The sequence below is a fragment of the Misgurnus anguillicaudatus genome, chromosome 14 (genome assembly GCF_027580225.2).
Source record: "Misgurnus anguillicaudatus chromosome 14, ASM2758022v2, whole genome shotgun sequence".
NCBI classification, from domain to species: domain Eukaryota; kingdom Metazoa; phylum Chordata; class Actinopteri; order Cypriniformes; family Cobitidae; genus Misgurnus; species Misgurnus anguillicaudatus.
The window spans coordinates 931628-1195915 of NC_073350.2; the positions used below are offsets into that span (position 1 = coordinate 931628).

General features: G+C 41.4%; 1 protein-coding gene, 2 long non-coding RNA genes and 243 other non-coding genes across 249 annotated transcripts; 3 read left to right on the plus strand and 243 right to left on the minus strand.

The window, feature by feature from the left end:
• The first annotated feature begins 22723 nt into the window (after positions 1 to 22723).
• trnav-cac (transfer RNA valine (anticodon CAC)) lies at positions 22724 to 22796 on the plus strand. The gene has a single exon. It is a non-coding gene; the product is annotated as a tRNA-Val (tRNA).
• A 29376-nt stretch (positions 22797 to 52172) lies between these two features.
• On the minus strand, positions 52173 to 52245 carry trnav-cac (transfer RNA valine (anticodon CAC)). Its single transcript has one exon. It is a non-coding gene; the product is annotated as a tRNA-Val (tRNA).
• Positions 52246 to 52482: 237 nt separating this feature from the next.
• trnav-aac (transfer RNA valine (anticodon AAC)) lies at positions 52483 to 52555 on the minus strand. Its single transcript has one exon. It is a non-coding gene; the product is annotated as a tRNA-Val (tRNA).
• A 4046-nt stretch (positions 52556 to 56601) lies between these two features.
• Positions 56602 to 56674, minus strand: trnav-aac (transfer RNA valine (anticodon AAC)). The gene has a single exon. It is a non-coding gene; the product is annotated as a tRNA-Val (tRNA).
• A 390-nt stretch (positions 56675 to 57064) lies between these two features.
• On the minus strand, positions 57065 to 57137 carry trnav-cac (transfer RNA valine (anticodon CAC)). Its single transcript has one exon. It is a non-coding gene; the product is annotated as a tRNA-Val (tRNA).
• Positions 57138 to 57374: 237 nt separating this feature from the next.
• trnav-aac (transfer RNA valine (anticodon AAC)) lies at positions 57375 to 57447 on the minus strand. The gene has a single exon. It is a non-coding gene; the product is annotated as a tRNA-Val (tRNA).
• A 582-nt stretch (positions 57448 to 58029) lies between these two features.
• trnav-uac (transfer RNA valine (anticodon UAC)) lies at positions 58030 to 58102 on the minus strand. Its single transcript has one exon. It is a non-coding gene; the product is annotated as a tRNA-Val (tRNA).
• A 390-nt stretch (positions 58103 to 58492) lies between these two features.
• On the minus strand, positions 58493 to 58565 carry trnav-cac (transfer RNA valine (anticodon CAC)). The gene has a single exon. It is a non-coding gene; the product is annotated as a tRNA-Val (tRNA).
• Positions 58566 to 58802: 237 nt separating this feature from the next.
• Positions 58803 to 58875, minus strand: trnav-aac (transfer RNA valine (anticodon AAC)). The gene has a single exon. It is a non-coding gene; the product is annotated as a tRNA-Val (tRNA).
• A 582-nt stretch (positions 58876 to 59457) lies between these two features.
• Positions 59458 to 59530, minus strand: trnav-uac (transfer RNA valine (anticodon UAC)). The gene has a single exon. It is a non-coding gene; the product is annotated as a tRNA-Val (tRNA).
• A 390-nt stretch (positions 59531 to 59920) lies between these two features.
• Positions 59921 to 59993, minus strand: trnav-cac (transfer RNA valine (anticodon CAC)). Its single transcript has one exon. It is a non-coding gene; the product is annotated as a tRNA-Val (tRNA).
• Positions 59994 to 60230: 237 nt separating this feature from the next.
• Positions 60231 to 60303, minus strand: trnav-aac (transfer RNA valine (anticodon AAC)). The gene has a single exon. It is a non-coding gene; the product is annotated as a tRNA-Val (tRNA).
• Positions 60304 to 60885: 582 nt separating this feature from the next.
• Positions 60886 to 60958, minus strand: trnav-uac (transfer RNA valine (anticodon UAC)). Its single transcript has one exon. It is a non-coding gene; the product is annotated as a tRNA-Val (tRNA).
• A 390-nt stretch (positions 60959 to 61348) lies between these two features.
• On the minus strand, positions 61349 to 61421 carry trnav-cac (transfer RNA valine (anticodon CAC)). Its single transcript has one exon. It is a non-coding gene; the product is annotated as a tRNA-Val (tRNA).
• Positions 61422 to 61658: 237 nt separating this feature from the next.
• trnav-aac (transfer RNA valine (anticodon AAC)) lies at positions 61659 to 61731 on the minus strand. Its single transcript has one exon. It is a non-coding gene; the product is annotated as a tRNA-Val (tRNA).
• A 582-nt stretch (positions 61732 to 62313) lies between these two features.
• On the minus strand, positions 62314 to 62386 carry trnav-uac (transfer RNA valine (anticodon UAC)). Its single transcript has one exon. It is a non-coding gene; the product is annotated as a tRNA-Val (tRNA).
• Positions 62387 to 62776: 390 nt separating this feature from the next.
• Positions 62777 to 62849, minus strand: trnav-cac (transfer RNA valine (anticodon CAC)). The gene has a single exon. It is a non-coding gene; the product is annotated as a tRNA-Val (tRNA).
• A 237-nt stretch (positions 62850 to 63086) lies between these two features.
• trnav-aac (transfer RNA valine (anticodon AAC)) lies at positions 63087 to 63159 on the minus strand. Its single transcript has one exon. It is a non-coding gene; the product is annotated as a tRNA-Val (tRNA).
• Positions 63160 to 63741: 582 nt separating this feature from the next.
• trnav-uac (transfer RNA valine (anticodon UAC)) lies at positions 63742 to 63814 on the minus strand. The gene has a single exon. It is a non-coding gene; the product is annotated as a tRNA-Val (tRNA).
• Positions 63815 to 64204: 390 nt separating this feature from the next.
• Positions 64205 to 64277, minus strand: trnav-cac (transfer RNA valine (anticodon CAC)). The gene has a single exon. It is a non-coding gene; the product is annotated as a tRNA-Val (tRNA).
• Positions 64278 to 64514: 237 nt separating this feature from the next.
• trnav-aac (transfer RNA valine (anticodon AAC)) lies at positions 64515 to 64587 on the minus strand. The gene has a single exon. It is a non-coding gene; the product is annotated as a tRNA-Val (tRNA).
• Positions 64588 to 65169: 582 nt separating this feature from the next.
• Positions 65170 to 65242, minus strand: trnav-uac (transfer RNA valine (anticodon UAC)). Its single transcript has one exon. It is a non-coding gene; the product is annotated as a tRNA-Val (tRNA).
• A 390-nt stretch (positions 65243 to 65632) lies between these two features.
• Positions 65633 to 65705, minus strand: trnav-cac (transfer RNA valine (anticodon CAC)). Its single transcript has one exon. It is a non-coding gene; the product is annotated as a tRNA-Val (tRNA).
• Positions 65706 to 65942: 237 nt separating this feature from the next.
• trnav-aac (transfer RNA valine (anticodon AAC)) lies at positions 65943 to 66015 on the minus strand. Its single transcript has one exon. It is a non-coding gene; the product is annotated as a tRNA-Val (tRNA).
• Positions 66016 to 66597: 582 nt separating this feature from the next.
• trnav-uac (transfer RNA valine (anticodon UAC)) lies at positions 66598 to 66670 on the minus strand. Its single transcript has one exon. It is a non-coding gene; the product is annotated as a tRNA-Val (tRNA).
• A 390-nt stretch (positions 66671 to 67060) lies between these two features.
• Positions 67061 to 67133, minus strand: trnav-cac (transfer RNA valine (anticodon CAC)). Its single transcript has one exon. It is a non-coding gene; the product is annotated as a tRNA-Val (tRNA).
• Positions 67134 to 67370: 237 nt separating this feature from the next.
• Positions 67371 to 67443, minus strand: trnav-aac (transfer RNA valine (anticodon AAC)). Its single transcript has one exon. It is a non-coding gene; the product is annotated as a tRNA-Val (tRNA).
• Positions 67444 to 68025: 582 nt separating this feature from the next.
• Positions 68026 to 68098, minus strand: trnav-uac (transfer RNA valine (anticodon UAC)). The gene has a single exon. It is a non-coding gene; the product is annotated as a tRNA-Val (tRNA).
• A 390-nt stretch (positions 68099 to 68488) lies between these two features.
• trnav-cac (transfer RNA valine (anticodon CAC)) lies at positions 68489 to 68561 on the minus strand. Its single transcript has one exon. It is a non-coding gene; the product is annotated as a tRNA-Val (tRNA).
• A 237-nt stretch (positions 68562 to 68798) lies between these two features.
• trnav-cac (transfer RNA valine (anticodon CAC)) lies at positions 68799 to 68871 on the minus strand. Its single transcript has one exon. It is a non-coding gene; the product is annotated as a tRNA-Val (tRNA).
• A 582-nt stretch (positions 68872 to 69453) lies between these two features.
• trnav-uac (transfer RNA valine (anticodon UAC)) lies at positions 69454 to 69526 on the minus strand. The gene has a single exon. It is a non-coding gene; the product is annotated as a tRNA-Val (tRNA).
• Positions 69527 to 69918: 392 nt separating this feature from the next.
• trnav-aac (transfer RNA valine (anticodon AAC)) lies at positions 69919 to 69991 on the minus strand. The gene has a single exon. It is a non-coding gene; the product is annotated as a tRNA-Val (tRNA).
• A 717-nt stretch (positions 69992 to 70708) lies between these two features.
• Positions 70709 to 70781, minus strand: trnav-uac (transfer RNA valine (anticodon UAC)). The gene has a single exon. It is a non-coding gene; the product is annotated as a tRNA-Val (tRNA).
• Positions 70782 to 71171: 390 nt separating this feature from the next.
• Positions 71172 to 71244, minus strand: trnav-cac (transfer RNA valine (anticodon CAC)). Its single transcript has one exon. It is a non-coding gene; the product is annotated as a tRNA-Val (tRNA).
• Positions 71245 to 71481: 237 nt separating this feature from the next.
• Positions 71482 to 71554, minus strand: trnav-aac (transfer RNA valine (anticodon AAC)). The gene has a single exon. It is a non-coding gene; the product is annotated as a tRNA-Val (tRNA).
• Positions 71555 to 72136: 582 nt separating this feature from the next.
• Positions 72137 to 72209, minus strand: trnav-uac (transfer RNA valine (anticodon UAC)). Its single transcript has one exon. It is a non-coding gene; the product is annotated as a tRNA-Val (tRNA).
• A 390-nt stretch (positions 72210 to 72599) lies between these two features.
• On the minus strand, positions 72600 to 72672 carry trnav-cac (transfer RNA valine (anticodon CAC)). The gene has a single exon. It is a non-coding gene; the product is annotated as a tRNA-Val (tRNA).
• A 237-nt stretch (positions 72673 to 72909) lies between these two features.
• On the minus strand, positions 72910 to 72982 carry trnav-aac (transfer RNA valine (anticodon AAC)). Its single transcript has one exon. It is a non-coding gene; the product is annotated as a tRNA-Val (tRNA).
• Positions 72983 to 73564: 582 nt separating this feature from the next.
• trnav-uac (transfer RNA valine (anticodon UAC)) lies at positions 73565 to 73637 on the minus strand. The gene has a single exon. It is a non-coding gene; the product is annotated as a tRNA-Val (tRNA).
• Positions 73638 to 74027: 390 nt separating this feature from the next.
• On the minus strand, positions 74028 to 74100 carry trnav-cac (transfer RNA valine (anticodon CAC)). Its single transcript has one exon. It is a non-coding gene; the product is annotated as a tRNA-Val (tRNA).
• A 237-nt stretch (positions 74101 to 74337) lies between these two features.
• trnav-aac (transfer RNA valine (anticodon AAC)) lies at positions 74338 to 74410 on the minus strand. Its single transcript has one exon. It is a non-coding gene; the product is annotated as a tRNA-Val (tRNA).
• A 582-nt stretch (positions 74411 to 74992) lies between these two features.
• Positions 74993 to 75065, minus strand: trnav-uac (transfer RNA valine (anticodon UAC)). The gene has a single exon. It is a non-coding gene; the product is annotated as a tRNA-Val (tRNA).
• A 390-nt stretch (positions 75066 to 75455) lies between these two features.
• Positions 75456 to 75528, minus strand: trnal-caa (transfer RNA leucine (anticodon CAA)). The gene has a single exon. It is a non-coding gene; the product is annotated as a tRNA-Val (tRNA).
• Positions 75529 to 75765: 237 nt separating this feature from the next.
• Positions 75766 to 75838, minus strand: trnav-aac (transfer RNA valine (anticodon AAC)). Its single transcript has one exon. It is a non-coding gene; the product is annotated as a tRNA-Val (tRNA).
• Positions 75839 to 76420: 582 nt separating this feature from the next.
• trnav-uac (transfer RNA valine (anticodon UAC)) lies at positions 76421 to 76493 on the minus strand. The gene has a single exon. It is a non-coding gene; the product is annotated as a tRNA-Val (tRNA).
• Positions 76494 to 76883: 390 nt separating this feature from the next.
• trnav-cac (transfer RNA valine (anticodon CAC)) lies at positions 76884 to 76956 on the minus strand. Its single transcript has one exon. It is a non-coding gene; the product is annotated as a tRNA-Val (tRNA).
• A 237-nt stretch (positions 76957 to 77193) lies between these two features.
• trnav-aac (transfer RNA valine (anticodon AAC)) lies at positions 77194 to 77266 on the minus strand. The gene has a single exon. It is a non-coding gene; the product is annotated as a tRNA-Val (tRNA).
• Positions 77267 to 77848: 582 nt separating this feature from the next.
• trnav-uac (transfer RNA valine (anticodon UAC)) lies at positions 77849 to 77921 on the minus strand. The gene has a single exon. It is a non-coding gene; the product is annotated as a tRNA-Val (tRNA).
• A 390-nt stretch (positions 77922 to 78311) lies between these two features.
• Positions 78312 to 78384, minus strand: trnav-cac (transfer RNA valine (anticodon CAC)). The gene has a single exon. It is a non-coding gene; the product is annotated as a tRNA-Val (tRNA).
• A 237-nt stretch (positions 78385 to 78621) lies between these two features.
• Positions 78622 to 78694, minus strand: trnav-aac (transfer RNA valine (anticodon AAC)). The gene has a single exon. It is a non-coding gene; the product is annotated as a tRNA-Val (tRNA).
• Positions 78695 to 79276: 582 nt separating this feature from the next.
• On the minus strand, positions 79277 to 79349 carry trnav-uac (transfer RNA valine (anticodon UAC)). Its single transcript has one exon. It is a non-coding gene; the product is annotated as a tRNA-Val (tRNA).
• Positions 79350 to 79739: 390 nt separating this feature from the next.
• Positions 79740 to 79812, minus strand: trnav-cac (transfer RNA valine (anticodon CAC)). Its single transcript has one exon. It is a non-coding gene; the product is annotated as a tRNA-Val (tRNA).
• A 237-nt stretch (positions 79813 to 80049) lies between these two features.
• trnav-aac (transfer RNA valine (anticodon AAC)) lies at positions 80050 to 80122 on the minus strand. Its single transcript has one exon. It is a non-coding gene; the product is annotated as a tRNA-Val (tRNA).
• Positions 80123 to 80704: 582 nt separating this feature from the next.
• On the minus strand, positions 80705 to 80777 carry trnav-uac (transfer RNA valine (anticodon UAC)). The gene has a single exon. It is a non-coding gene; the product is annotated as a tRNA-Val (tRNA).
• Positions 80778 to 81167: 390 nt separating this feature from the next.
• trnav-cac (transfer RNA valine (anticodon CAC)) lies at positions 81168 to 81240 on the minus strand. Its single transcript has one exon. It is a non-coding gene; the product is annotated as a tRNA-Val (tRNA).
• Positions 81241 to 81477: 237 nt separating this feature from the next.
• Positions 81478 to 81550, minus strand: trnav-aac (transfer RNA valine (anticodon AAC)). Its single transcript has one exon. It is a non-coding gene; the product is annotated as a tRNA-Val (tRNA).
• A 582-nt stretch (positions 81551 to 82132) lies between these two features.
• trnav-uac (transfer RNA valine (anticodon UAC)) lies at positions 82133 to 82205 on the minus strand. The gene has a single exon. It is a non-coding gene; the product is annotated as a tRNA-Val (tRNA).
• Positions 82206 to 82595: 390 nt separating this feature from the next.
• Positions 82596 to 82668, minus strand: trnav-cac (transfer RNA valine (anticodon CAC)). Its single transcript has one exon. It is a non-coding gene; the product is annotated as a tRNA-Val (tRNA).
• Positions 82669 to 82905: 237 nt separating this feature from the next.
• Positions 82906 to 82978, minus strand: trnav-aac (transfer RNA valine (anticodon AAC)). The gene has a single exon. It is a non-coding gene; the product is annotated as a tRNA-Val (tRNA).
• A 582-nt stretch (positions 82979 to 83560) lies between these two features.
• On the minus strand, positions 83561 to 83633 carry trnav-uac (transfer RNA valine (anticodon UAC)). Its single transcript has one exon. It is a non-coding gene; the product is annotated as a tRNA-Val (tRNA).
• A 392-nt stretch (positions 83634 to 84025) lies between these two features.
• Positions 84026 to 84098, minus strand: trnav-cac (transfer RNA valine (anticodon CAC)). The gene has a single exon. It is a non-coding gene; the product is annotated as a tRNA-Val (tRNA).
• A 237-nt stretch (positions 84099 to 84335) lies between these two features.
• trnav-aac (transfer RNA valine (anticodon AAC)) lies at positions 84336 to 84408 on the minus strand. The gene has a single exon. It is a non-coding gene; the product is annotated as a tRNA-Val (tRNA).
• Positions 84409 to 84990: 582 nt separating this feature from the next.
• Positions 84991 to 85063, minus strand: trnav-uac (transfer RNA valine (anticodon UAC)). Its single transcript has one exon. It is a non-coding gene; the product is annotated as a tRNA-Val (tRNA).
• Positions 85064 to 85453: 390 nt separating this feature from the next.
• Positions 85454 to 85526, minus strand: trnav-cac (transfer RNA valine (anticodon CAC)). Its single transcript has one exon. It is a non-coding gene; the product is annotated as a tRNA-Val (tRNA).
• A 236-nt stretch (positions 85527 to 85762) lies between these two features.
• Positions 85763 to 85835, minus strand: trnav-aac (transfer RNA valine (anticodon AAC)). The gene has a single exon. It is a non-coding gene; the product is annotated as a tRNA-Val (tRNA).
• Positions 85836 to 86417: 582 nt separating this feature from the next.
• On the minus strand, positions 86418 to 86490 carry trnav-uac (transfer RNA valine (anticodon UAC)). Its single transcript has one exon. It is a non-coding gene; the product is annotated as a tRNA-Val (tRNA).
• A 390-nt stretch (positions 86491 to 86880) lies between these two features.
• Positions 86881 to 86953, minus strand: trnav-cac (transfer RNA valine (anticodon CAC)). Its single transcript has one exon. It is a non-coding gene; the product is annotated as a tRNA-Val (tRNA).
• A 237-nt stretch (positions 86954 to 87190) lies between these two features.
• trnav-aac (transfer RNA valine (anticodon AAC)) lies at positions 87191 to 87263 on the minus strand. The gene has a single exon. It is a non-coding gene; the product is annotated as a tRNA-Val (tRNA).
• Positions 87264 to 87844: 581 nt separating this feature from the next.
• trnav-uac (transfer RNA valine (anticodon UAC)) lies at positions 87845 to 87917 on the minus strand. Its single transcript has one exon. It is a non-coding gene; the product is annotated as a tRNA-Val (tRNA).
• Positions 87918 to 88307: 390 nt separating this feature from the next.
• Positions 88308 to 88380, minus strand: trnav-cac (transfer RNA valine (anticodon CAC)). Its single transcript has one exon. It is a non-coding gene; the product is annotated as a tRNA-Val (tRNA).
• Positions 88381 to 88617: 237 nt separating this feature from the next.
• On the minus strand, positions 88618 to 88690 carry trnav-aac (transfer RNA valine (anticodon AAC)). Its single transcript has one exon. It is a non-coding gene; the product is annotated as a tRNA-Val (tRNA).
• A 582-nt stretch (positions 88691 to 89272) lies between these two features.
• On the minus strand, positions 89273 to 89345 carry trnav-uac (transfer RNA valine (anticodon UAC)). The gene has a single exon. It is a non-coding gene; the product is annotated as a tRNA-Val (tRNA).
• Positions 89346 to 90401: 1056 nt separating this feature from the next.
• Positions 90402 to 90474, minus strand: trnav-cac (transfer RNA valine (anticodon CAC)). Its single transcript has one exon. It is a non-coding gene; the product is annotated as a tRNA-Val (tRNA).
• A 237-nt stretch (positions 90475 to 90711) lies between these two features.
• Positions 90712 to 90784, minus strand: trnav-aac (transfer RNA valine (anticodon AAC)). The gene has a single exon. It is a non-coding gene; the product is annotated as a tRNA-Val (tRNA).
• A 582-nt stretch (positions 90785 to 91366) lies between these two features.
• trnav-uac (transfer RNA valine (anticodon UAC)) lies at positions 91367 to 91439 on the minus strand. The gene has a single exon. It is a non-coding gene; the product is annotated as a tRNA-Val (tRNA).
• A 390-nt stretch (positions 91440 to 91829) lies between these two features.
• trnav-cac (transfer RNA valine (anticodon CAC)) lies at positions 91830 to 91902 on the minus strand. The gene has a single exon. It is a non-coding gene; the product is annotated as a tRNA-Val (tRNA).
• A 237-nt stretch (positions 91903 to 92139) lies between these two features.
• Positions 92140 to 92212, minus strand: trnav-aac (transfer RNA valine (anticodon AAC)). The gene has a single exon. It is a non-coding gene; the product is annotated as a tRNA-Val (tRNA).
• Positions 92213 to 92794: 582 nt separating this feature from the next.
• On the minus strand, positions 92795 to 92867 carry trnav-uac (transfer RNA valine (anticodon UAC)). Its single transcript has one exon. It is a non-coding gene; the product is annotated as a tRNA-Val (tRNA).
• Positions 92868 to 93597: 730 nt separating this feature from the next.
• trnav-uac (transfer RNA valine (anticodon UAC)) lies at positions 93598 to 93670 on the minus strand. Its single transcript has one exon. It is a non-coding gene; the product is annotated as a tRNA-Val (tRNA).
• A 390-nt stretch (positions 93671 to 94060) lies between these two features.
• Positions 94061 to 94133, minus strand: trnav-cac (transfer RNA valine (anticodon CAC)). Its single transcript has one exon. It is a non-coding gene; the product is annotated as a tRNA-Val (tRNA).
• Positions 94134 to 94370: 237 nt separating this feature from the next.
• On the minus strand, positions 94371 to 94443 carry trnav-aac (transfer RNA valine (anticodon AAC)). Its single transcript has one exon. It is a non-coding gene; the product is annotated as a tRNA-Val (tRNA).
• Positions 94444 to 95025: 582 nt separating this feature from the next.
• trnav-uac (transfer RNA valine (anticodon UAC)) lies at positions 95026 to 95098 on the minus strand. The gene has a single exon. It is a non-coding gene; the product is annotated as a tRNA-Val (tRNA).
• A 390-nt stretch (positions 95099 to 95488) lies between these two features.
• trnav-aac (transfer RNA valine (anticodon AAC)) lies at positions 95489 to 95561 on the minus strand. The gene has a single exon. It is a non-coding gene; the product is annotated as a tRNA-Val (tRNA).
• A 582-nt stretch (positions 95562 to 96143) lies between these two features.
• On the minus strand, positions 96144 to 96216 carry trnav-uac (transfer RNA valine (anticodon UAC)). Its single transcript has one exon. It is a non-coding gene; the product is annotated as a tRNA-Val (tRNA).
• Positions 96217 to 97272: 1056 nt separating this feature from the next.
• Positions 97273 to 97345, minus strand: trnav-cac (transfer RNA valine (anticodon CAC)). Its single transcript has one exon. It is a non-coding gene; the product is annotated as a tRNA-Val (tRNA).
• Positions 97346 to 97592: 247 nt separating this feature from the next.
• Positions 97593 to 97665, minus strand: trnav-aac (transfer RNA valine (anticodon AAC)). The gene has a single exon. It is a non-coding gene; the product is annotated as a tRNA-Val (tRNA).
• A 582-nt stretch (positions 97666 to 98247) lies between these two features.
• Positions 98248 to 98320, minus strand: trnav-uac (transfer RNA valine (anticodon UAC)). The gene has a single exon. It is a non-coding gene; the product is annotated as a tRNA-Val (tRNA).
• Positions 98321 to 99050: 730 nt separating this feature from the next.
• trnav-uac (transfer RNA valine (anticodon UAC)) lies at positions 99051 to 99123 on the minus strand. Its single transcript has one exon. It is a non-coding gene; the product is annotated as a tRNA-Val (tRNA).
• A 390-nt stretch (positions 99124 to 99513) lies between these two features.
• On the minus strand, positions 99514 to 99586 carry trnav-cac (transfer RNA valine (anticodon CAC)). Its single transcript has one exon. It is a non-coding gene; the product is annotated as a tRNA-Val (tRNA).
• A 237-nt stretch (positions 99587 to 99823) lies between these two features.
• On the minus strand, positions 99824 to 99896 carry trnav-aac (transfer RNA valine (anticodon AAC)). Its single transcript has one exon. It is a non-coding gene; the product is annotated as a tRNA-Val (tRNA).
• A 582-nt stretch (positions 99897 to 100478) lies between these two features.
• trnav-uac (transfer RNA valine (anticodon UAC)) lies at positions 100479 to 100551 on the minus strand. The gene has a single exon. It is a non-coding gene; the product is annotated as a tRNA-Val (tRNA).
• Positions 100552 to 100941: 390 nt separating this feature from the next.
• trnav-aac (transfer RNA valine (anticodon AAC)) lies at positions 100942 to 101014 on the minus strand. The gene has a single exon. It is a non-coding gene; the product is annotated as a tRNA-Val (tRNA).
• A 582-nt stretch (positions 101015 to 101596) lies between these two features.
• trnav-uac (transfer RNA valine (anticodon UAC)) lies at positions 101597 to 101669 on the minus strand. The gene has a single exon. It is a non-coding gene; the product is annotated as a tRNA-Val (tRNA).
• A 2388-nt stretch (positions 101670 to 104057) lies between these two features.
• Positions 104058 to 104130, minus strand: trnav-cac (transfer RNA valine (anticodon CAC)). Its single transcript has one exon. It is a non-coding gene; the product is annotated as a tRNA-Val (tRNA).
• A 237-nt stretch (positions 104131 to 104367) lies between these two features.
• Positions 104368 to 104440, minus strand: trnav-aac (transfer RNA valine (anticodon AAC)). The gene has a single exon. It is a non-coding gene; the product is annotated as a tRNA-Val (tRNA).
• A 582-nt stretch (positions 104441 to 105022) lies between these two features.
• Positions 105023 to 105095, minus strand: trnav-uac (transfer RNA valine (anticodon UAC)). The gene has a single exon. It is a non-coding gene; the product is annotated as a tRNA-Val (tRNA).
• A 390-nt stretch (positions 105096 to 105485) lies between these two features.
• On the minus strand, positions 105486 to 105558 carry trnav-aac (transfer RNA valine (anticodon AAC)). Its single transcript has one exon. It is a non-coding gene; the product is annotated as a tRNA-Val (tRNA).
• Positions 105559 to 106140: 582 nt separating this feature from the next.
• Positions 106141 to 106213, minus strand: trnav-uac (transfer RNA valine (anticodon UAC)). Its single transcript has one exon. It is a non-coding gene; the product is annotated as a tRNA-Val (tRNA).
• Positions 106214 to 108601: 2388 nt separating this feature from the next.
• trnav-cac (transfer RNA valine (anticodon CAC)) lies at positions 108602 to 108674 on the minus strand. The gene has a single exon. It is a non-coding gene; the product is annotated as a tRNA-Val (tRNA).
• A 237-nt stretch (positions 108675 to 108911) lies between these two features.
• trnav-aac (transfer RNA valine (anticodon AAC)) lies at positions 108912 to 108984 on the minus strand. Its single transcript has one exon. It is a non-coding gene; the product is annotated as a tRNA-Val (tRNA).
• A 1044-nt stretch (positions 108985 to 110028) lies between these two features.
• trnav-cac (transfer RNA valine (anticodon CAC)) lies at positions 110029 to 110101 on the minus strand. Its single transcript has one exon. It is a non-coding gene; the product is annotated as a tRNA-Val (tRNA).
• Positions 110102 to 110348: 247 nt separating this feature from the next.
• On the minus strand, positions 110349 to 110421 carry trnav-aac (transfer RNA valine (anticodon AAC)). Its single transcript has one exon. It is a non-coding gene; the product is annotated as a tRNA-Val (tRNA).
• Positions 110422 to 111003: 582 nt separating this feature from the next.
• On the minus strand, positions 111004 to 111076 carry trnav-uac (transfer RNA valine (anticodon UAC)). The gene has a single exon. It is a non-coding gene; the product is annotated as a tRNA-Val (tRNA).
• A 730-nt stretch (positions 111077 to 111806) lies between these two features.
• trnav-uac (transfer RNA valine (anticodon UAC)) lies at positions 111807 to 111879 on the minus strand. The gene has a single exon. It is a non-coding gene; the product is annotated as a tRNA-Val (tRNA).
• A 390-nt stretch (positions 111880 to 112269) lies between these two features.
• trnav-cac (transfer RNA valine (anticodon CAC)) lies at positions 112270 to 112342 on the minus strand. Its single transcript has one exon. It is a non-coding gene; the product is annotated as a tRNA-Val (tRNA).
• A 237-nt stretch (positions 112343 to 112579) lies between these two features.
• On the minus strand, positions 112580 to 112652 carry trnav-aac (transfer RNA valine (anticodon AAC)). Its single transcript has one exon. It is a non-coding gene; the product is annotated as a tRNA-Val (tRNA).
• A 582-nt stretch (positions 112653 to 113234) lies between these two features.
• On the minus strand, positions 113235 to 113307 carry trnav-uac (transfer RNA valine (anticodon UAC)). The gene has a single exon. It is a non-coding gene; the product is annotated as a tRNA-Val (tRNA).
• Positions 113308 to 113694: 387 nt separating this feature from the next.
• trnav-cac (transfer RNA valine (anticodon CAC)) lies at positions 113695 to 113767 on the minus strand. Its single transcript has one exon. It is a non-coding gene; the product is annotated as a tRNA-Val (tRNA).
• A 237-nt stretch (positions 113768 to 114004) lies between these two features.
• Positions 114005 to 114077, minus strand: trnav-aac (transfer RNA valine (anticodon AAC)). The gene has a single exon. It is a non-coding gene; the product is annotated as a tRNA-Val (tRNA).
• Positions 114078 to 115935: 1858 nt separating this feature from the next.
• Positions 115936 to 116008, minus strand: trnav-uac (transfer RNA valine (anticodon UAC)). The gene has a single exon. It is a non-coding gene; the product is annotated as a tRNA-Val (tRNA).
• Positions 116009 to 116708: 700 nt separating this feature from the next.
• Positions 116709 to 116781, minus strand: trnav-aac (transfer RNA valine (anticodon AAC)). Its single transcript has one exon. It is a non-coding gene; the product is annotated as a tRNA-Val (tRNA).
• Positions 116782 to 117306: 525 nt separating this feature from the next.
• trnav-aac (transfer RNA valine (anticodon AAC)) lies at positions 117307 to 117379 on the minus strand. The gene has a single exon. It is a non-coding gene; the product is annotated as a tRNA-Val (tRNA).
• Positions 117380 to 117961: 582 nt separating this feature from the next.
• Positions 117962 to 118034, minus strand: trnav-uac (transfer RNA valine (anticodon UAC)). The gene has a single exon. It is a non-coding gene; the product is annotated as a tRNA-Val (tRNA).
• Positions 118035 to 119090: 1056 nt separating this feature from the next.
• trnav-cac (transfer RNA valine (anticodon CAC)) lies at positions 119091 to 119163 on the minus strand. The gene has a single exon. It is a non-coding gene; the product is annotated as a tRNA-Val (tRNA).
• Positions 119164 to 119410: 247 nt separating this feature from the next.
• On the minus strand, positions 119411 to 119483 carry trnav-aac (transfer RNA valine (anticodon AAC)). The gene has a single exon. It is a non-coding gene; the product is annotated as a tRNA-Val (tRNA).
• A 582-nt stretch (positions 119484 to 120065) lies between these two features.
• On the minus strand, positions 120066 to 120138 carry trnav-uac (transfer RNA valine (anticodon UAC)). Its single transcript has one exon. It is a non-coding gene; the product is annotated as a tRNA-Val (tRNA).
• Positions 120139 to 120868: 730 nt separating this feature from the next.
• On the minus strand, positions 120869 to 120941 carry trnav-uac (transfer RNA valine (anticodon UAC)). Its single transcript has one exon. It is a non-coding gene; the product is annotated as a tRNA-Val (tRNA).
• A 390-nt stretch (positions 120942 to 121331) lies between these two features.
• trnav-cac (transfer RNA valine (anticodon CAC)) lies at positions 121332 to 121404 on the minus strand. The gene has a single exon. It is a non-coding gene; the product is annotated as a tRNA-Val (tRNA).
• Positions 121405 to 121641: 237 nt separating this feature from the next.
• trnav-aac (transfer RNA valine (anticodon AAC)) lies at positions 121642 to 121714 on the minus strand. The gene has a single exon. It is a non-coding gene; the product is annotated as a tRNA-Val (tRNA).
• Positions 121715 to 122296: 582 nt separating this feature from the next.
• On the minus strand, positions 122297 to 122369 carry trnav-uac (transfer RNA valine (anticodon UAC)). The gene has a single exon. It is a non-coding gene; the product is annotated as a tRNA-Val (tRNA).
• A 390-nt stretch (positions 122370 to 122759) lies between these two features.
• Positions 122760 to 122832, minus strand: trnav-aac (transfer RNA valine (anticodon AAC)). Its single transcript has one exon. It is a non-coding gene; the product is annotated as a tRNA-Val (tRNA).
• Positions 122833 to 123414: 582 nt separating this feature from the next.
• Positions 123415 to 123487, minus strand: trnav-uac (transfer RNA valine (anticodon UAC)). Its single transcript has one exon. It is a non-coding gene; the product is annotated as a tRNA-Val (tRNA).
• A 1056-nt stretch (positions 123488 to 124543) lies between these two features.
• trnav-cac (transfer RNA valine (anticodon CAC)) lies at positions 124544 to 124616 on the minus strand. The gene has a single exon. It is a non-coding gene; the product is annotated as a tRNA-Val (tRNA).
• A 247-nt stretch (positions 124617 to 124863) lies between these two features.
• Positions 124864 to 124936, minus strand: trnav-aac (transfer RNA valine (anticodon AAC)). Its single transcript has one exon. It is a non-coding gene; the product is annotated as a tRNA-Val (tRNA).
• Positions 124937 to 125518: 582 nt separating this feature from the next.
• Positions 125519 to 125591, minus strand: trnav-uac (transfer RNA valine (anticodon UAC)). Its single transcript has one exon. It is a non-coding gene; the product is annotated as a tRNA-Val (tRNA).
• A 730-nt stretch (positions 125592 to 126321) lies between these two features.
• trnav-uac (transfer RNA valine (anticodon UAC)) lies at positions 126322 to 126394 on the minus strand. The gene has a single exon. It is a non-coding gene; the product is annotated as a tRNA-Val (tRNA).
• A 390-nt stretch (positions 126395 to 126784) lies between these two features.
• trnav-cac (transfer RNA valine (anticodon CAC)) lies at positions 126785 to 126857 on the minus strand. The gene has a single exon. It is a non-coding gene; the product is annotated as a tRNA-Val (tRNA).
• A 237-nt stretch (positions 126858 to 127094) lies between these two features.
• On the minus strand, positions 127095 to 127167 carry trnav-aac (transfer RNA valine (anticodon AAC)). The gene has a single exon. It is a non-coding gene; the product is annotated as a tRNA-Val (tRNA).
• Positions 127168 to 127749: 582 nt separating this feature from the next.
• On the minus strand, positions 127750 to 127822 carry trnav-uac (transfer RNA valine (anticodon UAC)). The gene has a single exon. It is a non-coding gene; the product is annotated as a tRNA-Val (tRNA).
• A 390-nt stretch (positions 127823 to 128212) lies between these two features.
• trnav-aac (transfer RNA valine (anticodon AAC)) lies at positions 128213 to 128285 on the minus strand. The gene has a single exon. It is a non-coding gene; the product is annotated as a tRNA-Val (tRNA).
• A 581-nt stretch (positions 128286 to 128866) lies between these two features.
• trnav-uac (transfer RNA valine (anticodon UAC)) lies at positions 128867 to 128939 on the minus strand. The gene has a single exon. It is a non-coding gene; the product is annotated as a tRNA-Val (tRNA).
• A 730-nt stretch (positions 128940 to 129669) lies between these two features.
• trnav-uac (transfer RNA valine (anticodon UAC)) lies at positions 129670 to 129742 on the minus strand. The gene has a single exon. It is a non-coding gene; the product is annotated as a tRNA-Val (tRNA).
• A 390-nt stretch (positions 129743 to 130132) lies between these two features.
• Positions 130133 to 130205, minus strand: trnav-cac (transfer RNA valine (anticodon CAC)). Its single transcript has one exon. It is a non-coding gene; the product is annotated as a tRNA-Val (tRNA).
• Positions 130206 to 130442: 237 nt separating this feature from the next.
• On the minus strand, positions 130443 to 130515 carry trnav-aac (transfer RNA valine (anticodon AAC)). The gene has a single exon. It is a non-coding gene; the product is annotated as a tRNA-Val (tRNA).
• Positions 130516 to 131097: 582 nt separating this feature from the next.
• Positions 131098 to 131170, minus strand: trnav-uac (transfer RNA valine (anticodon UAC)). The gene has a single exon. It is a non-coding gene; the product is annotated as a tRNA-Val (tRNA).
• A 390-nt stretch (positions 131171 to 131560) lies between these two features.
• On the minus strand, positions 131561 to 131633 carry trnav-aac (transfer RNA valine (anticodon AAC)). Its single transcript has one exon. It is a non-coding gene; the product is annotated as a tRNA-Val (tRNA).
• A 581-nt stretch (positions 131634 to 132214) lies between these two features.
• Positions 132215 to 132287, minus strand: trnav-uac (transfer RNA valine (anticodon UAC)). Its single transcript has one exon. It is a non-coding gene; the product is annotated as a tRNA-Val (tRNA).
• Positions 132288 to 133017: 730 nt separating this feature from the next.
• Positions 133018 to 133090, minus strand: trnav-uac (transfer RNA valine (anticodon UAC)). The gene has a single exon. It is a non-coding gene; the product is annotated as a tRNA-Val (tRNA).
• A 390-nt stretch (positions 133091 to 133480) lies between these two features.
• On the minus strand, positions 133481 to 133553 carry trnav-aac (transfer RNA valine (anticodon AAC)). The gene has a single exon. It is a non-coding gene; the product is annotated as a tRNA-Val (tRNA).
• A 582-nt stretch (positions 133554 to 134135) lies between these two features.
• Positions 134136 to 134208, minus strand: trnav-uac (transfer RNA valine (anticodon UAC)). Its single transcript has one exon. It is a non-coding gene; the product is annotated as a tRNA-Val (tRNA).
• A 1056-nt stretch (positions 134209 to 135264) lies between these two features.
• Positions 135265 to 135337, minus strand: trnav-cac (transfer RNA valine (anticodon CAC)). Its single transcript has one exon. It is a non-coding gene; the product is annotated as a tRNA-Val (tRNA).
• A 582-nt stretch (positions 135338 to 135919) lies between these two features.
• trnav-uac (transfer RNA valine (anticodon UAC)) lies at positions 135920 to 135992 on the minus strand. Its single transcript has one exon. It is a non-coding gene; the product is annotated as a tRNA-Val (tRNA).
• Positions 135993 to 136722: 730 nt separating this feature from the next.
• Positions 136723 to 136795, minus strand: trnav-uac (transfer RNA valine (anticodon UAC)). The gene has a single exon. It is a non-coding gene; the product is annotated as a tRNA-Val (tRNA).
• Positions 136796 to 137185: 390 nt separating this feature from the next.
• Positions 137186 to 137258, minus strand: trnav-cac (transfer RNA valine (anticodon CAC)). The gene has a single exon. It is a non-coding gene; the product is annotated as a tRNA-Val (tRNA).
• A 237-nt stretch (positions 137259 to 137495) lies between these two features.
• On the minus strand, positions 137496 to 137568 carry trnav-aac (transfer RNA valine (anticodon AAC)). The gene has a single exon. It is a non-coding gene; the product is annotated as a tRNA-Val (tRNA).
• Positions 137569 to 138150: 582 nt separating this feature from the next.
• On the minus strand, positions 138151 to 138223 carry trnav-uac (transfer RNA valine (anticodon UAC)). The gene has a single exon. It is a non-coding gene; the product is annotated as a tRNA-Val (tRNA).
• A 390-nt stretch (positions 138224 to 138613) lies between these two features.
• On the minus strand, positions 138614 to 138686 carry trnav-aac (transfer RNA valine (anticodon AAC)). The gene has a single exon. It is a non-coding gene; the product is annotated as a tRNA-Val (tRNA).
• A 582-nt stretch (positions 138687 to 139268) lies between these two features.
• Positions 139269 to 139341, minus strand: trnav-uac (transfer RNA valine (anticodon UAC)). The gene has a single exon. It is a non-coding gene; the product is annotated as a tRNA-Val (tRNA).
• A 593-nt stretch (positions 139342 to 139934) lies between these two features.
• On the minus strand, positions 139935 to 140007 carry trnav-uac (transfer RNA valine (anticodon UAC)). Its single transcript has one exon. It is a non-coding gene; the product is annotated as a tRNA-Val (tRNA).
• A 700-nt stretch (positions 140008 to 140707) lies between these two features.
• trnav-aac (transfer RNA valine (anticodon AAC)) lies at positions 140708 to 140780 on the minus strand. Its single transcript has one exon. It is a non-coding gene; the product is annotated as a tRNA-Val (tRNA).
• A 582-nt stretch (positions 140781 to 141362) lies between these two features.
• Positions 141363 to 141435, minus strand: trnav-uac (transfer RNA valine (anticodon UAC)). Its single transcript has one exon. It is a non-coding gene; the product is annotated as a tRNA-Val (tRNA).
• Positions 141436 to 142113: 678 nt separating this feature from the next.
• Positions 142114 to 142186, minus strand: trnav-aac (transfer RNA valine (anticodon AAC)). Its single transcript has one exon. It is a non-coding gene; the product is annotated as a tRNA-Val (tRNA).
• Positions 142187 to 142768: 582 nt separating this feature from the next.
• trnav-uac (transfer RNA valine (anticodon UAC)) lies at positions 142769 to 142841 on the minus strand. The gene has a single exon. It is a non-coding gene; the product is annotated as a tRNA-Val (tRNA).
• Positions 142842 to 143231: 390 nt separating this feature from the next.
• On the minus strand, positions 143232 to 143304 carry trnav-cac (transfer RNA valine (anticodon CAC)). The gene has a single exon. It is a non-coding gene; the product is annotated as a tRNA-Val (tRNA).
• A 237-nt stretch (positions 143305 to 143541) lies between these two features.
• trnav-aac (transfer RNA valine (anticodon AAC)) lies at positions 143542 to 143614 on the minus strand. The gene has a single exon. It is a non-coding gene; the product is annotated as a tRNA-Val (tRNA).
• Positions 143615 to 144196: 582 nt separating this feature from the next.
• On the minus strand, positions 144197 to 144269 carry trnav-uac (transfer RNA valine (anticodon UAC)). Its single transcript has one exon. It is a non-coding gene; the product is annotated as a tRNA-Val (tRNA).
• A 390-nt stretch (positions 144270 to 144659) lies between these two features.
• Positions 144660 to 144732, minus strand: trnav-cac (transfer RNA valine (anticodon CAC)). The gene has a single exon. It is a non-coding gene; the product is annotated as a tRNA-Val (tRNA).
• Positions 144733 to 144969: 237 nt separating this feature from the next.
• trnav-aac (transfer RNA valine (anticodon AAC)) lies at positions 144970 to 145042 on the minus strand. Its single transcript has one exon. It is a non-coding gene; the product is annotated as a tRNA-Val (tRNA).
• A 6110-nt stretch (positions 145043 to 151152) lies between these two features.
• trnav-uac (transfer RNA valine (anticodon UAC)) lies at positions 151153 to 151225 on the minus strand. Its single transcript has one exon. It is a non-coding gene; the product is annotated as a tRNA-Val (tRNA).
• A 387-nt stretch (positions 151226 to 151612) lies between these two features.
• Positions 151613 to 151685, minus strand: trnav-cac (transfer RNA valine (anticodon CAC)). Its single transcript has one exon. It is a non-coding gene; the product is annotated as a tRNA-Val (tRNA).
• Positions 151686 to 151922: 237 nt separating this feature from the next.
• trnav-aac (transfer RNA valine (anticodon AAC)) lies at positions 151923 to 151995 on the minus strand. Its single transcript has one exon. It is a non-coding gene; the product is annotated as a tRNA-Val (tRNA).
• Positions 151996 to 152577: 582 nt separating this feature from the next.
• Positions 152578 to 152650, minus strand: trnav-uac (transfer RNA valine (anticodon UAC)). The gene has a single exon. It is a non-coding gene; the product is annotated as a tRNA-Val (tRNA).
• Positions 152651 to 153040: 390 nt separating this feature from the next.
• trnav-cac (transfer RNA valine (anticodon CAC)) lies at positions 153041 to 153113 on the minus strand. The gene has a single exon. It is a non-coding gene; the product is annotated as a tRNA-Val (tRNA).
• Positions 153114 to 153351: 238 nt separating this feature from the next.
• On the minus strand, positions 153352 to 153424 carry trnav-aac (transfer RNA valine (anticodon AAC)). Its single transcript has one exon. It is a non-coding gene; the product is annotated as a tRNA-Val (tRNA).
• Positions 153425 to 154757: 1333 nt separating this feature from the next.
• trnav-aac (transfer RNA valine (anticodon AAC)) lies at positions 154758 to 154830 on the minus strand. Its single transcript has one exon. It is a non-coding gene; the product is annotated as a tRNA-Val (tRNA).
• A 582-nt stretch (positions 154831 to 155412) lies between these two features.
• Positions 155413 to 155485, minus strand: trnav-uac (transfer RNA valine (anticodon UAC)). Its single transcript has one exon. It is a non-coding gene; the product is annotated as a tRNA-Val (tRNA).
• A 390-nt stretch (positions 155486 to 155875) lies between these two features.
• Positions 155876 to 155948, minus strand: trnav-cac (transfer RNA valine (anticodon CAC)). Its single transcript has one exon. It is a non-coding gene; the product is annotated as a tRNA-Val (tRNA).
• Positions 155949 to 156517: 569 nt separating this feature from the next.
• Positions 156518 to 156590, minus strand: trnav-aac (transfer RNA valine (anticodon AAC)). Its single transcript has one exon. It is a non-coding gene; the product is annotated as a tRNA-Val (tRNA).
• Positions 156591 to 157646: 1056 nt separating this feature from the next.
• On the minus strand, positions 157647 to 157719 carry trnav-cac (transfer RNA valine (anticodon CAC)). Its single transcript has one exon. It is a non-coding gene; the product is annotated as a tRNA-Val (tRNA).
• Positions 157720 to 157956: 237 nt separating this feature from the next.
• Positions 157957 to 158029, minus strand: trnav-aac (transfer RNA valine (anticodon AAC)). The gene has a single exon. It is a non-coding gene; the product is annotated as a tRNA-Val (tRNA).
• A 582-nt stretch (positions 158030 to 158611) lies between these two features.
• On the minus strand, positions 158612 to 158684 carry trnav-uac (transfer RNA valine (anticodon UAC)). Its single transcript has one exon. It is a non-coding gene; the product is annotated as a tRNA-Val (tRNA).
• A 678-nt stretch (positions 158685 to 159362) lies between these two features.
• Positions 159363 to 159435, minus strand: trnav-aac (transfer RNA valine (anticodon AAC)). Its single transcript has one exon. It is a non-coding gene; the product is annotated as a tRNA-Val (tRNA).
• Positions 159436 to 160017: 582 nt separating this feature from the next.
• Positions 160018 to 160090, minus strand: trnav-uac (transfer RNA valine (anticodon UAC)). Its single transcript has one exon. It is a non-coding gene; the product is annotated as a tRNA-Val (tRNA).
• Positions 160091 to 160477: 387 nt separating this feature from the next.
• Positions 160478 to 160550, minus strand: trnav-cac (transfer RNA valine (anticodon CAC)). The gene has a single exon. It is a non-coding gene; the product is annotated as a tRNA-Val (tRNA).
• A 237-nt stretch (positions 160551 to 160787) lies between these two features.
• On the minus strand, positions 160788 to 160860 carry trnav-aac (transfer RNA valine (anticodon AAC)). The gene has a single exon. It is a non-coding gene; the product is annotated as a tRNA-Val (tRNA).
• Positions 160861 to 161442: 582 nt separating this feature from the next.
• On the minus strand, positions 161443 to 161515 carry trnav-uac (transfer RNA valine (anticodon UAC)). Its single transcript has one exon. It is a non-coding gene; the product is annotated as a tRNA-Val (tRNA).
• A 390-nt stretch (positions 161516 to 161905) lies between these two features.
• Positions 161906 to 161978, minus strand: trnav-cac (transfer RNA valine (anticodon CAC)). Its single transcript has one exon. It is a non-coding gene; the product is annotated as a tRNA-Val (tRNA).
• A 237-nt stretch (positions 161979 to 162215) lies between these two features.
• Positions 162216 to 162288, minus strand: trnav-aac (transfer RNA valine (anticodon AAC)). The gene has a single exon. It is a non-coding gene; the product is annotated as a tRNA-Val (tRNA).
• A 582-nt stretch (positions 162289 to 162870) lies between these two features.
• trnav-uac (transfer RNA valine (anticodon UAC)) lies at positions 162871 to 162943 on the minus strand. The gene has a single exon. It is a non-coding gene; the product is annotated as a tRNA-Val (tRNA).
• A 678-nt stretch (positions 162944 to 163621) lies between these two features.
• Positions 163622 to 163694, minus strand: trnav-aac (transfer RNA valine (anticodon AAC)). Its single transcript has one exon. It is a non-coding gene; the product is annotated as a tRNA-Val (tRNA).
• Positions 163695 to 164276: 582 nt separating this feature from the next.
• Positions 164277 to 164349, minus strand: trnav-uac (transfer RNA valine (anticodon UAC)). Its single transcript has one exon. It is a non-coding gene; the product is annotated as a tRNA-Val (tRNA).
• Positions 164350 to 164736: 387 nt separating this feature from the next.
• Positions 164737 to 164809, minus strand: trnav-cac (transfer RNA valine (anticodon CAC)). Its single transcript has one exon. It is a non-coding gene; the product is annotated as a tRNA-Val (tRNA).
• A 237-nt stretch (positions 164810 to 165046) lies between these two features.
• Positions 165047 to 165119, minus strand: trnav-aac (transfer RNA valine (anticodon AAC)). The gene has a single exon. It is a non-coding gene; the product is annotated as a tRNA-Val (tRNA).
• A 582-nt stretch (positions 165120 to 165701) lies between these two features.
• trnav-uac (transfer RNA valine (anticodon UAC)) lies at positions 165702 to 165774 on the minus strand. Its single transcript has one exon. It is a non-coding gene; the product is annotated as a tRNA-Val (tRNA).
• Positions 165775 to 166161: 387 nt separating this feature from the next.
• On the minus strand, positions 166162 to 166234 carry trnav-cac (transfer RNA valine (anticodon CAC)). The gene has a single exon. It is a non-coding gene; the product is annotated as a tRNA-Val (tRNA).
• A 237-nt stretch (positions 166235 to 166471) lies between these two features.
• Positions 166472 to 166544, minus strand: trnav-aac (transfer RNA valine (anticodon AAC)). Its single transcript has one exon. It is a non-coding gene; the product is annotated as a tRNA-Val (tRNA).
• Positions 166545 to 167126: 582 nt separating this feature from the next.
• trnav-uac (transfer RNA valine (anticodon UAC)) lies at positions 167127 to 167199 on the minus strand. Its single transcript has one exon. It is a non-coding gene; the product is annotated as a tRNA-Val (tRNA).
• Positions 167200 to 167589: 390 nt separating this feature from the next.
• On the minus strand, positions 167590 to 167662 carry trnav-cac (transfer RNA valine (anticodon CAC)). The gene has a single exon. It is a non-coding gene; the product is annotated as a tRNA-Val (tRNA).
• Positions 167663 to 167899: 237 nt separating this feature from the next.
• trnav-aac (transfer RNA valine (anticodon AAC)) lies at positions 167900 to 167972 on the minus strand. Its single transcript has one exon. It is a non-coding gene; the product is annotated as a tRNA-Val (tRNA).
• Positions 167973 to 168554: 582 nt separating this feature from the next.
• trnav-uac (transfer RNA valine (anticodon UAC)) lies at positions 168555 to 168627 on the minus strand. The gene has a single exon. It is a non-coding gene; the product is annotated as a tRNA-Val (tRNA).
• A 678-nt stretch (positions 168628 to 169305) lies between these two features.
• On the minus strand, positions 169306 to 169378 carry trnav-aac (transfer RNA valine (anticodon AAC)). The gene has a single exon. It is a non-coding gene; the product is annotated as a tRNA-Val (tRNA).
• Positions 169379 to 169960: 582 nt separating this feature from the next.
• On the minus strand, positions 169961 to 170033 carry trnav-uac (transfer RNA valine (anticodon UAC)). Its single transcript has one exon. It is a non-coding gene; the product is annotated as a tRNA-Val (tRNA).
• Positions 170034 to 170420: 387 nt separating this feature from the next.
• On the minus strand, positions 170421 to 170493 carry trnav-cac (transfer RNA valine (anticodon CAC)). The gene has a single exon. It is a non-coding gene; the product is annotated as a tRNA-Val (tRNA).
• A 237-nt stretch (positions 170494 to 170730) lies between these two features.
• trnav-aac (transfer RNA valine (anticodon AAC)) lies at positions 170731 to 170803 on the minus strand. The gene has a single exon. It is a non-coding gene; the product is annotated as a tRNA-Val (tRNA).
• Positions 170804 to 171385: 582 nt separating this feature from the next.
• trnav-uac (transfer RNA valine (anticodon UAC)) lies at positions 171386 to 171458 on the minus strand. Its single transcript has one exon. It is a non-coding gene; the product is annotated as a tRNA-Val (tRNA).
• Positions 171459 to 172158: 700 nt separating this feature from the next.
• Positions 172159 to 172231, minus strand: trnav-aac (transfer RNA valine (anticodon AAC)). The gene has a single exon. It is a non-coding gene; the product is annotated as a tRNA-Val (tRNA).
• A 582-nt stretch (positions 172232 to 172813) lies between these two features.
• trnav-uac (transfer RNA valine (anticodon UAC)) lies at positions 172814 to 172886 on the minus strand. The gene has a single exon. It is a non-coding gene; the product is annotated as a tRNA-Val (tRNA).
• Positions 172887 to 173564: 678 nt separating this feature from the next.
• trnav-aac (transfer RNA valine (anticodon AAC)) lies at positions 173565 to 173637 on the minus strand. Its single transcript has one exon. It is a non-coding gene; the product is annotated as a tRNA-Val (tRNA).
• Positions 173638 to 174219: 582 nt separating this feature from the next.
• Positions 174220 to 174292, minus strand: trnav-uac (transfer RNA valine (anticodon UAC)). The gene has a single exon. It is a non-coding gene; the product is annotated as a tRNA-Val (tRNA).
• A 387-nt stretch (positions 174293 to 174679) lies between these two features.
• trnav-cac (transfer RNA valine (anticodon CAC)) lies at positions 174680 to 174752 on the minus strand. Its single transcript has one exon. It is a non-coding gene; the product is annotated as a tRNA-Val (tRNA).
• A 237-nt stretch (positions 174753 to 174989) lies between these two features.
• Positions 174990 to 175062, minus strand: trnav-aac (transfer RNA valine (anticodon AAC)). Its single transcript has one exon. It is a non-coding gene; the product is annotated as a tRNA-Val (tRNA).
• Positions 175063 to 175650: 588 nt separating this feature from the next.
• Positions 175651 to 175723, minus strand: trnav-uac (transfer RNA valine (anticodon UAC)). The gene has a single exon. It is a non-coding gene; the product is annotated as a tRNA-Val (tRNA).
• A 1044-nt stretch (positions 175724 to 176767) lies between these two features.
• trnav-cac (transfer RNA valine (anticodon CAC)) lies at positions 176768 to 176840 on the minus strand. Its single transcript has one exon. It is a non-coding gene; the product is annotated as a tRNA-Val (tRNA).
• Positions 176841 to 177087: 247 nt separating this feature from the next.
• On the minus strand, positions 177088 to 177160 carry trnav-aac (transfer RNA valine (anticodon AAC)). Its single transcript has one exon. It is a non-coding gene; the product is annotated as a tRNA-Val (tRNA).
• A 582-nt stretch (positions 177161 to 177742) lies between these two features.
• On the minus strand, positions 177743 to 177815 carry trnav-uac (transfer RNA valine (anticodon UAC)). Its single transcript has one exon. It is a non-coding gene; the product is annotated as a tRNA-Val (tRNA).
• Positions 177816 to 178545: 730 nt separating this feature from the next.
• trnav-uac (transfer RNA valine (anticodon UAC)) lies at positions 178546 to 178618 on the minus strand. Its single transcript has one exon. It is a non-coding gene; the product is annotated as a tRNA-Val (tRNA).
• A 390-nt stretch (positions 178619 to 179008) lies between these two features.
• On the minus strand, positions 179009 to 179081 carry trnav-cac (transfer RNA valine (anticodon CAC)). The gene has a single exon. It is a non-coding gene; the product is annotated as a tRNA-Val (tRNA).
• A 237-nt stretch (positions 179082 to 179318) lies between these two features.
• trnav-aac (transfer RNA valine (anticodon AAC)) lies at positions 179319 to 179391 on the minus strand. The gene has a single exon. It is a non-coding gene; the product is annotated as a tRNA-Val (tRNA).
• Positions 179392 to 179973: 582 nt separating this feature from the next.
• Positions 179974 to 180046, minus strand: trnav-uac (transfer RNA valine (anticodon UAC)). The gene has a single exon. It is a non-coding gene; the product is annotated as a tRNA-Val (tRNA).
• Positions 180047 to 180433: 387 nt separating this feature from the next.
• trnav-cac (transfer RNA valine (anticodon CAC)) lies at positions 180434 to 180506 on the minus strand. Its single transcript has one exon. It is a non-coding gene; the product is annotated as a tRNA-Val (tRNA).
• A 237-nt stretch (positions 180507 to 180743) lies between these two features.
• Positions 180744 to 180816, minus strand: trnav-aac (transfer RNA valine (anticodon AAC)). The gene has a single exon. It is a non-coding gene; the product is annotated as a tRNA-Val (tRNA).
• A 1861-nt stretch (positions 180817 to 182677) lies between these two features.
• Positions 182678 to 182750, minus strand: trnav-uac (transfer RNA valine (anticodon UAC)). The gene has a single exon. It is a non-coding gene; the product is annotated as a tRNA-Val (tRNA).
• A 700-nt stretch (positions 182751 to 183450) lies between these two features.
• On the minus strand, positions 183451 to 183523 carry trnav-aac (transfer RNA valine (anticodon AAC)). Its single transcript has one exon. It is a non-coding gene; the product is annotated as a tRNA-Val (tRNA).
• Positions 183524 to 184358: 835 nt separating this feature from the next.
• On the minus strand, positions 184359 to 184431 carry trnav-aac (transfer RNA valine (anticodon AAC)). Its single transcript has one exon. It is a non-coding gene; the product is annotated as a tRNA-Val (tRNA).
• A 582-nt stretch (positions 184432 to 185013) lies between these two features.
• trnav-uac (transfer RNA valine (anticodon UAC)) lies at positions 185014 to 185086 on the minus strand. The gene has a single exon. It is a non-coding gene; the product is annotated as a tRNA-Val (tRNA).
• Positions 185087 to 185476: 390 nt separating this feature from the next.
• On the minus strand, positions 185477 to 185549 carry trnav-cac (transfer RNA valine (anticodon CAC)). The gene has a single exon. It is a non-coding gene; the product is annotated as a tRNA-Val (tRNA).
• A 237-nt stretch (positions 185550 to 185786) lies between these two features.
• trnav-aac (transfer RNA valine (anticodon AAC)) lies at positions 185787 to 185859 on the minus strand. Its single transcript has one exon. It is a non-coding gene; the product is annotated as a tRNA-Val (tRNA).
• A 582-nt stretch (positions 185860 to 186441) lies between these two features.
• Positions 186442 to 186514, minus strand: trnav-uac (transfer RNA valine (anticodon UAC)). The gene has a single exon. It is a non-coding gene; the product is annotated as a tRNA-Val (tRNA).
• A 387-nt stretch (positions 186515 to 186901) lies between these two features.
• Positions 186902 to 186974, minus strand: trnav-cac (transfer RNA valine (anticodon CAC)). The gene has a single exon. It is a non-coding gene; the product is annotated as a tRNA-Val (tRNA).
• A 237-nt stretch (positions 186975 to 187211) lies between these two features.
• trnav-aac (transfer RNA valine (anticodon AAC)) lies at positions 187212 to 187284 on the minus strand. Its single transcript has one exon. It is a non-coding gene; the product is annotated as a tRNA-Val (tRNA).
• A 1876-nt stretch (positions 187285 to 189160) lies between these two features.
• trnav-uac (transfer RNA valine (anticodon UAC)) lies at positions 189161 to 189233 on the minus strand. Its single transcript has one exon. It is a non-coding gene; the product is annotated as a tRNA-Val (tRNA).
• Positions 189234 to 189933: 700 nt separating this feature from the next.
• trnav-aac (transfer RNA valine (anticodon AAC)) lies at positions 189934 to 190006 on the minus strand. The gene has a single exon. It is a non-coding gene; the product is annotated as a tRNA-Val (tRNA).
• Positions 190007 to 190588: 582 nt separating this feature from the next.
• Positions 190589 to 190661, minus strand: trnav-uac (transfer RNA valine (anticodon UAC)). Its single transcript has one exon. It is a non-coding gene; the product is annotated as a tRNA-Val (tRNA).
• A 390-nt stretch (positions 190662 to 191051) lies between these two features.
• On the minus strand, positions 191052 to 191124 carry trnav-cac (transfer RNA valine (anticodon CAC)). The gene has a single exon. It is a non-coding gene; the product is annotated as a tRNA-Val (tRNA).
• Positions 191125 to 191361: 237 nt separating this feature from the next.
• trnav-aac (transfer RNA valine (anticodon AAC)) lies at positions 191362 to 191434 on the minus strand. The gene has a single exon. It is a non-coding gene; the product is annotated as a tRNA-Val (tRNA).
• A 582-nt stretch (positions 191435 to 192016) lies between these two features.
• On the minus strand, positions 192017 to 192089 carry trnav-uac (transfer RNA valine (anticodon UAC)). The gene has a single exon. It is a non-coding gene; the product is annotated as a tRNA-Val (tRNA).
• Positions 192090 to 192785: 696 nt separating this feature from the next.
• Positions 192786 to 192858, minus strand: trnav-aac (transfer RNA valine (anticodon AAC)). Its single transcript has one exon. It is a non-coding gene; the product is annotated as a tRNA-Val (tRNA).
• Positions 192859 to 193440: 582 nt separating this feature from the next.
• trnav-uac (transfer RNA valine (anticodon UAC)) lies at positions 193441 to 193513 on the minus strand. Its single transcript has one exon. It is a non-coding gene; the product is annotated as a tRNA-Val (tRNA).
• A 700-nt stretch (positions 193514 to 194213) lies between these two features.
• Positions 194214 to 194286, minus strand: trnav-aac (transfer RNA valine (anticodon AAC)). Its single transcript has one exon. It is a non-coding gene; the product is annotated as a tRNA-Val (tRNA).
• A 582-nt stretch (positions 194287 to 194868) lies between these two features.
• trnav-uac (transfer RNA valine (anticodon UAC)) lies at positions 194869 to 194941 on the minus strand. Its single transcript has one exon. It is a non-coding gene; the product is annotated as a tRNA-Val (tRNA).
• A 390-nt stretch (positions 194942 to 195331) lies between these two features.
• trnav-cac (transfer RNA valine (anticodon CAC)) lies at positions 195332 to 195404 on the minus strand. The gene has a single exon. It is a non-coding gene; the product is annotated as a tRNA-Val (tRNA).
• A 237-nt stretch (positions 195405 to 195641) lies between these two features.
• Positions 195642 to 195714, minus strand: trnav-aac (transfer RNA valine (anticodon AAC)). Its single transcript has one exon. It is a non-coding gene; the product is annotated as a tRNA-Val (tRNA).
• Positions 195715 to 196296: 582 nt separating this feature from the next.
• Positions 196297 to 196369, minus strand: trnav-uac (transfer RNA valine (anticodon UAC)). The gene has a single exon. It is a non-coding gene; the product is annotated as a tRNA-Val (tRNA).
• Positions 196370 to 197069: 700 nt separating this feature from the next.
• trnav-aac (transfer RNA valine (anticodon AAC)) lies at positions 197070 to 197142 on the minus strand. The gene has a single exon. It is a non-coding gene; the product is annotated as a tRNA-Val (tRNA).
• Positions 197143 to 197724: 582 nt separating this feature from the next.
• On the minus strand, positions 197725 to 197797 carry trnav-uac (transfer RNA valine (anticodon UAC)). Its single transcript has one exon. It is a non-coding gene; the product is annotated as a tRNA-Val (tRNA).
• A 390-nt stretch (positions 197798 to 198187) lies between these two features.
• trnav-cac (transfer RNA valine (anticodon CAC)) lies at positions 198188 to 198260 on the minus strand. Its single transcript has one exon. It is a non-coding gene; the product is annotated as a tRNA-Val (tRNA).
• A 237-nt stretch (positions 198261 to 198497) lies between these two features.
• On the minus strand, positions 198498 to 198570 carry trnav-aac (transfer RNA valine (anticodon AAC)). Its single transcript has one exon. It is a non-coding gene; the product is annotated as a tRNA-Val (tRNA).
• A 582-nt stretch (positions 198571 to 199152) lies between these two features.
• trnav-uac (transfer RNA valine (anticodon UAC)) lies at positions 199153 to 199225 on the minus strand. The gene has a single exon. It is a non-coding gene; the product is annotated as a tRNA-Val (tRNA).
• A 684-nt stretch (positions 199226 to 199909) lies between these two features.
• Positions 199910 to 199982, minus strand: trnav-aac (transfer RNA valine (anticodon AAC)). Its single transcript has one exon. It is a non-coding gene; the product is annotated as a tRNA-Val (tRNA).
• Positions 199983 to 200564: 582 nt separating this feature from the next.
• trnav-uac (transfer RNA valine (anticodon UAC)) lies at positions 200565 to 200637 on the minus strand. The gene has a single exon. It is a non-coding gene; the product is annotated as a tRNA-Val (tRNA).
• A 1098-nt stretch (positions 200638 to 201735) lies between these two features.
• Positions 201736 to 201808, minus strand: trnav-cac (transfer RNA valine (anticodon CAC)). Its single transcript has one exon. It is a non-coding gene; the product is annotated as a tRNA-Val (tRNA).
• Positions 201809 to 202043: 235 nt separating this feature from the next.
• On the minus strand, positions 202044 to 202116 carry trnav-aac (transfer RNA valine (anticodon AAC)). The gene has a single exon. It is a non-coding gene; the product is annotated as a tRNA-Val (tRNA).
• Positions 202117 to 202698: 582 nt separating this feature from the next.
• On the minus strand, positions 202699 to 202771 carry trnav-cac (transfer RNA valine (anticodon CAC)). Its single transcript has one exon. It is a non-coding gene; the product is annotated as a tRNA-Val (tRNA).
• Positions 202772 to 245892: 43121 nt separating this feature from the next.
• Positions 245893 to 249136, plus strand: LOC141369570 (uncharacterized). Its single transcript, XM_073876463.1, has 8 exons — positions 245893 to 246083; positions 246327 to 246443; positions 246554 to 246631; positions 246714 to 246761; positions 246834 to 246959; positions 247044 to 247214; positions 247299 to 248327; positions 248691 to 249136. The coding sequence occupies exons 1-7, from the start codon at positions 246021 to 246023 to the stop codon at positions 248091 to 248093; spliced, it is 1398 nt and encodes a 465-aa protein (XP_073732564.1). The 5' UTR covers positions 245893 to 246020; the 3' UTR covers positions 248094 to 248327; positions 248691 to 249136.
• Positions 249137 to 250855: 1719 nt separating this feature from the next.
• Positions 250856 to 256733, minus strand: LOC129427970 (uncharacterized). Of its 4 annotated transcripts, XR_008638803.2 has the most exons (6): positions 256452 to 256733; positions 256235 to 256315; positions 256015 to 256068; positions 254375 to 254461; positions 251539 to 251626; positions 250857 to 251388 (listed from the first exon to the last, which is right to left on the minus strand). It is a non-coding gene; the product is annotated as an uncharacterized lncRNA (long non-coding RNA). The 4 variants fall into 4 exon arrangements; XR_008638802.2 differs by having other exon boundaries at positions 250856 to 251388; positions 256015 to 256315; XR_008638801.2 differs by lacking the exon at positions 256452 to 256733 and having other exon boundaries at positions 250858 to 251388; positions 256235 to 256442.
• A 1942-nt stretch (positions 256734 to 258675) lies between these two features.
• LOC141369536 (uncharacterized) lies at positions 258676 to 259542 on the plus strand. Its single transcript, XR_012373329.1, has 2 exons — positions 258676 to 259207; positions 259412 to 259542. It is a non-coding gene; the product is annotated as an uncharacterized lncRNA (long non-coding RNA).
• Positions 259543 to 264288: the final 4746 nt, after the last annotated feature.

The window sequence follows — 264288 nt, forward strand, 5'->3', positions numbered from 1 at the left end:
TTTAATACAATCATTTAGTTTAAATAAATCTTCTTTATTTACGTTTTGAACTGTTGTACAGAGTATAAGTCACTTTATTAAGGAGTGGGGGCATCTTACCTGTCCTGTTAGATCCGGGGAGAGTAGGAACTGCAGATCATTATACGTACATTCTTCAGGGAGGGTCGCCGTGCTATAAGTAAGTCCTGAAGCCTACCTCACCGTATCTGTAGCTTAACTTTCTGCAGCACGACAGGCACCACGTACAAAGCAGAACTGTACTGAGATGAAAAGCATTGGGTGGGGGGTACCAAGATACCGTTCCTTACTTGATCTTCCTTAATTAAGTGTTAATCTCTCCCCCATCGGCGGCGGTATAGTTCCCGTCGCTACATTTGGCGTCACGAACAGGATACTGTTGGGGGTACTTTACAATTTGTGACACGTCCCAGGTCTTTGAGTGAAGCCATGGCTGAGCTGGAGGAACTACGAAAACAGTTTGAAGAGATGGAGCGTAGGTTTGGAGAGCAAGCCGGACTGTTAGAGCAAGCCCGTTCTGAACAGAGAGAAGCTCTTTCCCTGGCTAAGGCTGTTATAGACCAGCAAGCTACTGCGCAGAGAGCGCCACCTACTGTTTACATTCCTAGAGATCGTAAACTCCCTGAGTTCAGTGGATGTCAGGCCAAACCTGGTGAATTGAGTGTAGATGAATGGATAATCTCAATGAAGTCTGCCTTAAAAGTGATGAAAATTCATGAAGAGGATAAAATTGAGTTTGTTAAGCAATATTTAAAGGATGAAGCCAAGATGACTGTCAAGTTTGTGCTTAATGAAGGGGAAAAGTCCGTAGATGAGATCTTTGACACTTTAAATCAGACTTATGGAGACAAAATACCCATTGGCAGCAGGTTGAAGGAATTTTATGATCGAAAACAGATGCCTGGAGAAACAATTCGATCTTTTGCTTATGATCTTCAAGGAAAACTGACCATCATTCGTAACAGAGAGCCATCCCGTGTCCCTGATGCTGATAGTGTACTCAAAGAGCAGCTTGTATTGGGCTTCAGAGATGACTTACTGAGACGTGAAATGAAGAGGCTAGCTAAGACTGAGAAGGGGGTGACATTCATTGAACTTATGCAGGAAGCCATCACGTGGTCGGAAGAAGAGGAAGTGCAAGCAACAAGTAATGCAAGAAGTGGCACAAAAACTCGTGGTGCGGTCAATGCTACAATGGTGACAGAGAAACCTGCTTCTTCTCTAACGATGGAAATGCTCCACGAAGCGATACAGCAAATAGCTGCCCGTCAGGAAGAACTCTTTAAGATAGTACATGACAAAGAAAAACTGATGTCTCAAGCAAGAGAAGGCAAGAGTAAGCGTACACCACTAAAAGATAATGAAGGGAGGTATATATGTTATGCATGCGGCCAACCCGGACATACAAGTCGGCGCTGTCATCAGAATAATGAGAGCTTGAGTGGTGTTCAGACACCGAAACACGCTGCAGAGAACATAACAAAAATAGGGAGGGATTCCACAACCCAAGAAGGTTCGGGCCCTTCAGTCATCAGAAGTCATATAGCAGAGTGTGCCACAGGAGATGTGTCTAAAGCCCTCAATCAGAATGCTTTTGGAGACTGTCTGACGATTGAAGTGAGAATCGCTGGAGTGAGGACTCTATGTTTGCTGGACACTGGATCAGAGGTAACAACTGTCACAGAGTCTCATTTTAAAGCACATTTCGGAGAAGCTGTACTGTCTTCAGCCAATTGGGTTCGGCTCACAGCGGCTAATGGATTAGACATTCCTATTGTTGGATGCCTGGAAGCAGACATTGAGTGCATGGGTAAGACGCTGCATGATAAGTGTGTGTTTGTCACTAAAGATGGAAACTCAACTGAGACCGATCAGAAGGGATTACCCGGCATCATTGGGATGAATGTTTTGAGTGACCTCAAAGACCTCTTCGTTGCCTCTGATAGCTTGAAAAAGATGGGAAAGTACAGTCATGACGTGAAAGAAGCGAAAGTACAACGAGTGTTGGCTAACATTAGAAGGCGGACTGAAGTATTTGATCATGTAGACAAGATTGGGTTTGTGAAAGTAGCAGGGAGAGAAGCTATCACCATCCCTCCTTTCAGTGAGTATGTACTGGAAGGTCGCTGTGGAGTATCACCGAAGGTGGAGGGTCAAGTCTTGGTAGAGGCGTCACCAGATGTAAGTTTGCCCAAAACCATTCTCATCGCCAATGTGCTGGCTAAAACTGTTGATGGCAAGGTTCCAGTTCGAGTACTGAATTCTAGTAAGAAGGCTATGACACTCCTGCCACGGAGTAGGATCGCAACTGTGTGCCGACCACGAGAGGTCCTCCCAAAGGAACTTATTGAGGTTGAGGAGAGGGAGGGTGCTCTGCATGTCAAAGCTCTACAGCAAGTCTCAGACTCAATGGAGAAAAACACTACAGGGCAGTTGCCAGTTGCGGTGCAGACGAATCTCGAGGGGCTTACGAAGTCTCAGTGTGAAAAACTTCTGAACTTACTAGCAAAACATAGTGATGTGTTCTCTAAAGACAACTGTGACTTTGGTTATACGACATCTGTCACTCACCAAATACCTACAGGGAATGCCCCTCCCATTAAGCAGAGACATCGGCGCATTCCACCGCAAGTGTTCCAGGAAGTTAAAAGGCATGTTCAAGATTTGGTATCCCAAGGAATCTTGAAAGAAAGCTGCAGTCCTTGGGCATCACCTGCAGTGATAGTAATTAAGAAAGATGGCAGCGTGCGCTTTTGCTGTGACTTCAGGAAGCTAAACAGCGTCACCTGCAAAGATGCTTATCCCCTACCTCGTGTGGAGGAATCACTTGATGCCTTAGGAAATGCTCAGTTGTTCTCAACGCTTGATCTAACGGCTGGTTACTTTCAAGTCGCAATGGATGAGAAAGACAGGGAAAAGACGGCTGTCACCACTCCCTTTGGGCTGTTTGAATTCTCCAGGATGCCCTTTGGCCTCTGCAACTCACCGGCTACCTTTCAGCGCCTGATGGGAGTGGTTCTTGGAGATTTGGCCTTCGACATACTGTTGATTTACCTGGATGATATCATCATCTTTTCCCAGGATTTCGATAGTCATTGTCAGAGACTAGAACTTGTGTTTAACCGACTGCGGCAACATGGTCTGAAGTTAAAACCCAGCAAGTGCTTTATCCTGAAACCGGAAGTGAAATTTTTGGGCCATGTGATTTCGGCCAAAGGGGTACAAGTGGATGAAGAAAAGACCAGAGCCTTGGAAACCTGGCCCGTACCTCAAAATGTCAAGGGATTGAGGCAAGTGCTTGGTTTCATGAGCTACTATAGAAGATTTGTTCCACGGTTTGCTCACCTAGCTCGACCACTTCATGCCTTGGTGGGTAAAGGCCGCAAAGGAAAAGTGACTGAACCCTTTAACTGGACCTCTGAGTGCCAAGCCGCATTTGAAAGTCTCAAGCAGTGTTTAATGCAGCCACCAGTCCTCGCTTACCCACAATTCGATCAGCCTTTCCTGCTAACTACTGATGGAAGCCTTCATGGTCTTGGAGCGGTGTTGAGTCAGAAGCAGGATGGAGTTGAACGTGTGATTGCATACGCAAGTCGAGGTCTATGTGGATCTGAAAAGAACGACCAAAACTATAGTGCTTTCAAACTTGAGCTACTCGCTCTTAAATGGGCGATAACTGAAAAGTTCAAAGAATATCTGATCTATTCCAAATTTACTGTGGTTACAGACCATAACCCCCTACGTTACCTCGAGACTGCAAACTTAGGAGCTGTCGAACAGCGGTGGATGGCACAGCTGGCAGAGTATAACTTTGAAGTTCATTACAAGCCCGGGCGACAAAATATCAATGCCGATGTCTTGTCACGGATTCCTTCAGGAGTGGAGCCTGAAAAAGAGGATGATGAAAGGGACTTTATTACAATAAACTCAGAGGAAGTACGAGCATGCTTGTGGCCAGCCAAGGAAAAAGGCGAATCCAGAACTCAGGCCGTAATTCGAGCAGTGTCTAGGAACAGAGTACCTGGGTATAGTTGGAGTGATATTGAGGAACAACAAAAAGCTGATCCAAACATTGTGCCTGTCTACAGTGCTGTATTGACCAATAAAAAGCCAGGTCCAGCAGAACAGCGAAACATGGATGGAAAGTTAAAGAAGCTTGTCAGGCAATTTGAACGACTCAAGTTGGAAAAAGGTGTCTTGTATAGAACTATCTTTGATCCAAGAGATGGAGAAATAGTTCGTCAATTGGTTGTTCCAGAACCACTGCAATGCAAAGTCTATGAGAGCCAGCATGACCATTGTGGTCATTTTGGAGAGAGAAGCACGTTAGAGCGTCTGAGACGAAACTATTATTGGCCAACTATGACCCAAGATGTTCAGACCTGGGTTAGAGAATGCAAAAGGTGCACACTAGCAAAGGACGTTTTCCCCAGAAAACAAGCCCCAATGACGTGCACTAATGTCACTTCCCCATTGGAAGTTTTAGCCATGGATTATACGTTACTGGAGGAATCAGCTGGAGGATATGAAAACGTGCTGGTGTTAACTGAGATGTTCACAAGATTCACAGTGGCTGTACCAACCAAAAACCAGACAGCTCACACCACTGCAAAAGCCCTTGTACAACACTGGTTTATCCATTACGGCTGTCCGGCACGGTTGCATTCCGACCAAGGTCGATGCTTTGAAGCCAGTGTCATTAAGGAACTATGCAAAGCCTATGCTATTGGGAAAAGCCGCACAACTCCTTACCACCCACAGGGTAATTCCCAATGTGAACGGTTCAATCGAACCATGCATGATATGATAAGGACATTACCCAGTGAGAAGAAGAAAAACTGGAAACAGTATCTCCCAGAGTTAGTTATGGTTTACAACAGCAGAGTTCATGCATCCACCGGCTACTCCCCCTTCTACTTAATGTTTGGGGAGAGATGCTCGAATGCCAATGGACCTTCTTGGGGGACAAGATCTGGATGACAGTGAAGTCGATAACCTTGATGATTGGGTGAGGAACCATCATGACAGGTTAAAAACAGCTGTGGAAGTAGCCAAAGCAACGGCCCAAGAAGTCTCAAGACGAAGGAAAAGAGCTTATGATCGAAAATCCCATGGCGCACTCATAAGACCTGGTGACCGTGTTCTTCTGCGCGATCATGCTCATAGGGGTAGGAATAAGATACAGGACAAATGGGAATCCCTACCTTATATTGTGGTTAAACAGAATCATGCAGACACTCCTGTCTACACCATTCGTCTAGAAAAGGGGGGTCCGTGTAAAGTTGTTCATAGAGACCAACTTAAACCTTGTACTTTTCAAACATTACCCTGTGCACCTAGAGGTAAATCTAGAGAGAACTTAGGCCAGGAACACAGTGATTCAGATGATCCTGATGTTATTGCAATCCCAGTTGTTTCATTCGCTCCCGCTGTACACACAAACACAGAAGCGAGAAGGGTGGATGAGGATGAGTTAGAGGGAGTTGAGGATCATGACAATGAGATGTCAGCTGATGATTCTATAGGTCAATCTGAACATGAGTCTGTAAAATCAGTAGAGTCTGAAACAGAAGATGAAAGTAATTCTGAACCCAGACGTTCACAACGTCAAAACAAGGGTATATTACCTGTTAGATATAGGTCTGATTATGTGCTGAAATAATTATACAGTTCTGAATGGGTTGTAGGTTTTCGATGGTGTACATCAAATTTACAAATTGAGTTTTTTCAAGTTCTCTTATTGTTATCTTGATGTTTGCACTGTTTAATATTGTGAAGATTTCACCTATTTGTCTTTATTTTTCAGGGAATGAGACGCTGAATAGAAGTCCAAGAGTATGGCAGGGTTTTGGAGGGGGGAAATGTAGAGAAATAAATTAATCAAGTATCCTAGGTTAATTCTAGGAGACTTTTATTTTGACTTTCGCCATGGGCGCGGCCATTTTGGGGTGAACGTTCGAGAAACGACAAGAGAGTGTGTGCGCTGAAGAGGAGCACGAGATCGCGGGTGGTTTATGGCGTTAAAAGTGGATAACGTGACGTTTAGACCCGTGATATGTCTCAGTGTTACATGATGATGTTGTAAAGTCTGCGATCATGTTAACAACTCAGCTGTTTGATGTGACGGAGCGAGTTGTGCGTCGTGTCCGTGCATGGGGCTGTAAAAGAGAGCCTATTACAGTAAACGGTTAACGTGTTGCGTCTGCATGAGTTAAATGCTCGCGTTTGTTTTGTGAGTTTATCCAGTTTTTGTTTTATCTGTTCTAACGAACGTAAATCTGAGTGGATGCCAATTCGCGTCGTGTGAAGAGCGTTTGAAGAGTCGTTAGGTAGTGCTGCAAATGAATGCATGCGTCTTCGTAATGTGCTTGCTTCCGATGTGATTGTGGTCTCGGTGGACGGTGTCAGGATCGCAAGGACAACAGAACTGCTAAAAGGCATCGAGTAAAACAACTCTACCCTGCCATCCTAGGGCATCTTTCAGCGTCTCATCCTCGAGTTAAAGGGGTGATGTACATTGTTTACTTTAACCTGCATTGAACATCGGTAAGAAAAGACTGTGCTATTTTTGTGGTAAAGCTCACCATTGAACTGTGGTTCGTAAACTCTGCCTCTCATAGTGTTTGAACTTTTCTACAAAGAGGTTTTCTCTTCAGTGAGCACTTGTGACTGTTTAAACGGTCGCTCGTGGAAGATCCCAGGACACTTTCTGATCTGTGAAACTGATTTACAGTGGATTTATGTGAATATTTCTGTGTGAAATGTCAATTTATATATTGTGAAGTTCGTACATGAGACTAAAGTAGTCTCTGGTTTCAAGTGTAATTCAACTGTGGGTCAGCTGTTATATTGGTTGATTTATATATATATATTTTTTTTTGTTTGTTTGTTTCTTTATTATAAGTCTTTGCATTCTGAAGTTTAGATACTGCTTAGGCAGTAAAGAGAAACAATTTAATACAATCATTTAGTTTAAATAAATCTTCTTTATTTACGTTTTGAACTGTTGTACAGAGTATAAGTCACTTTATTAAGGAGTGGGGGCATCTTACCTGTCCTGTTAGATCCGGGGAGAGTAGGAACTGCAGATCATTATACGTACATTCTTCAGGGAGGGTCACCGTGCTATAAGTAAGTCCTGAAGCCTACCTCACCGTATCTGTAGCTTAACTTTCTGCAGCACGACAGGCACCACGTACAAAGCAGAACTGTACTGAGATGAAAAGCATTGGGTGGGGGGTACCAAGATACCGTTCCTTACTTGATCTTCCTTAATTAAGTGTTAATCTCTCCCCCATCGGCGGCGGTATAGTTGCCGTCGCTACATTACTCTCTCAAAATTCTCCACATTAGATTCTCAATCTCTGTGTAATGTGGTTTTAAAAATGAGAGCTAACACCTCGGTAGTTGATCCCATACCTGCTAAATTGTTTCAGTCATGTTTTTCTTCCTTGTGTCCTGTTACTTTGAATATTATAAATGATTCCTTGATTTCTGGTATGGTGCCATCTGCACTTAAAATTGCTGCTGTAACCCCTGTTCCAAAAACAAATAGCTTTGACCTTGAGAATTTAAATAATTTCCGCCCAATTTCAAATCTCCCTTTCGTTGCTAAAATATTGGAACGTATTGTTGCTTCACAATTACTCTCCCATCTCTCTGCAAATGATCTTTTTGAGCCTCTTCAATCTGGCTTCCGAAAAATGCATAGCACTGAGACTGCATTGGTTAAAGTCACAAATGACTTATTGATGGCCTCTGATTCAGGATGCTTATCAATACTGATTTTGCTTGATCTCAGTGCTGCATTTGACACTATAGATCATTGTACCTTACTTACCCGCTTGGAGTCTGTCTTTGGTGTATCAGACACTGCTTTAAGCTGGTTTAAGTCCTATTTTACAGATCGCAAACAATTTGTTGTGTTGGGTGGCTGTAGGTCTGAGGTTGGTGTGATAAAATATGGTGTTCCTCAGGGTTCAATTTTAGGCCCTCTACTTTTTAGTCTCTATATTTTCCCTCTTGGCCAACTTTTGAGGTCTCTTGGTCTTGACTTTCATTTTTATGCTGATGACACTCAGATATACATACACTCAAAGCCTGATGTTAATGCTGCTCTTTCATTTCTTTCTGACTGTATCACAGAAATCAAAAAATGGATGTCTGATAATTTTCTATGTCTAAACAGTAATAAGACTGAAGTGATGCTTATTGGTTCGCCCCACCAGTTACGCAGAGTGAAACCTGTAGCTTTTCATGTGGATGGCTCCGTCATTCAGTTCCAAAGCAAACTAAAAAACTTGGGAGTAATTTTCGATCCTAATTTAACATTTGATCTTCACGTACAGAATACTGTTAAGGTTTCATTCTTTCATCTTAGAAATATATCCAGATTACGTCCCATGCTGAGTTTTCCGGTGGCTGAAAAATTAGTTAATACCCTGGTGTTCTCTAGACTTGATTATTGTAATGCATTGCTAGCAGGAGCTTCAAAATCTACATTGAATAAACTACAGTGGGTTCAAAACTCTGCAGCGCGTATTTTGACGAGGACAAGGCAAAGAGATCATATAACACCCATTTTAGAGACCCTGCATTGGCTCCCTGTCAAATTCCGTGTTGATTTTAAAATTCTGATGTTGACTTACAAGGCACTAAATGGCCTTGCTCCTCAATATTTTTCGGAGCTTTTAAAACACTACATCCCCGCACTTGATCTTCGCTCGGCTGATGCTGGTCTTTTAATTGTTCCGGTTACACGTTTAAGAACAATGGGTGATAGGGCGTTTTCATCAGTTGCCCCTAAGTTATGGAACTCTTTGCCTTCTGAGATCAGAAATGCAGCTTCCCTGAAAAGGTTTAAAACATCACTTAAAACTCATTATTTTAAGGAAGCATTTGGGTGATATAGTGTTTCTTGTGGTTTTTATGATTGTATCTTACAAGTTTATTTTATGGCTTCTACGGGTTACTTTTAATTGTTTTATTATTTTACTTTTATTTATTCTTCCTTTTAATTCTTTACTTCCATTGTTTTATTATTATGTGTTTTTTTATCACCATGTCTATTTTATATATCTAACTTTTTTACTTATGTTAAGCGCTTTGAGAAATGAGTTTTAAAGGCGCTATACAAAATAAAGATATTATTATTATTATTATTATTGTTGCTTTACATGAAGCTGGAAAGGGTTAAAAGTTATGTCAAAGACTTTAGAAATTCACCAGTCTACAGACATACAATCTACAAATGGAGATGCTTTTGGGACTGTTGCCAAGAGATGGACGCCCAGTCAAAATGACACCAAGAGCACCACGAAGACTCATTAATGAGGTAAAGAAACAACCCAAAATGGCATGCAAAGATTTGAAGGCATTATTGGAACTCTCTGTATGAGAGTCTACAACATGTAAAACACTGAACAAGCAGTGTATCCATGGCAGGACACCAAAGAAAGTCACTACTTACAGTACTAAAAGGAACATTGCTATACCCCTGAAATTTGCAAAAGAACAAATTGACATTCCAACAGTGATATTTGGCAAAATGTTTTGTGGACTAATGAAACAAAGATTAAACTATTTGGAAAAAAACACACAGCACTACATTTGGCATAGAAAGGGCACGCAATATCATTATGAAAACATCATCCCAACTGTAAAGTATGGTGGAGAAAACATGTTGATTTGGGCCTTTTTTGCTGCATCAGGGCCTGGCCAGCTTGCAATCATTGAGGGGAAGATAAATTCCCAAGTTTATCAGACAATTCTTCAGGATAATTCTGTAGGAGGAATGTCTGGGTGATGCAAGTCCACAAGAGAATGGCTTCAGAAAAACAAAATCCGCCTTTTGGAGTGGCCAACTCAAAGCCCAGACCTCAACCCAATAGAGATTTTATGGATTGACTTGAAGAAGGCCATACACATGATACGTCCAAATATTGAAGTGTGAGCGCTCTTTTGCTGTTAACTGTCATATTAGCAGAAACTTTAAAAAGAGAGTGTTTACTCTGACCTTGTTTGAGGGTGAAAGCTGCACAAAGACGCAGGAGAGAGTGGAGTCCGGTTCTTAAAAGCAATTGTGAACTTCCCTCACCACACCGTAAGGCCTGCCTCTCCCCTCATTCATGGGCATTATGCATATTGCCCAATTGGGGCCCACCAAACACCCAGTGGAATCCTGCAGATAACCTACATGGGTAATTGACAAGGGGCAAACATGGAACCCGTGAACAATCCCACTTACAACCCATATTTCATGACTGTGTTGTCCCTATGTAGTACCCACATAAAACTGAAATCTGGGCCCAATATGGGTGTTGTGCATATTGCCCAGGTGGGGCCCACCCAGTGGCAAGTGCAATCCTGCATGAAATCCATGTGGGCAACTGGCATGAGGTCATTATGGAACCCGTGGACAATCCTATATAGGGCCCATTTTTCAGCCTAATTCATACCCATATGGGCCCTATGTACAAATGTTGGCTGGGTGCTTGTGTCTTTTACATGTGCCATCCACATTTAACACTGTCATATGTTAAAGCATGTGAGTTTGCAGTCTCACACTTGTCTTTTACATCGTCTGTGGTAGGCCTGCATCCATGTGAGCCGACTTTGACTTTTGGCCTTTGTATTGTACATATGTGCTTGTGTGTTATGCAGGTTTTATTCACATTTAACACTCTCAGATGTTAAAGCATGTGGGTTTGCAGTTTCACATTTGTCTTTTACGCCATCTGTGGTAGGCCTTGCATCCAGGTGAGCTTACTTTGACCTCTGGCCTTTGCATTGTACCTATGTGCTTGCGTTTTTTACATGTGCCATCCACATTTAACACTCTCAGATGTTAAAGCATGTGGTTTTGCAGTCTCACACTTGTCTTTTACGCCGTCTGTGGTAGGCCTCGCATGCACGTGAGCTGACTTTGACCTCTGACCTTTGCATTGTACCTATGTGCCTTTGTCTTTTACATGTGCCATCCACATTTAACACTCTCGGATGTTAATGCATGTGTGTTTGCAGTCTCACTTTGTATTTTACAGCATCAGTGGCAGGCCTGCATCCATATGAGCTGACTTTGACCTCTTGCCTTTGCATTGTGCCTATGTGCTTGTGAGCTGAATTTGATCTTTTAACTGTGCATTTTTAAGGCAGAAGTATCTACACTGTCCTTGTACCGCTTTTACATGCTTAAAAGACAATGTCAAGTGATTTCCTTTCTCTTTTGTTTTCTTCGCCAGACACCTAAATCTGAGTGCCCATTGTGCAAAAAGCACATTGTCAATTTTAAACAGCACCTGCGGGTCAGCCATAAAATTGGCAATGTTCAGGAGCGCCAACTGTGGCAAAAGTTGGCAAGGGGCAGGGTTGTCCTAGGTGGTCAAACCTGCCCCTTGTGCAACAAATATTATAAATGTCTTGAGAAGCATTTATACAAATACCACGAAGATGTGTCTGTAAGTAATTTGTGTTAGACATTTAATTAATTATTTGTGCTCAATGAAACTTTTACTCAACAAGGTTATTTGTTTCCTTTTCAGAGCAATGAGAAGGCTCAAGTTATAAACAAATGGAGTGGGAAGTCACCATGAGGGCCTTGATGCAGCTGGGGGCCAGCAAACCTGCCATCTCCATGGTGACCTTAGTGGAGCTGCAGGAGAGTGCAAGTAGGTCCTAGATTTTTACTGAAGTCTTAATGCTGCTCCACAACTCTCCTATCACATGCAATTAAACTGATCTGTGGCTCTCTTGCTTTTCCAGTTGAGCAAAATGATGACTCCCCTGCCTCCACCACTCCAGCTCCCCCTCCATGTCCCATCCCTGCCACACTTGAAGCCGGCCCCACAGTCACCTCCCCACCTGCCACCTTTTCCCTCAGCCCCACTGTCACCTCCCCAACTGCCACCTCTTCCTTGAGCCCCAGTCTTCCCCCTGCCACCTCAACTAGCCCTGATTTGGACATTTCTTTCTCCCCCTTCCCTGAATTCCTTTCAACTTTCTCTCCTGCTCCTCCAACCCTCCTCTTTAGCCCGGCCTTGATGACATTGTCACCATGTGACTTTTTTATGCAGAGGACCCCCTCCCCTATTTCAAGGGAGGAGGCAGACCTCATAGAGGAGCTGTTGGGTAAGTCTTACGTGACAAGTGTAATCTTAGTGAGGGTACAATGTTCCATTCTAGCCTAAAAATTAAAATATTGCTATGTTTTATTGAAGGAATTACTTGTGATGTGGGGAAGCCGGATCAAGGCTTCGAGGAGCAACCACGTAGGTGTTCAATTGTGGACTCTGTGTTTCCGCTGCATGAAGAACTCAGTTGCATAACTAACTTTTCTTCTTCCTTTCAGAACAAGACATGGCGACAGAGGTCGCAAATACTTTGGGTTTAAGTTTTTTAAAGAACATCGAATTTTAATTTAATGAATTTAATTTAATGTATTTTAATCTGTGTTTTTTTATTGTAAATAGTTTTTAAAATTATTATGTTCTTATTTTTTAATGTTCTTGTTTTATTAATTATTGATTAATGTTAAAGTTTTTGTGTTATTCTTAATTAAATTTTGTAAATAGTTTTTATCATATAATAATTTTTATAATAAAATAAAATAAAATAAAATTTGTTATGACAATTAAATTTTATCAAAATTGAAATGAAAGCCTTGTCTCATTCATAGAACTATCATTTAAGTAATAAGTAATCTCTCTATATATATATACAGTATATATATATATATATATATATATATATATATATATATATATATATATATATAAAGCACATAACAACTTGGGTCTCTCCCAGGGGCCCTCAGAGCCATACATGGCAGAGGGGCAGTTTAATGTGCTAATGGGCAGAAAAGTGGGCAAATGGTCAAATCATAAGTTGGCAGTGGGCAAAATAAACTGTCATTGGGAAACATAACTTGGGGCCCCAAGGGGGCCAAGCCCAGGGGCCAAAAGTTGTTTTCCTCAATGGCAGACAAAGAAATTGGGCACCCAGTGGGCCTGGAATACTTTGGCACTTGGGGCCCCCAGAGCCTGGGGCCCTCTGGGTCATTTGGCCCCCAGGGGCCCTCAGAGCCATAAATGGCAGATGGGTAGTTTAATGTGCTAATGGGCAGAAAAGTGAGCAAATTGTCAATGCGTAAGTTGCCAGTGGCTGAAATAAACTGTCAGTGGGCAACATAATTTGGGGCCCCAAGGGTTTACAGATATCCCGCCTGCCATTTATCCCATGTGTCAAAATAGTGGAGTCCTGGACATTGGAATTTCAAGTCGGGAACGTGACTGTTAAACTCCCAGCGGAATGCAGATCAGTGTAAAATGCATCTCAAGTCAGTGGGATTCTGTTTTGGAAGTGGGCAAAATAACAGTTTTATGGTCACAGACAAATACAGTGGCAAATGGGCAGGATAGTGGTTTAGGGAACATTTTCAACAAAAGCTCTATCCTGATAAAACTTATTTTAAACGGGGAATACTTTAGCGTGACGATTATTCAACAGTATTTATAACTAAATCGATTTATCACTGGTAAACACTTAGTGTTAGCATATAGCCCGCTAGCTTCAACAAACGTGCCGGCTGAAGTTTGTTTACCGTTTCCTCACTGTTTGTTCACTGTAAATCTGCCTTCCTTTTCGATCTAATGGCGGACTCATCCGATGTATGTTTTTCAGACCTTTCCTCACCAGAGCGGGAAGCTGTGGAGGAGTTGTGTCCCGGCATTAGCACCAGGCGGTACAGCATGCCTCACATCACCCTGGCTCCTGACACCCGGAGACGTACGAGGCAGCCAGCGAGCGAGCACCGGTCTCGATGCAGCTTCACGGACCGCGTTCAGGTGAACAGAGACGCCATCGCCCAAAATGAAAACGGTAAGACTCCGCTTGTCATTGTAACCTGCACTGCTTGCCACATGTACAGTTTAGCTTCTTCCGTCAGCACAGAGGGGTTTACATGTGTTAACTGTATTGAAGTAGTAAGGCTGACGGAGAAGGTTGCAGAACTAGAAGTGCACATCCGAACGCTCGTTGAGGACAGTAAGACCGCTAATGTTAATGTTTCAAACACTGTTTCGGATGCGCCTACGGCAACGCGTAGTACACATAGCTCGGTTCCGGCAACTGATTTAACACGGCCGACTAACTGGGTGACTGTCAGGCGGCGTAGTCATATTCGATGCCCATCGAAGTCCCCCCTAGTAATTTCTAACAGATTCGACATTCTAAACAATACACCGGCTGAGACATCTGTTAAAGGTGCCCTTGTTATTGGAGACTCGATACTTAAGAACGTGAACATTGAGGCACCAGCCACCATAGTTGACTGTATACCGGGAGCCAGATCGTCAGACATTAGATCCAAACTTAAAGTACTGGCTAATGCTAAGCGTAAGTTTTCTAAAATTGTTATTCATGCCAGCCCAAATGACACCAGACTCCGCCAGTCAGAGATCACCAAAGATACTATTAAAGAGGTGTGTGAAATTGCAAAAACAATGTCAGATAATGTAATTTGCTCTGGTCCCCTCCCCGCCTACCGGGGTGATGAAACTTATAGCAGATTAGTGTCTCTTCACCACTGGATGTCAAAATGGTGCCCTCAGCATAACGTAGGGTTTATAGATAATTGGAAACACTTCAGGGGGAGACCTGACCTGCTAAAGAGAGATGGCCTTCATCCGTCATCGGAAGGAAATGCTATACTCTCTAGAAATCTGACCAATACTCTAAATTCTAATACAGTTTGACTACCCAGGGCCCAGGTCAGGAAACAGATAGATCGGCCTACCCGTCCATCTGTTAGTAGCTCTGACATGTCAAGATCACATATATCCCAGAACTTAGAGTCTATCTTACCAGAGTATCAACACATTCCAACTGTGTGCGTTCCTCGAACAAACGAATACAGAGCACCGTTTACCTCGTCTCGTACAAATCTTACTAACATAAAATTAGAAAACATTACGTTTACAGATGAACCTCGAATGATAAAAATCGGCCTTCTTAACATTAGATCGCTTACCAAAAAAGAACCTATTTTCAATGAAATAATTACTGACCAAAACTTAGTTGCAATCTCTTTAAAAGAAACCTTGCTTAAATCAGACGTTTACATTAGTTTAAACGAATCCACCCCACAAGACTACTATTATAAACATGAACCGCGTTTAAAGGGGAGAGGGGGTGGTGTAGCTACAATATACAATTTTTTTTTAAAGTAAACCATAAATCCGAACTAAAATTTAATTCATTTGAAATAATGCTATTAAATATGGAAATAACTGATCGTAACCATAAACAGCTCTCTTTTGTCCTTGCTACAATCTATAGACCTACGTGCCATCATGTAGATTTTCTTAAAGAAATATCAAATTTCCTGTCTGACCTCGTAGTCACTGTAGATAAAGCTCTTATCGTTGGTGACTTTAATATACATGTTGATAACCCAACAGATACATTAGGATTAGCATTTATGGATATTCTAAATTCTCTCAATATTAGACAAAACGTGACAGGGCCCACGCATACTCATAGGCACACATTATTCTGTCACTCGGGCTCAATATTAATGAAATCGAGATATCACCTCAGAGCGATGCAGTTTCAGACCATTGCCTTGTCTCATACACGGTACTTCTAGATATGATCACTCGATCTACAATACGCTACCGACTAGCCAGAACAATAATTTCCACCACTAAAGATAACTTTATTAGCACTCTTCCAGACCTGTCCCAAATGAAACATGTAGCAGATAACCCTGAAGATCTAGATATTGTAATAGAAAACCTGAACAGTATTTGTTCTAACACATTGGATGCCGTAGCTCCAATTCGAAAAAAGAGAATCAAAGAAAAAACGCCAGCTCCATGGTACGACCATCATACCGCTGCCCTTAAAAAGGCTGCTAGAAAAATGGAAAGAAATTATAGAAGCACAAAGCTAGAGGTATGGCATGCAGCATGGAAAGAGAGTGTTAAACACTACAGACAGGCTATAAAAATCGCCAGATCTACGTATCTCAGCAATCTTATTAAAGAAAAAAATAATAACGCTCGCTTCCTCTTTAGCACAGTTGCGAAACTGACTAGAAATAAAGAACAAACAGAACCCACTAATAAACTCCCACACAATAGTAACGACTTCATGAACTTCTTTACTAAGAAAATTATGATTATTAGGGAAAACATTGTAGGTACCCAAGCAGCCACCACTCTACCCAGTAATACATTTAACGCTTGCCTACCATACGAACATCTTGAGTCATTTAAACCTACTACAATAGATAAGCTATCTAAATTAGTAGCATCATCCAAATCATCGTCCTGTATATTGGACCCTGTTCCCACAAAATTACTCAAAGAGGTATTCCCTATAGTGTCTAACCCAGTATTAAATGTCTTTAACGCATCATTAGAATTAGGCTACGTTCCATCAGCTTTCAAACTAGCAGTTATTAGACCGCTCATTAAAAAACCAAACCTTGACCAGGGAGATCTAAATAACTTTAGACCAATCTCAAATCTCCCTTTTCTTTCCAAAATTTTAGAAAAGGTAGTGGCAGGCCAGCTACGCACATTCTTAGCAAATAATAGTACGTATGAAAAGTTCCAATCAGGATTCAGGCCCCACCATAGCACAGAGACAGCGCTGCTTAGAGTTACAAATGACCTTCTCCTAACATCCGACCGTGGTGAAATATCACTCCTTATATTATTAGACCTTAGTGCAGCCTTTGACACAATAGATCACACAATCTTACTTAATAGGCTAGAAAACTATGTTGGCATCAGTGGTCAGGCGCTAGCTTGGTTCAGATCGTATCTAACCAATCGCTATCACTTTGTTTATGTAAATGAGGAGGAGTCACATCACTCCCTGGTTAAATACGGCGTACCGCAGGGATCAGTTTTAGGTCCTATTCTGTTTTCGTTATATATGTTACCTCTGGGAGATATTATCAGAAATCATAACATACAGTTTCACTGCTATGCAGATGACACACAGCTTTACATCTCCTCGCATCCTAGCGAAACACAAAATTTTTCTAAGCTATCAGACTGCATCAGCGATATAAGTGACTGGATGTCACATAACTTTCTTATGCTAAACTCCAATAAGACAGAGATGCTTGTTATCGAACCGAATCGCTACAAATATAATATGACAGATTACAAGTTGCCCATAGATGGCTGCACTGTGGTGCCAACCTCCACGGTTAAGAATTTAAGTGTGATGTTCGACAGCAGTTTATCCTTCGACAGCCATATCTCCAATGTCTGCCGCACAGCATTCTTCCACCTTAGAAATATCTCAAAAATACGCAATATGTTGTCTGCATCAGATGCAGAGAAGCTTATCCACGCTTTTATGACCTCTAGAATAGACTATTGTAACTCGTTACTCGGAGGATGCCATGCAAAACAGGTCAACAAGCTTCAGCTAGTTCAAAACGCTTCTGCAAGAGTTCTTACTCGAACTAAGAAGTATGACCGCATAAGCCCAATTCTGGCATCTTTACACTGGCTACCAGTTAAATATCGTATACAATTTAAAATATTACTAATCACCTACAAAGCCTTAAATGGCCTAGCACCCTTATATCTTAGAGAATTATTACCAGAATACAATCCATCACGTGCATTGCGGTCACAAAATTCTGGCCTCTTAATTATCCCTAAAATATCAAAAGTGTCTAAAGGTGGCAGATCCTTTTCCTACTTAGCCCCTAAGCTATGGAATGATTTACCAACCGACGTCCGAAAATCAGAGACAGTAGATAACTTTAAATCTAGACTTAAAACTTTTCTCTTTAACAAGGCTTTCAAATAGTTGTTTTAACAATGGTACTTATCTCCTAATAGCTAGCTTGTACAACCTTATAAATAAATAAATTAATGAATAAATTAAAACCTTTTTTTTCGTCAACACTTCAAAGCATGGTAAATCTCATTAATACTCTTTAGTAATATGCTGAAACTTTGAATTGGTTTTCGATTGAGTCTTAACTGCCAAATGTGGCCGGCTTGCAATTTTGGCCTTTTCCCATGACCCTAAAATAGTATGTCATACAGAACCGTTTGCCACTGTACGTTAGTATTAACGACGGCAGTGGGGCCTCTGGCCTTAGTCAAACGAGTTCTGTTTCCGTTTCTAAAATCATCAACTATATGTAATACACTTAACCAGCAATAGTTAGCCTGTCCGGAACCAAGCTGACTAAAACCACATTACTGTGTGACACTTGTTTTCTATGTGAACGGCCCCTACGCTAATAAGATTTTGTTTCTCTCTCCCTGTCTCGTCCTTGATCCCGAGGACGAGACAAACAGATCCAGTTCCGGTACATGTGAAAGTCGGCACACAACTGATCTACTAGCTGTTCTTCAACGTGATGTCCAGCTGATGCCTGACCAAAGACCACCGGCAGAACCCGCTTAATCTCCGCTTAATTTCCTTCCTTTTCAATGTGTATATATATATATATATATATATATATACCTCCCAAGGGTTTTTTCCTCCTATGACTTTTTTTACTTCCCCGGCTAAAATTCCGGGGTTTTTTTCTCCTAGGGGGTTTTTCAACCCGGGGAGGCAGCCTTTTTGGGCTTAACTTCTATACGTTACATTAGTAATACGTTTGCTTATAATGTTGATTTATAGCTGTAGCAAATTTAACTGCTTGTGCTATCGTTTATTATGTTGTGCTATCTGTCGATTTTCTGTGCTTTTCACTGCATCTATTATGTAAAGCTGCTTTGATACAATTACCAAATTGTGAAAAGCGCTATATAAATAAAATTGAATTGAATTGAAAAAAAACTACACACAGAGAAATGTCCAGATTGTATGAGTCTCGGTTCCTGTGGGTCCAGGTGCATCAGCGCATCATTTGGCAGAGTGGCGTGTTAGGGGGCTGAATAGTTGATTGGTGGGTCATGAGGGGTGTGGCCTTTGTGCCCCTGGGGGCCCAGAGCTCTCAGGCTTTGTTGTGACAAAATATGAGGCAAAATATGAATACTTTTTGGCCACTAGGGGGTGCTAGACACGTATTTTTCACTTCTAGCGCCCCTAGAGCCCACAAGCGCCGCAGCACTGTCGCAAAGGAAAGGAACTGGCCAACCTTAAAACTAAACTAAAAACTAAACATTTAAAATGCTAAACGATCAACATTTTGAGACAACAGGGAGAAACGCAGTCATGTTACAACTTTCTGATGAGGAACTCGTCGTGGCAGAAGCCATTTCTCAATCTGAAGGTTGCAGCCTCCGGATGTCGTAATTCTAAGCTGCATACGTCATCAAGACTGTCTTATTTCACAATATTAACAATTACAAAGTTGACTATTATACTTAGTTAATCGTAAATTGTTGCAGTATGCTTATGACTTGCGAATGTAATGCTCAGTTTACCTTAATAACCCAGGCTTGATGACGTGTGCAGCCTGCATATTTGACCTCCGGAGGCTGCAGCCTTCCAATTCAGAAACGACCAGACGTATTTCCTTGCCTTTTTCCAAACAAATATTGTTGCATCGTCTCTCTCTCCCTCGCCACCAGGATTTTCCGCAATGGCGCTCGTTATTCCTATTTTTTGTGTGAAAATCGCTCCAAATCCAAGAAAACCGATGCGTTTAGGTCTGCCGCTTTGTAATACGTCACGCGAGTGACAGCGGAACGCAGCAAATGAGGAAGAGAGAAGAGAGAAACGCTCGGATCTGATTGGTGAATGAATAGGGTTTGGTTTTACACTGTGAGCAAGTTTGAGTGCTATAGCATCCTGGATTGTAATGTAAATATCATAGACACAGTAAAAAAAAAGGCTATGGTAGACATGTCATTCAACCTATTTAAAGTCGATGTACTATCACAAGGGTCTTGAAAATTTATTATGAAGGTTGAAAAATTACATGGTGTCACTTTAAATATGTTATATTATGTCGTGTAATAAATAAAAATGAAAATAACAAACTCTCTTTTCTATTAGCCACACTTTTGGGGGAAAACCCCCTTATGGCCACTTCAAAATGTTGGTATTTTAATAATATAGGCTTGTTCCCGTTATTTTCGGGTATACAGTATAAGCAGCAATTAAAATATTCGATATAAAATGTTTCTGGTTGCAACTTTTTATTAAAAGGTTTGTTTTTATCAAATTCAGCATCTAATTCACTTCATTTGCAATTAAAAACAAGGAAACACGGCGGACACGTCACTACGGCAAGCAGCAGGTGTCCGGCTTGACGGCTCCGTCTTCAGTTCCTCCCTCGATTGCAAGTGGCAAACCTCGCTGATCGGTCTGCGCAGCACCGGATGATCTTGAACACACCTACAGTATTTTTCAAAATAATAGCAGTACAATGTGACTAACCAGAATAATCAAGGTTTTTAGTATATTTTTTATTGCTACGTGGCAAACAAGTTACCAGTAGGTTCAGTAGATTCTCAGAAAACAAATGAGAACCAGCATTCATGATATGCACGCTCTTAAGGCTGTGCAATTGGACAATTAGTTGAATTAGTTGAAAGGGGTGTGTTCAAAAAAATAGCAGTGTGGCATTCAATCACTGAGGTCATCAATTTTGTGAAGAAACAGGTGTGAATCAGGTGGCCCCTATTTAAGGATGAAGCCAACACTTGTTGAACATGCATTTGAAAGCTGAGGAAAATGGGTCATTCGAGACATTGTTCAGAAGAACCATACTTTGATTAAAAAGTTGATTGGAGAGGGGAAAACCTATAAAGAGGTGCAAAAAATGATAGGCTGTTCAGCTAAAAAGATCTAAAATGGCCTTAAAATGGAGAGCAAAACCAGAGAGACGTGGAAGAAAACGGAAGACAACCATCAAAATGGATAGAAGAATAACCAGAATGGCAAAGGCTCAGCCAATGATCACCTCCAGGATGATCAAAGTCTGGAGTTACCTGTAAGTACTGTGACAGTTAGAAGACGTCTGTGTGAACCTAATCTATTTTCAAGAATCCCCCGCAAAGTCCCTCTGTTAAAAAAAGGCATGTGCAGAAGAGGTTACAATTTGCCAAAGAACACATCAACTGGCCTAAAGAGAAATGGAGGAACATTTTGTGGACTGATGAGAGTAAAATTGTTCTTTTTGGGTCCAAGGGCCACAGGCAGTTTGTGAGACGACCCCCAAACTCTGAATTCAAGCCACAGTACACAGTGAAGACAGTGAAGCATGGAGGTGCAAGCATCATGGTATGGGCATGTTTCTCCTACTATGGTGTTGAGCCTATTTATCGCATACCAGGGATCATGGATCAGTTTGCATATGTTAAAATACTTGAAGAGGTCATGTTGCCCTATGCTGAAGAGGACATGCCCTTGAAATGGTTGTTTCAACAAGACAATGACCCAAAACACACTAGTAAACGGGCAAAGTCTTGGTTCCAAACCAACAAAATTAGTGTTATGGAGTGGCCAGCCCAATCTCCAGACCTTAATCCAATTGAGAACTTGTGGGGTGATATCAAAAATGCTGTTTCTGAAGCAAAACCAAGAAATGTGAATGAATTGTGGAATGTTGTTAAAGAATCATGGAGTGGAATAACAGCTGAGAGGTGCCACAAGTTGGTTGACTCCATGCCACACAGATGTCAAGCAGTTTTAAAAAACTGTGGTCATACAACTAAATATTAGTTTAGTGATTCACAGGATTGCTAAATCCCAGAAAAAAAAATGTTTGTACAAAATAGTTTTGAGTTTGTACAGTCAAAGGTAGACACTGCTATTTTTTTGAACACACCCCTTTCAACTAATTGCCCAATTGCACAGCCTTAAGAGCGTGCATATCATGAATACTGGGTCTTGTTTGTTTTCTGAGAATCTACTGAACCTACTGGTAACTTGCTTGCCACGTAGCAACAAAAAACACACCAAAAACCCTGATTATTCTGGTTAGTCACATTGTACTGCTATTATTTTGAACAATACTGTATAGTCAATTTCCACCAGTCAAAGCTGAGCTGCCATCATTTCCTGTAGTGTTAATGACATTCAGTGATTTAACCATACATGTGAAAGATCTTCAGTTTAAAAGTGGCAAAAGCAGGTTGCCCCTTTAGAATTTAAGTGACATTGAAATGAAAAACATGATAAAAATCTGTATGAAATAAGATGACAAAGGTGGATAAATGTTTCCTAAAATCAGCGACTATTACGTTCAACTACCAAGCGAGAGGTCCTCCTGTTGGAAGCCGAGCAGGAACGATGTGAGGCTTCTTACATAAAAGCAAGCCAAATGCCACTCATCTGATAAGTCGTGGCTTGAGCCGTACAGCACTTTCAACGTTACATCCAATGGTAGGTTTCCAACCTCACAAGTGATATATTGGCAGTTTTGAAGCGGCCAAAAGAGGGTTTTACCCCAAAAGTGTGGCTTATAGAAAATATGTGTGGCAAACTTTGCCAAAACAAGTTCCTCGGTTCAAAACCGAGCAGAAACAACCGTAAGCTTTTCGAAAAATTCAAATGTCAAATGTCATTCATGTGATGTGTTTCTGCTTGTGTCTTGAAGTGCTTTCAAAGATACATGCAGGTGTAGATTTAGGCCGTCACATTTGCCTCGTACGTGATAAACGGTCGGTTCGAAAGTGGATGAAAAACATAGGACATCACGGAGGTGTTGAAAGAGAGAAAATGCTTGGAAAATCTATCAAAACAACTCAGCGAGAGTAACACAATGGTTTCTGTAGTGTAGTTGTTATCACGTTCGCCTCACACGCGAAAGGCCCTCGATTCGAAACCGAGCAGAAACAAATCACGCCTTTTAGCCTGAAACGACTTGAGATCCGTTTCGGTAAAAGGTCACATGATTTCTTTCCAAGATTAATCAAAGAAAGTCTATCCCTCAACTTCAGCCTTGCTTGGCTGCCCTGGTTTCAATTTTTTAGGTATTATCACGTTCGCAGGAACAGTGCGCACAAATCAAAGCAAGCAAAATGCCACACATCTGATAAGTCGAGGCTTGAGCTGTACAGCACTTTCAACGTTACATCCAATGGTAGGTTTCAGCCTGTCCCATTCACCTCACAAGTGGTATATGGGCACTTTTTAAGTGGCCAAAAGGGGTTTTCCCTTAAAAGTGTGGCTTAGCGACAATATATGCTGCAAATTCCGTCAAAACAGCAGAATTCCACAAAGGGCAGGTTTCTGTAGTGTAGTGGTAGTCTCAGCCTCAGACATCACACCCACAAACTGTTGGCTGAACGTCTGATGTTTTTCGTACACTTTTCTTGAAACCCTGTGAGAATGTCTAAAGTCGTCTTTTGATTGGCTGCAAAATCCATCAAAACAGCAGAATTCCATGTAGGGCAGGTTTCTGTAGTGTAGTGGTTATCATGTTCACTTTACACGCGAAGGCCGGCCGTGTATACCTGTAGAACGGTGACTAGCCAATCAGAAGCAAGGAAAAATTTGAGGGTGTGTCTCAGGTTGGCCGCACTGAAACATCGGTTCGAATCCCAGTTAAGGTGAAAATGAAGACGTTATTTTTATACATTTTGACACATTTACTCATTCATATATTTAATGATTATAAATCAGTTATCACTTTACTTTAATGAAACTTGTTTCTGAATACTTTTTACTGATGCAATGTGTTATAGAACTTTATAGTGTTTATACTAGTGTATAAATAACTAGTTTTCAGGACATTTTTAGATAAAAAATGTTTTAATAAAAAATAAACATTCAAATGAATGCAATAAAAATGCCTTCACTCATTCATATATTAAATGATTATAAATCAGTTATAACTTTATAACTTTATCCCAGGTTTTCCCGCACTGATACATCAGTCCCATTTAATGTGAAAATGAATATGTTATTTATACCTTTTGACACACTGACTCATTAATAAGATTATGGACCAGTTATTACTTTACTTCGGTTTTTTTGTATGAAACTTTAGTATGGATACTTTTTACTGATACAAAAATAACAAGACTTTTCAGGACATTTTCAGTTAAAGCAACACCAAAGAGTTTTTTTTACCTTAAAATAACGCTTCCAAAAAAGTTTCAGTGGTTCATCCACTCAAAACAGGGTGAATGGTACTTTCACATTCGCTTTGCAGCCCTCTATCGGCCAAAACCGCACTAAAGAAGTTTCCAACCGTCGGGTAGCGGCCCTGTAGTTCGAGTGAAAACTACAAAAACTTGCTTTACGGCAGACCTACAATATTTACGACAGTGGTAATGAACAATTAGGCTTCTAACCTGTAGGGGGAGCAAAGAGCAATAAGTCTTTAGTGTTGCTTTAAATCATTTTTTAGTAAAAACTAAACATTAAACGAACATAACGAAACATAAAATGCATGCCCCAAACAATGCAGGCCATGCAAACAATGGTAAAAACATTCTCATTAATAAATAAAAATATATGCATATTTAACACAAATTATTTTATTTACATTTTACAATCCTGCATGGAGTCAACATGGCATTCTTAAGTAAAAAAAAACTATCAAAAAGGAAACAGAAAGACTAATAAGGCAAGAACATACCAGCATGTAACAGACATCCATGACAAACAAGATACAGAATTATATTTTTATGATACAATAATTACAATAGAACCAGAAAACTTGAGGGCAGTCACTTTCCCTTTTCTGCTGCCCATCTATTCTTTTCAGCCTCATAAAGGGAAGACTGACAGAACTCTCCCCAAGTCATCTCATGAGTCATCCCCTCTGTCTGATATAGGAAAAACACTCTGGCAGGACAATAAACATATTTCCCTGCCACACCAGGAAATCCAGTATGTATGTGTGGACTTTCAGGGCTTTGTTTGAGTGGCTTGTGGCAGAACCTACCAAGGCGACCAGTGGGTTGCTGCTCCATGGCCTTTCTCTTTCTCCGCTCCTCCATTACCTGTCTTGCCTCTGCAGAACGCTGCTTTGTAGCCTGTAGCTCTTGATTAAAAAAAAGGTGTTTCAGCAAAGTCAGCAAATGGCATTCGAGGATTGGTGAGGCCTTCCGCTACATACATCTGGTATACCTTTGTGGAGCAGTAAAAGTACTTCACGTTCCCAGATTGATAAAAAAATGAATGTAGGAGCCATCACCAAGATAACGTGACTTAGGCTGGCCACAAGCAAGACAGTTCCTTGTCCTTTTTATAACAGGCTGCTGTTGCTGTTGCTGCTCCACAATCTCTTTCACCCTTTGTTCAATCTCACCCTTATTTAGCGAGAACTCCTGGGGCTTATTGCTGGGTGGGTTCACTGGGGCAGGTGGCAGGGTTACCACTGGAACACTTACAGTTTCACTACCTTCTGTGAGGTGATGCCACAGCTGCTGGGTCTCTTTGAGTTTCTCTGAACTGGTGTTTAGGGACGAACTTGTGTTCGTCATCTTGGCCAGGTGTTTCACATAGCGTGAGATATGATGTTTTGTGGTGGGGTGTAAGAGGCTATTGGGATCCCTGGAAGCAGCCTGCACAAGGGCAGCATACTATGCATCCACCTGGGTGAGAAGGTCTTTCTGCCCATGGTACTTTGTCAGAAGGCCATTAATGGAATCCCTCATGGGCTGTGTCCACCGAAAATGGTCCAGGACATAAAGTAAACCACCTGCCTTGAAGGGACCTGTGCGTGCAGCTTGTGGAGAGGGAGCAAAGGGCAGTGGTCGTGTCATCTCATCTAAAGGAGAGGAAAAAGGACAGAAAAGAATAAAGAATTTCCCCTTTTACAGTATTTCTGAATTATCTGTAGTATTCATATAAATAAGGAATAATTAAGGGATGAATATGTGAGCTGAATTACCTTTTGCTTTGGTGGGATGTGCAGGCTGGATCATTGTTCTTAAGCCAAGAGAAGCCACACCAAAGATGTCATCCTGGGCAAAGGGTAATTCATTTGGGTTACAATCTGTGATTACATAGTTACACTACCGGTCAAAAGGTTCTACGATGTTTTTAAAATAAGTCTCTTCTGCTCACCAAGGTTTCATTTATTTGTTTCAAAATACAGCAGGTCTTTTGAAAGTTATATTTATCAAATAATCATGAAAAAAATGTACAAGACTGCTTTCAACATTGACAATAATTAGAAATGGTTCTTAAGCAGCAAATCATATTATAATGATTTCTGAGGGATCATGTGACACTGAAAACTGGAGTAATGATGCTGAAAATTCAGCTTTGCCAACACAGAAATTAATTGCATTTTAAAATGTATTCAAATAGAAAACAATTATTTATTATTAATATTACTGTTTTTGCTGTAATTTGGATCAATTAAATAAAGCCTTGGTGAGCAGAAGAGACTTCTTTTAAAAACATTTAAAAAATCTTACCATACAAAAGTGTACATTTTGAGTTGGTTTCCCAGACAAGGATTAGCTTAAGCCAGGACTAGGCCTTAGTTTAATTAGGAAATATAACTACTATATATACTACTAAAAACATTACTTTGTGCATTTTGAGGCAAAACAAAGGACAATGGTGAATTTTTTATATATGTCAGTTCAAGTTGTTTTCAGTTTGGACAGCTCTTACATTTATTTTAGTCTAGGACTAGTCTTATCCCTGTCTGGGAAACCACCCCTTTGTGTTTTAGTGAGTGAGGATATTTGTAAGTACAACAGTTAAGTTACCTGAGCAACATGTTCCTCTGTCACCTCCTCAGGTGGGTCACCGGGTGGGAATCTCTCACTGAGAACAGACGGCTCTAAGGACAGGACGACAACCAGGCTCCACATACTGCAGTCCTAACCTTTCTCTGGTGTCTGTCTGTGAGACAAGTAAGGCAGGGTACTTGGCCTGGCCTGTCACCACCTCTGAGAGCTTGTTCAGTTCCATGATCAGCACAGGATCAAAAACTCCAGGAAACTTAACTCCAGGATGCTTCAGGTCAACAAGGCGTTGGAAATTTCAGCGTGCCACTCCAATCATGCCTTGTGCCTGGAAAAGTTCTGTTGATACCTGAGTGCCTGTGACCCATCTCGCCTGATGGAAATGGAACCCCTCTTGCTGAGAGGTGCCTCTCACAGGGATCCACACAGGTACAGCTGCTGCCTCCCCCTTCACATGGTTCAGCTGGACCATTCCACCATGCCTATAGAAGATCCCCTCTGTAACCTCTGGGTCACTCAGGCAGCCTCTGAGGATGTGGACTCGCTGAATCCTCCACGTCTTCAACATCGATGGTTTGAACAGTGGCACACCATCAGGATCGCATTCTAAAAAGAATCCTTTGAAAACTCTCTCCACTCTATCAAGCAGTTCTTTGGGGTGTGGAATCCTGGTGCGGCAGTGCTCCCTGATGTGTTAATTTGTTGGATTTGCAGGCACTATCCCACAGAAGACATAAGCCTGCTTCAGTCTCTCTAGGTCCGTCTGGTCCACAACACTAAAAGCTGTTGACAGATACTAACAGAAAGCACTGTGCAGTGGATGGTGCTCTGACACACACTCTCTTGAGAACCGACGCATGCAGTGGAACAAGTCCAGCTTAATGTTGATGTTGCTGTTATATTCTTTGCAGGAGGCACAGTTGTTAATGAGATGCCCAGAGGTTGCAGCAGCCAATACAGCTTCAGTGGTCTTCCAAGAATCCCAGAGGAGGTGCTCCTGGGGCTCAGGGTTTGGGATCCTGAAGGCAGCACAGCAATCTCTGTTCCACACACAAAGAGAAGTATATTTTAAACATTAAACATTTTAATACATTAGGAAACATGTATACCAAACTATATTGTACTATACTATACTATACTATATTTTACTGTATATTATACTATACTTTATTTAGTTTACTTTAGAAATATAACACAGGTGGGAAGGAAAATGTGACGGCTGGCCAAAATGTGACGGCTGGTTCTTACCTGTCAACCCACTGGTAGTTGGCTTTTGGCAGTCCTGCAAAAATGTAACGATGAGACAGCCCCTCATACATTGGCTGCAGGGATTTATCACTTTCAGACTGCAGCATCACCCAGGACAAGATCATCCAGTTTTCATTCATCACAGCATAGGATGACATAGTACCTGATGCAAGCATAACTTTCCGGGCCACCTTGCGTGTATGGTCAGCCCTTAAACTGTTAAGCGTCGCCTAAGTTTGCATTAATATTGTTGATGTAAATTTTAATCTATCACTACAAACTATATATCGTTGGAAAGGTCTAAGCCTCCAGAATAGACATTTCAACCGTGTTTTATAAAATAAATTATGTAGGGAGAGTAATTGATTCATTTATGAAGAGAGTGTGCCTCAAAAAATTTATTTTCTGCTAAATGTCAATGTTCCAACAGCAGGACGCCCACATTTACTTCAATGTTTGCATATGAATTCTTATCTGACAAACTGAATATAATCATGACAAACTGTATATTGTTTGAAAGCTCCAAGAGTGTAGACTTAACTCAATAGGGTGGGGTGACGCTTAAAGGGTTAAGGCTTGTCCAAACGTGCCTTGAAGGAGCAGATTGAGTGTGCTCTCCTGCCTGTGGTATTCCTGAATGAGGCAGTCAACCAAGTAGTGGGATGAGACTGTAACTCCGCACCAGCCGACCACATCACCATACTCACCAAATGGAGCAGGAGTATTTGTTGCTCTTAGTGCCCCTGTGATAGTCTGCTTTCTCCATCCAGCACATTCTTAACAGTGGACAGGTAAGCCAGGTGTGCACGCTCATACCTGAGGTGGAGAGCTTCATTCAATTGATTGGCCATATCATTGGAAGACTTTGCTGTGCGCCGCAACTCATCCATCACTGTCTTACATATGGCCTTCTTGTGCGTCATAAAAGCTGGCAAAATGTTGAAGAACCGACTCGGCAGCATGTCTATCCATTGGGGTTTGTCTGCAAACCAGTACTTTTTACAGACTTTACAGCTGAGCCGAGAGGCCAGTATGTAGTACTGGCTGCTTGTACCAATAATGACACAGAGTCGTCCGACTCCTGAGGAGACAACGTGGGGATTCGGGCAGCTGTACAGACATGGCAGAGTGTAGTTGTTACAGACTCTTTCCATAATGGTGTGCTCAGGTTTCCAAATGAAGAATGGATGAAGTTGAAAGTATTTTGGCGACGGCAGCTCATGGACAGCATCAATAAGCTCAGGCTGAGGTGGGTAACGCCACAAAGAGATCATCTTCATTGGATGTCTCACCGGTCTAGAACCTGGCCACAGTCCCAAGGCTTCCATTTCTGTTTTCATCCAGATTCTCTGCTGTTGAGAGCAGTTCCATCGGATCACATCCTGCTCATAGCTTGGCAGTGGTGGAACAGTATGCTTCTCCTCCAACTGAGTTGAGGGGTACCCAGTAGAGGCTGCAGGGAGTCCAGAGAAAGACTGGCCAGCAGCTGCAGGGGGTCCTTGGGCAGGAGTAGAGTCTGTAGGCTGTGCAGAGGTCACTGCGAGGAGGGATGCAGAATGACATCATTACCGCATGCGCCACTGAGTAAACGATTAAACCACTGAGTTGGTGTGTCAAAGCTATAGAATAGAGATTTAGAGCTGTAAACATTGATATCCAGCAATTACCAAAAGTGCAGAAATGACAACAGAGAGCACATATAACAGAAATACAATTTATAGTATGAGATTCACAAAACTTAAGTGAGAAAAAAGTTAAGACAAAATATCACTGCACATGGGATTTGAACCCATGACCTCAGAATCTCATGGCATGTGGTTAACCAGATGCACAACTCAGTCAACACAGCTCAAAGGGCAGCAAAAAAACAGCTTAGGTGTTGCAAGGATTGACATGTGCCAATCAACACAGATGCAGAACTGACAGTGCAGAGCAGAACTAACAGAAATACAATGTATATGAGAATCAAAAAGCTCAAGTGAGATTGAAGACAAGATCATTCTGTATAGTAATGCTATACAATGTAATATACAGTCACATTAATTTACTATGACAAATAGACAATGTCACAGGCACGGTCAACTTTGGAGTGGTATTTCTAAGAAAGAGAACAGAATATCAGAAATCTGTTCGGTCATTTCTGTGTGGATTGCTCCAAACATTATACGAGCAGTACCTGGCATAAAATAAACAAAATTTGTAAAAGGAGTAGCGAAAAAATCATCTACCATATGCTTTACAATAATACATGAACAGTTGGAAAATGACAAACGAGGTATCGTTGCAATCGGCATAAACCAGTGAATACAATTTCACAAAGAAATTAATATCAGACAAAGTATTCAGAAGTTATAAGCAGTTCCATAAGAACTGTTATAGTTTATAACCCCTAGGTGGCGCTGTACTCTGACTTCCCAGGTACCTTCAGGACATCATGTCAAAGCTCCTTACTAATTTTTGCGCGGATATGTCCAATAGTTCAAAAAATATAACAATATATGTGAAATTTCAAAATGGCGGACAGGCGGTTCGGTCAAACCCGGCATAATACACATCGGCAGATGCGGCATGAGGTAAGCAATCCATAGACATCAAGATCATAATTTTCTGACAAACAGTTCAGCAGTTATGGGCAAAAATAGCCTATTTTCATATCTCATGACCCATAGGTGGCGCTGTCACCAAATTTGGCATGAACCCCAAGTTCATGGTCCACATGAAGTGTACCAAATTTCATTTCAATTGATCAAAGAATGACCGAGCTACAGCTTCAGAACCATTTTTGCGTCAACCTCGTTAAGTTTGCGCATTTATTACTTTTGAACAAAGATAAATATCAAAATTCTGTTCGGTCATTTCTGTGCGGCTCACTCCAAAGTTCACCTGTGCCAAATTTCATAACAATTGAACCAAATTTGAAGGAGGAGTAGCGAATAAACCGAATATTGTACATTTCAAAATGGCCGCTACTGTAATGGGTGGAGTTTTACTGTAAGGCATTAAAAACAACAAGCATGAGGAGAGCAATCACGTGTACTAAGTAGAATTTTCATAGATCAAGCGGATCAGCAGTTATAACCATTTGAACATTGAATTTTTCACTGCTGGTGGCACTATAGAGTTAGGACTAGAGACCCCATTTTTGGTCACATGACTTTTTAAGACCACCACTACAACTGTGCCAAATTTCATCATTTTTCTACGTACGGTTCATAGGGCTGCCATAGACTCCCATTGGGGAAGAAGATGAAGAATAATAATACTGACAGTTCCAATAGGTGCCTCAGCACCTTCGGTGCTTGGCCCCTAAAAACATGCAAAACAAGAACTCTGTACTTACCCTCAATGATGAGACATAAATATTTTCAATGTTACAACAATTGAACACAAGAAATAGAACAGGCCTGAACATGGCCTAACCAACACACAGCAACAAATCAATGCAGAACAGATAATCCTGATTCAAGTCAGAATGAATCCTAGTGTGCATTAGGCAGAGATGGGACCAAGTCACACATGTGCAAGTCTCAAGTAAGTCTCAAGTCTGAACCTTCAAGTCTCAAGTAAGTTCCAAGTATATTTTTCTTGAGCAAGTCAAGTCGAGTCACAGGCTATGTCACGTCAAGTCAAGTCAAGTCCTGTAGTAGGTCAAGTCAAGTCCAAGTCAAGTCACCTTATTATTGTAATTTTACCTGCAGAAACTGATCTTAATAAAGATTTATAGACTATAAAGATATAAAGAAATACTCATGTTCAGTAAAATACATCATGGAATTAAACAAAATTGTAATCTCTTCCGTTCGTGCGCCAACATTTGAAATAATGAACTTGAGCGTGCAAAAGACACGATATGTAAACCGGCCCTTACAATTGTAAGAATCCAGTCATTTTTCTCTCTGTGTGTATGTTCAGGTGGCAAACTTAGAAAAAGTAGGCAAGTCTCGTACCGCTCAGATCAAGGGAAGTATTTTTAAAAAATAAATTTAACTTATTTTGCCCACATTTGTCCCCAACAAGGTCTGATGAGGGTTAATGGCTACTTTAGCTATTATTACATTAGCTAGGGTTAGGTAACCAGATATTACCAACTAACCAGATATTAACAAATTGACAAGCACTTACTGGGCAGAATGGCTCTTCAAATGACGGACGAAATTGGAGGTTGTCGTCTGGCTGCCCGTGATTTTAATGTTGCATGTCTTGCAACCCGCTGTTCGTCTTTTGCCATCTTGTTTAAGCCGAAAGCGATGACCCTCGCTATCCATCCCGCTGACATGTTGATATCTGTTCTAAGTTGGCGTGGTGTGCGTAAGGTACAAGAGGGCATGACTGATGATAGTGTCGTGATTCAGTCATGGCAACGCCATTAGTCCCTTTCACACGTACAGTCTTTACTGGTAATTTACTGGTAAGACAGGTTGTAAGATTACCAGTAATTTACCGGTAAGCGCTGTGTGTGAACGAAAATTATAGGATTACCGGCATTTAGAACGGACGACGTCAGACCGTGCTGACAGCTTCGAGCCAATCATAGCGTTTTAATACAGAAGACGCGTTTACCCCCGCAGTGTTTACTGACGTTTCCACACACATGCTGCTTGAAAGTTGAGCACACCTGAAGTTTACGTCCACATTTCTTCACCAAAGTTGTTTAAAACAGCTTACCGCCGAATTGCCGACATCCTTAGCACGCCCTCTGTGAAGCCTAAAGTGCAAACAGTACTGTTGTTAAAAACACATTTTCGGTTTGACGTCGTCTCATTCAATGTTGTTTGGTCATGAGCAACTTCGCGACTGTTTACCACAGACGTGAAAAGAACAAAATACGGACCGTGGTTATGAACGACGTGGATTGTTTAAAAATACAACACTGAGCTCGCCGCGTGCTACAGGTACTTCCGCTTTCTCAATGAATTTACCGGTATTTTGATACTGATGTGTGAATGATGTCTTACTGGTAAAATAACGGAACGCCACTGCGTGTGTGAACAGCACATTTTTGTATTTACTGGTAAATTCATTCTGGTAAATTCATGGTAATTTACCAGAATTACTGTGTGAAAGAGGCTATTCTCAGCCTGCGCTCCAGCTGGGTCAACTTTATTTTTTAAAATAGTTCATATATTTTATATTCAAACTGAAAACATGATGTGATTAACACTCAAGTCATTCAAGTCATCGTGTCTCAAGTCAAGTCAAGTCCCGAGTCTTTAACTTCCAAGTCCGAGTCAAGTCTCAAGTATTTTATTTCTTGTCAAGTCAAGTCACAAGTTACAAAAATAGAGACTCAAGTCGACTCGAGTCCAAGTCACCAAGTCACAAGTCCCCATGTCTGGCATTAGGAATAAGACCTTTGACCACTGGGACTCCAACAACCTCTGAACCTGAAAGCATAGTGAAGATAGTTTTACTTTCAAGCATTTATTACATAAACAGACAGAATGAGATATAAAAGCCTTTACTGTTAATATAACAATTTACAGGCATTAAAACGGGCCTGATCACGCCTAATAATAAACAAACAGTGATTTGTCAGTGTGTCGGATGGATAATCCTGATTGATGTCAGAATCATCTGTGTGCAGTCAGAGTAAAACCAATATGGACTCCAACAACTTGTGAACCTGAGTGCACAGCACAGAAACAATGTAACATCCCAAACATTTACCATCTTAAATAACGCTGAATTAGTATTATTACCCGTTGGCCCAACGACGGAATCCAACAGCAAAGGTATAATGCGTTTAGTTTTATTAGGGTCCCTTTTACTTCAGCTGCACGCTTAATCTGACTCCAATTTCAAATGGTTATTACATTTAGATAAGGAATCTAATTAGGAATTAATCCTAACTATTGGTTATGTATTCATTTAGATATTTGATTATTAGATATGGATATTCTGGGTATCCCATATTTTCAATTATCCATTCATTAGGGACCCAATATCACATATAGGGGACTGAAGTGTTGTTTTTTGGTATGTGGATGCATGTATTTTTTTTAAGTTCGGCCGAATCCCGAATCCACCGTTTAAGATTCGTCCGAAACCGAATACCGAATCCTACTCGCATCCTTATTCCATTAACACAGTAAAGCACATTAATGAAGTAAACCACGTCTGCAGTGTATTTTTCATTTTATTTAATTTTAACTGTACATTATGCCAGGATGACAAGTTGGAAAAACTATTTTGACAATTACCATAAGCCTATGCATAATGAAAACGATGCGTTGCGACACGCTCGTTTTTCCAATAAGCAAGCTGCTCCGCGCTGAAAACTATATTTAACTTTGAGTGAGATGCTCCGCTCGTCAATGTCAGTTTCCACATGGCTGTCCAATTACAGTGGAGGAGGGGCGGGACATTACCACAGCAACCAACCGGCTCACAGCTGAAGCATCACAGCTACCAAGCGCTCGGCTGAAAAACAGCTGGCATTTGGCGTCCTCAAGGCGTTTTCAGCCGTGTTTAAAAGTTTTGGTGTGTCCAGCCCCTAAGGCTCACCGAAAGAAAAAGCTCATCTCCACGTCAGCACCTGATGTGTGTAATCAACGGCCGCGTGACGTCGACCAGGGTAGCGCAAGCCTAGGGTTCGGTTCGGTGGAAAAAAAATCTAGGATTCGGCCGAACCCGAACCCCGTCAAAAAGCCCAGTATTCGGCCGAATCCTGGATTCGGTGCATCCCTAGTAAAAAGAACAAACCAATGATTAGTATAAAAATATGGAATTGTAAATATAATCAACTATTGTTAATTCAGGGAAAACTGGATGAGCATTAAGGTATTTTACAGCAATACCCTGAGTTCACATTAATAAGGGTGCACTTTCAGAAAAAGATGCATATAGCAAACACAATAAATATGTGTGTGTGTCTGTGTGTGTGTGTGTGTGTGTACATGCACCTATGTCTGTGTGAGGTTTTTGGCCATCCTGGATTTTGGATGGGGATATAGAAAGCATAATTTTTTCCAATTCGTCATCATCCTCCATTTCTGTGAAACAAAGCGTAAAAGCAAAGATGCAAATCATATGTCATCCCACATTTACACATTTCATTTTGACCTAATATACTCAACTGTACTGTCAACAAACCTGGAGGATGAGAGGCAGATGCTGCAAGGCCAGAGGAAACAGTCTTAAGCTGGCTTTTTTTCCGAGCGAGGTACTGCTGCAGCCGATACATTTTGTTGGCTGGAAAAGGCTGTGTCTGGAGGATGAATGAAGCATATCCATCTGCTCTGCTTTCCCAAATATCCCTCCAAGTCTTATCTGCATGAATCCCAAAGCCAACCAAGTTGTCATCTTCATTCCTCGCAGGTGGTGCCACTGATCTCCCAGCTAAATACTTTATAAGGTCCTCGATTTCCTGGAAGCTTTTACTGTACTCTAGAAATGAAACTAGGCTGTCCTTCTTGGGACCCTCTGGTTTAAACTGTCCGGCTCTCTCCTCCTCCTCAACCTTCTTAGTCAAGAATATGGTATAGTCTACATCATTCTCTAGCAGCCACCGGAATGACTTGCCTATGTATTTTCCAAACTGAAGCACATACTCTCCCAGCACCTCCTGTCTGTCTGAAACATCTCCTCCTCTCATGAAGACAACAGAGTGGGCATTCTTCTTCACCTTGTCTTCCCTTTGAGGGGCTGATTTGTCCTGGAGACTGGGGTTGTCTTTGATTGTCTTGGCTTCATCTGAGGGATCTTGTCTCAGATATCCAGTTGGTCCTTTCCTGAAGCACACTTTGAGGCTGTTTACACTTGGCATTAACATGTGTTTTCGTCGATCGGATCACAAGTGGACGACGTTAATGCCAGGTGTAAACGGTGTTCAAAACGTTTTGAGCTCGTCCACTTTCGACCACTTTTAACCACATCCAGAGGTGGTCGAAACCACTTTCGATCGGATCGCTTTGGAGTTGCGGAACGCACATGTGGTTGAATGCGTTCGAACAGCCACACGCGACCGCCTTCTCTCCGCCCATTTATCTAATCTGAGGTATTAAACACAAGTTTTACGTCTTGTTTGACTTCTGGCGTGAACATTCGGTGAACAGCGCTATTTTTAGCCTTTCATTGATAAAACTAAGCGGCTGATCTCCGTAGTTTCGTTTTGAAAGCGTGTGAAAGTTGCGCGATCCTATTTCATCAATTGCGCTGAAAATTCAAAGAAAGCTCTTACATACTCTTGTACAAAACACTGTCCAGCATGTTTACTTGCTAAACAAGCAGTGCACTTCGACATAATATTAGGTTGCGTCCATATAAACTCATAATTACTCCCGCTCGGGTTTGAATGACAGCAGAGAGACTCGCCCACCGTCTCACAGACCCCACGCCCCTCATAGTATTCAGCACAGAAGCGGTCGAAAGTGGACAAAAGAGACGGATTTAAATACCAGGTGTAAACGTAATGTGTCTCTCTCGTCCACTTGTGATCCGATCGATGAAAACACATCTTAATACCAAGTGTAAACAGCCCCTTTGATCTTTCCTGGGACGATCACTTTCACCTTCATCGTGTTGTGCTGTACACAAAGAGCTGACTAGTGTTAATGGTCTGTTGCATTAACACACTTAATTAATTAACACACTTCTATTTTAATTTGAATATATTTCTTAAATAAATATATATATATGTGACGTTAATAAACTTTTAAACGATTAAAGACATTTTCATCTCATCTCATCTTCTGGGGTTGTTTTTATTAATGTTTACTTAAAGTCATGTGTTAATATGTGTATATTATACAACGAATCTTATATTGGCTGCTCTGAAAAAAATAAAGTATTATTTTAGATTTTAGGTGTGTAGGCTATTTTATGACAAATACAGCTTGATATAAACGTTTGTTTTGTCAAGGGCTTCTTTAAAGTCAAGCACGAATCAAATATTTTATGTATCTGGTTAAACCTAATTGGCTATTATCTTTTCAACTACACGCTATTTTTCTGATCAGTCAACTTTCAGAAGCTGATCTGTGAGGGTCTGTGTGCGTGTGAGATAATTCACAGCAAGGGCAGATTGTAAACTAATGAGTTAGAGACTTTTAAAACCATATTGGTAAAATGTAATACGGTCCACTCTGCCGAAAAGTAAAGGTTTATTTTAGATTTAGGGAATTCTTGAACCAAGTCTCTGATTAAAACTTTTGAGTGTAACATCACAAATATTTAATTTATTCCGTATACGTTTATAGTTTAAGCAATCCCCTATGCCATTCTCAGCCTCAGACGTCATGCCCACAAACTGTTGGCTGAACGTCTGATGTTTTTCGTACACTTTTCTGGAAACCCTGTGAAAATGTTAAAGTCGTCTTTGATTGGTTGGAAAAAAAACGGATTTCCAGGAGACGCGAGTGTCGCGATTAGTTTCAGTCCCTGGAAAACAAAGCTCTGACGTTCCATTGTGTTCACGTGGGTAATAATGAGCAGTTATCATGATCAGCTAAACATTGGATTCTCAAAAATATGCAAAGTTCACGGCATCGACTCTCTAAAAGACGTCCAAGAGTTTTCTTTAAGGCAGTTAGTGGAGTTTAAAAGTTTGGTTCTCCTGAATTGCTTGTATGTGTTTAAGGGTGTTTTCACATATAGTTCAGTTTAAAAGAACCAAACCCAGTTCACTTAAAGTGAACCAGAAAAGGAACTAGCTGAATGTGTCCTCAGTCCTTTTTGTGTTCACAATTTAGTGGACTCAAAAAAGGACCCAGTTCTTTTTTTGGTCCTCTTCAGAACGGAAGTGATCTCAGACCTTTTCTTGTTCACATCACAACTTCATAAGAACTCAGACCCCAGCTTTCTGTGCAGCAGTTGATTTAATACAATGTCCAAACGACACGCAAAGCGGACCGGGACCTCATTGATTTCACATATCGAACCACAAGGGAACCCAGAAGCGAACCGTACTCGGACCACCTCCTGTTGTGGTCTGAGTTCGGTTCGCTTCTGGGTCCTTTTAGGGGGGTCTGAGATCACTTGCTTTGTTCACATATACACCCTGAACTGCTCTAAGAGCGTTTGGAGGGCTCAAACGAACTAGGTGTGAAAACACCCTAAAAGTGGAGAGATATGCTTCAAACAGACGTTTAACAGGATCGTCTCATTGGTGTGGCTGTTGATGAAGTGCACAACGTTGTCCTTAAAACCATGTGTGAATATGTGTATATTATACAACGAATCTTATATTGTCTGCTCTGACAAAAATAAATTATTATTTTAGACTTTAGGTTAAGTGTCAGCGCGTATTTTATAGCCTACTTTTTAATATAAACGTTTGTTTTGTCAAAAGTTTCTTTAAAGTCACGCAAAAATCAAATATTTTACATGTATCTGGTTAAACTTAAATCTCCCTACTGAAAAATCCAGCTAAGACCAGCATAAGCTGGTGAGCTGGTTTTAGCTGGTCCCCAGCTTGGTTTTAGCTGGTTTTGCTGGTGTAGGAAGCTGGTTTTGCTGGTGTAGCAAGCTGGTCTATGTGTGTTTTGGTCACATTTTAAGCTGGTCTAGCTGGACTTAGCTGGTCATGCTGGAATACCAGCTGGCCCACCAGCATGACCAGCTTTGTCAGGCTGGGAGGACCAGCATAAACCACCTTAAACCAGCTAAAACCAGCTACCAGCTTATGCTGGTTTTAGCTGGATTTTTCAGTAGGGCTGCTATTATCTATTTAACTATTTTTCTGATCAGTCAGCTTACAGAAGCTGCTCTTATGACTCTGTGTGTGTGTGTGTGTGTGTGTGTGTGTGTGTGTGTGTGTGTGTGTGTGTGTGTGTGTGTGTATGTCTGCGAGGCAATTCACAGCAGGGGAGGGTTGTAAACTAGCGAGTTAGAGACTTTTAAAAACGTGTTGGTAAGATGTAATACTAAAAAAAAGTCACATCTAAAATGTTTGATTTTTTTTCAAATGTTTAAATGGCTTAAACTTTAAAAAGTTTATTTTTAAAACCATGAATATGTGTGTGCACGTGTTTATTGCCCTAAGCAATAACATGTTTTAATCAGAGACTTGTTTAAAGAATTCCCTAAATCTAAAATAAACCTTTATTTTGCCAGAGCGGACAGAATTACATTTATTAAGTTTATATGAACACACACTCGGTTCGTTCCCTGTTACCACCGTTGATCGACCTTTAATGCGCGTGAACAATAGATTGTGGTGCATGAACAGTTTCACTGAGTTTGTGATGCGAATAAACTTTCATTTAGGTTAAAATAAATGCCCTTTAGTCTAAAGAAAAGAGTATTGACGACCCCTCCGGAGATTATGGCCTCGGGGGCATTGCTTATACACGTACTGTATATTTCATTAAATAAATTCATGGTGTTACAAACTTTTAGAACCTGAAGTGTTTCCCATAAAATAGGCTCTGGTGGTCCACATAAAATCTAAAATAAACCTTTTACTTTTTGTCAACGGGGGCTGTATTGCATTTATTTTACCAACACGGAGTTTTAGGTACAATACGGTCCACTGAACACCACCACTGTTCAGACACACTGGGGGCTGCTGGGTGGGTGATGACAAAGGGGAGAGAGAGAGGTTCAGAGACCTCTGGTAAAAACTGTCCGTCCAGAAACTGAACGTCCAAGACATCAAACTTTTTTTACATCAATAAATATGACGAGCACTCGCAAGACAAAAAACACGCACTGGAATATTATGTTCAAGAAACCATTTATTTTGACAATGCGTACCGTGTTAATTTTATCGTAAATACACATGTTAGGTGACATTAATGAATTCAAACCATAAGAGGTGCTTAAATGTCTTAAAACGTTTAAAAGGTTGTTAACGACAGATATAAGAGCGCATCAGCGTAAGTTCTCCGTCACTGTCGGTGCGCACATATGTTTTAATCAGTGACTTTGTCTAAGAAATCCCTAAATCTATAATAAACCTTTACTTTTTGTCAGAGCGGTCCGTATTACATCTTACCAACACGTTTTAAAAAGTCTCTAACTCGCTAGTTTACAACCCTCCCCTGCTGTGAATTGCCTCGCAGACATACAGACACACACACACACACACACACACACACACACACAGTCGTAAGAGCAGCTTCTGTAAGCTGACTGATCAGAAAAATAGTTAAATAGATAATAGCAGATTTAAGTTTAACCAGACACATGTAAAATATTTGATTTTTGCATGACTTTAAAGAAACTTTTGACAAAACAAACGTTTATATTAAAAAAGTAGGCTATAAAATACACACTGCCACTTAACTTAAAGTCTAAAATAATAATTTATTTTTGTCAGAGCAGACAATATAGGATTCGTTGTATAATATACACATATTCACACATGGTTTTAAGAAGCCAATAATAAAAACAAACCCTGAAGATGAGATGAAAATGTCTTTAATCGTTTAAAAGTTTCTTAACGGAATATATGAACGCGCAGCCGACGCGTTCTCTGTCACCGCCGGTGATCGTCCTTTAGAACAGACTCATGGACTTCGTGATGCAAATAAACTTGTATTTAGGTTAAAATAAATACCCTTTAGTCTAAAGAAAGTAGTATTGACGGCGCCGAAGGTTATGGCATAGGGGATTGCTTAAACTATACACGTATACGGAATATATTAAATATTTGTGATGTTACACTCAAAAGTTTTAATCAGAGACTTGGTTCAAGGATTCCCTAAATCTAAAATAAACCTTTACTTTTCGGCAGAGTGGACCGTATTACATTTTACCAATACGGTTTTAAAAGTCTCTGGGCCCTATCTTGCACCCAGCGCAATTGACTTTGTCAGTGACGCATGTATCATTTCGTATTTTGCACCGGCGCACAGCGGGTTTTTCCCTCCACAGACGCACGTCGGCAAACTAGGGAATGAACTTGCGCTGCCTGGGCGGTTAAGCGCAAAAAGGAGGCGTGTTCTGGCGCAAACCATCTCTTATGCTTTTTTGCAGTTTCAAAAAACAATTGCGCTACTAACAAAAAAAAACTAGTCTAAAGTCAGTGGCGCGTTGCGCTTAGATCATTATGCTATTTTAAGGGCGCATGCTTGACCATAATGTATAGTGTGCACAACGCGCATTGCTTATCTAATCTACACAGATGCAACAGTTATTTTTGCAAACCATAAATTGTTACAATAAAAAATATTAACACATGAGATAAGGGAAATCATTGTGGTGAGCATTGTGGTGATAGTTTTTATGTATTGTGTGGCTGCATTAAAAAATTCTCATGCAAATAACGATTAAATATTTTCATAAGTTTGTTGAGTGACTATATTACGTTTATTTTATGTAAATAATAATTAAAATGTTTTCATAAGAAAACTTAATGTATGTGAACTTGATTTGTAAGTGAAGAGTTTGGTTCCAAAACGCAATAAATCCATTTTGACAAATTTTGGTAAAAACGTGTTTTCTATACCAAGAAAGTGACAAGATGAAAACAACTATTTTCTGTTACAAACTTTCACATAGCATCTTTAGGTTATAAAAACATAAAAAATTCAAATCCATAAGTTGATTTTCAAAGATTTATTATAAAAACGGATAATTTTTTCCACAAAATGCAATAAATCCATGACAAGTTTTTATTCAAAATGCTATAAATCTATTGAATCAATAGCCTATATAAATGTGCATTCATCTTTGCCATGTTATATTCATTTAGTTGACTAGTTGTACACACTAATTAAAAATATAAACATTAATGTCATTAATCAAAACACTTACTTTGTCATATTAAGATCACTGTCATTGCGGTTACTTGACGTCCTCGCTTAAAGTCTTTCACAGAGATCAGCTGTAAAATGTTTTTGGTCCTGCTCGATTTTCGTTGACTTTGAGTAAAATTATGGAAAGTTTTTCATAAGATCCTCTGGGGTCAATGTGTTAGCATGAGAAGCTTGCTGTCGGGAGAACAAGCACCCGTCTCCCGAGTGCCTCTCATGGAAAATATTAGATGCTGATGGCTTACGTTTCTTTCCCATCACAGAAAACCATCACAGGTTTAGTGATGCAATTAAAGTATTATTTTGTTTTGTTTGTTGATCACAAAGTACAAAGTAGATGAGGAAAACTAGGACTCCGTGGACTCAGCGCGTCCGCCATTGTTTGTTTACATTGCGTGACTGGTGGGCTGTAATATCAGAAATGGATTTATTGCGTTCTGTAAAAAAGGAGCAGTGGCGTTTATCGCATTTTGGGAAAAAAGGGAGAAAAGATGACAGAATAACACGGCGGATATTGGATTTTGCGTAAAATTAAGAATTTACTTTTAACTACTGAGCTGATATAATACTGATTTTGGCAGTAAATTTTTTTCAAAAATGGCGTTTATCGCGTTTTGGAACCAAACTCTTCAAGTGTGCTTTGGGGTTGGACCTTGCTTGCGTTTCCGATTTCAAAGACCCCAAACCCTTTCAGCGGTGAGGGTGGACGCAGCGATGTCCTCTGCTGGCGTCAGGTCATGTGTAGAGGCAGATCCACCTCCCGTTACACGGCGTGTCCGATTTATGCTGGCAAGCTTGGGATTCCCCCGTCTCCTGACATCATTGTAGCGCTTGGCGCAACGATGGGGAAGCCAGCTGATGAGACAATTGTGGCTATATTTCCTCTCACGCCTGTTTAACCGACACTGATTTGGGCGGGTTTCTCCTATCCCCATACAAAACAACTTCTCTGTCTTTGACTGCTCTTGCAAGAACGTAGGTCTCTTGGCTGTGAACCGCTCCTGGCGTGCGCCTGGTAAATCCATCATTATAATAGCAACCCGCCATGGAACTTGCGCCCTTGCGTTTAAAGGGAATGTTGGATAGCGTTCTGATTGGTTTATTGGACGTTACGCCCAAACCACACCTATGAATAATGAACCTACTTCAGACCAACCCCTTATTGATTTGCGCCTCGCGCAAGAGTAATTTCTCCCGCCGGGAAAATAGCAACAGCGCCCACAAAGTCACTTGCGCTATGCGCTTCGCACTTGCGTTTCAGATCGTTAAAATAGGGCCCTCTAACTCATTAGTTTACAATCCGCCCCTGCTGTGAATTATCTCACACGCACACAGACCCTCACAGATCAGCTTCTGAAAGTTGACTGATCAGAAAAATAGCGTGTAGTTGAAAAGATAATAGCTGATTTAGGTTTAACCAGATACATAAAATATTTTATTCGTGCTTGACTTTAAAGAAGCTCTTGACAAAACAAACGTTTATATCAAGCTGTATTCGTAATAAAATACACACCTAAAATCTAAAATAATACTTTATTTTTGTCAGAGCAGCCAATATAAGATTTGTTGTATAATATACACATATTAACACATGACTTTAAGTAGACATTAATAAAAACAACCCCAGAAGATGAGATGAGATGAAAATGTCTTTAATCGTTTAAAAGTTTATTAACGTCAGATATAAGAGCGCATCAGCGTAAGTTCTCTGTCACAGTCGGTGCGCGCATTCACATGTTTTAATCAGAGACTTGATTAAAGAAATCCCTAAATCTAAAATAAAACCTTTACTTTTTGTCAGAGTGGACAGCATTACATTTATTAAGTTTATTTTAAAAACTGCAGATATGACCACACACCCGGCGCATTCTCAGCTAGCACTGGTGAGCGAGTTTTAATGCGTGTGAACATAGAGAGCGGTTGGTGAAAAGACTCGCGGACCTCATGATGCGGTTAAAGTTTTAGTTAGTTTAAAATATACAGGTTTTCATATAAAGACACAGACAGGTCCGCTGAACACCGGACCCCACTGTGAGACACGCAGTGGGGGTGAGACGCGCGGCCGGGAGAGGAGAGAGAGACCCCGGTCATAAAACCTGGCAGAAACTGGACAGTCTAAAACAAAAAAAAATTTTGACAGCAATAAACATGACAACATTCGCTTGACAAAAAACACACACGCTCAGAGGAAAAACCACGCGTTGATTGACACGTCATAAAACACGCACAGTCCGGACACTCGCTGTCTAAAACCCATATAATATATGGCTCTCAACCCTGGACGGCATGTACAGCTGGTCGGGTACCACCTGTCAAAACACCACCTGTCAAGGGGGTCATAAATCATACTTTGACGAATGGTGGTCCGCTAATACTACTAATGTATATTAAAAAGATAAAACCACTGCTTATATATTTTCAAGTATTATTATACATTAAATAATAGAACTTAAACATGACATTTACAGAAATATTGTACTTTTTTGAACGTTAAAATAGCTCTGAGGCCCCCCGATGAAATGTCAGTCTAAGGGTGTTTTCACATATGTTGGTGTGCACTGTGGTGTGGCCTCAGAGCGCACCAAAATACATTGTATCATTTTTGAGTTAGTGCGGTCCGTGTTCACATATATATGTTTTTTTACTGTACTCGAAATGCCGCACCGTACACCACGTGACAACGGTCAGCGCTGTCATTGGTCTCTGACAGCTCTTACCGTCTCATGACCACCCCCACGTTTCCACGACAACCAGCCTGACAGGGAGAGCGCAGCTATCAAGATGTGGAGATAAACGATGCACGTCTTTGTGAAGTTTCTTTGCTTTACTGCGAAATTGCGTAGTTGTTCTATTAAAGCCTTTCTCACTGAGCCGTTTGCTAAAAAGCACGTAATGTCACTATTTGTGTGTGGAGGACAGCTATGCATTTATAAAATCATCAGCTCAAATGTAAAGGAGACAGTGAATCTCTGCAACGGACCAGGATTGGCTTGTTTATTGTTAACCCACAATATAAAACCCGGCTCATGTCACAACGGAAGCCCAGTGGCTCAAACATGTGGAGAACTTCCTGTATTTGGTTCGGCCCGAGGTCCAGCAGTGTTCACACCACAGGTGGGTCGCACCAGAGTTCGGCGACAGCCGCTCCGAGACCATCTGTTTAGAGCGGTCTCGGATCGGCCGTTTAGTGCGCACCCGTGTGCGGCTGTTGTGTTCACACTGACCCAAACGAACTGTACTCGGAGTGACACGTCATTTGGGCCAATCTAAACAGTGTATATGTGAAAACACCCTTAGAAATGGCCCCAAGTTTGAGACCCCTGCCCTAGAGGATCCTATAGTCCCCTTGACTATTTAGGTCAGGTAGGAATGAGGCAGTGCTGGTATGTGCTTATCCTCTCTGTGATGTGTATATGAAGAAATCGCAGGTGGCTGGACCCTAGGTTGTGGCTGCTGATACTGATGAGGCACGGACCAGGCCCTGGGTGGTGCTGTTGGTAGAGGTGTGGTGGTCCAGGATGGTACTGATGAGGTTTGAGGCTGAACTGGATTCAAAGCACTTGCAATATTGCCCATTAATTGGAAGAACATCTGGGTTGTGGCCTGTTGCTGTTCTTGCATTTCCCGGAACCGTTTCTCCTAAGCATCTAGTTGTGCCTTTATCATAACATAAGCCTTTACTATATTGTGCAGGGGAGGAATGGGGTGTGTACATCACATAAATGAAGAAGGTAAGCGGAGGAATGCAATAGAAACTGCTCTGTAGTAAATGTGTATGTGTGTGCCACTGATTAGGGAAGATATTGAATATACAAGACACAGAACATGCTAAATTCAGATAAATACCTTAAGCATCCTCTCAAAATGACTCTTCTGCCGCTATTCAGCAGAATGTATGTCCTCCATCACCCTTTTCAGGTCTGTCATGAATTCACTATCAGTGCTGGATGATTTGGCTTTTCTTTTCCGGGCCCAAGCTCTGTGTATAGGCAGTCTCTCTCCTTTTCCATGCTCAGATGAATTATCACTGCTCTCTGCGCATAGAGCAGCAGACACGTCTGCCTCAGAGGGAGTGTTTAGGGCATCAGTGGTAACGTTACTGGATGAGCTATTCCCCCCATGTATTGATAAAAACATTGTTACTCACAACATATTGATACAAAAATAAAATCTAATGCAGTTATTTGTACACAACGTCTCCACCTGTCAACATTTACTGCTATATGCAGGATAAAAAGTTTTAAACTTACCATCAAAACTTGTGTCAGTGGGCAAGAGGTCAGACGTGCTAACAGTGGAGGAAGCAGGACTATCAATAGACTCCACGACATCCACTGTATTAACGTTGGGTTACGTACCAAGTATTTGGTGCAGCTCGTCGAACCAGGGAAATTTTTATTTTTCTGTCCCATCACTTCCAGTTTTATTGAGTGCATTGGGCAAATTTTTTTGGCTTTAATGTGGCATTGCGCAACCGTCCTATTAAACCCTTTCTCACAGAGCCGTTTGCTAAACACCTCGTACACATCAATGTTTTTGTGGGTGGAAGACAGCTGTGCATTAATAAAATCATCGGCCCAAATATTCAGTAGACAGCAAATCTCAGCAGTGGACCAAGATTGCCCACGATTGCTACTCCCTGCCATGTTTGTTGTTTCCCTCGATACAACATCCGGCTCACGTCACGACAGAAGTCCAGTGACGTGAAGAACTTCCTGTATTTGGTCGGCCCAAGGTCACACCACAGATGGGTCACTCCAGAGTTAGGTGAGAGCAGTGTTTACACCACAGATGGGTCGCTCCAAAGTTTGGTGAGAGCTGCTCCGAGACCACCTGTTAAGAGCGGTCTCGGAACGGCCGTTTAGTGCGCACCAGAGTGCGGCTGTTGTGTTCACACTGACCTAAACGAACCGTACTCGGAGCGACATGTCATTTGGGCCGACCTAAACAGTGTATGTGTGAAAGCACCCTTAATCTACATGTACGAAGATGTGTATGCTCAACGATATATCGATAGCCACTCGTTTATTCCCATGGCCTTGTCTAAGATGCCTGCCGCGTTAAACTTGATTACGACGGAAAAAGGGTACTTTCCTCATTATTTCAACAGGGCACTATGTAGGCCCCTACCCTGATAAAAAGTTTTACGGCTACGATAACATGACTGACAAAAAACAGGCAAAGTTTGACAAGTGGTCAATTTCAGGGGAAATTCTTTGACTTTAAGAAAGAACTGAAAGAGTAGGGTGTAAACGACGTGGTCTTATTACACGAAGCTTGCATGAAATACCGCAAAGCGTTCATAGGATGCACCGAGCTTGATCTATTAAACTTTACAACGCTGGTAGGTTGTTGTATGGGAATGTTTAAAACGCATTATCTCGACAGTAAGAAGCTGGCTCTTACGCACACTAACGCGTACGTTCAAAAGAGTAAGACGTACTTGAACCAGGCTTGTGCACAATTCAGAATTGAATTGAGAATGACTCCTAAATTCCAATTTAATTCTTAAATTTGAATTGAATTTGAATTGATGTCAAAAACAGGATCTAGAATTACAATTCGAATTTGAATTAAAGGAAGCAGAATTGCAATTCAATAGAAATTCAAAGAAATTCATATACATATTATACAGTAAGTGAAGTGTTAAAAATTAAGCTTTCAGTATATGTCAGATATGATTGCATTGCATATTCTAGAAATTATATAAGTTTAAACTACTTTTACAGATTACATTGACAGGAAATGTTTTTTCCCCAGCAATTAATGTTAAAAACTCTAGTCACATAACAAACAATTAAGTTAGATTTTTTGTAATTGAAATTTTGTGAAACACGATTGAACATGACTTCATTTCCCAGAATGCTTTACTTTAATCAAGTATTTAAAATGGTTGCCAAACAGTTTTCCAAAGTAACTTTCCTAACACTGAATGTGAGATTCTTTCTGTTGTGTGACTGTGGAATTTCTTTGAATTGCCATGAATTTAATTCCACTTCCTGTCATTCCAATTCCAATTCAAATTCAACTTCCTGTTGGGCGGAGTCAATTCAATTCAAATTCCAATTCATGAATTGAATGGAGGCCAATTCTGAATTGTGCACAAGCCTGACTGGAACGCTTTGATCGAAATGCTCGAGTATGTTAAAAAGACTCGAAACTTGGACATTCACCATCTGAACCATGCTGAATTGTCTATCAGTAAATATTACCTGGACACGTTCGTGGAAATCCAAGGTATGAGATAAGGCTACAAGTTCTGTGGCTATATCCATCACAGTCATTGCTGTTGTTATTCTCCCCATCACACGTATCCGATGTCGGCCGTGCCCTACGGCGTTCTCAGGAGACAGTTCAACGAAAATGTTGATATTCTGCCGAACACATATTTGTTAAAAATCAAGGTAATGTGGGAGTGCGAATGGACCAAAATGAAAAGAGACGATCCCTCTGTAAAAGAATTTATGAGTACCTACTCTGCTCCAGAGAGACTGAAGCCCAGGGACGCACTCTTTGGCGGTCAAACTAACGCCTCTAAACTCTAACACAAAACAGCTGAAGTAGATTTCACCAGCTTGTATCCCTTCTGTTAGTCCACAAAAACGTACTCCATCAATCACCTCGAAATAATTTTCAACGATTTTGAGCCGATCGAAAACTATTATGGACTTATCAAGGCTGTCGTGTATCGTCCCGTATAGATGCAATGGAAAAAAAAAATTCCACTGATAACTATGTGTGTGAAACCTAGAAATGCAATGATGCCAAAGCCACAAGTCTAAAGAAGTTATGTTTCACGTTTGAGGTCAATAGGCCCAAAAATGAGGTTCTTGCTAGGGTTATTGTAAGACTAGTGCCTTTTCTAAGTGCCAGTCATCCCCAAAATAAAAGTCTTTTGTTTACATGCATACATGTTCGTTCTTATTATTATTTATCCTTATGTTAGCATGAAAAATGCAGTTTCCACACCAGGAAATAAAACTTCACACAAAGATCGCTGGATTCGTTATCTAATTGGCTACACGTTCTGTCTATCAATATTTTCCATGTAGTCATTGGAGGAATGAGAGAGTCAGATGACGTCACGATATTTGACAGCGCTGTTTGGATATAATGTATTATACTCCCACCTACTTTTAGAAACAATGTTTGACCTCGGGTTTGAACGCGAGTGTAATCTCATATACAAGTGTTACGATGTAAATAGTCCTCAGATTGTATATTCTATTCTATTACAAGACGTTCATGTGAAATCTAATGTAAACAATGGACAATATATCTATATTTCACACATTATAAGCATTTGTGGACAAAAATGGTCATTGGATGTATTTTAGTGGAGAGTTTTTATGTGTTATTCACACATCTGAAACAGACTGGATTTAATTCACGATCGTTATATCAACACAAGGCAAGGAGTCCCGTTTATATTTTGCATGTTGTCATCTGGACTTCTGTAACAAAATACTATATTTATGATGCTAGAGCATCTTTATATCAAAACAGAGACCATACACTGATACTAAACCCGTAGACCTTTTAAAGATGTATAGTAATGTTAATAATATTAATGTTTGTAGACAGTAGGCTATATAGATATTGTTAGCAATGTAAAAAAAACGGACGTCTTTTCGCCCCCGCACTAGTGCGCGTCAAGAGGTTAATAAACTACTGTTGAACTCTGTTTGAACTACTGTTGAACCTCCCCAAAACACTACTTGTGAAAAAAACAGAAAATTTCACCAGAATTGTTTTCAACGAAATGAAAGCATGGATAAACAGACAGCGTTATATTCGTTTCTAGGGATGGCGACTGGGATCCCACTCTGGGGGATTATCTGGGGGAGCTGACGAACAAATTGGACGATTGTGATTTCATAACAGAGTTCTGTTCTAGCGGACCAAAGTCTTACGGCTATCTTACCGCTAAAGGAAAGGTGGCTATGATGACAAAGGGAATAACTCTTAATGCAAAAAAATCTCAAGCGATCCGATTTGACACTCTGATTGACAGCTATGCCACATCACGCAATAAATCACGCTGCATCCTGGTACATACTAAAAACATTGTGAGAGATAAAATGCATCTCACGCTGCACAACAAATCAGTCATCAAAAGGTTCAAGATGGTGTATAGTAAACGCAGACTTATGCCCGATCTCACCATGCTTCTTTATGGCCATTGAACACCGGGGTATGCGGGAGGCTTCTAATTTTGATTTCAGGCTTCAACACCCATTCTCATATGCCATAGTGGCCCCATAGTGGTCCAATTCAGGGAAGTCTTATTTTGTTACTCTTTTGTTGGAAAATGCACTGAATGTGATTTCTAAAAAGGTTGATCACAATGTATTTTTGTACGATTGTTGGCAACCTCTGTATGATGAACTGCTTAAATCTGTGTTCCCCAAATCTTACCCTGGAGGGCCAGAGCACTGCAGAGTTTAGCTCCAACCCTGATCAAACACACCTGAGCAAGCTAATCAAGGTCTTTATGATCACTAGAAATCACAGGTGGTTACGTTTGATTTGGGGTTGGAGCTAAACTGTGTAGTGCTCCGGCCCTCCAGGGTAAGATCTGGGAAACACTGGCTTAAATTGTACAACATTAAATGTGTCGAAGGAATACCACAGAGTCTGAATGACGATAATTTATTCCCAAATGATCAGAATTTATTTTCTCGTGCTAGATGACTGTATGGATGAGGCAAGTGCAAACAAGGAGGTCCAAAAGGTTTTTACTCAGTATGTTCACCATCGTAATATCAGCGCTATTTATATTGTCCATAATTTATTTGCTCAAGGGAAATCCAGTAGAACCATTAGCTTGAACACCAATTATTTGATTATGTTTAAAAACCCTCACGACGCCAATCAGGTCGCTGTGCTTGGCCGTCAAATGTATCCCGGGAATGCAAAATACTTTATGGAGTGTTATCACGATCCGACCAGCCAGCCCTTCAGATATTTATTGATAGACTATAAAGCGAAAACTCCTGAATCAGAACCAGGTTGCTTTTGGTTTATGTGGTTTATCTACCAAAAAAAGCAGACCGTAATCGATTGTCATGTCTGCGAGCATTTGCCGCTGTTAAAACTGTTACATAAGGCTACGCCTAAACAGAGGCTACTTATTTTACAATCAGCATCTGATGAGTTTAAGAACGTGCCCTCTAGAAGTGTGAAAAACAGTCAATACATATTAGAAAAAATGACCAAAGCTAAAGATCTGTATGCTTGGAACATGTCGGGGGAGTTTGTGTTTAAGGGGCACACTATTCCGGGGTCGCACATGCTTGATTTGATAAAAAACATTACTAATCCGCAAAATGTCAGAGATGAGCGAAGACCGTTGGGATGGAACGAGTTTCTACAAGCCTTTGCCGAATTAAACATACCATTTTCTACAGTTCCCAGTCATCATGTTAGGCGAGCGATTAATTCCTTAAGAGGAATGCCTTCACGGTCCACACCCCCGATAACTCATTCTAAAAAAGCTATGAAGCGATTACACATGTCTACGCCATGATCCAGTGTTTCAGAAGCAATCTTTAAATCACCTTCTATCAGACGAAGAACAAGGATGGAATTTTGATGTATAAATGCAGATTTTATAATAAAAACAGTAAACATAGAATGTCTTTGAGTTTTTATTTAAATACATACTTAATTTAAAATACATATTAAAAACAAAATCTGATTAATTGAATAAGCATTCAAAAAAATCTGGACACACAGTAATTTTGTCCTTATCATATTTTTCATTCCTACGTAATCGTTTCACAAAAAGCGATACCATTCTATCATTTTTAATATAATCATCGGTATACAGCTTCATAACATTGCTATAGTCACAACCTCTGATTAAATCATAGAGAAAAAACACACAATGCTGACCGCAAACATCCGTTGTGAAATCTTAAACTTGTCTGCCCGAATATAATATATTGACGCAGTTGAGCGCTAAAAAGTTTTTGATGCTGTATAGAAAACGTCCATCCTCGGGTGGATTGCCAAAGCTGTTGAAAAAATACGATGACCCCTCTCGATCGAAATAAACAGCCAACCAGTATTCGCCCGGCAGCTTCGAAGGGTGACTTGATTATAGCCATCGAGGGTAAGACCCTTAACGGCCTTTCGGGAAGTTGATAGCACGGGAGCACAGAGGAAATAAGTGTTACATGAAATTTTGTCCATGATAGCTGTAAGTTGTAAAGTATTTATTTCACTCATTAATAATCGTTCAAGAGCTGTCTGCAGTTTGAAATTTGTATGATTGAATCAAACACAGCATAAATAATCATCGTGAGGTTCGCAGTAGCAGATTTTTATACCACGCTTCCACCCACGCTTCACATATACCACTTGTGAGGTGAATGGGACAGGCTGAAACCTACCATTGGATATAACGTTGAAAGTGCTGTACAGCTCAAGCCTTGACTTATCAGATGTGTGGCATTTTGCTTGCTTTGATTTGTGCGCACTGTTCATGCGAACGTGATAATACCTACAAAATTGAAACCAGGGCCTTTCTTTGATTAATCTTGAAAGGAAATCATGTGACCTTTTACCGAAACGGATCTCAAGTCGTTTCAGGCTAAAAGGCACGATCTGTTTCTGCTCGGTTTCGAACCAAGGACCTTTCGCGTGTGAGGCGAACATGATAACCACTACACTACAGAAACCTTCGTGTTGCTGTCGCTGAGTTGTTTTGATAGATTTTCCAAGCATTTTCTCTCTTTCAACACCTCCATAATGGCCTATGTTTTTCATTCACTTTCGAACCGACCGTTTATCACGTACGAGGCGAATGTGACGGCCTAAATCTACACCTGCATGTATCTTTGAAAGCGTTTCAAGACACAAGCAGAAACAAATCACATGAATGACATTTGACTAAAATTTTTCGAAAAGCTTAGGGTTGTTTCTGCTCGGTTTCGAACCGAGGACTTTTCACATGTTAGGCGAACGTGATAACCACTACACTACAGAAACTTGCACTTTATTGGGTTCGGTTGTTTTGGCAAATTTTGCCACACATATTTTCTATGAGCCACACTTTTGCGGCAAAACCCCCTTTTAATAATAATAATCATAATGCATTTTATTTTAGGCGCCTTACATTACACTCAAGGACACCTTACAAACGCAGTAAAACAGGCAGTAGTAATGATATACACAATGTCAATGTCAAAACCCTAAAAAACAATATTAAAACCTAAAAAAAATCACATAAAAGCCACCCGGAAAAGATGGGTCTTAAGGCGAGATTTAAAAACAAGGAGACTACCACTGTTTTGCACATCCTGTGGCAGCAAGTTCCAAAGGTAAGGAGCTGCATGACTAAAAGCCCGGGACCCCATAGAAGTAGTGCGAGTTCTAGGGAGACCGAGTGTAAGTGACGATGATGATCTTAGAGTCCGTGAGGGTGTATAAATATGAAGAAGGTCAGATAAGTATGTCGGAGCAAGGTTATTAAATGCTTTATAAGTAAAAAGAAGAATTTTAAACTGAATACGATATTTTACCGGGAGCCAGTGCAAGTGTTGTAGTATAGGTGTGATATGTTCAGCTAGGGGAGTTCTGCTAAGCCGAGCAGCTGAATTCTGAACTAATTGTAATTTGTTAAGTAATTTTGAAGGCAAACCATACAAGAGACTATTTCAAAAATCAATACGAGATGTAACTGAGGCATGGACAAGAATCGCTGTGCTTTTAACTGAAAGAGCTGGACGCAGACGAGCGAACGACACTATGTATGTGTGCTTCAAATGAAAGAGTACCATCAAAAATAACCCCCAGACTTTTAACTTGTTTAGATACAGTGACTGGTAAGTTATCAATATTCACAGATGAACAGGAAGATTTCATCAAATTATTTTTTGAACCAACTAAAAGAATTTCCGTTTTATTGGAGTTAAGTTTAAGAAAATTTAAAGTAAACCAATCTTTAATTTCTGCCAAACAATCTGATAGAATAGTTGGAGGGAAATTAGCAGAAGGTTTAGAAGACACATAGAGTTGAGTATCGTCAGCATACAGATGAAACTGAATACCAAATTTACTAAAAATATTACCATACACAAATGATAAATAAAAGAGGACCTAATACTGAGCCCTGCGGGACACCGGAATTAACATATGAGGGTTTTGATTGAAACTGTTTCAACTGTACAAATTGAGTACGACCAGAAAAGTATGATTGAAACCAAGTTAGAGCGGTTCCAACAATTCCAACAGATTCCAGTCTATGTAACATAATGCTGTGAGAGATAGTATCAAATGCTGCACTTAAATCAAGCAGAATTAGTATAGTTAAGAGACCAGAGTCAGCAGCCAGCAGTAGATCATTAGAAATCTTAACTAGTGCAGACTCAACACTATGATAAGGATGAAACCCTGATTGAAATTGGTCATACAGACCATTATGTGATAGATGATTCCGGACTTGAACTGCAACAGACCTTTCCAATATCTTAGAAAGAAATGGAAGAGTTGAGATGGGTCGAAAATTATCAAAATTACTTGAATCGGCCCCCGGTTTTTTAAGTAGTGGAATTATCACAGCAGTTTTCAAGTGAGATGGGACTATTCCAGAAATAAGTGAAGAGTGTATGATTTCAGTGATTAAAGAAGATAAAGAAGGCAAACAGGCTTTAACCAAATGCGTAGGGATAGGATCTAATGAACAGGTGATAAGTTTACTTTTATTGATAGTATTGATTACTTCCTCAATGCTAGGAAGTTCAAAAGATAAAAGCACAGAGTTAAAAGTCTGATCAAAACAATTGTTAAATTTTTGCACAGACATTTGCTGATGAATGTTTTCAATTTTTTTTCTAAAAAATGACATAAAAGTTTCACAGAGATCCACAGAGCAAAGATGTGAAGGAATAGGATCAGGTGGTTTGAGGCTATTATTTACCACAGAAAAAGGGTTCTTGTACTCCCTTCATTCACACTAATCACATTAGCAAAGTAATCAGTTTTAGCTGTAATAAGGGCAGCCTTATAGTTTTTCATGTGTTCAGAGTGCAGTTCTTTATGTACCACAAGTCCAGTCTTGACATATAATCACTCTAAGCGTCGGCCTTTATATTTTAGTACGCGTAGTTCTTGGGTAAACCAGGGAGCAGAATTAACAAATGAGACACACCTGGTTTTTAATGGAGCGCAGACATCTAAAATCGTCTGTAGTCCAGTGTTGTAATGCAGAACCAGTTCATCAGGGGTGGAATAGTGGCCATTGCTACAAAGGTTGGAAAATCTTTCAGCAAAAACCTCAACATCAATGTTTTTTATGTTTCTGAATGAGATGGAACGACATAGATTATGCTTAAAGACAGGTAACTGAACATTGAACGACACCAACATGTGATCTGATAAGCACAAATCAGAAGTCTTACAATTATAAGGAGTTACACATGAACAACACACAAGATCGAGTGTATGACCCTTAACATGGGTAGGTGAATTAATAAATTGTTGTAAGCCAAAGCCATCAAGACATGATAAGAAATCTCTTGTAAATACACTACCCCAAGCAGAATCACATTAGGAGATAGTGAAAAAGAAATGGTAAAAATGCAGAAAGATCATCTAAAAACACCGAATTGATCTTAGGAGGGCGATAGACAGCAGCGAGAATCGTAGGAGTTGAACCATTAATTTGCAATGCAGTATATTCAAATGAGGTAAATTCTGGCATAGATATTTCTGAGACTTTCCATTTATCATTATGTAATATTGCTAAACCCCCGCCACGGCCCGATGCACGGGGTTTACAGGTGTAAACATAGCCCAGGGGGGTGGATTGGTTAAGTTGAGAAAAGTCATTACTTTGTTGCCACGTCTCAGTCAGACAGAGGAGATCAAACTTACGACCCAATAGCAAATCATACACAACAGGACCTTTGTTTGACAGCGATCGTATATTCCATAATCCAAAAGTAAGATCATTCTTACCGGCGTTTGTGTCAGCTGATCTCGGTGGCTTTGATAGCACACTGTTGTCTATGGTTCAGTGGTATATCTTTGGGGGGCGGGGATTAGAAGACCAAATAGATGGAATTGATCTTAGAGGATCAGATGTGTAACCTCGGCGAGACCCCCGATGTATGTATTTGCGTCGTGGTTGGTATCCAATGTCCCGATGAAAGTGGAGAGCAGGATGAGGCTCACAGTGGCGAAAGCGCAGTTGAAACAATTCATCCGCCGTGTACTGATGAATTAAAATCACAGGGCGAAAGACAGAAGAAATAACCATCCAGATGAATACGATCCAGATAGGCAGTTTAATGATATTCATTTTTCCACACGGAACTCTGCAAAAAGCCGAGCCAAAAGTCAGACAGCTCCAGAAACAGCTCCAGTTTCCGATGTTTCCCACAGGCAGCCCGGTTGTTATTGTAACTTTGACAGTATACAATACAACATCTACTATAACTAAATAAAACCGTTAAAATGAATAAAAACTGAATAAAACATAACCAGTAATATCAATGCATGGAGCAGCGGCAGCCAACGTGCGCCAGCGTTCACTCCTGGCCACTTCAAAACTGCCCATATATCACTTGTGAAGTTGGAAACCTACCATTGGATGTAACGTTGAAAGTGCTGTACGGCTCAAGCCATGACTTATCAGATGAGTGGCATTTGGCTTGCTTCTATGTAAGAAGCCTCACATCGTTCCTGCTCGGCTTCCAACAGGAGGACCTCTCGCTTGGTAGTTGAACGCAATAGTCGCTGATTTTAGGAAACATGTATCCACCTTTGTCATCTTATTCCATACAGATTTTATCATGTTTTTCATTTCAATGTCACTTAAAATCTAAAGGGGCAACCTGCTTTTGCCACTTTTAAACTGAAGATCTTTCACATGTATGGTTAAATCACTGAATGTCATAAACACTACAGGAAAAGATGCCAGCTCAGCTTTGACTGGTGGAAATTGACTATTACTCTTTAAACACTGATATTTGAAATACAGCTAAGTTTCAAATGAACGGCATTTGACTCGCTTTGTGTCAAAAGCGAACTATTGTTTCTGCTCGGTTTCGAACAGAGGACCTTTCGCGTGTAAAGCGAACGTGATAACCACTACACTACAGAAACCTGCCCTACGTGGAATTCTGCTGTTTTGACGGATTTTGCAGCATATATTCTCGCTAAGCCACACTTTTAAGGGAAAACCCCTTTTGGCCACTTAAAATGTGCCCATATACCACTTGTGAGGTGAATGGGACAGGCTGAAACCTACCATTGGATGTAACGTTGAAAGTGCTGTACAGCTCAAGCCTCAACTTATCAGATGTGTGGCATTTTGCTTGCTTTGATTTGTGCGCACTGTTCCTGCGAACCTGATAATACCTACAAAATCGAAACCAGGGTAGCCAAGCAAGGCTGAAGTTGAGTGTTAGACTTTCTTTGATTAATCTTGGAAGGAAATCATGTGACCTTTTTCCGAAACGGATCTCAAGTCGTTTCAGGCTAAAAGGCACGACCTGTTTCTGCTCGGTCTCGAACCGAGGACCTTTCGCGTGTGAGGCGAACGTGATAACCACTACACTACAGAAACCTTCGTGTTACTGTCGCTCAGTTGTTTTGAGAGATTTTCCAAGCATTTTCTCTCTTTCAACACCTCCATATAGGCCTATGTTTTTCATCCACTTTCGAACCGACCGTTTATCACGTACGAGGCGAATGTGACGGCCTAAATCTACACCTGCATGTATCTTTGAAAGCGCTTCAAGACCCAAGCAGAAACACATCACATGAATGACATTTCACTTGAATTTTTCGAAAAGCTTAAGGTTGTTTCTGCTCGGTTTCGAACCGAGGACCTTTCGCGTGTTAGGCGAACGTGATAACCACTACACTACAGAAACCTGCCTTTTAATGGGTTCGGTTGTTTTGGCAAATTTTGCCACACATGTTTTCTATAAGCCACACTTTTGGGGTAAAACCCTCTTTTGGCCGCTTCAAAACTGCCCATATATCACTTGTGAGGCTGGAAACCTACCATTGGATGTAACGTTGAAAGTGCTGTACGGCTCAAGCCACGACTTATCAGATGAGTGGCATTTGGCTTGCTTTTATGTAAGAAGCCTCACATCGTTCCTGCTCGGCTTCCAACAGGAGGACCTCTCGCTTGGTAGTTGAACGTAATAGTCGCTGATTTTAGGAAACATGTATCCACCTTTCTCATCTTATTTCATACAGATTTTATCATGTTTTTCATTTCAATGTCACTTAAATTCTAAAGGGGCAACCTGCTTTTGCCACTTTTAAACTGAAGATCTTTCACATGTATGGTTAAATCACTGAATGTCATAAACACTACAGGAAAAGATGCCAGCTCAGCTTTGACTGGTGGAATTTGACTATTACTCTTTAAACACTGATATTTGAAATACAGCTAAGTTTCAAATGAACGGCATTTGACTCGCTTTGTGTCAAAAGCGAACTTTTGTTTCTGCTCGGTTTCGAACAGAGGACCTTTCGCGTGTAAAGCGAACGTGATAACCACTACACTACAGAAACCTGCCCTACGTGGAATTCTGCTGTTTTGACGGATTTTGCAGCATATATTCTCGCTAAGCCACACTTTTAAGGGAAAACCCCTTTTGGCCACTTAAAATGTGCCCATATACCACTTGTGAGGTGAATTGGACAGGCTGAAACCTACCATTGGATGTAACGTTGAAAGTGCTGTACAGCTCAAGCCTCGACTTATCAGATGTGTGGCATTTTGCTTGCTTTGATTTGTGCGCACTGTTCCTGCGAACCTGATAATACCTACAAAATTGAAACCAGGGTAGCCAAGCAAGGCTGAAGTTGAGTGTTAGACTTTCTTTGATTAATCTTGGAAGGAAATCATGTGACCTTTTTCCGAAACGGATCTCAAGTCGTTTCAGGCTAAAAGGCACGACCTGTTTCTGCTCGGTCTCGAACCGAGGACCTTTCGCGTGTGAGGCGAACGTGATAACCACTACACTACAGAAACCTTCGTGTTACTGTCGCTCAGTTGTTTTGAGAGATTTTCCAAGCATTTTCTCTCTTTCAACACCTCCATATAGGCCTATGTTTTTCATCCACTTTCGAACCGACCGTTTATCACGTACGAGGCGAATGTGACGGCCTAAATCTACACCTGCATGTATCTTTGAAAGCGCTTCAAGACCCAAGCAGAAACACATCACATGAATGACATTTCACTTGAATTTTTCGAAAAGCTTAAGGTTGTTTCTGCTCGGTTTCGAACCGAGGACCTTTCGCGTGTTAGGCGAACGTGATAACCACTACACTACAGAAACCTGCCTTTTAATGGGTTCGGTTGTTTTCGCAAATTTTGCCACACATGTTTTCTATAAGCCACACTTTTGGGGTAAAACCCTCTTTTGGCCGCTTCAAAACTGCCCATATATCACTTGTGAAACTGGAAACCTACCATTGGATGTAACGTTGAAAGTCCTGTACGGCTCAAGCCACGACTTATCAGATGAGTGGCATTTGGCTTGCTTTTATGTAAGAAGCCTCACATCGTTCCTGCTCGGCTTCCAACAGGAGGACCTCTCGCTTGGTAGTTGAACGTAATAGTCGCTGATTTTAGGAAACATGTATCCACCTTTCTCATCTTATTTCATACAGATTTTATCATGTTTTTCATTTCAATGTCACTTAAATTCTAAAGGGGCAACCTGCTTTTGCCACTTTTAAACTGAAGATCTTTCACATGTATGGTTAAATCAATGAATTTCATAAACACTACAGGAAACGATGCCAGCTCAGCTTTGACTGGTGGAATTTGACTATTACTCTTTAAACACTGATATTTGAAATACAGCTAAGTTTCAAATGAACGGCATTTGACTCGCTTTGTGTCAAAAGCGAACTATTGTTTCTGCTCGGTTTCGAACAGAGGACCTTTCGCGTGTAAAGCGAACGTGATAACCACTACACTACAGAAACCTGCCCTACGTGGAATTCTGCTGTTTTGACGGATTTTGCAGCATATATTCTCGCTAAGCCACACTTTTAAGGGAAAACCCCTTTTGGCCACTTAAAATGTGCCCATGTACCACTTGTGAGGTGAATTGGACAGGCTGAAACCTACCATTGGATGTAACGTTGAAAGTGCTGTACAGCTCAAGCCTCGACTTATCAGATGTGTGGCATTTTGCTTGCTTTGATTTGTGCGCACTGTTCCTGCGAACCTGATAATACCTACAAAATCGAAACCAGGGTAGCCAAGCAAGGCTGAAGTTGAGTGTTAGACTTTCTTTGATTAATCTTGGAAGGAAATCATGTGACCTTTTTCCGAAACGGATCTCAAGTCGTTTCAGGCTAAAAGGCACGACCTGTTTCTGCTCGGTCTCGAACCGAGGACCTTTCGCGTGTGAGGCGAACGTGATAACCACTACACTACAGAAACCTTCGTGTTACTGTCGCTCAGTTGTTTTGAGAGATTTTCCAAGCATTTTCTCTCTTTCAACACCTCCATATAGGCCTATGTTTTTCATCCACTTTCGAACCGACCGTTTATCACGTACGAGGCGAATGTGACGGCCTAAATCTACACCTGCATGTATCTTTGAAAGCGCTTCAAGACCCAAGCAGAAACACATCACATGAATGACATTTCACTTGAATTTTTCGAAAAGCTTAAGGTTGTTTCTGCTCGGTTTCGAACCGAGGACCTTTCGCGTGTTAGGCGAACGTGATAACCACTACACTACAGAAACCTGCCTTTTAATGGGTTCGGTTGTTTTGGCAAATTTTGCCACACATGTTTTCTATAAGCCACACTTTTGGGGTAAAACCCTCTTTTGGCCGCTTCAAAACTGCCCATATATCACTTGTGAGGTTGGAAACCTACCATTGGATGTAACGTTGAAAGTGCTGTACGGCTCAAGCCACGACTTATCAGATGAGTGGCATTTGGCTTGCTTTTATGTAAGAAGCCTCACATCGTTCCTGCTCGGCTTCCAACAGGAGGACCTCTCGTTTGGTAGTTGAACGTAATAGTCGCTGATTTTAGGAAACATGTATCCACCTTTCTCATCTTATTTCATACAGATTTAATCATGTTTTTCATTTCAATGTCACTTAAATTCTAAAGGGGCAACCTGCTTTTGCCACTTTTAAACTGAAGATCTTTCACATGTATGGTTAAATCAATGAATTTCATAAACACTACAGGAAAAGATGCCAGCTCAGCTTTGACTGGTGGAATTTGACTATTACTCTTTAAACACTGATATTTGAAATACAGCTAAGTTTCAAATGAACGGCATTTGACTCGCTTTGTGTCAAACGCAAACTATTGTTTCTGCTCGGTTTCGAACAGAGGACCTTTCGCGTGTAAAGCGAACGTGATAACCACTACACTACAGAAACCTGCCCTACGTGGAATTCTGCTGTTTTGACGGATTTTGCAGCATATATTCTCGCTAAGCCACACTTTTAAGGGAAAACCCCTTTTGGCCACTTAAAATGTGCCCATATACCACTTGTGAGGTGAATTGGACAGGCTGAAACCTACCATTGGATGTAACGTTGAAAGTGCTGTACAGCTCAAGCCTCGACTTATCAGATGTGTGGCATTTTGCTTGCTTTGATTTGTGCGCACTGTTCCTGCGAACCTGATAATACCTACAAAATCGAAACCAGGGTAGCCAAGCAAGGCTGAAGTTGAGTGTTAGACTTTCTTTGATTAATCTTGGAAGGAAATCATGTGACCTTTTTCCGAAACGGATCTCAAGTCGTTTCAGGCTAAAAGGCGCGACCTGTTTCTGCTCGGTCTCGAACCGAGGACCTTTCGCGTGTGAGGCGAACATGATAACCACTACACTACAGAAACCTTCGTGTTACTGTCGCTCAGTTGTTTTGAGAGATTTTCCAAGCATTTTCTCTCTTTCAACACCTCCATATAGGCCTATGTTTTTCATCCACTTTCGAACCGACCGTTTATCACGTACGAGGCGAATGTGACGGCCTAAATCTACACCTGCATGTATCTTTGAAAGCGCTTCAAGACCCAAGCAGAAACACATCACATGAATGACATTTCACTTGAATTTTTCGAAAAGCTTAAGGTTGTTTCTGCTCGGTTTCGAACCGAGGACCTTTCGCGTGTTAGGCGAACGTGATAACCACTACACTACAGAAACCTGCCTTTTAATGGGTTCGGTTGTTTTCGCAAATTTTGCCACACATGTTTTCTATAAGCCACACTTTTGGGGTAAAACCCTCTTTTGGCCGCTTCAAAACTGCCCATATATCACTTGTGAGGCTGGAAACCTACCATTGGATGTAACGTTGAAAGTGCTGTACGGCTCAAGCCACGACTTATCAGATGAGTGGCATTTGGCTTGCTTTTATGTAAGAAGCCTCACATCGTTCCTGCTCGGCTTCCAACAGGAGGACCTCTCGCTTGGTAGTTGAACGTAATAGTCGCTGATTTTAGGAAACATGTATCCACCTTTCTCATCTTATTTCATACAGATTTTATCATGTTTTTCATTTCAATGTCACTTAAATTCTAAAGGGGCAACCTGCTTTTGCCACTTTTAAACTGAAGATCTTTCACATGTATGGTTAAATCACTGAATGTCATAAACACTACAGGAAAAGATGCCAGCTCAGCTTTGACTGGTGGAAATTGACTATTACTCTTTAAACACTGATATTTGAAATACAGCTAAGTTTCAAATGAACGGCATTTGACTCGCTTTGTGTCAAAAGCGAACTATTGTTTCTGCTCGGTTTCGAACAGAGGACCTTTCGCGTGTAAAGCGAACGTGATAACCACTACACTACAGAAACCTGCCCTACGTGGAATTCTGCTGTTTTGACGGATTTTGCAGCATATATTCTCGCTAAGCCACACTTTTAAGGGAAAACCCCTTTTGGCCACTTAAAATGTGCCCATATACCACTTGTGAGGTGAATTGGACAGGCTGAAACCTACCATTGGATGTAACGTTGAAAGTGCTGTACAGCTCAAGCCTCGACTTATCAGATGTGTGGCATTTTGCTTGCTTTGATTTGTGCGCACTGTTCCTGCGAACCTGATAATACCTACAAAATCGAAACCAGGGTAGCCAAGCAAGGCTGAAGTTGAGTGTTAGACTTTCTTTGATTAATCTTGGAAGGAAATCATGTGACCTTTTTCCGAAACGGATCTCAAGTCGTTTCAGGCTAAAAGGCACGACCTGTTTCTGCTCGGTCTCGAACCGAGGACCTTTCGCGTGTGAGGCGAACGTGATAACCACTACACTACAGAAACCTTCGTGTTACCGTCGCTCAGTTGTTTTGAGAGATTTTCCAAGCATTTTCTCTCTTTCAACACCTCCATATAGGCCTATGTTTTTCATCCACTTTCGAACCGACCGTTTATCACGTACGAGGCGAATGTGACGGCCTAAATCTACACCTGCATGTATCTTTGAAAGCGCTTCAAGACCCAAGCAGAAACACATCACATGAATGACATTTCACTTGAATTTTTCGAAAAGCTTAAGGTTGTTTCTGCTCGGTTTCGAACCGAGGACCTTTCGCGTGTTAGGCGAACGTGATAACCACTACACTACAGAAACCTGCCTTTTAATGGGTTCGGTTGTTTTCGCAAATTTTGCCACACATGTTTTCTATAAGCCACACTTTTGGGGTAAAACCCTCTTTTGGCCGCTTCAAAACTGCCCATATATCACTTGTGAGGCTGGAAACCTACCATTGGATGTAACGTTGAAAGTCCTGTACGGCTCAAGCCACGACTTATCAGATGAGTGGCATTTGGCTTGCTTTTATGTAAGAAGCCTCACATCGTTCCTGCTCGGCTTCCAACAGGAGGACCTCTCGCTTGGTAGTTGAACGTAATAGTCGCTGATTTTAGGAAACATGTATCCACCTTTCTCATCTTATTTCATACAGATTTTATCATGTTTTTCATTTCAATGTCACTTAAATTCTAAAGGGGCAACCTGCTTTTGCCACTTTTAAACTGAAGATCTTTCACATGTATGGTTAAATCAATGAATTTCATAAACACTACAGGAAACGATGCCAGCTCAGCTTTGACTGGTGGAATTTGACTATTACTCTTTAAACACTGATATTTGAAATACAGCTAAGTTTCAAATGAACGGCATTTGACTCGCTTTGTGTCAAAAGCGAACTATTGTTTCTGCTCGGTTTCGAACAGAGGACCTTTCGCGTGTAAAGCGAACGTGATAACCACTACACTACAGAAACCTGCCCTACGTGGAATTCTGCTGTTTTGACGGATTTTGCAGCATATATTCTCGCTAAGCCACACTTTTAAGGGAAAACCCCTTTTGGCCACTTAAAATGTGCCCATATACCACTTGTGAGGTGAATTGGACAGGCTGAAACCTACCATTGGATGTAACGTTGAAAGTGCTGTACAGCTCAAGCCTCGACTTATCAGATGTGTGGCATTTTGCTTGCTTTGATTTGTGCGCACTGTTCCTGCGAACCTGATAATACCTACAAAATCGAAACCAGGGTAGCCAAGCAAGGCTGAAGTTGAGTGTTAGACTTTCTTTGATTAATCTTGGAAGGAAATCATGTGACCTTTTTCCGAAACGGATCTCAAGTCGTTTCAGGCTAAAAGGCACGACCTGTTTCTGCTCGGTCTCGAACCGAGGACCTTTCGCGTGTGAGGCGAACGTGATAACCACTACACTACAGAAACCTTCGTGTTACTGTCGCTCAGTTGTTTTGAGAGATTTTCCAAGCATTTTCTCTCTTTCAACACCTCCATATAGGCCTATGTTTTTCATCCACTTTCGAACCGACCGTTTATCACGTACGAGGCGAATGTGACGGCCTAAATCTACACCTGCATGTATCTTTGAAAGCGCTTCAAGACCCAAGCAGAAACACATCACATGAATGACATTTCACTTGAATTTTTCGAAAAGCTTAAGGTTGTTTCTGCTCGGTTTCGAACCAAGGACCTTTCGCGTGTTAGGCGAACGTGATAACCACTACACTACAGAAACCTGCCTTTTAATGGGTTCGGTTGTTTTGGCAAATTTTGCCACACATGTTTTCTATAAGCCACACTTTTGGGGTAAAACCCTCTTTTGGCCGCTTCAAAACTGCCCATATATCACTTGTGAGGTTGGAAACCTACCATTGGATGTAACGTTGAAAGTGCTGTACGGCTCAAGCCACGACTTATCAGATGAGTGGCATTTGGCTTGCTTTTATGTAAGAAGCCTCACATCGTTCCTGCTCGGCTTCCAACAGGAGGACCTCTCGTTTGGTAGTTGAACGTAATAGTCGCTGATTTTAGGAAACATGTATCCACCTTTCTCATCTTATTTCATACAGATTTTATCATGTTTTTCATTTCAATGTCACTTAAATTCTAAAGTGGCAACCTGCTTTTGCCACTTTTAAACTGAAGATCTTTCACATGTATGGTTAAATCACTGAATGTCATAAACACTACAGGAAAAGATGCCAGCTCAGCTTTGACTGGTGGAATTTGACTATTACTCTTTAAACACTGATATTTGAAATACAGCTAAGTTTTAAATTAACGGCATTTGACTCGCTTTGTGTCAAAAGCGAACTATTGTTTCTGCTCGGTTTCGAACCGAGGACCTTTCGCGTGTAAAGCGAACGTGATAACCACTACACTACAGAAACCTGCCTTCCATGTAATTCTGCTGTTCTGACGGATTTTGCAGCATATATTCTCGCTAAGCCACACTTTTAAGGGAAAACCCCTTTTGGCCGCTTAAAATGTGCCCATATACCACTTGTGAGGTGAATGGGACAGGCTGAAACCTACCATTGGATGTAACGTTGAAAGTGCTGTACAGCTCAAGCCTCGACTTATCAGATGTGTGGCATTTTGCTTGCTTTGATTTGTGCGCACTGTTCCTGCGAACCTGATAATACCTACAAAATTAAAACCAGGGTAGCCAAGCAAGGCTGAAGTTGAGTGTTAGACTTTCTTTGATTAATCTTGGAAGGAAATCATGTGACCTTTTTCCGAAACGGATCTCAAGTCGTTTCAGGCTAAAAGGCGCGACCTGTTTCTGCTCGGTCTCGAACCGAGGACCTTTCGCGTGTGAGGCGAACAGGATAACCACTACACAACAGAAACCTTCGTGTTACTGTCGATGAGTTGTTTTGAGAGATTTTCCAAGCATTTTCTCTCTTTCAACACCTCCATATAGGCCTATGTTTTTCATCCACTTTCGAACCGACCGTTTATCACGTACGAGGCGAATGTGACGGCCTAAATCTACACCTGCATGTATCTTTGAAAGCGCTTCAAGACCCAAGCAGAAACACATCACATGAATGACATTTCACTTGAATTTTTCGAAAAGCTTAAGGTTGTTTCTGCTCGGTTTCGAACCGAGGACCTTTCGCGTGTTAGGCGAACGTGATAACCACTACACTACAGAAACCTGCCTTTTAATGGGTTCGGTTGTTTTGGCAAATTTTGCCACACATGTTTTCTATAAGCCACACTTTTGGGGTAAAACCCTCTTTTGGCCGCTTCAAAACTGCCCATATATCACTTGTGAGGTTGGAAACCTACCATTGGATGTAACGTTGAAAGTGCTGTACGGCTCAAGCCACGACTTATCAGATGAGTGGCATTTGGCTTGCTTTTATGTAAGAAGCCTCACATCGTTCCTGCTCGGCTTCCAACAGGAGGACCTCTCGTTTGGTAGTTGAACGTAATAGTCGCTGATTTTAGGAAACATGTATCCACCTTTCTCATCTTATTTCATACAGATTTTATCATGTTTTTCATTTCAATGTCACTTAAATTCTAAAGGGGCAACCTGCTTTTGCCACTTTTAAACTGAAGATCTTTCACATGTATGGTTAAATCACTGAATGTCATAAACACTACAGGAAAAGATGCCAGCTCAGCTTTGACTGGTGGAAATTGACTATTACTCTTTAAACACTGATATTTGAAATACAGCTAAGTTTCAAATGAACGGCATTTGACTCGCTTTGTGTCAAAAGCGAACTATTGTTTCTGCTCGGTTTCGAACAGAGGACCTTTCGCGTGTAAAGCGAACGTGATAACCACTACACTACAGAAACCTGCCCTTCATGGAATTCTGCTGTTTTGACGGATTTTGCAGCATATATTCTCGCTAAGCCACACTTTTAAGGGAAAACCCCTTTTGGCCACTTAAAATGTGCCCATATACCACTTGTGAGGTGAATTGGACAGGCTGAAACCTACCATTGGATGTAACGTTGAAAGTGCTGTACAGCTCAAGCCTCGACTTATCAGATGTGTGGCATTTTGCTTGCTTTGATTTGTGCGCACTGTTCCTGCGAACCTGATAATACCTACAAAATTGAAACCAGGGTAGCCAAGCAAGGCTGAAGTTGAGTGTTAGACTTTCTTTGATTAATCTTGGAAGGAAATCATGTGACCTTTTTCCGAAACGGATCTCAAGTCGTTTCAGGCTAAAAGGTGCGACCTGTTTCTGCTCGGTCTCGAACCGAGGACCTTTCGCGTGTGAGGCGAACGTGATAACCACTACACTACAGAAACCTTCGTGTTACTGTCGCTGAGTTGTTTTGAGAGATTTTCCAAGCATTTTCTCTCTTTCAACACCTCCATATAGGCCTATGTTTTTCATCCACTTTCGAACCGACCGTTTATCACGTACGAGGCGAATGTGACGGCCTAAATCTACACCTGCATGTATCTTTGAAAGCGCTTCAAGACCCAAGCAGAAACACATCACATGAATGACATTTCACTTGAATTTTTCGAAAAGCTTAAGGTTGTTTCTGCTCGGTTTCGAACCGAGGACCTTTCGCGTGTTAGGCGAACGTGATAACCACTACACTACAGAAACCTGCCTTCTAATGGGTTCGGTTGTTTTGGCAAATTTTGCCACACATGTTTTCTATAAGCCACACTTTTGGGGTAAAACCCTCTTTTGGCCGCTTCAAAACTGCCCATATATCACTTGTGAGGTTGGAAACCTACCATTGGATGTAACGTTGAAAGTGCTGTACGGCTCAAGCCACGACTTATCAGATGAGTGGCATTTGGCTTGCTTTTATGTAAGAAGCCTCACATCGTTCCTGCTCGGCTTCCAACAGGAGGACCTCTCGCTTGGTAGTTGAACGTAATAGTCGCTGATTTTAGGAAACATGTATCCACCTTTCTCATCTTATTTCATACAGATTTTATCATGTTTTTCATTTCAATGTCACTTAAATTCTAAAGGGGCAACCTGCTTTTGCCACTTTTAAACTGAAGATCTTTCACATGTATGGTTAAATCACTGAATGTCATAAACACTACAGGAAAAGATGCCAGCTCAGCTTTGACTGGTGGAAATTGACTATTACTCTTTAAACACTGATATTTGAAATACAGCTAAGTTTCAAATGAACGGCATTTGACTCGCTTTGTGTCAAAAGCGAACTATTGTTTCTGCTCGGTTTCGAACAGAGGACCTTTCGCGTGTAAAGCGAACGTGATAACCACTACACTACAGAAACCTGCCCTACGTGGAATTCTGCTGTTTTGACGGATTTTGCAGCATATATTCTCGCTAAGCCACACTTTTAAGGGAAAACCCCTTTTGGCCACTTAAAATGTGCCCATATACCACTTGTGAGGTGAATTGGACAGGCTGAAACCTACCATTGGATGTAACGTTGAAAGTGCTGTACAGCTCAAGCCTCGACTTATCAGATGTGTGGCATTTTGCTTGCTTTGATTTGTGCGCACTGTTCCTGCGAACCTGATAATACCTACAAAATTAAAACCAGGGTAGCCAAGCAAGGCTGAAGTTGAGTGTTAGACTTTCTTTGATTAATCTTGGAAGGAAATCATGTGACCTTTTTCCGAAACGGATCTCAAGTCGTTTCAGGCTAAAAGGCGCGACCTGTTTCTGCTCGGTCTCGAACCGAGGACCTTTCGCGTGTGAGGCGAACAGGATAACCACTACACAACAGAAACCTTCGTGTTACTGTCGATGAGTTGTTTTGAGAGATTTTCCAAGCATTTTCTCTCTTTCAACACCTCCATATAGGCCTATGTTTTTCATCCACTTTCGAACCGACCGTTTATCACGTACGAGGCGAATGTGACGGCCTAAATCTACACCTGCATGTATCTTTGAAAGCGCTTCAAGACCCAAGCAGAAACACATCACATGAATGACATTTCACTTGAATTTTTCGAAAAGCTTAAGGTTGTTTCTGCTCGGTTTCGAACCGAGGACCTTTCGCGTGTTAGGCGAACGTGATAACCACTACACTACAGAAACCTGCCTTTTAATGGGTTCGGTTGTTTTGGCAAATTTTGCCACACATGTTTTCTATAAGCCACACTTTTGGGGTAAAACCCTCTTTTGGCCGCTTCAAAACTGCCCATATATCACTTGTGAGGTTGGAAACCTACCATTGGATGTAACGTTGAAAGTGCTGTACGGCTCAAGCCACGACTTATCAGATGAGTGGCATTTGGCTTGCTTTTATGTAAGAAGCCTCACATCGTTCCTGCTCGGCTTCCAACAGGAGGACCTCTCGTTTGGTAGTTGAACGTAATAGTCGCTGATTTTAGGAAACATGTATCCACCTTTCTCATCTTATTTCATACAGATTTTATCATGTTTTTCATTTCAATGTCACTTAAATTCTAAAGTGGCAACCTGCTTTTGCCACTTTTAAACTGAAGATCTTTCACATGTATGGTTAAATCACTGAATGTCATAAACACTACAGGAAAAGATGCCAGCTCAGCTTTGACTGGTGGAATTTGACTATTACTCTTTAAACACTGATATTTGAAATACAGCTAAGTTTCAAATGAACGGCATTTGACTCGCTTTGTGTCAAAAGCGAACTATTGTTTCTGCTCGGTTTCGAACAGAGGACCTTTCGCGTGTAAAGCGAACGTGATAACCACTACACTACAGAAACCTGCCCTACATGGAATTCTGCTGTTTTGACGGATTTTGCAGCATATATTCTCGCTAAGCCACACTTTTAAGGGAAAAACCCCTTTTGGCCACTTAAAATGTGCCCATATACCACTTGTGAGGTGAATTGGACAGGCTGAAACCTACCATTGGATGTAACGTTGAAAGTGCTGTACAGCTCAAGCCTCGACTTATCAGATGTGTGGCATTTTGCTTGCTTTGATTTGTGCGCACTGTTCCTGCGAACCTGATAATACCTACAAAATTGAAACCAGGGTAGCCAAGCAAGGCTAAAGTTGAGTGTTAGACTTTCTTTGATTTAATCTTGGAAGGAAATCATGTGACCTTTTTCCGAAACGGATCTCAAGTTGTTTCAGGCTAAAAGGCGCGACCTGTTTCTGCTCGGTCTCGAACCGAGGACCTTTCGCGTGTTAGGCGAACGTGATAACCACTACACTACAGAAACCTGCCTTTTAATGGGTTCGGTTGTTTTGGCAAGCATTTTGCCACACATGTTTTTCATCCACTTTCGAAGCCGACACGTTTATCACGTACGAGGCGAATGTGACGGCCTAAATCTACACCTGCATGTATCTTTGAAAGCGCTTCAAAACTGCCCATATATCACTTGTGTGGTTCGAAAACCTTACCATTGGATGTAACGTTCGAACCGAGGACCTTTCGCGTGTTACGAACGCTAACCACTAGCACTACAGAAACCTTATTAGATGGGTTCGGTTGTTTTGGCAAATTTTGCCACACATGTTTATGTATAAGCCTCACATCGTTTTGGGGTAAAACTCTTTTGGCCGCTTCAAAACTGCCCATATATCACTTGTGAGGTTGGAAACCTACTCGTTTGGTAGTTGAACGTAATAGTCGCTGATTGAACGTTAGGAAACATGTATCCACCTTTCTCACCTTATTTCATACAGATTTTATCATGTTTTTCATTTCAATGTCACTTAAATTCTAAAGTGGCAACCTGCTTTTGCCACTTTTAAACTGAAGATCTTTCACATGTATGGTTAAATCACTGAATGTCATAAACACTACTGGAAAAGATGTCAGCTCAGCTTTGACTGGTGGAATTTGACTATTACTCTTTAAACACTGATATTTGAAATATAGCAAAGTTTTAAATTAACGGCATTTGACTCGCTTTGTGTCAAAAGCGAACTATTGTTTCTGCTCGGTTTCGAACCGAGGACCTTTCGCGTGTAAAGCGAACGTGATAACCACTACACTACAGAAACCTGCCTTCCGTGGAATTCTGCTGTTCTGACGGATTTTGCAGCATATATTCTCGCTAAGCCACACTTTTAAGGGAAAACCCCTTTTGGCCGCTTAAAATGTGCCCATATACCACTTGTGAGGTGAATGGGACAGGCTGAAACCTACCATTGGATGTAACGTTGAAAGTGCTGTACAGCTCAAGCCTCGACTTATCAGATGTGTGGCATTTTGCTTGCTTTGATTTGTGCGCACTGTTCCTGCGAACCTGATAATACCTACAAAATTGAAACCAGGGTAGCCAAGCAAGGCTGAAGTTGAGTGTTAGACTTTCTTTGATTAATCTTGGAAGGAAATCATGTGACCTTTTTCCGAAACGGATCTCAAGTCGTTTCAGGCTAAAAGGCACGACCTGTTTCTGCTCGGTCTCGAACCGAGGACCTTTCGCGTGTGAGGCGAACGTGATAACCACTACACTACAGAAACCTTCGTGTTACTGTCGCTCAGTTGTTTTGAGAGATTTTCCAAGCATTTTCTCTCTTTCAACACCTCCATATAGGCCTATGTTTTTCATCCACTTTCGAACCGACCGTTTATCACGTACGAGGCGAATGTGACGGCCTAAATCTACACCTGCATGTATCTTTGAAAGCGCTTCAAGACCCAAGCAGAAACACATCACATGAATGACATTTCACTTGAATTTTTCGAAAAGCTTAAGGTTGTTTCTGCTCGGTTTCGAACCGAGGACCTTTCGCGTGTTAGGCGAACGTGATAACCACTACACTACAGAAACCTGCCTTTTAATGGGTTCGGTTGTTTTGGCAAATTTTGCCACACATGTTTTCTATAAGCCACACTTTTGGGGTAAAACCCTCTTTTGGCCGCTTCAAAACTGCCCATATATCACTTGTGAGGTTGGAAACCTACCATTGGATGTAACGTTGAAAGTGCTGTACGGCTCAAGCCACGACTTATCAGATGAGTGGCATTTGGCTTGCTTTTATGTAAGAAGCCTCACATCGTTCCTGCTCGGCTTCCAACAGGAGGACCTCTCGCTTGGTAGTTGAACGTAATAGTCGCTGATTTTAGGAAACATGTATCCACCTTTCTCATCTTATTTCATACAGATTTTATCATGTTTTTCATTTCAATGTCACTTAAATTCTAAAGGGGCAACCTGCTTTTGCCACTTTTAAACTGAAGATCTTTCACATGTATGGTTAAATCACTGAATGTCATAAACACTACTGGAAAAGATGTCAGCTCAGCTTTGACTGGTGGAAATTGACTATTACTCTTTAAACACTGATATTTGAAATATAGCAAAGTTTTAAATTAACGGCATTTGACTCGCTTTGTGTCAAAAGCGAACTATTGTTTCTGCTCGGTTTCGAACAGAGGACCTTTCGCGTGTAAAGCGAACGTGATAACCACTACACTACAGAAACCTGCCCTACATGGAATTCTGCTGTTTTGACGGATTTTGCAGCATATATTCTCGCTAAGCCACACTTTTAAGGGAAAACCCCTTTTGGCCACTTAAAATGTGCCCATATACCACTTGTGAGGTGAATTGGACAGGCTGAAACCTACCATTGGATGTAACGTTGAAAGTGCTGTACAGCTCAAGCCTCGACTTATCAGATGTGTGGCATTTTGCTTGCTTTGATTTGTGCGCACTGTTCCTGCGAACCTGATAATACCTACAAAATTGAAACCAGGGTAGCCAAGCAAGGCTGAAGTTGAGTGTTAGACTTTCTTTGATTAATCTTGGAAGGAAATCATGTGACCTTTTTCCGAAACGGATCTCAAGTCGTTTCAGGCTAAAAGGCGCGACCTGTTTCTGCTCGGTCTCGAACCGAGGACCTTTCGCGTGTGAGGCGAACGTGATAACCACTACACTACAGAAACCTTCGTGTTACTGTCGCTCAGTTGTTTTGAGAGATTTTCCAAGCATTTTCTCTCTTTCAACACCTCCATATAGGCCTATGTTTTTCATCCACTTTCGAACCGACCGTTTATCACGTACGAGGCGAATGTGACGGCCTAAATCTACACCTGCATGTATCTTTGAAAGCGCTTCAAGACCCAAGCAGAAACACATCACATGAATGACATTTCACTTGAATTTTTCGAAAAGCTTAAGGTTGTTTCTGCTCGGTTTCGAACCGAGGACCTTTCGCGTGTTAGGCGAACGTGATAACCACTACACTACAGAAACCTGCCTTTTAATGGGTTCGGTTGTTTTGGCAAATTTTGCCACACATGTTTTCTATAAGCCACACTTTTGGGGTAAAACCCTCTTTTGGCCGCTTCAAAACTGCCCATATATCACTTGTGAGGTTGGAAACCTACCATTGGATGTAACGTTGAAAGTGCTGTACGGCTCAAGCCACGACTTATCAGATGAGTGGCATTTGGCTTGCTTTTATGTAAGAAGCCTCACATCGTTCCTGCTCGGCTTCCAACAGGAGGACCTCTCGCTTGGTAGTTGAACGTAATAGTCGCTGATTTTAGGAAACATGTATCCACCTTTCTCATCTTATTTCATACAGATTTTATCATGTTTTTCATTTCAATGTCACTTAAATTCTAAAGGGGCAACCTGCTTTTGCCACTTTTAAACTGAAGATCTTTCACATGTATGGTTAAATCACTGAATGTCATAAACACTACTGGAAAAGATGTCAGCTCAGCTTTGACTGGTGGAAATTGACTATTACTCTTTAAACACTGATATTTGAAATATAGCAAAGTTTTAAATTAACGGCATTTGACTCGCTTTGTGTCAAAAGCGAACTATTGTTTCTGCTCGGTTTCGAACCGAGGACCTTTCGCGTGTAAAGCGAACGTGATAACCACTACACTACAGAAACCTGCCTTCCGTGGAATTCTGCTGTTCTGACGGATTTTGCAGCATATATTCTCGCTAAGCCACACTTTTAAGGGAAAACCCCTTTTGGCCGCTTAAAATGTGCCCATATACCACTTGTGAGGTGAATGGGACAGGCTGAAACCTACCATTGGATGTAACGTTGAAAGTGCTGTACAGCTCAAGCCTCGACTTATCAGATGTGTGGCATTTTGCTTGCTTTGATTTGTGCGCACTGTTCCTGCGAACCTGATAATACCTACAAAATTGAAACCAGGGTAGCCAAGCAAGGCTGAAGTTGAGTGTTAGACTTTCTTTGATTAATCTTGGAAGGAAATCATGTGACCTTTTTCCGAAACGGATCTCAAGTCGTTTCAGGCTAAAAGGCGCGACCTGTTTCTGCTCGGTCTCGAACCGAGGACCTTTCGCGTGTGAGGCGAACAGGATAACCACTACACAACAGAAACCTTCGTGTTACTGTCGATGAGTTGTTTTGAGAGATTTTCCAAGCATTTTCTCTCTTTCAACACCTCCATATAGGCCTATGTTTTTCATCCACTTTCGAACCGACCGTTTATCACGTACGAGGCGAATGTGACGGCCTAAATCTACACCTGCATGTATCTTTGAAAGCGCTTCAAGACCCAAGCAGAAACACATCACATGAATGACATTTCACTTGAATTTTTCGAAAAGCTTAAGGTTGTTTCTGCTCGGTTTCGAACCGAGGACCTTTCGCGTGTTAGGCGAACGTGATAACCACTACACTACAGAAACCTGCCTTTTAATGGGTTCGGTTGTTTTGGCAAATTTTGCCACACATGTTTTCTATAAGCCACACTTTTGGGGTAAAACCCTCTTTTGGCCGCTTCAAAACTGCCCATATATCACTTGTGAGGTTGGAAACCTACCATTGGATGTAACGTTGAAAGTGCTGTACGGCTCAAGCCACGACTTATCAGATGAGTGGCATTTGGCTTGCTTTTATGTAAGAAGCCTCACATCGTTCCTGCTCGGCTTCCAACAGGAGGACCTCTCGTTTGGTAGTTGAACGTAATAGTCGCTGATTTTAGGAAACATGTATCCACCTTTCTCATCTTATTTCATACAGATTTTATCATGTTTTTCATTTCAATGTCACTTAAATTCTAAAGTGGCAACCTGCTTTTGCCACTTTTAAACTGAAGATCTTTCACATGTATGGTTAAATCACTGAATGTCATAAACACTACAGGAAAAGATGCCAGCTCAGCTTTGACTGGTGGAATTTGACTATTACTCTTTAAACACTGATATTTGAAATACAGCTAAGTTTCAAATGAACGGCATTTGACTCGCTTTGTGTCAAAAGCGAACTATTGTTTCTGCTCGGTTTCGAACAGAGGACCTTTCGCGTGTAAAGCGAACGTGATAACCACTACACTACAGAAACCTGCCCTCCGTGGAATTCTGCTGTTTTGACGGATTTTGCAGCATATATTCTCGCTAAGCCACACTTTTAAGGGAAAACCCCTTTTGGCCACTTAAAATGTGCCCATATACCACTTGTGAGGTGAATTGGACAGGCTGAAACCTACCATTGGATGTAACGTTGAAAGTGCTGTACAGCTCAAGCCTCGACTTATCAGATGTGTGGCATTTTGCTTGCTTTGATTTGTGCGCACTGTTCCTGCGAACCTGATAATACCTACAAAATTGAAACCAGGGTAGCCAAGCAAGGCTAAAGTTGAGTGTTAGACTTTCTTTGATTAATCTTGGAAGGAAATCATGTGACCTTTTTCCGAAACGGATCTCAAGTCGTTTCAGGCTAAAAGGCGCGACCTGTTTCTGCTCGGTCTCGAACCGAGGACCTTTCGCGTGTGAGGCGAACGTGATAACCACTACACTACAGAAACCTTCGTGTTACTGTCGCTGAGTTGTTTTGAGAGAGTTTCCAAGCATTTTCTCTCTTTCAACACCTCCATATAGGCCTATGTTTTTCATCCACTTTCGAACCGACCGTTTATCACGTACGAGGCGAATGTGACGGCCTAAATCTACACCTGCATGTATCTTTGAAAGCGCTTCAAGACCCAAGCAGAAACACATCACATGAATGACATTTCACTTGAATTTTTCGAAAAGCTTAAGGTTGTTTCTGCTCGGTTTCGAACCGAGGACCTTTCGCGTGTTAGGCGAACGTGATAACCACTACACTACAGAAACCTGCCTTCTAATGGGTTCGGTTGTTTTGGCAAATTTTGCCACACATGTTTTCTATAAGCCACACTTTTGGGGTAAAACCCTCTTTTGGCCGCTTCAAAACTGCCCATATATCACTTGTGAGGCTGGAAACCTACCATTGGATGTAACGTTGAAAGTGCTGTACGGCTCAAGCCACGACTTATCAGATGAGTGGCATTTGGCTTGCTTTTATGTAAGAAGCCTCACATCGTTCCTGCTCGGCTTCCAACAGGAGGACCTCTCGCTTGGTAGTTGAACGTAATAGTCGCTGATTTTAGGAAACATGTATCCACCTTTCTCATCTTATTTCATACAGATTTTATCATGTTTTTCATTTCAATGTCACTTAAATTCTAAAGGGGCAACCTGCTTTTGCCACTTTTAAACTGAAGATCTTTCACATGTATGGTTAAATCACTGAATGTCATAAACACTACTGGAAAAGATGTCAGCTCAGCTTTGACTGGTGGAAATTGACTATTACTCTTTAAACACTGATATTTGAAATATAGCAAAGTTTTAAATTAACGGCATTTGACTCGCTTTGTGTCAAAAGCGAACTATTGTTTCTGCTCGGTTTCGAACCGAGGACCTTTCGCGTGTAAAGCGAACGTGATAACCACTACACTACAGAAACCTGCCTTCCGTGGAATTCTGCTGTTCTGACGGATTTTGCAGCATATATTCTCGCTAAGCCACACTTTTAAGGGAAAACCCCTTTTGGCCACTTAAAATGTGCCCATATACCACTTGTGAGGTGAATGGGACAGGCTGAAACCTACCATTGGATGTAACGTTGAAAGTGCTGTACAGCTCAAGCCTCGACTTATCAGATGTGTGGCATTTTGCTTGCTTTGATTTGTGCGCACTGTTCCTGCGAACCTGATAATACCTACAAAATTGAAACCAGGGTAGCCAAGCAAGGCTGAAGTTGAGTGTTAGACTTTCTTTGATTAATCTTGGAAGGAAATCATGTGACCTTTTTCCGAAACGGATCTCAAGTCGTTTCAGGCTAAAAGGCACGACCTGTTTCTGCTCGGTCTCGAACCGAGGACCTTTCGCGTGTGAGGCGAACGTGATAACCACTACACTACAGAAACCTTCGTGTTACTGTCGCTCAGTTGTTTTGAGAGATTTTCCAAGCATTTTCTCTCTTTCAACACCTCCATATAGGCCTATGTTTTTCATCCACTTTCGAACCGACCGTTTATCACGTACGAGGCGAATGTGACGGCCTAAATCTACACCTGCATGTATCTTTGAAAGCGCTTCAAGACCCAAGCAGAAACACATCACATGAATGACATTTCACTTGAATTTTTCGAAAAGCTTAAGGTTGTTTCTGCTCGGTTTCGAACCGAGGACCTTTCGCGTGTTAGGCGAACGTGATAACCACTACACTACAGAAACCTGCCTTTTAATGGGTTCGGTTGTTTTGGCAAATTTTGCCACACATGTTTTCTATAAGCCACACTTTTGGGGTAAAACCCTCTTTTGGCCGCTTCAAAACTGCCCATATATCACTTGTGAGGTTGGAAACCTACCATTGGATGTAACGTTGAAAGTGCTGTACGGCTCAAGCCACGACTTATCAGATGAGTGGCATTTGGCTTGCTTTTATGTAAGAAGCCTCACATCGTTCCTGCTCGGCTTCCAACAGGAGGACCTCTCGCTTGGTAGTTGAACGTAATAGTCGCTGATTTTAGGAAACATGTATCCACCTTTCTCATCTTATTTCATACAGATTTTATCATGTTTTTCATTTCAATGTCACTTAAATTCTAAAGGGGCAACCTGCTTTTGCCACTTTTAAACTGAAGATCTTTCACATGTATGGTTAAATCACTGAATGTCATAAACACTACTGGAAAAGATGTCAGCTCGGCTTTGACTGGTGGAAATTGACTATTACTCTTTAAACACTGATATTTGAAATATAGCTAAGTTTCAAATTAACGGCATTTGACTCGCTTTGTGTCAAAAGCGAACTATTGTTTCTGCTCGGTTTCGAACCGAGGACCTTTCGCGTGTAAAGCGAACGTGATAACCACTACACTACAGAAACCTGCCTTCCGTGGAATTCTGCTGTTTTGACGGATTTTGCAGCATATATTCTCGCTAAGCCACACTTTTAAGGGAAAACCCCTTTTGGCCACTTAAAATGTGCCCATATACCACTTGTGAGGTGAATGGGACAGGCTGAAACCTACCATTGGATGTAACGTTGAAAGTGCTGTACAGCTCAAGCCTCGACTTATCAGATGTGTGGCATTTTGCTTGCTTTGATTTGTGCGCACTGTTCCTGCGAACCTGATAATACCTACAAAATTGAAACCAGGGTAGCCAAGCAAGGCTGAAGTTGAGTGTTAGACTTTCTTTGATTAATCTTGGAAGGAAATCATGTGACCTTTTTCCGAAACGGATCTCAAGTCGTTTCAGGCTAAAAGGCGCGACCTGTTTCTGCTCGGTCTCGAACCGAGGACCTTTCGCGTGTGAGGCGAACGTGATAACCACTACACTACAGAAACCTTCGTGTTACTGTCGATGAGTTGTTTTGAGAGATTTTCCAAGCATTTTCTCTCTTTCAACACCTCCATATAGGCCTATGTTTTTCATCCACTTTCGAACCGACCGTTTATCACGTACGAGGCGAATGTGACGGCCTAAATCTACACCTGCATGTATCTTTGAAAGCGCTTCAAGACCCAAGCAGAAACACATCACATGAATGACATTTCACTTGAATTTTTCGAAAAGCTTAAGGTTGTTTCTGCTCGGTTTCGAACCGAGGACCTTTCGCGTGTTAGGCGAACGTGATAACCACTACACTACAGAAACCTGCCTTTTAATGGGTCCGGTTGTTTTGGCAAATTTTGCCACACATGTTTTCTATAAGCCACACTTTTGGGGTAAAACCCTCTTTTGGCCGCTTCAAAACTGCCCATATATCACTTGTGAGGTTGGAAACCTACCATTGGATGTAACGTTGAAAGTGCTGTACGGCTCAAGCCACGACTTATCAGATGAGTGGCATTTGGCTTGCTTTTATGTAAGAAGCCTCACATCGTTCCTGCTCGGCTTCCAACAGGAGGACCTCTCGCTTGGTAGTTGAACGTAATAGTCGCTGATTTTAGGAAACATGTATCCACCTTTCTCATCTTATTTCATACAGATTTTATCATGTTTTTCATTTCAATGTCACTTAAATTCTAAAGGGGCAACCTGCTTTTGCCACTTTTAAACTGAAGATCTTTCACATGTATGGTTAAATCACTGAATGTCATAAACACTACTGGAAAAGATGCCAGCTCAGCTTTGACTGGTGGAAATTGACTATTACTCTTTAAACACTGATATTTGAAATATAGCAAAGTTTTAAATTAACGGCATTTGACTCGCTTTGTGTCAAAAGCGAACTATTGTTTCTGCTCGGTTTCGAACCGAGGACCTTTCGCGTGTAAAGCGAACGTGATAACCACTACACTACAGAAACCTGCCTTCCGTGGAATTCTGCTGTTTTGACGGATTTTGCAGCATATATTCTCGCTAAGCCACACTTTTAAGGGAAAACCCCTTTTGGCCACTTAAAATGTGCCCATATACCACTTGTGAGGTGAATTGGACAGGCTGAAACCTACCATTGGATGTAACGTTGAAAGTGCTGTACAGCTCAAGCCTCGACTTATCAGATGTGTGGCATTTTGCTTGCTTTGATTTGTGCGCACTGTTCCTGCGAACCTGATAATACCTACAAAATTGAAACCAGGGTAGCCAAGCAAGGCTGAAGTTGAGTGTTAGACTTTCTTTGATTAATCTTGGAAGGAAATCATGTGACCTTTTTCCGAAACGGATCTCAAGTCGTTTCAGGCTAAAAGGCGCGACCTGTTTCTGCTCGGTCTCGAACCGAGGACCTTTCGCGTGTGAGGCGAACGTGATAACCACTACACTACAGAAACCTTCGTGTTACTGTCGCTCAGTTGTTTTGAGAGATTTTCCAAGCATTTTCTCTCTTTCAACACCTCCATATAGGCCTATGTTTTTCATCCACTTTCGAACCGACCGTTTATCACGTACGAGGCGAATGTGACGGCCTAAATCTACACCTGCATGTATCTTTGAAAGCGCTTCAAGACCCAAGCAGAAACACATCACATGAATGACATTTCACTTGAATTTTTCGAAAAGCTTAAGGTTGTTTCTGCTCGGTTTCGAACCGAGGACCTTTCGCGTGTTAGGCGAACGTGATAACCACTACACTACAGAAACCTGCCTTTTAATGGGTTCGGTTGTTTTGGCAAATTTTGCCACACATGTTTTCTATAAGCCACACTTTTGGGGTAAAACCCTCTTTTGGCCGCTTCAAAACTGCCCATATATCACTTGTGAGGTTGGAAACCTACCATTGGATGTAACGTTGAAAGTGCTGTACGGCTCAAGCCACGACTTATCAGATGAGTGGCATTTGGCTTGCTTTTATGTAAGAAGCCTCACATCGTTCCTGCTCGGCTTCCAACAGGAGGACCTCTCGCTTGGTAGTTGAACGTAATAGTCGCTGATTTTAGGAAACATGTATCCACCTTTCTCATCTTATTTCATACAGATTTTATCATGTTTTTCATTTCAATGTCACTTAAATTCTAAAGGGGCAACCTGCTTTTGCCACTTTTAAACTGAAGATCTTTCACATGTATGGTTAAATCACTGAATGTCATAAACACTACTGGAAAAGATGTCAGCTCGGCTTTGACTGGTGGAAATTGACTATTACTCTTTAAACACTGATATTTGAAATATAGCTAAGTTTCAAATTAACGGCATTTGACTCGCTTTGTGTCAAAAGCGAACTATTGTTTCTGCTCGGTTTCGAACCGAGGACCTTTCGCGTGTAAAGCGAACGTGATAACCACTACACTACAGAAACCTGCCCTCCGTGGAATTCTGCTGTTTTGACGGATTTTGCAGCATATATTCTCGCTAAGCCACACTTTTAAGGGAAAACCCCTTTTGGCCACTTAAAATGTGCCCATATACCACTTGTGAGGTGAATGGGACAGGCTGAAACCTACCATTGGATGTAACGTTGAAAGTGCTGTACAGCTCAAGCCTCGACTTATCAGATGTGTGGCATTTTGCTTGCTTTGATTTGTGCGCACTGTTCCTGCGAACCTGATAATACCTACAAAATTGAAACCAGGGTAGCCAAGCAAGGCTGAAGTTGAGTGTTAGACTTTCTTTGATTAATCTTGGAAGGAAATCATGTGACCTTTTTCCGAAACGGATCTCAAGTCGTTTCAGGCTAAAAGGCGCGACCTGTTTCTGCTCGGTCTCGAACCGAGGACCTTTCGCGTGTGAGGCGAACAGGATAACCACTACACAACAGAAACCTTCGTGTTACTGTCGATGAGTTGTTTTGAGAGATTTTCCAAGCATTTTCTCTCTTTCAACACCTCCATATAGGCCTATGTTTTTCATCCACTTTCGAACCGACCGTTTATCACGTACGAGGCGAATGTGACGGCCTAAATCTACACCTGCATGTATCTTTGAAAGCGCTTCAAGACCCAAGCAGAAACACATCACATGAATGACATTTCACTTGAATTTTTCGAAAAGCTTAAGGTTGTTTCTGCTCGGTTTCGAACCGAGGACCTTTCGCGTGTTAGGCGAACGTGATAACCACTACACTACAGAAACCTGCCTTTTAATGGGTTCGGTTGTTTTGGCAAATTTTGCCACACATGTTTTCTATAAGCCACACTTTTGGGGTAAAACCCTCTTTTGGCCGCTTCAAAACTGCCCATATATCACTTGTGAGGTTGGAAACCTACCATTGGATGTAACGTTGAAAGTGCTGTACGGCTCAAGCCACGACTTATCAGATGAGTGGCATTTGGCTTGCTTTTATGTAAGAAGCCTCACATCGTTCCTGCTCGGCTTCCAACAGGAGGACCTCTCGCTTGGTAGTTGAACGTAATAGTCGCTGATTTTAGGAAACATGTATCCACCTTTCTCATCTTATTTCATACAGATTTTATCATGTTTTTCATTTCAATGTCACTTAAATTCTAAAGGGGCAACCTGCTTTTGCCACTTTTAAACTGAAGATCTTTCACATGTATGGTTAAATCACTGAATGTCATAAACACTACTGGAAAAGATGTCAGCTCGGCTTTGACTGGTGGAAATTGACTATTACTCTTTAAACACTGATATTTGAAATATAGCTAAGTTTCAAATTAACGGCATTTGACTCGCTTTGTGTCAAAAGCGAACTATTGTTTCTGCTCGGTTTCGAACCGAGGACCTTTCGCGTGTAAAGCGAACGTGATAACCACTACACTACAGAAACCTGCCCTCCGTGGAATTCTGCTGTTTTGACGGATTTTGCAGCATATATTCTCGCTAAGCCACACTTTTAAGGGAAAACCCCTTTTGGCCACTTAAAATGTGCCCATATACCACTTGTGAGGTGAATGGGACAGGCTGAAACCTACCATTGGATGTAACGTTGAAAGTGCTGTACAGCTCAAGCCTCGACTTATCAGATGTGTGGCATTGTGCTTGCTTTGATTTGTGCGCACTGTTCCTGCGAACCTGATAATACCTACAAAATTGAAACCAGGGTAGCCAAGCAAGGCTGAAGTTGAGTGTTAGACTTTCTTTGATTAATCTTGGAAGGAAATCATGTGACCTTTTTCCGAAACGGATCTCAAGTCGTTTCAGGCTAAAAGGCGCGACCTGTTTCTGCTCGGTCTCGAACCGAGGACCTTTCGCGTGTGAGGCGAACGTGATAACCACTACACTACAGAAACCTCCGTGTTACCGTCGCTGAGTTGTTTTGAGAGATTTTCCAAGCATTTTCTCTCTTTCAACACCTCCATATAGGCCTATGTTTTTCATCCACTTTCGAACCGACCGTTTATCACGTACGAGGCGAATGTGACGGCCTAAATCTACACCTGCATGTATCTTTGAAAGCGCTTCAAGACACAAGCAGAAACACATCACAAGAATGACATTTCACTTGAATTTTTCGAAAAGCTTAAGGTTGTTTCTGCTCGGTTTCGAACCGAGGACCTTTCGCGTGTTAGGCGAACGTGATAACCACTACACTACAGAAACCTGCCTTTTAATGGGTTCGGTTGTTTTGGCAAATTTTGCCACACATGTTTTCTATAAGCCACACTTTTGGGGTAAAACCCTCTTTTGGCCGCTTCAAAACTGCCCATATATCACTTGTGAGGTTGGAAACCTACCATTGGATGTAACGTTGAAAGTGCTGTACGGCTCAAGCCACGACTTATCAGATGAGTGGCATTTGGCTTGCTTTTATGTAAGAAGCCTCACATCGTTCCTGCTCGGCTTCCAACAGGAGGACCTCTCGTTTGGTAGTTGAACGTAATAGTCGCTGATTTTAGGAAACATGTATCCACCTTTCTCATCTTATTTCATACAGATTTTATCATGTTTTTCATTTCAATGTCACTTAAATTCTAAAGGGGCAACCTGCTTTTGCCACTTTTAAACTGAAGATCTTTCACATGTATGGTTAAATCACTGAATGTCATAAACACTACAGGAAAAGATGCCAGCTCAGCTTTGACTGGTGGAATTTGACTATTACTCTTTAAACACTGATATTTGAAATACAGCTAAGTTTCAAATGAACGGCATTTCACTCGCTTTGTGTCAAAAGCGAACTATTGTTTCTGCTCGGTTTCGAACAGAGGACCTTTCGCGTGTAAAGCGAACGTGATAACCACTACACTACAGAAACCTGCCCTTACCGTGGAATTCTGCTGTTTTGACGGATTTTGCAGCATATATTCTCGCTAAGCCACACTTTTAAGGGAAAACCCCTTTTGGCCACTTAAAATGTGCCCATATACCACTTGTGAGGTGAATTGGACAGGCTGAAACCTACCATTGGATGTAACGTTGAAAGTGCTGTACAGCTCAAGCCTCGACTTATCAGATGTGTGGCATTTTGCTTGCTTTGATTTGTGCGCACTGTTCCTGCGAACCTGATAATACCTACAAAATTGAAACCAGGGTAGCCAAGCAAGGCTGAAGTTGAGTGTTAGACTTTCTTTGATTAATCTTGGAAGGAAATCATGTGACCTTTTTCCGAAACGGATCTCAAGTCGTTTCAGGCTAAAAGGCGCGACCTGTTTCTGCTCGGTCTCGAACCGAGGACCTTTCGCGTGTGAGGCGAACAGGATAACCACTACACAACAGAAACCTTCGTGTTACTGTCGCTGAGTTGTTTTGAGAGATTTTCCAAGCATTTTCTCTCTTTCAACACCTCCATATAGGCCTATGTTTTTCATCCACTTTCGAACCGACCGTTTATCACGTACGAGGCGAATGTGACGGCCTAAATCTACACCTGCATGTATCTTTGAAAGCGCTTCAAGACCCAAGCAGAAACACATCACATGAATGACATTTCACTTGAATTTTTCGAAAAGCTTAAGGTTGTTTCTGCTCGGTTTCGAACCGAGGACCTTTCGCGTGTTAGGCGAACGTGATAACCACTACACTACAGAAACCTGCCTTTTAATGGGTTCGGTTGTTTTGGCAAATTTTGCCACACATGTTTTCTATAAGCCACACTTTTGGGGTAAAACCCTCTTTTGGCCGCTTCAAAACTGCCCATATATCACTTGTGAGGTTGGAAACCTACCATTGGATGTAACGTTGAAAGTGCTGTACGGCTCAAGCCACGACTTATCAGATGAGTGGCATTTGGCTTGCTTTTATGTAAGAAGCCTCACATCGTTCCTGCTCGGCTTCCAACAGGAGGACCTCTCGCTTGGTAGTTGAACGTAATAGTCGCTGATTTTAGGAAACATGTATCCACCTTTCTCATCTTATTTCATACAGATTTTATCATGTTTTTCATTTCAATGTCACTTAAATTCTAAAGGGGCAACCTGCTTTTGCCACTTTTAAACTGAAGATCTTTCACATGTATGGTTAAATCACTGAATGTCATAAACACTACTGGAAAAGATGTCAGCTCGGCTTTGACTGGTGGAAATTGACTATTACTCTTTAAACACTGATATTTGAAATATAGCTAAGTTTCAAATTAACGGCATTTGACTCGCTTTGTGTCAAAAGCGAACTATTGTTTCTGCTCGGTTTCGAACCGAGGACCTTTCGCGTGTAAAGCGAACGTGATAACCACTACACTACAGAAACCTGCCCTCCGTGGAATTCTGCTGTTTTGACGGATTTTGCAGCATATATTCTCGCTAAGCCACACTTTTAAGGGAAAACCCCTTTTGGCCACTTAAAAAGTGCCCATATACCACTTGTGAGGTGAATGGGACAGGCTGAAACCTACCATTGGATGTAACGTTGAAAGTGCTGTACAGCTCAAGCCTCGACTTATCAGATGTGTGGCATTGTGCTTGCTTTGATTTGTGCGCACTGTTCCTGCGAACCTGATAATACCTACAAAATTGAAACCAGGGTAGCCAAGCAAGGCTGAAGTTGAGTGTTAGACTTTCTTTGATTAATCTTGGAAGGAAATCATGTGACCTTTTTCCGAAACGGATCTCAAGTCGTTTCAGGCTAAAAGGCACGACCTGTTTCTGCTCGGTCTCGAACCGAGGACCTTTCGCGTGTGAGGCGAACGTGATAACCACTACACTACAGAAACCTTCGTGTTACTGTCGCTCAGTTGTTTTGAGAGATTTTCCAAGCATTTTCTCTCTTTCAACACCTCCATATAGGCCTATGTTTTTCATCCACTTTCGAACCGACCGTTTATCACGTACGAGGCGAATGTGACGGCCTAATCTACACCTGCATGTATCTTTGAAAGCGCTTCAAGACACAAGCAGAAACACATCACATGAATGACATTTGACTCGAATTTTTCGAAAAGCTTAAGGTTGTTTCTGCTCGGTTTCGAACCGAGGACCTTTCGCGTGTTAGGCGAACGTGATAACCACTACACTACAGAAACCTGCCTTTTAATGGGTTCGGTTGTTTTGGCAAATTTTGCCACACATGTTTTCTATAAGCCACACTTTTGGGGTAAAACCCTCTTTTGGCCGCTTCAAAACTGCCCATATATCACTTGTGAGGTTGGAAACCTACCATTGGATGTAACGTTGAAAGTGCTGTACGGCTCAAGCCACGACTTATCAGATGAGTGGCATTTGGCTTGCTTTTATGTAAGAAGCCTCACATCGTTCCTGCTCGGCTTCCAACAGGAGGACCTCTCGCTTGGTAGTTGAACGTAATAGTCGCTGATTTTAGGAAACATGTATCCACCTTTCTCATCTTATTTCATACAGATTTTATCATGTTTTTCATTTCAATGTCACTTAAATTCTAAAGGGGCAACCTGCTTTTGCCACTTTTAAACTGAAGATCTTTCACATGTATGGTTAAATCACTGAATGTCATAAACACTACTGGAAAAGATGTCAGCTCGGCTTTGACTGGTGGAAATTGACTATTACTCTTTAAACACTGATATTTGAAATACAGCTAAGTTTCAAATGAACGGCATTTGACTCGCTTTGTGTCAAAAGCGAACTATTGTTTCTGCTCGGTTTCGAACCGAGGACCTTTCGCGTGTAAAGCGAACGTGATAACCACTACACTACAGAAACCTGCCCTACATGGAATTCTGCTGTTTTGACGGATTTTGCAGCATATATTCTCGCTAAGCCACACTTTTAAGGGAAAACCCCTTTTGGCCACTTAAAATGTGCCCATATACCACTTGTGAGGTGAATTGGACAGGCTGAAACCTACCATTGGATGTAACGTTGAAAGTGCTGTACAGCTCAAGCCTCGACTTATCAGATGTGTGGCATTTTGCTTGCTTTGATTTGTGCGCACTGTTCCTGCGAACCTGATAATACCTACAAAATTGAAACCAGGGTAGCCAAGCAAGGCTGAAGTTGAGTGTTAGACTTTCTTTGATTAATCTTGGAAGGAAATCATGTGACCTTTTTCCGAAACGGATCTCAAGTCGTTTCAGGCTAAAAGGCGCGACCTGTTTCTGCTCGGTCTCGAACCGAGGACCTTTCGCGTGTGAGGCGAAAGTGATAACCACTACACTACAGAAACCTTCGTGTTACTGTCGCTGAGTTGTTTTGAGAGATTTTCCAAGCATTTTCTCTCTTTCAACACCTCCATATAGGCCTATGTTTTTCATCCACTTTCGAACCGACCGTTTATCACGTACGAGGCGAATGTGACGGCCTAAATCTACACCTGCATGTATCTTTGAAAGCGCTTCAAGACCCAAGCAGAAACACATCACATGAATGACATTTCACTTGAATTTTTCGAAAAGCTTAAGGTTGTTTCTGCTCGGTTTCGAACCGAGGACCTTTCGCGTGTTAGGCGAACGTGATAACCACTACACTACAAAAACCTGCCTTTTAATGGGTTCGGTTGTTTTGGCAAATTTTGCCACACATGTTTTCTATAAGCCACACTTTTGGGGTAAAACCCTCTTTTGGCCGCTTCAAAACTGCCCATATATCACTTGTGAGGTTGGAAACCTACCATTGGATGTAACGTTGAAAGTGCTGTACGGCTCAAGCCACGACTTATCAGATGAGTGGCATTTGGCTTGCTTTTATGTAAGAAGCCTCACATCGTTCCTGCTCGGCTTCCAACAGGAGGACCTCTCGCTTGGTAGTTGAACGTAATAGTCGCTGATTTTAGGAAACATGTATCCACCTTTCTCATCTTATTTCATACAGATTTTATCATGTTTTTCATTTCAATGTCACTTAAATTCTAAAGGGGCAACCTGCTTTTGCCACTTTTAAACTGAAGATCTTTCACATGTATGGTTAAATCACTGAATGTCATAAACACTACTGGAAAAGATGTCAGCTCAGCTTTGACTGGTGGAATTTGACTATTACTCTTTAAACACTGATATTTGAAATACAGCTAAGTTTAAATGAACGGCATTTGACTCGCTTTGTGTCAAAAGCGAACTATTGTTTCTGCTCGGTTTCGAACCGAGGACCTTTCGCGTGTAAAGCGAACGTGATAACCACTACACTACAGAAACCTGCCCTACATGGAATTCTGCTGTTTTGACGGATTTTGCAGCATATATTCTCGCTAAGCCACACTTTTAAGGGAAAACCCCTTTTGGCCACTTAAAAAGTGCCCATATACCACTTGTGAGGTGAATGGGACAGGCTGAAACCTACCATTGGATGTAACGTTGAAAGTGCTGTACAGCTCAAGCCTCGACTTATCAGATGTGTGGCATTTTGCTTGCTTTGATTTGTGCGCACTGTTCCTGCGAACCTGATAATACCTACAAAATTGAAACCAGGGTAGCCAAGCAAGGCTGAAGTTGAGTGTTAGACTTTCTTTGATTAATCTTGGAAGGAAATCATGTGACCTTTTTCCGAAACGGATCTCAAGTCGTTTCAGGCTAAAAGGCGCGACCTGTTTCTGCTCGGTCTCGAACCGAGGACCTTTCGCGTGTGAGGCGAACGTGATAACCACTACACTACAGAAACCTCCCTCTTACCGTCGCTGAGTTGTTTTGAGAGATTTTCCAAGCATTTTCTCTCTTTCAACACCTCCATATAGGCCTATGTTTTTCATCCACTTTCGAACCGACCGTTTATCACGTACGAGGCGAATGTGACGGCCTAAATCTACACCTGCATGTATCTTTGAAAGCGCTTCAAGACACAAGCAGAAACACATCACAAGAATGACATTTCACTTAAATTTTTCGAAAAGCTTAAGGTTGTTTCTGCTCGGTTTCGAACCGAGGACCTTTCGCGTGTTAGGCGAACGTGATAACCACTACACTACAGAAACCTGCCTTCTAATGGGTTCGGTTGTTTTGGCAAATTTTGCCACACATGTTTTCTATAAGCCACACTTTTGGGGTAAAACCCTCTTTTGGCCGCTTCAAAACTGCCCATATATCACTTGTGAGGTTGGAAACCTACCATTGGATGTAACGTTGAAAGTGCTGTACGGCTCAAGCCACGACTTATCAGATGAGTGGCATTTGGCTTGCTTTTATGTAAGAAGCCTCACATCGTTCCTGCTCGGCTTCCAACAGGAGGACCTCTCGCTTGGTAGTTGAACGTAATAGTCGCTGATTTTAGGAAACATGTATCCACCTTTCTCATCTTATTTCATACAGATTTTATCATGTTTTTCATTTCAATGTCACTTAAATTCTAAAGGGGCAACCTGCTTTTGCCACTTTTAAACTGAAGATCTTTCACATGTATGGTTAAATCACTGAATGTCATAAACACTACTGGAAAAGATGTCAGCTCAGCTTTGACTGGTGGAAATTGACTATTACTCTTTAAACACTGATATTTGAAATATAGCAAAGTTTTAAATTAACGGCATTTGACTCGCTTTGTGTCAAAAGCGAACTATTGTTTCTGCTCGTTTTCGAACCGAGGACCTTTCGCGTGTAAAGCGAACGTGATAACCACTACACTACAGAAACCTGCCCTCCGTGGAATTCTGCTGTTTTCACGGATTTTGCAGCATATATTCTCGCTAAGCCACACTTTTAAGGGAAAACCCCTTTTGGCCACTTAAAATGTGCCCATATACCACTTGTGAGGTGAATGGGACAGGCTGAAACCTACCATTGGATGTAACGTTGAAAGTGCTGTACGGCTCAAGCCACGACTTATCAGATGAGAGGCATTTGGCTTGCTTTTATGTAAGAAGCCTCACATCGTTCCTGCTCGGCTTCCAACAGGAGGACCTCTCGTTTGGTAGTTGAACGTAATAGTCGCTGATTTTAGGAAACATGTATCCACCTTTCTCATCTTATTTCATACAGATTTTATCATGTTTTTCATTTCAATGTCACTTAAATTCTAAAGTGGCAACCTGCTTTTGCCACTTTTAAACTGAAGATCTTTCACATGTATGGTTAAATCACTGAATGTCATAAACACTACAGGAAAAGATGCCAGCTCAGCTTTGACTGGTGGAATTTGACTATTACTCTTTAAACACTGATATTTGAAATACAGCTAAGTTTCAAATGAACGGCATTTGACTCGCTTTGTGTCAAAAGCGAACTATTGTTTCTGCTCGGTTTCGAACAGAGGACCTTTCGTGTGTAAAGCGAACGTGAAAACCACTACACTACAGAAACCTGCCCTACATGGAATTCTGCTGTTTTGACGGATTTTGCAGCATATATTCTCGCTAAGCCACACTTTTAAGGGAAAACCCCTTTTGGCCACTTAAAATGTGCCCATATACCACTTGTGAGGTGAATGGGACAGGCTGAAACCTACCATTGGATGTAACGTTGAAAGTGCTGTACAGCTCAAGCCTCGACTTATCAGATGTGTGGCATTTTGCTTGCTTTGATTTGTGCGCACTGTTCCTGCGAACCTGATAATACCTACAAAATTGAAACCAGGGTAGCCAAGCAAGGCTGAAGTTGAGTGTTAGACTTTCTTTGATTAATCTTGGAAGGAAATCATGTGACCTTTTTCCGAAACGGATCTCAAGTCGTTTCAGGCTAAAAGGCACGACCTGTTTCTGCTCGGTCTCGAACCGAGGACCTTTCGCGTGTGAGGCGAACGTGATAACCACTACACTACAGAAACCTTCGTGTTACTGTCGCTCAGTTGTTTTGAGAGATTTTCCAAGCATTTTCTCTCTTTCAACACCTCCATATAGGCCTATGTTTTTCATCCACTTTCGAACCGACCGTTTATCACGTACGAGGCGAATGTGACGGCCTAAATCTACACCTGCATGTATCTTTGAAAGCGCTTCAAGACCCAAGCAGAAACACATCACATGAATGACATTTCACTTGAATTTTTCGAAAAGCTTAAGGTTGTTTCTGCTCGGTTTCGAACCGAGGACCTTTCGCGTGTTAGGCGAACGTGATAACCACTACACTACAGAAACCTGCCTTTTAATGGGTTCGGTTGTTTTGGCAAATTTTGCCACACATGTTTTCTATAAGCCACACTTTTGGGGTAAAACCCTCTTTTGGCCGCTTCAAAACTGCCCATATATCACTTGTGAGGTTGGAAACCTACCATTGGATGTAACGTTGAAAGTGCTGTACGGCTCAAGCCACGACTTATCAGATGAGTGGCATTTGGCTTGCTTTTATGTAAGAAGCCTCACATCGTTCCTGCTCGGCTTCCAACAGGAGGACCTCTCGCTTGGTAGTTGAACGTAATAGTCGCTGATTTTAGGAAACATGTATCCACCTTTCTCATCTTATTTCATACAGATTTTATCATGTTTTTCATTTCAATGTCACTTAAATTCTAAAGGGGCAACCTGCTTTTGCCACTTTTAAACTGAAGATCTTTCACATGTATGGTTAAATCACTGAATGTCATAAACACTACTGGAAAAGATGTCAGCTCGGCTTTGACTGGTGGAAATTGACTATTACTCTTTAAACACTGATATTTGAAATATAGCAAAGTTTCAAATTAACGGCATTTGACTCGCTTTGTGTCAAAAGCGAACTATTGTTTCTGCTCGGTTTCGAACCGAGGACCTTTCGCGTGTAAAGCGAACGTGATAACCACTACACTACAGAAACCTGCCCTCCGTGGAATTCTGCTGTTTTGACGGATTTTGCAGCATATATTCTCGCTAAGCCACACTTTTAAGGGAAAACCCCTTTTGGCCACTTAAAATGTGCCCATATACCACTTGTGAGGTGAATGGGACAGGCTGAAACCTACCATTGGATGTAACGTTGAAAGTGCTGTACAGCTCAAGCCTCGACTTATCAGATGTGTGGCATTTTGCTTGCTTTGATTTGTGCGCACTGTTCCTGCGAACCTGATAATACCTACAAAATTGAAACCAGGGTAGCCAAGCAAGGCTGAAGTTGAGTGTTAGACTTTCTTTGATTAATCTTGGAAGGAAATCATGTGACCTTTTTCCGAAACGGATCTCAAGTCGTTTCAGGCTAAAAGGCGCGACCTGTTTCTGCTCGGTCTCGAACCGAGGACCTTTCGCGTGTGAGGCGAACGTGATAACCACTACACTACAGAAACCTCCCTGTTACCGTCGCTGAGTTGTTTTGAGAGATTTTCCAAGCATTTTCTCTCTTTCAACACCTCCATATAGGCCTATGCTTTTCATCCACTTTCGAACCGACCGTTTATCACGTACGAGGCGAATGTGACGGCCTAAATCTACACCTGCATGTATCTTTGAAAGCGCTTCAAGACACAAGCAGAAACACATCACAAGAATGACATTTCACTTAAATTTTTCGAAATGCTTAAGGTTGTTTCTGCTCGGTTTCGAACCGAGGACCTTTCGCGTGTTAGGCGAACGTGATAACCACTACACTACAGAAACCTGCCGTTTAATGGGTCCGGTTGTTTTGACAAATTTTGCCACACATATTTTCTATAAGCCACACTTTTGGGGTAAAACCCTCTTTTGGCCGCTTCAAAACTGCCCATATATCACTTGTGAGGTTGGAAACCTACCATTGGATGTAACGTTGAAAGTCCTGTACGGCTCAAGCCACGACTTATCAGATGAGTGGCATTTGGCTTGCTTTTATGTAAGAAGCCTCACATCATTCCTGCTCGGCTTCCAACAGGAGGACCTCTCGCTTGGTAGTTGAACGTAATAGTCGCTGATTTTAGGAAACATGTATCCACCTTTCTCATCTTATTTCAAACAGATTTTATCATGTTTTTCATTTCAATGTCACTTAAATTCTAAAGTGGCAACCTGCTTTTGCCACTTTTAAACTGAAGATCTTTCACATGTATGGTTAAATCACTGAATGTCATAAACACTACAGGAAAAGATGCCAGCTCAGCTTTGACTGGTGGAATTTGACTATTACTCTTTAAACACTGATATTTGAAATACAGCTAAGTTTCAAATTAACGGCATTTGACTCGCTTTGTGTCAAAAGCGAACTATTGTTTCTGCTCGGTTTCGAACCGAGGACCTTTCGCGTGTAAAGCGAACGTGATAACCACTACACTACAGAAACCTGCCCTCCGTGGAAAAGGGAAAACCCCTTTTGGCCACTTAAAATGTGCCCATATACCACTTGTGAGGTGAATGGGACAGGCTGAAACCTACCATTGGATGTAACGTTGAAAGTGCTGTACGGCTCAAGCCACGACTTATCAGATGAGAGGCATTCTAATGGGTTCGGTTGTTTTGGCAAATTTTGCCACACATGTTTTCTATAAGCCACAGTTTTGGGGTAAAACCCTCTTTTGGCCGCTTCAAAACTGCCCATATATCACTTGTGAGGTTGGAAACCTACCATTGGATGTAACGTTGAAAGTGCTTTACGGCTCAAGCCACGACTTATCAGATGAGTGGCATTTGGCTTGCTTTTATGTAAGAAGCCTCACATCGTTCCTGCTCGGCTTCCAACAGGAGGACCTCTCGCTTGGTAGTTGAACGTAATAGTCGCTGATTTTAGGAAACATGTATCCACCTTTCTCATCTTATTTCATACAGATTTTATAATGTTTTTCATTTCAATGTCACTTAAATTCTAAAGGGGCAACCTGCTTTTGCCACTTTTAAACTGAAGATCTTTCACATGTATGGTTAAATCACTGAATGTCATAAACACTACTGGAAAAGATGTCAGCTCGGCTTTGACTGGTGGAAATTGACTATTACTCTTTAAACACTGATATTTGAAATATAGCAAAGTTTCAAATTAACGGCATTTGACTCGCTTTGTGTCAAAAGCGAACTATTGTTTCTGCTCGGTTTCGAACCGAGGACCTTTCGCGTGTAAAGCGAACGTGATAACCACTACACTACAGAAACCTGCCCTCCGTGGAATTCTGCTGTTTTGACGGATTTTGCAGCATATATTCTCGCTAAGCCACACTTTTAAGGGAAAACCCCTTTTGGCCACTTAAAATGTGCCCATATACCACTTGTGAGGTGAATGGGACAGGCTGAAACCTACCATTGGATGTAACGTTGAAAGTGCTGTACAGCTCAAGCCTCGACTTATCAGATGTGTGGCATTGTGCTTGCTTTGATTTGTGCGCACTGTTCCTGCGAACCTGATAATACCTACAAAATTGAAACCAGGGTAGCCAAGCAAGGCTGAAGTTGAGTGTTAGACTTTCTTTGATTAATCTTGGAAGGAAATCATGTGACCTTTTTCCGAAACGGATCTCAAGTCGTTTCAGGCTAAAAGGCGCGACCTGTTTCTGCTCGGTCTCGAACCGAGGACCTTTCGCGTGTGAGGCGAACGTGATAACCACTACACTACAGAAACCTCCCTGTTACCGTCGCTGAGTTGTTTTGAGAGATTTTCCAAGCATTTTCTCTCTTTCAACACCTCCATATAGGCCTATGCTTTTCATCCACTTTCGAACCGACCGTTTATCACGTACGAGGCGAATGTGACGGCCTAAATCTACACCTGCATGTATCTTTGAAAGCGCTTCAAGACACAAGCAGAAACACATCACAAGAATGACATTTCACTTAAATTTTTCGAAATGCTTAAGGTTGTTTCTGCTCGGTTTCGAACCGAGGACCTTTCGCGTGTTAGGCGAACGTGATAACCACTACACTACAGAAACCTGCCGTTTAATGGGTCCGGTTGTTTTGACAAATTTTGCCACACATATTTTCTATAAGCCACACTTTTGGGGTAAAACCCTCTTTTGGCCGCTTCAAAACTGCCCATATATCACTTGTGAGGTTGGAAACCTACCATTGGATGTAACGTTGAAAGTCCTGTACGGCTCAAGCCACGACTTATCAGATGAGTGGCATTTGGCTTGCTTTTATGTAAGAAGCCTCACATCATTCCTGCTCGGCTTCCAACAGGAGGACCTCTCGCTTGGTAGTTGAACGTAATAGTCGCTGATTTTAGGAAACATGTATCCACCTTTCTCATCTTATTTCAAACAGATTTTATCATGTTTTTCATTTCAATGTCACTTAAATTCTAAAGTGGCAACCTGCTTTTGCCACTTTTAAACTGAAGATCTTTCACATGTATGGTTAAATCACTGAATGTCATAAACACTACAGGAAAAGATGCCAGCTCAGCTTTGACTGGTGGAATTTGACTATTACTCTTTAAACACTGATATTTGAAATACAGCTAAGTTTCAAATGAACGGCATTTGACTCGCTTTGTGTCAAAAGCGAACTATTGTTTCTGCTCGGTTTCGAACAGAGGACCTTTCGCGTGTAAAGCGAATGTGATAACCACTACACTACAGAAACCTGCCCTACATGGAATTCTGCTGTTTTGACGGATTTTGCAGCATATATTCTCGCTAAGCCACACTTTTAAGGAAAAACCCCTTTTGGCCACTTAAAATGTGCCCATATACCACTTGTGAGGTGAATTGGACAGGCTGAAACCTACCATTGGATGTAACGTTGAAAGTGCTGTACAGCTCAAGCCTCGACTTATCAGATGTGTGGCATTTTGCTTGCTTTGATTTGTGCGCACTGTTCCTGCGAACCTGATAATACCTACAAAATTGAAACCAGGGTAGCCAAGCAAGGCTAAAGTTGAGTGTTAGACTTTCTTTGATTAATCTTGGAAGGAAATCATGTGACCTTTTTCCGAAACGGATCTCAAGTCGTTTCAGGCTAAAAGGCGCGACCTGTTTCTGCTCGGTCTCGAACCGAGGACCTTTCGCGTGTTAGGCGAACGTGATAACCACTACACTACAGAAACCTGCCTTTTAATGGGTTCGGTTGTTTTGGCAAATTTTGCCACACATGTTTTCTATAAGCCACACTTTTGGGGTAAAACCCTCTTTTGGCCGCTTCAAAACTGCCCATATATCACTTGTGAGGTTGGAAACCTACCATTGGATGTAACGTTGAAAGTGCTGTACGGCTCAAGCCACGACTTATCAGATGAGTGGCATTTGGCTTGCTTTTATGTAAGAAGCCTCACATCGTTCCTGCTCGGCTTCCAACAGGAGGACCTCTCGCTTGGTAGTTGAACGTAATAGTCGCTGATTTTAGGAAACATGTATCCACCTTTCTCATCTTATTTCATACAGATTTTATAATGTTTTTCATTTCAATGTCACTTAAATTCTAAAGGGGCAACCTGCTTTTGCCACTTTTAAACTGAAGATCTTTCACATGTATGGTTAAATCACTGAATGTCATAAACACTACTGGAAAAGATGTCAGCTCGGCTTTGACTGGTGGAAATTGACTATTACTCTTTAAACACTGATATTTGAAATAAAGCAAAGTTTCAAATTAACGGCATTTGACTCGCTTTGTGTCAAAAGCGAACTATTGTTTCTGCTCGGTTTCGAACCGAGGACCTTTCGCGTGTAAAGCGAACGTGATAACCACTACACTACAGAAACCTGCCCTCCGTGGAATTCTGCTGTTTTCACGGATTTTGCAGCATATATTCTCGCTAAGCCACACTTTTAAGGGAAAACCCCTTTTGGCCACTTAAAATGTGCCCATATACCACTTGTGAGGTGAATGGGACAGGCTGAAACCTACCATTGGATGTAACGTTGAAAGTGCTGTACGGCTCAAGCCACGACTTATCAGATGAGAGGCATTTGGCTTGCTTTTATGTAAGAAGCCTCACATCGTTCCTGCTCGGCTTCCAACAGGAGGACCTCTCGTTTGGTAGTTGAACGTAATAGTCGCTGATTTTAGGAAACATGTATCCACCTTTCTCATCTTATTTCATACAGATTTTATCATGTTTTTCATTTCAATGTCACTTAAATTCTAAAGTGGCAACCTGCTTTTGCCACTTTTAAACTGAAGATCTTTCACATGTATGGTTAAATCACTGAATGTCATAAACACTACAGGAAAAGATGCCAGCTCAGCTTTGACTGGTGGAATTTGACTATTACTCTTTAAACACTGATATTTGAAATACAGCTAAGTTTCAAATGAACGGCATTTGACTCGCTTTGTGTCAAAAGCGAACTATTGTTTCTGCTCGGTTTCGAACAGAGGACCTTTCGTGTGTAAAGCGAACCTGAAAACCACTACACTACAGAAACCTGCCCTACATGGAATTCTGCTGTTTTGACGGATTTTGCAGCATATATTCTCGCTAAGCCACACTTTTAAGGGAAAACCCCTTTTGGCCACTTAAAATGTGCCCATATACCACTTGTGAGGTGAATGGGACAGGCTGAAACCTACCATTGGATGTAACGTTGAAAGTGCTGTACAGCTCAAGCCTCGACTTATCAGATGTGTGGCATTTTGCTTGCTTTGATTTGTGCGCACTGTTCCTGCGAACCTGATAATACCTACAAAATTGAAACCAGGGTAGCCAAGCAAGGCTGAAGTTGAGTGTTAGACTTTCTTTGATTAATCTTGGAAGGAAATCATGTGACCTTTTTCCGAAACGGATCTCAAGTCGTTTCAGGCTAAAAGGCACGACCTGTTTCTGCTCGGTCTCGAACCGAGGACCTTTCGCGTGTGAGGCGAACGTGATAACCACTACACTACAGAAACCTTCATGTTACTGTCGCTCAGTTGTTTTGAGAGATTTTCCAAGCATTTTCTCTCTTTCAACACCTCCATATAGGCCTATGTTTTTCATCCACTTTCGAACCGACCGTTTATCACGTACGAGGCGAATGTGACGGCCTAAATCTACACCTGCATGTATCTTTGAAAGCGCTTCAAGACCCAAGCAGAAACACATCACATGAATGACATTTCACTTGAATTTTTCAAAATGCTTAACATGTATTAAGGTTGTTTCTGCTCGGTTTCGAACCGAGGACCTTTCGCGTGTTAGGCGAACGTGATAACCACTACACTACAGAAACCTGCCTTTTAATGGGTTCGGTTGTTTTGGCAAATTTTGCCACACATGTTTTCTATAAGCCACACTTTTGGGGTAAAACCCTCTTTTGGCCGCTTCAAAACTGCCCATATATCACTTGTGAGGTTGGAAACCTACCATTGGATGTAACGTTGAAAGTGCTGTACGGCTCAAGCCACGACTTATCAGATGAGTGGCATTTGGCTTGCTTTTATGTAAGAAGCCTCACATCGTTCCTGCTCGGCTTCCAACAGGAGGACCTCTCGCTTGGTAGTTGAACGTAATAGTCGCTGATTTTAGGAAACATGTATCCACCTTTCTCATCTTATTTCATACAGATTTTATCATGTTTTTCATTTCAATGTCACTTAAATTCTAAAGGGGCAACCTGCTTTTGCCACTTTTAAACTGAAGATCTTTCACATGTATGGTTAAATCACTGAATGTCATAAACACTACTGGAAAAGATGTCAGCTCGGCTTTGACTGGTGGAAATTGACTATTACTCTTTAAACACTGATATTTGAAATATAGCTAAGTTTCAAATTAACGGCATTTGACTCGCTTTGTGTCAAAAGCGAACTATTGTTTCTGCTCGGTTTCGAACCGAGGACCTTTCGCGTGTAAAGCGAACGTGATAACCACTACACTACAGAAACCTGCCCTCCGTGGAAAAGGGAAAACCCCTTTTGGCCATTTAAAATGTGCCCATATACCACTTGTGAGGTGAATGGGACAGGCTGAAACCTACCATTGGATGTAACGTTGAAAGTGCTGTACGGCTCAAGCCACGACTTATCAGATGAGAGGCATTCTAATGGGTTCGGTTGTTTTGGCAAATTTTGCCACACATGTTTTCTATAAGCCACAGTTTTGGGGTAAAACCCTCTTTTGGCCGCTTCAAAACTGCCCATATATCACTTGTGAGGTTGGAAACCTACCATTGGATGTAACGTTGAAAGTGCTTTACGGCTCAAGCCACGACTTATCAGATGAGTGGCATTTGGCTTGCTTTTATGTAAGAAGCCTCACATCGTTCCTGCTCGGCTTCCAACAGGAGGACCTCTCGCTTGGTAGTTGAACGTAATAGTCGCTGATTTTAGGAAACATGTATCCACCTTTCTCATCTTATTTCATACAGATTTTATAATGTTTTTCATTTCAATGTCACTTAAATTCTAAAGGGGCAACCTGCTTTTGCCACTTTTAAACTGAAGATCTTTCACATGTATGGTTAAATCACTGAATGTCATAAACACTACTGGAAAAGATGTCAGCTCGGCTTTGACTGGTGGAAATTGACTATTACTCTTTAAACACTGATATTTGAAATATAGCAAAGTTTCAAATTAACGGCATTTGACTCGCTTTGTGTCAAAAGCGAACTATTGTTTCTGCTCGGTTTCGAACCGAGGACCTTTCGCGTGTAAAGCGAACGTGATAACCGCTACACTACAGAAACCTGCCCTCCGTGGAATTCTGCTGTTTTGACGGATTTTGCAGCATATATTCTCGCTAAGCCACACTTTTAAGGGAAAACCCCTTTTGGCCACTTAAAATGTGCCCATATACCACTTGTGAGGTGAATGGGACAGGCTGAAACCTACCATTGGATGTAACGTTGAAAGTGCTGTACAGCTCAAGCCTCGACTTATCAGATGTGTGGCATTGTGCTTGCTTTGATTTGTGCGCACTGTTCCTGCGAACCTGATAATACCTACAAAATTGAAACCAGGGTAGCCAAGCAAGGCTGAAGTTGAGTGTTAGACTTTCTTTGATTAATCTTGGAAGGAAATCATGTGACCTTTTTCCGAAACGGATCTCAAGTCGTTTCAGGCTAAAAGGCGCGATCTGTTTCTGCTCGGTCTCGAACCGAGGACCTTTCGCGTGTGAGGCGAACGTGATAACCACTACACTACAGAAACCTCCCTGTTACCGTCGCTGAGTTGTTTTGAGAGATTTTCCAAGCATTTTCTCTCTTTCAACACCTCCATATAGGCCTATGTTTTTCATCCACTTTCGAACCGACCGTTTATCACGTACGAGGCGAATGTGACGGCCTAAATCTACACCTGCATGTATCTTTGAAAGCGCTTCAAGACACAAGCAGAAACACATCACAAGAATGACATTTCACTTAAATTTTTTGAAATGCTTAAGGTTGTTTCTGCTCGGTTTCAAACCGAGGACCTTTCGCGTGTTAGGCGAACGTGATAACCACTACACTACAGAAACCTTCCGTTTATTGGGTCCGGTTGTTTTGGCAAATTTTGCCACACATATTTTCTATAAGCCACACTTTTGGGGTAAAACCCTCTTTTGGCCGCTTCAAAACTGCCCATATATCACTTGTGAGGTTGGAAACCTACCATTGGATGTAACGTTGAAAGTCCTGTACGGCTCAAGCCACGACTTATCAGATGAGTGGCATTTGGCTTGCTTTTATGTAAGAAGCCTCACATCATTCCTGCTCGGCTTCCAACAGGAGGACCTCTCGCTTGGTAGTTGAACGTAATAGTCGCTGATTTTAGGAAACATGTATCCACCTTTCTCATCTTATTTCAAACAGATTTTATCATGTTTTTCATTTCAATGTCACTTAAATTCTAAAGTGGCAACCTGCTTTTGCCACTTTTAAACTGAAGATCTTTCACATGTATGGTTAAATCACTGAATGTCATAAACACTACAGGAAAAGATGCCAGCTCAGCTTTGACTGGTGGAATTTGACTATTACTCTTTAAACACTGATATTTGAAATACAGCTAAGTTTCAAATGAACGGCATTTGACTCGCTTTGTGTCAAAAGCGAACTATTGTTTCTGCTCGGTTTCGAACAGAGGACCTTTCGCGTGTAAAGCGAATGTGATAACCACTACACTACAGAAACCTGCCCTACATGGAATTCTGCTGTTTTGACGGATTTTGCAGCATATATTCTCGCTAAGCCACACTTTTAAGGAAAAACCCCTTTTGGCCACTTAAAATGTGCCCATATACCACTTGTGAGGTGAATTGGACAGGCTGAAACCTACCATTGGATGTAACGTTGAAAGTGCTGTACAGCTCAAGCCTCGACTTATCAGATGTGTGGCATTTTGCTTGCTTTGATTTGTGCGCACTGTTCCTGCGAACCTGATAATACCTACAAAATTGAAACCAGGGTAGCCAAGCAAGGCTAAAGTTGAGTGTTAGACTTTCTTTGATTAATCTTGGAAGGAAATCATGTGACCTTTTTCCGAAACGGATCTCAAGTCGTTTCAGGCTAAAAGGCGCGACCTGTTTCTGCTCGGTCTCGAACCGAGGACCTTTCGCGTGTTAGGCGAACGTGATAACCACTACACTACAGAAACCTGCCTTTTAATGGGTTCGGTTGTTTTGGCAAATTTTGCCACACATGTTTTCTATAAGCCACACTTTTGGGGTAAAACCCTCTTTTGGCCGCTTCAAAACTGCCCATATATCACTTGTGAGGTTGGAAACCTACCATTGGATGTAACGTTGAAAGTGCTGTACGGCTCAAGCCACGACTTATCAGATGAGTGGCATTTGGCTTGCTTTTATGTAAGAAGCCTCACATCGTTCCTGCTCGGCTTCCAACAGGAGGACCTCTCGCTTGGTAGTTGAACGTAATAGTCGCTGATTTTAGGAAACATGTATCCACCTTTCTCATCTTATTTCATACAGATTTTATCATGTTTTTCATTTCAATGTCACTTAAATTCTAAAGGGGCAACCTGCTTTTGCCACTTTTAAACTGAAGATCTTTCACATGTATGGTTAAATCACTGAATGTCATAAACACTACTGGAAAAGATGTCAGCTCGGCTTTGACTGGTGGAAATTGACTATTACTCTTTAAACACTGATATTTGAAATAAAGCAAAGTTTCAAATTAACGGCATTTGACTCGCTTTGTGTCAAAAGCGAACTATTGTTTCTGCTCGGTTTCGAACCGAGGACCTTTCGCGTGTAAAGCGAACGTGATAACCACTACACTACAGAAACCTGCCCTCCGTGGAATTCTGCTGTTTTCACGGATTTTGCAGCATATATTCTCGCTAAGCCACACTTTTAAGGGAAAACCCCTTTTGGCCACTTAAAATGTGCCCATATACCACTTGTGAGGTGAATGGGACAGGCTGAAACCTACCATTGGATGTAACGTTGAAAGTGCTGTACGGCTCAAGCCACGACTTATCAGATGAGAGGCATTTGGCTTGCTTTTATGTAAGAAGCCTCACATCGTTCCTGCTCGGCTTCCAACAGGAGGACCTCTCGTTTGGTAGTTGAACGTAATAGTCGCTGATTTTAGGAAACATGTATCCACCTTTCTCATCTTATTTCATACAGATTTTATCATGTTTTTCATTTCAATGTCACTTAAATTCTAAAGTGGCAACCTGCTTTTGCCACTTTTAAACTGAAGATCTTTCACATGTATGGTTAAATCACTGAATGTCATAAACACTACAGGAAAAGATGCCAGCTCAGCTTTGACTGGTGGAATTTGACTATTACTCTTTAAACACTGATATTTGAAATACAGCTAAGTTTCAAATGAACGGCATTTGACTCGCTTTGTGTCAAAAGCGAACTATTGTTTCTACTCGGTTTCGAACAGAGGACCTTTCGTGTGTAAAGCGAACGTGAAAACCACTACACTACAGAAACCTGCCCTACATGGAATTCTGCTGTTTTGACGGATTTTGCAGCATATATTCTTGCTAAGCCACACTTTTAAGGGAAAACCCCTTTTGGCCACTTAAAATGTGCCCATATACCACTTGTGAGGTGAATGGGACAGGCTGAAACCTACCATTGGATGTAACGTTGAAAGTGCTGTACGGCTCAAGCCACGACTTATCAGATGAGAGGCATTTGGCTTGCTTTTATGTAAGAAGCCTCACATCGTTCCTGCTCGGCTTCCAACAGGAGGACCTCTCGTTTGGTAGTTGAACGTAATAGTCGCTGATTTTAGGAAACATGTATCCACCTTTCTCATCTTATTTCATACAGATTTTATCATGTTTTTCATTTCAATGTCACTTAAATTCTAAAGTGGCAACCTGCTTTTGCCACTTTTAAACTGAAGATCTTTCACATGTATGGTTAAATCACTGAATGTCATAAACACTACAGGAAAAGATGCCAGCTCAGCTTTGACTGGTGGAATTTGACTATTACTCTTTAAACACTGATATTTGAAATACAGCTAAGTTTCAAATGAATGGCATTTGACTCGCTTTGTGTCAAAAGCGAACTATTGTTTCTGCTCGGTTTCGAACAGAGGACCTTTCGTGTGTAAAGCGAACGTGAAAACCACTACACTACAGAAACCTGCCCTACATGGAATTCTGCTGTTTTCACGGATTTTGCAGCATATATTCTCGCTAAGCCACACTTTTAAGGGAAAACCCCTTTTGGCCACTTAAAATGTGCCCATATACCACTTGTGAGGTGAATGGGACAGGCTGAAACCTACCATTGGATGTAACGTTGAAAGTGCTGTACGGCTCAAGCCACGACTTATCAGATGAGAGGCATTTGGCTTGCTTTTATGTAAGAAGCCTCACATCGTTCCTGCTCGGCTTCCAACAGGAGGACCTCTCGTTTGGTAGTTGAACGTAATAGTCGCTGATTTTAGGAAACATGTATCCACCTTTCTCATCTTATTTCATACAGATTTTATCATGTTTTTCATTTCAATGTCACTTAAATTCTAAAGTGGCAACCTGCTTTTGCCACTTTTAAACTGAAGATCTTTCACATGTATGGTTAAATCACTGAATGTCATAAACACTACAGGAAAAGATGCCAGCTCAGCTTTGACTGGTGGAATTTGACTATTACTCTTTAAACACTGATATTTGAAATACAGCTAAGTTTCAAATGAATGGCATTTGACTCGCTTTGTGTCAAAAGCGAACTATTGTTTCTGCTCGGTTTCGAACAGAGGACCTTTCGTGTGTAAAGCGAACGTGAAAACCACTACACTACAGAAACCTGCCCTACATGGAATTCTGCTGTTTTGACGGATTTTGCAGCATATATTCTCGCTAAGCCACACTTTTAAGGGAAAACCCCTTTTGGCCACTTAAAATGTGCCCATATACCACTTGTGAGGTGAATGGGACAGGCTGAAACCTACCATTGGATGTAACGTTGAAAGTGCTGTACAGCTCAAGCCTCGACTTATCAGATGTGTGGCATTGTGCTTGCTTTGATTTGTGCGCACTGTTCCTGCGAACCTGATAATACCTACAAAATTGAAACCAGGGTAGCCAAGCAAGGCTGAAGTTGAGTGTTAGACTTTCTTTGATTAATCTTGGAAGGAAATCATGTGACCTTTTTCCGAAACGGATCTCAAGTCGTTTCAGGCTAAAAGGCGCGACCTGTTTCTGCTCGGTCTCGAACCGAGGACCTTTCGCGTGTGAGGCGAACGTGATAACCACTACACTACAGAAACCTCCCTGTTACCGTCGCTGAGTTGTTTTGAGAGATTTTCCAAGCATTTTCTCTCTTTCAACACCTCCATATAGGCCTATGCTTTTCATCCACTTTCGAACCGACCGTTTATCACGTACGAGGCGAATGTGACGGCCTAAATCTACACCTGCATGTATCTTTGAAAGCGCTTCAAGACACAAGCAGAAACACATCACAAGAATGACATTTCACTTAAATTTTTCGAAATGCTTAAGGTTGTTTCTGCTCGGTTTCGAACCGAGGACCTTTCGCGTGTTAGGCGAACGTGATAACCACTACACTACAGAAACCTGCCGTTTAATGGGTCCGGTTGTTTTGACAAATTTTGCCACACATATTTTCTATAAGCCACACTTTTGGGGTAAAACCCTCTTTTGGCCGCTTCAAAACTGCCCATATATCACTTGTGAGGTTGGAAACCTACCATTGGATGTAACGTTGAAAGTCCTGTACGGCTCAAGCCACGACTTATCAGATGAGTGGCATTTGGCTTGCTTTTATGTAAGAAGCCTCACATCATTCCTGCTCGGCTTCCAACAGGAGGACCTCTCGCTTGGTAGTTGAACGTAATAGTCGCTGATTTTAGGAAACATGTATCCACCTTTCTCATCTTATTTCAAACAGATTTTATCATGTTTTTCATTTCAATGTCACTTAAATTCTAAAGTGGCAACCTGCTTTTGCCACTTTTAAACTGAAGATCTTTCACATGTATGGTTAAATCACTGAATGTCATAAACACTACAGGAAAAGATGCCAGCTCAGCTTTGACTGGTGGAATTTGACTATTACTCTTTAAACACTGATATTTGAAATACAGCTAAGTTTCAAATGAACGGCATTTGACTCGCTTTGTGTCAAAAGCGAACTATTGTTTCTGCTCGGTTTCGAACAGAGGACCTTTCGCGTGTAAAGCGAATGTGATAACCACTACACTACAGAAACCTGCCCTACATGGAATTCTGCTGTTTTGACGGATTTTGCAGCATATATTCTCGCTAAGCCACACTTTTAAGGAAAAACCCCTTTTGGCCACTTAAAATGTGCCCATATACCACTTGTGAGGTGAATTGGACAGGCTGAAACCTACCATTGGATGTAACGTTGAAAGTGCTGTACAGCTCAAGCCTCGACTTATCAGATGTGTGGCATTTTGCTTGCTTTGATTTGTGCGCACTGTTCCTGCGAACCTGATAATACCTACAAAATTGAAACCAGGGTAGCCAAGCAAGGCTAAAGTTGAGTGTTAGACTTTCTTTGATTAATCTTGGAAGGAAATCATGTGACCTTTTTCCGAAACGGATCTCAAGTCGTTTCAGGCTAAAAGGCGCGACCTGTTTCTGCTCGGTCTCGAACCGAGGACCTTTCGCGTGTTAGGCGAACGTGATAACCACTACACTACAGAAACCTGCCTTTTAATGGGTTCGGTTGTTTTGGCAAATTTTGCCACACATGTTTTCTATAAGCCACACTTTTGGGGTAAAACCCTCTTTTGGCCGCTTCAAAACTGCCCATATATCACTTGTGAGGTTGGAAACCTACCATTGGATGTAACGTTGAAAGTGCTGTACGGCTCAAGCCACGACTTATCAGATGAGTGGCATTTGGCTTGCTTTTATGTAAGAAGCCTCACATCGTTCCTGCTCGGCTTCCAACAGGAGGACCTCTCGCTTGGTAGTTGAACGTAATAGTCGCTGATTTTAGGAAACATGTATCCACCTTTCTCATCTTATTTCATACAGATTTTATCATGTTTTTCATTTCAATGTCACTTAAATTCTAAAGGGGCAACCTGCTTTTGCCACTTTTAAACTGAAGATCTTTCACATGTATGGTTAAATCACTGAATGTCATAAACACTACTGGAAAAGATGTCAGCTCGGCTTTGACTGGTGGAAATTGACTATTACTCTTTAAACACTGATATTTGAAATAAAGCAAAGTTTCAAATTAACGGCATTTGACTCGCTTTGTGTCAAAAGCGAACTATTGTTTCTGCTCGGTTTCGAACCGAGGACCTTTCGCGTGTAAAGCGAACGTGATAACCACTACACTACAGAAACCTGCCCTCCGTGGAATTCTGCTGTTTTCACGGATTTTGCAGCATATATTCTCGCTAAGCCACACTTTTAAGGGAAAACCCCTTTTGGCCACTTAAAATGTGCCCATATACCACTTGTGAGGTGAATGGGACAGGCTGAAACCTACCATTGGATGTAACGTTGAAAGTGCTGTACGGCTCAAGCCACGACTTATCAGATGAGAGGCATTTGGCTTGCTTTTATGTAAGAAGCCTCACATCGTTCCTGCTCGGCTTCCAACAGGAGGACCTCTCGTTTGGTAGTTGAACGTAATAGTCGCTGATTTTAGGAAACATGTATCCACCTTTCTCATCTTATTTCATACAGATTTTATCATGTTTTTCATTTCAATGTCACTTAAATTCTAAAGTGGCAACCTGCTTTTGCCACTTTTAAACTGAAGATCTTTCACATGTATGGTTAAATCACTGAATGTCATAAACACTACAGGAAAAGATGCCAGCTCAGCTTTGACTGGTGGAATTTGACTATTACTCTTTAAACACTGATATTTGAAATACAGCTAAGTTTCAAATGAACGGCATTTGACTCGCTTTGTGTCAAAAGCGAACTATTGTTTCTACTCGGTTTCGAACAGAGGACCTTTCGTGTGTAAAGCGAACGTGAAAACCACTACACTACAGAAACCTGCCCTACATGGAATTCTGCTGTTTTGACGGATTTTGCAGCATATATTCTCGCTAAGCCACACTTTTAAGGGAAAACCCCTTTTGGCCACTTAAAATGTGCCCATATACCACTTGTGAGGTGAATGGGACAGGCTGAAACCTACCATTGGATGTAACGTTGAAAGTGCTGTACGGCTCAAGCCACGACTTATCAGATGAGAGGCATTTGGCTTGCTTTTATGTAAGAAGCCTCACATCGTTCCTGCTCGGCTTCCAACAGGAGGACCTCTCGTTTGGTAGTTGAACGTAATAGTCGCTGATTTTAGGAAACATGTATCCACCTTTCTCATCTTATTTCATACAGATTTTATCATGTTTTTCATTTCAATGTCACTTAAATTCTAAAGTGGCAACCTGCTTTTGCCACTTTTAAACTGAAGATCTTTCACATGTATGGTTAAATCACTGAATGTCATAAACACTACAGGAAAAGATGCCAGCTCAGCTTTGACTGGTGGAATTTGACTATTACTCTTTAAACACTGATATTTGAAATACAGCTAAGTTTCAAATGAATGGCATTTGACTCGCTTTGTGTCAAAAGCGAACTATTGTTTCTGCTCGGTTTCGAACAGAGGACCTTTCGTGTGTAAAGCGAACGTGAAAACCACTACACTACAGAAACCTGCCCTACATGGAATTCTGCTGTTTTCACGGATTTTGCAGCATATATTCTCGCTAAGCCACACTTTTAAGGGAAAACCCCTTTTGGCCACTTAAAATGTGCCCATATACCACTTGTGAGGTGAATGGGACAGGCTGAAACCTACCATTGGATGTAACGTTGAAAGTGCTGTACGGCTCAAGCCACGACTTATCAGATGAGAGGCATTTGGCTTGCTTTTATGTAAGAAGCCTCACATCGTTCCTGCTCGGCTTCCAACAGGAGGACCTCTCGTTTGGTAGTTGAACGTAATAGTCGCTGATTTTAGGAAACATGTATCCACCTTTCTCATCTTATTTCATACAGATTTTATCATGTTTTTCATTTCAATGTCACTTAAATTCTAAAGTGGCAACCTGCTTTTGCCACTTTTAAACTGAAGATCTTTCACATGTATGGTTAAATCACTGAATGTCATAAACACTACAGGAAAAGATGCCAGCTCAGCTTTGACTGGTGGAATTTGACTATTACTCTTTAAACACTGATATTTGAAATACAGCTAAGTTTCAAATGAATGGCATTTGACTCGCTTTGTGTCAAAAGCGAACTATTGTTTCTGCTCGGTTTCGAACAGAGGACCTTTCGTGTGTAAAGCGAACGTGAAAACCACTACACTACAGAAACCTGCCCTACATGGAATTCTGCTGTTTTGACGGATTTTGCAGCATATATTCTCGCTAAGCCACACTTTTAAGGGAAAACCCCTTTTGGCCACTTAAAATGTGCCCATATACCACTTGTGAGGTGAATGGGACAAGCTGAAACCTACCATTGGATGTAACGTTGAAAGTGCTGTACAGCTCAAGCCTCGACTTATCAGATGTGTGGCATTTTGCTTGCTTTGATTTGTGCGCACTGTTCCTGCGAACCTGATAATACCTACAAAATTGAAACCAGGGTAGCCAAGCAAGGCTGAAGTTGAGTGTTAGACTTTCTTTGATTAATCTTGGAAGGAAATCATGTGACCTTTTTCCGAAACGGATCTCAAGTCGTTTCAGGCTAAAAGGCACGACCTGTTTCTGCTCGGTCTCGAACCGAGGACCTTTCGCGTGTGAGGCGAACGTGATAACCACTACACTACAGAAACCTTCGTGTTACTGTCGCTCAGTTGTTTTGAGAGATTTTCCAAGCATTTTCTCTCTTTCAACACCTCCATATAGGCCTATGTTTTTCATCCACTTTCGAACCGACCGTTTATCACGTACGAGGCGAATGTGACGGCCTAAATCTACACCTGCATGTATCTTTGAAAGCGCTTCAAGACCCAAGCAGAAACACATCACAAGAATGACATTTCACTTAAATTTTTCGAAATGCTTAAGGTTGTTTCTGCTCGGTTTCGACCCGAGGACCTTTCGCGTGTTAGGCGAACATGATAACCACTACACTACAGAAACCTGCCGTTTAATGGGTCAGGTTGTTTTGGCAAATTTTGCCACACATATTTTCTATAAGCCACACTTTTGGGGTAAAACCCTCTTTTGGCCGCTTCAAAACTGCCCATATATCACTTGTGAGGTTGGAAACCTACCATTGGATGTAACGTTGAAAGTCCTGTACGGCTCAAGCCACGACTTATCAGATGAGAGGCATTTGGCTTGCTTTTATGTAAGAAGCCTCACATCGTTCCTGCTCGGCTTCCAACAGGAGGACCTCTCGTTTGGTAGTTGAACGTAATAGTCGCTGATTTTAGGAAACATGTATCCACCTTTCTCATCTTATTTCATACAGATTTTATCATGTTTTTCATTTCAATGTCACTTAAATTCTAAAGTGGCAACCTGCTTTTGCCACTTTTAAACTGAAGATCTTTCACATGTATGGTTAAATCACTGAATGTCATAAACACTACAGGAAAAGATGCCAGCTCAGCTTTGACTGGTGGAATTTGACTATTACTCTTTAAACACTGATATTTGAAATACAGCTAAGTTCAAATGAATGGCATTTGACTCGCTTTGTGTCAAAAGCGAACTATTGTTTCTGCTCGGTTTCGAACAGAGGACCTTTCGTGTGTAAAGCGAACGTGAAAACCACTACACTACAGAAACCTGCCCTACATGGAATTCTGCTGTTTTGACGGATTTTGCAGCATATATTCTCGCTAAGCCACACTTTTAAGGGAAAACCCCTTTTGGCCACTTAAAATGTGCCCATATACCACTTGTGAGGTGAATGGGACAGGCTGAAACCTACCATTGGATGTAACGTTGAAAGTGCTGTACAGCTCAAGCCTCGACTTATCAGATGTGTGGCATTTTGCTTGCTTTGATTTGTGCGCACTGTTCCTGCGAACCTGATAATACCTACAAAATTGAAACCAGGGTAGCCAAGCAAGGCTGAAGTTGAGTGTTAGACTTTCTTTGATTAATCTTGGAAGGAAATCATGTGACCTTTTTCCGAAACGGATCTCAAGTCGTTTCAGGCTAAAAGGCACGACCTGTTTCTGCTCGGTCTCGAACCGAGGACCTTTCGCGTGTGAGGCGAACGTGATAACCACTACACTACAGAAACCTTCGTGTTACTGTCGCTCAGTTGTTTTGAGAGATTTTCCAAGCATTTTCTCTCTTTCAACACCTCCATATAGGCCTATGTTTTTCATCCACTTTCGAACCGACCGTTTATCACGTACGAGGCGAATGTGACGGCCTAAATCTACACCTGCATGTATCTTTGAAAGCGCTTCAAGACCCAAGCAGAAACACATCACATGAATGACATTTCACTTGAATTTTTCGAAATGCTTAACATGTATTAAGGTTGTTTCTGCTCGGTTTCGAACCGAGGACCTTTCGCGTGTTAGGCGAACGTGATAACCACTACACTACAGAAACCTGCCTTTTAATGGGTTCGGTTGTTTTGGCAAATTTTGCCACACATGTTTTCTATAAGCCACACTTTTGGGGTAAAACCCTCTTTTGGCCGCTTCAAAACTGCCCATATATCACTTGTGAGGTTGGAAACCTACCATTGGATGTAACGTTGAAAGTGCTGTACGGCTCAAGCCACGACTTATCAGATGAGTGGCATTTGGCTTGCTTTTATGTAAGAAGCCTCACATCGTTCCTGCTCGGCTTCCAACAGGAGGACCTCTCGCTTGGTAGTTGAACGTAATAGTCGCTGATTTTAGGAAACATGTATCCACCTTTCTCATCTTATTTCATACAGATTTTATCATGTTTTTCATTTCAATGTCACTTAAATTCTAAAGGGGCAACCTGCTTTTGCCACTTTTAAACTGAAGATCTTTCACATGTATGGTTAAATCACTGAATGTCATAAACACTACTGGAAAAGATGTCAGCTCGGCTTTGACTGGTGGAAATTGACTATTACTCTTTAAACACTGATATTTGAAATACAGCTAAGTTTCAAATTAACGGCATTTGACTCGCTTTGTGTCAAAAGCGAACTATTGTTTCTGCTCGGTTTCGAACCGAGGACCTTTCGCGTGTAAAGCGAACGTGATAACCACTACACTACAGAAACCTGCCCTCCGTGGAAAAGGGAAAACCCCTTTTGGCCACTTAAAATGTGCCCATATACCACTTGTGAGGTGAATGGGACAGGCTGAAACCTACCATTGGATGTAACGTTGAAAGTGCTGTACGGCTCAAGCCACGACTTATCAGATGAGAGGCATTCTAATGGGTTCGGTTGTTTTGGCAAATTTTGCCACACATGTTTTCTATAAGCCACAGTTTTGGGGTAAAACCCTCTTTTGGCCGCTTCAAAACTGCCCATATATCACTTGTGAGGTTGGAAACCTACCATTGGATGTAACGTTGAAAGTGCTTTACGGCTCAAGCCACGACTTATCAGATGAGTGGCATTTGGCTTGCTTTTATGTAAGAAGCCTCACATCGTTCCTGCTCGGCTTCCAACAGGAGGACCTCTCGCTTGGTAGTTGAACGTAATAGTCGCTGATTTTAGGAAACATGTATCCACCTTTCTCATCTTATTTCATACAGATTTTATAATGTTTTTCATTTCAATGTCACTTAAATTCTAAAGGGGCAACCTGCTTTTGCCACTTTTAAACTGAAGATCTTTCACATGTATGGTTAAATCACTGAATGTCATAAACACTACTGGAAAAGATGTCAGCTCGGCTTTGACTGGTGGAAATTGACTATTACTCTTTAAACACTGATATTTGAAATATAGCAAAGTTTCAAATTAACGGCATTTGACTCGCTTTGTGTCAAAAGCGAACTATTGTTTCTGCTCGGTTTCGAACCGAGGACCTTTCGCGTGTAAAGCGAACGTGATAACCACTACACTACAGAAACCTGCCCTTCGTGGAATTCTGCTGTTTTGACGGATTTTGCAGCATATATTCTCGCTAAGCCACACTTTTAAGGGAAAACCCCTTTTGGCCACTTAAAATGTGCCCATATACCACTTGTGAGGTGAATGGGACAGGCTGAAACCTACCATTGGATGTAACGTTGAAAGTGCTGTACAGCTCAAGCCTCGACTTATCAGATGTGTGGCATTGTGCTTGCTTTGATTTGTGCGCACTGTTCCTGCGAACCTGATAATACCTACAAAATTGAAACCAGGGTAGCCAAGCAAGGCTGAAGTTGAGTGTTAGACTTTCTTTGATTAATCTTGGAAGGAAATCATGTGACCTTTTTCCGAAACGGATCTCAAGTCGTTTCAGGCTAAAAGGCGCGACCTGTTTCTGCTCGGTCTCGAACCGAGGACCTTTCGCGTGTGAGGCGAACGTGATAACCACTACACTACAGAAACCTCCCTGTTACCGTCGCTGAGTTGTTTTGAGAGATTTTCCAAGCATTTTCTCTCTTTCAACACCTCCATATAGGCCTATGCTTTTCATCCACTTTCGAACCGACCGTTTATCACGTACGAGGCGAATGTGACGGCCTAAATCTACACCTGCATGTATCTTTGAAAGCGCTTCAAGACACAAGCAGAAACACATCACAAGAATGACATTTCACTTAAATTTTTCGAAATGCTTAAGGTTGTTTCTGCTCGGTTTCGAACCGAGGACCTTTCGCGTGTTAGGCGAACGTGATAACCACTACACTACAGAAACCTGCCGTTTAATGGGTCCGGTTGTTTTGACAAATTTTGCCACACATATTTTCTATAAGCCACACTTTTGGGGTAAAACCCTCTTTTGGCCGCTTCAAAACTGCCCATATATCACTTGTGAGGTTGGAAACCTACCATTGGATGTAACGTTGAAAGTCCTGTACGGCTCAAGCCACGACTTATCAGATGAGTGGCATTTGGCTTGCTTTTATGTAAGAAGCCTCACATCATTCCTGCTCGGCTTCCAACAGGAGGACCTCTCGCTTGGTAGTTGAACGTAATAGTCGCTGATTTTAGGAAACATGTATCCACCTTTCTCATCTTATTTCAAACAGATTTTATCATGTTTTTCATTTCAATGTCACTTAAATTCTAAAGTGGCAACCTGCTTTTGCCACTTTTAAACTGAAGATCTTTCACATGTATGGTTAAATCACTGAATGTCATAAACACTACAGGAAAAGATGCCAGCTCAGCTTTGACTGGTGGAATTTGACTATTACTCTTTAAACACTGATATTTGAAATACAGCTAAGTTTCAAATGAACGGCATTTGACTCGCTTTGTGTCAAAAGCGAACTATTGTTTCTGCTCGGTTTCGAACAGAGGACCTTTCGCGTGTAAAGCGAATGTGATAACCACTACACTACAGAAACCTGCCCTACATGGAATTCTGCTGTTTTGACGGATTTTGCAGCATATATTCTCGCTAAGCCACACTTTTAAGGAAAAACCCCTTTTGGCCACTTAAAATGTGCCCATATACCACTTGTGAGGTGAATTGGACAGGCTGAAACCTACCATTGGATGTAACGTTGAAAGTGCTGTACAGCTCAAGCCTCGACTTATCAGATGTGTGGCATTTTGCTTGCTTTGATTTGTGCGCACTGTTCCTGCGAACCTGATACCTACAAAATTGAAACCAGGGTAGCCAAGCAAGGCTGAAGTTGAGTGTTAGACTTTCTTTGATTAATCTTGGAAGGAAATCATGTGACCTTTTTCCGAAACGGATCTCAAGTCGTTTCAGGCTAAAAGGCGCGACCTGTTTCTGCTCGGTCTCGAACCGAGGACCTTTCGCGTGTGAGGCGAACGTGATAACCACTACACTACAGAAACCTTCGTGTTACCGCCGCTGAGTTGTTTTGAGAGATTTTCCAAGCATTTTCTCTCTTTCAACACCTCCATATAGGCCTATGTTTTTCATCCACTTTCGAACCGACCGTTTATCACGTACGAGGCGAATGTGACGGCCTAAATCTACACCTGCATGTATCTTTGAAAGCGCTTCAAGACACAAGCAGAAACACATCACAAGAATTACATTTCACTTTAATTTTTCGAAAGGCTTAAGGTTGTTTCTGCTCGGTTTCGAACCGAGGACCTTTCGCGTGTTAGGCGAACGTGATAACCACTACACTACAGAAACCTGCCTTGTAATGGGTCTGGTTGTTTTGCCAAATTTTGCCACACATATTTTCTATGAGCCACACTTTTGGGGTAAAACCCTCTTTTGGCCGCTTCAAAACTGCCCATATATCACTTGTGAGGTTGGATGTAATGTTGAAAGTCCTGTACGGCTCAAGCCACGACTTATCAGATGAGTGGCATTTGGCTTGCTTTTATGTAAGAAGCCTCACATCGTTCCTGCTCGGCTTCCAACAGGAGGACCTCTCGTTTGGTAGTTGAACGTAATAGTCGCTCATTTTAGGAAACATGTATCCACCTTTGTCATCTTATTTCATACAGATTTTATCATGTTTTTCATTTCAATGTCACTTAAATTCTAAAGGGGCAACCTGCTTTTGCCACTTTTAAACTGAAGATCTTTCACATGTATGGTTAAATCACTGAATGTCATAAACACTACAGGAAAAGATGTCAGCTCAGCTTTGACTGGTGGAAATTGACTATTAGGGGAGAGCGGGGTATGTTGTCACACTTTTCACACTGTCTAACATTTACTGAGCACCATACATCAAAATGGTATAAATCTCATACCAAATGAAAGAAGGAAGTCTTGGGCACATATGTTGTATTCATAACATCTTTATATCTTATCTCATTACAGAGTTGTAGACTGTTGAATAGTGACTGTGCACTTGTGACAATTTGCCCCATCGGAGGGTAAGTTGTCACACTAGGGCGGGTAAGTTGTCACACTAGATTATCTAAAAATAAGAACACAACTACTTAATTGTGAATATTGATTTTAATTTTTAAACTCAAACCAAACTGGAAATATAAACATCCGTGCCTGGAGAATCTGGAAAAACAATTATTTCAATCCAAATAATGCACATTTCAATTAAGTGGCAAGACCACTTTACTTTGAACTTTGGTTCAAATGTTCTATGGCTTTCACATAAAACCAGATAACTGAATGGAACGCTGCAGATAACTTGCTTAACTTAACATGTTTAACCTCTGAACAAAACAGATGCCCTGTATGACTAATAGGACTCATCTCCAGAATCACAATTCTGACACACATAAATTGCCTGGCCTGAGGTGCAAGCATCATGGGCCCAATTGTTGCATTTTACACATTTTACCCAGGTCTCCTTTGGACGACTCTTTGAAAATGGCTCTACACAGACGAGGCAGAAGCACTCTTCATCATCTGATGATGACTCTTGCATGATTTTTCTTTTAGCTGCCTTGTTTTTCATAGGTCCAGATTTCTGCTTCCCTTTCTTTTGAAACAGCTTTTTGCTAGATTGAGGCTTTTTCTTTTCTATATCATGTTTTCTGAGCATGTTCGATGTGTTTGTTTGTACAGGGGCAAGTTGTCAGATGTGACGACTGGCCCCAAAGTCATTGAGACAACTTGCCCCATACTTACTTGTGTGCTAATGTTGTCTAAATCTCAAGTTTAGCTCATCATATCACTTTAGCTAAAGTATCAAAAGACACTTTACGGTCTCCTCTATTTTGTGCAAAATAATCATTTTAAACATTCACACCTAACAAAGTTGTATTGCATAAAATGTAAAGTGATTTTTTTTAACTTTTTAAGCAGAAAAATAAGAAAATTGTGCTAACCTCAGATTACAGTGATCTTGACCACATGTGAACAGGAAGTTGACTATAGAAGAAGAAGTCACATAAAGTGGCTATTTGATTTTTGAGATAGAGCCTCTAGTGTTGGAGTTATTAACAGTGTGACAACTTACCCGTGTGACAACTTACCCCGCTCTCCCCTACTCTTTAAACACTGATATTTGAAATACAGCTAAGTTTCAAATGAACGGCAGTTGACTCGCTTTGTGTCAAAAGCAAACTACTGTTTCTGCTCAGTTTCGAACCTAGAACCTTTCGCGTGTAAAGCGAACGTGATAACCACTACACTACAGAAACCTGCCCTCCATGGAATTCTGCTGTTTTGACGGATTTTGCAGCATATATTCTCGCTAAGCCACACTTTTAAGGGAAAACCCCTTTTGGCCACTTAAAATGTGCCCATATACCACTTGTGAGGTGAATGGGACAGGCTGAAACCTACCATTGGATGTAACGTTGAAAGTGCTGTACAGCTCAAGCCTCGACTTATCAGATGTGTGGCATTTTGCTTGCTTTGATTTGTGCGCACTGTTCCTGCGAACCTGATAATACCTACAAAATTGAAACCAGGGTAGCCAAGCAAGGCTGAAGTTGAGTGTTAGACTTTCTTTGATTAATCTCGGAAGGAAATCATGTGACCTTTTTCCGAAACGGATCTCAAGTCGCTTCAGGCTAAAAGGCGCAACCTGTTTCTGCTCGGTCTCGAACCGAGGACCTTTCACGTGTGAGGCGAACGGGATACCCACTACACAACAGAAACCTTCGTGTTACTGTCGCTGAGTTGTTTTGAGAGATTTTCCAAGCATTTTCTCTCTTTCAACACCTCCATATAGGCCTATGTTTTTCATCCACTTTCGAACCGACCGTTTATCACGTACGAGGCGAATGTGACGGCCTAAATCTACACCTGCATGTATCTTTGAAAGCGCTTCAAGACCCAAGCAGAAACACATCACATGAATGACATTTCACTTGAATTTTTCGAAAAGCTTAAGGTTGTTTCTGCTCGGTTTCGAACAGAGGACCTTTCGCGTGTTAAGCGAACGTGAAAACCACTACACTACAGAAACCTGCCTTCTAATGTGTTCGGTTGTTTTGGCAAATTTTGCCACACATATTTTCTATAAGCCACACTTTTGGGGTAAAACCCTCTTTTGGCCGCGTCAAAACTGCCCATATATCACTTGTGAGGCTGGAAACCTACCATTGGATGTAACGTTGAAAGTGCTGTACGGCTCAAGCCACGACTTATCAGATGAGTGGCATTTGGCTTGCTTTTATGTAAGAAGCCTCACATCGTTCCTGCTCGGCTTCCAACAGGAGGACCTCTCGCTTGGTAGTTGAACGTAATAGTCGCTGAATTTAGGAAACATGTATCCACCTTTCTCATCTGATTTCATACAGATTTTATCATGTTTTTCATTTCAATGTGCGCACTGTTCCTGCGAACCTGATAATACCTACAAAATTGAAACCAGGGTAGCCAAGCAAGGCTGAAGTTGAGTGTTAGACTTTCTTTGATTAATCTCGGAAGGAAATCATGTGACCTTTTTCCGAAACGGATCTCAAGTCGTTTCGGGCTAAAAGGCGCGACCTGTTTCTGCTCGGTCTCGAACCGAGGACCTTTCGCGTGTTAGGCGAACGTGATAACCACTACACTACAGAAACCTGCCTTTTAATGGGTTCGGTTGTTTTGGCAAATTTTGCCACACATGTTTTCTATAAGCCACACTTTTGGGGTAAAACCCTCTTTTGGCCGCTTCAAAACTGCCCATATATCACTTGTGAGGTTGGAAACCTACCATTGGATGTAACGTTGAAAGTGCTGTACGGCTCAAGCCACGACTTATCAGATGAGTGGCATTTGGCTTGCTTTTATGTAAGAAGCCTCACATCGTTCCTGCTCGGCTTCCAACAGGAGGACCTCTCGCTTGGTAGTTGAACGTAATAGTCGCTGATTTTAGGAAACATGTATCCACCTTTCTCATCTTATTTCATACAGATTTTATCATGTTTTTCATTTCAATGTCACTTAAATTCTAAAGGGGCAACCTGCTTTTGCCACTTTTAAACTGAAGATCTTTCACATGTATGGTTAAATCACTGAATGTCATAAACACTACTGGAAAAGATGTCAGCTCGGCTTTGACTGGTGGAAATTGACTATTACTCTTTAAACACTGATATTTGAAATAAAGCAAAGTTTCAAATTAACGGCATTTGACTCGCTTTGTGTCAAAAGCGAACTATTGTTTCTGCTCGGTTTCGAACCGAGGACCTTTCGCGTGTAAAGCGAACGTGATAACCACTACACTACAGAAACCTGCCCTCCGTGGAATTCTGCTGTTTTCACGGATTTTGCAGCATATATTCTCGCTAAGCCACACTTTTAAGGGAAAACCCCTTTTGGCCACTTAAAATGTGCCCATATACCACTTGTGAGATGAATGGGACAGGCTGAAACCTACCATTGGATGTAACGTTGAAAGTGCTGTACGGCTCAAGCCACGACTTATCAGATGAGAGGCATTTGGCTTGCTTTTATGTAAGAAGCCTCACATCGTTCCTGCTCGGCTTCCAACAGGAGGACCTCTCGTTTGGTAGTTGAACGTAATAGTCGCTGATTTTAGGAAACATGTATCCACCTTTCTCATCTTATTTCATACAGATTTTATCATGTTTTTCATTTCAATGTCACTTAAATTCTAAAGTGGCAACCTGCTTTTGCCACTTTTAAACTGAAGATCTTTCACATGTATGGTTAAATCACTGAATGTCATAAACACTACAGGAAAAGATGCCAGCTCAGCTTTGACTGGTGGAATTTGACTATTACTCTTTAAACACTGATATTTGAAATACAGCTAAGTTTCAAATGAACGGCATTTGACTCGCTTTGTGTCAAAAGCGAACTATTGTTTCTACTCGGTTTCGAACAGAGGACCTTTCGTGTGTAAAGCGAACGTGAAAACCACTACACTACAGAAACCTGCCCTACATGGAATTCTGCTGTTTTGACGGATTTTGCAGCATATATTCTCGCTAAGCCACACTTTTAAGGGAAAACCCCTTTTGGCCACTTAAAATGTGCCCATATACCACTTGTGAGGTGAATGGGACAGGCTGAAACCTACCATTGGATGTAACGTTGAAAGTGCTGTACAGCTCAAGCCTCGACTTATCAGATGTGTGGCATTTTGCTTGCTTTGATTTGTGCGCACTGTTCCTGCGAACCTGATAATACCTACAAAATTGAAACCAGGGTAGCCAAGCAAGGCTGAAGTTGAGTGTTAGACTTTCTTTGATTAATCTTGGAAGGAAATCATGTGACCTTTTTCCGAAACGGATCTCAAGTCGTTTCAGGCTAAAAGGCACGACCTGTTTCTGCTCGGTCTCGAACCGAGGACCTTTCGCGTGTGAGGCGAACGTGATAACCACTACACTACAGAAACCTTCGTGTTACTGTCGCTCAGTTGTTTTGAGAGATTTTCCAAGCATTTTCTCTCTTTCAACACCTCCATATAGGCCTATGTTTTTCATCCACTTTCGAACCGACCGTTTATCACGTACGAGGCGAATGTGACGGCCTAAATCTACACCTGCATGTATCTTTGAAAGCGCTTCAAGACCCAAGCAGAAACACATCACATGAATGACATTTCACTTGAATTTTTCGAAATGCTTAACATGTATTAAGGTTGTTTCTGCTCGGTTTCGAACCGAGGACCTTTCGCGTGTTAGGCGAACGTGATAACCACTACACTACAGAAACCTGCCTTTTAATGGGTTCGGTTGTTTTGGCAAATTTTGCCACACATGTTTTCTATAAGCCACACTTTTGGGGTAAAACCCTCTTTTGGCCGCTTCAAAACTGCCCATATATCACTTGTGAGGTTGGAAACCTACCATTGGATGTAACGTTGAAAGTGCTGTACGGCTCAAGCCACGACTTATCAGATGAGTGGCATTTGGCTTGCTTTTATGTAAGAAGCCTCACATCGTTCCTGCTCGGCTTCCAACAGGAGGACCTCTCGCTTGGTAGTTGAACGTAATAGTCGCTGATTTTAGGAAACATGTATCCACCTTTCTCATCTTATTTCATACAGATTTTATCATGTTTTTCATTTCAATGTCACTTAAATTCTAAAGGGGCAACCTGCTTTTGCCACTTTTAAACTGAAGATCTTTCACATGTATGGTTAAATCACTGAATGTCATAAACACTACTGGAAAAGATGTCAGCTCGGCTTTGACTGGTGGAAATTGACTATTACTCTTTAAACACTGATATTTGAAATACAGCTAAGTTTCAAATTAACGGCATTTGACTCGCTTTGTGTCAAAAGCGAACTATTGTTTCTGCTCGGTTTCGAACCGAGGACCTTTCGCGTGTAAAGCGAACGTGATAACCACTACACTACAGAAACCTGCCCTCCGTGGAAAAGGGAAAACCCCTTTTGGCCACTTAAAATGTGCCCATATACCACTTGTGAGGTGAATGGGACAGGCTGAAACCTACCATTGGATGTAACGTTGAAAGTGCTGTACGGCTCAAGCCACGACTTATCAGATGAGAGGCATTCTAATGGGTTCGGTTGTTTTGGCAAATTTTGCCACACATGTTTTCTATAAGCCACAGTTTTGGGGTAAAACCCTCTTTTGGCCGCTTCAAAACTGCCCATATATCACTTGTGAGGTTGGAAACCTACCATTGGATGTAACGTTGAAAGTGCTTTACGGCTCAAGCCACGACTTATCAGATGAGTGGCATTTGGCTTGCTTTTATGTAAGAAGCCTCACATCGTTCCTGCTCGGCTTCCAACAGGAGGACCTCTCGCTTGGTAGTTGAACGTAATAGTCGCTGATTTTAGGAAACATGTATCCACCTTTCTCATCTTATTTCATACAGATTTTATAATGTTTTTCATTTCAATGTCACTTAAATTCTAAAGGGGCAACCTGCTTTTGCCACTTTTAAACTGAAGATCTTTCACATGTATGGTTAAATCACTGAATGTCATAAACACTACTGGAAAAGATGTCAGCTCGGCTTTGACTGGTGGAAATTGACTATTACTCTTTAAACACTGATATTTGAAATATAGCAAAGTTTCAAATTAACGGCATTTGACTCGCTTTGTGTCAAAAGCGAACTATTGTTTCTGCTCGGTTTCGAACCGAGGACCTTTCGCGTGTAAAGCGAACGTGATAACCACTACACTACAGAAACCTGCCCTCCGTGGAATTCTGCTGTTTTGACGGATTTTGCAGCATATATTCTCGCTAAGCCACACTTTTAAGGGAAAACCCCTTTTGGCCACTTAAAATGTGCCCATATACCACTTGTGAGGTGAATGGGACAGGCTGAAACCTACCATTGGATGTAACGTTGAAAGTGCTGTACAGCTCAAGCCTCGACTTATCAGATGTGTGGCATTGTGCTTGCTTTGATTTGTGCGCACTGTTCCTGCGAACCTGATAATACCTACAAAATTGAAACCAGGGTAGCCAAGCAAGGCTGAAGTTGAGTGTTAGACTTTCTTTGATTAATCTTGGAAGGAAATCATGTGACCTTTTTCCGAAACGGATCTCAAGTCGTTTCAGGCTAAAAGGCGCGACCTGTTTCTGCTCGGTCTCGAACCGAGGACCTTTCGCGTGTGAGGCGAACGTGATAACCACTACACTACAGAAACCTCCCTGTTACCGTCGCTGAGTTGTTTTGAGAGATTTTCCAAGCATTTTCTCTCTTTCAACACCTCCATATAGGCCTATGCTTTTCATCCACTTTCGAACCGACCGTTTATCACGTACGAGGCGAATGTGACGGCCTAAATCTACACCTGCATGTATCTTTGAAAGCGCTTCAAGACACAAGCAGAAACACATCACAAGAATGACATTTCACTTAAATTTTTCGAAATGCTTAAGGTTGTTTCTGCTCGGTTTCGAACCGAGGACCTTTCGCGTGTTAGGCGAACGTGATAACCACTACACTACAGAAACCTGCCGTTTAATGGGTCCGGTTGTTTTGACAAATTTTGCCACACATATTTTCTATAAGCCACACTTTTGGGGTAAAACCCTCTTTTGGCCGCTTCAAAACTGCCCATATATCACTTGTGAGGTTGGAAACCTACCATTGGATGTAACGTTGAAAGTCCTGTACGGCTCAAGCCACGACTTATCAGATGAGTGGCATTTGGCTTGCTTTTATGTAAGAAGCCTCACATCATTCCTGCTCGGCTTCCAACAGGAGGACCTCTCGCTTGGTAGTTGAACGTAATAGTCGCTGATTTTAGGAAACATGTATCCACCTTTCTCATCTTATTTCAAACAGATTTTATCATGTTTTTCATTTCAATGTCACTTAAATTCTAAAGTGGCAACCTGCTTTTGCCACTTTTAAACTGAAGATCTTTCACATGTATGGTTAAATCACTGAATGTCATAAACACTACAGGAAAAGATGCCAGCTCAGCTTTGACTGGTGGAATTTGACTATTACTCTTTAAACACTGATATTTGAAATACAGCTAAGTTTCAAATGAACGGCATTTGACTCGCTTTGTGTCAAAAGCGAACTATTGTTTCTGCTCGGTTTCGAACAGAGGACCTTTCGCGTGTAAAGCGAATGTGATAACCACTACACTACAGAAACCTGCCCTACATGGAATTCTGCTGTTTTGACGGATTTTGCAGCATATATTCTCGCTAAGCCACACTTTTAAGGAAAAACCCCTTTTGGCCACTTAAAATGTGCCCATATACCACTTGTGAGGTGAATTGGACAGGCTGAAACCTACCATTGGATGTAACGTTGAAAGTGCTGTACAGCTCAAGCCTCGACTTATCAGATGTGTGGCATTTTGCTTGCTTTGATTTGTGCGCACTGTTCCTGCGAACCTGATAATACCTACAAAATTGAAACCAGGGTAGCCAAGCAAGGCTAAAGTTGAGTGTTAGACTTTCTTTGATTAATCTTGGAAGGAAATCATGTGACCTTTTTCCGAAACGGATCTCAAGTCGTTTCAGGCTAAAAGGCGCGACCTGTTTCTGCTCGGTCTCGAACCGAGGACCTTTCGCGTGTTAGGCGAACGTGATAACCACTACACTACAGAAACCTGCCTTTTAATGGGTTCGGTTGTTTTGGCAAATTTTGCCACACATGTTTTCTATAAGCCACACTTTTGGGGTAAAACCCTCTTTTGGCCGCTTCAAAACTGCCCATATATCACTTGTGAGGTTGGAAACCTACCATTGGATGTAACGTTGAAAGTGCTGTACGGCTCAAGCCACGACTTATCAGATGAGTGGCATTTGGCTTGCTTTTATGTAAGAAGCCTCACATCGTTCCTGCTCGGCTTCCAACAGGAGGACCTCTCGCTTGGTAGTTGAACGTAATAGTCGCTGATTTTAGGAAACATGTATCCACCTTTCTCATCTTATTTCATACAGATTTTATCATGTTTTTCATTTCAATGTCACTTAAATTCTAAAGGGGCAACCTGCTTTTGCCACTTTTAAACTGAAGATCTTTCACATGTATGGTTAAATCACTGAATGTCATAAACACTACTGGAAAAGATGTCAGCTCGGCTTTGACTGGTGGAAATTGACTATTACTCTTTAAACACTGATATTTGAAATAAAGCAAAGTTTCAAATTAACGGCATTTGACTCGCTTTGTGTCAAAAGCGAACTATTGTTTCTGCTCGGTTTCGAACCGAGGACCTTTCGCGTGTAAAGCGAACGTGATAACCACTACACTACAGAAACCTGCCCTCCGTGGAATTCTGCTGTTTTCACGGATTTTGCAGCATATATTCTCGCTAAGCCACACTTTTAAGGGAAAACCCCTTTTGGCCACTTAAAATGTGCCCATATACCACTTGTGAGATGAATGGGACAGGCTGAAACCTACCATTGGATGTAACGTTGAAAGTGCTGTACGGCTCAAGCCACGACTTATCAGATGAGAGGCATTTGGCTTGCTTTTATGTAAGAAGCCTCACATCGTTCCTGCTCGGCTTCCAACAGGAGGACCTCTCGTTTGGTAGTTGAACGTAATAGTCGCTGATTTTAGGAAACATGTATCCACCTTTCTCATCTTATTTCATACAGATTTTATCATGTTTTTCATTTCAATGTCACTTAAATTCTAAAGTGGCAACCTGCTTTTGCCACTTTTAAACTGAAGATCTTTCACATGTATGGTTAAATCACTGAATGTCATAAACACTACAGGAAAAGATGCCAGCTCAGCTTTGACTGGTGGAATTTGACTATTACTCTTTAAACACTGATATTTGAAATACAGCTAAGTTTCAAATGAACGGCATTTGACTCGCTTTGTGTCAAAAGCGAACTATTGTTTCTACTCGGTTTCGAACAGAGGACCTTTCGTGTGTAAAGCGAACGTGAAAACCACTACACTACAGAAACCTGCCCTACATGGAATTCTGCTGTTTTGACGGATTTTGCAGCATATATTCTCGCTAAGCCACACTTTTAAGGGAAAACCCCTTTTGGCCACTTAAAATGTGCCCATATACCACTTGTGAGGTGAATGGGACAGGCTGAAACCTACCATTGGATGTAACGTTGAAAGTGCTGTACAGCTCAAGCCTCGACTTATCAGATGTGTGGCATTTTGCTTGCTTTGATTTGTGCGCACTGTTCCTGCGAACCTGATAATACCTACAAAATTGAAACCAGGGTAGCCAAGCAAGGCTGAAGTTGAGTGTTAGACTTTCTTTGATTAATCTTGGAAGGAAATCATGTGACCTTTTTCCGAAACGGATCTCAAGTCGTTTCAGGCTAAAAGGCACGACCTGTTTCTGCTCGGTCTCGAACCGAGGACCTTTCGCGTGTGAGGCGAACGTGATAACCACTACACTACAGAAACCTTCGTGTTACTGTCGCTCAGTTGTTTTGAGAGATTTTCCAAGCATTTTCTCTCTTTCAACACCTCCATATAGGCCTATGTTTTTCATCCACTTTCGAACCGACCGTTTATCACGTACGAGGCGAATGTGACGGCCTAAATCTACACCTGCATGTATCTTTGAAAGCGCTTCAAGACCCAAGCAGAAACACATCACATGAATGACATTTCACTTGAATTTTTCGAAATGCTTAACATGTATTAAGGTTGTTTCTGCTCGGTTTCGAACCGAGGACCTTTCGCGTGTTAGGCGAACGTGATAACCACTACACTACAGAAACCTGCCTTTTAATGGGTTCGGTTGTTTTGGCAAATTTTGCCACACATGTTTTCTATAAGCCACACTTTTGGGGTAAAACCCTCTTTTGGCCGCTTCAAAACTGCCCATATATCACTTGTGAGGTTGGAAACCTACCATTGGATGTAACGTTGAAAGTGCTGTACGGCTCAAGCCACGACTTATCAGATGAGTGGCATTTGGCTTGCTTTTATGTAAGAAGCCTCACATCGTTCCTGCTCGGCTTCCAACAGGAGGACCTCTCGCTTGGTAGTTGAACGTAATAGTCGCTGATTTTAGGAAACATGTATCCACCTTTCTCATCTTATTTCATACAGATTTTATCATGTTTTTCATTTCAATGTCACTTAAATTCTAAAGGGGCAACCTGCTTTTGCCACTTTTAAACTGAAGATCTTTCACATGTATGGTTAAATCACTGAATGTCATAAACACTACTGGAAAAGATGTCAGCTCGGCTTTGACTGGTGGAAATTGACTATTACTCTTTAAACACTGATATTTGAAATATAGCTAAGTTTCAAATTAACGGCATTTGACTCGCTTTGTGTCAAAAGCGAACTATTGTTTCTGCTCGGTTTCGAACCGAGGACCTTTCGCGTGTAAAGCGAACGTGATAACCACTACACTACAGAAACCTGCCCTCCGTGGAAAAGGGAAAACCCCTTTTGGCCACTTAAAATGTGCCCATATACCACTTGTGAGGTGAATGGGACAGGCTGAAACCTACCATTGGATGTAACGTTGAAAGTGCTGTACGGCTCAAGCCACGACTTATCAGATGAGAGGCATTCTAATGGGTTCGGTTGTTTTGGCAAATTTTGCCACACATGTTTTCTATAAGCCACAGTTTTGGGGTAAAACCCTCTTTTGGCCGCTTCAAAACTGCCCATATATCACTTGTGAGGTTGGAAACCTACCATTGGATGTAACGTTGAAAGTGCTTTACGGCTCAAGCCACGACTTATCAGATGAGTGGCATTTGGCTTGCTTTTATGTAAGAAGCCTCACATCGTTCCTGCTCGGCTTCCAACAGGAGGACCTCTCGCTTGGTAGTTGAACGTAATAGTCGCTGATTTTAGGAAACATGTATCCACCTTTCTCATCTTATTTCATACAGATTTTATAATGTTTTTCATTTCAATGTCACTTAAATTCTAAAGGGGCAACCTGCTTTTGCCACTTTTAAACTGAAGATCTTTCACATGTATGGTTAAATCACTGAATGTCATAAACACTACTGGAAAAGATGTCAGCTCGGCTTTGACTGGTGGAAATTGACTATTACTCTTTAAACACTGATATTTGAAATAAAGCAAAGTTTCAAATTAACGGCATTTGACTCGCTTTGTGTCAAAAGCGAACTATTGTTTCTGCTCGGTTTCGAACCGAGGACCTTTCGCGTGTAAAGCGAACGTGATAACCACTACACTACAGAAACCTGCCCTCCGTGGAATTCTGCTGTTTTGACGGATTTTGCAGCATATATTCTCGCTAAGCCACACTTTTAAGGGAAAACCCCTTTTGGCCACTTAAAATGTGCCCATATACCACTTGTGAGGTGAATGGGACAGGCTGAAACCTACCATTGGATGTAACGTTGAAAGTGCTGTACAGCTCAAGCCTCGACTTATCAGATGTGTGGCATTGTGCTTGCTTTGATTTGTGCGCACTGTTCCTGCGAACCTGATAATACCTACAAAATTGAAACCAGGGTAGCCAAGCAAGGCTGAAGTTGAGTGTTAGACTTTCTTTGATTAGTCTTGGAAGGAAATCATGTGACCTTTTTCCGAAACGGATCTCAAGTCGTTTCAGGCTAAAAGGCGCGACCTGTTTCTGCTCGGTCTCGAACCGAGGACCTTTCGTGTGTGAGGCGAACGTGATAACCACTACACTACAGAAACCTCCCTGTTACCGTCGCTGAGTTGTTTTGAGAGATTTTCCAAGCATTTTCTCTCTTTCAAAACCTCCATATAGGCCTATGTTTTTCATCCACTTTCGAACCGACCGTTTATCACGTATGAGGCGAATGTGACGGCCTAAATCTACACCTGCATGTATCTTTGAAAGCGCTTCAAGACACAAGCAGAAACACATCACAAGAATGACATTTCACTTAAATTTTTCGAAATGCTTAAGGTTGTTTCTGCTCGGTTTCGACCCGAGGACCTTTCGCGTGTTAGGCGAAAGTGATAACCACTACACTACAGAAACCTGCCGTTTAATGGGTCCGGTTGTTTTGGCAAATTTTGCCACACATATTTTCTATAAGCCACACTTTTGGGGTAAAACCCTCTTTTGGCCGCTTCAAAACTGCCCATATATCACTTGTGAGGTTGGAAACCTACCATTGGATGTAACGTTGAAAGTCCTGTACGGCTCAAGCCACGACTTATCAGATGAGTGGCATTTGGCTTGCTTTTATGTAAGAAGCCTCACATCATTCCTGCTCGGCTTCCAACAGGAGGACCTCTCGCTTGGTAGTTGAACGTAATAGTCGCTGATTTTAGGAAACATGTATCCACCTTTCTCATCTTATTTCAAACAGATTTTATCATGTTTTTCATTTCAATGTCACTTAAATTCTAAAGTGGCAACCTGCTTTTGCCACTTTTAAACTGAAGATCTTTCACATGTATGGTTAAATCACTGAATGTCATAAACACTACAGGAAAAGATGCCAGCTCAGCTTTGACTGGTGGAATTTGACTATTACTCTTTAAACACTGATATTTGAAATACAGCTAAGTTTCAAATGAACGGCATTTGACTCGCTTTGTGTCAAAAGCGAACTATTGTTTCTGCTCGGTTTCGAACAGAGGACCTTTCGCGTGTAAAGCGAATGTGATAACCACTACACTACAGAAACCTGCCCTACATGGAATTCTGCTGTTTTGACGGATTTTGCAGCATATATTCTCGCTAAGCCACACTTTTAAGGAAAAACCCCTTTTGGCCACTTAAAATGTGCCCATATACCACTTGTGAGGTGAATTGGACAGGCTGAAACCTACCATTGGATGTAACGTTGAAAGTGCTGTACAGCTCAAGCCTCGACTTATCAGATGTGTGGCATTTTGCTTGCTTTGATTTGTGCGCACTGTTCCTGCGAACCTGATAATACCTACAAAATTGAAACCAGGGTAGCCAAGCAAGGCTAAAGTTGAGTGTTAGACTTTCTTTGATTAATCTTGGAAGGAAATCATGTGACCTTTTTCCGAAACGGATCTCAAGTCGTTTCAGGCTAAAAGGCGCGACCTGTTTCTGCTCGGTCTCGAACCGAGGACCTTTCGCGTGTTAGGCGAACGTGATAACCACTACACTACAGAAACCTGCCTTTTAATGGGTTCGGTTGTTTTGGCAAATTTTGCCACACATGTTTTCTATAAGCCACACTTTTGGGGTAAAACCCTCTTTTGGCCGCTTCAAAACTGCCCATATATCACTTGTGAGGTTGGAAACCTACCATTGGATGTAACGTTGAAAGTGCTGTACGGCTCAAGCCACGACTTATCAGATGAGTGGCATTTGGCTTGCTTTTATGTAAGAAGCCTCACATCGTTCCTGCTCGGCTTCCAACAGGAGGACCTCTCGCTTGGTAGTTGAACGTAATAGTCGCTGATTTTAGGAAACATGTATCCACCTTTCTCATCTTATTTCATACAGATTTTATCATGTTTTTCATTTCAATGTCACTTAAATTCTAAAGGGGCAACCTGTTTTGCCACTTTTAAACTGAAGATCTTTCACATGTATGGTTAAATCACTGAATGTCATAAACACTACTGGAAAAGATGTCAGCTCAGCTTTGACTGGTGGAAATTGACTATTACTCTTTAAACACTGATATTTGAAATATAGCTAAGTTTCAAATTAACGGCATTTGACTCGCTTTGTGTCAAAAGCGAACTATTGTTTCTGCTCGGTTTCGAACCGAGGACCTTTCGCGTGTAAAGCGAACGTGATAACCACTACACTACAGAAACCTGCCCTCCGTGGAAAAGGGAAAACCCCTTTTGGCCACTTAAAATGTGCCCATATACCACTTGTGAGGTGAATGGGACAGGCTGAAACCTACCATTGGATGTAACGTTGAAAGTGCTGTACGGCTCAAGCCACGACTTATCAGATGAGAGGCATTCTAATGGGTTCGGTTGTTTTGGCAAATTTTGCCACACATGTTTTCTATAAGCCACAGTTTTGGGGTAAAACCCTCTTTTGGCCGCTTCAAAACTGCCCATATATCACTTGTGAGGTTGGAAACCTACCATTGGATGTAACGTTGAAAGTGCTTTACGGCTCAAGCCACGACTTATCAGATGAGTGGCATTTGGCTTGCTTTTATGTAAGAAGCCTCACATCGTTCCTGCTCGGCTTCCAACAGGAGGACCTCTCGCTTGGTAGTTGAACGTAATAGTCGCTGATTTTAGGAAACATGTATCCACCTTTCTCATCTTATTTCATACAGATTTTATAATGTTTTTCATTTCAATGTCACTTAAATTCTAAAGGGGCAACCTGCTTTTGCCACTTTTAAACTGAAGATCTTTCACATGTATGGTTAAATCACTGAATGTCATAAACACTACTGGAAAAGATGTCAGCTCGGCTTTGACTGGTGGAAATTGACTATTACTCTTTAAACACTGATATTTGAAATAAAGCAAAGTTTCAAATTAACGGCATTTGACTCGCTTTGTGTCAAAAGCGAACAATTGTTTCTGCTCGGTTTCGAACCGAGGACCTTTCGCGTGTAAAGCGAACGTGATAACCACTACACTACAGAAACCTGCCCTCCGTGGAATTCTGCTGTTTTGACGGATTTTGCAGCATATATTCTCGCTAAGCCACACTTTTAAGGGAAAACCCCTTTTGGCCACTTAAAATGTGCCCATATACCACTTGTGAGGTGAATGGGACAGGCTGAAACCTACCATTGGATGTAACGTTGAAAGTGCTGTACAGCTCAAGCCTCGACTTATTAGATGTGTGGCATTGTGCTTGCTTTGATTTGTGCGCACTGTTCCTGCGAACCTGATAATACCTACAAAATTGAAACCAGGGTAGCCAAGCAAGGCTGAAGTTGAGTGTTAGACTTTCTTTGATTAGTCTTGGAAGGAAATCATGTGACCTTTTTCCGAAACGGATCTCAAGTCGTTTCAGGCTAAAAGGCGCGACCTGTTTCTGCTCGGTCTCGAACCGAGGACCTTTCGCGTGTGAGGCGAACGTGATAACCACTACACTACAGAAACCTCCCTGTTACCGTCGCTGAGTTGTTTTGAGAGATTTTCCAAGCATTTTCTCTCTTTCAAAACCTCCATATAGGCCTATGTTTTTCATCCACTTTCGAACCGACCGTTTATCACGTATGAGGCGAATGTGACGGCCTAAATCTACACCTGCATGTATCTTTGAAAGCGCTTCAAGACACAAGCAGAAACACATCACAAGAATGACATTTCACTTAAATTTTTCGAAATGCTTAAGGTTGTTTCTGCTCGGTTTCGACCCGAGGACCTTTCGCGTGTTAGGCGAACGTGATAACCACTACACTACAGAAACCTGCCGTTTAATGGGTCCGGTTGTTTTGGCAAATTTTGCCACACATATTTTCTATAAGCCACACTTTTGGGGTAAAACCCTCTTTTGGCCGCTTCAAAACTGCCCATATATCACTTGTGAGGTTGGAAACCTACCATTGGATGTAACGTTGAAAGTCCTGTACGGCTCAAGCCACGACTTATCAGATGAGTGGCATTTGGCTTGCTTTTATGTAAGAAGCCTCACATCATTCCTGCTCGGCTTCCAACAGGAGGACCTCTCGCTTGGTAGTTGAACGTAATAGTCGCTGATTTTAGGAAACATGTATCCACCTTTCTCATCTTATTTCAAACAGATTTTATCATGTTTTTCATTTCAATGTCACTTAAATTCTAAAGTGGCAACCTGCTTTTGCCACTTTTAAACTGAAGATCTTTCACATGTATGGTTAAATCACTGAATGTCATAAACACTACAGGAAAAGATGCCAGCTCAGCTTTGACTGGTGGAATTTGACTATTACTCTTTAAACACTGATATTTGAAATACAGCTAAGTTTCAAATGAACGGCATTTGACTCGCTTTGTGTCAAAAGCGAACTATTGTTTCTGCTCGGTTTCGAACAGAGGACCTTTCGCGTGTAAAGCGAATGTGATAACCACTACACTACAGAAACCTGCCCTACATGGAATTCTGCTGTTTTGACGGATTTTGCAGCATATATTCTCGCTAAGCCACACTTTTAAGGAAAAACCCCTTTTGGCCACTTAAAATGTGCCCATATACCACTTGTGAGGTGAATTGGACAGGCTGAAACCTACCATTGGATGTAACGTTGAAAGTGCTGTACAGCTCAAGCCTCGACTTATCAGATGTGTGGCATTTTGCTTGCTTTGATTTGTGCGCACTGTTCCTGCGAACCTGATAATACCTACAAAATTGAAACCAGGGTAGCCAAGCAAGGCTAAAGTTGAGTGTTAGACTTTCTTTGATTAATCTTGGAAGGAAATCATGTGACCTTTTTCCGAAACGGATCTCAAGTCGTTTCAGGCTAAAAGGCGCGACCTGTTTCTGCTCGGTCTCGAACCGAGGACCTTTCGCGTGTTAGGCGAACGTGATAACCACTACACTACAGAAACCTGCCTTTTAATGGGTTCGGTTGTTTTGGCAAATTTTGCCACACATGTTTTCTATAAGCCACACTTTTGGGGTAAAACCCTCTTTTGGCCGCTTCAAAACTGCCCATATATCACTTGTGAGGTTGGAAACCTACCATTGGATGTAACATTGAAAGTGCTGTACGGCTCAAGCCACGACTTATCAGATGAGTGGCATTTGGCTTGCTTTTATGTAAGAAGCCTCACATCGTTCCTGCTCGGCTTCCAACAGGAGGACCTCTCGCTTGGTAGTTGAACGTAATAGTCGCTGATTTTAGGAAACATGTATCCACCTTTCTCATCTTATTTCATACAGATTTTATCATGTTTTTCATTTCAATGTCACTTAAATTCTAAAGGGGCAACCTGTTTTGCCACTTTTAACCTGAAGATCTTTCACATGTATGGTTAAATCACTGAATGTCATAAACACTACTGGAAAAGATGTCAGCTCAGCTTTGACTGGTGGAAATTGACTATTACTCTTTAAACACTGATATTTGAAATATAGCTAAGTTTCAAATTAACGGCATTTGACTCGCTTTGTGTCAAAAGCGAACTATTGTTTCTGCTCGGTTTCGAACCGAGGACCTTTCGCGTGTAAAGCGAACGTGATAACCACTACACTACAGAAACCTGCCCTCCGTGGAAAAGGGAAAACCCCTTTTGGCCACTTAAAATGTGCCCATATACCACTTGTGAGGTGAATGGGACAGGCTGAAACCTACCATTGGATGTAACGTTGAAAGTGCTGTACGGCTCAAGCCACGACTTATCAGATGAGAGGCATTCTAATGGGTTCGGTTGTTTTGGCAAATTTTGCCACACATGTTTTCTATAAGCCACAGTTTTGGGGTAAAACCCTCTTTTGGCCGCTTCAAAACTGCCCATATATCACTTGTGAGGTTGGAAACCTACCATTGGATGTAACGTTGAAAGTGCTTTACGGCTCAAGCCACGACTTATCAGATGAGTGGCATTTGGCTTGCTTTTATGTAAGAAGCCTCACATCGTTCCTGCTCGGCTTCCAACAGGAGGACCTCTCGCTTGGTAGTTGAACGTAATAGTCGCTGATTTTAGGAAACATGTATCCACCTTTCTCATCTTATTTCATACAGATTTTATCATGTTTTTCATTTCAATGTCACTTAAATTCTAAAGGGGCAACCTGCTTTTGCCACTTTTAAACTGAAGATCTTTCACATGTATGGTTAAATCACTGAATGTCATAAACACTACTGGAAAAGATGTCAGCTCGGCTTTGACTGGTGGAAATTGACTATTACTCTTTAAACACTGATATTTGAAATATAGCAAAGTTTCAAATTAACGGCATTTGACTCGCTTTGTGTCAAAAGCGAACTATTGTTTCTGCTCGGTTTCGAACCGAGGACCTTTCGCGTGTAAAGCGAACGTGATAACCACTACACTACAGAAACCTGCCCTCCGTGGAATTCTGCTGTTTTGACGGATTTTGCAGCATATAGTCTCGCTAAGCCACACTTTTAAGGGAAAACCCCTTTTGGCCACTTAAAAAGTGCCCATATACCACTTGTGAGGTGAATGGGACAGGCTGAAACCTACCATTGGATGTAACGTTGAAAGTGCTGTACAGCTCAAGCCTCGACTTATCAGATGTGTGGCATTTTGCTTGCTTTGATTTGTGCGCACTGTTCCTGCGAACCTGATAATACCTACAAAATTGAAACCAGGGTAGCCAAGCAAGGCTAAAGTTGAGTGTTAGACTTTCTTTGATTAATCTTGGAAGGAAATCATGTGACCTTTTTCCGAAACGGATCTCAAGTCGTTTCAGGCTAAAAGGCGAGACCTGTTTCTGCTCGGTCTCGAACCGAGGACCTTTCGCGTGTTAGGCGAACGTGATAACCACTACACTACAGAAACCTGCCTTTTAATGGGTTCGGTTGTTTTGGCAAATTTTGCCACACATGTTTTCTATAAGCCACACTTTTGGGGTAAAACCCTCTTTTGGCCGCTTCAAAACTGCCCATATATCACTTGTGAGGTTGGAAACCTACCATTGGATGTAACGTTGAAAGTGCTGTACGGCTCAAGCCACGACTTATCAGATGAGTGGCATTTGGCTTGCTTTTATGTAAGAAGCCTCACATCGTTCCTGCTCGGCTTCCAACAGGAGGACCTCTCGCTTGGTAGTTGAACGTAATAGTCGCTGATTTTAGGAAACATGTATCCACCTTTCTCATCTTATTTCATACAGATTTTATCATGTTTTTCATTTCAATGTCACTTAAATTCTAAAGGGGCAACCTGCTTTTGCCACTTTTAAACTGAAGATCTTTCACATGTATGGTTAAATCACTGAATGTCATAAACACTACTGGAAAAGATGTCAGCTCGGCTTTGACTGGTGGAAATTGACTATTACTCTTTAAACACTGATATTTGAAATATAGCTAAGTTTCAAATTAACGGCATTTGACTCGCTTTGTGTCAAAAGCGAACTATTGTTTCTGCTCGTTTTCGAACCGAGGACCTTTCGCGTGTAAAGCGAACGTGATAACCACTACACTACAGAAACCTGCCCTCCGTGGAATTCTGCTGTTTTCACGGATTTTGCAGCATATATTCTCGCTAAGCCACACTTTTAAGGGAAAACCCCTTTTGGCCACTTAAAATGTGCCCATATACCACTTGTGAGGTGAATGGGACAGGCTGAAACCTACCATTGGATGTAACGTTGAAAGTGCTGTACGGCTCAAGCCACGACTTATCAGATGAGAGGCATTTGGCTTGCTTTTATGTAAGAAGCCTCACATCGTTCCTGCTCGGCTTCCAACAGGAGGACCTCTCGTTTGGTAGTTGAACGTAATAGTCGCTGATTTTAGGAAACATGTATCCACCTTTCTCATCTTATTTCATACAGATTTTATCATGTTTTTCATTTCAATGTCACTTAAATTCTAAAGTGGCAACCTGCTTTTGCCACTTTTAAACTGAAGATCTTTCACATGTATGGTTAAATCACTGAATGTCATAAACACTACAGGAAAAGATGCCAGCTCAGCTTTGACTGGTGGAATTTGAGTATTACTCTTTAAACACTGATATTTGAAATACAGCTAAGTTTCAAATGAACGGCATTTGACTCGCTTTGTGTCAAAAGCGAACTATTGTTTCTGCTCGGTTTCGAACAGAGGACCTTTCGTGTGTAAAGCGAACGTGAAAACCACTACACTACAGAAACCTGCCCTACATGGAATTCTGCTGTTTTGACGGATTTTGCAGCATATATTCTCGCTAAGCCACACTTTTAAGGGAAAACCCCTTTTGGCCACTTAAAATGTGCCCATATACCACTTGTGAGGTGAATGGGACAGGCTGAAACCTACCATTGGATGTAACGTTGAAAGTGCTGTACAGCTCAAGCCTCGACTTATCAGATGTGTGGCATTTTGCTTGCTTTGATTTGTGCGCACTGTTCCTGCGAACCTGATAATACCTACAAAATTGAAACCAGGGTAGCCAAGCAAGGCTGAAGTTGAGTGTTAGACTTTCTTTGATTAATCTTGGAAGGAAATCATGTGACCTTTTTCCGAAACGGATCTCAAGTCGTTTCAGGCTAAAAGGCACGACCTGTTTCTGCTCGGTCTCGAACCGAGGACCTTTCGCGTGTGAGGCGAACGTGATAACCACTACACTACAGAAACCTGCCTTTTAATGGGTTCGGTTGTTTTGGCAAATTTTGCCACACATGTTTTCTATAAGCCACACTTTTGGGGTAAAACCCTCTTTTGGCCGCTTCAAAACTGCCCATATATCACTTGTGAGGTTGGAAACCTACCATTGGATGTAACGTTGAAAGTGCTGTACGGCTCAAGCCACGACTTATCAGATGAGTGGCATTTGGCTTGCTTTTATGTAAGAAGCCTCACATCGTTCCTGCTCGGCTTCCAACAGGAGGACCTCTCGCTTGGTAGTTGAACGTAATAGTCGCTGATTTTAGGAAACATGTATCCACCTTTCTCATCTTATTTCATACAGATTTTATCATGTTTTTCATTTCAATGTCACTTAAATTCTAAAGGGGCAACCTGCTTTTGCCACTTTTAAACTGAAGATCTTTCACATGTATGGTTAAATCACTGAATGTCATAAACACTACTGGAAAAGATGTCAGCTCGGCTTTGACTGGTGGAAATTGACTATTACTCTTTAAACACTGATATTTGAAATATAGCTAAGTTTCAAATTAACGGCATTTGACTCGCTTTGTGTCAAAAGCGAACTATTGTTTCTGCTCGGTTTCGAACAGAGGACCTTTCGCGTGTAAAGCGAACGTGATAACCACTACACTACAGAAACCTGCCCTCCGTGGAAAAGGGAAAACCCCTTTTGGCCACTTAAAATGTGCCCATATACCACTTGTGAGGTGAATGGGACAGGCTGAAACCTACCATTGGATGTAACGTTGAAAGTGCTGTACGGCTCAAGCCACGACTTATCAGATGAGAGGCATTCTAATGGGTTCGGTTGTTTTGGCAAATTTTGCCACACATGTTTTCTATAAGCCACAGTTTTGGGGTAAAACCCTCTTTTGGCCGCTTCAAAACTGCCCATATATCACTTGTGAGGTTGGAAACCTACCATTGGATGTAACGTTGAAAGTGCTTTACGGCTCAAGCCACGACTTATCAGATGAGTGGCATTTGGCTTGCTTTTATGTAAGAAGCCTCACATCGTTCCTGCTCGGCTTCCAACAGGAGGACCTCTCGCTTGGTAGTTGAACGTAATAGTCGCTGATTTTAGGAAACATGTATCCACCTTTCTCATCTTATTTCATACAGATTTTATAATGTTTTTCATTTCAATGTCACTTAAATTCTAAAGGGGCAACCTGCTTTTGCCACTTTTAAACTGAAGATCTTTCACATGTATGGTTAAATCACTGAATGTCATAAACACTACTGGAAAAGATGTCAGCTCGGCTTTGACTGGTGGAAATTGACTATTACTCTTTAAACACTGATATTTGAAATATAGCAAAGTTTCAAATTAACGGCATTTGACTCGCTTTGTGTCAAAAGCGAACTATTGTTTCTGCTCGGTTTCGAACCGAGGACCTTTCGCGTGTAAAGCGAACGTGATAACCACTACACTACAGAAACCTGCCCTCCGTGGAATTCTGCTGTTTTGACGGATTTTGCAGCATATATTCTCGCTAAGCCACACTTTTAAGGGAAAACCCCTTTTGGCCACTTAAAATGTGCCCATATACCACTTGTGAGGTGAATGGGACAGGCTGAAACCTACCATTGGATGTAACGTTGAAAGTGCTGTACAGCTCAAGCCTCGACTTATCAGATGTGTGGCATTGTGCTTGCTTTGATTTGTGCGCACTGTTCCTGCGAACCTGATAATACCTACAAAATTGAAACCAGGGTAGCCAAGCAAGGCTGAAGTTGAGTGTTAGACTTTCTTTGATTAGTCTTGGAAGGAAATCATGTGACCTTTTTCCGAAACGGATCTCAAGTCGTTTCAGGCTAAAAGGCACGACCTGTTTCTGCTCGGTCTCGAACCGAGGACCTTTCGCGTGTGAGGCGAACGTGATAACCACTACACTACAGAAACCTCCCTGTTACCGTCGCTGAGTTGTTTTGAGAGATTTTCCAAGCATTTTCTCTCTTTCAACACCTCCATATAGGCCTATGTTTTTCATCCACTTTCGAACCGACCGTTTATCACGTATGAGGCGAATGTGACGGCCTAAATCTACACCTGCATGTATCTTTGAAAGCGCTTCAAGACACAAGCAGAAACACATCACAAGAATGACATTTCACTTAAATTTTTCGAAATGCTTAAGGTTGTTTCTGCTCGGTTTCGAACCGAGGACCTTTCGCGTGTTAGGCGAACGTGATAACCACTACACTACAGAAACCTGCCGTTTAATGGGTCCGGTTGTTTTGACAAATTTTGCCACACATATTTTCTATAAGCCACACTTTTGGGGTAAAACCCTCTTTTGGCCGCTTCAAAACTGCCCATATATCACTTGTGAGGTTGGAAACCTACCATTGGATGTAACGTTGAAAGTCCTGTACGGCTCAAGCCACGACTTATCAGATGAGTGGCATTTGGCTTGCTTTTATGTAAGAAGCCTCACATCATTCCTGCTCGGCTTCCAACAGGAGGACCTCTCGCTTGGTAGTTGAACGTAATAGTCGCTGATTTTAGGAAACATGTATCCACCTTTCTCATCTTATTTCAAACAGATTTTATCATGTTTTTCATTTCAATGTCACTTAAATTCTAAAGTGGCAACCTGCTTTTGCCACTTTTAAACTGAAGATCTTTCACATGTATGGTTAAATCACTGAATGTCATAAACACTACAGGAAAAGATGCCAGCTCAGCTTTGACTGGTGGAATTTGACTATTACTCTTTAAACACTGATATTTGAAATACAGCTAAGTTTCAAATGAACGGCATTTGACTCGCTTTGTGTCAAAAGCGAACTATTGTTTCTGCTCGGTTTCGAACAGAGGACCTTTCGCGTGTAAAGCGAATGTGATAACCACTACACTACAGAAACCTGCCCTACATGGAATTCTGCTGTTTTGACGGATTTTGCAGCATATATTCTCGCTAAGCCACACTTTTAAGGAAAAACCCCTTTTGGCCACTTAAAATGTGCCCATATACCACTTGTGAGGTGAATTGGACAGGCTGAAACCTACCATTGGATGTAACGTTGAAAGTGCTGTACAGCTCAAGCCTCGACTTATCAGATGTGTGGCATTTTGCTTGCTTTGATTTGTGCGCACTGTTCCTGCGAACCTGATAATACCTACAAAATTGAAACCAGGGTAGCCAAGCAAGGCTAAAGTTGAGTGTTAGACTTTCTTTGATTAATCTTGGAAGGAAATCATGTGACCTTTTTCCGAAACGGATCTCAAGTCGTTTCAGGCTAAAAGGCGCGACCTGTTTCTGCTCGGTCTCGAACCGAGGACCTTTCGCGTGTTAGGCGAACGTGATCACCACTACACTACAGAAACCTGCCTTTTAATGGGTTCGGTTGTTTTGGCAAATTTTGCCACACATGTTTTCTATAAGCCACACTTTTGGGGTAAAACCCTCTTTTGGCCGCTTCAAAACTGCCCATATATCACTTGTGAGGTTGGAAACCTACCATTGGATGTAACGTTGAAAGTGCTGTACGGCTCAAGCCACGACTTATCAGATGAGTGGCATTTGGCTTGCTTTTATGTAAGAAGCCTCACATCGTTCCTGCTCGGCTTCCAACAGGAGGACCTCTCGCTTGGTAGTTGAACGTAATAGTCGCTGATTTTAGGAAACATGTATCCACCTTTCTCATCTTATTTCATACAGATTTTATCATGTTTTTCATTTCAATGTCACTTAAATTCTAAAGGGGCAACCTGCTTTTGCCACTTTTAAACTGAAGATCTTTCACATGTATGGTTAAATCACTGAATGTCATAAACACTACTGGAAAAGATGTCAGCTCGGCTTTGACTGGTGGAAATTGACTATTACTCTTTAAACACTGATATTTGAAATATAGCTAAGTTTCAAATTAACGGCATTTGACTCGCTTTGTGTCAAAAGCGAACTATTGTTTCTGCTCGGTTTTGAACCGAGGACCTTTCGCGTGTAAAGCGAACGTGATAACCACTACACTACAGAAACCTGCCCTCCGTGGAATTCTGCTGTTTTCACGGATTTTGCAGCATATATTCTCGCTAAGCCACACTTTTAAGGGAAAACCCCTTTTGGCCACTTAAAATGTGCCCATATACCACTTGTGAGGTGAATGGGACAGGCTGAAACCTACCATTGGATGTAACGTTGAAAGTGCTGTACGGCTCAAGCCACGACTTATCAGATGAGAGGCATTTGGCTTGCTTTTATGTAAGAAGCCTCACATCGTTCCTGCTCGGCTTCCAACAGGAGGACCTCTCGTTTGGTAGTTGAACGTAATAGTCGCTGATTTTAGGAAACATGTATCCACCTTTCTCATCTTATTTCATACAGATTTTATCATGTTTTTCATTTCAATGTCACTTAAATTCTAAAGTGGCAACCTGCTTTTGCCACTTTTAAACTGAAGATCTTTCACATGTATGGTTAAATCACTGAATGTCATAAACACTACAGGAAAAGATGCCAGCTCAGCTTTGACTGGTGGAATTTGACTATTACTCTTTAAACACTGATATTTGAAATACAGCTAAGTTTCAAATGAACGGCATTTGACTCGCTTTGTGTCAAAAGCGAACTATTGTTTCTGCTCGGTTTCGAACCAAGGACCTTTCGCGTGTAAAGCGAACGTGATAACCACTACACTACAGAAACCTGCCTTCCGTGGAATTCTGCTGTTCTGACGGATTTTGCAGCATATATTCTCGCTAAGCCACACTTTTAAGGGAAAACCCCTTTTGGCCGCTTAAAATGTGCCCATATACCACTTGTGAGGTGAATGGGACAGGCTGAAACCTACCATTGGATGTAACGTTGAAAGTGCTGTACAGCTCAAGCCTCGACTTATCAGATGTGTGGCATTTTGCTTGCTTTGATTTGTGCGCACTGTTCCTGCGAACCTGATAATACCTACAAAATTAAAACCAGGGTAGCCAAGCAAGGCTGAAGTTGAGTGTTAGACTTTCTTTGATTAATCTTGGAAGGAAATCATGTGACCTTTTTCCGAAACGGATCTCAAGTCGTTTCAGGCTAAAAGGCGCGACCTGTTTCTGCTCGGTCTCGAACCGAGGACCTTTCGCGTGTGAGGCGAGCAGGATAACCACTACACAACAGAAACCTTCGTGTTACTGTCGATGAGTTGTTTTGAGAGATTTTCCAAGCATTTTCTCTCTTTCAACACCTCCATATAGGCCTATGTTTTTCATCCACTTTCGAACCGACCGTTTATCACGTACGAGGCGAATGTGACGGCCTAAATCTACACCTGCATGTATCTTTGAAAGCGCTTCAAGACCCAAGCAGAAACACATCACATGAATGACATTTCACTTGAATTTTTCGAAAAGCTTAAGGTTGTTTCTGCTCGGTTTCGAACCGAGGACCTTTCGCGTGTTAGGCGAACGTGATAACCACTACACTACAGAAACCTGCCATTTAATGGGTCCGGTTGTTTTGGCAAATTTTGCCACACATATTTTCTATAAGCCACACTTTTGGGGTAAAACCCTCTTTTGGCCGCTTCAAAACTGCCCATATATCACTTGTGAGGTTGGAAACCTACCATTGGATGTAACGTTGAAAGTCCTGTACGGCTCAAGCCACGACTTATCAGATGAGTGGCATTTGGCTTGCTTTTATGTAAGAAGCCTCACATCGTTCCTGCTCGGCTTCCAACAGGAGGACCTCTCGCTTGGTAGTTGAACGTAATAGTCGCTGATTTTAGGAAACATGTATCCACCTTTCTCATCTTATTTCATACAGATTTTATCATGTTTTTCATTTCAATGTCACTTAAATTCTAAAGGGGCAACCTGCTTTTGCCACTTTTAAACTGAAGATCTTTCACATGTATGGTTAAATCAATGAATTTCATAAACACTACAGGAAAAGATGCCAGCTCAGCTTTGACTGGTGGAATTTGACTATTACTCTTTAAACACTGATATTTGAAATACAGCTAAGTTTCAAATGAACGGCATTTGACTCGCTTTGTGTCAAAAGCGAACTATTGTTTCTGCTCGGTTTCGAACCGAGGACCTTTCGCGTGTAAAGCGAACGTGATAACCACTACACTACAGAAACCTGCCCTCCGTGGAATTCTGCTGTTTTGACGGATTTTGCAGCATATATTCTCGCTAAGCCACACTTTTAAGGGAAAACCCCTTTTGGCCACTTAAAATGTGCCCATATACCACTTGTGAGGTGAATGGGACAGGCTGAAACCTACCATTGGATGTAACGTTGAAAGTGCTGTACAGCTCAAGCCTCGACTTATCAGATGTGTGGCATTGTGCTTGCTTTGATTTGTGCGCACTGTTCCTGCGAACCTGATAATACCAACAAAATTGAAACCAGGGTAGCCAAGCAAGGCTGAAGTTGAGTGTTAGACTTTCTTTGATTAATCTTGGAAGGAAATCATGTGACCTTTTTCCGAAACGGATCTCAAGTCGTTTCAGGCTAAAAGGCGCGACCTGTTTCTGCTCGGTCTCGAGGCGAACAGGATAACCACTACACAACAGAAACCTTCGTGTTACTGTCGATGAGTTGTTTTGAGAGATTTTCCAAGCATTTTCTCTCTTTCAAAACCTCCATATAGGCCTATGTTTTTCATCCACTTTCGAACCGACCGTTTATCACGTACGAGGCGAATGTGACGGCCTAAATCTACACCTTCATGTATCTTTGAAAGCGCTTCAAGACACAAGCAGAAACACATCACAAGAATTACATTTCACTTTAATTTTTCGAAAAGCTTAAGGTTGTTTCTGCTCGGTTTCGAACCGAGGACCTTTCGCGTGTTAGGCGAACGTGATAACCACTACACTACAGAAACCTGCCTTGTAATGGGTCTGGTTGTTTTGCCAAATTTTGCCACACATATTTTCTATGAGCCACACTTTTGGGGTAAAACCCTCTTTTGGCCGCTTCAAAACTGCCCATATATCACTTGTGAGGTTGGAAACCTACCATTGCATGTAATGTTGAAAGTCCTGTACGGCTCAAGCCACGACTTATCAGATGAGTGGCATTTGGCTTGCTTTTATGTAAGAACCCTCACATCGTTCCTGCTCGGCTTCCAACAGGAGGACCTCTCGCTTGGTAGTTGAACGTAATAGTCGCTCATTTTAGGAAACATGTATCCACCTTTCTCATCTTATTTCATACAGATTTTATCATGTTTTTTATTTCAATGTCACTTAAATTCTAAAGGGGCAACCTGCTTTTGCCACTTTTAAACTGAAGATCTTTCACATGTATGGTTAAATCACTGAATGTCATAAACACTACTGGAAAAGATGTCAGCTCAGCTTTGACTGGTGGAAATTGACTATTACTCTTTAAACACTGATATTTGAAATATAGCAAAGTTTTAAATTAACGGCATTTGACTCGCTTTGTGTCAAAAACGAACTATTGTTTCTGCTCGGTTTCGAACCGAGGACCTTTCGCGTGTAAAGCGAACGTGATAACCACTACACTACAGAAACCTGTCTTCCGTGGAATTCTGCTGTTCTGACGGATTTTGCAGCATATATTCTCGCTAAGCCACACTTTTAAGGGAAAACCCCTTTTGGCCACTTAAAATGTGCCCATATACCACTTGTGAGGTGAATGGGACAGGCTGAAACCTACCATTGGATGTAACGTTGAAAGTGCTGTACAGCTCAAGCCTCGACTTATCAGATGTGTGGCATTTTGCTTGCTTTGATTTGTGCGCACTGTTCCTGCGAACCTGATAATACCTACAAAATTGAAACCAGGGTAGCCAAGCAAGGCTGAAGTTGAGTGTTAGACTTTCTTTGATTAATCTTGGAAGGAAATCATGTGACCTTTTTCCGAAACGGATCTCAAGTCGTTTCAGGCTAAAAGGCGCGACCTGTTTCTGCTCGGTCTCGAACCGAGGACCTTTCGCGTGTGAGGCGAACAGGATAACCACTACACAACAGAAACCTTCGTGTTACTGTCGATGAGTTGTTTTGAAAGATTTTCCAAGCATTTTCTCTCTTTCAAAACCTCCATATAGGCCTATGTTTTTCATCCACTTTCGAACCGACCGTTTATGACGTACGAGGCGAATGTGACGGCCTAAATCTACACCTGCATGTATCTTTGAAAGCGCTTCAAGACCCAAGCAGAAACACATCACATGAATGACATTTCACTTGAATTTTTCGAAAAGCTTAAGGTTGTTTCTGCTCGGTTTCGAACCGAGGACCTTTCGCGTGTTAGGCGAACGTGATAACCACTACACTACAGAAACCTGCCTTTTAATGGGTCCGGTTGTTTTGGCAAATTTTGCAACACATATTTTCTATAAGCCACACTTTTGGGGTAAAACCCTCTTTTGGCCGCTTCAAAACTGCCCATATATCACTTGTGAGGTTGGAAACCTACCATTGGATGTAACGTTGAAAGTCCTGTACGGCTCAAGCCACGACTTATCAGATGAGTGGCATTTGGCTTGCTTTTATGTAAGAAGCCTCACATCGTTCCTGCTCGGCTTCCAACAGGAGGACCTCTCGCTTGGTAGTTGAACGTAATAGTCGCTGATTTTAGGAAACATGTATCCACCTTTCTCATCTTATTTCATACAGATTTTATCATGTTTTTCATTTCAATGTCACTTAAATTCTAAAGGGGCAACCTGCTTTTGCCACTTTTAAACTGAACATCTTTCACATGTATGGTTAAATCAATGAATTTCATAAACACTACAGGAAAAGATGCCAGCTCAGCTTTGACTGGTGGAATTTGACTATTACTCTTTAAACACTGATATTTGAAATACAGCTAAGTTTCAAATGAACGGCATTTGACTCGCTTTGTGTCAAGAGCGAACTATTGTTTCTGCTCGGTTTCGAACAGAGGACCTTTCGCGTGTAAAGCGAACGTGATAACCACTACACTACAGAAACCTGCCCTACGTGGAATTCTGCTGTTTTGACGGATTTTGCAGCATATATTCTCGCTAAGCCACACTTTTAAGGGAAAACCCCTTTTGGCCACTTAAAATGTGCCCATATACCACTTGTGAGGTGAATTGGACAGGCTGAAACCTACCATTGGATGTAACGTTGAAAGTGCTGTACAGCTCAAGCCTCGACTTATCAGATGTGTGGCATTTTGCTTGCTTTGATTTGTGCGCACTGTTCCTGCAAACCTGATAATACCTACAAAATTGAAACCAGGGTAGCCAAGCAAGGCTGAAGTTGAGTGTTAGACTTTCTTTGATTAATCTTGGAAGGAAATCATGTGACCTTTTTCCGAAACGGATCTCAAGTCGTTTCAGGCTAAAAGGCGCGACCTGTTTCTGCTCGGTCTCGAACCGAGGACCTTTCGCGTGTGAGGCGAACAGGATAACCACTACACAACAGAAACCTTTGTGTTACTGTCGATGAGTTGTTTTGAAAGATTTTCCAAGCATTTTCTCTCTTTCAAAACCTCCATATAGGCCTATGTTTTTCATCCACTTTCGAACCGACCGTTTATCACGTACGAGGCGAATGTGACGGCCTAAATCTACACCTGCATGTATCTTTGAAAGCGCTTCAAGACCCAAGCAGAAACACATCACATGAATGACATTTCACTTGAATTTTTCGAAAAGCTTAAGTTTGTTTCTGCTCGGTTTCGAACCGAGGACCTTTCGCGTGTTAGGCGAACGTGATAACCACTACACTACAGAAACCTGCCTTCTAATGGGTTTGGTTGTTTTGGCAAATTTTGCCACACATATTTTCTATGAGCCACACTTTTGGGGTAAAACCCTCTTTTGGCCGCTTCAAAACTGCCCATATATCACTTGTGAGGTTGGAAACCTACCATTGGATGTAACGTTGAAAGTGCTGTACGGCTCAAGCCACGACTTATCAGATGAGTGGCATTTGGCTTGCTTTTATGTAAGAAGCCTCACATCGTTCCTGCTCGGCTTCCAACAGGAGGACCTCTCGTTTGGTAGTTGAACGTAATAGTCGCTCATTTTAGGAAACATGTATCCACCTTTGTCATCTTATTTCATACAGATTTTATCATGTTTTTCATTTCAATGTCACTTAAATTCTAAAGGGGCAACCTGCTTTTGCCACTTTTAAACTGAAGATCTTTCACATGTATGGTTAAATCACTGAATGTCATAAACACTACAGGAAAAGATGTCAGCTCAGCTTTTTTTTTTTTTTTGAACTTTATTGTGAATGCACACATAGGGAGGGGAAAAAAAAACAACAAAAAAAACAAAACAAAAAAAAAAACACACAAAAACGAAACATAAGCATTGTCCTGAGACTGGGCTTCTTACATTATTTATAATCATAAAACATATTCAATTTAATGCGAAGGCTTATGCTCTATTTCAGAAAGTCCATAATTGGATCCCATCTTCTTTCAAAGGCAGGGGTTTTCAATTGCACATGTGCTGTTAACCGTTCCATTAAATAAACTGTTCTTATCTTTTGTGTCCATTGCGCAATGGTAGGTGGTTCTGGCTTTAACCAACATATTGTTATCATTTTCCTTGCTATCATTAAGAGGAGATGGAGAAGAAACGATTGATCTTGAGAGAGATTGTCTGGGAAGATATCCAGTAAAAACGTTTGGGAGTCAAAAGAAATATTTACTTTTAATAGATCTTCCAAAATACCCTTAACATCCTTCCAAAAGCCATATATGTTGGGACAGTCCCAAAAAATGTGGGTTTGATCTCCGATCAGTCCACAGTTCCTCCAACATTTGTCACTCATACTACACTTAGTGAGGAAAGACTTCAACGGAGTCCTGAAAAATCTAATTTTCGTCTTCCAATCAAACTCCCTCCAGACCTGACTGCCCACTCCCTTATGACAGCCAGAGCAAATGTTACTCCAAACATCGTCATCCAAAATAACATTCAACTCCATTTCCCATTGTTGTTTTACATATTGTGTATTATCTGACATGTCAATCAACATTTTTTTGTACATCAAGGACATTTGTTTTTTCATTACACCACCATTTTCAATCAAATTAATAAAGTGCTTCTCTATATTTGTGGGCTCTCTTCTGATTAATTCCCAATCATTATGTTTTGTTACATAGCTTCTTATTTGTAAATACTTATATAAATCCCTTGAGGGTAACTTGAATTTCACTTGTAGTTGGTCAAAGGTTTTAAATACATTTCCCTCAAACAATTGATTCACTGAGATGAGACCCCTCTCAGCCCAACTCCGAAAGCCGCTGCTATCTGATAAAGATGGAATGAACTCAATATTCTTATAAATAGTCATAGCTCGAGATAAAGCAGTCTTTCCTTTCAATTGTTTTTGGACCTTATTCCAAATCTTTAAAGTGTGCTTGACCCATAAATTCGCAATTTTTATTTTTTTCTGAGACTGCTGATTGAGAAATGGCAGTTGAGAGAGAGGGACTCCCGAGACTGAATATTCTTCCATAGGGACCCAGTGTGACTCCGGATCATGAATGATCCATGCCACCACAGCTTTAATTTGGGCAGCCCAATAGTACAATTTGAGATCTGGCATATTTAAGCCCCCATTTTCCTTTGGTGACATTAATATTTTAAGACGCACTCTTGGTCTTTTGTTCTGCCATATAAATTTTGACATTATTTTATCTAGAAATTTGAAAATAGATTGTGGAATATCAATAGGGAGGTTTTGGAAGAGAAATAATAATCTTGGAAGGATATTCATTCTTATACATTCTATTCTACCAAAAAGAGAAAGCGGTAGTACATCCCATCTGTTCAAGTCAGATCTGATTTCCTTTAATAATTTATCATAATTAGATGAAAACAACTGTGTGATCTTAGGGGTAAGAATTACTCCAAGATATCTAAACCCCTGTTTAGAGTGTCTAAATGAGACAAGATTATTCAATTGCAAGGGCCAAGTCCCGACAAGCATTAAAGCTTCAGATTTATTTGTATTAATTTTATAACCTGATATCATGCTATAATATTTAAGACTGTTAAGCAAAGCTGGGACGGAAGTTAAGGGGTTTTCTAAAAATAATAAAATATCGTCAGCGAAGAGTGACAATTTGTGCTGAGTATTTGAATCATCTCTTATTCCCTGTATCTGAGGGTTAGATCTAATCAATTCGGCTAGGGGCTCTATACTCAGAGCAAATAATGAGGGTGAAAGAACTTCACCCTGCCTAGTACCGCGTCCCAGTGGGAAAAATTTTGAGCAGTGTCCATTGACCCTTACTCGTGACTTTGGGTTTTTATAAAATGTTTGGACCCACTTTATGAACGTCTCATTAAATCCCATGTGTCTCAATGTCTGTTGTAGAAATCCCCAGTCCACCCGATCGAATGCTTTCTCAGCATCCAGGCTGAGAAGCATTGATGGGGTATTCCTTTTCTGTGCTATTATTTGAAGATTTAAAGCTCTTCGAACATTATCAGCCCCCTGTCTATTGGTAATAAAGCCCGTCTGATCGGGATTCACAAGTTTTCTCATGTATTTTTGTATTCTGTTTGCAATAATAGCAGTAAGTATCTTTAAATCAACACAGAGGAGGCTGATGGGACGATAAGACGAGCACAGAGTAGGGTCTTTACCATCTTTATGTATTACACTAATAATTGCTTCAGACCATGACTGAGGAGGATCTCCCTCTGAGAGTGCATAATTGTAGGCTTTATCCAAAAGAGGAGTAAGCTCTTTTTCAAATATTTTATAGTATTCACCTGGGAGGCCATCCACTCCTGGAGATTTATTATTTTTTAGTTTTAAAATGCTGTTTTTTATTTCCTCTCTTGTAATTGGGCATGTCAATAGATTGGCTTCCTCCTCAGTCAATTTATTAAGACATATTGAGTTTAAAAAATTCTCAGTTTTTTCCCCCTTGTCTTGGCAACTCTCTTCCTTATACAGGTCTTGGTAGTAAGTGCCAAACGCCTTTGCCACTTCCTTGGGTTGAGATAGTATTTCCCCAGAATTTGGGCACCTGATTCTGTGAACCACTCTGCCTGCCTGTGCTTTTCGCAACTGAAACGCTAGCAATCTACTTGCCCTGTTACCAAATTCATAATTCTTTTGCCTTGTAAATCGAAGCTGCCCCTCTACTTTATAAGTTAATAATTCATTTAATTTCTGCCTTTTTTCTTTCAACCTATTTAGTGTTTCTGTATTTTGTACTGCTTGGTATTCTTTCTCTAATTGTTTAATTTTATTTTCCAGTTCTACTTGTTCTGCAAATCTCTCTCGTTTTAATCCTGATGAAATTGCAATAATGTTTCCTCTTAGAACACATTTAGCTCCCTCCCATAAAACTGATGGACTTACAGTCTCATTGTCATTAAATTGAATATATTCTAATAACACTTTCCTAATTTGTTGATAAATCATTTCGTTATTTAGAATAGATACATTTGCTCTCCAGTACTTAAAATTATTATTTGGACTTAGCTTTAACGTCAGAGAAACTGGAGCGTGATCTGAGATGGTAATAGCTTCAATAGTGCATTGGATCACTCTATAGTAATCTACACCAGTTATCAGGAACATATCTAATCTTGAGTGACTACAGTGTGCATTTGAAAAGAAAGTAAAATCTTTATCTTTGGGATGCAGGCGACGCCAAACATCTATCAAGCCCAACTCCTCCATCAGTGCACTAAGAGTTAAAGATTTCCTGGTCTTTGGACCAAAGTCAGCAGGTAGTCTATCTACCGATGCTCTTAAAACGCAGTTAAAATCCCCCCCTATAAGAATTGTCCCTTCAGCTTTATCTGCTATTAATGATGCTGTTTTTTTAAAGAAAATGGGACAATCCTCATTTGGAGCATATACATTTACTAATGTCATTTTAGTGCCCCCTACACTCCCAATCACCATCAGGAATCTCCCCTCCTTGTCACTAAAAGTTTTCTCATGACAAAAATACACTGACTTGTTAAAGAGAATAGCAACTCCTCTTTTCCTCCCACTTTGACTAGAGCCGCTGTATTGTTGGTCTACCCACTCTCTTTTCAGCTTCATATGCTCTTTATCTGAGAGATGTGTTTCCTGTAACATTGCTATGGCACAATTCAGTTTTTTCAATTGATTCAGCACTTTTTTTCTTTTAATTGGACTACATAAGCCTTTAACATTATAAGTAACACATATTAACTTATTCATCTGTTAGTATATTGTATATATAGCTACTACAACTCTCTTGAATCTCACATAAATCACAAAAATAAAGATCATTACAAAAGATGACATTATAGCCCATCATACGTCTCAGGACAAGCAAAACACTTACAAATAAACACATAATTAACAAACTAAACAATGTAGGCTTCCACATACCCGACTGGGACAGATGTGAATCTTTTAACTCAAACCTGAATAGCCCAGTCCCCGATGTGTCTTGGACGGAGGCTGGTGACTGGTCCTCCGTGGGAAAAAAAAAACACGCCTTTTGCGGTATCGCTGTCGCTCCCAGAGCGTTTCGTTTGCGACTTGGGTGTGGATAGGTGGTCCTCCACTTAATGGTTCTCGCTTTCCGTCCAAATTAGAAATTTTCATTTTTTTTTTCTCCTAAGTATGCTAACTTAATTAAATAGATAAACTTGGCGAAGGTATGCATTATTTATCGGCACTGAAAAAGGCTTTAATTTCAGCGTTGGTAAGCGTCGCTTGGCCTCCATTGGCTCTCCTTCCCGCTGTACTCCATCCGCCACGGCACAACTCCTTATCCAGTCGCTCCCTCTCATCTACTCGAGCGTGCACCCCCATCTCCTCAAGCACCGGCACTGCATCCGTCAATGTCGGGTAGGTCTTCACACCATCTGCAGTAAACACTCTCAGCTGTGCAGGGTAAATACACGTTGCCCTAATGTTCTTCAACTTTAGCTGCTTTACAGCATCACGCACCAGCGCTCGTTTTTTCTGCAGTTCGGGAGAGAAATCATGATCAAAGTAGATCTGTTTTCCTGCGTACATAACTTTTTTCTGCTCCCATGCCTGCCGTATTATGATTTCTTTTACCGAAAAGTCCAAAAGTCTAACGATAAGCGAGCGGGGGGCTGCTTCAGGGTTTTTTGGCTTTGCAGTGAGCGCTCTATGCGCTCTTTCAATGGCGATGTTAAGTTCAGGGGGAAGTTGAAGAACAGATTTAAACAAATCATCTACAAAAAGCTTAACATCTTTTCCCTCGCTCCCTTCAGCAACGTTGTAAATTCTCAGGTTGTTTCGCCTTAGGCGATTTTGCATATCCTCACATCGTGCATTCAACTCCATTTCTCTATGCAGTAAGAAACGAAGAGCCCGCTCATGACGCCTGGTCGTATCTTCATTAGCACTGATTCGGTCCTCCGCCTCCGCGGTTCTCTTTTGCAATTCATTCATTTCTCCTTTCAGTTCACCGAATGACATTTCCAGACGTGTTAAAGTTAGCTGGGTCTGGGTATGTCCCTCTTGGTTGTCTTTCCTCATTTTTTCGAGCTCGCTAAGTATTTTTGACTCGGAGTCACGCATGCAAGAATCCGATTGGGAACTTTGGATTTGCATGTTTTCGCCTTTTTCCTTAGCTGCGTCTTGTTTAGATTGTCCTTTGCCTCTAGTTGTCGCCATGTCGAGTTTATTAAGAATCGCCGAGTTTAATACTGGTTTTGTTAGGAAATTATTATAATTTTGGACGGAGCGTGTCACTCAAGCTGTTGCTGCCAACATGGCGTCACCGGAAGTCAGCTCAGCTTTGACTGGTGGAAATTGACTATTACTCTTTAAACACTGATATTTGAAATACAGCTAAGTTTCAAATGAACGGCATTTGACTCGCTTTGTGTCAAAAGCGAACTATTGTTTCTGCTCGGTTTCGAACCTAGAACCTTTCGCGTGTAAAGCGAACGTGATAACCACTACACTACAGAAACCTGCCCTCCGTGGAATTCTGCTGTTTTGACGGATTTTGCAGCATATATTCTCGCTAAGCCACACTTTTAAGGGAAAACCCCTTTTGGCCACTTAAAATGTGCCCATATACCACTTGTGAGGTGAATGGGACAGGCTGAAACCTACCATTGGATGTAACGTTGAAAGTGCTGTACAGCTCAAGCCTCGACTTATCAGATGTGTGGCATTTTGCTTGCTTTGATTTGTGCGCACTGTTCCTGCGAACCTGATACCTACAAAATTGAAACCAGGGTAGCCAAGCAAGGCTGAAGTTGAGTGTTAGACTTTCTTTGATTAATCTTGGAAGGAAATCATGTGACCTTTTTCCGAAACGGATCTCAAGTCATTTCAGGCTAAAAGGCGCGACCTGTTTCTGCTCGGTCTCGAACCGAGGACCTTTCGCGTGTGAGGCGAACGTGATAACCACTACACTACAGAAACCTTCGTGTTACCGCCGCTGAGTTGTTTTGAGAGATTTTCCAAGCATTTTCTCTCTTTCAATACCTCCATATAGGCCTATGTTTTTCATCCACTTTCGAACCGACCGTTTATCACGTACGAGGCGAATGTGACGGCCTAAATCTACACCTGCATGTATCTTTGAAAGCGCTTCAAGACACAAGCAGAAACACATCACAAGAATTACATTTCACTTTAATTTTTCGAAAGGCTTAAGGTTGTTTCTGCTCGGTTTCGAACCGAGGACCTTTCGCGTGTTAGGCGAACGTGATAACCACTACACTACAGAAACCTGCCTTGTAATGGGTCTGGTTGTTTTGCCAAATTTTGCCACACATATTTTCTATGAGCCACACTTTTGGAGTAAAACCCTCTTTTGGCCGCTTCAAAACTGCCCATATATCACTTGTGAGGTTGGAAACCTACCATTGGATGTAATGTTGAAAGTCCTGTACGGCTCAAGCCACGACTTATCAGATGAGTGGCATTTGGCTTGCTTTTATGTAAGAAGCCTCACATCGTTCCTGCTCGGCTTCCAACAGGAGGACCTCTCGCTTGGTAGTTGAACGTAATAGTCGCTCATTTTAGGAAACATGTATCCACCTTTGTCATCTTATTTCATACAGATTTTATCATGTTTTTCATTTCAATGTCACTTAAATTCTAAAGGGGCAACCTGCTTTTGCCACTTTTAAACTGAAGATCTTTCACATGTATGGTTAAATCACTGAATGTCATAAACACTACTGGAAAAGATGTCAGCTCAGCTTTGACTGGTGGAAATTGACTATTACTCTTTAAACACTGATATTTGAAATACAGCTAAGTTTCAAATGAACGGCAGTTGACTCGCTTTGTGTCAAAAGCAAACTACTGTTTCTGCTCAGTTTCGAACCTAGAACCTTTCGCGTGTAAAGCGAACGTGATAACCACTACACTACAGAAACCTGCCCTCCATGGAATTCTGCTGTTTTGACGGATTTTGCAGCATATATTCTCGCTAAGCCACACTTTTAAGGGAAAACCCCTTTTGGCCACTTAAAATGTGCCCATATACCACTTGTGAGGTGAATGGGACAGGCTGAAACCTACCATTGGATGTAACGTTGAAAGTGCTGTACAGCTCAAGCCTCGACTTATCAGATGTGTGGAATTTTGCTTGCTTTGATTTGTGCGCACTGTTCCTGCGAACCTGATAATACCTACAAAATTGAAACCAGGGTAGCCAAGCAAGGCTGAAGTTGAGTGTTAGACTTTCTTTGATTAATCTTGGAAGGAAATCATGTGACCTTTTTCCGAAACGGATCTCAAGTCGTTTCAGGCTAAAAGGCGCGACCTGTTTCTGCTCGGTCTCGAACCGAGGACCTTTCGCGTGTGAGGCGAACAGGATAACCACTACACAACAGAAACCTTCGTGTTACTGTCGATGAGTTGTTTTGAGAGATTTTCCAAGCATTTTCTCTCTTTCAAAACCTCAAATATAGGCCTATGTTTTTCATCCACTTTCGAACCGACCGTTTATCACGTACGAGGCGAATGTGACGGCCTAAATCTACACCTGCATGTATCTTTGAAAGCGCTTCAAGACCCAAGCAGAAACACATCACATGAATGACATTTCACTTGAATTTTTCGAAAAGCTTAAGGTTGTTTCTGCTCGGTTTCGAACCGAGGACCTTTCGCGTGTTAGGCGAACGTGATAACCACTACACTACAGAAACCTGCCTTTTAATGGGTCCGGTTGTTTTGGCAAATTTTGCAACACATATTTTCTATAAGCCACACTTTTGGGGTAAAACCCTCTTTTGGCCGCTTCAAAACTGCCCATATATCACTTGTGAGGTTGGAAACCTACCATTGGATGTAACGTTGAAAGTCCTGTACGGCTCAAGCCACGACTTATCAGATGAGTGGCATTTGGCTTGCTTTTATGTAAGAAGCCTCACATCGTTCCTGCTCGGCTTCCAACAGGAGGACCTCTCGCTTGGTAGTTGAACGTAATAGTCGCTGATTTTAGGAAACATGTATTCACCTTTCTCATCTTATTTCATACAGATTTTATCATGTTTTTCATTTCAATGTCACTTAAATTCTAAAGGGGCAACCTGCTTTTGCCACTTTTAAACTGAACATCTTTCACATGTATGGTTAAATCAATGAATTTCATAAACACTACAGGAAAAGATGCCAGCTCAGCTTTGACTGGTGGAATTTGACTATTACTCTTTAAACACTGATATTTGAAATACAGCTAAGTTTCAAATGAACGGCATTTGACTCGCTTTGTGTCAAGAGCGAACTATTGTTTCTGCTCAGTTTCGAACAGAGGACCTTTCGCGTGTAAAGCGAACGTGATAACCACTACACTTCAGAAACCTGCCCTACGTGGAATTCTGCTGTTTTGACGGATTTTGCAGCATATATTCTCGCTAAGCCACACTTTTAAGGGAAAACCCCTTTTGGCCACTTAAAATGTGCCCATATACCACTTGTGAGGTGAATTGGACAGGCTGAAACCTACCATTGGATGTAACGTTGAAAGTGCTGTACAGCTCAAGCCTCGACTTATCAGATGTGTGGCATTTTGCTTGCTTTGATTTGTGCGCACTGTTCCTGCGAACCTGATAATACCTACAAAATTGAAACCAGGGTAGCCAAGCAAGGCTGAAGTTGAGTGTTAGACTTTCTTTAATTAATCTTGGAAGGAAATCATGTGACCTTTTTCCGAAACGGATCTCAAGTCGTTTCAGGCTAAAAGGCGCGACCTGTTTCTGCTCGGTCTCGAGGCGAACAGGATAACCACTACACAACAGAAACCTTCGTGTTACTGTCGATGAGTTGTTTTGAGAGATTTTCCAAGCATTTTCTCTCTTTCAAAACCTCCATATAGGCCTATGTTTTTCATCCACTTTCGAACCGACCGTTTATCACGTACGAGGCGAATGTGACGGCCTAAATCTACACCTGCATGTATCTTTGAAAGCGCTTCAAGACCCAAGCAGAAACACATCACATGAATGACATTTCACTTGAATTTTTCGAAAAGCTTAAGTTTGTTTCTGCTCGGTTTCGAACCGAGGACCTTTCGCGTGTTAGGCGAACGTGATAACCACTACACTACAGACACCTGCCTTCTAATGGGTTTGGTTGTTTTGGCAAATTTTGCCACACATATTTTCTATGAGCCACACTTTTGGGGTAAAACCCTCTTTTGGCCGCTTCAAAACTGCCCATATATCACTTGTGAGGTTGGAAACCTACCATTGGATGTAACGTTGAAAGTGCTCTACGGCTCAAGCCACGACTTATCAGATGAGTGGCATTTGGCTTGCTTTTATGTAAGAAGCCTCACATCGTTCCTGCTCGGCTTCCAACAGGAGGACATCTCGCTTGGTAGTTGAACGTAATAGTCGCTGATTTTAGGAAACATTTATCCACCTTTCTCATCTTATTTCATACAGATTTTATCATGTTTTTCATTTCAATGTCACTTAAATTCTAAAGGGGCAACCTGCTTTTGCCACTTTTAAACTGAAGATCTTTCACATGTATGGTTAAATCACTGATTGTCATAAACACTACTGGAAAAGATGTCAGCTCGGCTTTGACTGGTGGAAATTGACTATTACTCTTTAAACACTGATATTTGAAATATAGCTAAGTTTCAAATTAACGGCATTTGACTCGCTTTGTGTCAAAAGCGAACTATTGTTTCTGCTCGGTTTCGAACCGAGGACCTTTCGTGTGTAAAGCGAACGTGATAACCACTACACTACAGAAACCTGCCCTACATGGAATTCTGCTGTTTTGACGGATTTTGCAGCATATATTCTCGCTAAGCCACACTTTTAAGGGAAAACCCCTTTTGGCCACTTAAAATGTGCCCATATACCACTTGTGAGGTGAATTGGACAGGCTGAAACCTACCATTGGATGTAACGTTGAAAGTGCTGTACAGCTCAAGCCTCGACTTATCAGATGTGTGGCATTTTGCTTGCTTTGATTTGTGCGCACTGTTCCTGCGAACCTGATAATACCTACAAAATTGAAACCAAGGTAGCCAAGCAAGGCTAAAGTTGAGTGTTAGACTTTCTTTGATTAATCTTGGAAGGAAATCATGTGACCTTTTTCCGAAATGGATCTCAAGTCGTTTCAGGCTAAAAGGCACGACCTGTTTCTGCTCGGTCTCGAACCGAGGACCTTTCGCGTGTGAGGCGAACGTGATAACCACTACACTACAGAAACCTTCGTGTTACTGTCGCTCAGTTGTTTTGAGAGGTTTTCTATAAGCCACACTTTTGGGGTAAAACCCTCTTTTGGCCGCTTCAAAACTGCCCATATATCACTTGTGAGGTTGGAAACCTACCATTGGATGTAACGTTGAAAGTGCTGTACGGCTCAAGCCACGACTTATCAGATGAGTGGCATTTGGCTTGCTTTTATGTAAGAAGCCTCACATCGTTCCTGCTCGGCTTCCAACAGGAGGACCTCTCGCTTGGTAGTTGAACGTAATAGTCGCTGATTTTAGGAAACATGTATCCACCTTTCTCATCTTATTTCATACAGATTTTATCATGTTTTTCATTTCAATGTCACTTAAATTCTAAAGGGGCAACCTGCTTTTGCCACTTTTAAACTGAAGATCTTTCACATGTATGGTTAAATCACTGAATGTTATAAACACTACTGGAAAAGATGTCAGCTCGGCTTTGACTGGTGGAAATTGACTATTACTCTTTAAACACTGATATTTGAAATATAGCTAAATTTCAAATTAACGGCATTTGACTCGCTTTGTGTCAAAAGCGAACTATTGTTTCTGCTCGGTTTCGAACCGAGGACCTTTCGCGTGTAAAGCGAACGTGATAACCACTACACTACAGAAACCTGCCCTCCGTGGAATTCTGTTGTTTTCACGGATTTTGCAGCATATATTCTCGCTAAGCCACACTTTTAAGGGAAAACCCCTTTTGGCCACTTAAAATGTGCCCATATACCACTTGTGAGGTGAATGGGACAGGCTGAAACCTACCATTGGATGTAACGTTGAAAGTGCTGTACGGCTCAAGCCACGACTTATCAGATGAGAGGCATTTGGCTTGCTTTTATGTAAGAAGCCTCACATCGTTCCTGCTCGGCTTCCAACAGGAGGACCTCTCGTTTGGTAGTTGAACGTAATAGTCGCTGATTTTAGGAAACATGTATCCACCTTTCTCATCTTATTTCATACAGATTTTATCATGTTTTTCATTTCAATGTCACTTAAATTCTAAAGTGGCAACCTGCTTTTGCCACTTTTAAACTGAAGATCTTTCACATGTATGGTTAAATCACTGAATGTCATAAACACTACAGGAAAAGATGCCAGCTCAGCTTTGACTGGTGGAATTTGACTATTACTCTTTAAACACTGATATTTGAAATACAGCTAAGTTTCAAATGAACGGCATTTGACTCGCTTTGTGTCAAAAGCGAACTATTGTTTCTGCTCGGTTTCGAACAGAGGACCTTTCGTGTGTAAAGCGAACGTGAAAACCACTACACTACAGAAACCTGCCCTACATGGAATTCTGCTGTTTTGACGGATTTTGCAGCATATATTCTCGCTAAGCCACACTTTTAAGGGAAAACCCCTTTTGGCCACTTAAAATGTGCCCATATACCACTTGTGAGGTGAATGGGACAGGCTGAAACCTACCATTGGATGTAACGTTGAAAGTGCTGTACAGCTCAAGCCTCGACTTATCAGATGTGTGGCATTTTGCTTGCTTTGATTTGTGCGCACTGTTCCTGCGAACCTGATAATACCTACAAAATTGAAACCAGGGTAGCCAAGCAAGGCTGAAGTTGAGTGTTAGACTTTCTTTGATTAATCTTGGAAGGAAATCATGTGACCTTTTTCCGAAACGGATCTCAAGTCGTTTCAGGCTAAAAGGCACGACCTGTTTCTGCTCGGTCTCGAACCGAGGACCTTTCGCGTGTGAGGCGAACGTGATAACCACTACACTACAGAAACCTTCGTGTTACTGTCGCTGAGTTGTTTTGAGAGATTTTCCAAGCATTTTCTCTCTTTCAACACCTCCATATAGGCCTATGTTTTTCATCCACTTTCGAACCGACCGTTTATCACGTACGAGGCGAATGTGACGGCCTAAATCTACACCTGCATGTATCTTTGAAAGCGCTTCAAGACCCAAGCAGAAACACATCACATGAATGACATTTCACTTGAATTTTTCGAAAAGCTTAAGGTTGTTTCTGCTCGGTTTCGAACAGAGGACCTTTCGCGTGTTAAGCGAACGTGAAAACCACTACACTACAGAAACCTGCCTTCTAATGTGTTCGGTTGTTTTGGCAATTTTTGCCACACATATTTTCTATAAGCCACACTTTTGGGGTAAAACCCTCTTTTGGCCGCGTCAAAACTGCCCATATATCACTTGTGAGGCTGGAAACCTACCATTGGATGTAACGTTGAAAGTGCTGTACGGCTCAAGCCACGACTTATCAGATGAGTGGCATTTGGCTTGCTTTTATGTAAGAAGCCTCACATCGTTCCTGCTCGGCTTCCAACAGGAGGACCTCTCGCTTGGTAGTTGAACGTAATAGTCGCTGAATTTAGGAAACATGTATCCACCTTTCTCATCTTATTTCATACAGATTTTATCATGTTTTTCATTTCAATGTCACTTAAATTCTAAAGGGGCAACCTGCTTTTGCCACTTTTAAACTGAACATCTTTCACATGTATGGTTAAATCACTGAATGTCATAAACACTACAGGAAAAGATGTCAGCTCAGCTTTGACTGGTGGAAATTGACTATTACTCTTTAAACACTGATATTTGAAATACAGCTAAGTTTCAAATGAACGGCAGTTGACTCGCTTTGTGTCAAAAGCAAACTACTGTTTCTGCTCAGTTTCGAACCTAGAACCTTTCGCGTGTAAAGCGAACGTGATAACCACTACACTACAGAAACCTGCCCTCCATGGAATTCTGCTGTTTTGACGGATTTTGCAGCATATATTCTCGCTAAGCCACACTTTTAAGGGAAAACCCCTTTTGGCCACTTAAAATGTGCCCATATACCACTTGTGAGGTGAATGGGACAGGCTGAAACCTACCATTGGATGTAACGTTGAAAGTGCTGTACAGCTCAAGCCTCGACTTATCAGATGTGTGGCATTTTGCTTGCTTTGATTTGTGCGCACTGTTCCTGCGAACCTGATAATACCTACAAAATTGAAACCAGGGTAGCCAAGCAAGGCTGAAGTTGAGTGTTAGACTTTCTTTGATTAATCTTGGAAGGAAATCATGTGACCTTTTTCCGAAACGGATCTCAAGTCGCTTCAGGCTAAAAGGCGCGACCTGTTTCTGCTCGGTCTCGAGGCGAACAGGATAACCACTACACAACAGAAACCTTCGTGTTACTGTCGATGAGTTGTTTTGAGAGATTTTCCAAGCATTTTCTCTCTTTCAAAACCTCCATATAGGCCTATGTTTTTCATCCACTTTCGAACCGACCGTTTATCACGTACGAGGCGAATGTGACGGCCTAAATCTACACCTGCATGTATCTTTGAAAGCGCTTCAAGACCCAAGCAGAAACACATCACATGAATGACATTTCACTTGAATTTTTCGAAAAGCTTAAGTTTGTTTCTGCTCGGTTTCGAACCGAGGACTTTTCGCGTGTTAGGCGAACGTGATAACCACTACACTACAGAAACCTGCCTTCTAATGGGTTTGGTTGTTTTGGCAAATTTTGCCACACATATTTTCTATGAGCCACACTTTTGGGGTAAAACCCTCTTTTGGCCGCTTCAAAACTGCCCATATATCACTTGTGAGGTTGGAAACCTACCATTGGATGTAACGTTGAAAGTGCTGTACGGCTCAAGCCACGACTTATCAGATGAGTGGCATTTGGCTTGCTTTTATGTAAGAAGCCTCACATCGTTCCTGCTCGGCTTCCAACAGGAGGACCTCTCGTTTGGTAGTTGAACGTAATAGTCGCTCATTTTAGGAAACATGTATCCACCTTTGTCATCTTATTTCATACAGATTTTATCATGTTTTTCATTTCAATGTCACTTAAATTCTAAAGGGGCAACCTGCTTTTGCCACTTTTAAACTGAAGATCTTTTACATGTATGGTTAAATCACTGAATGTCATAAACACTACAGGAAAAGATGTCAGCTCAGCTTTGACTGGTGGAAATTGACTATTACTCTTTAAACACTGATATTTGAAATACAGCTAAGTTTCAAATGAACGGCATTTGACTCGCTTTGTGTCAAAAGCGAACTATTGTTTCTGCTCGGTTTCGAACCTAGAACCTTTCGCGTGTAAAGCGAACGTGATAACCACTACACTACAGAAACCTGCCCTCCGTGGAATTCTGCTGTTTTGACGGATTTTGCAGCATATATTCTCGCTAAGCCACACTTTTAAGGGAAAACCCCTTTTGGCCACTTAAAATGTGCCCATATACCACTTGTGAGGTGAATGGGACAGGCTGAAACCTACCATTGGATGTAACGTTGAAAGTGCTGTACAGCTCAAGCCTCGACTTATCAGATGTGTGGCATTTTGCTTGCTTTGATTTGTGCGCACTGTTCCTGCGAACCTGATACCTACAAAATTGAAACCAGGGTAGCCAAGCAAGGCTGAAGTTGAGTGTTAGACTTTCTTTGATTAATCTTGGAAGGAAATCATGTGACCTTTTTCCGAAACGGATCTCAAGTCGTTTCAGGCTAAAAGGCGCGACCTGTTTCTGCTCGGTCTCGAACCGAGGACCTTTCGCGTGTGAGGCGAACGTGATAACCACTACACTACAGAAACCTTCGTGTTACCGCCGCTGAGTTGTTTTGAGAGATTTTCCAAGCATTTTCTCTCTTTCAACACCTCCATATAGGCCTATGTTTTTCATCCACTTTCGAACCGACCGTTTATCACGTACGAGGCGAATGTGACGGCCTAAATCTACACCTGCATGTATCTTTGAAAGCGCTTCAAGACACAAGCAGAAACACATCACAAGAATTACATTTCACTTTAATTTTTCGAAAGGCTTAAGGTTGTTTCTGCTCGGTTTCGAACCGAGGACCTTTCGCGTGTTAGGCGAACGTGATAACCACTACACTACAGAAACCTGCCTTGTAATGGGTCTGGTTGTTTTGCCAAATTTTGCCACACATATTTTCTATGAGCCACACTTTTGGGGTAAAACCCTCTTTTGGCCGCTTCAAAACTGCCCATATATCACTTGTGAGGTTGGAAACCTACCATTGGATGTAATGTTGAAAGTCCTGTACGGCTCAAGCCACGACTTATCAGATGAGTGGCATTTGGCTTGCTTTTATGTAAGAAGCCTCACATCGTTCCTGCTCGGCTTCCAACAGGAGGACCTCTCGTTTGGTAGTTGAACGTAATAGTCGCTCATTTTAGGAAACATGTATCCACCTTTGTCATCTTATTTCATACAGATTTTATCATGTTTTTCATTTCAATGTCACTTAAATTCTAAAGGGGCAACCTGCTTTTGCCACTTTTAAACTGAAGATCTTTCACATGTATGGTTAAATCACTGAATGTCATAAACACTACAGGAAAAGATGTCAGCTCAGCTTTGACTGGTGGAAATTGACTATTACTCTTTAAACACTGATATTTGAAATACAGCTAAGTTTCAAATGAACGGCAGTTGACTCGCTTTGTGTCAAAAGCAAACTACTGTTTCTGCTCGGTTTCGAACCTAGAACCTTTCGCGTGTAAAGCGAACGTGATAACCACTACACTACAGAAACCTGCCCTCCATGGAATTCTGCTGTTTTGACGGATTTTGCAGCATATATTCTCGCTAAGCCACACTTTTAAGGGAAAACCCCTTTTGGCCACTTAAAATGTGCCCATATACCACTTGTGAGGTGAATGGGACAGGCTGAAACCTACCATTGGATGTAACGTTGAAAGTGCTGTACAGCTCAAGCCTCGACTTATCAGATGTGTGGCATTTTGCTTGCTTTGATTTGTGCGCACTGTTCCTGCGAACCTGATAATACCTACAAAATTGAAACCAGGGTAGCCAAGCAAGGCTGAAGTTGAGTGTTAGACTTTCTTTGATTAATCTTGGAAGGAAATCATGTGACCTTTTTCCGAAACGGATCTCAAGTCGTTTCAGGCTAAAAGGCGCGACCTGTTTCTGCTCGGTCTCGAACCGAGGACCTTTCGCGTGTGAGGCGAACAGGATAACCACTACACAACAGAAACCTTCGTGTTACTGTCGATGAGTTGTTTTGAAAGATTTTCCAAGCATTTTCTCTCTTTCAAAACCTCCATATAGGCCTATGTTTTTCATCCACTTTCGAACCGACCGTTTATCACGTACGAGGCGAATGTGACGGCCTAAATCTACACCTGCATGTATCTTTGAAAGCGCTTCAAGACCCAAGCAGAAACACATCACATGAATGACATTTCACTTGAATTTTTCGAAAAGCTTAAGGTTGTTTCTGCTCGGTTTCGAACCGAGGACCTTTCGCGTGTTAGGCGAACGTGATAACCACTACACTACAGAAACCTGCCTTTTAATGGGTCCGGTTGTTTTGGCAAATTTTGCAACACATATTTTCTATAAGCCACACTTTTGGGGTAAAACCCTCTTTTGGCCGCTTCAAAACTGCCCATATATCACTTGTGAGGTTGGAAACCTACCATTGGATGTAACGTTGAAAGTCCTGTACGGCTCAAGCCACGACTTATCAGATGAGTGGCATTTGGCTTGCTTTTATGTAAGAAGCCTCACATCGTTCCTGCTCGGCTTCCAACAGGAGGACCTCTCGCTTGGTAGTTGAACGTAATAGTCGCTGATTTTAGGAAACATGTATCCACCTTTCTCATCTTATTTCATACAGATTTTATCATGTTTTTCATTTCAATGTCACTTAAATTCTAAAGGGGCAACCTGCTTTTGCCACTTTTAAACTGAACATCTTTCACATGTATGGTTAAATCAATGAATTTCATAAACACTACAGGAAAAGATGCCAGCTCAGCTTTGACTGGTGGAATTTGACTATTACTCTTTAAACACTGATATTTGAAATACAGCTAAGTTTCAAATGAACGGCATTTGACTCGCTTTGTGTCAAGAGCGAACTATTGTTTCTGCTCGGTTTCGAACAGAGGACCTTTCGCGTGTAAAGCGAACGTGATAACCACTACACTACAGAAACCTGCCCTACGTGGAATTCTGCTGTTTTGACGGATTTTGCAGCATATATTCTCGCTAAGCCACACTTTTAAGGGAAAACCCCTTTTGGCCACTTAAAATGTGCCCATATACCACTTGTGAGGTGAATTGGACAGGCTGAAACCTACCATTGGATGTAACGTTGAAAGTGCTGTACAGCTCAAGCCTCGACTTATCAGATGTGTGGCATTTTGCTTGCTTTGATTTGTGCGCACTGTTCCTGCGAACCTGATAATACCTACAAAATTGAAACCAGGGTAGCCAAGCAAGGCTGAAGTTGAGTGTTAGACTTTCTTTGATTAATCTTGGAAGGAAATCATGTGACCTTTTTCCGAAACGGATCTCAAGTCGTTTCAGGCTAAAAGGCGCGACCTGTTTCTGCTCGGTCTCGAGGCGAACAGGATAACCACTACACAACAGAAACCTTCGTGTTACTGTCGATGAGTTGTTTTGAGAGATTTTCCAAGCATTTTCTCTCTTTCAAAACCTCCATATAGGCCTATGTTTTTCATCCACTTTCGAACCGACCGTTTATCACGTACGAGGCGAATGTGACGGCCTAAATCTACACCTGCATGTATCTTTGAAAGCGCTTCAAGACCCAAGCAGAAACACATCACATGAATGACATTTCACTTGAATTTTTCGAAAAGCTTAAGTTTGTTTCTGCTCGGTTTCGAACCGAGGACCTTTCGCGTGTTAGGCGAACGTGATAACCACTACACTACAGACACCTGCCTTCTAATGGGTTTGGTTGTTTTGGCAAATTTTGCCACACATATTTTCTATGAGCCACACTTTTGGGGTAAAACCCTCTTTTGGCCGCTTCAAAACTGCCCATATATCACTTGTGAGGTTGGAAACCTACCATTGGATGTAACGTTGAAAGTGCTGTACGGCTCAAGCCACGACTTATCAGATGAGTGGCATTTGGCTTGCTTTTATGTAAGAAGCCTCACATCGTTCCTGCTCGGCTTCCAACAGGAGGACCTCTCGTTTGGTAGTTGAACGTAATAGTCGCTCATTTTAGGAAACATGTATCCACCTTTGTCATCTTATTTCATACAGATTTTATCATGTTTTTCATTTCAATGTCACTTAAATTCTAAAGGGGCAACCTGCTTTTGCCACTTTTAAACTGAAGATCTTTCACATGTATGGTTAAATCACTGAATGTCATAAACACTATAGGAAAAGATGTCAGCTCAGCTTTGACTGGTGGAAATTGACTATTACTCTTTAAACACTGATATTTGAAATACAGCTAAGTTTCAAATGAACGGCATTTGACTCGCTTTGTGTCAAAAGCGAACTATTGTTTCTGCTCGGTTTCGAACCTAGAACCTTTCGCGTGTAAAGCGAACGTGATAACCACTACACTACAGAAACCTGCCCTCCGTGGAATTCTGCTGTTTTGACGGATTTTGCAGCATATATTCTCGCTAAGCCACACTTTTAAGGGAAAACCCCTTTTGGCCACTTAAAATGTGCCCATATACCACTTGTGAGGTGAATGGGACAGGCTGAAACCTACCATTGGATGTAACGTTGAAAGTGCTGTACAGCTCAAGCCTCGACTTATCAGATGTGTGGCATTTTGCTTGCTTTGATTTGTGCGCACTGTTCCTGCGAACCTGATACCTACAAAATTGAAACCAGGGTAGCCAAGCAAGGCTGAAGTTGAGTGTTAGACTTTCTTTGATTAATCTTGGAAGGAAATCATGTGACCTTTTTCCGAAACGGATCTCAAGTCGTTTCAGGCTAAAAGGCGCGACCTGTTTCTGCTCGGTCTCGAACCGAGGACCTTTCGCGTGTGAGGCGAACGTGATAACCACTACACTACAGAAACCTTCGTGTTACCGCCGCTGAGTTGTTTTGAGAGATTTTCCAAGCATTTTCTCTCTTTCAACACCTCCATATAGGCCTATGTTTTTCATCCACTTTCGAACCGACCGTTTATCACGTACGAGGCGAATGTGACGGCCTAAATCTACACCTGCATGTATCTTTGAAAGCGCTTCAAGACACAAGCAGAAACACATCACAAGAATTACATTTTACTTTAATTTTTCGAAAGGCTTCAGGTTGTTTCTGCTCGGTTTCGAACCGAGGACTTTTCGCGTGTTAGGCGAACGTGATAACCACTACACTACAGAAACCTGCCTTCTAATGGGTTTGGTTGTTTTGGCAAATTTTGCCACACATATTTTCTATGAGCCACACTTTTGGGGTAAAACCCTCTTTTGGCCGCTTCAAAACTGCCCATATATCACTTGTGAGGTTGGAAACCTACCATTGGATGTAACGTTGAAAGTGCTGTACGGCTCAAGCCACGACTTATCAGATGAGTGGCATTTGGCTTGCTTTTATGTAAGAAGCCTCACATCGTTCCTGCTCGGCTTCCAACAGGAGGACCTCTCGTTTGGTAGTTGAACGTAATAGTCGCTCATTTTAGGAAACATGTATCCACCTTTGTCATCTTATTTCATACAGATTTTATCATGTTTTTCATTTCAATGTCACTTAAATTCTAAAGGGGCAACCTGCTTTTGCCACTTTTAAACTGAAGATCTTTTACATGTATGGTTAAATCACTGAATGTCATAAACACTACAGGAAAAGATGTCAGCTCAGCTTTGACTGGTGGAAATTGACTATTACTCTTTAAACACTGATATTTGAAATACAGCTAAGTTTCAAATGAACGGCATTTGACTCGCTTTGTGTCAAAAGCGAACTATTGTTTCTGCTCGGTTTCGAACCTAGAACCTTTCGCGTGTAAAGCGAACGTGATAACCACTACACTACAGAAACCTGCCCTCCGTGGAATTCTGCTGTTTTGACGGATTTTGCAGCATATATTCTCGCTAAGCCACACTTTTAAGGGAAAACCCCTTTTGGCCACTTAAAATGTGCCCATATACCACTTGTGAGGTGAATGGGACAGGCTGAAACCTACCATTGGATGTAACGTTGAAAGTGCTGTACAGCTCAAGCCTCGACTTATCAGATGTGTGGCATTTTGCTTGCTTTGATTTGTGCGCACTGTTCCTGCGAACCTGATACCTACAAAATTGAAACCAGGGTAGCCAAGCAAGGCTGAAGTTGAGTGTTAGACTTTCTTTGATTAATCTTGGAAGGAAATCATGTGACCTTTTTCCGAAACGGATCTCAAGTCGTTTCAGGCTAAAAGGCGCGACCTGTTTCTGCTCGGTCTCGAACCGAGGACCTTTCGCGTGTGAGGCGAACGTGATAACCACTACACTACAGAAACCTTCGTGTTACCGCCGCTGAGTTGTTTTGAGAGATTTTCCAAGCATTTTCTCTCTTTCAACACCTCCATATAGGCCTATGTTTTTCATCCACTTTCGAACCGACCGTTTATCACGTACGAGGCGAATGTGACGGCCTAAATCTACACCTGCATGTATCTTTGAAAGCGCTTCAAGACACAAGCAGAAACACATCACAAGAATTACATTTCACTTTAATTTTTCGAAAGGCTTAAGGTTGTTTCTGCTCGGTTTCGAACCGAGGACCTTTCGCGTGTTAGGCGAACGTGATAACCACTACACTACAGAAACCTGCCTTGTAATGGGTCTGGTTGTTTTGCCAAATTTTGCCACACATATTTTCTATGAGCCACACTTTTGGGGTAAAACCCTCTTTTGGCCGCTTCAAAACTGCCCATATATCACTTGTGAGGTTGGAAACCTACCATTGGATGTAATGTTGAAAGTCCTGTACGGCTCAAGCCACGACTTATCAGATGAGTGGCATTTGGCTTGCTTTTATGTAAGAAGCCTCACATCGTTCCTGCTCGGCTTCCAACAGGAGGACCTCTCGTTTGGTAGTTGAACGTAATAGTCGCTCATTTTAGGAAACATGTATCCACCTTTGTCATCTTATTTCATACAGATTTTATCATGTTTTTCATTTCAATGTCACTTAAATTCTAAAGGGGCAACCTGCTTTTGCCACTTTTAAACTGAAGATCTTTCACATGTATGGTTAAATCACTGAATGTCATAAACACTACAGGAAAAGATGTCAGCTCAGCTTTGACTGGTGGAAATTGACTATTACTCTTTAAACACTGATATTTGAAATACAGCTAAGTTTCAAATGAACGGCAGTTGACTCGCTTTGTGTCAAAAGCAAACTACTGTTTCTGCTCGGTTTCGAACCTAGAACCTTTCGCGTGTAAAGCGAACGTGATAACCACTACACTACAGAAACCTGCCCTCCATGGAATTCTGCTGTTTTGACGGATTTTGCAGCATATATTCTCGCTAAGCCACACTTTTAAGGGAAAACCCCTTTTGGCCACTTAAAATGTGCCCATATACCACTTGTGAGGTGAATGGGACAGGCTGAAACCTACCATTGGATGTAACGTTGAAAGTGCTGTACAGCTCAAGCCTCGACTTATCAGATGTGTGGCATTTTGCTTGCTTTGATTTGTGCGCACTGTTCCTGCGAACCTGATAATACCTACAAAATTGAAACCAGGGTAGCCAAGCAAGGCTGAAGTTGAGTGTTAGACTTTCTTTGATTAATCTTGGAAGGAAATCATGTGACCTTTTTCCGAAACGGATCTCAAGTCGTTTCAGGCTAAAAGGCGCGACCTGTTTCTGCTCGGTCTCGAACCGAGGACCTTTCGCGTGTGAGGCGAACAGGATAACCACTACACAACAGAAACCTTCGTGTTACTGTCGATGAGTTGTTTTGAAAGATTTTCCAAGCATTTTCTCTCTTTCAAAACCTCCATATAGGCCTATGTTTTTCATCCACTTTCGAACCGACCGTTTATCACGTACGAGGCGAATGTGACGGCCTAAATCTACACCTGCATGTATCTTTGAAAGCGCTTCAAGACCCAAGCAGAAACACATCACATGAATGACATTTCACTTGAATTTTTCGAAAAGCTTAAGGTTGTTTCTGCTCGGTTTCGAACCGAGGACCTTTCGCGTGTTAGGCGAACGTGATAACCACTACACTACAGAAACCTGCCTTTTAATGGGTCCGGTTGTTTTGGCAAATTTTGCAACACATATTTTCTATAAGCCACACTTTTGGGGTAAAACCCTCTTTTGGCCGCTTCAAAACTGCCCATATATCACTTGTGAGGTTGGAAACCTACCATTGGATGTAACGTTGAAAGTCCTGTACGGCTCAAGCCACGACTTATCAGATGAGTGGCATTTGGCTTGCTTTTATGTAAGAAGCCTCACATCGTTCCTGCTCGGCTTCCAACAGGAGGACCTCTCGCTTGGTAGTTGAACGTAATAGTCGCTGATTTTAGGAAACATGTATCCACCTTTCTCATCTTATTTCATACAGATTTTATCATGTTTTTCATTTCAATGTCACTTAAATTCTAAAGGGGCAACCTGCTTTTGCCACTTTTAAACTGAACATCTTTCACATGTATGGTTAAATCAATGAATTTCATAAACACTACAGGAAAAGATGCCAGCTCAGCTTTGACTGGTGGAATTTGACTATTACTCTTTAAACACTGATATTTGAAATACAGCTAAGTTTCAAATGAACGGCATTTGACTCGCTTTGTGTCAAGAGCGAACTATTGTTTCTGCTCGGTTTCGAACAGAGGACCTTTCGCGTGTAAAGCGAACGTGATAACCACTACACTACAGAAACCTGCCCTACGTGGAATTCTGCTGTTTTGACGGATTTTGCAGCATATATTCTCGCTAAGCCACACTTTTAAGGGAAAACCCCTTTTGGCCACTTAAAATGTGCCCATATACCACTTGTGAGGTGAATTGGACAGGCTGAAACCTACCATTGGATGTAACGTTGAAAGTGCTGTACAGCTCAAGCCTCGACTTATCAGATGTGTGGCATTTTGCTTGCTTTGATTTGTGCGCACTGTTCCTGCGAACCTGATAATACCTACAAAATTGAAACCAGGGTAGCCAAGCAAGGCTGAAGTTGAGTGTTAGACTTTCTTTGATTAATCTTGGAAGGAAATCATGTGACCTTTTTCCGAAACGGATCTCAAGTCGTTTCAGGCTAAAAGGCGCGACCTGTTTCTGCTCGGTCTCGAGGCGAACAGGATAACCACTACACAACAGAAACCTTCGTGTTACTGTCGATGAGTTGTTTTGAGAGATTTTCCAAGCATTTTCTCTCTTTCAAAACCTCCATATAGGCCTATGTTTTTCATCCACTTTCGAACCGACCGTTTATCACGTACGAGGCGAATGTGACGGCCTAAATCTACACCTGCATGTATCTTTGAAAGCGCTTCAAGACCCAAGCAGAAACACATCACATGAATGACATTTCACTTGAATTTTTCGAAAAGCTTAAGTTTGTTTCTGCTCGGTTTCGAACCGAGGACCTTTCGCGTGTTAGGCGAACGTGATAACCACTACACTACAGACACCTGCCTTCTAATGGGTTTGGTTGTTTTGGCAAATTTTGCCACACATATTTTCTATGAGCCACACTTTTGGGGTAAAACCCTCTTTTGGCCGCTTCAAAACTGCCCATATATCACTTGTGAGGTTGGAAACCTACCATTGGATGTAACGTTGAAAGTGCTGTACGGCTCAAGCCACGACTTATCAGATGAGTGGCATTTGGCTTGCTTTTATGTAAGAAGCCTCACATCGTTCCTGCTCGGCTTCCAACAGGAGGACCTCTCGTTTGGTAGTTGAACGTAATAGTCGCTCATTTTAGGAAACATGTATCCACCTTTGTCATCTTATTTCATACAGATTTTATCATGTTTTTCATTTCAATGTCACTTAAATTCTAAAGGGGCAACCTGCTTTTGCCACTTTTAAACTGAAGATCTTTCACATGTATGGTTAAATCACTGAATGTCATAAACACTATAGGAAAAGATGTCAGCTCAGCTTTGACTGGTGGAAATTGACTATTACTCTTTAAACACTGATATTTGAAATACAGCTAAGTTTCAAATGAACGGCATTTGACTCGCTTTGTGTCAAAAGCGAACTATTGTTTCTGCTCGGTTTCGAACCTAGAACCTTTCGCGTGTAAAGCGAACGTGATAACCACTACACTACAGAAACCTGCCCTCCGTGGAATTCTGCTGTTTTGACGGATTTTGCAGCATATATTCTCGCTAAGCCACACTTTTAAGGGAAAACCCCTTTTGGCCACTTAAAATGTGCCCATATACCACTTGTGAGGTGAATGGGACAGGCTGAAACCTACCATTGGATGTAACGTTGAAAGTGCTGTACAGCTCAAGCCTCGACTTATCAGATGTGTGGCATTTTGCTTGCTTTGATTTGTGCGCACTGTTCCTGCGAACCTGATACCTACAAAATTGAAACCAGGGTAGCCAAGCAAGGCTGAAGTTGAGTGTTAGACTTTCTTTGATTAATCTTGGAAGGAAATCATGTGACCTTTTTCCGAAACGGATCTCAAGTCGTTTCAGGCTAAAAGGCGCGACCTGTTTCTGCTCGGTCTCGAACCGAGGACCTTTCGCGTGTGAGGCGAACGTGATAACCACTACACTACAGAAACCTTCGTGTTACCGCCGCTGAGTTGTTTTGAGAGATTTTCCAAGCATTTTCTCTCTTTCAACACCTCCATATAGGCCTATGTTTTTCATCCACTTTCGAACCGACCGTTTATCACGTACGAGGCGAATGTGACGGCCTAAATCTACACCTGCATGTATCTTTGAAAGCGCTTCAAGACACAAGCAGAAACACATCACAAGAATTACATTTTACTTTAATTTTTCGAAAGGCTTCAGGTTGTTTCTGCTCGGTTTCGAACCGAGGACCTTTCGCGTGTTAGGCGAACGTGATAACCACTACACTACAGAAACCTGCCTTGTAATGGGTCTGGTTGTTTTGCCAAATTTTGCCACACATATTTTCTATGAGCCACACTTTTGGGGTAAAACCCTCTTTTGGCCGCTTCAAAACTGCCCATATATCACTTGTGAGGTTGGAAACCTACCATTGGATGTAATGTTGAAAGTCCTGTACGGCTCAAGCCACGACTTATCAGATGAGTGGCATTTGGCTTGCTTTTATGTAAGAAGCCTCACATCGTTCCTGCTCGGCTTCCAACAGGAGGACCTCTCGTTTGGTAGTTGAACGTAATAGTCGCTCATTTTAGGAAACATGTATCCACCTTTGTCATCTTATTTCATACAGATTTTATCATGTTTTTCATTTCAATGTCACTTAAATTCTAAAGGGGCAACCTGCTTTTGCCACTTTTAAACTGAAGATCTTTCACATGTATGGTTAAATCACTGAATGTCATAAACACTACAGGAAAAGATGTCAGCTCAGCTTTGACTGGTGGAAATTGACTATTACTCTTTAAACACTGATATTTGAAATACAGCTAAGTTTCAAATGAACGGCAGTTGACTCGCTTTGTGTCAAAAGCAAACTACTGTTTCTGCTCAGTTTCGAACCTAGAACCTTTCGCGTGTAAAGCGAACGTGATAACCACTACACTACAGAAACCTGCCCTCCATGGAATTCTGCTGTTTTGACGGATTTTGCAGCATATATTCTCGCTAAGCCACACTTTTAAGGGAAAACCCCTTTTGGCCACTTAAAATGTGCCCATATACCACTTGTGAGGTGAATGGGACAGGCTGAAACCTACCATTGGATGTAACGTTGAAAGTGCTGTACAGCTCAAGCCTCGACTTATCAGATGTGTGGCATTTTGCTTGCTTTGATTTGTGCGCACTGTTCCTGCGAACCTGATAATACCTACAAAATTGAAACCAGGGTAGCCAAGCAAGGCTGAAGTTGAGTGTTAGACTTTCTTTGATTAATCTCGGAAGGAAATCATGTGACCTTTTTCCGAAACGGATCTCAAGTCGCTTCAGGCTAAAAGGCGCAACCTGTTTCTGCTCGGTCTCGAACCGAGGACCTTTCACGTGTGAGGCGAACGGGATACCCACTACACAACAGAAACCTTCGTGTTACTGTCGCTGAGTTGTTTTGAGAGATTTTCCAAGCATTTTCTCTCTTTCAACACCTCCATATAGGCCTATGTTTTTCATCCACTTTCGAACCGACCGTTTATCACGTACGAGGCGAATGTGACGGCCTAAATCTACACCTGCATGTATCTTTGAAAGCGCTTCAAGACCCAAGCAGAAACACATCACATGAATGACATTTCACTTGAATTTTTCGAAAAGCTTAAGGTTGTTTCTGCTCGGTTTCGAACAGAGGACCTTTCGCGTGTTAAGCGAACGTGAAAACCACTACACTACAGAAACCTGCCTTCTAATGTGTTCGGTTGTTTTGGCAAATTTTGCCACACATATTTTCTATAAGCCACACTTTTGGGGTAAAACCCTCTTTTGGCCGCGTCAAAACTGCCCATATATCACTTGTGAGGCTGGAAACCTACCATTGGATGTAACGTTGAAAGTGCTGTACGGCTCAAGCCACGACTTATCAGATGAGTGGCATTTGGCTTGCTTTTATGTAAGAAGCCTCACATCGTTCCTGCTCGGCTTCCAACAGGAGGACCTCTCGCTTGGTAGTTGAACGTAATAGTCGCTGAATTTAGGAAACATGTATCCACCTTTCTCATCTGATTTCATACAGATTTTATCATGTTTTTCATTTCAATGTCACTTAAATTCTAAAGGGGCAACCTGCTTTTGCCACTTTTAAACTGAAGATCTTTCACATGTATGGTTAAATCACTGAATGTCATAAACACTACTGGAAAAGATGTCAGCTCAGCTTTGACTGGTGGAAATTGACTATTACTCTTTAAACACTGATATTTGAAATATAGCAAAGTTTTAAATTAACGGCATTTGACTCGCTTTGTGTCAAAAGCGAACTATTGTTTCTGCTCGGTTTCGAACCGAGGACCTTTCACGTGTAAAGCGAACGTGATAACCACTACACTACAGAAACCTGCCTTCCGTGGAATTCTGCTGTTCTGACGGATTTTGCAGCATATATTCTCGCTAAGCCACACTTTTAAGGGAAAACCCCTTTTGGCCACTTAAAATGTGCCCATATACCACTTGTGAGGTGAATGGGACAGGCTGAAACCTACCATTGGATGTAACGTTGAAAGTGCTGTACAGCTCAAGCCTCGACTTATCAGATGTGTGGCATTTTGCTTGCTTTGATTTGTGCGCACTGTTCCTGCGAACCTGATAATACCTACAAAATTGAAACCAGGGTAGCCAAGCAAGGCTGAAGTTGAGTGTTAGACTTTCTTTGATTAATCTTGGAAGGAAATCATGTGACCTTTTTCCGAAACGGATCTCAAGTCGTTTCAGGCTAAAAGGCGCGACCTGTTTCTGCTCGGTCTCAAGGCGAACAGGATAACCACTACACAACAGAAACCTTCGTGTTACTGTCGATGAGTTGTTTTGAGAGATTTTCCAAGCATTTTCTCTCTTTCAAAACCTCCATATAGGCCTATGTTTTTCATCCACTTTCGAACCGACCGTTTATCACGTACGAGGCGAATGTGACGGCCTAAATCTACACCTGCATGTATCTTTGAAAGCGCTTCAAGACCCAAGCAGAAACACATCACATGAATGACATTTCACTTGAATTTTTCGAAAAGCTTAAGTTTGTTTCTGCTCGGTTTCGAACCGAGGACCTTTCGCTTGTTAGGCGAACGTGATAACCACTACACTACAGACACCTGCCTTCTAATGGGTTTGGTTGTTTTGGCAAATTTTGCCACACATATTTTCTATGAGCCACACTTTTGGGGTAAAACCCTCTTTTGGCCGCTTCAAAACTGCCCATATATCACTTGTGAGGTTGGAAACCTACCATTGGATGTAACGTTGAAAGTGCTGTACGGCTCAAGCCACGACTTATCAGATGAGTGGCATTTGGCTTGCTTTTATGTAAGAAGCCTCACATCGTTCCTGCTCGGCTTCCAACAGGAGGACCTCTCGTTTGGTAGTTGAACGTAATAGTCGCTCATTTTAGGAAACATGTATCCACCTTTGTCATCTTATTTCATACAGATTTTATCATGTTTTTCATTTCAATGTCACTTAAATTCTAAAGGGGCAACCTGCTTTTGCCACTTTTAAACTGAAGATCTTTCACATGTATGGTTAAATCACTGAATGTCATAAACACTACAGGAAAAGATGTCAGCTCAGCTTTGACTGGTGGAAATTGACTATTACTCTTTAAACACTGATATTTGAAATACAGCTAAGTTTCAAATGAACGGCATTTGACTCGCTTTGTGTCAAAAGCGAACTATTGTTTCTGCTCGGTTTCGAACCTAGAACCTTTCGCGTGTAAAGCGAACGTGATAACCACTATACTACAGAAACCTGCCCTCCGTGGAATTCTGCTGTTTTGACGGATTTTGCAGCATATATTCTCGCTAAGCCACACTTTTAAGGGAAAACCCCTTTTGGCCACTTAAAATGTGCCCATATACCACTTGTGAGGTGAATGGGACAGGCTGAAACCTACCATTGGATGTAACGTTGAAAGTGCTGTACAGCTCAAGCCTCGACTTATCAGATGTGTGGCATTTTGCTTGCTTTGATTTGTGCGCACTGTTCCTGCGAACCTGATACCTACAAAATTGAAACCAGGGTAGCCAAGCAAGGCTGAAGTTGAGTGTTAGACTTTCTTTGATTAATCTTGGAAGGAAATCATGTGACCTTTTTCCGAAACGGATCTCAAGTCGTTTCAGGCTAAAAGGCGCGACCTGTTTCTGCTCGGTCTCGAACCGAGGACCTTTCGTGTGTGAGGCGAACGTGATAACCACTACACTACAGAAACCTTCGTGTTACCGCCGCTGAGTTGTTTTGAGAGATTTTCCAAGCATTTTCTCTCTTTCAACACCTCCATATAGGCCTATGTTTTTCATCCACTTTCGAACCGACCGTTTATCACGTACGAGGCGAATGTGACGGCCTAAATCTACACCTGCATGTATCTTTGAAAGCGCTTCAAGACACAAGCAGAAACACATCACAAGAATTACATTTCACTTTAATTTTTCGAAAGGCTTAAGGTTGTTTCTGCTCGGTTTCGAACCGAGGACCTTTCGCGTGTTAGGCGAACGTGATAACCACTACACTACAGAAACCTGCCTTGTAATGGGTCTGGTTGTTTTGCCAAATTTTGCCACACATATTTTCTATGAGCCACACTTTTGGGGTAAAACCCTCTTTTGGCCGCTTCAAAACTGCCCATATATCACTTGTGAGGTTGGAAACCTACCATTGGATGTAATGTTGAAAGTCCTGTACGGCTCAAGCCACGACTTATCAGATAAGTGGCATTTGGCTTGCTTTTATGTAAGAAGCCTCACATCGTTCCTGCTCGGCTTCCAACAGGAGGACCTCTCGTTTGGTAGTTGAACGTAATAGTCGCTCATTTTAGGAAACATGTATCCACCTTTGTCATCTTATTTCATACAGATTTTATCATGTTTTTCATTTCAATGTCACTTAAATTCTAAAGGGGCAACCTGCTTTTGCCACTTTTAAACTGAAGATCTTTCACATGTATGGTTAAATCACTGAATGTCATAAACACTACAGGAAAAGATGTCAGCTCAGCTTTGACTGGTGGAAATTGACTATTAGGCCTACTCTTTAAACACTGATATTTGAAATACAGCTAAGTTTCAAATGAACGGCAGTTGACTCGCTTTGTGTCAAAAGCAAACTACTGTTTCTGCTCAGTTTCGAACCTAGAACCTTTCGCGTGTAAAGCGAACGTGATAACCACTACACTACAGAAACCTGCCGTTTAATGGGTCAGGTTGTTTTGGCAAATTTTGCCACACATATTTTCTATAAGCCACACTTTTGGGGTAAAACCCTCTTTTGGCCGCTTCAAAACTGCCCATATATCACTTGTGAGGTTGGAAACCTACCATTGGATGTAACGTTGAAAGTCCTGTACGGCTCAAGCCACGACTTATCAGATGAGAGGCATTTGGCTTGCTTTTATGTAAGAAGCCTCACATCGTTCCTGCTCGGCTTCCAACAGGAGGACCTCTCGTTTGGTAGTTGAACGTAATAGTCGCTGATTTTAGGAAACATGTATCCACCTTTCTCATCTTATTTCATACAGATTTTATCATGTTTTTCATTTCAATGTCACTTAAATTCTAAAGTGGCAACCTGCTTTTGCCACTTTTAAACTGAAGATCTTTCACATGTATGGTTAAATCACTGAATGTCATAAACACTACAGGAAAAGATGCCAGCTCAGCTTTGACTGGTGGAATTTGACTATTACTCTTTAAACACTGATATTTGAAATACAGCTAAGTTCAAATGAATGGCATTTGACTCGCTTTGTGTCAAAAGCGAACTATTGTTTCTGCTCGGTTTCGAACAGAGGACCTTTCGTGTGTAAAGCGAACGTGAAAACCACTACACTACAGAAACCTGCCCTACATGGAATTCTGCTGTTTTGACGGATTTTGCAGCATATATTCTCGCTAAGCCACACTTTTAAGGGAAAACCCCTTTTGGCCACTTAAAATGTGCCCATATACCACTTGTGAGGTGAATGGGACAGGCTGAAACCTACCATTGGATGTAACGTTGAAAGTGCTGTACAGCTCAAGCCTCGACTTATCAGATGTGTGGCATTTTGCTTGCTTTGATTTGTGCGCACTGTTCCTGCGAACCTGATAATACCTACAAAATTGAAACCAGGGTAGCCAAGCAAGGCTGAAGTTGAGTGTTAGACTTTCTTTGATTAATCTTGGAAGGAAATCATGTGACCTTTTTCCGAAACGGATCTCAAGTCGTTTCAGGCTAAAAGGCACGACCTGTTTCTGCTCGGTCTCGAACCGAGGACCTTTCGCGTGTGAGGCGAACGTGATAACCACTACACTACAGAAACCTTCGTGTTACTGTCGCTCAGTTGTTTTGAGAGATTTTCCAAGCATTTTCTCTCTTTCAACACCTCCATATAGGCCTATGTTTTTCATCCACTTTCGAACCGACCGTTTATCACGTACGAGGCGAATGTGACGGCCTAAATCTACACCTGCATGTATCTTTGAAAGCGCTTCAAGACCCAAGCAGAAACACATCACATGAATGACATTTCACTTGAATTTTTCGAAATGCTTAACATGTATTAAGGTTGTTTCTGCTCGGTTTCGAACCGAGGACCTTTCGCGTGTTAGGCGAACGTGATAACCACTACACTACAGAAACCTGCCTTTTAATGGGTTCGGTTGTTTTGGCAAATTTTGCCACACATGTTTTCTATAAGCCACACTTTTGGGGTAAAACCCTCTTTTGGCCGCTTCAAAACTGCCCATATATCACTTGTGAGGTTGGAAACCTACCATTGGATGTAACGTTGAAAGTGCTGTACGGCTCAAGCCACGACTTATCAGATGAGTGGCATTTGGCTTGCTTTTATGTAAGAAGCCTCACATCGTTCCTGCTCGGCTTCCAACAGGAGGACCTCTCGCTTGGTAGTTGAACGTAATAGTCGCTGATTTTAGGAAACATGTATCCACCTTTCTCATCTTATTTCATACAGATTTTATCATGTTTTTCATTTCAATGTCACTTAAATTCTAAAGGGGCAACCTGCTTTTGCCACTTTTAAACTGAAGATCTTTCACATGTATGGTTAAATCACTGAATGTCATAAACACTACTGGAAAAGATGTCAGCTCGGCTTTGACTGGTGGAAATTGACTATTACTCTTTAAACACTGATATTTGAAATACAGCTAAGTTTCAAATTAACGGCATTTGACTCGCTTTGTGTCAAAAGCGAACTATTGTTTCTGCTCGGTTTCGAACCGAGGACCTTTCGCGTGTAAAGCGAACGTGATAACCACTACACTACAGAAACCTGCCCTCCGTGGAAAAGGGAAAACCCCTTTTGGCCACTTAAAATGTGCCCATATACCACTTGTGAGGTGAATGGGACAGGCTGAAACCTACCATTGGATGTAACGTTGAAAGTGCTGTACGGCTCAAGCCACGACTTATCAGATGAGAGGCATTCTAATGGGTTCGGTTGTTTTGGCAAATTTTGCCACACATGTTTTCTATAAGCCACAGTTTTGGGGTAAAACCCTCTTTTGGCCGCTTCAAAACTGCCCATATATCACTTGTGAGGTTGGAAACCTACCATTGGATGTAACGTTGAAAGTGCTTTACGGCTCAAGCCACGACTTATCAGATGAGTGGCATTTGGCTTGCTTTTATGTAAGAAGCCTCACATCGTTCCTGCTCGGCTTCCAACAGGAGGACCTCTCGCTTGGTAGTTGAACGTAATAGTCGCTGATTTTAGGAAACATGTATCCACCTTTCTCATCTTATTTCATACAGATTTTATAATGTTTTTCATTTCAATGTCACTTAAATTCTAAAGGGGCAACCTGCTTTTGCCACTTTTAAACTGAAGATCTTTCACATGTATGGTTAAATCACTGAATGTCATAAACACTACTGGAAAAGATGTCAGCTCGGCTTTGACTGGTGGAAATTGACTATTACTCTTTAAACACTGATATTTGAAATATAGCAAAGTTTCAAATTAACGGCATTTGACTCGCTTTGTGTCAAAAGCGAACTATTGTTTCTGCTCGGTTTCGAACCGAGGACCTTTCGCGTGTAAAGCGAACGTGATAACCACTACACTACAGAAACCTGCCCTCCGTGGAATTCTGCTGTTTTGACGGATTTTGCAGCATATATTCTCGCTAAGCCACACTTTTAAGGGAAAACCCCTTTTGGCCACTTAAAATGTGCCCATATACCACTTGTGAGGTGAATGGGACAGGCTGAAACCTACCATTGGATGTAACGTTGAAAGTGCTGTACAGCTCAAGCCTCGACTTATCAGATGTGTGGCATTGTGCTTGCTTTGATTTGTGCGCACTGTTCCTGCGAACCTGATAATACCTACAAAATTGAAACCAGGGTAGCCAAGCAAGGCTGAAGTTGAGTGTTAGACTTTCTTTGATTAATCTTGGAAGGAAATCATGTGACCTTTTTCCGAAACGGATCTCAAGTCGTTTCAGGCTAAAAGGCGCGACCTGTTTCTGCTCGGTCTCGAACCGAGGACCTTTCGCGTGTGAGGCGAACGTGATAACCACTACACTACAGAAACCTCCCTGTTACCGTCGCTGAGTTGTTTTGAGAGATTTTCCAAGCATTTTCTCTCTTTCAACACCTCCATATAGGCCTATGCTTTTCATCCACTTTCGAACCGACCGTTTATCACGTACGAGGCGAATGTGACGGCCTAAATCTACACCTGCATGTATCTTTGAAAGCGCTTCAAGACACAAGCAGAAACACATCACAAGAATGACATTTCACTTAAATTTTTCGAAATGCTTAAGGTTGTTTCTGCTCGGTTTCGAACCGAGGACCTTTCGCGTGTTAGGCGAACGTGATAACCACTACACTACAGAAACCTGCCGTTTAATGGGTCCGGTTGTTTTGACAAATTTTGCCACACATATTTTCTATAAGCCACACTTTTGGGGTAAAACCCTCTTTTGGCCGCTTCAAAACTGCCCATATATCACTTGTGAGGTTGGAAACCTACCATTGGATGTAACGTTGAAAGTCCTGTACGGCTCAAGCCACGACTTATCAGATGAGTGGCATTTGGCTTGCTTTTATGTAAGAAGCCTCACATCATTCCTGCTCGGCTTCCAACAGGAGGACCTCTCGCTTGGTAGTTGAACGTAATAGTCGCTGATTTTAGGAAACATGTATCCACCTTTCTCATCTTATTTCAAACAGATTTTATCATGTTTTTCATTTCAATGTCACTTAAATTCTAAAGTGGCAACCTGCTTTTGCCACTTTTAAACTGAAGATCTTTCACATGTATGGTTAAATCACTGAATGTCATAAACACTACAGGAAAAGATGCCAGCTCAGCTTTGACTGGTGGAATTTGACTATTACTCTTTAAACACTGATATTTGAAATACAGCTAAGTTTCAAATGAACGGCATTTGACTCGCTTTGTGTCAAAAGCGAACTATTGTTTCTGCTCGGTTTCGAACAGAGGACCTTTCGCGTGTAAAGCGAATGTGATAACCACTACACTACAGAAACCTGCCCTACATGGAATTCTGCTGTTTTGACGGATTTTGCAGCATATATTCTCGCTAAGCCACACTTTTAAGGAAAAACCCCTTTTGGCCACTTAAAATGTGCCCATATACCACTTGTGAGGTGAATTGGACAGGCTGAAACCTACCATTGGATGTAACGTTGAAAGTGCTGTACAGCTCAAGCCTCGACTTATCAGATGTGTGGCATTTTGCTTGCTTTGATTTGTGCGCACTGTTCCTGCGAACCTGATACCTACAAAATTGAAACCAGGGTAGCCAAGCAAGGCTGAAGTTGAGTGTTAGACTTTCTTTGATTAATCTTGGAAGGAAATCATGTGACCTTTTTCCGAAACGGATCTCAAGTCGTTTCAGGCTAAAAGGCGCGACCTGTTTCTGCTCGGTCTCGAACCGAGGACCTTTCGCGTGTGAGGCGAACGTGATAACCACTACACTACAGAAACCTTCGTGTTACCGCCGCTGAGTTGTTTTGAGAGATTTTCCAAGCATTTTCTCTCTTTCAACACCTCCATATAGGCCTATGTTTTTCATCCACTTTCGAACCGACCGTTTATCACGTACGAGGCGAATGTGACGGCCTAAATCTACACCTGCATGTATCTTTGAAAGCGCTTCAAGACACAAGCAGAAACACATCACAAGAATTACATTTCACTTTAATTTTTCGAAAGGCTTAAGGTTGTTTCTGCTCGGTTTCGAACCGAGGACCTTTCGCGTGTTAGGCGAACGTGATAACCACTACACTACAGAAACCTGCCTTGTAATGGGTCTGGTTGTTTTGCCAAATTTTGCCACACATATTTTCTATGAGCCACACTTTTGGGGTAAAACCCTCTTTTGGCCGCTTCAAAACTGCCCATATATCACTTGTGAGGTTGGATGTAATGTTGAAAGTCCTGTACGGCTCAAGCCACGACTTATCAGATGAGTGGCATTTGGCTTGCTTTTATGTAAGAAGCCTCACATCGTTCCTGCTCGGCTTCCAACAGGAGGACCTCTCGTTTGGTAGTTGAACGTAATAGTCGCTCATTTTAGGAAACATGTATCCACCTTTGTCATCTTATTTCATACAGATTTTATCATGTTTTTCATTTCAATGTCACTTAAATTCTAAAGGGGCAACCTGCTTTTGCCACTTTTAAACTGAAGATCTTTCACATGTATGGTTAAATCACTGAATGTCATAAACACTACAGGAAAAGATGTCAGCTCAGCTTTGACTGGTGGAAATTGACTATTAGGGGAGAGCGGGGTATGTTGTCACACTTTTCACACTGTCTAACATTTACTGAGCACCATACATCAAAATGGTATAAATCTCATACCAAATGAAAGAAGGAAGTCTTGGGCACATATGTTGTATTCATAACATCTTTATATCTTATCTCATTACAGAGTTGTAGACTGTTGAATAGTGACTGTGCACTTGTGACAATTTGCCCCATCGGAGGGTAAGTTGTCACACTAGGGCGGGTAAGTTGTCACACTAGATTATCTAAAAATAAGAACACAACTACTTAATTGTGAATATTGATTTTAATTTTTAAACTCAAACCAAACTGGAAATATAAACATCCGTGCCTGGAGAATCTGGAAAAACAATTATTTCAATCCAAATAATGCACATTTCAATTAAGTGGCAAGACCACTTTACTTTGAACTTTGGTTCAAATGTTCTATGGCTTTCACATAAAACCAGATAACTGAATGGAACGCTGCAGATAACTTGCTTAACTTAACATGTTTAACCTCTGAACAAAACAGATGCCCTGTATGACTAATAGGACTCATCTCCAGAATCACAATTCTGACACACATAAATTGCCTGGCCTGAGGTGCAAGCATCATGGGCCCAATTGTTGCATTTTACACATTTTACCCAGGTCTCCTTTGGACGACTCTTTGAAAATGGCTCTACACAGACGAGGCAGAAGCACTCTTCATCATCTGATGATGACTCTTGCATGATTTTTCTTCTTTTAGCTGCCTTGTTTTTCATAGGTCCAGATTTCTGCTTCCCTTTCTTTTGAAACAGCTTTTTGCTAGATTGAGGCTTATTCTTTTCTATATCATGTTTTCTGAGCATGTTCGATGTGTTTGTTTGTACAGGGGCAAGTTGTCAGATGTGACGACTGGCCCCAAAGTCATTGAGACAACTTGCCCCATACTTACTTGTGTGCTAATGTTGTCTAAATCTCAAGTTTAGCTCATCATATCACTTTAGCTAAAGTATCAAAAGACACTTTACGGTCTCCTCTATTTTGTGCAAAATAATCATTTTAAACATTCACACCTAACAAAGTTGTATTGCATAAAATGTAAAGTGATTTTTTTTAACTTTTTAAGCAGAAAAATAAGAAAATTGTGCTAACCTCAGATTACAGTGATCTTGACCACATGTGAACAGGAAGTTGACTATAGAAGAAGAAGTCACATAAAGTGGCTATTTGATTTTTGAGATAGAGCCTCTAGTGTTGGAGTTATTAACAGTGTGACAACTTACCCGTGTGACAACTTACCCCGCTCTCCCCTACTCTTTAAACACTGATATTTGAAATACAGCTAAGTTTCAAATGAACGGCAGTTGACTCGCTTTGTGTCAAAAGCAAACTACTGTTTCTGCTCAGTTTCGAACCTAGAACCTTTCGCGTGTAAAGCGAACGTGATAACCACTACACTACAGAAACCTGCCCTCCATGGAATTCTGCTGTTTTGACGGATTTTGCAGCATATATTCTCGCTAAGCCACACTTTTAAGGGAAAACCCCTTTTGGCCACTTAAAATGTGCCCATATACCACTTGTGAGGTGAATGGGACAGGCTGAAACCTACCATTGGATGTAACGTTGAAAGTGCTGTACAGCTCAAGCCTCGACTTATCAGATGTGTGGCATTTTGCTTGCTTTGATTTGTGCGCACTGTTCCTGCGAACCTGATAATACCTACAAAATTGAAACCAGGGTAGCCAAGCAAGGCTGAAGTTGAGTGTTAGACTTTCTTTGATTAATCTCGGAAGGAAATCATGTGACCTTTTTCCGAAACGGATCTCAAGTCGCTTCAGGCTAAAAGGCGCAACCTGTTTCTGCTCGGTCTCGAACCGAGGACCTTTCACGTGTGAGGCGAACGGGATACCCACTACACAACAGAAACCTTCGTGTTACTGTCGCTGAGTTGTTTTGAGAGATTTTCCAAGCATTTTCTCTCTTTCAACACCTCCATATAGGCCTATGTTTTTCATCCACTTTCGAACCGACCGTTTATCACGTACGAGGCGAATGTGACGGCCTAAATCTACACCTGCATGTATCTTTGAAAGCGCTTCAAGACCCAAGCAGAAACACATCACATGAATGACATTTCACTTGAATTTTTCGAAAAGCTTAAGGTTGTTTCTGCTCGGTTTCGAACAGAGGACCTTTCGCGTGTTAAGCGAACGTGAAAACCACTACACTACAGAAACCTGCCTTCTAATGTGTTCGGTTGTTTTGGCAAATTTTGCCACACATATTTTCTATAAGCCACACTTTTGGGGTAAAACCCTCTTTTGGCCGCGTCAAAACTGCCCATATATCACTTGTGAGGCTGGAAACCTACCATTGGATGTAACGTTGAAAGTGCTGTACGGCTCAAGCCACGACTTATCAGATGAGTGGCATTTGGCTTGCTTTTATGTAAGAAGCCTCACATCGTTCCTGCTCGGCTTCCAACAGGAGGACCTCTCGCTTGGTAGTTGAACGTAATAGTCGCTGAATTTAGGAAACATGTATCCACCTTTCTCATCTGATTTCATACAGATTTTATCATGTTTTTCATTTCAATGTGCGCACTGTTCCTGCGAACCTGATAATACCTACAAAATTGAAACCAGGGTAGCCAAGCAAGGCTGAAGTTGAGTGTTAGACTTTCTTTGATTAATCTCGGAAGGAAATCATGTGACCTTTTTCCGAAACGGATCTCAAGTCGCTTCAGGCTAAAAGGCGCAACCTGTTTCTGCTCGGTCTCGAACCGAGGACCTTTCACGTGTGAGGCGAACGGGATACCCACTACACAACAGAAACCTTCGTGTTACTGTCGCTGAGTTGTTTTGAGAGATTTTCCAAGCATTTTCTCTCTTTCAACACCTCCATATAGGCCTATGTTTTTCATCCACTTTCGAACCGACCGTTTATCACGTACGAGGCGAATGTGACGGCCTAAATCTACACCTGCATGTATCTTTGAAAGCGCTTCAAGACCCAAGCAGAAACACATCACATGAATGACATTTCACTTGAATTTTTCGAAAAGCTTAAGGTTGTTTCTGCTCGGTTTCGAACAGAGGACCTTTCGCGTGTTAAGCGAACGTGAAAACCACTACACTACAGAAACCTGCCTTCTAATGTGTTCGGTTGTTTTGGCAAATTTTGCCACACATATTTTCTATAAGCCACACTTTTGGGGTAAAACCCTCTTTTGGCCGCGTCAAAACTGCCCATATATCACTTGTGAGGCTGGAAACCTACCATTGGATGTAACGTTGAAAGTGCTGTACGGCTCAAGCCACGACTTATCAGATGAGTGGCATTTGGCTTGCTTTTATGTAAGAAGCCTCACATCGTTCCTGCTCGGCTTCCAACAGGAGGACCTCTCGCTTGGTAGTTGAACGTAATAGTCGCTGAATTTAGGAAACATGTATCCACCTTTCTCATCTGATTTCATACAGATTTTATCATGTTTTTCATTTCAATGTCACTTAAATTCTAAAGGGGCAACCTGCTTTTGCCACTTTTAAACTGAAGATCTTTCACATGTATGGTTAAATCACTGAATGTCATAAACACTACTGGAAAAGATGTCAGCTCAGCTTTGACTGGTGGAAATTGACTATTACTCTTTAAACACTGATATTTGAAATATAGCAAAGTTTTAAATTAACGGCATTTGACTCGCTTTGTGTCAAAAGCGAACTATTGTTTCTGCTCGGTTTCGAACCGAGGACCTTTCGCGTGTAAAGCGAACGTGATAACCACTACACTACAGAAACCTGCCTTCCGTGGAATTCTGCTGTTCTGACGGATTTTGCAGCATATATTCTCGCTAAGCCACACTTTTAAGGGAAAACCCCTTTTGGCCACTTAAAATGTGCCCATATACCACTTGTGAGGTGAATGGGACAGGCTGAAACCTACCATTGGATGTAACGTTGAAAGTGCTGTACAGCTCAAGCCTCGACTTATCAGATGTGTGGCATTTTGCTTGCTTTGATTTGTGCGCACTGTTCCTGCGAACCTGATAATACCTACAAAATTGAAACCAGGGTAGCCAAGCAAGGCTGAAGTTGAGTGTTAGACTTTCTTTGATTAATCTTGGAAGGAAATCATGTGACCTTTTTCCGAAACGGATCTCAAGTCGTTTCAGGCTAAAAGGCACAACCTGTTTCTGCTCGGTCTCGAACCGAGGACCTTTCGCGTGTGAGGCGAATGTGATAACCACTACACTACAGAAACCTTCATGTTACTGTCGCTCAGTTGTTTTGAGAGATTTTCCAAGCATTTTCTCTCTTTCAACACCTCCATATAGGCCTATGTTTTTCATCCACTTTCGAACCGACCGTTTATCACGTACGAGGCGAATGTGACGGCCTAAATCTACACCTGCATGTATCTTTGAAAGCGCTTCAAGACCCAAGCAGAAACACATCACATGAATGACATTTCACTTGAATTTTTCGAAAAGCTTAAGGTTGTTTCTGCTCGGTTTCGAACCGAGGACCTTTCGCGTGTTAGGCGAACGTGATAACCACTACACTACAGAAACCTGCCTTTTAATGGGTCCGGTTGTTTTGGCAAATTTTGCAACACATATTTTCTATAAGCCACACTTTTGGGGTAAAACCCTCTTTTGGCCGCTTCAAAACTGCCCATATATCACTTGTGAGGTTGGAAACCTACCATTGGATGTAACGTTGAAAGTGCTGTACGGCTCAAGCCACGACTTATCAGATGAGTGGCATTTGGCTTGCTTTTATGTAAGAAGCCTCACATCGTTCCTGCTCGGCTTCCAACAGGAGGACCTCTCGCTTGGTAGTTGAACGTAATAGTCGCTGATTTTAGGAAACATGTATCCACCTTTCTCATCTTATTTCATACAGATTTTATCATGTTTTTCATTTCAATGTCACTTAAATTCTAAAGGGGCAACCTGCTTTTGCCACTTTTAAACTGAACATCTTTCACATGTATGGTTAAATCACTGAATGTCATAAACACTACAGGAAAAGATGTCAGCTCAGCTTTGACTGGTGGAAATTGACTATTACTCTTTAAACACTGATATTTGAAATACAGCTAAGTTTCAAATGAACGGCAGTTGACTCGCTTTGTGTCAAAAGCAAACTACTGTTTCTGCTCAGTTTCGAACCTAGAACCTTTCGCGTGTAAAGCGAATGTGATAACCACTACACTACAGAAACCTGCCCTCCATGGAATTCTGCTGTTTTGACGGATTTTGCAGCATATATTCTCGCTAAGCCACACTTTTAAGGGAAAACCCCTTTTGGCCACTTAAAATGTGCCCATATACCACTTGTGAGGTGAATGGGACAGGCTGAAACCTACCATTGGATGTAACGTTGAAAGTGCTGTACAGCTCAAGCCTCGACTTATCAGATGTGTGGCATTTTGCTTGCTTTGATTTGTGCGCACTGTTCCTGCGAACCTGATACCTACAAAATTGAAACCAGGGTAGCCAAGCAAGGCTGAAGTTGAGTGTTAGACTTTCTTTGATTAATCTTGGAAGGAAATCATGTGACCTTTTTCCGAAACGGATCTCAAGTCGTTTCAGGCTAAAAGGCGCGACCTGTTTCTGCTCGGTCTCGAACCGAGGACCTTTCGCGTGTGAGGCGAACGTGATAACCACTACACTACAGAAACCTTCGTGTTACCGCCGCTGAGTTGTTTTGAGAGATTTTCCAAGCATTTTCTCTCTTTCAACACCTCCATATAGGCCTATGTTTTTCATCCACTTTCGAACCGACCGTTTATCACGTACGAGGCGAATGTGACGGCCTAAATCTACACCTGCATGTATCTTTGAAAGCGCTTCAAGACACAAGCAGAAACACATCACAAGAATTACATTTCACTTTAATTTTTCGAAAGGCTTAAGGTTGTTTCTGCTCGGTTTCGAACCGAGGACCTTTCGCGTGTTAGGCGAACGTGATAACCACTACACTACAGAAACCTGCCTTGTAATGGGTCTGGTTGTTTTGCCAAATTTTGCCACACATATTTTCTATGAGCCACACTTTTGGGGTAAAACCCTCTTTTGGCCGCTTCAAAACTGCCCATATATCACTTGTGAGGTTGGAAACCTACCATTGGATGTAATGTTGAAAGTCCTGTACGGCTCAAGCCACGACTTATCAGATGAGTGGCATTTGGCTTGCTTTTATGTAAGAAGCCTCACATCGTTCCTGCTCGGCTTCCAACAGGAGGACCTCTCGTTTGGTAGTTGAACGTAATAGTCGCTCATTTTAGGAAACATGTATCCACCTTTGTCATCTTATTTCATACAGATTTTATCATGTTTTTCATTTCAATGTCACTTAAATTCTAAAGGGGCAACCTGCTTTTGCCACTTTTAAACTGAAGATCTTTCACATGTATGGTTAAATCACTGAATGTCATAAACACTACAGGAAAAGATGTCAGCTCAGCTTTGACTGGTGGAAATTGACTATTAGGGGAGAGCGGGGTATGTTGTCACACTTTTCACACTGTCTAACATTTACTGAGCACCATACATCAAAATGGTATAAATCTCATACCAAATGAAAGAAGGAAGTCTTGGGCACATATGTTGTATTCATAACATCTTTATATCTTATCTCATTACAGAGTTGTAGACTGTTGAATAGTGACTGTGCACTTGTGACAATTTGCCCCATCGGAGGGTAAGTTGTCACACTAGGGCGGGTAAGTTGTCACACTAGATTATCTAAAAATAAGAACACAACTACTTAATTGTGAATATTGATTTTAATTTTTAAACTCAAACCAAACTGGAAATATAAACATCCGTGCCTGGAGAATCTGGAAAAACAATTATTTCAATCCAAATAATGCACATTTCAATTAAGTGGCAAGACCACTTTACTTTGAACTTTGGTTCAAATGTTCTATGGCTTTCACATAAAACCAGATAACTGAATGGAACGCTGCAGATAACTTGCTTAACTTAACATGTTTAACCTCTGAACAAAACAGATGCCCTGTATGACTAATAGGACTCATCTCCAGAATCACAATTCTGACACACATAAATTGCCTGGCCTGAGGTGCAAGCATCATGGGCCCAATTGTTGCATTTTACACATTTTACCCAGGTCTCCTTTGGACGACTCTTTGAAAATGGCTCTACACAGACGAGGCAGAAGCACTCTTCATCATCTGATGATGACTCTTGCATGATTTTTCTTCTTTTAGCTGCCTTGTTTTTCATAGGTCCAGATTTCTGCTTCCCTTTCTTTTGAAACAGCTTTTTGCTAGATTGAGGCTTATTCTTTTCTATATCATGTTTTCTGAGCATGTTCGATGTGTTTGTTTGTACAGGGGCAAGTTGTCAGATGTGACGACTTGCCCCAAAGTCATTGAGACAACTTGCCCCATACTTACTTGTGTGCTAATGTTGTCTAAATCTCAAGTTTAGCTCATCATATCACTTTAGCTAAAGTATCAAAAGACACTTTACGGTCTCCTCTATTTTGTGCAAAATAATCATTTTAAACATTCACACCTAACAAAGTTGTATTGCATAAAATGTAAAGTGATTTTTTTTTTACTTTTTAAGCAGAAAAATAAGAAAATTGTGCTAACCTCAGATTACAGTGATCTTGACCACATGTGAACAGGAAGTTGACTATAGAAGAAGAAGTCACATAAAGTGGCTATTTGATTTTTGAGATAGAGCCTCTAGTGTTGGAGTTATTAACAGTGTGACAACTTACCCGTGTGACAACTTACCCCGCTCTCCCCTACTCTTTAAACACTGATATTTGAAATACAGCTAAGTTTCAAATGAACGGCAGTTGACTCGCTTTGTGTCAAAAGCAAACTACTGTTTCTGCTCAGTTTCGAACCTAGAACCTTTCGCGTGTAAAGCGAACGTGATAACCACTACACTACAGAAACCTGCCCTCCATGGAATTCTGCTGTTTTGACGGATTTTGCAGCATATATTCTCGCTAAGCCACACTTTTAAGGGAAAACCCCTTTTGGCCACTTAAAATGTGCCCATATACCACTTGTGAGGTGAATGGGACAGGCTGAAACCTACCATTGGATGTAACGTTGAAAGTGCTGTACAGCTCAAGCCTCGACTTATCAGATGTGTGGCATTTTGCTTGCTTTGATTTGTGCGCACTGTTCCTGCGAACCTGATAATACCTACAAAATTGAAACCAGGGTAGCCAAGCAAGGCTGAAGTTGAGTGTTAGACTTTCTTTGATTAATCTCGGAAGGAAATCATGTGACCTTTTTCCGAAACGGATCTCAAGTCGCTTCAGGCTAAAAGGCGCAACCTGTTTCTGCTCGGTCTCGAACCGAGGACCTTTCACGTGTGAGGCGAACGGGATACCCACTACACAACAGAAACCTTCGTGTTACTGTCGCTGAGTTGTTTTGAGAGATTTTCCAAGCATTTTCTCTCTTTCAACACCTCCATATAGGCCTATGTTTTTCATCCACTTTCGAACCGACCGTTTATCACGTACGAGGCGAATGTGACGGCCTAAATCTACACCTGCATGTATCTTTGAAAGCGCTTCAAGACCCAAGCAGAAACACATCACATGAATGACATTTCACTTGAATTTTTCGAAAAGCTTAAGGTTGTTTCTGCTCGGTTTCGAACAGAGGACCTTTCGCGTGTTAAGCGAACGTGAAAACCACTACACTACAGAAACCTGCCTTCTAATGTGTTCGGTTGTTTTGGCAAATTTTGCCACACATATTTTCTATAAGCCACACTTTTGGGGTAAAACCCTCTTTTGGCCGCGTCAAAACTGCCCATATATCACTTGTGAGGCTGGAAACCTACCATTGGATGTAACGTTGAAAGTGCTGTACGGCTCAAGCCACGACTTATCAGATGAGTGGCATTTGGCTTGCTTTTATGTAAGAAGCCTCACATCGTTCCTGCTCGGCTTCCAACAGGAGGACCTCTCGCTTGGTAGTTGAACGTAATAGTCGCTGAATTTAGGAAACATGTATCCACCTTTCTCATCTTATTTCATACAGATTTTATCATGTTTTTCATTTCAATGTCACTTAAATTCTAAAGGGGCAACCTGCTTTTGCCACTTTTAAACTGAAGATCTTTCACATGTATGGTTAAATCACTGAATGTCATAAACACTACTGGAAAAGATGTCAGCTCAGCTTTGACTGGTGGAAATTGACTATTACTCTTTAAACACTGATATTTGAAATATAGCAAAGTTTTAAATTAACGGCATTTGACTCGCTTTGTGTCAAAAGCGAACTATTGTTTCTGCTCGGTTTCGAACCGAGGACCTTTCGCGTGTAAAGCGAACGTGATAACCACTACACTACAGAAACCTGCCTTCCGTGGAATTCTGCTGTTCTGACGGATTTTGCAGCATATATTCTCGCTAAGCCACACTTTTAAGGGAAAACCCCTTTTGGCCACTTAAAATGTGCCCATATACCACTTGTGAGGTGAATGGGACAGGCTGAAACCTACCATTGGATGTAACGTTGAAAGTGCTGTACAGCTCAAGCCTCGACTTATCAGATGTGTGGCATTTTGCTTGCTTTGATTTGTGCGCACTGTTCCTGCGAACCTGATAATACCTACAAAATTGAAACCAGGGTAGCCAAGCAAGGCTGAAGTTGTGTGTTAGACTTTCTTTGATTAATCTTGGAAGGAAATCATGTGACCTTTTTCCGAAACGGATCTCAAGTCGTTTCAGGCTAAAAGGCACAACCTGTTTCTGCTCGGTCTCGAACCGAGGACCTTTCGCGTGTAAGGCGAACGTGATAACCACTACACTACAGAAACCTTCATGTTACTGTCGCTCAGTTGTTTTGAGAGATTTTCCAAGCATTTTCTCTCTTTCAACACCTCCATATAGGCCTATGTTTTTCATCCACTTTCGAACCAACCGTTTATCACGTACGAGGCGAATGTGACAGCCTAAATCTACACCTGCATGTATCTTTGAAAGCGCTTCAAGACCCAAGCAGAAACACATCACATGAATGACATTTCACTTGAATTTTTCGAAAAGCTTAAGGTTGTTTCTGCTCGGTTTCGAACCGAGGACCTTTCGCGTGTTAGGCGAACGTGATAACCACTACACTACAGAAACCTGCCTTTTAATGGGTCCGGTTGTTTTGGCAAATTTTGCAACACATATTTTCTATAAGCCACACTTTTGGGGTAAAACCCTCTTTTGGCCGCTTCAAAACTGCCCATATATCACTTGTGAGGTTGGAAACCTACCATTGGATGTAACGTTGAAAGTGCTGTACGGCTCAAGCCACGACTTATCAGATGAGTGGCATTTGGCTTGCTTTTATGTAAGAAGCCTCACATCGTTCCTGCTCGGCTTCCAACAGGAGGACCTCTCGCTTGGTAGTTGAACGTAATAGTCGCTGATTTTAGGAAACATGTATCCACCTTTCTCATCTTATTTCATACAGATTTTATCATGTTTTTCATTTCAATGTCACTTAAATTCTAAAGGGGCAACCTGCTTTTGCCACTTTTAAACTGAACATCTTTCACATGTATGGTTAAATCACTGAATGTCATAAACACTACAGGAAAAGATGTCAGCTCAGCTTTGACTGGTGGAAATTGACTATTACTCTTTAAACACTGATATTTGAAATACAGCTAAGTTTCAAATGAACGGCAGTTGACTCGCTTTGTGTCAAAAGCAAACTACTGTTTCTGCTCAGTTTCGAACCTAGAACCTTTCGCGTGTAAAGCGAACGTGATAACCACTACACTACAGAAACCTGCCCTCCATGGAATTCTGCTGTTTTGACGGATTTTGCAGCATATATTCTCGCTAAGCCACACTTTTAAGGGAAAACCCCTTTTGGCCACTTAAAATGTGCCCATATACCACTTGTGAGGTGAATGGGACAGGCTGAAACCTACCATTGGATGTAACGTTGAAAGTGCTGTACAGCTCAAGCCTCGACTTATCAGATGTGTGGCATTTTGCTTGCTTTGATTTGTGCGCACTGTTCCTGCGAACCTGATAATACCTACAAAATTGAAACCAGGGTAGCCAAGCAAGGCTGAAGTTGAGTGTTAGACTTTGATTAATCTTGGAAGGAAATCATGTGACCTTTTTCCGAAACGGATCTCAAGTCGCTTCAGGCTAAAAGGCGCAACCTGTTTCTGCTCGGTCTCGAACCGAGGACCTTTCACGTGTGAGGCGAACGGGATACCCACTACACAACAGAAATCTTCGTGTTACTGTCGCTGAGTTGTTTTGAGAGATTTTCCAAGCATTTTCTCTCTTTCAACACCTCCATATAGGCCTATGTTTTTCATCCACTTTCGAACCGACCGTTTATCACGTACGAGGCGAATGTGACGGCCTAAATCTACACCTGCATGTATCTTTGAAAGCGCTTCAAGACCCAAGCAGAAACACATCACATGAATGACATTTCACTTGAATTTTTCGAAAAGCTTAAGGTTGTTTCTGCTCGGTTTCAAACCGAGGACCTTTCGCGTGTTAGGCGAACGTGATAACCACTACACTACAGAAACCTGCCTTTTAATGGGTCCGGTTGTTTTGGCAAATTTTGCAACACATATTTTCTATAAGCCACACTTTTGGGGTAAAACCCTCTTTTGGCCGCTTCAAAACTGCCCATATATCACTTGTGAGGTTGGAAACCTACCATTGGATGTAACGTTGAAAGTGCTGTACGGCTCAAGCCACGACTTATCAGATGAGTGGCATTTGGCTTGCTTTTATGTAAGAAGCCTCACATCGTTCCTGCTCGGCTTCCAACAGGAGGACCTCTCGCTTGGTAGTTGAACGTAATAGTCGCTGATTTTAGGAAACATGTATCCACCTTTCTCATCTTATTTCATACAGATTTTATCATGTTTTTCATTTCAATGTCACTTAAATTCTAAAGGGGCAACCTGCTTTTGCCACTTTTAAACTGAACATCTTTCACATGTATGGTTAAATCACTGAATGTCATAAACACTACAGGAAAAGATGTCAGCTCAGCTTTGACTGGTGGAAATTGACTATTACTCTTTAAACACTGATATTTGAAATACAGCTAAGTTTCAAATGAACGGCAGTTGACTCGCTTTGTGTCAAAAGCAAACTACTGTTTCTGCTCAGTTTCGAACCTAGAACCTTTCGCGTGTAAAGCGAACGTGATAACCACTACACTACAGAAACCTGCCCTCCGTGGAATTCTGCTGTTCTGACGGATTTTGCAGCATATATTCTCGCTAAGCCACACTTTTAAGGGAAAACCCCTTTTGGCCACTTAAAATGTGCCCATATACCACTTGTGAGGTGAATGGGACAGGCTGAAACCTACCATTGGATGTAACGTTGAAAGTGCTGTACAGCTCAAGCCTCGACTTATCAGATGTGTGGCATTTTGCTTGCTTTGATTTGTGCGCACTGTTCCTGCGAACCTGATAATACCTACAAAATTGAAACCAGGGTAGCCAAGCAAGGCTGAAGTTGAGTGTTAGACTTTCTTTGATTAATCTTGGAAGGAAATCATGTGACCTTTTTCCGAAACGGATCTCAAGTCGCTTCAGGCTAAAAGGCGCAACCTGTTTCTGCTCGGTCTCGAACCGAGGACCTTTCACGTGTGAGGCGAACGGGATACCCACTACACAACAGAAACCTTCGTGTTACTGTCGCTGAGTTGTTTTGAGAGATTTTCCAAGCATTTTCTCTCTTTCAACACCTCCATATAGGCCTATGTTTTTCATCCACTTTCGAACCGACCGTTTATCACGTACGAGGCGAATGTGACGGCCTAAATCTACACCTGCATGTATCTTTGAAAGCGCTTCAAGACCCAAGCAGAAACACATCACATGAATGACATTTCACTTGAATTTTTCGAAAAGCTTAAGGTTGTTTCTGCTCGGTTTCGAACAGAGGACCTTTCGCGTGTTAAGCGAACGTGAAAACCACTACACTACAGAAACCTGCCTTCTAATGTGTTCGGTTGTTTTGGCAAATTTTGCCACACATATTTTCTATAAGCCACACTTTTGGGGTAAAACCCTCTTTTGGCCGCGTCAAAACTGCCCATATATCACTTGTGAGGCTGGAAACCTACCATTGGATGTAACGTTGAAAGTGCTGTACGGCTCAAGCCACGACTTATCAGATGAGTGGCATTTGGCTTGCTTTTATGTAAGAAGCCTCACATCGTTCCTGCTCGGCTTCCAACAGGAGGACCTCTCGCTTGGTAGTTGAACGTAATAGTCGCTGAATTTAGGAAACATGTATCCACCTTTCTCATCTGATTTCATACAGATTTTATCATGTTTTTCATTTCAATGTCACTTAAATTCTAAAGGGGCAACCTGCTTTTGCCACTTTTAAACTGAAGATCTTTCACATGTATGGTTAAATCACTGAATGTCATAAACACTACTGGAAAAGATGTCAGCTCAGCTTTGACTGGTGGAAATTGACTATTACTCTTTAAACACTGATATTTGAAATATAGCAAAGTTTTAAATTAACGGCATTTGACTCGCTTTGTGTCAAAAGCGAACTATTGTTTCTGCTCGGTTTCGAACCGAGGACCTTTCGCGTGTAAAGCGAACGTGATAACCACTACACTACAGAAACCTGCCTTCCGTGGAATTCTGCTGTTCTGACGGATTTTGCAGCATATATTCTCGCTAAGCCACACTTTTAAGGGAAAACCCCTTTTGGCCACTTAAAATGTGCCCATATACCACTTGTGAGGTGAATGGGACAGGCTGAAACCTACCATTGGATGTAACGTTGAAAGTGCTGTACAGCTCAAGCCTCGACTTATCAGATGTGTGGCATTTTGCTTGCTTTGATTTGTGCGCACTGTTCCTGCGAACCTGATAATACCTACAAAATTGAAACCAGGGTAGCCAAGCAAGGCTGAAGTTGAGTGTTAGACTTTCTTTGATTAATCTTGGAAGGAAATCATGTGACCTTTTTCCGAAACGGATCTCAAGTCGTTTCAGGCTAAAAGGCACAACCTGTTTCTGCTCGGTCTCGAACCGAGGACCTTTCGCGTGTGAGGCGAACGTGATAACCACTACACTACAGAAACCTTCATGTTACTGTCGCTCAGTTGTTTTGAGAGATTTTCCAAGCATTTTCTCTCTTTCAACACCTCCATATAGGCCTATGTTTTTCATCCACTTTCGAACCGACCGTTTATCACGTACGAGGCGAATGTGACGGCCTAAATCTACACCTGCATGTATCTTTGAAAGCGCTTCAAGACCCAAGCAGAAACACATCACATGAATGACATTTCACTTGAATTTTTCGAAAAGCTTAAGGTTGTTTCTGCTCGGTTTCGAACCGAGGACCTTTCGCGTGTTAGGCGAACGTGATAACCACTACACTACAGAAACCTGCCTTTTAATGGGTTCGGTTGTTTTGGCAAATTTTGCAACACATATTTTCTATAAGCCACACTTTTGGGGTAAAACCCTCTTTTGGCCGCTTCAAAACTGCCCATATATCACTTGTGAGGTTGGAAACCTACCATTGGATGTAACGTTGAAAGTGCTGTACGGCTCAAGCCACGACTTATCAGATGAGTGGCATTTGGCTTGCTTTTATGTAAGAAGCCTCACATCGTTCCTGCTCGGCTTCCAACAGGAGGACCTCTCGCTTGGTAGTTGAACGTAATAGTCGCTGATTTTAGGAAACATGTATCCACCTTTCTCATCTTATTTCATACAGATTTTATCATGTTTTTCATTTCAATGTCACTTAAATTCTAAAGGGGCAACCTGCTTTTGCCACTTTTAAACTGAACATCTTTCACATGTATGGTTAAATCACTGAATGTCATAAACACTACAGGAAAAGATGTCAGCTCAGCTTTGACTGGTGGAAATTGACTATTACTCTTTAAACACTGATATTTGAAATACAGCTAAGTTTCAAATGAACGGCAGTTGACTCGCTTTGTGTCAAAAGCAAACTACTGTTTCTGCTCAGTTTCGAACCTAGAACCTTTCGCGTGTAAAGCGAACGTGATAACCACTACACTACAGAAACCTGCCCTCCGTGGAATTCTGCTGTTCTGACGGATTTTGCAGCATATATTCTCGCTAAGCCACACTTTTAAGGGAAAACCCCTTTTGGCCACTTAAAATGTGCCCATATACCACTTGTGAGGTGAATGGGACAGGCTGAAACCTACCATTGGATGTAACGTTGAAAGTGCTGTACAGCTCAAGCCTCGACTTATCAGATGTGTGGCATTTTGCTTGCTTTGATTTGTGCGCACTGTTCCTGCGAACCTGATAATACCTACAAAATTGAAACCAGGGTAGCCAAGCAAGGCTGAAGTTGAGTGTTAGACTTTCTTTGATTAATCTTGGAAGGAAATCATGTGACCTTTTTCCGAAACGGATCTCAAGTCGCTTCAGGCTAAAAGGCGCAACCTGTTTCTGCTCGGTCTCGAACCGAGGACCTTTCACGTGTGAGGCGAACGGGATACCCACTACACAACAGAAACCTTCGTGTTACTGTCGCTGAGTTGTTTTGAGAGATTTTCCAAGCATTTTCTCTCTTTCAACACCTCCATATAGGCCTATGTTTTTCATCCACTTTCGAACCGACCGTTTATCACGTACGAGGCGAATGTGACGGCCTAAATCTACACCTGCATGTATCTTTGAAAGCGCTTCAAGACCCAAGCAGAAACACATCACATGAATGACATTTCACTTGAATTTTTCGAAAAGCTTAAGGTTGTTTCTGCTCGGTTTCGAACCGAGGACCTTTCGCGTGTTAGGCGAACGTGATAACCACTACACTACAGAAACCTGCCTTCTAATGTGTTCGGTTGTTTTGGCAAATTTTGCCACACATGTTTTCTATAAGCCACACTTTTGGGGTAAAACCCTCTTTTGGCCGCTTCAAAACTGCCCATATATCACTTGTGAGGTTGGAAACCTACCATTGGATGTAACGTTGAAAGTGCTGTACGGCTCAAGCCACGACTTATCAGATGAGTGGCATTTGGCTTGCTTTTATGTAAGAAGCCTCACATCGTTCCTGCTCGGCTTCCAACAGGAGGACCTCTCGCTTGGTAGTTGAACGTAATAGTCGCTGATTTTAGGAAACATGTATCCACCTTTCTCATCTTATTTCATACAGATTTTATCATGTTTTTCATTTCAATGTCACTTAAATTCTAAAGGGGCAACCTGCTTTTGCCACTTTTAAACTGAAGATCTTTCACATGTATGGTTAAATCACTGAATGTCATAAACACTACTGGAAAAGATGTCAGCTCGGCTTTGACTGGTGGAAATTGACTATTACTCTTTAAACACTGATATTTGAAATATAGCAAAGTTTTAAATTAACGGCATTTGACTCGCTTTGTGTCAAAAGCGAACTATTGTTTCTGCTCGGTTTCGAACCGAGGACCTTTCGCGTGTAAAGCGAACGTGATAACCACTACACTACAGAAACCTGCCTTCCGTGGAATTCTGCTGTTCTGACGGATTTTGCAGCATATATTCTCGCTAAGCCACACTTTTAAGGGAAAACCCCTTTTGGCCACTTAAAATGTGCCCATATACCACTTGTGAGGTGAATGGGACAGGCTGAAACCTACCATTGGATGTAACGTTGAAAGTGCTGTACAGCTCAAGCCTCGACTTATCAGATGTGTGGCATTTTGCTTGCTTTGATTTGTGCGCACTGTTCCTGCGAACCTGATAATACCTACAAAATTGAAACCAGGGTAGCCAAGCAAGGCTGAAGTTGAGTGTTAGACTTTCTTTGATTAATCTTGGAAGGAAATCATGTGACCTTTTTCCGAAACGGATCTCAAGTCGTTTCAGGCTAAAAGGCACAACCTGTTTCTGCTCGGTCTCGAACCGAGGACCTTTCGCGTGTGAGGCGAACGTGATAACCACTACACTACAGAAACCTTCGTTTTCCTGTCGCTCAGTTGTTTTGAGAGATTTTCCAAGCATTTTCTCTCTTTCAACACCTCCATATAGGCCTATGTTTTTCATCCACTTTCGAACCGACCGTTTATCACGTACGAGGCGAATGTGACGGCCTAAATCTACACCTGCATGTATCTTTGAAAGCGCTTCAAGACCCAAGCAGAAACACATCACATGAATGACATTTCACTTGAATTTTTCGAAAAGCTTAAGGTTGTTTCTGCTCGGTTTCGAACCGAGGACCTTTCGCGTGTTAGGCGAACGTGATAACCACTACACTACAGAAACCTGCCTTTTAATGGGTTCGGTTGTTTTGGCAAATTTTGCCACACATGTTTTCTATAAGCCACACTTTTGGGGTAAAACCCTCTTTTGGCCGCTTCAAAACTGCCCATATATCACTTGTGAGGTTGGAAACCTACCATTGGATGTAACGTTGAAAGTGCTGTACGGCTCAAGCCACGACTTATCAGATGAGTGGCATTTGGCTTGCTTTTATGTAAGAAGCCTCACATCGTTCCTGCTCGGCTTCCAACAGGAGGACCTCTCGCTTGGTAGTTGAACGTAATAGTCGCTGATTTTAGGAAACATGTATCCACCTTTCTCATCTTATTTCATACAGATTTTATCATGTTTTTCATTTCAATGTCACTTAAATTCTAAAGGGGCAACCTGCTTTTGCCACTTTTAAACTGAAGATCTTTCACATGTATGGTTAAATCACTGAATGTCATAAACACTACAGGAAAAGATGTCAGCTCAGCTTTGACTGGTGGAAATTGACTATTACTCTTTAAACACTGATATTTGAAATACAGCTAAGTTTCAAATGAACGGCATTTGACTCGCTTTGTGTCAAAAGCGAACTATTGTTTCTGCTCGGTTTCGAACAGAGGACCTTTCGCGTGTAAAGCGAACGTGATAACCACTACACTACAGAAACCTGCCCTACGTGGAATTCTGCTGTTTTGACGGATTTTGCAGCATATATTCTCGCTAAGCCACACTTTTAAGGGAAAACCCCTTTTGGCCACTTAAAATGTGCCCATATACCACTTGTGAGGTGAATTGGACAGGCTGAAACCTACCATTGGATGTAACGTTGAAAGTGCTGTACAGCTCAAGCCTCGACTTATCAGATGTGTGGCATTTTGCTTGCTTTGATTTGTGCGCACTGTTCCTGCGAACCTGATAATACCTACAAAATTGAAACCAGGGTAGCCAAGCAAGGCTGAAGTTGAGTGTTAGACTTTCTTTGATTAATCTTGGAAGGAAATCATGTGACCTTTTTCCGAAACGGATCTCAAGTCGTTTCAGGCTAAAAGGCGCGACCCGTTTCTGCTCGGTCTCGAACCGAGGACCATTCACGTGTGAGGCGAACAGGATAACCACTACACAACAGAAACCTTCGTGTTACTGTCGATGAGTTGTTTTGAGAGATTTTCCAAGCATTCCAAGCATAGGCCTATGTTTTTCATCCACTTTCGAACCGACCGTTTATCACGTACGAGGCGAATGTGACGGCCTAAATCTACACCTGCATGTATCTTTGAAAGCGCTTCAAGACCCAAGCAGAAACACATCACATGAATGAAATTTCACTTGAATTTTTCGAAAAGCTTAAGGTTGTTTCTGCTCGGTTTCGAACCGAGGACCTTTCGCGTGTTAGGCGAATGTGATAACCACTACACTACAGAAACCTACCTTCTAATGGGTTCGGTTGTTTTGGCAAATTTTGCCACACATGTTTTCTATAAGCCACACTTTTGGGGTAAAACCCTCTTTTGGCCGCTTCAAAACTGCCCATATATCACTTGTGAGGTTGGAAACCTACCATTGGATGTAACGTTGAAAGTGCTGTACGGCTCAAGCCACGACTTATCAGATGAGTGGCATTTGGCTTGCTTTTATGTAAGAAGCCTCACATCGTTCCTGCTCGGCTTCCAACAGGAGGACCTCTCGTTTGGTAGTTGAACGTAATAGTCGCTGATTTTAGGAAACATGTATCCACCTTTCTCATCTTATTTCATACAGATTTTATCATGTTTTTCATTTCAATGTCACTTAAATTCTAAAGTGGCAACCTGCTTTTGCCACTTTTAAACTGAAGATCTTTCACATGTATGGTTAAATCACTGAATGTCATAAACACTACAGGAAAAGATGCCAGCTCAGCTTTGACTGGTGGAATTTGACTATTACTCTTTAAACACTGATATTTGAAATATAGCTAAGTTTCAAATTAACGGCATTTGACTCGCTTTGTGTCAAAAGCGAACTATTGTTTCTGCTCGTTTTCGAACCGAGGACCTTTCGCGTGTAAAGCGAACGTGATAACCACTACACTACAGAAACCTGCCCTCCGTGGAATTCTGCTGTTTTGACGGATTTTGCAGCATATATTCTCGCTAAGCCACACTTTTAAGGGAAAACCCCTTTTGGCCACTTAAAATGTGCCCATATACCACTTGTGAGGTGAATGGGACAGGCTGAAACCTACCATTGGATGTAACGTTGAAAGTGCTGTACATCTCAAGCCTCGACTTATCAGATGTGTGGCATTTTGCTTGCTTTGATTTGTGCGCACTGTTCCTGCGAACCTGATAATACCTACAAAATTGAAACCAGGGTAGACAAGCAAGGCTGAAGTTGAGTGTTAAGGTGTGTTCGAGATTATCCGGCGCTGAGCAGACCGATCGGCGAGGTTTGCCGCTTGCAGTCGAGGGAGGAACTGAAGACGGAGCCGTCAAGCCGGACACCTGCTGCTTGCCGTAGTGACGTGTGCGCCGTGTTTCCTTGTTTATAATCGCAAATGAAGTGAATTAGATGCTGAATTTGATAAAAACCAACCTTTTAATAAAAAGTTGCAACCAGAAACATTTTATATCGAATATTTGAATTGCTGCTTATACTGTATACCCGAAAATAACGGGAAACAAGCCTATATTATTCAAATACCAATAGAGTTTGTTATTTTCATTTTTATTTTATTACACGACACAATATAACATATTTAAGGATATTAAAGTGTTTTTTCCTGTTTTAAAACATGAATTTATAATGTTTATTAGTGAATCTAAAGGTTGGATTAAACTTGAAACGCACGTGATCGTTGTCATCAATGAGGCGACCAATCAAGTAAAGCTGTTACGTCATCACAACTCCGGGCAGCCGCTCTGGAGAAGCTGCACCGGCTGAGCTAGCCGGCTACTCTCGAAACGCTCTCGCGGTACTTAAAAACCATATGACACAGTCACGTGCCTGCAGCGCCAGCTGAAGTCGGACAAAAGTACTAACCAAAATGCACTGCTTCAAGTCAGCCGCCGATCGGTCTGCGCAGCACCGCATGAAGTCGAACACACCTTTAGACTTTCTTTGATTAATCTTGGAAGGAAATCATGTGACCTTTTTCCGAAACGGATCTCAAGTCGTTTCAGGCTAAAAGGCGCGACCTGTTTCTGCTCGGTCTTGAACCGAGGACCTTTCGCGTGTGAGGCGAACGTGATAACCACTACACTACAGAAACCTTCGTGATACCGCGGCTGAGTTGTTTTGAGAGTTTTTACAAGCATTTTCTCTTTCAACAGCTCCATATAGGCCTATGTTTTTAATCCACTTTCGAACCGACCGTTTATCACGTACGAGGCGAATGTGACGGCCTAAAGCTACACCTGCACATATCTTTGAAAGCGCTTCAAGACCCAAGCAGAAACACATCACATGAATGACATTTCACTTGAATTTTTCGAAAAGCTTAAGGTTGTTTCTGCTCGGTTTCGAACCGAGGACCTTTCGCGTGTTAGGCGAACGTGATAACCACTACACTACAGAAACCTGCCTTTTAATAGGTTCGGTTGTTTTGGCAAATTTTGCCACACATATTTTCTATAAGCCACACTTTTGGGGTAAAACCCTCTTTTGGCCGCTTCAAAACTGCCCATATATCACTTGTGAGGTTGGAAACCTACCATTGGATGTAACGTTGAAAGTGCTGTACGGCTCAAGCCACGACTTATCAGATGAGTGGCATTTGGCTTGCTTTTATGTAAGAAGCCTCACATCGTTCCTGCTCGGCTTCCAACAGGAGGACCTCTCGCTTGGTAGTTGAACGTAATAGTCGCTCATTTTAGGAAACATGTATCCACCTTTGTCATCTTATTTCATACAGATTTTATCATGTTTTTCATTTCAATGTCACTTAAATTCTAAAGGGGCAACCTGCTTTTGCCACTTTTAAACTGAAGATCTTTCACATGTATGGTTAAATCACTGAATGTCATAAACACTACTGGAAAAGATGTCAGCTCGGCTTTGACTGGTGGAAATTGACTATTACTCTTTAAACACTGATATTTGAAATACAGCTAAGTTTCAAATGAACGGCATTTGACTCGCTTTGTGTCAGAAGCGAACTATTGTTTCTGCTCGGTTTTGAACAGAGGACCTTTCGCGTGTGAGGCGAACGTGATAACCACTACACAACAGAAACCTTTGTGTTACTGTCGCTGAGTTGTTTTGACAGATTTTCCAAGCATTTTCTCTCTTTCAACACCTCCATATAGGCCTATGTTTTTCATCCACTTTCGAACCGACCGTTTATCACGTACGAGGCGAATGTGACGGCCTAAATCTACACCTGCATGTATCTTTGAAAGCGCTTCAAGACCCAAGCAGAAACACATCACATGAATGACATTTGACTTGAATTTTTCGAAAAGCTTAAGGTTGTTTCTGCTCGGTTTCGAACCGAGGACCTTTCCATGTTAGACGAACGTGTTAAAATATAAAGCTTAGGTTGTTGGGGTTGCTAGTTATTCTCTGCTGTTTGCTTCTCAGATAGAACTGTACAATACGGGAGTTCCTAAATCATATGGTTAAAGCCAGTTATTTGTGATTGACAGCTATTCATCCAGCGCGTCTTCCCGCACGGGATCGATCACACATCCAGATACAGAAGCCACTTTGTAAACGGGCTGTGTCCTGATATACTGATGATACGATCTGCCAGATGTGAAAAATGTGAGATTTCGTAATGCAAATAAACCCTTTGCCTGAACTTCACCGAATTCCCGTTTCAGCGTCACATAACCAATGGAGCGTAAATGATTGGCTGAATGTTGAATGATTTGATACAGGGATCGATTGCTTCTCCTTGCTTCCCCGGATGTTGACTCGGAATATTTTTTACACTGAATTTTTTGAGACGTTGAATTATTTTGCACTGAATTTTCTGAGACATTGAATTTTTTACACCGAATCTTTTGAAACATTGAATGTTTCTACACTGAATCTTTTGAGACATTGAATTTTTTTACACTCAATTTTTTTAGACATTGAAATTTTTTTTCTCACTGATTTTTTTAAAACATTGAAAAAAATTTCATAGGCAAAAAAACAGTGCTAGAAATTCAATGGCTTTTAAAATTCAAAGTCTGATTTAGATGCAAAATAAAATTCAGTGTTAAAAATTCGATGTAAAAAAAGCAGTGCTAAGAATTAGAATTCAAAATCCAACGGCACTGTTTTACTTCCATACTGATCACCACCGGTCGAAGCCTCCCGTTTACGTCGTGGGTCAAAAAGTTCTCTCTTCTCACTGCCAGATGATTTCACTACAAGCCTGTTCTAAGCCGCTCTGTCTTCGTGTGATCCAGTGTCTCGTCTTCGTGTGGATTTATTCCCATTTGTGTATCCGGTTTGTCTCCGTCACACAGCATTCACCCACAAGCACCTGGATCTGCCACCGTAGCCTTTGTCTGTCCTTGGACTGCCCATCATATCATCTGTTTCATATTCATTAATAAACTGTTAACCTTTCACCTGCATTTGCCTCCTATCTTTTATACCTGTCGTCACATATTTCACCAGAGGACTAAGATAAAACAACTCGATTTAAAATGTGAGCAGTTTTAGTGGATCTGACGTCGAGGGAAAAAGTATTTCGCTTTTTGTTTGGAGATGAACGAGACAACACGACGGTAAGTGATGACAGATTTTCACATTTCTTTATTTAGTTAAATATTGAATAAGTAAAACATTACAGTTGTCCTTATTTTAACCCAGCTTCTTTATGTAACGTTATGTCGGTGTCACGTGTGGTAATTGGAACGTCGTTATTGTGTGACTAAGCATTTCTCTTAAGCATTTCAGAAATCATTAAAACCTTTCATTTTTTAGCACAGCGACATAAATAGGACCAACCAGAGCCAAGTAGACAGGATCAAATGAAGATACAGCCCATAGAAATACTTATTCTTGGTGGTAAGTTTGTTGTTGCTATTTGAATAACAGTAAGTTCATGTTTAAGTTTTTCTATTGTTTCTCTTGCAATGCTAACGTTAGTTTAAAATGAATGTTTGAGCTGTCTTACCTGAAAACACCTTGATATGACCATATGGTTATTATAACTCCAGTAATGTTCAATGGCTAATGTATAGCAGTTCAATCTTGACAAACTTATTGTCTTTTTGTTTATTTTTAAATGTATTTCTAATTAAATATGGACACAAAAATGACATTGTAAGAAGGGATACTTTTATGAGAGATTGTAAAACTGCAGAGGCTGGGTTTGATTATATTATATTGTCTTAAATATATTGTACTCAGGGTAAGTAATTCTTAAAAAGAAAACAAATCATTAATCATCATTTACCTGCGTGTTGTTTTTCAGATCAATTGCTATTGACATTTTTGAATCGGGACAAATGAAGAGTTTCATTGCAAAACGAGATAACCACCGTTTTTTAAATGTTCAGAAATCTTGTTTTTTGGTTGTGCATTTTAATTAATTTCAATGCAACTGCAGTTGGTTTGTTTTGATTTAAACCTTCATACCTTAAAACATAGCTAAGAAGCACCATAAAACAAAATAATAACAGGATAACATAATAATAAACATGTTTTGACAAAAATGTTAAAAAATTGATTTATCTCGTTTTGCAACGAAACTCTTCAAATGTGGAGTGATTCGGAAGAAAAACGTTTGCAACACATCCATTCCAGGTGGCTAATTTCTGTCCTTTTGAGTTATTCATGTAAAAACCTGTTTTTTATTGTAAAGCTGTAAGGGACTTGGCATACATATCATTACAGAAGAATCTGGCCAACATGGAAGCAGCAGGTGGTCAACAGATCTCCGCGTTGGAGGAGTTTCTCCAGCGATCTCTGGCTCGTATGGATCATCAGGATTTGGTCATCGAAGATATGCGGAAGGCCGTCCAGGCAATGGTGGCGAAAGTTTCTGAGCTCTCTCAGCGATCTCCGGACATCACGCCTCCCACTGCGCCACCCATGCCGCCCGCACCATCTTCACCTCCAGGGGGTAGCTTCATCCCGGAACCGAGACTTCCCATTCCGGAGAAGTACTCTGGTGAGCCCAACTATTGCCGTACTTTTCTCTCTCATTGTTCCTTACATTTCGCCCAACAGGCCCGGTCATTCCTTCTCGAGGAAACGAAGGTGGCATTCACACTCTCACTACTGACAGGCAAGGCTGCCCTCTGGGGGACGGCGGTATGGGAGAACAAAGACAGCTGCTATTCCTCGTTCGCCTCGCTTGCTGAAGAGATGAAGAGGGTGTTCGATCACTCCGTCGCCGGGAAGGAGGCCGCCCGTCTCCTCACGGAACTCCAGCAGGGGGAGCGGTCGGTCTCGGACTATGCCATCGAGTTCCGTACCCTGGCGGCGGAGTGCAGGTGGAACGAGGAAGCGCAGTGGGATCATTTTCTGCATGGGTTGGCGGATCGGATCCAGCGAGAGATCATCACGGCGGAGTTACCGACATCTCTTAACGGTCTGGTGGATTTGGCGATCCGGGTTGACGCACGCCTTTCCATCGCATCCAGGAGGAAGACACCAGACACGTCCCAACGTCGAGGGGAGTCTACAGATCTGTCCAACGAAGTCTCAGCCGGTGGTCTCTCAGATCCGGAACCCATGCAGGTGGGTCGAGCTCGGTTACCCCGGGAGGATACGGCGGAGATCCCTGGGACTTTGTATGTACTGCGGCGAGCCGGGTCACCAGTGTTTTAGGTGCCCGGTAAAAGACCAAGCCCGGTAGTAAGACGGAGGCTACTATCGGGCGGGATCTCTGCCTAGAAGACCTCTACAACATCCACTCTCCTTCCGGTGAGACTACGGTGGTCCACTATGTCGCACTCAGGGCACGCACTTCTGGATTCGGGGGCGGAGGGCAACTTCATCGACAGCTCACTAGCACGTAAGCTCAAGTTACCTTTCATTCCACTCACCCACGAGATTGCGCCCTTCGCCCTCAATGGACATCAGTTACCCACTATCAAGTACACCACAGCACCCATCACACTCATCACTTCTGGAAACCACACTGAGACTATTTCATTTTTTATTACTGACACTGCTCTCTCCCCCATAGTTCTTGGACACCCTTGGCTTCATTCCCATAACCCAAGAATTGACTGGAAACTGGGTTCTGTTACCAGCTGGAGCGAGGAGTGTCATAAGTCCTGTCTTGTCTCTGCTTGTGTTTCTGTCTCTGAGTCTGTGTTTCAGGGGAAAGCAGTGGATTTGTCTAACGTGCCCGCGGAGTACCACGACCTGAAGGAGGTGTTCAGTAAGTCGTGGGCTGATTCTCTTCCTCCTCATCGTCCCTATGACTGTGCGATAGATTTATTGCCTAAGGGCAAGTTATACTCTCTGTCCGTTCTGGAGATGGAGGCCATGGAGAAATATATTTCTGATTCTCTGGCAATGGGGTTCATTCGCCCTTCCTCTTCTCCAGCGGGGGCGGGGTTCTTTTTTGTGGGGAAGAAGGACGGTTCCTTGCGACCTTGTATTGACTACCGAGGGTTGAACAACATCACGGTTAAGAATACCTATCCTTTACCGTTGATGTCTTCAGCCTTCGAGAGGTTGCAGGGAGCATCCGTCTTCACTAAATTGGACTTACGTAATGCATATCATTTGGTTCGCATCAGGAAGGGGGATGAATGGAAGACTGCGTTTAACACCCCTCGTGGCCATTTTGAGTATTGCGTGATGCCTTTCGGTCTCACGAATTCGCCGGCAGTCTTCCAAGCACTCGTTAATGACGTGTTGCGAGACATGGTAGATCAGTTCATATATGTTTACCTGGATGACATATTGATTTTTTTCTTCGTCTCTTCAGGAACATTTGCAACACGTACGACGAGTGCTTCTGCGGTTGCTAGAGAATGGGCTTTTTGTCAAGGCGGAGAAATGCGTTTTTCATGCACAGTCTGTTTCTTTTTTAGGACACATCATTTCGACTGAGGATGTTTGCATGGATCCTGAGAAAGTTAAGGCTGTGGTAGATTGGCCATCCCTAGAGTCTCGCAGAGCCCTGCAGAGATTTCTGGGGTTCGCCAATTTTTGCCGGCGTTTCATTCGCAATTTCAGCCAACTAGCCGCACCTCTGACCGCTTTGACCTCCCCTGGTTTGACGTTCAGGTGGTCAGACGCAGCTGAGGCTGTGTTTGCCAAACTGAAAAGCTGCTTTGTTTCAGCTCCCATTCTCGTTACCCCTGATCGTTCACGTCAATTCATAGTGGAGGTCAACGCGTCAGAGGTGGGGGTAGGAGCAGTGTTGTCCCAGCGCACATCCTCAGACGGAAAGGTTCATCCTTGCGCGTATTATTCTCATCGTTTATCTCCTGCGGAAGTTAACTATGACATTGGCAATCGAGAGTTGTTGGCGGTCAAGCTAGCACTGGAAGAATGGCGTCACTGGCTTGAAGGGTCGGGTGTACCTTTCATTGTATGGACGGACCATAAGAATCTCGAATACATTAGAACCACCAAAAGACTTAACTCCAGGCAGGCTCGGTGGGCATTGTTTTTCGGTTGTTTCGATTTTACACTTTCTTACCGGCCGGGTTCCAAAAACATCAAACCCGATGCTTTATCCCGTCTTTTTGAGCGTTCCGATCGTACTGCTACTCCCGAGCCCATTTTACCGGAGAAAATCATTATCTCCGCGCTCAGATGGGAGGTCGAATCGAAGGTTTTGACAGCCTTAGAAGGGGTAACGCCCCCGGCTCGCTGCCCACCGAACCGTTTATTTGTGCCGGAAGGGTTATGGTCAGACGTCCTCCAGTGGGGTCATGGTTCCAGTGTTGCTTGTCACCCAGGGGTTAGTAGAACTAGGTTTCTAGTCAAGCAACGATTTTGGTGGCCTGGTATGGCTCGTGACGTCCACGACTTCGTCTTGGCTTGTTCGGTTTGTGCCGTTGGTAAGACTTCCAATCGTTACCGCTGTCTGTCCCTTCGAGACCTTGGTCCCACATATCGCTAGATTTCATTATCGCCCTCCCACCCTCTAAGGGTAATACGGTGATTTTGACCGTAGTGGACGGTTCTCGAAGGCGACTCATTTCATTCCCTTGCCCAAATTACCATCAGCCAAGGAAACAGCGGTAGCTGTCATTGACCACGTCTTCCGTATACATGGCCTCCCGAGAGACGTGGTCTCTGACAGGGGTCCCCTGTTTGTGTCCAAATTTTGGCGAGAGTTCTGCAAATTGCTAGGGGCGACTGTTAGCCTTTCGTCCAGGTTTCATCCCCAGAGCAACGGTCAAACCGAGCGAGCCAATCAGGACGTCGAAAGGGTGTTGCAATGTCTGGTTTCATGTAGTGGCAGACACTGTACTTAATATCTTTAACTCATCTCTAGAATTAGGATACGTTCCAACAGCTTTCAAACTAGCAGTTATTAGACCGCTCATTAAAAAGCAAAACCTTGACCAGGGAGATCTTAATAACTTTAGACCAATCTCAAATCTACCTTTTCTTTCTAAAATATTAGAAAAAGTAGTGGCAAGCCAGCTACGCACATTCGTAGAAAATAATAATACATATGAAAAGTTCCAATCAGGATTCAGGCCCCACCATAGCACAGAGACAGCGCTGCTTAGAGTTACAAATGACCTCCTATTAACATCCGATCGTGGTGAAATCTCAATCCTTATATTACTAGACCTTAGTGCAGCCTTTGACACAATAGATCACACAATCTTACTCAATAGACTAGAAAACTATGTTGGCATCAGTGGTCAGGCGTTAGCCTGGTTCAGATCGTATCTAACCAATCAATATCACTTTGTTTATGTAAATGAGGAAGAGTCATATCACTCCCCCGTTAAATACGGCATACCTCAGGGATCAGTTCTAGGCCCTATCCTATTCTCGTTATATATGTTACCTCTAGGAGACATTATCAGGAAACATAACATAAGTTTTCACTGCTATGCGGATGATACCCAGCTTTACATCTCGTCGCATCCTAGCGAAACCCACCAGTTTTCTAAGCTAACAGACTGCATTAGTGATATTAGGGACTGGATGGCACAAAACTTTCTTATGCTAAACTCCAATAAAACAGAGATACTTATTATTGAACCGAATCGCTACAAACATAATATGTCAGATTACAAGTTGCCCATAGATGGCTGCACGGTGGTGCCATCTTCCACGGTTAAGAATTTAGGCGTAATGTTTGACAGCAATCTATCTTTTGATAGTCATATCACCAACATCTGCCGCACAGCATTCTTCCATCTTAGAAATATCTCAAAAATACGCCATATGCTGTCTGCATCAGACGCAGAAAAGCTTATACATGCTTTTATGACCTCTAGAATAGACTATTGTAACTCGTTACTCGGGGGATGCCATGCAAATCAGGTAAACAAGCTACAGCTGGTTCAAAACGCCGCCGCAAGAGTGCTTACTCGATCTAAAAAGTATGACCACATCAGTCCAATTCTGGCATCTTTACACTGTCTACCAGTTAAATATCGTATACAATTTAAAATATTACTAATCACCTACAAAGCCTTAAATGGCCTAGCGCCTTCGTATATTAAAGAACTACTATCAGAATACAATCCATCACGTAAACTGCGCTCACAAAATTCTGGTCACTTAATTATCCCTAGAATATCAAAAGTGTCTAAAGGTGGTAGATCCTTTTCCTACTTAGCCCATAAGCTCTGGAATGATTTACCAAACAATGTTCGAGTATCAGACACAGTCGATCAATTTAAATCTAAACTTAAGACATTCTTCTTTAACAAAGCATTCACATAAAATGTCCAGTAAATGTACATTTCCCGCAGTAGTTAGTTTGTCCAGAACAAAGCACTCACATACCTCATATGGGTAATATACTTATGCCGCAATAGTTAGCCTGTCTGGAACCGAGCCGACTTGAACCACTATAATGTTTGACACTTGCATTGCATGCGAACGGCCCCTACGCTAATAGAATTCTGTTTGTCTCTCTCCCTGTCTCATCCTCAACCACGAGGACCATGAGACAAACAGACCCAGTTCCGGTTGCTGTGAAGATCATTGCATCACTGATCCACTGGCTGTCCTTCAACGTGATGACCAGCCGATGCCCGACCAATGACCACCCGCTAAACCAGTTTAATTCGCTTACCCGCCTCCTATCCCTACCGTTTCTATATATATATATATATAAATATATATTAATTCCTCCCAAGGGTTTTTGTCCTTCTAGGACTTTTTCCCATTGCGTTTTTTTTCCTAGAGGGTTTTTAATCCCAGGGAGAGTCAGCCAACTTTGGTTTAATTTAGCACTTTACAGTATACGTTACTTTATTAATATGCTCGCTTGTACGGTTTAACCGCTTTCTCTACTTCTTATATTATCTATTGATTTTCTGTGTTCTTCTCTACATCTTCTCATGTAAAGCTGCTTTGCAACAATTAACACTTGTGAAAAGTGCTATATAAATAAAATTGAATTGAATTGAATTGAATTGGTTTCCAAGAATCCTTCGTCCTGGTGTCAGCAACTCTCAATTGTGGAGTACGCACACAATTCTCTGCCGGTGTCATCTAAGGGCATGTCTCCATTTAAGTGTAGTTTAGGGTACCAACCACCTAATTTTGTCAGTACTGAATCCGAGGTGTCGGTCCCCTCCGCAAACGCACTAGTCCAGAGGTGTCACCGCACCTGGACCAGAGCTCGCAGAGCTCGGCTCCAGGCAAGGTCGAGGCCGATCGCCTAAGGCTAAGGCCGATCGCCACCGGTCGAAGCCTCCCCGATACGCCGTCGGTCAAAGAGTGTGGCTTTCAACCCAGAATATTCCGATGCGTTCCGTCTCGAATAAACTTGCTCCCAAATTTATTGGCCCGTTTTCTGTTACCAAGATCATTAATCCGGTAACAGTGCGTCTTAGCCTTCCTCCTGCGTACAGGAGGGTTCATCCCGTCTTTCACGTTTCCAAAATTAAACCGGTGATTTTTTTCCCGTCTTAATCCGCCTGCCCCGGTTCCCCCTCCGCCTCGTATCGTTAATGGGGAGACCACATATTCGGTTAACCGTATTCTGGACTCCAGACGGAGGGGACGCGGATTTCAGTACTTGGTGGATTGGGAAGGTTACGGTCCGGAGGAGAGAAGGTGGGTTCCTGCTCGGGACATACTGGATCACCGCCTTATTGATGATTTCAATCAACAGGTAAAGCAGGCTGGGAACGCCGAGGGGCGTTCCTAGGGGAGGGGGTACTGTCACGGTAGGAAAATCCATTGTTTTCCTCCGTGTCATGTTTGTGTGTGTGTGTTGTTCACTTACCCCTGCCATGTGCTCATTAGAGCAATCCCATTCACCTGTGTGTTGATTGTCTCGCTCCAGCTGTTCATCATTACATCATCTCCATATATACTCACCTGACTTTCTGTTCCCTGCCAGATTCTTATGTTTGCTCAGTCCCCGTGTTGCTTGATTGTTTCGTGTGCTTTGGATTACGTGTTTCAGTTGGATGTTTATTGTCGTCGTCGTCTTCGTGTGGATGTTCCGTGTCAGCCTGGATTTCACCACTGCTCACCACTCCACCAACGTCGCACTCAAAACATCAACTTCCACCGTAGTCATCGTCACCATTGCCCACCATAACACCGGACTGGATTACTTCCGCATTGACTCTGAATACTCTCTCTTTGTTTACATTTAATAAACATTGTTTATATTTGACCTGCAATTGCTTCCGCCTCATACATATCATTACAGTGACATCTAAACTGTTTTGTGTTTTAGTTCAGCTTTTTATAGGTTTATCTTAAGTTGGTTAAAGGTGGAGTGCACAATTTTTGAAAGCCAATGTTAACATTTGAAATTACCTAAACAAATATGCCTCTACCCCAATAGAATCTGGACCTTCTTTTGATGGACCCACACAACACATACGCAACCCCAGCAAGGATGTCGGTTAGTAGACAGGCCCCTTATTACTGGTTGGCTACAAGTATGTTTTGGTAGTCAGCCCAATTTCCTTTTCCAAAGCGTTTTTCAAACATTGTGCACTCCGCCTTTAAATTGCACTTAAACATTTTTTTTCAGTAACTTTTTATGCAGAGAATTACATTATGATTATTATATAATCATTGCTTATGCCTATTTAGTGATTGCATATTCATAGTGTACTTTTCATTAATACATTTAATGTTAATGTTGTACAATTTGATAGAAGTAGCTCTGTAATTGCATTTCTCTGATATTTGTTTTATATTGTTTCTCTTTGGTCAATAGATTATGTATGTCTCTGTGCTTGATTAATTTACTTTAGCTATTTTTGTAATATACACAACACAATATGAAGTATATTAAATTGTTCTGTATTCAAAATCTGTGTATGTGTCTTAATATTTAATGATTTTAATGTAACATTTTAAATATTAAAAACAGCTTTATAATAAAATAGTAGTGTAATGCTAATACATTAATATAAATGTAATGCTAGTATATTTCTAATATGCTGAAGTACTATTAAAGTGTTCTTCAAGCACAGTTAAATTAAGCTTTAAATGTATTCTAACTTCTCATTATTTAAGTGTATGAGAAATGCATTTCAAATGAATTTTAAAGAAGTACACTTAAATTGCACTAAATATATTTGAAGTTGTTCCAATTTAACACAATTTCAATATATTAAATATAATGCAAATAGATAAATTGACTTTAAATATATCTTGAAATGCATTTAATATATTTGAAGTTGTTTCAATATAATACATTTAATATGCATTTAGTATAGTAGCATTTAAATATATTAAGTATGTCCCAAAAAATACAATTTAAATATATTTATTTTTCACCTGGGTACTTTCAGTACTAAAAAGAACATTGCTGCACGCCTGAAATTTGCAAAATAACAAATTGACATTCCAACAGTGGTATTTGGCAAAATGTTTTGTGGACTAATGAAACGAAGATTGAACTATTTGGAAAAACACCGCACTACATCTGGCATAGAAAGGGCACGCTATATCATTGTGAAAACATCATCTCAACTGTAAAGTATTATGGAGAAAACCTGTTGATTTGGGCCTGCTTTGATGCATCAGGGCCTGGCCAGCTTGCAATCATTGAGAGGAAAATAAATTCCCAAGTTTATCTTCAGGATAATGTGTGAATGTCTGTAGGAGGAATGTCTGGGTGATGCAACAGGACAAAGACCCAAAACACCAGAGCAAGTCCACAAGAGAATGGCTTCAGAAAAACAAAATCCGCCTTTTGGAGTGGACAAGTCAAAGCCCAGACCTCAACCCAATAGAGATTTTATGGATTGACTTGAAGAAGGCCATACACATGAGACGTCCAAATATTGAAGTGTGAGCGCTCTTTTGCTGTTAACTGTCATATTAGCAGAAACTTTAAAAAGAGGACGTTTACTCTGACATTGTAGGGTGAGAGGTGCACAAACACGCAGGAGAGAGTGAGCGAGTGGAGTCCGGTTCTTCAAAGCAACTGTAAACTTCCCTCACCACACCTTAAGGCCTGCCTCTCCCCTCATTCGATGGGAAAATAGAAAGACGCGAATGAAAGCGCGTGCTGCGACTGGCGGCAAAAACAGCAAGGCATTTGGCACGCAAACGCTCCCTGCCCATATAATATCATTCAAAAAAAGCGCCTTCAACTGCCATAAACACGTTTGATGTGGTTGGCCCCTAAGGCTATGTCCACACGAAGCCGCTGCATTCCCTATCCGATCATTTTTTTTCCTTGCTGTAAAAAAATAATCCGTAAACATGAAACCACTGAAACCGACTGAAAGCGGTGTAGTATATATGCCGGACCAGTATGGGGCGCTGTAATTCTGCCACAGATATACACTATACACGGAGAAGAAGACTTTGAGCATGCGCATAACCAACGTATGATGTTGTCCATTATCGCTTGTTGGTCACCACAATTGCATAGACGCAATAGATTTTGCTGTAATAAAGCTAGTAGGCTTTAGTAGCTTCTGTAGCACAAACACAATCACGTAGTCTGCCGTTATTGTTGTTGCTGTTACGTGTGACGTGATGTGATGACGTTTTCACTTCACAAAATATACGGATTGGCTGTACAGACGAAACCGCAAGGGTGTCGGTTTCAGGTTTATCCACTTTAGGACCCGGTTTCAAAAAATAGCGGATTCAGTCTCCCAAAACGCCGGATCCGTGTGGATGAAACGCCAATACGATAACAAATTTATATGTATACAGTGATACGCGTCTCCGTGTGGACAGCCGCTAAGTGTGTTCAATAAAGACATAAAAGATCAGAAGTTGTGTTATTTTTTAGACACATTGGGCCCTATCTTGCACCCAGCGCAATTGACTTTGTCAGTGACGCATGTATCATTTCGTATTTTGGACCGGTGCACAGCGGGTTTTTCCCTCCAAAGACGCACGTCGGCAAACTAGGGAATGAACTTGCGCTCCCTGGGCGGTTCAGCGCAAAAAAGGAGGCGTGCTCCGGCGCAAACCATCTCTTATGCTATTTTGCAGTTTCAAAAAACAATTGGGCTACTAACCAAAAAAACTAGTCTAAAGTCATTGCCGGGTTGCGCGTAGTTCATTATGCTATTTTAAGGGCGCATGCTTCACCATAATGTATAGCGTGCACAACGCGCACACACTTTGCTTATCTAATCTACACAGATGCAACAGTTATTTTTGCAAATCATAAATTGTTACAATAAAAAATATTAATACATGAGATAAGGGAAATCATTGTGGTGAGCATTGTGGTGATAGTTTTTATTTATTTTGTGTGGCAGCGTTACACAATTCTCATGCAAAAAAACGATTAAAATATTTTCATAAGTTTGTTGTGTGGCTGTATTACATTTATTTTATCTAAATAATAATTAAAATGTTTTCATAAGTTTGTTGTGTGGCTGTATTACGTTTATTTTATCTAAATAATAATTAAAATGTTGTCATAAGAAACCTTCATGTATGTGAACTTGATTTGTAAGTGTACTTTGGGGTTGAACCTTGCTTGCGTTTCTTGTGTCCGATTTCAAAGCCCCCAAACCCTTTCAGCGGTGAGGGTGGACGCAGCGGTGTCCTCCTGTGTGCCCGGCATGCCCGATTTATGCTGGCAAGCTTGGGATCCCCCCGTCTCCTGACATCATTGTAGTGCTTGGCGCAGCTGATGAGACAATTGTGGCTATTTTCTCTCACGCCTGTTTAACCGACGCTGATTTGGGCGGGTTTCTCCTATCCCCATACAAAACAACTTCTCTGTCTTTGACTGCTCTTACAAGAACGTGGGTCTCCTCGGCTGTGAACCGCTCCTGGCATGCGCCTGTCAAATCCGTCATAATAATAGCAACCCGCAATGGAACTTGCGCCCTTGCGTTTAAAGGGAATGTTGGATAGCGTTCTGATTGGTTTATTTGACGTTATGCCCAAACCACACCTATGAATAATGAACCTACTTCAGACCAACCCCTTATTGATTTGCGCCCGGCGCAAGACTTATTTCTCCCGCCGGGAAAATAGCAACAGCGCCCAAGATCCGCCCACAAAGTCACTTGCGCTCTGCGCTTCGCATTTGCGTTTCAGATCGTTAAAATAGGGCCCACTATGTTAGATGGAGATCAGATCACATTTTATGAAAAATGTATAAAAAAAAGTATGAAATTCTAAAAGATTCACATACGTTTTCTTTATTGCAAATACAATTAGAAAAAAATTATATTAAAGGGGCCATAGCATAAAAACCTGGTAAACCATTCTCTGCAAGCATGTGAAAATATAGGTAATTGAAATTTGGCTCCCCTTGTGATATCAGAAGGGGATCTTATTATAATAATAACACTCCTTAATCTGCACTATCAAAAGATGGCACTGCCATTTAGGGCAGAGAGTGAGAAAAAATTATTGACAGAACAACTGAGTTTCAATTTCAACAAACCACCATCATTGTGATCTGTTTTTGCATTTTAAAGGACACGTTTAAAGGACACAGTTTTGCTCGGACCTACAAAGTGGCAATTTTAACTTGCTATAACAAATTATCTATACAATATTTTGAGCTAGAGTTTCATATATGTACTCTGAAGACACCAAAGATTTATTTTACATCTTAAAAAATTCTTCAAATGGCGCCTTTAAAAGTAAATAAAAGTAAGATAATTAGCCTACAAACACAGTTTCTCAATATTTTACTATGTTCTTCAATATAGTTATATTTTTTACCATACTTCCTCGTGTAACTACTCATGTAACAGTCTTTGAATAGGGAAAACATGGAAGTGTTTGGTGGCTTTTAAATTCATCCCTGTTTGGATCCTAATGAATGAATGGTGCTAGGCTAAATGCTAACACATTCACGCCACACTTTACAACAAATATAGGCAGGGTGCATGAAAGCCAATGTTGATATTTTAAATCATCTAAACAAACACACCCTTACCCTAATAGAATGTGGACCTTCTTTTGATAGACCCGCCCCACACATACGCAACCCAGGCAACGATGTCAGTTAGTAGACATGCTGCTGATTGTCTACAAGTGTGTTTTGATAGTCGGCCCGTCTCCCTTTTCCAAAAGGTTTTTTTTTTTCAGAACTTGTGCACCCCATCTTTAAGTGCACACATTGAGAAAAGAGAAGTTTGTATTAATTCATCTAAGTTGAGGGACGAGCATGGTAAAATATTGAAAAATGATCATGTTTTCCTTTAAGAAAAAACTACAACAGTTCAAATCAGCAACTGTAGTTATAACCTTTCTCCAACAGACATCCTTTTCTGCATTCTTGATGCTCTCTGTCCTCCTCTGTCTCTTGCCCCAGTAAACCATTTTGGCAGTGCCTTCTCAGCTTCTTGCTGGTTGACCTTGGACATCAGGGCGTTGTTCTTAGGAGCATCTGCAAAACCAAATACATTTTTAAGATAAAAATATTAAAAATGGCACATTTGTTCTTTTTACAACGACAGTCTTTGGCATACAGTAGGTATTAAAGGATGAATACTCGAACCGAGCTTGCGGGACCCGATGGGCCGGGTTTGGATAGATATTTATAAATTATGTTCGGGTTGGGGTCGGTGCAATAAGGCATTGAACATTTGAAATTTAAAACAGCTTATTATAATATGTAGGTAGCCAATGGGCCTGTTTATAGCAATAGTTCATCTAATATTTAATAGCGGGTTGCAAAACAACTTCATAGGTGCATACTCGGGGTGGAACAATACATGTATTCGTTTCGAACCGAATCGGTACGCGGGTCACGGTTCGGTGCATGAATTTAAACGGAGAATACACGGTATGAAAATAAAAAAACTTGCGTGCAAAATAATGTAATAATGTAATGCAGAACTACTGTTAGATACGCGGGTTCTTTATGGACAGCTAATCTGTTGCCCCGCTTTAGCTCTGAAGCTCTGATTGGCGCCGATGCATCCGAGCTCCGCCTATGTATGCGCTCTATCAGAGCCCGTCTACATTCTGGCACTCTGCAGTTTTTTGTCACGTCGATGCCGGTCCAGTCAGTTAGTGAGCAGAGATAGCGAGGATGGCAAGTGGTGTTCCACAAGAGTTAGACGCTCCGCCAGCCATCGCAAGTTTGGCAAAACTTCAGTTTTCCAGTCAGTTACAATAGTACAGGCGAGAGAGTGGTGGAAAAGACGAGGACTTTGCATCGGCGTTGTTCAGCAGTTGTTAGGTATGTGAGTGGAAATACATCTAATCAGGGCTCTCAAGTCTCACGCATTCACCTTGACAAACACGCATTTCAGTCAGTTCAAACGCCACACTTTGTATTTCTCATGCTGAGAAGTAGGAGATAAATTGTCCTGCTATATACAACAGGCATACGCAGGGCAGTTCTGTCGAGTTCAGCTGCTTTCAGTTTTTTAAGCGTGCTCAACTTTACGCAGCGCCATCAGCGTCAGAGTAGCGCGAGAAATCTTGCGGAGGAGGCTGATTTCAAATCGCTCTCGCGTTACTCTGACGTTATCAACTTGTCGTTTCTTGCAGCGCCTCGTGAAGTCGTACACACCTATTAATTCATTCTAAGAGCCTTTTTTTTGTTCTTTAGTACATTAATATGGAATAAGGCCAAAATGTAATTTTAAAATGTATTTAGGTAACACTTGTAATACAATTGAACCCATATTTGTATGAAAGATTAGTACAAGATTACTTAAAGTGGTATACATTTTTGAAATACGAGATAGTATGTTAAATGCATTTCAGTTCATATTCATGACATCTCAAAATAACACTGATAAGGACACCTATGTTTTTAAGATTAGCTTAAGTACTAAAAAAACTTTAATTTTTGTTTTGCTTTTCCATCCATTGTACCGAAAGTGAATCGAACCGTGGCGCCTGAACCGAGGTACGAACCGAACCGGGACTTCTGTGTACCGTTCCACCCCTAGTGCATACTGCCACCCACTGTATCGGGTGCACAGAATAAGGGTGTATACTATACAGGGCTGCCGTTTCTCTGGGGATAGTGTTGTATTAGAGGTAAAAAATTATATAAATACTGTTCGGTTCCCTTTCAGTCGGTCACTACGACGTCACGTCGTGACCGACGAATTTTGAACTTGCTTAGAGAGACCAATCTGCTTCGAGTACTACTAAAACGCCAATGAACTTGGCATTGAGATATTTGCATAATGCTGGCGCCGCCCCGCCAGGTGCCTTTATAAGCAGCAGGTGCAAATAGGAAAATTAGCTTTTTCGCGTCGAAAGCCGGCAGTATCTGTTACTGAGAAGCTACTCTACTCTGTTGGGATCAATTGCTGAAGTTGGTTGTACTAGCAGTACCACAGCGGACGCTTCGCGGTGTGCGCATCATCAACTGAGCATCTGAGTGAATTTCCCTAAAAGAGTGATACGGAGAGCTTTGTGCATTGTTAAAGGCAGCCACTCTCTCGTATATCCGGAGATCAGTGTCCTTTTCAGGATGGCTTTTCGTCCGTGCGATCTTGGGTGCGGAAAATATATGGGTCCGAAGGACGGTCACGAGCGTTGTCTCTCGTGCCTGAGCATTGAGCACGCGGAAGCAGCGTTTGCTGGGGGTAAGTGTTCTCTCTCTGAGAATATGTCCCTTGTGGATTTGAGAAGGTTGTCTTTTCCTGCGAGTGCTGAGCGCTACCACCTCCGCATCACTGTGCTGAACTGGTTGGGGGATTCGTCCTCCAGCTCTCAGCCTCCTCATCCACAGCCTGTAGATGTGCCAATGGAGACTTCAGCGTCGTGTTCTACGATGTCTGTAGAATCTATTGCGCCTCCCTCCGGATCCACAGAAACCGCAGCATCCAAGGGTGGGCACCCTCCCCTTGACGTGGACCCCGACGCCCTTCCTCCCTCCGGTTGGGTTGGGACGCCGGAGTTCGATCCAGAGATGGTGGCCGTGCTCCACGATCGGCGGAGACCGTAGGGTTAGAGTGGGTTAACCCCCCTCAGCCCGAACCGTCCCATCTGGATGATTGGTTCTTTGGAGCTGCCCGGGTTTCACAACCCTCTCCGCCGGTACCATTCTTCCCCGAGGTGCACGAGGAGCTGACTTGAACCTGGAAGTTGCCGTTTTCAACCCAATTACGCCCGTTTCAGCCCTCCCCCCTCACCTCCCTTACCAGCGGAGCCGCTAAGGGTTATACGGGGATCCCTCCCGTGGAGCGTGCGGTCGTGATGCAGCTGTGTCCGGCCACCGCTCCCTACTGGAAGGACCGCCCAACCCTCCCCTCCCGTGCTTGCAGACAGTCGTCCGGTTTAATGGGTGCTGCCCACCAGGCATGTGGAGAGGCGGCTTCAGCCCTGCATGCAATGGCGTTGCTGCAGGTTCATCAAGCGAAGGCCTTGAGGGCTCTGCACGAGGGAGGACACAACTCGCCTGTCCTTTTGGAGCTCCGTGCTGCCACTGATCTGGCTCTCCGCGCTATGAAGGTGACAGCACAGGCGATTGGTCGTGCTATGTCCACGATGGTGGTCCAGGAATGCCACTTATGGCTATGTCTAGCGGACATGTCGGATGGGGAGAAGAACAAGTTCTTAGACGCTCCAGTGTCCCATGCTGTTCTATTCGGTGAGTCGGTGGAGTCTTTCGCCCAGCAGTTCTTCGCCGCCCAGAAGCAGACGGAGGCGATCACTCAGATCATGCCCCGGCGCAAGTGACCTGCATCTCGCCCTCCAGTGCTGGCTGCCCCGTCTGCTAGAACATCTTCCAGGCCACGGAGGGGGACCAGCCGTCGGCAGCCCGCCCCACCCGCTTCCCGTGGCAAACGGAAATCGGTTTTGTGGCACCACTCCCTCCACCGGTAGAGGGCCGGGTGGAGAATCTTTGGTTTCGTTTTGTTTCTTTTCCGCCGGCTTCTCAGCCGGCACCCACAAAACCACAAAAAGAGTGCATTCCTATTCCTTCTCCAGGTCTCCAAAGGATCGAGAGAGATGTGAGCGGGCATTCACATGCTCATCCTCCCTCTCCTCTTTCGCCACCGGGTGTCCTGAGGAGTCCGAGCTCTCCACGGAGGAGAACGGACCACCAGCACCCTCTTTGGAGTATGCGCTTTTCGCTGAGGAGACCAGACGACCATCACCCTCAGCGGGCTCAGGTCAGTGTCACACCCACACATACTGTAGATGCTTATGCTGTCACAGCAGACGTACCGGCAGTAACACCTGTCTCGCTTCTCTGCCCCACCGCGGGTACACTGGTAGTGTCATTAATTCCCCTCGTGTGGTCCCTGGGGGCTTGGCTTCAGTTACCCAGCCTGTCTCGTTGGGTTTAACGCACGATCTGCCTCGGTTACGAAATACAAAATTCACCCAAATTCTCGGGCATTCGTTTCACCACGGTGAAAGCATCCGATGCACATGGACTGCGTGCAGAGGTCGGAGTCCTGCTGGGGAAGGATGCGATCGAGCCGGTCCCTCTTACCGAGATGAGGTCAGGTTTCTACAGCCCGTATTTCATAGTACCCAAGAAAGGCGGTGGGTTACGACCGATCTTGGATTTGCGCATCCTGAACAAATCTCTTCAGAAGAGGTCTTTCAGGATGATTACACCAAAGCAAATTTTCAATTCAATACGCCCCCAAGATTTGTTTGCAGCAATAGACCTGAAAGACGCGTACTTTCATGTGTCCATTCTCCCTCGTCACAGACCATTTCTCCGGTTCGCGTTCGAGGGTCGGGCATATCAGTACAAAGTTTTACCGTTCGGGCTGTTTCTCTCTCTCCACCTGTGTTTACGAAAGTAGTGGAAACTACTCAGAGAGAGCGGTGTTCGCATATTGGCATACCTCGACGATTGGCTTATAATAGCGCATTCTCGGGGGACGCTTTGCGAGCACAGAGATTTGCCGTGTGTTGTGGGCTGTATATCTGGGACTTGTACGCTTCGCTACGGAGCTGCGAGGGAAGGATGTACTAGTACGCTCCGACAACACTGCGACCATTGCGTATATCAACCGTCAAGGCGGTTTGCGCTCCCGTCACCTGTCGCATCTCGCTCGTCATCTCCTCCTTTGGAGTCAGAAGCATCTGAGGTCCCTTCGTGACATTTACATCCCGGGTACGCTCAATACAGCGGCAGACACGCTTTCCCGAGCTGCGCACCCCGGCAAATGGGGACTCCACCCCCAGACGGTCCAGCTAATTTGGAAGAATTTCGGTCATGCGCAGATAGATCTGTTTGCGTCGCCAGATGATACCCATTGTCGCCTATTTTATTCACTAACCGAGGGCAGCCTCGGCGTGGATGCGTTGGCACACAGCTGGCCTCGGGGGATGCGCAAATACGCATTCCCCCCAGTGAGCCTAATCGCACAGACGCTGTGCAAAGTCAGGCAGGACGAGGAGAGCCTTTTAATTGTCGCCCCATACTGGACGACCAGGAATTGCTTTCCAGAACTAATGCTCCTCGCGACAGCCCCTCCCTGGAGGATTCCCCTGAGGAAGGAACTTCTTTCTCAAGGAAGGGGCACATTATGGCACCCGCGCCCCGACCTGAGGGATCTCCACGTTTGGTTGTTGAGCGTGCGCAAGGTTTAAGTGATTTACCGCAAGCAGTATCTAACACAATCAATGCGACACGAGCTCCGTCCACAAGACGGGCTTACGCGTTTAAATGGAACCTCTTCGTCACTTGGTGCTCTTCGCAACGCGAGGACCCCAGAGAATGCCCTATTAACATTGTGCTTTCATATCTTCAAAATAGGTTAGACGGTAGGCTGTCACCTGTAATGATAGTGGGTAATGGCAACCTGGCTTAAAGATATATACATGTGTGTGCATGTGCAGAAGGCATATGTATTGTTTGGCATGGTGGCAGTACGCCATAGTGGGAGCTGTGTCTTTAATAAATAACCAACGTTGCCTCCCAAATGTTTATTAGTTTCATTTATAGGACTCATAGAACTAAAACATGGTGTCAGAAGTGGTTTTGAAAGGAACGTGTGGATTATAAAAGTTTTGAAGAAAAGTGCGTGCACGTGTGGAGTATAAATCGGAAGAATGGAAGGACTGCAGCCGCCTCCGAAACTTCAACTCTCCGGTAATGTTGCTGAAAATTGGAGAAGATTTAAGCAAAGATTTTTGTTATATTTATCTGCAATTGATGGAGATCGTAAAGTGGAGAAAATGAAAGCGTTGTTGTTTCTTCATGTGGTTGGTGAGGAAGCATTAGAAGTATACAATAACTTTGCTTTTGAAGAAGTAGAGAGTATGAGATTGCAGTCAATAATGGACAAATTCGAAGCCTTTTGTATCCCGAAGAGGAATGTGACATATGAAAGACATCGATTTTTTATGTGCATGCAGAAAAACGGAGAAACCATTGATCAATATGTAACGGAATTGAGACATAGGAGTAAAACATGTGAGTTTGGAGAATTGACAGATTCCCTGATTAAAGACAGAATTGTGTGTGGAGTACCTGATAATGGACTAAGAGAATGATTGCTCCGGGAACAGGATTTGGATTTGGAGAAGGCTCTTTCGCTTTGCAGAGCAGCAGAAACTGTTAAGACACAAGCTAAAGAATTATTGAATGAGACATGTACTGTGGATGTGGTCAAGAAATATCAGACACCTGTGAGGAAAACTGTGCTGAAGGAGAGTGGCAGAGTGAAGGATGAAAAATATCAAAGATCATGTGATCGTTGTGGGATGCAGCATCAGCCGAGAAAATGTCCAGCGTATGGTAAGAAATGCAACAATTGTGGTACAAATAATCATTATGCACGTTGTTGTAAAAGTAAAAGACAGTTGAACCAAGTGAATGCAGTAACTGAATGTGAATTTGAAGAGTTTTATGTGGATACAGTAACTGAATCTGGAAGTGACCAGAAAGATTGGACTGTACACCTGCAAATAAATGATCACACAGTTGCATTTAAGCTGGATACAGGAGCCCAAGTAAATATAATTACTTAAACTGAGTTTAACAAGTTAAAACCAAGGTCAAAACTACACTCTGCTAAAGTTAAAGTAACTGGATACTCTGGAACGGATATACCAGATGAAAGGAAGATGCATGGTTAAAGTTCACTACAAGGATAAAACTTACATTCTATCATTCGTTGTAGTGCCAAAGGATGTACCAGCACTTCTAGGCTTAGCTGCATGTGACAAGTTGAATTTGGGGAAAAGAGTCCTGATTGTTGAACAGTCAAATTAATCTCTGTATGACTCGTTACAGAAAGAGTATGAAGATGTGTTTAAAGGGCTAGGGTGTCTACCAGGTATACATACCATCCAAGTAGATGAAACTGTACCACCAGTTGTTCATCCATGTCGTAAAGTACCGTTTGCACTGAAAAACCAACTAAAGGAAGAACTGGATAAAATGGAGAGTTTAGGTGTAATACGGAAAATTGATGAGCCTACTGAATGGGTTAGTTCTCTAGTGATTGTTGACAAGAAGAATGGGAAATTGAGAATTTGTCTTGATCCCAGAGATTTAAACAGAGCAATTAAAAGAGAGCATTTCAAACTTCCCACACGTGAAGAGATCATGGCACAGTTTGCGAATGCCAAGTACTTTAGCAAACTTGATGCATCCTCTGGATTTTGGCAGTTAAAATTGGATGATGCTAGTTCAAAATTATGCACATTTAATACCCCATATGGAAGATATTGTTTTTTGAGGCTGCCTTTTGGAATTGCTTCTGCTCCTGAGGTGTATCATAAAACAGTACACATGATATATGAACACATGGACGGTGTTGATACGTCGATGCGTCGATGGATGGCATAATTGTTTGGGGTGCTTCAAAAGAAAGCACGACGCAAGGCTAAGGAGAGTTTGAAGCAACTAGAAGTGCAAATTTGAAGTTGAACAAAGAAAAGTGCCAATTTGGAGTAACAAAGTTTACATTTCTGGGTGATATTGTCAGTAGTGAGGGAGTGCGACCAGATCCCCTTAAGATATCTGCTATTGAACATATGCCTAGACCACAATGTACAAAGGATGTTCAGAGATTTATGGGAATGTTGAACTATATGAGTAAATTTATTCCTAATCTGTCGGAGAAAATAGCTCCGTTGAGATGGCTCACTGAGAAAAAAAATGCCTGGGAATGGAATCATGAACAAGAATCAGCATGGCAAAGTCTAAAGGTAATTTTAACAAAAGAACCAATTTTGAAATTCTATGATCCTGAGCGTTCTGTTAAAATTTCAGCTGATGCTTCACAAACAGGACTTGGAGCAGTATTATTACAGAATTATGATGGAACCTGGCAACCAATTGCTTATGCTTCGCGGTCAATGACTGATGCAGAGTGCAGGTATGCACAAATTGAAAAGGAATTGCTTAGCATTACCTTTGCTTGTGAAAGATTTCATCAATTTGTGGCAGGACAATTGGTTTATGTGGAAACTGATCATAAGCCGTTGATTGCATTGTTTAATAAATCCCTGAATGACTGTCCTTTAAGAATTCAAAGGATGATGATTAAGTTGCAGCGCTATGCATTAACTGTGTCCTACACACCAGGTAAATTAATGTTCATGGCTGACACCTTGTCCAGAGCTGTAGATCCAACTTCTTCGTCTGGTGGAAAATTGACTGAAGATGTTCAAGCATATGTGAACATGGTGTTGGAATCCTTACCCGTTGCTGATTCCAAAATGAAGGTAATTGGTGAAAGAACTGAACAAGATCAGGGGCCTCATTTATAAACGTTGCGTACGCACAAAAGAAGGCGTACGCCGCTCTCTACGCAATAGTTGTTATTTATAAAAAGCAAACTTGACGGGAAAATGTGCTGGCCGTCACGCAAGCTCTGACCCAGGCGTACGCACAAAAACGGGTGAAATGAGAAATGGCGACACCGTCGGCAGATGGAAGAAACACGTGAAAGTGACAACACTGCCTCTCATAAATAACATGAAGACTTCACTAAGCAAGTCTTACAATTAACAGCCTACACGAACACCCGTTTGATTGATCAGCAGTGAAACAAAAAAAATCAATTCGAAAATTACAACAGAAATTCAAATGAACACATATTTGCTAAAAGAAAAGTGAAATATGTTCTGCAATAATATTGGCATGTTGTGCAATTCATCCTCATAAAGAATATAGTTAACAGAATGAAATAATGTACAAAACTGATATTCTTGTCAATGTGTCCGTCTGGCGGAGCAGATATAGATGCAATTACATAGACAGATAGATAGATAATTAAGGAGATATATAGTTAGATAGTTGATAAATAAGTAAATAGATAGATGTATTAATTGTCCACTGGGGAAAGTTGTTTTCATAGTAAACCATATCTTCATAATCTACGGAATTATGGTATTCATGCATATGCCTATAGTGTGTTTTATTTTTGATAAAACAATGTATGGCGTATGTCTCAACCATTCAGGAAGCAACAAGAAATTACATTTGCGCTGAACAATGTCCCATTTCCACGTCGATTATTACCGACATATGTAGCTTGTCAGATGCAATTAAATGAATGGAAATTAAATGCCCTATCACAATGCGTAATGCCCACACTGTGCCCTCCAAACAACATTTTTCTCCTCTTTTCCACCTCGCCAACGATAACTTCTACTTCACATTGAGTGAATTTACGTTTTTTTTTATTTCCTCTCTGTGTTTGCCATGATTTCGCAATCAATGCATATTAACTTGTGGGCGTTTCACGGACTATTTATGGGCAACTATGGGCGTGTCATGAAGCCCCAAAAGCTGCGCTACATTTAGAATTGGTTGTGATTTATTAAGGGAAAAATGCGTAGGATGTGCGTGCGCACAGTTTTATAAATCCGAATATTTCTGTGCGTTTGGCGTCCTATGTTTCATCCGTACGCCACTTCTGACGCAAATCCTACGCAAACTTTTATAAATGATGCCCCAGGTGCTCAAGCAAGTGAAACAGTGTGTCGTGGATGGTTGGCCAGATAAAAAGCAAAATTGTGTTCCAGATGTGTGTGATTTTTGGAATTGCAAGGATGATTTGTCTGTCTGTGATGAGATTCTATTCAAAGGAAATAAAATAGTGATTCCTAAGAGTCTGAGAAATGAGATGTTGATGAAAATCCATGAAGGCCATTTAGGCATTGAGAAGTGTAAGAAAAGAGCTCGTGAAGTCATGTATTGGCCAGGAATCAATCAAGACATTACTACTGTTGTGTCAAAATGTGAGACGTGTGCTAAACATCAATATAGTAATCCAAGAGAACCTCTACAACCCCATCCAGTCACTGAAAGACCATATCAAAAAGTGGGTGCAGACATTTTTACATGACATGGAAAAAATTACCTTTTGGTTACTGATTATTATTCATTTTATCCTGAAGTGTGTGTGCTAAGTACAACTACAGCTAAAAATGTAATCTCATGCATGAAGTCAATTTTTGCTCGACATGGTGTACCAAAAGGTGTCACGGTGATCCGTGTCATGTTTTGTTTGTCTCTCCGATTACGTCACCTGGACATTCACGGACTGATTCATCACACCTGTTCCCTGTTAAGTGTTGTGTATTTATACTGCTGTCTGTTTCTCACCTGTCGCCGGATCATTGTCATTGTCATTACTACCCTGTCTGTTCCCCGTGTCACATTTTGGATGTTCCTGTGTTGCTGTTTTACTCCTCGTGTTTTGTTTCTGTTCATTTTATATTAAATGTTATTTATTTCATGGTGAACCCTGCACTTGCGTCCTGATTCCTGTTTCCCAGTCGTGACAGAATGATCCGGCCAGACTGGACGCAGCGGGTTCACGGAGGGCGGCTCCCCCAGGAGTTTCATGGAGGGGGAGTAGTGACATCGGGGTTCATTCCCCATCAGCCCCGATGTCTCTTGGGGACCACCGTGAGCGATCGCTCGCTCCTGCGAGCATGCGGGAGGAGGATCGGCCCAGGCGGTCCCCCAACGGTTGAGTCGTCGTCGACGGTCCCTCGGAGAACCACCATCCTGCTCGCAGGGGGATCCGGAACGGACCACGCCCAATCATTTCCCCGGGGTGGCTACCGTGAGAGGGTCTCCGTTTCCGCGAGGGGATGGGAGATGACTTCCGGGGGCAGCTGATCGTCGGCGATTCCCAGGAGGGGGGTAATTCGTCTGCCTCGGTTCTCGGAGCGATCGCTCCGGTTCTCCTTGCGCAGTCCGGCCTACCGTTCCTGTTGGTCTCATCCCGGCGGCTGCCGGCTTCGCCAGGGTCCCCAAGCCCTCCACCCCTCCCTTGGACTCTCGCTACCAGACTTTTGTGTTTGTTTTGTTTAGGTGAGTGTCTGGTAGCCACTCTTAGAGGGAGGGGTCATGTCACGGTGATCCGTGTCATGTTTTGTTTGTCTCTCCGATTACGTCACCTGGACATTCACGGACTGATTCATCACACCTGTTCCCTGTTAAGTGTTGTGTATTTATACTGCTGTCTGTTTCTCACCTGTCGCCGGATCATTGTCATTGTCATTACTACCCTGTCTGTTCCCCGTGTCACATTTTGGATGTTCCTGTGTTGCTGTTTTACTCCTCGTGTTTTGTTTCTGTTCATTTTATATTAAATGTTATTTATTTCATGTTGAACCCTGCACTTGCGTCCTGATTCCTGTTTCCCAGTCGTGACAAAAAGGCCCTCAATTTGTTAATGCCAGTTTCTGTGGTTTTGCAAAAGAATGGGACTTCGAACATACAACCTCTAGTCCACATTTTCCACAGTCCAATGGTTTGGTAGAGAAATCTGTTGCAGTAGTGAAGAGAATAATGAAAAAAACAAGAGATGATGGAAGTAGTTTTTATATGGGACTGCTTGCCTATTGTGGTACACCTCTTGAATGTGGATACTCACCAGCATCTCTCTTAATGGGTCGACGTATTCGTTCTAATTTGCCTATGTCTGAGAATCTTTTGCTGGCAAGTGAAGGTGAGAAAGTCAGAAGTTACAAGGAACAGCTAAAAGCTAAACAGAAGGCTTATTACGATAAGGGAACTCGTCATTTGCCGGAACTTTCTGCTGGTTGAAGAGGTCAGATTCAAAGATAAATCCAAGATCTGGAATCAAAAGGGCATTGTACTTGAGCAAATTCAACCAAGATCTTATAATATCGAACTGCCAAGTGGTGCTGTGTTAAGGAGAAATCGTCAACATTTGTTGAGGGATGCATCTGTTGAATTGGAACAAATGAAAAGCACTGAGATACCCTTGAGAAGGTCTGTTCGTGTACGGAAATGCCCTGAGAGACTTATTGAAACATGCTGAGAGATTGATTGAAACATTCTAAGAGACTTAATGAAACATGCTGAGAGACTTATTGAAACATTCTAAGAGATTGATTGAAACATTCTGAGTGACTCTTTTTTTTAACATTGAATCATTTATTGAATCATGTTGTTGATTAATGCAATTAATGTGTATACATTGTTGAATTATGTCTAATATTAATGTTGTGTGAATTATGATTGTAAAAAAAAGGGAAGATGTAATGATAGTGGGTAATGGCAACCTGGCTTAAAGATATATACATGTGTGCGCATGTGCAGAAGGCGTACGTATTGTTTGGCATGGTGGCAGTACGCCATAGTGGGAGCTGTGTCTTTAATAAATAACCAACGTTGCCTCTCAAATGTTTAATAGTTTCATTTAAAGGACTCATAAAACTAAAACACACTCTCCACCATTAAAGTTGATATTGCCGCTATTTCTGCTCATCACTCACTTATCAACGGCAGAACAGTTGGCCAGCATGATTTGGTTATTAGATTTCTAAGAGGCGCTCGCAGGCTAAACCCCTCGCGCCCTCCTTCTATTCCTCCCTGGGACCTGTCCATTGTGCTGAAAGCACTTCAGAGACCTCCGTTCGAGCCTTTGCAGTCTGCGAGTCTGAAGCTTTTATCAATGAAAGCTCTGACCCTGCTAGCATTGGCCTCCGTGAAGAGAGTAGGGGATTTACATGCATTCTCTGTTGACGATTCGTGCCTTCAGTTTGGTCCTGCTGTCTCGAGCATAACATTGAGACCCAGACCAGGCTACGTGCCCAAAGTCCCCACCACTCCTTTCAGAGATCAGGTGATTGAAACATTGCAAGCTTGCAAGGGCTGCCCCCGGAGGAGGCAGACCCAACCATGGCTTTGTTGTGCCCCGTACGCGCACTGCGACTCTACGTGGATCGCACGCAAAGCATCAGGACCTCAGACCAGCTCTTTGTTTGTTATGGTGGCCAGCAGAAAGTGAAAGCTGTCTCTAAGCAGAGGATGTCTCATTGGATAGTTGATACTATCGCCCTGGTTTATAATCTTCAGGGTATTCCTTGCCCCTTTAATTTGAGAGCGCACTCCACACGGAGTGTTGCCTAATCTTGGTTCCTCGCTAACAGACATCTGTAAAGCTGCTGGTTGGGCGACACCTAATACGTTCATTAGATTCTACAGTGTTCGTATCGAGCCTGTATCCTCTCGTGTTCTTTCCTCACCAGGGAGGGCACGGAGAGCAGACTCGCAAGTCGGCTTGCAGCCTCCGACTAGTGCTCCAAATTGAGTTTCAGTATGGAAGGCCATCAGAGCAAAAATGCGTAATGGTTTGAGTTGCTCTTCCTCCGCTACCTTGGCAGCCTTTGTTGCGGAACATTGGCTGTCAGCCTTTCACTAACTGTATCCTCGCGAACCTACGTGTTTGGCTCAGGCTCCACATTGTGTCCCACCGGGTTCCTTTGTGAGTATTATTCCGTGGGGTTAATCCTACCAGCCCACGTTTCCCTTAGCAAAGCACTGCTTTGCTTACACAGCCACGGCTGTCCTTTATTACTTTTATTCGTCCACCATTGGCCCTTAAGAGGGGCGGTGGCTTCCGCAGCGTTCCTATCCCGCTCAGGTAGGGCACTTCCCAGTCGCTGGCACTTCTGTGGGGTTAAAGGAACATTTAGTGCCCGGTCTTTCTGCCTTATCTTATTTCTCCATTTCCTTAAGGGAATTTGGAGGGTTTTTTTGCAGACACTGAAAGAAGTCAGCCCCTAGTGGCGTTTTGGTAGGGATTCCCTAATTCGTCGTAGTGACCGACTGAAAGGGAACGTCTCGGTTACGGATGTAACCCTCGCTCCCTGAAGGAGGGAACAGAGACGTTACGTCCCGTCGCCACAGGTGCTGCTCCCTGCTGTCGGACGGTCACATTCTACCGGCTTTCTCAGCGAAAAGAAGCTTATTTCCCTATTTGCACCTGCTGCTTATAAAGGCACCTGGCGGGGCGGCCCCAGCATTATGCAAATATCTCAATGCCAAGTTCATTGGCGTTTTAGTAGTACTCAAAGCAGATTGGGCTCTCAGCGAGTTCCCAATTCGTCGGTCACGACGTGACATCTCCGTTCCCTCCTTCAGGGAATGAGGGTTACATCCGTAACCGAGACGTTTCTCACAGAATCCGATCGTTTTGTGTCTTAGGTAGGACATGGATGTGTCGTCACGAGCCGCAGGGTTTTATTTGGATTTGTCTGTGCATGGTTTTTTTTCTCTTTCGGATTTTGTTACCATCCACTTATACAACTGACAGACTGAAACTGTTGGAGTTAAAAATCTACATTTGTGTTCTACTAAAGAAACAAAGTCACCTACCTCTTGGATGGCCTGGGGGTAAGCTGATAATCAAGTTTCATTTTAAGATGAACTATCGTCATCCATCTTCATGTGTGCGGAAATGTGTTTATGTTGCTGTGACAATGCGATTTTTAACTGTGTTGGGCTCGGACATAAATATCTTAATGCCTGTCGAGTTACGGTCGGGTTCGGTTACTGCCCTGTCGAACGCGGGCCGGGCTCAGACAGAAAAATGCGGCCCAATCCGCACTCTAGTAGGTATATGCTTACGTTAAACATTATTTTTCCCCCACCCAGCCATACTAACAAGTATTAGGTGTGTTCATCTTGAAGTGGCATTGTATACACTGATTGATGTATGAAATCAAAGTATTGTAAGAAAAATTAGAGAGCCAATCAAACAAGGAATGCACTTTGTACAATTTGTAGAAAAACTGGCCAAAGTCAATACAACAGTTTGGTATAAATACTAATGCTATGTTCAAAATATCGATACAACGATACATCATCATGAACGCCTGATACAGCACCTTCCGTATCGATTAGGATGCACTTTTGAAAGAAGCATGACGAATCGCTGTTGATCCGTGATCCATATGGAACAGATGCATGTGACTCGTGAAGTATGTAGAGTGAAAGTAGCGGGGCATACTTTCACTTTCTGTGTCCGGCTCACGGGCACACACGTCTGCACAACTTGCGCGCCACGTACTCTCTCCCTCACACGTGCGTATTTAAAATCAATGAGTTCAGTATGAAAGCGCAGATATCTTAGCCTATACTACTGCAAAGGGCTTTTATAAAACAGTACTAATGCAGAAACACGACAAAGAGCTACATGTGAAAAGTGTATGTCTAGAGAAGAGATACAGAGCTAATTCAAACTATAGCAGTCACATTAATAATTTGACTTCTATATAGTATTAAGTTTGACTGCATGTTTATAGATATATTCATATAGAATAATTAAATGAGAGACGAATATAGGTAATGCCTAGAGTAAGGCACTATCTTTGTAAAACTGCTTTGAATAAACATAAGTTAAGTTCTAACTTAATTTTAAGTATTTCTACGAGTTACCCCAAAAGCTAATAAATGAATGGCAAAAACACAACTGTTACAACACTGCTTATTCAATGTACAACAAACAGTTAATAATAATAATAGTAATAATGTTACTAAATTCTGAACAAAAATTTAATTCAAAATAGTCTTGTATCGTGATGTGCATTGTACCGTGGCCTTGTATCGGATACATATCGTATCAGGATATTGTTGTCGATACACAGCCGTAATAAATACAATGCATTTTTTTTTTCACTTTTTATGGAGCAGCCAATCCCTAAAGAAGTGCTGCTTGGCACACTTGACTGCAACTACATTTCTAATGAGATAAAAAAGCAGGCCATGATTCATTCTATAGTAATAGGGAAACTTTATATTCATGTAGCAAAATATAAAATTCTAAATACTTGGGATTGAATAACAGCTACTCAGGATCCATAAAAATGACAAAATTATATGAGTTAACAGCTGGCAAATACTGTTAAAGTTCACTAACCAAGTCTATACTATACAGTATGTAGGCTAAAAAAAATTTCATGTAAAGGTAAGCATAGAAGTGCAACAACAGTTGTTATAACGCTGCACCTAATTGCTTCCCTACATCCAAAATGACATTAAAACTTGTGAAATCAGTGATCAAATTGAGCAAACAAAATAGTGCTCTTATTAGATGCAGCCAAACGAAAACGTGATTTCCATAGGAGGGGACAGCAGTCAATATTTTACTTGAGTAAAAACACAGTAATTTGTATCTAATATTATCAAACTAATGTGTCACAAAAAGCACTCACATCTGAACAAACATTACTTTTTAGAGCAAATCAGACGCCAAATCGTCGATGGATTTTCTTCCTGCTGTGATCATGGCTGTGATTCAAGTGAACATTTCTGAAAGCGTGTTAACTTACTTTGTCAGCTCGCGTGCATTTATCCGTGTCCAACGCACAGGTCACGCGAGCATTTGCTTCTTCGAATACATTTGCCGCTTATGTTTCAGTAGATTGATAGTTCACTTGCATCCACTTCATCTAACACTCCTTATTGGCGTGTTTTTAAGTTTCACGTTACGAGCAGGAAGTGCTGCAGATGTACAGATGATTCAGATCTTGCAGCAAACGGAACAAATCATTCAAACTGATTCAAACCGTTCAATCAATACCTAGTTTAGAATCGACCCGGTACAAAACTGTAATTCATTTGCAATATTTTGTGAAGAATCGACTCGTTCAGAAGAGTAATTCATTCGAAAATCAAATGCTTCGGCAAATTATGAAAAATTATAATAATCTGAAGTTCACATTTCGTACTGCATTAAAATAAAGTGTGTCGTGCAAAACTGAGTGCATGTCATTTTCATAGAAAAATCATCGAGTTACGAGTAAAAATACCCACTATAACTGTTATCCTAAAGTGCTTCTTAAGTAAATGTAACGTTAACAGAGTTAATGTAGTGTGTTAAAACTTTGACAATTTAAAAACAAGGTTGATTTTCGCAACCTCGACCATACGCATTCACCTAACTTTACCCCGGCGAGCTTCGCCACTGATTATAACATCCAAGAATATTTTAATGTTTGACTACTTGAATATACTTTTTATCAACAGTTTAATGTCATATATTGTAATAAAACAGATCTACTTACCATACTTTGAGCTTGCAGCACTCCAGTGAAGACAGCAAGTAATTAAAATGTACAATTAAGTTCCAACTGGCTCAGCAGAGCAATGCGCATGTCCTTTTTTTCTTGGCGCCGTTTTTTTTAACGAATACAACATAAGTGATGATGCAGCACAAATCACTTTTTAGCATTAATAATGCATTTTCTGTAGGATACACATATAACTCGAATTTATTGCGTTACACGCACACACACACACACACACACACACACACACACACACACACACACATTCTGGTTTCCATGTTTTTTGGGAACATTCCATAGGCGTAATGCATTTTATACCGTACAAACTGTATATTCTATTCCCCTAACCTACCCCATTCCCTAACCCCAACCATCACAGAAAATGTTCTGCTACTTTACATTTTTAAAAAACATAATTCTGTTTGATTTATAAGCTTGTTTCCTCATGGGGACAGGTAAAAAAAAACACTGGTATTCTTAGACTTAGACTTAGACATACTTTATTGTCATCCAGCTACACATTTTGCAATGTACAGTTGAACGAAATTCCGTTGCAAGACTCTGAGCATAAAAATAATAAAATAAATACACATATAATACAATATACAAATTACTTAAAAAGCCTAACTAAAACTAATATACATAAAAATGGCCACAGGCTCTAATTCAGCAAAAAGTACATGATTCATATAAGTATAAGTGACCAGTATCACATGCATAAAAGGATTAATTTCACTGGGAGTTCAACAATCTTATTGCATGAGGAATGAAACTATTATAGAATCTTGTTGTTCTGCATTTAAAACTGCTGAACCTCTTCCCAGAGGGCAACAGAGAGAACAGAGCATGATTGGGATGGAAAGGGTCCTTTATAATTGACTGAGCCCGGGTCAGGCATCGGCTACCAGCAGTATTGTCGATGAGGGGGAGTGCTGTCCCTATGATTTTTTCCGCAGTCCTCACCACTCTCTGCACACCTTTCCAGTCTGAGGCGTTACAGGACCCAAACCAGACAGAGATGCAGCTGGTCAATATGCTCTCTATTGTGCCTCTGTAAAAAGTGGTGAGGATGTGAGGGGGGATATTTACTCTTCTCATACGACGCAAAAAGTGCAGACGCTGCTGTGCTCTCTTTACAAGAGCAGAGATGTTAGGAGACCAGGTCAACGTATCTGTGATCTGCACCCCCAGAAATTTGATGCTGCTCACCTGCTCCACTATGGCGTTTTTGATGAGAAGGGGGCTATGGCTTGGCTGTTTTTTCCTGAAGTCGACGATAATCTCTCTTGTTTTGTCGACATTCAGGATTAAATTGTTGGTATCACACCATCTCACCAGATGTTTTACCTCCTCTCTGTAGGCCAGTTCATTATTGTCACTGATGAGACCCACCACTGTCGTGTCATCCGCATACTTAATGATATGGTTTGTACTGTACCTGGCACAACAGTCATGGGTCATCATGGTAAAGAGCAGTGGACTCAGTACACATATATGAGTCTTTCTTGACTTCACTAAACATAAATAGGGGTGAGCAGGGGCCATTTTCAGAAAAACTTAATTTTAAAAGTTAATGTTTTAGACAGAGATATATTTTTGCTGTGGTCAATAAATCACAAGTGTGGTCTATCAAAACCAGCTGGAATTTTGAACAAATGTAAAACGACTTCTGTATAATTTCACTTTAAACAAGAGTAGTGAATTGTTACTTTTGACCTTGACAGCAGGGACGAAAGTAACACACAGGTGGGTCAAAAGTAACACAACAAAACATGATAGATTTTTGTGTTACACTTGTTTTTATTAAATATATATTACTATGACCTCTTTAATATGTAACTGCAAACTTATTTTGTCATTTATCTTTGTAAAAATAATTAAATTACATTTTTATTTTAAATTTCAGTTTTATCAAATGTTTCAAAAGCAACCAACAGTACAAACTTAAATTGCTGAGACTAAAAAAAATCAATAGTTTGAACACTATGAAAATAAAATTAAATCAAATTAGAATAATATAATTTTTTTTTACCATATTATACACAGTATTAGCAGCGGGACAAAACTAATAAGTGTTACTTTTGACCCGACAGGATCTACTTACTCTATAAAACTGAGAAGTCTTCAGGATGTTATATACCTTGTAGATTTATTAGTATTGTAACACATGAAACAAGAAAACAACGCGTTGTAAGAAAAAAAAACGCTTTTGGAATGTACTTATCATAGTTGAAAACAGATCTGGATCTACACGTGGAAATCGGTGAGTAAATAACGCGATATTTGTCAACTCTTTCAAAGGTTATGTGCTAATATGCTGTCATAGTGAGATGCAGATGTTATCAGGGCTCTGAGAAAATCGCTTTGTTACTATCATTCTTCAACTCTCCCACACTTACTGGTTTTGCCCTGAAGTCCAGCTTTTGTTGTTTGGGTAGTGGATGAACTCCTGCTCACTGCTTCGCATCACCGGGTGGGACTTGCTCTTAGTTTGACTGTCTGCGCCGTGCCAAATGTTTTTTTTTTTTAATTGACGTAGTGTTTTTGTAGCTGCATCTCTCTTCTCTCTCCATTGTACGTTGTTTACGTTTGTGTCGCTTACACGTGACCTGAATTGTCCTCGTGCTGAAAACGTGACTTGTCGCACACCTGACTTCACTTCCCGAGACGCAAGAAGAAATATACAAGAAAATATATATTTTACTAAGGAAAATTTCAAAAATAGTAACGCACAGTGACTTGGATAAGTAACTTTAATCTGATTACTGGTTTGGAAATATTAACGCGTTAGATTACTCGTTACTAAAAAAAGTGGTAAAATTAGAGTAACGCGTTACTAAGTAACGCGTTACCGGCATCACTGCCTTTGGTGTATGGTGATAATTCACTTAGTATCTCTATCAAAACATAAAAGGAGTTCTACACATGTACATATCCTCTCAGTATAGCAAACATTGGGGACGATGTAAATAAATGATTTTTGTTTCATTTATTAAAATTACACTCAGACATCCCACCCTACAAAAACTGATTGGGAAGGAAGCTCACCAACAAGCCCCCGCAAAAAAAAAACACATACATTAAAAAAATTAAATCATCAATATAAATTATATATTATTTTGTGTTATGTTGTTTATTACTTTGATACGGTTGCTCTTTTAACAGCTATAAAATATATGTACAATTATGAAGGACACCTTAAACTCCTTTGACCCTATATTTATAAAAAAAACTACACATATTTAAAAGAAGATAAAAAGGAACAAATAAAGATAGGATCAAATGTTTTTGTTTTGTTTGAAAGCAGAGGGTTTATACATAGATACACTTTGATGTACTTAAAAAATAATAAAGGAATTATTGTATTATTTTCCTGTTTTTTTTTTTGGACACTATGTAATTTACTGTACATTGTAAATTAACTACTGTACAGTGGTTTACTGAGCTGAAGAGAGAGGTTGATTGTAAGCCTGTCCACATTGAAAACTGATTGGTCCAGTTATCAGAATACGGTGAATACGGTCTGTCACTTTCTCACTTTTGCTAATTATGTCAGATCGCTTTAGACTTGCAGGAAAATTTTAACCTGAGCCTGAACCTAACTAATTTTTGCAATGTTTTGTCATCATATTACAAATAACATTTTAAATGCTCTAATAACCATGCAAGCTTTGGGTAAAAAATGCAAGGCTTCTGTTACATTGATGCAGACGCCATTACTTAGAAGTTACCCTGCAGTCCTTTGGGACTTCATAAACTATTAGGTTACATGTCTTGCTTTTAGCGTCACCATGGTTTGCGAAGTAAGACAGTCTGAAAACATAGGCATAAACCTTTCAGGATCCCTGTTTAAAACAGGGCATGAAATGACAATTACATATGGGGGTCCATGTCGGGAGCCTTTATAGGAATGATTGTGTTGGCCCATGTTGTACCCATATGGTTTGGCCGAAAGGGTCCCAAATGTGTATCCTCATTCAAACCCATATACTTATGACCTATGTGGGTCCCACTTTGGACCCATATGAGGAGCCTATATGGGGATAATTGTGTTTGCCCATGTTGTACCCATATGGTTTGGCCGAAAAGGTCCCAAATGTGTATCCTCATTCAAAACCCATAAACTCATGACCTATGTGGGTCCCACTTCAGACCCATATAAGAAGCCTATATCTCCGGTTGGAGTCGAACACACCTTGAGCATCGTGCATCAGAGCTCTGTTGAGTTCATCATCCAAATCCTATTTTCTGACTACCTTGTCCCTATTTATATAATATAACATATTAGTTTATCTCAAGAATACTTTACCATGACGACTATTGAGCAGTACTACCACGTGAAACGAGTTATCACTAATAAACACCCAGTGTTAGCATATAGGTGTCGGCTTTAGTTACCATTTGCCGATCTAAAGGCGGACTCATCCGATGTATGCTATTCAGACCTGTCCTCACCTGAGCGGGAAGCTGTGGAGCAGTTGATACCCGGTTATCGCAGATCCTACGCGACGTACAGCGCCCAGTTCACCCAGGCTCCAGATGTCCACAAGCGACCGAGGCGTGCAAAAAGCAAACACCCTACGCGGTGCAGCTTCACGGACCGCGCTCGAGGGAACGGAGACGCCATCGCCCTGAATGAAAGCGATCGGGAAGCCATGGAGGAGCTGCTGCCCGGCCTTCGCAGATTCAGCGTGCCTCACATCACCCTGGCTACAGACGTCCGCAGGCGATCGGGGCGTGCTACGAGCGAGCTTCCCTCGCGATGTAGCTTCACGGACCGCGTCCAGGTGACCGAAAACGCCATCACCCAACATGAAAGCGGTAAGACTCCGCTTGTTATTGTAACCTGCATTACTTGCCACATGTACAGTTTAGCTTCTTCCATCAGCATAGAGGGGTTTACTTGTGCTAAGTGTATTGAAGTAATAAGGCTGACGGAGAAGATTGCAGTAGAAGCGTGCATCCAAACGCTAGTTGATGACAGTAATACCGCTAATGCTACAAACGCTAATACCGCTAATGCTACAAACACTGTTTCGAGTGCGCCTAGTGTTAAACGTAATACACATAGCTCGGTTCCGGCATCTGAGTCAAGGCGGCCGACTAACTGGGTGACTGTCAGGCAGCGCAGTCGTATCCGGTGCCCACCCAAGACCCCCTGATAATTTCTAACAGGTTCGATATTCTAAGATATACACCGACTGAGAGTTCTGTTAAAAGTGCCTTGGTTATTGGAGATTCGCGAACATTGAGGCACCAGCCACCATAGTCGATTGTATACCGGGAGCCAGGTCTTCAGACATTAGATCAAAACTTAAAGTGCTGGGTAATGCTAACCGTAAGTTTTCTAAAATTGTTATTCACTCCGGCACGAATGACACCAGACTCCGCCAGTCGGAGATCACCAAAGATATGTTAAAGAGATATGTGAAATTGCTAAAACAATGTCAGACAATGTAATATGCTCTGGTCCCCTCCCCGCCTACCGGGGGGATGAAACTTACAGTAGATTATTGTCTCTTCACGACTGGATGTCAAAATGGTGCCCTCAGCATAACGTAGGGTTTATAGACAATTGGAAGCATTTCCGGGGGAGACCTGACCTGCTAAAGAGAGATGGCCTCCATCCGTCTCAGGAAGGAAGGGCGATTCTCTCTATAAATCTGACCAATAGTCTTACTTCTAATACAGTCTGACTATCCAGGGTACAGGTCAGGAAACAGACGGATCGGCTTAACCGTCCGTCTGTTAGCTGCCGTGATATGTCAAGATCACTTATATCCCAGCACTTCGAGTCGATCTTACCAGAATATCAACACATTTCAACTGTATCTGTTCCCCGAACAAATAAATACAGAGCACCGCTTGCCACATCTGGTACAAATCTGAATAATATAAAATTAGAAAACAATACATTAACAGATGAACCTCGAATGTTAAAATTCGGCCTTCTTAACATTAGATCGCTTACCAATAAAGAACCTATTGTCAATGAAATAATTCCATACCAAAACTTAGATGCACTCTGTTTAACAGAAACCTAGCTTAAAGCAGACGACTACATTAGTTTAAACGAATCCACCCCACAAGACTATTATTATAAACACGAACCTCGATTAAAGGGGAGAGGGGGTGGTGTAGCTACAATATACAACAAAATTTTTAAATTAAACAAAAATACGAACTAAAATTTAAATCATTTGAACTAATGTTGTTAAATATGGAAATAACTGATCGTAACCACAAACAGCTCTCTTTTGCCTTAGCTACAATCTATAGACCTCCGGGCCACCATGCAGATTTCCTTAAAGAAATAGCAGATTTCCTGTCTGAGCTTGTAGTCACTGTAGATAAAGCTCTTATCGTTGGTGATTTTAATATTCATGTGGATAACCCAAAAGATGCATTAGGATGTGCGTTTATGGATGTTCTAAATTCTCTCAATATTAGACAAAACGTGACAGGGCCAACGCATACTCGTAAGCACACATTAGACTTAATTCTGTCACTCGATATTAATGACATCAAAATATCACCTCAGAGTGATGCAGTTTCTGACCATTACCTTGTGTCATACACTGTACCTCTAGATAGGATCACTCAATCCACAACATGCTACAGATTAGCCAGAACAATAATTTCCACCACTAAAGATAGCTTTATTAGCACTCTTCCAGACCTGTCCCAAATTAAACATGTACCAGATAACTGTGACGATCTAGATATTGTAATAGAAAACCTAAATAATGTCTGTTCTAACACATTGGATGCCTGCAAACATAATATGTCAGATTACAAGTTGCACATGGATGGCTGCACTGTGGTGCCATCTTCCACGGTTAGGAACTTAGGTGTGATGTTCGACAGCAACTTATCCTTCGATAGTCATATCGCCAACGTCTGCCGCACAGCATTCTTCCATCTTAGAAATATCTCGAAAATACGCCATATACTGTCTACATCTGACGCAGAGAAGCAAATCAAATAAACAAGCTTCAGCTAGTTCAAAACCCTTCTGCAAGGGTACTTACTCGATCTAAAAAGTATGACCCACATAAGCCCAATTCTGGCATCTTTACAGTGGCTACCAGTTAAATATTGCATACAATTTAAAATATCACTAATCACCTACAAAGCTTTAAATGGCCTAGCACCCTCATATCTTAGAGAATTACTATCAGAATACAATCCATCACGCACACTAAGGTCGCAAAATTCTGGTCTCTTGATTATCCCTAGACTATCAAAAGTGTCTAAAAGTGGAAGATCCTTTTCCTACTTAGCCCTTAAGCTCTGGAATGATTTACCAACCGATGTCCGAGAATCAGACACAGTCGATAATTTTAAATCTAGACTTAAAACTTTTCTCTTCAACAAAGCATTCGCATAATTTGTCTAGTAAAGGTACTTAACTCGAAATAGTTATTTGTACGGAACAAAGCACTCGCGGATATGTGTTGCAGATATCTGTATTTCAGTTTTGCCTCGTCAAAAAGAACATTTCAGATATCCGCAACTTTATTCTTCCTATCCATAATTGTCATAATCATCATGATTAGCACCATGTCGGACCAGCCGGAGGGCGAAGGAATTTTTTATCGTCTTTTTAATGCTGCTGCCCGTGCAAGACAGGAGCTGGCAGCGAGAAATTATGATTCAACCTTACTTTCCACAACAAGACGACTATTTCGCCGGCGAGTTCATCGAGTTCGGGGTAAGTTAATTTTTCTTTTTTAACATGTGCTATGAGAAGTTCGGGGTAAAGTTAATTGTTTAATAACTTAAAAGCAAAACGGTTGCCAAAATGCATCTATGGTATTTTTGTGAATGTACTCGAGTCGAAATTCGTTTAAAATAATTGACGACAAAAACTGCATTTAAGATTAACTGTTGTTAGGGTCTAAAAAGTTAATGGCTTTTTGAATGGGTTCACTAGGGGAAATACTAGAAACTAGAACTAATAATACACTGCACTAATACACATCAAAATAGCTATTTTTTATGTCAAGGCTCGACACAACAAAAGTGTCATGTTGTTGTCATGTTGTTGTATTTATAAGGGTCCTTACACATCAACTCCAACATTGAGAACATTGTTCGTGTACAAAGAGTTTGCCTAAAATACGTTTTTGTTAGCACAGGACCTCACTTTTTTGGCGTAATTCTAAATCTGTTCAAAGTAAATAATACAGAACCATGAACATGGGGGGATACAGAGAAAAGGAATAACTAAAGATTACATATATAAAATGTAAAGCTTTTTTATTGCAAGGGATTTTTTTTGAAGTGATGACAATAATGACTGTAAATCATAAGAGATTACTTTGCAATTCTTGAATTTAAGGTATCTTGCTTTGTGAATATTGTATTTACCCATCATACAAAAAAGTTTAATATATCATCTAGCTTTGATATAGAACCTTACTGAGAGAAATATTACACAACTGATGAAATGCAAGATATATGGAAGCTGAAATGTGAAGCCACAGTTGTTAAGAACAGAATAAGAACAGAAGTAGAATAAGTGTAAAATAGGTTCTTCCTCCTCTTGGCAAAAAAGAGCATAGTGGGGAAATATTATAGTAAAATTTACTTAAATATTTATTACAAGGGTAATGATGATGAATAATTTTTAAATAGACTTAATTTATTGTGAAATTTGTTTGGCACTGTCCATACGTAATGAAATGTGATATTTAGGGAAAAGTGCAAACCATTTCCCATAAACCTTAATAATTGAACTTTTACTATCAGTTATAAAGTTTCTTAAAAGAATAAGGATAACTCTCTCCTATTGTTAACAAAGTCTTAAACAAAAAAACAATGTCCTTTATTAAAACAATAAGGAAGAAAAATTATTTCTGGGCCGCTCATATCACGTGGAACAATATTATGAGAAAAATTGTGTTTGATTAAGGTTAGTGTTATTGCACTTCCATTGCAAGATACCATGTATGTCAGCATCTTTATTAAGTTGTATAAGTGTGAATATCTCTCTCTCTCTCTCTCTCTCTCTCTCTCTCTCTCTCTCTCTCTCTCTCTCATAAATCTTATGTCACCAATAACCTACAGTAATTAAGCATGAAACCTCTCCCCACATGGGAACATTTTAGCCAAGAATTACTGCTGAAATTTATGCATTTGTGTTTACAGGAGGATCTGGTGGCCGCAGGGAAAACCCTATTTGGCAAACAAAACTTTTCCTCCTATTGTGGAATTTGATGTTGTTTAAATGTATTCTACTAATCATATCATTAAAATTCAGCTTATGTGTGCCTTTACAAAATTGATTCCTGTGCTGAAAATATGAGAGTTGTCTGTGTGTGTGTGTAAAGGCTGCAAGGTCGTGGTTTCGGTTGAACGTAGGACCGACCTTGCAGCTGCTGGTGATAGCCAAAATAAGAACAACGCTTGAAGGAGAAAACACACAGACAAAAGAAATACATGCTTTTGATATTAATTCACTAATAATCATTAATTTCCAGATTATTACATATAGAAGTGTTTGGATTTATAAAATTAAATGTTGTCATGACCATTAATGTATTAAAATATATAAATGATTATGCCTTTGTGCCCATGAATAATGTAGAAGATTGTCCTGTAATAAGACATTGCCATATAAGGATGAAATGCTCTAGGGCACAAGGTGTTCTGTATGTTTGTGTGGTATATACCCCCACAGGCTGAAACTGGGTGTGTGATGGAGTCAGATCAAGGAGGAAAAGCAGCCTTTGTGGGTGGAGATTCTAAGAAGAAAGATCGACGTCATATATTTTATAAATATGCATGTTACTTTTTGAGCTGGTTGTTCATTGCTTGAGATGACCCAGCGCGCTGTAAAACTTTTTCATATCTGATCAATAAATAGCTTATTTTTTAATACCATGTCTTTCCTCTAATTATGAACATGCAATGGACGCCTTAAAGTCCAACACTATCAGGGCCAGATAATGGTTTTCTGCCCCCCACAATAGAACTTGAGGAACTGTCTAAACATGGATTAGGTAAATGGGATAATGAACCAGACAAGAATTGAGTGTTATTTACTTTTAAACCTTATTATCTAACCTTCTTGCAAGGAAAATGAGCTGCTTTGAATTTTACGTTAGCTTGAGCCTGTATGGTCGGGTTTGTTATACTGTCTCTATATTGGGCAACATTTGACTGTTAATACATTAGCACTTATTTAAAAAAAAAATATTGCAGAGCAGTTAACTCTTTGATGCATTTCCATAACAGTTTCCATGTAGTTAATAGTTACACCTATGCAACCCTTTCTCATGCCAAGGCATCACTTGAAAGTGTCCAGGAATACCTCCCAATTAATCCTTTGCATCAGTTATCTAAAGTTAGTCAATGGTGGTTATGGTTCCTTTGAGGATCTGGGTGGTGCTTTCAGACGCTAAGCTACACCATATATTGCATGTTAATGTTCTTTCACATATGGTCAAATGTGTGATGGCCTTGTGACTAAAACCAGGCTCTATCTTCTGTCACACGCAGTTTTCTTAGGAGTGTAGGGTTTGTTTAGTTTCAAAGCTGTAAACTTAGTAGAAACATAAATTATCTTAGGTTAACAGTGGTAGTCATACAAGGGTGTATTCCAGAAAGCAGGTTATGTGACTTACCCGGGTAAGTTTAGGAGTAAGCAAGCGGATAAGCTCTGCTTTCCATTCCAAAAACGGAGGTAACTTTCAGGTTATGTAAGTAACCATATTAACTGACTCTCTGAAGATAACCTGCTCCGGACCAGGTTATGTTGCAGGGTAAGTTCATTTTAGTTAATAAAACGAGGCTCCGGAGGATATCTGCGCATGCGTGTACATATGCTGAGCGTGCAGCGGGCATGGAACCATATATTTAGCATAATATTACAATTAATTATTTAATTAATTTTATTTGTTTTGTAATCACGCACTTGTATAACGTTATAAAACGTTGATTTTGCCAGAAAGTATTGGTTTATAATGTTATTTCTCATTTAAAAACTTGTAAGTTCTCTGACCTTTCAAATGGTGACTCGTGAAATCTGTGATCCATTGCCAATGCCTTTGTTGTTACCATGAGCGTGCATTAACTCTGGGTTACTTTCAGCAGGTTGATTGAACTAACTCTTAAACTGTGTTTTGGAACCGACATACCCTGAGTAAGCAAGTTTTGGGTTGATCAACCTAAAGTTTAGGGTTAATCTGATGGTAAATTAACCCTGCTTTCTGGAATACACTCCCGCAACACATACACTTTTGGCAACACTACGATTATGTCTGCAAATATGAGTGCTGAAAGATCTTGTAGCAACTAATGAATGTTACTTTGTGACTAGGAACCAATTATAGGCTACTGATGTTTACATTTCCATTTTTAGGAAAACCTGTGCATGAGTCAACGGAGGCCGGACGCACAAACTCAAAGATTGGGTTAAACTGGAGTTTAGCCGAATTGAACAACTTTGTTTGCCAAAGCTACCCTCGCATCAGTTTAAATTTGGTAGGCTTTGAATTGGCAAGGACAGGCAAAGGACGCAAGATCCAGAAATTGCAAGTTAGTTCTGTGAAGGAACTAAAAGCAGTTGTTGGCAAAAACAGGCTTTACGTCTTGCAGGTATGGAATTATACACGGGGATTTATATCGTACTACAATCATATTGTGTTCTCTGTAATGTCTATGCCTATAAATGAAGTTACCCTCTCTACCCTCAGGTAACATCACCACCCTCTGCCATGTCCCAGAATTCACTCGCTGCTCCAGCAGTAGATCAGACCTCACAAGTGGTTTCAGATCAGGTCCATATTAAAATGATTGCACATCTATGCTTTTTGTTATGTCCACTATGCACTTTGTAGTAATGAGTGGCAAATACAAATATAAACCATGTTTTTTGTGTATCTGTTTATACTGCGTGATGTCTGAACAGTTATCTTCGTTTTCTACCTACGGATATTTTCTAATGATGTATTTTGTTTTCACCATGAGTGTGTGTTCTCTTGCTGAAGGAGAAATCATTTGGATTTTCTGTGTACTACCAGGTGGCATTCACATCTTCTGCCGTATCCATGAATTCATTCCCACCACTCTCAATTGCTCCAGTACAAGATGAGACTGTGGCTGAGAGTTCCCAAGCTCAAAGTGTGGTTGCAAATCAGGTAACCAATGTTGACACTGTATAGAATAAGGTTTAAACAGGCATAAAATTAATAAACACTATTTAATGGTGATTTGTGAGGGATGCCTTTTTTTAAATGCTTTACTTTAGGCTCTTCAAGAATGGCGAGCAATACGTGCCCAGCAAGACCAGGAGTATAATACAAGTTTGTTGGTCGATCAGGAGAAGGTATTACTTCCAAATTCTATTTATGTATGATTTACATTCTCTTACAGAATGCATACTTACTTTTAATGTGGTCTTTTAATAGGAGAGGAAGAAACTAGTCTATCAGGCCTGTGAGGAAAGGCGTCAAAAGGTTTGAGTTTGTATTAAATTAATTTGATAAACTAGCTGAAGTTTTTATTTTAAATGAGAGATCACTTTTCAGGCTATTCAGGCAAGACGTCAGCGAATGTCTGCATGTGAGGAACCCTCAGAAGGGGTATTGATCAAATTTAAATATCGAAATGGACACATCAATATGAGGAAATTCAGTTTGTCGGAGCCAATCCAGGTGATGTGTGTTCAGCTTGAGGAAATATCAAATGTCTTCTCAGTGGTTCAGTGGGTTGTAAAACTTGACACTTTCACATTTTAGATCTTGTTTGACTTTGTGGGACAAGATGATATTGCCAGTGAAATCTTTGTGGTGCAAGAAGCGGCATCATCAAGATCAGTGAAGAGCAGTTCCTCCGGGTCAATAATGGATCATGGCATAAAAGCATCCACAACTCTATATGTGCTTTGGTTTTCAAATACGGATGTACAGGTAAATGTGTTGCATTTTATTTCCTGACTCAAATGTTTTGGTTTGGTTTGTGCAAACTCCTGTATTGTGCATTTTTGTCTTCAGAACATTCTCTCGGATCAACAAAATGATGGAGCTTATGCCCTGCACCACACATCTCATGGTCAGTCATCACTGTCTGAGACCTCCACCCAGCCAAGTCTCTCTGAGCCCTCCACCCGCTCGCTGCTGCCTGAGCCGTCCACCCAGCCAAGTCTCTCTGTGCTCTCTTTCCAGCCGCTGCTGCCTGAGCCCTCCACCCGCTCGCTGCTGCCTGAGCCCTCCACCCACCCAAGTCTCTCTGTGCTCTCCTTCCAGCCACCGTTGCCTGAGCCCTCCACCCAGCCAAGTCTCTCTGTGCTCTCCTTCCAGCCACCGCTGCCTGAGCCCTCCACCCTCTCGCTGCTGCCTGAGCCCTCCACCCAGCCAAGTCTCTCTGTGCTCTCTTTCCAGCCACCGCTGCCTGAGCCCTCCACCCGCTCGCTGCTGCCAGAGCCCTCCACACAGCCAAGTCTCTCTGTTCGCTCATTTCAGCCACCGCTGCCTGAGCCCTCCACCCGCTCGCTGCTGCCTGAGCCCTCCACCCAGCCAAGTCTCTCTGTGCTCTCTTTCCAGCCACCGCTGCCTGAGCCCTCCACCCGCTCGCTGCTGCCTGAGCCCTCGAACCAGCCACCGCTCACTCTGTTCTCACAACCAGAAGAAATCTTGACTCTTTATGATGAACCATCACTCTCTCCATCTGCCCAAGAACCAATCATTCTTGATGAACAAGAGATGGTGTCAGGGATTGATCTACAGATCATATTGAAAAAAATGGTCAGCAAAGTTGATAGAAGCTTCTGTCCAACAAGCAACCAATAAATGTGTGCAGGGATAATGTTTTACTGTGTAGTCTGCGGGCATTCAAGCGCAAGTTCTTTAACCCTGAAGCAAAATTGGATGTTGTGTTTGTGGATAAAGATGACAATGATGAAGGGGCGGTTAACGAAGGTGGCCCAACAAGAGAGTACTTAAGACTGTTGATAAGGGCTGTCCACCAGTCAATTATCTTTGAGGTACATGAGAAAGACCGGCAGTTGTCTCTTGATACTCGAGGTAGGGAAGGCCAAATTCTTAGGACTGTCCTCTTTCAACTGGCATAATTCTAGAAATGTATACACTGAAACCCATTTAAAAATGATTGCTCACTTATTTCTCCTGTCTGATTTATTGTTTATGTTTGTTTTTTATGTGTTGGGCAGGTTTCATTATGTGTTTATTGTCTCTATCGTCTTTTATTTTAGTTATTTTTCCATGATTCTTCGTTTCTTTAATGTACTGAAACGCCATTTTACATGTTTTGAAATGTGCAATAAAGTTATTTGTAGTAGCACTAATATTAATCATAGCATTTTAAGGTATTAAATTTAGCAAGCATTACAGCAGAGCAAGATTTTACTGTTCTTTCTTTCATTTTAGCTTTGCAGACTAAACTTTACATGTGGGTGGCAAAAATGATTGCTGTGTGTGTGGTCCATGGAGGAATCGGTCCACATTTCTTTTCTGAAAGGCTTTTTCATCAAATCTGTGGCATACCAACACACCCGGCCACGGTGGATGAAGTTGGTGACCATACTTTCAGGGAACAGTTAATAAAAGTAAGCAGGAGAAAGGTGTTATACATTGAATTAGGGATGTCCCGATCAGGTTTTTTTGCCCTCGAGTCCGAGTCATTTGATTTTGAGTATCTGCGGATACCAAGTCCCGATCCGATACTTCTATAATACATAAAAAAAATAAAGAAGAGCGAAAAAACAGATCCAGGATGTTCCTTATGTCATGCCGCACGCGTTGCTGTTTCTGTGTGGAGTCAAAAGGGTCTAACTCTGTGCCAGCGCATAACTTTAGATTTGTTAAAAAATAATGAGAATATATATAGTTTGCTTTTAAATCGCTCTCGCGAAACTCTGACGTCATCCGGCTGCCGGTTCTTGTGGCGCCGCATGAAGTTGAACAAGCCTATTCTCTTCTCGTCAGTTCACACGCAGCAGCGCGTACACTGGCGCGGAGCAGAGCGAGACCTTGATGCCGGATTTTAAACCCTGCATATGAATCCGAGTCCTGATCGGGAGGTAACGTCCGATTCCGATCGAGTCTGAAACCACGTGATCGGGGCCGATTTCCGATCACGTGATCGGATCGGGACATCCCTACATTGAATATACAGTACTGAGACACGGCCATATTTTCTATTAACTAATCTCATTTCTATTTCTTATGAACACGAGTGCTATATTGCTTAAACATCTAATTTATATAGCGAAGGTATCTTTAAAAGCCAATTTTGGACTCTCTCACTGACTGACTGTTGCTTTTTTCTTTTTGTCTTTCTATTTAGATAAAGGAAACAACAACGGTCCGAGTGGCGAACAGTGCAATTGCAAAGGCTGCAAATAGTCTCAGCATTATAGGTGCCTTAAGACATGTGTCCAGCCTGAAGGAGAAGGACTCCCTTGTCCAGTCAGCTGCAGACTTCTTTGTCAATGGAAGATTGGCGACTGCCCTGGACCAGTAAGTGCCTCACCTGTCTTAATGTCCGAAAAATGTCATTTGCCTAGGGCGATTCACACATTGTAACATGTTTTATAGGTTTGTTGAGGGGTTAAAAACGCTTGGTTTACTGGAGGAGCTGAGGAAGAATCCGGCAGTGTTCTACAACCCAGACAGCAATTTAGCTCTTACCGACATTGGGGCGCATGTACTTGCCCGACATAAAGTGCCTCGGTGAGATGTCTTATGGAGATCGGTAGCTAATAGGCAAGATATCGGGAAGATGGTGGCATTAGAATGATCGCCGACCGTGAGCCAACGTAAACCCGTCCTAATTATTATGACCTATATGCGGCGCGATCCGCTACGCTCTCCCATTGAACACAGCTGATTTTCGGCTGCATCGCTGTAAACGTCACAGCATGCTTATAAAGCAGCTGTTCCAGTGTTAAAGGGAGCGAGGCATCAGGATCCCACCGTTATATAATTGATTTGTTTAGGCCAGGGGTCTCCATGGTGCCAGCACATTCTATTAATCTCAATTGTAATATTTATTTATTACATACATATGTTTTATATTAACTTTGCTTGGTTTACGTATGTTAACATGTTAAACAATACTAAAACATATCAAAAAGTAAAATAAAATAAAATCAGTAAGTAAAACAAAAAAGTTTTGAGTAGAATAAATAAAAAAGTAGCCCTCCAGATTGTTTTATCCATATATTGTTGTAGCCCTTGCTCACAATGTTGGAGACCCCTGCAGGCTAACTCGTTTCATATTGTGTATCAACAACAATCAACACTCAATAAAAGTTTATGTTGTGTTAATCATAAAATTTCCTCCCTAACAATTTGACAAGAGCTAGTTGAGAAGTAGGCAACTAGCCCACTTGCATGCAAGACTCCGTCCGTGGCTGCACACTCTGCAGCCGCTTCCTTTTGAGTTGCCAGGTTTTATGACAAAAAAGTTTAAATTGAAAGTAAGTGATTGTTATGTGTAGGGTGTATTTCATACACAATCTGACAACCTGGTAAATGTTAGTCTAACAGAAAAAAATGGATCAGTGAGTTTTCCAGGAGAAATAACAAAACAGAAGGGCATCTGGAAAAAATTTTTTTACTTTGTTTTTGCAAAGGCAGTTTCATTTATTTTAACACTCCACAAATTACACTTTGGGGTGGTTTCCCGGACAGGGATTATCCTAAACCGGGACTAGGCCTTAGTTTAATTCTGAAATATAACTAGTTTTAATAACATGTCTTAATAAAAACATTACTTGTGTGCATTTTGAAGCATCACAAAAGACACTGATGTATTTTATGATATGTCAATGCAAGTTGTTTTCAGTTTGGACAGCTCTTACATTTATTTTAGTCTAGAACTAGTCTAATCCCTGTCCTTGAAACTGTCCCATAGCAAACTGCAACAAAAATAAGAAATTCCCTCCAGAATAAGTCATACTCCAGAATCAGTGCAATCAATTATTTCACTTAAGATGCTTGCTTGTCCCGCCTTTGCTGCCCCCATTCCTGTCTCTGCTCAGACAGCCGCAGCCAGTTTCTCACAGTCATCTTTATATCAGCCTCAGTGGAACTTTGTAGGCAGGATTTCTTAACACAGCACCTAAAAAAATGTAATAATAAAGCAACAGAAAAAAAATAAGACAGCACAAAAGTCTATATTTCTTCATGGTTTCTAAAAAGACAATTCAGAAAAGTCAGAGCATTTTGCAAAAAATAAAATCATGTTGTTTCAACACATTGTAGGACTTACTCAGGAGTACCTGATGAATAGGCTGTGATTTAAGGAGAGCACATCCCTTCATCACTGGGTGTGTCTTGCTGCCAATCATCTTGTGGCACTAGGAAATACAGAAAAAGTCCCGTTACACAAAGAACAGCATCACCCAGGTCCAACTAACAGAGCTAAATAAGTGACCCCACAGCAGTGGTTCTAAAACTTTTTCTGTCATTTTTGTCATTCCCCATTTTATGTAGGACTGTGCTGTGTGTGCGCTGTGTATTATGTGTGTGTGTGCCTGTCTCAGTGTGTTCTTGATCTGCATGCTAAATAGCTTATGTTCAGGAGAGCCCAGCCCTTCATATTCATCTTCCTGCTGCCAATTAACGGTTGTCACTATGAAATGATAAAATTAGATTGTGAAACTGCTAAACAGTATGTAGGCTTTTTGCTCTCAAACTTTTCAAGTGCGCTTACAGCCACAAGTTTAAAGACCCAATAGACCCTTTTACTGTGTGTACACAATAGTGACGTGGCAACGTATGTACGAGCAGTTTGGCAACGGAAGTATGGCAAGAATCAGCAGTGAAGTAACACAGACAGAGAAAGTTATTTTAAAAAGTTGACTTATCAACTTTTTCAACACAGCTACCAGATCCGTGTAGGCCTACTATAGTGGAGTGGATAGAAGACGTTAGCAGATGGCCAAATATAAAGTGGCCAGATACATATGAAGAGTTTGGTTCCAAAACCCAATAAATCCATTTTGACAAATTTAGTTAAAAACGTGTTTTCTATACCAAGAAAGTGACAAGATGAAAACCACTATTTTCTGTTACAAACTTTCACATAGCATCTTTAGGTTATAAAAACATAAAAAATTCAAATCCATAACTTGATTTTCAAAGATTTATTATAAAAACAGATTATTTTTTCCACAAAATGCAATAAATTCATGACAAGTTTTTATTCAAAATGCTATAAATGTCACGTTCGGTTTAACACCGGATTGTGAAAAGTAAAAGACGAACCCAAACGCAAAGATGTATAAAAATATAACTATGATTTATTTACAAAAAGGAATAACAGAAACACCCACGAGGGGGTAAAACAGAAGATAACTGAAAACACTGTGATGGAACACAAACACGGGAATAACTGGAACAATAAAGCACTTCAGAAACATGGAACACTAAACTTCAACAACGCACGCACACCACACAGAGAACATGAGGGCAATATATGGACAGCACATCAATGGGGAACAGGTGAACATAATTAATCACTTAAGACACGAGTATGTAAGGGAGTAGGGTAAAAGTGACAAGACACTGGGAACACGTGTCACACATACATGATGTGAAACCCACACGTGTTCCCACGTAAACACAATGCTGCCCTGGTCTTGCCCTCTGGATAATAACCAAAGTCAGGCAAGACCATGACAACCACAAAACACTGGGAACACGTGTCACACAGATATGATGTGAAATACACGTGTTCCCACGTAAACACAATGCTGCCCTGACCTTGCCCTCAGAACATAGACCTGAACCTATACTAAGGTCTGGCAAGATCACGACAGCAACAAGACACCGGAAACATGTGGAAGCCACACACACAATGTGATTCCACATGCCCCCACACAGAACATAATACTGCCACGGTCCTGCCAGATGCACTCAGACCTACATCTAGCACAGATGTCTGACAGGACCGTGACAATAAATCTATTGAATCAATAGCCTTTATAAATGTGCAATCATCTTTGCCATGTTATTCATTTAGTTGACTAGTGGTATACACTAATTAAAAATATAAACATTAATGGCATTAATCAAAACACTTACTTTGTCATATTAAGAACACTGTCATTGATGCGGTTATACTTGACGTCGTCGCTTAACGTGTTTCACAGCGATCAGCTGTAAAATGTTTTGGTCCTGCTCGATTTTCGTTGACTTTGAGTAAAATTATGGAAAGTTTTTCATAAGATCGGCTGGGGTCAATGTGTTAGCATGACAGAGACTTGATGCTGTCGGCCCGGGCAAACAAGCACCCGTCTCCCGAGTGTCTCTTGCGTAAATTATTAGATGTTGATGGCTTACGTTTCTTTCCCGTCACAGAAAACCATCACAGGTTTATCAATGCTATTAAAGTATTATTTTGTTTTTGTTTGTTTGTTGATCACGAAGTACAAAGTAGATGAGGAAAACTAGTATTCCGTGTACTTGTTTGTTTACATTGCAATGGTGCGCTGCAAACTGTGGAGCGGATTTATGGCATTCTGTAGAAAAGGAGGAGTGGCGTTTATTGCATTTTGGGAAAAAAGGGTTCAAATGGATTTTGCTTAAAATTAAGAATTTACTTTTTAATATTCACCTGATATAATACTGATTCTGGCAGCAACTCATTTTTTTCAAAAATGGCGTTTATTTGGAACCAAACTCTTCATATATACGTATATTAGTATATTATATTAGTACAACCAAACGCAACAACCAGACATTTTGATGCTGGGAAACCGTTTTAATAAACTTTCTGAGTTGCCAACACGTTAGAACAACTGGCGAACAACAACACTTCTGTTGCCGAAATGCGCGCACAAACTATTTGATCACGTGGGCTGTAAAAGGGTCTATGCATCACATATTTAACGGAAACTTACATTCAGTACGAAGAAGGTCCTCATTCACTGATGTAATCACTTAAATGGAAAAAACACAAATGGCCCAGATCCAGCTTGATTTTAAAATCTGGCCCTAATTCATTTGCTATTGAATTATTCTGAAATGTATTCTTTTACTACCTCAGTATGATGTTCTGAGTAAAAAGTGCAGATTCATACATAACATGTAAAATATCTTACTATCGTTAGTCCTCTGACGGAGCCCTGGAAGAGTGTGACGTGGAGGCTGCTGCAAAGCACACAGGCCTTCGTTATTATTCGGTGTCACTAGAAAATACAGAAAAACTAAATTATTGGAGTGAACCGGGGCCCGTTTCAATAAGGAGGTTCAACCAACTCTGAGTTTAAACTTGAACTCTGAGTTGACTTACTCTGAGATAGTAAACTCTGAGTTTTCGGTTACAGAACTGCTGATCTGAGTTAGTTCACTCGACTCTGAGTAGGTTGACTCTGAGTTAAGAACGTGCACAGCCACAATGAAAAGCCATCATCAATGGAGCTCAGATATTACGATTTACCATGGCAACAGCATATGACAAAAAGGTCTTAATCATTTTTACTACTAAAATCGAAGGTGTTACTGCAAGTGTAATGCAACTACGAGCATATATTTTAAAGAAAAGAGTTGTTTTTGCAAATTGCTACTCTAGTAAATGCGTACATTTAATTTTTATCACAGTTAAAATATCCGAAGTAAATATACTGAGGACTGTACGTTAGTATATTCATTTACATGCAGATGCAATCCCATGGACAAAAATTATGACAGCAGCTAAGCTAAAAATGAAATTAAGCATAATACTTTGTCATTAAAGGCTACGAACTTTACAAATGTTTGTCGTAAATAAAAGAGAAACTCGCCGAGCCGGGATTCGAACTCCGATCGCTGACACTACGTCTGCCCTAACCACTGCACACAGTACTACCCACTAGACCAGCGATAATGACAAGCAGACTTATAAGAAATGCCAAGACAACTGTTTAGATGTAAGAGCACCACAAAGACTGATATTAGTCATATAAGGATATTTAGACTGCAAAAAATAATAATTTTGCTCACATAAATGTAAGTGGATATGATAAAAAAACACTCGGGGTCTCAAAATCCACCAGCGACATAAATTTAACTTCCTACAAATGAATGCAACATAATCATCTACAGGATTCTCTATAAAAGTACATGACATTTTAATCACTACGACGATCTATGCACCTAAGTATATCATATTAGCTTTACAGGTAATTTCAATTTACTGTTTTAAATTTTTAGTTGAAAGTTTAGTGTAATATATAAAAATATAAAGTCGTAAGTTAAAATGGTTTGCACTGGCAATTTAATTATAACTTAAAGACACCTAAAAAATATTTTACAGTGTACATGATAAAAATGTGCACAATGAATGAATGTACTAAAGCAACTAACAAGATTAAACACCGCTACTCCTTTAAAAATGGGGAGGAGACCACAAGAAACTCAGAGTTTACAGGATAAAACCTGCTCCCGACCAGGTTAGGTTCAGAGAGTATGTTACTCCGGAAACAGACTCTGAGTTTAAGTTACCTCTCCTTCTGAAACAGGCTTGACTTACCCCGCTGTCTCAGGTTTAACCTACCTCCCTTTTTGAAACGGAAAACTCAGAGTTTCCCTTATTTCAGGGTTAACAAACTCAGAGTTTTCACTTAACCACCTTTCTGAAACGGGCCCCAGTAAGTCAAGTTTATCACAATTAGATAAACTAATGTCAGTGGGCTGAGTAATTGCCACACATTTCTACACACACGTGTCAGTGTTTTCATTGTCTGCGTTTTAAATGGCTTACAGTCAGGAAAGCCTTCAGTTCTCGGCACCTCTTTCTGAATATTAACCGCAGTCTCTTGGAAAGACAGAAAACCTTGGTTTACTGATCACACTACTAATATAAACTCAAAAATCATATCTCTGGAACATCAAACTATGGTATGTGCTGTGGACCTGTGGAGTACATTGTGTCTGCTTGAATTTAGGGACCTGATGCATTTTACTATATAGGGTACACTTACCTTCACTCTACAATGATGTGGGATGGGCTGGAGGAGTTAAACAAGGGGTGGGAGGGTTAGCCAGCTTTCTTCTTACTGACACTTCAAGAAGATTAAAAAAGGTTACAACAGAAAGATGATCAAAAAGGCACATCAACCATAAGATTTGCACCTTAGATATCTACATCTGATATTCGCTGTATGAGAAGTGCAGCATTATACACATAAAATGTCTTACTGGGCTTGCTCCTTTGATGGAAACTTGGGTGGGCTAGAGAAGGCTGCTTCCTTTTTGTCACTGTCATGGCCATTTAAAAACAAGGATTAAAATTCGAAAAATGTTTAAACACAAAGATTACAAATTCTTATCAGGCATAATTACAAGTATGAGCATGTAATTAAAGGGAGAGTTCACCCAAAAATGAAAATAATGTAATTAATGACTCACGAGTTTGGAACGACATGAGGGTAAGACCTCCGTTCATCTTCGAAACACAGTTTAAGATATTTTAGATTTAGTCAGAGCTTTCTGACCCTCCATTGAAAATCTATGCACAGTATACTGTCCAGGAACAGAGAGGTAATAAAAAAACATCATCAAAGTAGCCATTTGACATCAGTGGGTCTGTTAAAATGTGTTGAAGCATCGCAAATACATTTTGGTCCAAAAATAACAAAATTACGACATCATTCAGCATTGTCTTCTCTTCCGGTTCTGTTTTGAACGCGCACGAGACTAAAGTCACATGACTGCAGTGACGCAGCTGACGTACAACGTGGCTGATGTGTTATTAGGTGCGTCCCCGCTTTTTTTGTGCACCCGAGCTTCGTTTACAGTCTGAGGGAGACGAATGCTGTAAATGTGAAAAAAATTCACAAACATATCTGAGGATAACACGCCATCTGCGTCACAAGACTTTAGTCAGACACATGCCCTACACAATAGACATGGAAGAGAATGCTGAATAAATTTGTCATTTTTGGCCCAAGATGCATTCTGGATGCCTCAACACATTCCAACTGACCAACCGATGCCAAATGGCAACCCCGATGATGTCTCTACTATCTCTCTGGACATGGACAGCACACCGCGCACAGATCCTCAATGTAGGGCCAGAAAGCTCTCGGACCAAACACAAAACATCCCAAACCGTGTTCCGAAGATAAACGGAGGCCCTACAAGTTTGGAACGACATGAGGGTGAGTCCTTAAAGGAATAGTCTACTCATTTTCAATATTAAAATATGTTATAACCTTAACTAAGAACTGTTGAATCATCCCTCTATCATCTGTGTGTGTGCACGTAAGCGCTGGAGCACGCTGCGACGCTACGATAGCATTTAGCTTAGCCACATTCATTCAATGCTACCATTTAGATATAAAGTTAGAAGTGACCAAACACATCAACGTTTTTCCTATTTAAGACGAGTAGTTATAAGAGCAAGTTTGGTGGTACAAAATAAAACGTAGCGCTTTTCTAAGCGGATTTAAAAGAGTAACTATATTTTATGGCGTAATAGCACTTTTGGGAGTACTTCGACATCAGTAACATCAGAACACCATAGCCCCCCACTCTCACTTGTCTCATGTAGTATTCAACAAGAGTATTGTTTCCATCCTTTAGATGGGTTGGGTGATGTCCTCTAGAAAAAACTTTGGAGTATTTTGTATGAGTCTTTATAGACCCTTTTACTCTTTGTACACAATGATGATGTGGCAACGTAGGTGCACGCAGTTTGGCAAAAGAAGTATGGTAAGAATCAGCAGTGAAGTAGCACAGACAGAGAAAGTTATTTTAAAAAGTTGACTTATCAACTTTTTCAACACATCTACCAGATCCGTGTACTATAGTGGAGTGGATAGAAGACATTAGCAGATGGCCAAATATAAAGTGGCCAGATATATATATACGTATATTAGTATATTATATTAGTGCAACCAAACGCAACAACCAGACATTTTAATGCTGGGAAACCGTTTTAATAAACTTTCTGAGTTGCTAACAGGTTAGAGAACCACTGGGGAACAACAACACTTCCGTGGCCGAAATGCGCGCGCAAGGTATTTGATCACGTGAGCTGTAAAAGGGTCTGGAGGCCGCCATGCCTTCATCGTATTTACCTGAGTGAAAAAAACAGAAAAGACATTTTATTTTGCTTAAATTACAAAGGTTAATTGAAGGCTCTATTTTATGAATAGGTGTGTGGGTAACACTTTATTTTACGACCCGCAAAGCACCGCGCAACCAAACCGAACCCACAGCGTACCTATTTGTAACAACAGGGTACCTCTACAGTACGTACTTGTAGGTATAAGGGAATAATATTTTAATTTTGGGGTAATAAGGGGGCAAGAATATGAAGAATGATAAATTATTTATACTCTAAGTATTTCATAACAACAGGGCACCTATTGTAATATTACGTGGTATGTATGACCCAGTCAAGTCTATGGGGAAATTATGTTTTATTTATTTTTTGTGAATTTTTCATATTGACTACTGAATGTAGTATACAGTCAATGTCTACGAGCCACATCGGCAAATAAATATAACGGCACATCACTTTTATTTTAGTAGCCTATATTACTTGCTTTTAATAACAAAAGTCCAGCTGATTTAACGTGGTTATCTTTTTTTTAAGGTAAGTACAATAAAAATAGCAACTTATTCCCTATTTACCAGGAAACTCCTACATTTGCGGACATATTTGAAGTGGTTCTTTGCAATTTATTTACTGTAAACACAAATATTTTAACCAAATATAATTTATGCAATGGCAAACCAGAATGAAACAACAGCAGATATCAGCTCCCGCTAAAGCAAAAGACGACTACATGCGTAGGCTACTGCGCAGGTGTAGAGCGCGTGGCCGTCTGCAGGAGGTTTGCTGGAACGCGATCCTGAGGTGAAATTTCTTTAAGAGGTTTTAAAAACTTTCTACACTGTGGAGTACGGCTGCGAGTGATGTCAGCAGGATCCGCATGCTGGATAAGGTGACTGGTTTTGTTAATACATGACTCACGCATTTCAAACAATGTTTTTCAAGAAAGTTGCCAGCTAACGGTAGCAGGTTAGCTAGCACATAAGTAAGCCTAAAGTTATTAACGTAACTGGCTTAGAAAACTCTGTTTCTGTCAAGGCACAGTGAAAAAACATTTACTGAAGGCTTTCATTTATGTTTTTTATATGTAATGCAGAACAGCATTTGTGAGACGACATCAACTCATCATCCGAGTGGACAAGAACACCAATAGAGGAAGCCAAGCCGCAAAAACAATGAAATATTGTCATGACTTTTTATTTTAAATAAAAGTTATGTGATAATAAACATTAAGTGTTGGCTTAATTATAGTGTTTTAAAGATGTTTTGAAATAAGTTGTTTTAAAATAAAAATAACAATATTCTGTATGTTTATGGTATTTACCCTATAACATTAATAACAAGAGGTGAACAAAGCACCACTTTAATTTACAGCCCGCAAATATGAGAGTTACCTGGTACATACACAGAACAATCGGGGAATAAGCCCCACTTTAATTTACAGCCCGCAAATATAAGAGTTACTTGGTACATACACAGAACAAGCGGGGAATAAGCCCCACAATTTACAGCCCGCAAATATAAGAGTTACCTGGTATCTCATGTATACATCAAAGAGGTACAAGTTGCTATTATTTTTATTGTGTGTTATATTTTATTTGCCGACGTGGCTTGTAGACATCAACTGTAGGCTATACAAAACACTTCATAAGGTAAGTAGCAAATATGAAAAAAAAACATATTACACATAGACCATATTACCCATAGACGTAAGTCATACATACCACGTAATACCACCCTGCAGGTATGAAACACCTAGAGAATAATTTTCCATATATTCTTACCCCCTTATTACCTCAAACTTAAAATATTGTTCCCTTATAACTACAAGTACGTACTGTAGAGGTACCCAGTTGTTACAAATAGGTAGGCTGTAAATTCGGTTTAATTACGCGGTACTTTGCGGGTCGCAAAACAAAGTGTTACCGGTGTGGGTCCAAAAACACTTACATCCTATCACTTTATTACTTAATAACCACTTTGTCTGACTGTCTACAGTGGCTGTGCACTTGTACTAAACTAGCTCTTTGATTGACAGGTCTACTTTTAACGTTACCATAAAAACGCACAAGAGCTGCCTTTAATTTTAAGCATGTCACTTAGACAAATTCATTAAAAATGCATTTAGAGTGTAAGGGTCCATATTATAAAATGACTGATGTCATTTTTGTGTAGACAAAAGACAGTCCGTCAATTTATTACCGTTTACCTAACTGTTTACCGAACAATCCCCTCACGTCAAAAATACTGTCTAAAACAACTCACTGAAAAATATTTAATACGCGAACATATTAATAATAACTAACCAGGGGTGCGTTTCCCAAAACCATGTTGCTTATTTTCCATTGCCAACCAACTAGTTGCTAACACAACAGGTTAGCAACTATGGTTTTGGGAAACGCACCCCAAGTCAACAGTTATAACAACAAACCAAGTCTAAAAACATGTAACGTTGCCTCCAACGCCAATTTCTGTCATCCGTTTATCGAAAACATTTCCACAATCATATTTAATCAACATACCTTCGCGGTTACACTGCCGGCTTGATGTGGACCAACAACTGCGTAGATCTAGTGAAGAAAAAGAGGCGCGGTCGGCATAACGGTTGCTCGCGGTTCCTCTGCCGATCTCCGGAGAGTAGTGGGCTGCAGACTCATCGCGCCGATCGTTTACCCACCTACTTTTATTCTGTGTGCAGGGGAAAAACCCCAACCGACACTTTGCCGCTGGTGCCCTCCAATTGCCAACGTCGGTAAGACTGAACGTGCTGTCTGGGAACATGTTTGTCAGTGAGGAGATTCCACTACAGGCGAAGGACCTATGCACTTTATTTGAAGTGGACTTCTCTGTGCAGGGCAGCAACAGGAGAGACAGAGAAAACATGACAATATGCTTTTGGCGTGACTGGTTAATTGATATTGAAGATATACTTTTTATTAATTTTTTAACTTATTTTTATAAGTTATAATAACATGGTCTTCATTATGTTATTACAATTATTAGTGGTCATTTTGTTTTCCTGGTTGGCAGGAAAATAAATGCTGATAATTACTGTTTCTCACCACTTTCTTGTGTTACAGAAGGAGAATGTAGTCCAGTCACCCTAGAGAAGGTATTGGAGTTTACATCTGGAGCTTCTACAGTGCCTGTACTGGGATTTCCACACCGTCCACAAATTCAGTTCCTTCATGAGGCCAACAGAATCTTCCCAGAAGCAAATACTTGTATTCTTGTACTCCGCCTGCCGCTGCACTCTTCCTATGAAGCCTTCAAACAATACATGATGGAGGGAATTTTGCAAGCTCCAACCTTTGGACTTGCATGATGTCACTGTGTATAAAACTTATTAAAGGGATAGTTAACCCCCCCCAAAATTCTGTCATTTACTCACTCTCATGCTGTTATAAACCTGTGTAAATGTCCTTTTTCTGATGAACACAAAGGAAGCTATGAGAATTTTTTTGCAACCAAACCGTTCGTGGACTCCATTTACTTCCATAATATAATTTTTCCTACTACGGAAGTGAATGGGGTCCACTAACGTTTTGGTTACAAAAATTTCTCACAATAACTTCCTTTGTGTTCATCAGAACAAATACAGGTATAACAACATGAGAGTGAATAAATTGTGACGGAATTATTATTTTTGGTTGAACTATCCCTTCAATGGAAATACTGTTTTTACTTGAGCTATATTGATGCTTAGTTAATGCATAGGTAGCCGTTGAAGCAAGTCCCTGGTTCAGGTTTTATTTTTAGAATCTCATGCACTTAAATAAAAAATTTTTTTAGATGCAGTAATCCTGCAGTAATGTTGTATTCACTTCTGTTAATAAGTTTTTCAGGTAACTCAAATTTGTGTAGTTTTTTTTTGCTTTTTAATTTATTTTTTAAAATGTTATAAGTTATACATTTGTTTTATTTGTTTTGAAAATTAATATTTTCTTTAGGTTTAACAAGACATTTATTGGACTTGTAGTTCATGGTTACTATGAGGTTGATCTGATGAATTAGATATCCTTTATAAACCAACTGTAAAGGAAATATTGGGCTTCTAATTCAATGAGTTTAATGAAATCACACATAACAGCCAATACGTTTGGTTTATGTACATGTTGATGAATACAGGGAAGGCAAACAAAAAGTCTGGCTGGTTTGCTGGATGTCAACCTTGACAGCTTAACATAGTAAGCTGTCCTCAATTTCTGTTCCGATAAGTGGATTGATGTTAAGGTGTTTTTGGCAGTTAAACCTCTCTCCTAAACTATTAATCTAAAATTCTTATTCAAGCCATTAAACAGTCTGTTTTTTCATACATTACCAGTTTATTCATCTTTTTTATTCATCTTTTCAATCCCATTCAAAATAGTTTGATCCTTCTCCACTTTTCCAATGATTCATATTGAATTTCTTTTTCATGCATTTTCAAATCTTGTGTATTGATTAATAGTCCATTTAAACCTTAAAGGTATAGCGGAAGATTTTCCCGAATTATTTAAAAGAACCGCCCCCCCGTATTTTTTTTAAAAATGCACACAAAACTCTCTACCTCCTCCCGAGAGGGAACGCCTGTTAAACGCGTGCACGAGACAGAGAGAGAGAGAGAGAGAGAAAGAGAGAGAGAGCATACAGGAGCAGGGACGTGCACAGACATTTTAAGGGGCAGGGGCTCAAGTGAAATAAAGGGCACCTTTCATAATTATGTATTTTTTTTTTATTTTTTTTTACAAAAAGTATATATATTAACACAATTCTGAGTTCCTTTTTAAAAAAATTATTTAAAAAAGTTAATTAATTTTATCTTCCTCAAACTCACGCAATTGTTTAATTTTCAAAAGATGTCTACGAAATAATCAGTTCACACAGACACCATGGTCTCCTTAGTAGTCTAGGTTTATAGAGCAGCAAAGGAAGCCATTACACAATGTGCATGTTTTGAAAACATTAAATTACATATTAATTACAAATTTGTTAAAATGCTAATAACAGAGTTGTAACTGCTGAGTTAGAGCTACATGCCAATAAATGCTATATCATATGCTAGCGTTTAGCTGATTAGTTGTTAGTTGTTACTCAAAATGTATTTTTGTCTGATAAGGGCTCAAAATATAAGGTCTGTTTACTAATATGAGCTTCTGGCATGAGCCTCAGAGCAGAGCACAACATTATTATTCATGACCCTTTCAAATAGGGCAAAAATAGACCATTTAATTAAAATGACAAATTCTAGGGTTGTAAATAGACATGTAAAAACGTTTCTGGATAATTTTTGCACTTAATAAAACAACATACCTTCTATGTAATTGTCAAAGAACAATTTAACATTATGACAACACATCCTATGGCACCTTTAATCATAAGTTTCATATTTATTAGGGTTACACATGTCAGAAACAACAAATATAGATTAGGCCTATTTTATTTGTATTTAATATTTTACTTTTTTTGTGATGTCAGTGAAAATTCTGACTGGGCAAGTAAAATACTGAACCATCAGATTTCTTCCCAATCTACTCCAGCACTCCAGTATAACACATTATACTTATTTAACAGACATTACAAAAAACGCAAACAAAAAAGCTTACTACTGCAGTTAGCAATTATTTTATTGTTTGTGCTTTATTATTTTATGAGCAGTCTGTTTAAACTACATACACTATACGGATACAAGTTTGCAACTCTTCAGGTTAATATGGGATTGTCGTGGAAAACAATGTCCCTGAATCGTTATGTGTAACAATGTGTCCCATATTTTGTGCATAAAACTGTTAATAGAATGCTTTCTTCCTCACACACTTACCGGTAGCTGCCTGCAAATTATGGACATCGCGTCTCGTTCAGGCTCAGCTTTGGCGCTTGAAGCATAGATATGTATATAAAGGCTAGATGGCTCAAGGCGGAGTCCCTAACGGCATCACCTGGCGGCCATCTTACGACAGGGCGCTCGCTCACTCGTAGCATTGAGTTTAATGG

What these genes read in the sequence shown, in the direction of transcription:
- LOC141369570 (XM_073876463.1), top strand. Translation starts at nt 246,021, where the DNA reads ATGTCCCAGAATTCACTCGCTGCTCCAGCAGTAGATCAGACCTCACAA. An exon ending in GTTTGTCGGAGCCAATCCAG is followed by an intron (nt 246,960 to 247,043) that starts GTGATGTGTGTT and finishes TTCACATTTTAG; the next exon opens with ATCTTGTTTGACTTTGTGGG. An exon ending in TTTCAAATACGGATGTACAG is followed by an intron (nt 247,215 to 247,298) that starts GTAAATGTGTTG and finishes TTTTGTCTTCAG; the next exon opens with AACATTCTCTCGGATCAACA.